A 288,358-nucleotide genomic window follows, 5' to 3' on the forward strand; every position below is an offset into this window, starting at 1 on the left:
GCAACACAACATGTTCTCGAAGGGCAGAGACTAGCAGTAATCCAAAGAAGGACATAGAGCTGTCTGGGAGCCACCATCTTTAGAGGTCATAGCTCAGGTGCAAAAGATAAAATCCTCTGGTGGGTATGGAAGCTAACTCTGCCTTAAAAGCTTCAAGTACCAGGGTAACATATCTTGAAACATTCCTGGAGATATACTTTCAAGGATCCCACAAGAATGTACCCATTCCTGATTCACTTCTCTTGAGAGACACAGCATGGACTCTTTGCCAAGTGTTTATAATTCTCTTAATTGATGTGCAGCTTTCATGATAACCAATATTTCCTCGTAAAATTAGCACAAAACATCTTTATCTGTTGCCAAAAGTCAAACGCTCCTATTGTACCATGAAAAACTGTTTGATACTGCTTTAACCTTAGTTATAAGAACAAATGATGGTCTTTTCTTGGACCTGAGAGCTCTCCCAATAAATGAATGCTTAATAATTATAGAAAAAAATACACACTAAAACAATTACGTATAAGAAAATTCAAATGAAGATGAACTCAAAACTCTGTTTTTAGCTACAAATTAATTATGTATTTGGACTAGTTAGGAGAGATTATAGTATCCATGTTATTTATTCAAAACAAGGAGTAGGGCCTCCCTGGAGGCGCAGCGGTTGGGCGCTGGGCTGCAAAGCTGCCCGCAGCCTCTGCAGCGCTGGTTCGATCCCTGGGCACTGGCCAGGGTCCCACATGGCGCACAGGCCTCTCCTGCCACCCGCTGCTCCCCTCAGCAGTGTATTTCATCAATCTGCCTGTTCTGTTCCCCGCTCTGGCTCTGGTGAATTCTCTCACCCTCCCGCGCTTCTGACTGTACCCAGTGCTTGTCTAAATAAATAAATAAATAAATAAATCTTAAAAAAAACAAACAAGGAGTAGATTTTTCACCATTAAACAGAATATTTATGAACAAATTTTTTAAACATTTTTATTTTTTACTTTTTCCTCATGTCTTGTTATAAAAGAATTATTTTGAAAAATGACAATATTGAATATCCACACAAATTATGGGTAATAAATTAAATCATCAGTCATTTTTCAATTATGTTACTTAGTGAACATACTTAAGAACAAATTTCCTTTCAATACAAAGCATGTTATTTGTTTGTAAAGCTAAAAATATAACTGACCTTTTATTCCTATATTTAAAATCCACATAATTGGAGATTGAAGAATGGAAATAAGATAAATTTTATAATATCTTAAGATGGATAATGGAAATATTTTTAAAGCCATCAGAACAATAAAATGGGAAAATTACTTATGCTTGCATCGTTCAAGATAAATTTTACTGAAAGATGGCACTTAAGCTTGGCAATGGGAAAACTAGAAGTCACGAAGTAGCAGTGAAGACTATTTTACTCAAGGACGAAAGTAGAGTAACTTCAAAGACATATAGAGACTTAAGTGTGTTTTAAAAAATAGAATAAAAGTTTTCCTACAAAAACATCCCAACACTTTATAACATATTTGTATCAATGTATGAACATTTCCCTTGTTGGATTATGGTAATTTCCAAGAAATTACCTATTCAAAATTACCCATTCAAATTTATGTTCAATCATTTACCCTTTTTTTATTGGGGTGGAAGTTCATTCATCTTTGGAAAATCAAGCTAACAAATTATGAAAGGATAAAGAGAGGAATCCAGCCCTCTGCAATGTTAAAACTGGGTTTTTAGTTTCAAGTTAATGTGGTTCTACCAGTTAAGCCATTGTTTCCTTTCATGTGTTTATGTGTGTGTATATGTGTGTGTGCATGAATACATGTATGTTTCACCATCTCACAAGCTATTTAAACATTGAGTTTTGGGATAAGAACACAATTTACTTAACCATTCTCTGGGCATGCCTGTTCATTTTGCAGAGTGTCTGGGCCAAGGTGCATAAGGAAAGTGTCCAAAATCAATCAGCAGGAACGAATCTTTCTCCACCAGTTGTTTTTAATCCTGTCAGGAAACAGTTTCAGTGTGTTGTGTATTTGAAGCCTGGGGTGAAAGTAAAATTCCTTGGCAGAAGTTTTTTTTCTCTCCTCACCGTGGTATCTGATCAGTTTGGATGAATTCTTATCATTGTTAAAATCGCGAACAGGAAACAGGATGAAAATATCCTATTTTAAGACTGCAAGAGTCAGACAGCATATCTGATATCAGAGGAACTTTATTCCTTTGAAAAAAGCAAGTATCGTGGTGCCTTCCACGAGGGCCTACATTTCCTGATTCTGATTGATAAGACCTTGACCAGACACTTGTATTTAAAAGTGAAGAAGACATTGGTGATTTTAATTCACTTTTAGACACTGACCCTGTTACTTTATAAGGACAAACAATTCCAAAAATATAAGAATGAATAGGAAACCATGCTTCCAGGATGGTATCTGAAATAATTGGTAAGCAAAGGAAATGACTCCACTCAACTAAATAGATCTTTTCCATGTACCATGACAGTGTTTCTGTCTATGTCAAGTATAGTAGATTTGAATTGGAAAAGCTACTGGGGGAAGGACCTGCCTTTAGGATAATCAAAGCCTTCTGAAATGAGTTTTGATCATTTGTAGGCTGTTTGCTCCTGCACCTGTGCAGGTACTGTTCCAACTGACTGTGGCTTAACCACTCCCTCAGCACTCTTGATTAAGAACATGGCTTCATCAAACAGTTTGGGAAGCTTTCGCACCTGTATTTGAGTTTAGATTTACTTCTTTCAGAGGATGATCTTAAATTTTGTACAGAAAATTTTGTACTCAGTTATCTCTTGCATCTGTCTCAGTAGCAATTCTATCCTTGGAGATGATATGTTTTGGCTCTGCCCCAAACACCGTGATAGCATAAATTGTTTTCAGCTGACATTTAAAGTCCTTTCTTTGCCCAAAACTGAAAGAGAGGGAGAGAACAAGAGAACAATGGATATGTGTATTTTTACTTTATTGTCAGAATCATATGGAGATGAAATTCCAATGTTGTCAGTTATTATTAGCTATGAAGCTTTAGCTAAACTACTGTAGCAGATTAAACCTCATTTTACTTGCCTGTAAAATGGGTATGATTATTCATTTTTCACATAACTTTAAGGATTTTGAGATTCTTAATCATTCTAAGAGAAATCCAAGGCATCTGGAAGCACTTTAGTAATTGAAGTAGAAAATACTCTTTAATTTTAAATCCAGAGGGATTTAATTGCTCTCATACCCTTAACTATCATAACCTAAGGAGCCTCCCTGGTGGCCTATGAGTTAAGTCTCAATGCTATCAGTGCTAAGGTCCGAGTTCGATCCCCGGCCAGGCTGCTAACCCACATGGCACAGCAGACCTCTCTTGTCTCACCTGCTGCTCCCCTCAGTAGTGTATTACAGTAGATCTGCCTGTTCTGCTCCCCACTCTGTCTCTGGTGAATCCTTTCACTCTCTCCACTTCTGACCTACACCCCAGTTCTTCTACACATAAATAAATAAATATTTTATATATACATACATATATAACTTCACATAGGGATCTAGGTATCTCTCTTGCCAAACTGAGACTTTGTTGTGAGCAATAATCACTCTCTCTTCCTATCTAGGTTCTGACAAGTAGTAAGCTTTTTATTTTTTTTTTTTCAATTAGTGGTAATTTTATAAACACGCTATATATTATTTTTTACATAAAATCATATAATATAAAGAACTTGGGATTTTCATGATCTTGATTATAACTCCAAAAACTTGAAGAATACTTATAGAATCACGTAACAATGTAGAAATAAGTGATGATTGGTTATTATTATGGCTGAAAGTAAGCAGGTATTTTTTCAGATATTTTACATCCACTGAATGTAAAACTCACTTCAAATTTTATACATAAACACAGCACCATTTTTATTTTTCAACTTATTTGCTTTTAATGAAGTAGCACTATTTTAGATCTTTATTAATTTTTTCAGTGTAGGATTCCTCCCCTCAGGTGTGTTCCCCATAGTTGTCCCACCACTAAAGGACCTATAGTTTTCCACCACAGTCCATTGTGCTCTCTGTCCTATCCACCCTATTTTTTCCCCTCCCATTTTCCCTCTTCTGACCCTTCCTTCTGGATGCTTCATATTTATGGTTAGCTTTCAAGTGTCGGTTTTAAAGTTTATTTTTTTCTGAACCTTCATATGCTTTTTCTGTATTCCACATGTAAGTGACACCATACAGTATTTATCTTTCTTCTTCTGGCTTATTTCATTTAAGATAATCCCTCCCATTTCCATCCATATTGCCACAAATGACATGCATTTATCTTTTTGATTACTGAGTAGTATTCCACTACGCATATATACCGCAACTTCTTGAACCACTGATATTTTCTGGGGTATTAAGTTGTTTCCATATCTTGGCTATTATAAATAGTGTACAACACCATTTTATAATCAATTAGCTAATAGAACTTTTGTATTCCTATTGAAAGTGTATCAGTAAATGTGAAATGTCTTACACAATAGCTTCCTATTGGACTACTTATATCTCTTCATGCACTTAGATAGTCCATTACAATGTGTCTTGTAAAAATAACTATGACATGAGATGTGCTGCCTAATACAGCCTTCAAGAAAGGATCCCATATGTAGGAAATACAGTCTGCAGACAGCTTCCACCTATTTACTCCTCAGCATTTGCCTAAGAACAGAGAGCCCCCTCATTGAGGTGGAACCCATCCCAGGCAACCCATAGTCCAGGAGAAGAAAGACACAGATAAATCCAGCTCATAAAAAATTACTTCAACATGCATATTTCTTCCGCAACTTCTGACTGTGGTAACTGTTTGCTGTTCATGAATCACAGTTCAACCTTTCTCTTTCTAGTACAGTCCTACATCCTGTTATTTTCAGAGGTATTTCTCCCTAACCAAGATCCTATATCCCAAACTCTGTCTTGTCATCTTCATGGGAGAATACAACCTGCAGTGAATTTGGATAATGTGCAGAAGAGAACAACTGGGTCTATTAGATTTTTTGTAACAATATTGGTTAGAAAAGATGGAGGCAAATAGGTACTAAGGATGTACTTTACTGAAATTTACAGTTCTTAATTCCAAATGTTAATTACCTGTCTGAAGAGAAAAATTGGCTCAAATTGTTAATCTGTGTTTAACTAAAGGATTTTTTTTTTATTTTGAGTTTTTTATTTTTTATTTTGGTTTGCATTTGCAAAATTCATGTGTTCTGTTTTAAGTAAAATTTATTTATATAAAGCTGACATCTTCTAGTTTGATCTCCTTAAAGATAAAGTTGACTGTCTTCAATATTTGATTTAATGCCAAAGTAGCTTCTGTCTTCTCTAGTTCTGTGTTTTTTGAAAAATGTCATGTTGACCATTCTGTTTTCATTGATATATAATCACTCTACCAGGAAAGTAATGGTTTTATGTAGTCATTGGTGTTTCACTATTTTCCTGTATAAATAAACAATAGATGACTTACAATCCCTACCTTTCTTAATTCAACAATGTTATATCATTTTATATGCTTGCTCTTAGAGCCTATTACATTCCATTAGAAATAATACTCATATTTCTGTAACATATGTTCTTTTGGAATCCTGGTACCCACATTATACTTGTCTAGAATAGATGGAAGTCTACGACTCCTTTGCTTGAAAAAAAAAAAAAAAAACTTTGTGAAAAAATAGAATCAATTCACTGATAAAAATTCTGTCAAGAATCAGTAAGTGGTCAGAGAAAAATTCTTGAGTATCACAAGCTAAGTGAAAGTAAACTATGATCTCATGGCCAAAGAAGGCAGTAAAACTTAGTTGATGCAATTTCTGTATTTTACAAGATAGTTGTGATCATTTTACCATGATATAGTGTCATGGTCATAGACTTCAAAGTCACTTCCCAGAATTTGTGTTATTAGGGTTATAAGAATTAGCAGTTATTAATAATATGCGACAGTCTTCAGCTTCTGTAAATATAAGAATATAGACAAATTACATCATAGAATGAATTCAATAAGTTTAACACGATATAAATAAATGTCCATCATCAACTTTTCCCATTGAAATATCTGGTTGAAATTAAAATTGTAATCACACTATATCTTTGAACAATTGTGAATAGGATATAGCTCCGAAAAAAAGTTTTGTAAAAAGGACATTGAAATCCTCTTTTCAAGAATATATTTTTATTGTAAACAGTCATGATACATGCTACCTTGTCATTCAAAAGACAACAAAAATCTTCTTACATTCTAATTTTTTTTTATATAGTGATAATTTAATGAAGATTTATTTAACATAAGATAGGATTCCTCTGATAACTTACACGAGTCTTGTAGGAATGAATGGTATTATTTCCCAGAGAAATGTGATCATTTCCCCTCTCAAAACTCCACATATACCAAAATCTCATTCAGACAGTGACACGCTACAGTGGGAAAAGTGCTATGTTGAGAATCATAAATAATGTCTCCTACTACTCCTGTCTTTCCTTTTACTGTGAATCTTGTGAAAATATGATAGCTCTCCAGGACCAAGTATCTCATTGATTAAATTACCAACATTTCTTAGTGTTCTTTAGGTCATAGGTAATGTGCCATAGTCACTGCCTTCAAAAAACTTGTCATCAAGACCATAATGAGGACTTGCCTTTATTTTAAAGATCTTAGAAGTATATTCTTAAAACAAAGAATTCTTATGAATTAGTTAAAAAAGTCATTGTTTTGAAAAGAAAGTCATCATGTAGCTGTTCACATAGGAACAGCTGAAACAAATGTGCCGCCTTATACCAAAGGAATAGTATTATTAAAAAATTTCAAAATTGAGTGAGCTGAAAAATGAACAAAATCTACCATAAAAAGCAATTTAAAAAGGATAAACTTACATTTATTGGAACAAGAAGCTACATTTTTATGACACAAGTATATATATATATATATATATGAAAATCCATCCTCAAAATTCTGTTAAGAAATTAAGCATTATTATTATTATTATAAAAAAGTTTTTTAGTTAAAATTACCTTTAAAAAACATTGTAAAGAAATATCTGAAGGGCCTCCCTGGCGGCGCACGGGGTTATCTCAGTACTATGAAACTATCTGCAGCCATTTTACCAGGAATTCTATCCCTGGCCAGGGAGCTGACCTACACAGAGCAGCAGACCTCTCTTGTCTCACCCTCTGCTCCCCTCAGCCACGTATTTCAGTAGATCCCCTGTTCTGCTCCCCACTCTGTCTCTGGTGGATCCTCTCACCCGTGCTCACCCCCATACCTCTGGCCTATACTCCAGCTCTTGTATGCATAAATAAATAAAATAAATCTTAAAAAAAAGGAAAAAGAAATATCTGAAAATCCAGTCATGGCATATGCGTATGTTTTATTCCATTGTCATGAGGACGAATACGTAGTGATTATCAGTTTTTTTTAGGGAAGGAGAAATGTATGAGATGTGCAAAATCATTTCACCTAAGATAGGTATTTTAGGTATTCCAGAATTTAATTGCATATTCTTGATTAGCTCAAAATTCTTATCTCTCATCCTTAGTACAGCACAGACCCTAAAGAACTAAAGTCCTAAAAATGAGTGGTTTATCTTGTTATAGTTTGCTTGTTTTTCATAAATAAGTTTCTATCCTGCCTGCTCTATTAGAAACATTGAATTACTTCAGGTAAATTGTGTAGGAAATAGTATTCTCTTATGTCTGTCACTGTAATGGGTTAATAGCATATATTGTATATTCTTAAACTGATATTCTGAATCTAAAAACACTGATTTAATCCAATTGTTTATGTTCTGGTATTAGTTCTAACTAAGGTATATAGAAATGGTATAATATGCCTATAATTGATAAAATCATCTGCAAATATATTTGCAAAGTCATGTTTTCCTTCCAAATTCTATATATAGTTATATATACAGTCATGGTTTATAAATTGGTAATCTTAATAGATTAAGGGAGGAAAAACATGCTGTTTTATAAGTTATTTCAAAAAATATAACAAGCAAGTGCCCATACCTATTTATGATAAAAATAGTTAGAGACTTCTTAAGTATATAAAAGTTTATTTTATTTGTCAAAACCTTTTAACAAATATTGTACTTAATAAGAACACTTCACACACATTTCCTTTCAATCAGGAAATAGAAAATTATATCTAAAAGTATTTGTCCTATTGTATTATTGGAGGCCCTTTTAATAGAGGCCCTAGACATTCTTATTCATAAAGAAACAAAATGGAAGTTTCATTGACTTAAACATGACAAAATAATTTACCTACAAAATTCAATAGAATCAATGAACTATTAGAACTAATTACAATTAAGCAAGATGGTAGAAATGAAATAAAAGGTTAACATGCCCAATTCAGTGTCATTTCTTTGCAATAGCAATAAAATACTGAAAACATAAATGAGAATAAATTAAGATATGTAAGAGCAAGTAAAAATATAAAATATCCAGGAATTATGTGATTGAATACAAAAAGGCACTGCATGGAGAAAACTTTAAAACTCAAATAAATTATCTAAATTAGGGTTCCTCAACCTCACTACTATTGGGATTTTGTACCGATAATTCCTTTTCATGAAAGGTAGCCCTGAGCTTTGTAAGAGGTTTTCCATTCCTGTCTGGTGTAAGTAACAACCACGCTGTAACAACCGGACTATCAAGTAACTAATATCTCCAGATATTGCCAAATGTTCCTCATTGAACAAAATTGTTACTGATCTAAACAAATGGTGAGATAATCTGTAGTCTTCTATTATAGGAGATAACCTAATCATATAAAGATGCCTTATCTCCACGATGTAACTTGAATGTTCTATGCAATTACAATAAGATTTAATTTTTAAGATGCTTTATAAAAATTCTTATATACACATAGAAATACAGACTAGTGGGAGGCTGAGGCAAGTTTTTAAAAATGTGAGAAAGGAAGACTTGCATATCGAGACAAAAAGCATTTTTGTATTTTAAATTCATACTCATAATACAATTGACAACACCAATGATAAATATATATAAAGAATAAACTTTGGAGAGAATAGAGTGAAGATAGACAGAAGAACAACTGGAAAATCATAATATTGTAAATTGAACATAATGCTATATATTAGGGAAATTTCAAAAGCTTAATAGATAATGTTAGAAAAATTGAATTACCACACAGAAAAATAATATTGGATTACTTTTTAAGAAGAAATATAAAAATAGAATCTAGTTGGATTAGAGACTTAACATATCATTAATAAACATAAAAAATATTCTGACTGTGGGAAAGGTAGGAGTCTTAGGCAAAATTTCAAAAAATGAAAATAAAGTAAATATGATTGATAGAATACATAAAAATCTTATTTTTCTGCTCATTGAGTGGGAGCATGGTCAGAGTTAAAGGCAGACAGAATGTGAAAATATACTTCAAATATCTAGAATGGCAAGGACTTTACAACTAGAACAGTTTGAGAACTCCTGCAATTCAACAGATTATAAACAAAGATAGAAAAAAAAATGCAAGGAAATAAAGTCAGTTTACAGAAGTAGCATTCAGAGCTAATGAATATATGAAAAATGTTCCTGATTATTGGTAAACAGAGGAAAGAAAATTAGGATAGCAATAAGATATGGCTTTGACTATTGGACTGGCAATAATAAGAAAGTTAGAAAATGCCAAATGTTAGCAGGGATGTGGGTTTCATTGCTGGTATGATTGTGGAGCTTGGCACTCAGTCTAGAAAGCTCCATATGGGGACATGTGCAAGGTTATTCATTGCAGCAGTGTTCTTAGCCAGAGAAAAGAGCTGGAAGCAAATTGACTGTCCATCATCTGAAGAATACATAGATAAAATGTGGCAGCTGACAGCATGGGATATTATAAAGAAGTTAGAAGTTATGATTTGGTTATACACACACAGCATCAAGGATAGATAGTTCGTGAAAATCAGAAGGAAAAAACAAAAGAGAGGTAATACAATAACATTTAATTGTTAAGATGAAAACTGGTATCCCATGATTTCAGTCCTTTAATGCCTCTCTGGTAAGAAGTTTTGTTCTTTGTCTGTTGTAAATATCATGTAGTTCATGTCCGGCTGCTCTGTCCCTGCTTCAGCGTTAACATAAGAGTTATACACTCTACTTTGTCCAATTTAGTAATTGGGTCTTCATAACTATGGTTATAGTAAGCCATAATTTATAGTGCTTAAACTCAAATTGTGCATTGCCATTTGATAATCTTTATATCCCTATTTTCTGTTTCTCTAGTGCAAGAAAAAAAGTTTGCTAAACACAAAATACAATGTTCAGTTTTCTGTGCTTTCAAAACTCCTCCTGTTGTATTAACTTCTTTCATATGTTCCAGAAATACCTACACAACTAAGAACACACAATCTCTCACAAAATATACATACTTTTTCCTATTTCTGCCCAACCTATAAGATAGAAATGGATCTGTGCTCATAGGTATGGAAGTGAAAAATACAACATTGAAATAATGGGTGAATTAAAAAAGATACCATCCCCCAAATCCACCTGATAAAAATGACATTTGATTTAGGGGACAGATGGAAGTGAAAAAAATAAGGCATCATCATGTATTTTCAAATTTCGTGTTTGATATAATGAATCAGAAACACAACGTTAACATACAGTAAAGCCAGAATTTGTTTTCCCACAATATAGTTTTAGCCTCCAAAAATTAAATGTTCTCTCTTTCCCTCCATTTCTCTCTCTCCCCTTGCATATGAAAGAACATTAGATTTCATATTTATTTAAGTTTAAATAGATACCTAATAAAATCAATAATATATATTATAAAATATATACATGAATATAATATGCATAATGAAATAAGTATGTTTAAATTATATATAATATGCAAACACATTCAAATTGCATATATCTGCAATATAATTAATTGGAAAATATATAATCAGCAAAATTATATGTATATAATTGCCCAACAAATTGGCAATTTCTGCATTATGACTTCAACATAAAGTCAGTTAAGTTTTCTCTCATGCTCCATGCCATCTTGTTATCAGTCCTTCATTGCACCTGTTCAGAGCAGTTTGGAATTCGTAATTCCAATAATTGGCATCACTATCAAATTTGTGTTAACCTATGATAAGAATAGTGTAAGGACAATGTCTTAATTCACATGACTAGAAAAACATCTGCAGCCAAAGTAAAGGACTTACGGTTTTTGAGTCTGTCTTTAATTCATTATAAAACACAAGCTTCTATGGTGGTAAACAAGGTTAAGATGACCCCAACCAACTGTAATGTCAGGTTAGCTTCTGTTTCTTTATCAATCCTTACCGACAGTTCTGCCATTCAACAAAATCATAATCAGGGCTAGACATTGTTCTCTGAACAGAAAACATAGCAGGAAAAATAACAGTTTCTGCTCTCATGGATATTTCATTTAAATAACTAGCCAACAAATAAAAGTGATAATTTCATAAACTGTGTAGGACCACGAAGAAAAATGAACCGGAGTGGTGTGATAGGAAGTAGTAGACTACAGTATGTGTGTATTCCTGGAAGAGGACACGTGGGCTGTGTTACTGAGGAAATCTAAACCACTGAAGAAAGCAGCCCCAAAACCACACAAGGGGAAAATTGATTCTCTAAGTTTCATTGTGTTTTCCCTTATGTTGCACTGTATCTAGGGCTATTTCTGTTTTATAAAGGGCTAATATATATTCTGTTTCCTCCTTTAACAATGTATCTAAGGTTTATTGATTTTACAGCTTTGTATTTCCCTCTAAATGGTAAGAGGAGAAAGAAAGAAAAGGAAGATGGCTGAAAAAAATTTAATATAACCATATTCCTTAGTTCAGTTACTGAATTTTAATAAAAAGCTACAAGGTACAAACCCTCCTAAGGAAATAAAGGAAAGACTGATTACTTCAACTGAAAAACATATCAGATACATACACGTTGAATATTACGTATACCTGAAAAACTGTTTTCTAGTCCAAATTTTTTTTAATGAATTTTTCAGTAAATTGTTTTGGGGGCAATAAGGTCAAAATTACCAGAAATATGCTTTTTGGGCAACATAATGGAGGGGAAATATGTCTTAAGATATTTGAACAGCAACATAGAAATGTAATTTTTTTTCCATATAGAATCATGCTAAGCCTATGTGATAGCACAGAATCAAAATACTTTTGTCACCTGTGAATTCTTTCTTCAAAGGACAAGAAGCAAAAATTTATTTCTACCATTAGAAATCATCAGCCTCCTACTTCCCTTTCCCCCACTCCTTATTAATAAGCAGTGTAGGCACCTACCAATATTTGAGTGGTAGATTTTCAAAAGAGAAATTTGCAATATTCTAGAAAATGCTTTTGAGATGAGTTGATAAGATCAGCAAAATCCAAATTATAAAAGTATGCTGGAAAAGCATCCTAGGAATACAAATGTAAAATATTTAAATGTTGACAGTGGCTTACAAATTTCATAAATGTACAATAATTAGGCTAGAAGCAAAATATGTGAAAGTGGAGAACAATCATATGTTAACCTCATCTGATGTTAAGAGAATATATTCAGGTTCAGTTGAAAATTTGCAACTGTTCTTCTTAAGTGTTTTAGATTGCTTTCATGCTTAGTTCATCAGTTTGAAAAAACTTATGCACATATTGTAAAATTCTTGTGCATATGTTACCAGCTCTTCTTTTGCTGTTTATATCACCACTAATTAACATTTTTAATTAAGACAAAAAACACTGTTAGCATAATACATGAAAAATTGGAGCAGGTGCATAGGGTAATAATTTGTATAAATAGCTATTGCCCTACACTAGCATCTAAATTATAATCATTAACTAGCTTTTTAGTGGATCAAAGTGAAATTCTGCCTTTTATTTAATTTAAGGAGAAAACAGGAAAGAAAAAAAAACCCTGTAGAATTAAATGCAGATGATACAAAATTCTATTATCCTAATTAGAATCATAGTAAGCACTACATTTAAAACTTGAGACCCATCTGGTCCTTTTTCCCTCCACCACCACTGACCTTCTTGCACTCTCAAATTCATTTTTAAAGGCATTGTTCTAAAAGGAAATTGTCTTCCTGACTTTTTTTGCCCTCCAACTTTCTTCTATCAGAAGCAGCGTAGGTTTTTCACAGCACTTTGTGCTATATTAAGATGGGTACTCAAATTAAAATTAGTTTTTTTTTTTCAAACATGTCCATTTTACTTGGTAAAAGAGAAAACTGCTACAGGTACAGGACTTATATCACTAGCACATCAGTAAATTAATTTAGCTCATCAACATAAATTAATTATTTGAAGAGGGTTACTTGCAGTAAATTGCATCGCATGTGTTATGCTGATAGATGTGGCTTTCAACTAACCTGGGACTTAATATGTCTCACTTCTTATTCCTCTTGCAAAGATCCTCAGCTTAGTTTCAAAATGCAAGTTTATGTCATCATTGTCTCCTAGAATTGTCTATGATCGTTGTCCTCCTACATCTCTGTGGATCAGTAATCACAATCCACTGTGGCAATTAAAACCTAGTGAACGTGTGTTACACTTCTCAGCGCTGAGAACACCAGGAATTATAACGCCCCATGTTCTAGTTCTTCTCTCCTGCAATGCCTGTGCTCTTGCCTTATATCACTCAGTCCTTGGTCTTATTCATATTCTCATCACTTGCCTGGATGATTCTAATAGCCTTGTTTTAATTTTCTAGCTCTCAGTCTTTTAACCTTCACATTGTGGGTAAATTATTTCCTTGCTTGAATTTTTTTTCACATAAAACCTTTAATTTCTTATCTTTCTGGTAGGTAAGTAATACATCAGTACCTATCATTGTCCTTTTATGTAGTAACTGAGCTGTGGAATATGGATCGGATATTCAATTTTTAAGTATTCACTTTATAAGTACTCTAAGCAGCTTTGATCTGACCCTGGTCTTTTTTCCCCCCAGACTTGTTTGCGATTGTTATTCTTTAATGCACAAAAAAATCTGCATTATCACCTTGACAAAGTATTATGTGTACTATTTGCATTATTGGAGAAAGTGAATCTATCTTTTGAGGGGTTTATTTATGATTTGTCATTTTTGGTGAACATAGAAAAAATGAATGCTTAATTGTTTTATTTTTAAAAAAGGTAAAGATATTTGCTCTAGAATAGGGGTCTCAGGAGCTCCTCAGGGGATGGGTCCCTCTACCACAGGCATCTACAGCACCAGCTGCTGAGCAGCAGCTAAAAGGAGGGACTGGTAACATTAGGTCCCTTGCAAGAGTGGCTCATGAGATTTTTAAGCTCCATTTTCAATAAATGAATGATTGTGTCCTATTGTTTTACTTGGCAATTATATCTATTCTTTTTTTTTTTTTATTTTTTTAATTATATCTATTCTTAATGTCTGATTTAAATTGCAATGTATAGTTTCTTGCTAATGTGAATGGCAAACTATATTTGTGCACCTTGATGTTTCTAAAGGTGCTTCCATTCATCACAAAAGATTACAAATTGTCAGCAATACGGTGTGAGTGTGTGTGGGGGGAGGGAGGTAGGAGGGGGAGAGAGGAGAAAGAAAATCTTTTATTAAAAAAAAAAGTGCAGAATCTTTAAGAGTTCTTGAGGCAGGTAGTCACTGTTCCCCAAACTATTTATAACTACTATAAAATAATAATCCCCTTTTCTTGTTCACTTTTATGGGCCTGTCTACAACCCTTAAAAATATTGTGTTTGGATGAAGAGGTAGAAATCTTGAAAACTGTAAAATCCAGAGTCAAGCTTTTTAGCTTTAGCAGAGGAACCTGTCAGGAAAAACTAGGCTTTGCATTAACCCCCAAAGAAAAGATTTCATTTTCAAATATTTTTGAGTTTGAACAAAATTAGATGAAATCTGGTCTGCCACACACATACAAACATAAGACTCCCAAAAGTGTATCATGACTTATTTTCTATTGTGCTTTTAACTTGTTTATCAATTAAATCAAACCGAACTCACCAGCTCCTTTTGAGACTTAATTGACTCCAATTTATGACCTAAGGCAACACTCATGTCTAATATGTTATCTCACTATTAGAAAATAATGTTTTATAAGAGCTTTGGTTGAAGGTAAGAAATAGAAAGTACAATCCCCTGAAAATATTATATAATATTTTGTTTTTAATTATGCTTTTCCCCCTCCTTAAATTCAGCCAACCCACATAAAAGCACAATGTTACCTCATTAAGAAAAAAAAGTAAAATAAAAATTCATTATCAGAAAAAATAAAATGTGTCCTTCATCGCTTATTGGTTTAATATGAATGCCAAATAACTTCACTTGAATTTGTTAGTAATTAGACATCTTTCATAAACTACTAAATTTCACTGTGTTGTATATCTACTTTTGACAATAATTAATTTAAGTAGGTGCTATGAAAATCACTTTAGATTTATATGTCTACATCTAATGTAACAGGGCCAGATTCTGGAAATTTGCATCTGAAAAATTGCGACCAAATCCATTAATATGATTTGTTATTGGAAATCAAATATAAATATTTTAAAGCTTGTGTTAGCTGTGAGAATTATGAATTAGTTCATGTGAAAAATTTTCAATAAATTTCTGATAAATATGTAAGAGTTGATAGAGTAGTTTCACTGTTACTAGCCATCAAGTGAGCTGTAGAGAAACCCATGATGGTAAAGGTTACAGACTCAGGTCTGGGAACAGCAGTGCATTTGTGCTCTAGAGGTTTCAGAAGTGTGGAGGTCTATGAAGTAACTTACAATTAAGAACTATAGCATTTTGGAGTCTATCTATTCATATGGTAGAAATGAAGACTGATAAAGTGTAAGATGGTTCTGAACATTCTCAGTTTTGGACTTTGGGACACATCTGGAGAGGATCTGTTTCTTCCTTTTAGAAGACAGTTGATTTTAATCCTGATGTGCATCTTCAGCATAGCATCTTCCCCATAGCAAAGAATATGCAATCAGGAGGTGGCCTTAAAGCAACAATGAACAATGCAAACAGAGTATATAGTAGTTGCTAAATAAATCATAGTGATAAATTGATACAGAACATGCATATTATTTATTGGGTGGAATGTTTCTAGTAATAGAGACTACATAATGTCTATATTAATTTTTATTTATTTACTATAATTCATATTACTTTTTTCACATCAGAACATGGGGGATATTTATAAATTATATTGTTTATTTTTAATATAAAAACATGATTTGAATGATCCTTACTATTTTCCTCAATCACTTTCAATTTGTATATAATACACATATACATGTATACACACATCTTTATATCTTTTTATATAACACACTGGCTGATATTTCACATTCTGTGGGATTCTCTGCCTCTCCTTTTCTATGCTGAAATTTTACCAAGACACTAAGCTCACTGAGTACTGTGTACTTACTTTTACATTCAATTTCAATACTATTTATTTTTATATATGCCCCCCAATAAAACCTCTCAAAAGGCAAACCATCTGTGTGATGTATGTCTGTGAATGTGTATCTGTATGTGTATATCTTTGTGTATGAGTCTGTGTGTTGTGTCTGTATGTGTGCATGTGTGTGTGGGGAGCTGTGTGTGTGTTATGCCTTCAGTTTAACTGTCTGATCCAGAGAAAGAATTTAATAGAAGCCACTGTCTGAACTAAAAGGTATTTATGATGAAAATAAATATTTTCTAGTCATTAAAAATAAAGGTGGATCAGAAACTTACATTTGCTTTATGATTAAAATATTTTAAATTATTATGTTGTGCCCTGATGAAATATCACTGATAATATCTCCTTAAACTGAACAAGATACAAATGAATAATGGTGCTGCCCAAAGGAAAATAAAATCATGTGTAAGACACATACACATTTTTTTCTTTAGCATTTAATATCTCCCTTTATAGTAAATGGTTAAAAAGTTACAGATTCAGAGGAAGTTAATAAAGCTTTTAAAAGCACTATAACATGTATACCTGAACACCTGCAATGACATATGTCAAGCATGTCTCAGTAAGGCTGGAAAGAAAAAGAAAACCCACAAATTATACATCCTCCAGGAAAATATTTTGGTTTGTTATATAAATAAATAGTAATCAGGGAATGTTTTACATGTTATAAAATACTCTCAGGACTTCTTCTCTAGGTATTTGAAAATTTTATTCCTTTAATTTCTATGTATCACAGGAAAGTAAAAGAAGATTTCCCCTATATCTCCATACAATAGGACAGAAATTTTTCAGACATTCTAAGAAAATGCCTGGCTTATTTGTTTTTATATTTAAAAGCTGTCGTCAGATGGATATCTACTAGACAGTTGGTTTTGCTTCAAATCATAAATCTGTCATGGCCAACTTTATCATTTGCTGTCTGACACTTTCCAGTACTAATAATCTCTGTGAAGGATAAGAAGTTGAAGTGGAAAACTCTTTGTAAACCCCCTCTGTAGTACATTTGCCAGTTTCGTGTTTTTAACTCCTGGTTGCTACTGTGGGGACATTTCTAATTCATTCTCATTTGAGAGTCTTCATTTTATCTACTTTTCAGAGTGCAGTGTTATCTGATGTTATTTCATGCTGAGATGAAACTCTGACTGTATCAGTAGGGATAACTGCTGAGAAGAAAGAACAAAAGAATTGCATATATCTAACAGTCCAGAATTTTCACTGGGGTTGTGCTGAGCTAGAGGATTTACTTATATCCCAAAAGGATGGTTTCATAATATATGGGTCCTATAAACTTTGAGACATGCAAAGGAAGTAAGAACTCAGATACAAGTTTCACATATGGATGAAATTTTCAAAGTGATCTTATTTTTGTCACTTTCTTTTTATTTCCCACAAGAAAACAGTTTTGCATATGCACCGAAACTGTCCTTGGGAACTTTGATCTAAAGGATAAAATTTAAGAGTTTAATCTCTGGAAATAGGCAACAACTTAACTTTTATTGATCTGATCCCTTTGCAAATGTGCTCTCAAAAGTGCAGTTGGGAGTAAACATTGCAAAACGCATGACAAAATAAAAATGATTAAGGGCGCTATGCAATCTACAGTTTTAAAAACATAAGTAAAATTTAGCTTTTACTCTTAGATGTTAATCATGATCCCATGCCTAGAATATATAATAAAACCAGTTTCAGTTAAAATGATCTGAATGTAAGAACATTAAAGAATCTGAACAATCTCAGCATATCTTGAAAGTCATTTTAAAAATCATGTGATAAACCTCTTTGCAGATTTTAGTTTTAGCCTTATTTGAGACTACATGCAGCCATTATGTACATATCAGTACTTCAGTTTGAAGGTACATTTGATTATACACACACACACATACACACACAACTGCATCCATCTTGTAATAATAGTAATAGTAATCAATAGTTTGGGTGATTTCACTTTTGAATAGCTAGTTTATTTATTTATTTATTTATAAAGATTTATTTATTTAGTTAGTTATACAAGCACTGGGTACAGTCAGAAGCACGGGAGGGTGAGAGAATTCACCAGAGCCAGAGCTGGGAACAGAATAGGCAGACTGACGAAATACACTGCTGAGGGGAGCAGCGGGCAGCAGGAGAGGTCTGCGCACTATGTGGGACCCTCGCCCAGCACCCGGGGATCGAACAGGTGCTGCAGAGGCTGCGGGCATCTTGGCATCCCAGTGCTCAACTGCTGCGCAACCGGGGAGGCCCTGAATAGCTAGTTTAAATGATATTAATGATATTTGACTTGATTATCATAATCACTCATTAATAGATTAAATGTGCAGCTAAAATTCTAAAACTCATGCTTATATGCAAATTTTTATCATAATTATAGTTCACTGCTTATTAAGACAAACTTATGTGTTAGGTTAATGTTTAATTGACATGTATAGAATTACCTCCAAATGCAAAATAATTACAATGTAACAGTGTGCTACATCTTAATTACATTTATATTTATAAAAACGCCCTTTTCTTCTAAAGAAAATAAGAAAGTATTTCATAAATAACTTCATAATAAGAGACATTTTATGGTTCATTATTCAACCCATTAGACAAAATGGAAAAGAACTGGCTGTTCTTTTATAAATGTGTCCCTTGTCTTACCTTCTTTACAGTGAAATTTTGACCTCAGAATTCAGGGTTGACTTCAGATCTTTGAACCTTTTTTTTTTTTTAATAGATGCATGTTTTTATTTATTTATTTATTTTATTTGTTTGTTTGTTTGTTTTTTGTTTATACATGCAGTGGGTACAGTCAGAAGCGCGGGAGGGTGAGAGAATTCACCAGAGCCAGAGCAGGGAGCAGAGCAGGCAGAAGGACCGAAGTACACTGCTGAGGGGAGCAGCGGGCGGCAGGAGGGGTCTGTGTGCCATGTGGAACCCTCCTCTGGTGGCCGGGGAGTAGCCGGGGATCAAACCGGCGCTGCAAAGTTTGTGGGCAGCTTTGCAACCCAGCGCTCAACCGCTGCGCCACCGGGGAGGCCCTCTTTGAACCTTTTTATCGATTTGCCATCTCTGACAAATGCATGTGTTGTGCTTCCAGCCATGATCTTTGTATATAAAAAGATAGTTCTATTATTAAAGTTTGATGCTAACTATATCCATATGAGAATTTGCAAATGTAAAGCTAGAAAAGATTGTATAGTTCAAGACGCCTTAAAAAACAACCATATTCATCTATCTTGGGACATCTAATATCAAGAATCATTTCTATGGATAATATAAAAACCCTTAATTATGATGCAAGAAGACAATCAGAGTGGGGGAGAATATAAAGAGATGAGAGGAAGAAGGTTTCCAGGTGGTAGAATATGATCTTCACATCCAGTTAAAATGCACCATCTGGGGAACCATCCTACTTTTGTGGCAGAAGCACCCATGGTAAATACACATGAAGGGAGGGATTCTATACTTTCAAACTACCAATGACAATATGAACCAACATTAACTCAAACAAATTAATTAATTAGTTAATGAATCAAAGTAGGGCACATGGCAATTGAAGAAAATTCTGCAAGATGGAAATACCAAATATACTTAAAGAAATTTACATAATAGGGTAGAGTTTGTAATCAAAATAATAATCACTATAAAGATACAAAGAAAAAACAAAAAGAAATTAAAATATTTTATAAAAATCATTGTATTCCAAAGGAAAAAGTAAACAGTTAATGCTGTACACTTGAACATCACAGCATTTAGATAAGTATGTACTAGTATGCAGTAGTGTAGACATGAATTATGAGCTAAATAGTATAAACTAAGGATCACTAACATAAGTGCAAGAGTCAATAGATACATCATCCAGTAAAAAGAAGGTAAGCCATGACACAAATTTGTTCCTCAGTTCTAAAGGTTGCAAATGTAATTGCCTACAGATACCATATTTCCTAAAAAGAAATAAGTGACCTAAATAGTAATTGACACTTGGGCAGGGCAGGGTCAATAGAGAATTTGGAATATGATAAATCGGAGAGCAAACGTTAGAGGCACTACCAATATTAGGATGTTTATTATAATCATATACAATTTTTCAAAGAGAATTCCAGATAACTCTGTGAAATCTATTTTAACTGTAAAAAAAAAATCTACTGTTACATTTTAGTTTCTTTTTTTAATAGATTTCTTTAGACAACATAGGTTCAACAAAATTGAGCAGCAGATTGTACATTAACTTCACTTATTTTCCCTGCTCACTCAGACAGTGTTTCCCTGACTATCAACATCCCAAACCAAAGTGATACATTTTTTATAATTGATGACCCTACAATGACACATTATTACTACCCAAGTCTAGTGTTTACATTAGGGTTCACTCTTAGTGTTGTGTAGTCTGAGTTTGGACAAATGCATAATGCCATGAATCAATTAGTATATAGCATATAAAATATTTACAATTCCTTAAAAAATCTTCAGTGCTTTGCATTTCCATCCATCCCTCTACTTATTATTGGCAACCACTGATTTTTTTCACTGCATAGTTTTGCCTTTTCAAGAATGTCAGCCATGTAGTGAGAATCATACAGTAGATAGTATTTTGGACTTAGAATTATGCATTGTTTCCTCCATGTCTTATTATGATTTGATAGTTCATTTATTTTTCAAACTGAATATTGTTCCATCATTTGACTATACCACTGTTTATTTACCCATTCCACACCCACTGAAAGACGTCTTGGTTATTTCAAATTTTTGGAAGTTATGGTTGAAGCTGCTGTAACATCTATGTGCAGATTTTTGTATAAACATGTTTTCAATTTCTTTGTGCAAATGTCAAGTAGGGCAATTGCTGGATTGCATGTTAAGTATATTTTTACTTTTGCAGGAAACTGCCAAACTCTTTTCCACAGTACCTGTATTGTTTTATATTCCCACCAGCAATGAGTGAGAGTTCCTGCTGCTTACCTCCTCCTCTTCATTTGGTATTGTCATGTTAGGATTTTGGTCATTTAAAAGGATGCATAGGGCCTCCCTGGTGGCACAAGGAGTTAAGACATAACCTATGAAACATATCAGATGCCACTGCAGCACGAGTTCGATCCCCGGGCAGGGAGATACCCACATGACGCGGCAGACCTTTCCTGTCTTGCCCGCTGCTCCCCTCAGCAGTGTATTTCAGTCCGTCTGCCTGTTCTGCTCCCTGCTCTGTCTCTGGTGAATCCTCTCACCCTCCAGCGACTCTGGCCTGTACCCCAGTTCTTGTATAAAAATAAGTAAATCTTAAAAAAAAAAAACAAAAGGATGCATAATATTTTATTGTTGTTTTAATTTACAATTTTTAATGGTATAAGATGTTGATGATCATTTTATTTGCTTATTTGCCATCTGTGTATCTTTGTTTATGAGATGGTATGTCAGATATTTGGCTCATTTTATGATTGGGTTGTTTGTTTTCTTAATTTTGAGTTCTAAGGATTTTAACTGTATATTTTGGATGAGTCCTTTGTTGGATATGACTTTGGTAAACATTTCTCCCAATCTGTGGCTTATCTTCTAATTCCCTTGACATTGTCTTTCAAAGAGTAGAATCATTTTTATGATTAATAATGTCTACTTACCAATTCTTTTCTTTATTCATGCCTTTAGTGTTATATCTTAAGGTCATGGCCATGCTCAAGGTAGTTTAGATTTTCTCCTATATTATCTCATAGTTTTGTGTTGTACATTTGATCTATAATTAATTTTGAGTTAATTATTGTCTAATGTATAAGATCTGAGACTAATATAATTTTTTTTTCCCCTTAGCATTGGATGGTCGTTGTTCTAGTTTTACTTGCTAAAGACCATCTTTCTTTCAATGTATTATTTTTACTCCTTTGTCAAAATCCAGCTGACTATTTATGTGATTCTATTTCTGGGCTAACTCTTTTGTTCTTTTGATCTATTCTTTTGCAAATACCTCAATGTCTTGATTACTAAATCTGCCAGTTCCCTAGGACCAAAGCTCTAACTTCTTTTTATTCCATATCACCTTGACTTTATTCCATATTACCTTTGCCAAATCTATTCATTTTTAAATATCAGAAATTCAGTTCTATTAAATATTATGTGTGCCCTTTCTATATAGAGCAATACCTTTACAAATTGTTATTAGTGCACAGGTTGCAAGCATGTGAAACCTGCCCCAATACATCAATGTAGTATTTTAAAAATATTTCTACAGAATTTCTGAAGGGCAGTGATGAGGAAATTTGGATTCTCCCTACAACTCTTTACAATTAATAGAACAGAACTGATCACTTAAGAGTTGTCCTTGCAGAAAAGACACCAATAAAAGGCCTCTATTTAGAGCTACAGTAAAGCAGTCACCATTAAAACTGCATCCAAGAGAAGCAGAAATCAAGAAGGACACTTGGTTGCTTAGGACAGGAATCACTGCTGGAATCAGTAATGAAGTGCCATTTAAAGATTCTAATTTGACAGAAATTCTCATTATCAGGTTAATATTATATTCTTTGTCCATTTTCTGTGTCAAAGCAATAACTTTTTGATGTGGCCATGTCTCCACCCACTCTGGCCCTTAAAATATTCTCTACCAACCATTCAGAATGCCCTCTTGATCTCACACCAAATATAACAAGCTTTATTTCCTTAAATAATCTTTGCTGATCCTTAAGATTATCCACAATTTCCTGTCACATATGCTCATGATGTTATACTTCTCAATACATTTATCATCATTTTAATCAAACAGTTAATTTTATAATTATGTGTTCAATTCTGTCCCGATCAGAATATGGGCTTCATAATTGCCAGTCACACAATATTTATTCTCTAGTATATTCTTCATATCTAATACAATCTTTGCATACAGTCAGAATAAATTAATATTTGTTGATGGAATGAATATAAATGAATGACTATATTTGTCAGCTGTTATGAATATATTATTTTCTGAAAAGATAATTAAAAACATTACTTCACTGAAATATTTGATGGAAATGGAAACTAAGAAAACCTAGGAGTGAACTTTAAACATTACTGATGAATGTAAAAAGAACAAAAGCAATCCTTCCACTTCTGATCTTACTAACATAGCTTGGAAATAATTTTCAAGTTCAAATAAGACAACAAAAATAAAAACTATAGAGTTCACCTTGGTATGGAGTTGAGAGTCACTTCCTTTTTTTATACATCTATACATTTGTAAACACTAATTCAAGAAATACTAATGGTTTCTTCTCTTTTTTTTTTTTTAATTTAGTTCTCATTTTAAGTGGCCATGTCCAGAATCATGACATGAATTTCCTCCCAATATTAAAAAAAAAAAAACTTAGATTATTATGTTGAGATTTTAGTCTCTTGAACTTCTAATAATAAAACAAAATTGCAGTGTCGCAGCTGTGATGGTTCCTTGGTTTCCATAGAAGAATTTTTTTTAAAGCAAGGACTGAGAATCCATCCATATTCAAATGTTCCCTTTGCATGATGGCTCAATTATTATTGTTGGTACTAATCATCTCAGTACTTGGCAAGTCTCATTCATACTGCAGGAAAGCAAACTTTCCCAGATATCAAAACACCAAATGTTCTGAACAAAATAATTGGAGGATAAGGGTCCCCTTAGAATCTGAAATTTTCACTTGACAGAACCTTGACAAATGTGAGTGGGTGTTTAATCAAAAGGATATTTGTCATAGAGCATAGCTCACAATTTTCAACACAGCAAAGGAAATATTTGGTTCCTATGGTGCAACTAGAGCTTAAATCCAGGCAGACCATTCCAAGTCTGTGTTCCAGATTGATTTTTAATTCAGAAGTCAGTGGCTTGAAGATTCAATTTTTGGGATTTACAGATATCAAAGCAATGGCTTACTTTCTCACCAAAGACGGTGGTGGGAGAATTGAGCCTGACAACACCCACAATTTCTAGGCGTTAAATCTAACTATCTGAATTAAAGAAAGATCCAGCATGTCTATAAAGAAAGATCTTTGCATGTTTAGAAAGTGGAAGTGATATTATTAGAGTGATAGTGTTTATGTATATACACATTCAACTTTTGGAAATGATTGAAAAAAAGGAGAGGTGTGTGACTTTATATATATATATATATATATATATTTAATTTTTGGCAAATTTAGCTTCTCAAACAGCAATTTTATCAACTGCTATATCTTAGAAAATGCCAGGTATTCATGTGAGAGAATTTCTTAAGGAATGTTTAAAAGCTACTTATATCTCCTAATAAAATTTATCTGGCTATTAGTGACTTTTTTTTGTCTAACTTGATTTCTTCCCATGAATGTTTGTGTATTCAAAAAATAGAAATTGTGCATTTTTTCCTTACATAACATTATCTTAATGTAACTCATACTCTCATGAGCATGCTATAGCTTCTCTCTGGTTAGGGCATTAAACTGAGTACATCAAATAAATTTTTCAAGATTTTTCTTTTTTCATCTTAAAATGTGTTGCATTTAAGCAAATTACTTCAAATCGGTCAGTATGCTTTTTGTCATATATTGAACCTGGTTCATTGCTTTAATCATGTGATCTCATTCCTGGAATGCTATCCTTCTCACCTTTGAATCCACTTCTTTTTTTTTTTTTTTTTAAGATTTATTTATTTATGCATACACGTGCTGGGTATGGTCCAGAAGTGTGGGAGGTGAGAAGGTTCACCAGAGACAGCTGGGAACAGCACAGGCAGATCAACCGAAGCACACTGCTGAGGGGAGTAGCGGGTGAGTCGGGAGAGGTCAGCTGCACCATGTGGGGTGCTCCCTAGCCTGCAGGAATCAAACTCGCACTGCAGAGGTTGTGGACAGCTTCATAGGCTGTGTCTCAATCCCTTACATCACCAAGGAGGCCCTCAATCCACTTCTTATGCAGCTCGATCCCCTTATAACACAAAGTGGCACTTCATTCCTTATGCTCTCCCCATAACCTAAACCTCAAACAACTTCATTCTCTTCTGAAAATGTAGTTGTCATCTGCCCTAGAGATGGAAATTTATCACATTATACTCCCTATATTCTGAATAATACTTTCTGTCTACAAATATTTGCATGCCTAAACATGCCATAGAAATTGAAATGTGAAGATGAACAAGATTCATTTTTCCCTGGATTTGCTTACAGATTGGTGTCTACATCATTTTTGCACCACACCTGGAAAACATGACTCTTATACTGAATTTTAAGATTTTAAATTATCTGAATACCACAAAATTTTAATGTATCACTAACCCTTCTATCAAACCCACTCTTGAGAAAGTGATAATATATATTCCTACAATTAGGCTAAATATAAATTCAGCAGCCTGATACTCTTGTTATACAGAACACTTTGCACAGATGCCAGTGTCAGGAGAGGACTTCATCTCCATGGAGGGCAGCCAAGCCCATCACAATGCCACCCACCAGGAATAGAAGCACAAACCTATCTGCCTGCTGCACCTTGGTTGTGGAGTCACCAAGGAATACAAAACACAGTCAGGCACTGGTGAGAATAATGCTTTTTTCTCACATAGAGAAGAGAGAGAGGTCAGCTCCAACAAGGCACATGGACAGCAGGCCTCACACTACCACACACATTGGGGAACTGATCTTGTGTACCCTCTAATCCCCGCAAGGGAGTCTGAAATACTGAAAGTTGGGGGCTGCCTGACAGCTATTCACACACGATGAAGTTGAACGTAGGTCAATCACTGAACATGAAACAGAGAAAGATACTCCCGCACAAGGTGATAAACCTGTCACAGTCTGTGTAGACACTATCTGTTGGCAAGGAATCACTCTAGACATGAAGTCCCTTCTTATGTGTCTAAGCAGGAGTCAAAAGATTGCCTTTCCCAACACTGTACTTTATGATAAAATATATTTTTAGAAAACAAAGTTAACCCAAATGAAATAGGTAAGTGATTCATCATCATGTGTGGCCAACATAGGATGATATATTGAAGCTGACCAGCTATTCTCTCCTATCTACTGCACACCATCAGCTGTCCTGCCATGGTTAACTTAGAGTCTGTTTTTGTTTTTTTTTGTTTTTTGGTTTTTGTTTTTTTTAATAAACACACACACAAACTGGATTTTGGCAGCAAGCTATAGACATTTTTATTGGAATTTGTGATATTAAGAGAATCACTTTTAGGAAATATTTTTTTGAAAATATCTTTGAAATTTTACAAGAAGTTGTGAACAACAGATCATATATCTGTGTGCAAATGACAGTTCAACTTCTATTATGTTTTGTCATTTAACCTAATTTTCCCTTTGGTATATCAGTACTTCATCTATAATTGGAAGCCTGTTCTCTAATCACATTGTAAGATCTTTGAGATAATGATTAGATAGAGAGATAGATAGAGAATAGATAGATAAATCTATATATATGGCTTAAGTGGACTATTTAATCAGGGTCTATTTAACTAGCAGAAACAAGGACTATTAATTAGTAAAAGCTTTTCAAAGCCAACTGTCTGTTTTACCACTGATATTGACCTTTAAAATGAAGGCTATAAAGTGACAAATTTTAACTAGATCAGTCAAATATTTATAGTTTATTGGTTTTGTTTTTCTTACTGTATTTTAACTCACTCTCACACATTCTATTTGTGCACATCTTAATTAGACAATGGATGAGAGGCTAGAAAAACACAGGGTTTTAAGACTTTAGAACACAACATGTTAGTGTATCTGACTGGGAAATCTGTTTTTCATGAGAGATTGTCTGCTCACCAAATAAATTCCTTACTATCTATCATGGACTTCAATTTTCCAACAGAATAGGCTGATTCATCACTGCTATGCCAATGACACTCTCTCTATCTGCTGTTGCCCACTGATTCCCTTGGGGAAACTAATATTTCAGGTTTACGTGAAAGATATTAAGTTTGATATCACAGAATTTCTTGCACCTAGAAAATAATAGAATAAAGGATGTAAGTAACATTGGATATTCATAAAGGAATCTTAGACACTTAAAACTGAAAAGGATCTCAGAAAATATATTGCCAGTACAATTTCATTTATGCATGATAAAAATGAGGACCAACGGGGAAATGTGATGTGGCTTTGACCACCAAAGCAATCACTTAAAAGATTCAATCGTGTTTCCTAAATTTGAGGCCATGTCTGTCAAGACATGGACAAATTTTTGCTTCAATATTATAATGGCAGAATGACTTGTGACATGAGGCTCGCAGCCGTTTTCCTTGTCCTTCACCTTGCAGTCACTTTATGACTTCAACTCCTGATCCCTCCATCCCTTTCATGCTGCTCTTCCTTCTCCTGGTATTTGTTCTTCCAATCACTTGTAAGATGTAAATATATTAAGTTATTTGATATTAAACACTGTTGTACTCAAAAAGGGAATAATGGTTCACTTTCTGTCACCTTATCTCACCTACTCGTGATCATATTTCTTTAACCACTCTTTAGTCACTCTGTGCTCTGTGACTTCTGATGCCTGGTTTTTATAACAACCCTCCCAAAGATCTGGGAATGGGCATTATGAACACCCACTATCCTGACATCTGACCCCTGGAAATTCCACCTGATAGAGTGGAGTTCTGGTAAAGAATGAGATGGGCACAATTGGGAATTATACAAATTATGTTTTTACTTATATATTTGGATATGGCCTCAATGATTTTAGAGAGGATAAGAAATGGTGTATGGGAAGGGGATAAAACAGGGCAGTTTGCTGGTCCTCCCAAAAGTTAGATTCAAGTGATGGAGGTAAATAATGAATAAGAGAAATTAATATATAATGCAACTTTGGATCTAGAAAATACTATGGAGAAAATTATAGTGGAAAAAGGAAGTACAAAGTAGTATAAGTTGATGGGACATAGTAGGTATTATCTTCAGAGATAGTTTGCTAACGAATGAGTTTCGGCAGAGACCCAAATAAGAGACTGCGTAAATGACTAAATGCTGAGTGAGAACAACAATGTAAATATCTTAATGAGGGAATGAGCTATTTTATTTAAAAAAAAATTACTAAGGTCTTACAGCAACCTGGTGTATCTCATAAAACATGTTTAGTATAAGAAATTTCCTTGTGATTAATTTACATGAAGTTCAAAAACAAAATGAATCTGTGGTGTTAGAATAATTATCCTGGGGAGAAAGAAGGAAGCAGGAGAGACCCTACTGAAGTTTAATAGTATTTAATTTTTTGAACATGGGATATTCGTTTTGTAAAAATTCATTGAGCTGTATACACAGATAAGTAATGCCCTCTTCTGTAGTAATTTTGTGACAGTTAATGTTTTAGAAATCATAATGCCAGTGAAAGGAGAAAAACCACATGCTGGGGAAAAGAATTGAAAATATCAGAGGTAGGGAAACCCATGTGTGGAGATCTTGGAATGGAAAGGACTATAGTACATTGTTGTACAATATTTCAACAAATATAAGCAGCATGTATTAGGTGACAAATACTCCCCTACAGCCAGTGCTTCCCAGGTTCTCACTGGGAGGAGGTAATAATATTTTATGAGGGCATCCCTGGTAGCACAAGGGGTTGAGATGCAACCTATGAAGGTGTCCACAGCCACTGCAGCACTAGTTCAATCCCCAGCCAGGGAGCTACCCACATGGTGCAGCGGACCTCTCCTGTCTCACCCGCTGCTCCCCTCAGCAGTGTATTTCAGGAGATCTGCCTGTTCTGTTCCCCACTCTGTCTCTGGTGAATCCTCTCACCCCCCCACACACGCCTCTGGCCTGTATCCCAGCTCTTGTATACATAAATAAATACATCTTTTAAAATAAAAAAAAAAAAAAACACAATAGTTTATGCGACAGACCAGACAATTGAAATGAATTTTTAAAAACAGTGGGATTTTTTAAAACAATAGTGATGTCATTGTTCTGTGGAATAAACTAGAAAGTTTTTTTTTCCCCCATAGAAAACACAGTGTAAATAGGAGGTTAGTGAACATTTGCTTCATTAGGGATTTTATGAGCCTATTTACTTAGGAGCTAGTATGTCATTCCACTGCTTAGGATCCTTGGTTTATTTCTCTCTGCCTTCTGGCTAAGGTCTGAATTCTTTATAATGATTTATTCCTCATTTTTCTCCCTTACATATGTCATCTTTTACTGAAACCAGGCACTCTGAAAATGCCTAACATTTTTAACATAACACCTTGTGCATACAGCCAATTTTCTTTTTTTATTTTTTTTACTGGAACTTGCTCAGTTCTTCACCAGGCTAACACTTGCTCATCATTTATACATCTCTTCCTTAGTTATATAGCCTCTAATCTCCAAATGCTGACCTGCATCCCTTGTTTGAACCCTTTCAATGGACACGGTATGGGTCAGTTTTATATCATTATTGACTATTTATTGGATCTCTCTTCCTGGCTGAACTGTAATCTGAATGAGGACAGATGCTGTGTTTTGACAGCTAGAGACAGAACCAAAGATAGAGCATGGCACAAAGGCAAGACTTGATCCACTTTTGCCAAATATTTAAATAAATGTGATAGATGAAAGGAAAGAGAGATGAAAGGGAGGATTGAATGATGGAAAGAAGAGTTGGACCAAAAATCAGGACTCTTTACTCATGAACCAGGGTTTTTCCCTTAAAAAATCACATACGCAAGTAACTCTAGCAATAGGAAGACACAAACATGACCAAAGTGATTCAAAAAAAGCAAAACCATAGAATGATGACTGTAGCATGAACTTCTTTAACAGCAAACTGCCTCCTCTTTTCCTGCTGACTTGACATCTGAGAATTTATCAGAATAGCCAGATACACAGATATTCCATTTTCCTTTTTTAAAAAAATTTATTTATTTTTATACAGGACCTGGGGTACAGGCCAGATGCACGGGAGGTGAGAGGATTCACCAGAGACAGAGCGGGGAACAGAACAGGCAGACTGACTAAATACACTGCTGAGGGGAGCAGCAGGCAAGACAGGAGAGGTCTGCTGCACTGGCCATCTGGGATCGAACCTGCACTGACGAGGCTGCGGACAGCTTCACAGTGTTGCGCTCAATCCACTGTGCCACCCGGGAGGCCCACATTTTCCTTTTTAAAGATAATTCCTAGATGTGTATTTTGAAATGGTGGCTGGGAGTTGTAGTATCAACATCATCTTTATTATTCACTTATAATTGCTGTGTTACCAATGGTGTGTACTATCCCTGCCTCCAGTTTCCAATCTCTTCTCTTTGCCAATCTACCACCTCCATTCCAGACATTTCATGTTTAGAAGGATCATTCTATCTTCAGTTTTTCTTAAAGCATTTCCTTCAACATCTGACGTTTAATTTGGAACATTCTAATGTGTTATTAAAATAAGGAATAGCAGCCAGTCTCTTAATGTGACAGAAATTGTTTTCTTGGTATGACTTGATATTTTAAGAAAAATGGTCTCATAAATTAGGAAGTATTTGGGGATTTACTCTGGATATTATTCTTGCCAATAACATTTGAACTTAATGATATATGCTCTCTTGTCTAATAATTCAATTTGTATTAATTATAATTTAAGTATGTCATTAGAGAAAACATTTTGAGCTAGTTTTGAGGTTATATTTTTCTTAGATTAGAATTCATATTCAGACTGGTTTGTGTCAACACATTTTTGGTACTCAATTTTGAATAAAAACAATGAAAAGATTATATATGCAATGACAAATATAATTTCTTTTGGTATAACCTCAAACAAGTCAATAAAGTACCCTAATTTTTGTTCAAATGGACCATAGATGACTATCTCCATTGTATGTTAGTTAGAATTACAGACAAATTTGTTGGTAAGAATATACTATATGAAAAACAACAAATTGCTATTTCTTTTTTTTTAAAGATTTATTTATTTATGCATACAAGAACTGGGGTACAGGCCAGAGGTGTGGGGGTAAGAGAATTCACCAGAGATAGAGTGGGGAACAGAATAGGCAGATTGACTGAAATACACTGCTGAGGGGAGCATCAGGTGAGTCAGGAAAGGTCTGCTGTGCCATATGGGTAGCTTCCTGGTTGGGGACTGTGGATAGTGTCATTGGTTGAGTCTTACTCCTTGCACCACCAGGAAGACCCCAAATTGCTAATTTTAACTCAGGTTTTTATTATTCTAAGCAGTTAGCAGAATAATAAATTATAATTAGCCAACATAAGTAATTTTCTTATAAAGAACTTTAAGTTCATAACTGAAATTTTACATTAGTCTGAAAGGTGGAGATAAAGGCCTATTTTCAGGATAGAGTAATAAAATAGATATATTTCCAGTGTAGAGTAGCAGACATTAGAAAGGAACTATTTCAGAGGCAGATAATATAAGAACTACATTGGGCCTTCCCGGTGGCGCAGCAGTTGAGCGCTGGGTTGCGAAGCTGCCCACAGCCTCTGCAGCACCGGTTCAATCCCCGGCCGCCGGGTGAGGGTCCCACATAGCACACAGACCTATCCTGCCGCCTGCTGCTCCCCTCAGCAGTGTACTTCGTCAGTCTGCCTACTCTGCTCTCCCCTCTGGCTCTGGTGAATTTTCTCACCCTCCCGCGTTTCTGACTGTACCCAGTGCTTGTATAAATAAATAAATACATATAAAAAAAATAGAAAGGAAATACATTTTAAAAGTATTGTTAGTTCCAAAATAACAGGTAATTTTTGATATTTTTCCAGTTTTCCATAATCACTATTTTACTTAGGTTAATTTATTCTAGGACTTGCTTCTAAACTGTATGATGTATAATATTTTAAATATAATATTCATCTTTATTATTTATACTATTTTTATTCTTGGTCTCATAGAGTTGTTTCTATGGAGGCTATGAGGCAAATCAAGAAACATTTAGGAGAAAGTCTTTGCTACGAAGATCTCTAGCACTTATCAAACTAAGTTTATAATAGTGTATAGTGTTCTCAATTATCTTGAGTTATCTAAAACAAAATGCACATATGAGGTAAAATCATTGATTTTCAATTCCTTTTCATTATAATAGGTAAATAATTAGCTGCTATCTCCTGATGGAAGCAAAAAACTACTATATTATATCATATTTTCATTCTTTCCTGAAATAATTTTGTTATGAATTCATCACATTTTTGTTGATCACCTTTACTTTTATCTTACTATCCTAAGCTGACATTGCAAGACAAATGAGAAATAAGGCTTTTTACTGGGGGCACAAGACATATATGCAAATGAGTGACTTGAATCTTTTGAAGTGACCTTCCCATTGTGCTAAAATGATGATTACTATGGTTACCTTTAGAGAAATATTCAAAATTAAAAAGAAAACCATTAAAAATAAGTTAACTCTTTGCCTTTTCTGTTAGAATTAGCAGTCAGTGTTGTTTCTTTGTTATGACTGAGAAAATAAATACCCAAGATTTGCTTCCTTAAAATAAGAGTAAAAGAGTATTAAGACTTTGCATGAGTGTTTAAACTGCATTATCTGTAGGAAGATGCGGTTTTATATCAGAAATGCAGCTCTGATCTACCTAGGTCAAAAACAGCCCCACCCACTACATCAATCTTATGGTTCCTATCTTGCATTAGTAGGTTTTGCTTTATAATAAAAAAAAAAATGAGCATTTTAAAGCAATAATTAATTTAGCCTGTAGCCACATAAAAAGCACCAGAAACATAGCAGCTTAAAAATAACAGCATTACTATGCCATACACCCTAGGTCAGGACCCAGCATTTCTGTCTCTCCTCAGTGTCTCTGAAGACTGAGTCACAGTGTTGACTGCCTGTGTCTTCAACTGTAGGCTTGATTTAGGAAAGATCTGCTTTCCAAACTACTTCAGCTTGTTGGCAGTATTCCTTTCCTGTTGCTTTTCCTTGTTGTCCTGTTTTTCTTGCAAGCTATTCACTGGTTTTTATTCTCAACTCCTACAAGTTGTTCTCAGATATTTGTCATTGCAGTCTATAATGAGACTCCCCTGTGCCAACAGCCTCATATTTTAAATCATTCTAGCAATTCTAAATCATTCTAGCATTTCTTCTGAAAGAGCCATGGAAAAATCTTAAAGAACTCATGCGATGTGGAGAGACTTACCCAGATCATGTACCTATCTTAAGATCAACTTAGTCAGAAACTGAATCATAGAAGGAAACAAACATCAAATTTACATCCCAAGGATGAGGGAATGTATGTATCAGATGTGTGAGCAATCCTTCCTACCATGGTCACCAGCCTTGATTCAAGAACCTACCAGGCTTGATTCATATTAGTGATTCTTCTGGGATGCGATGTTAGTTACTCTAACTGTGGTCACTTCTGCTGTTGTAATAAGCTGGGTGTTAGCCTTGGGATGCAGACTTTATGATGACTTTTAGAAGAAGAGGCCAGCTGGGACCTCTCTCCTCCTTGTCTTTCCTCACCAGGGTTGTCTTGTTCTATCTACCATACTTGACTTTTTTCAGATTAGACTAATTAATACAGATAAAATACATATTGAGAGGGAATGTACAAAAGTTAACATTTGTGTCTTTTATTTTAAGAATTTAGACTAACATTTTATAGACAGAATTTGGGGGCTAAGGGATCTAAAAAAAAAACTGGAAATTTAGAAACAAGATAAATAAAAATATGATTTAATGTTCACATCTATCATGATATAAGAAAGTAGAGAAGAAAAGTTATAGAAGTAAAAATTGAGTGTACAAATAGCTGAAATTAAATTTACTTTTTCTGTTTCAACGTTTCTTTTACCAGAACCATGATAAATTAGAGAGTCCAATAAAAATCTTTGACTTTCATATCTTTATTCTGTGAATGTTATTCATATTGGATAAAAATATAACCCACTAAGCATCCTTCCTCTATAACTACTTACCAACTGTTAGAAATTTATATCTTCATTTATCATAAAAGTTTGAAAGAAATTTGCAAAACCTAAATAACTTTTTCCCATTTATTCAGAACTTGTTATGTGTCAAATTTCTTGCTTTGCACAATATCAAAGGAAAATAATAGATGCATGAACTACATGAGATACATTTATTTATTCTTAGGACACTTACAATGTTTCTCAGACAATGATATTCAATTTTCAGCATGATCTCAAGAGGGGGAATGTATCTATTCTCTATAATCAATATTGGCATAATTGTGCTATACAAAATAAGTCAGTTGCTCTTAAGAATAGTGGTTGACTAGTCTTCTAAGGACAGCAGGAGATTTTCTTAGAATAGAAGCCAGAAAAGTGCCTTCAACTCCTAGCAGGATTCAGATTTTATTAACCTGAGGTTTACAGAGTCAGTTTCCCAAATTTCAAGGTAATGGCAGGTCTGATATTCAAATATACCTCACTCCCTGATGTCTCTTACGTCCTATGCTGCCACACCTGCTTCTGGCGGTAATTTAACTAAATATCCTGCAGGATACTTAGGAGATAAAGAGGGCATGTGTTTTGTTCAAGTATACAAACTTCTTAGATTTTTAAAACTAAATATCCATAGCTAATCATCAAGGTATGTGAGATTGTAAAACTAGTTAATCTCTTTCGAAAATAAGACTTAGCAAAAAGACAAACCAAGGGTTCAAAGCATACTGTTCCTGAATGGATAAATCCTCAGAGAATCCTTCTGTACCCCATTATATTATGTAATGCCTAGCATTACATAATATATTATATTATATATTGTATATTATATATTACATTATATTATGTAATGCCTAGCATTGTATGCCTAGCATACAATGTGTCCATGAAGAGGAGACCAGGTTTGAGTAGTTAGAAATAAGGATTCTAATTTTATCTTATCCATTCAATGAACAGATAATATGTGCTTTGGGGGGAATCTAACAAGTGCCTGACATTAGTCTAGAGATTAGGAATAACGTTGTAACCAAAATTGCTTTTCTCCTAAGGTGTTTATATTTTGAGGAAGGAGTATGATAAATAGTTAATATAATATACAGCATCACGGAGATATAATAGGGGAGGGTCTATTATGTATTGCCCTACCCCTACCTACCTCTCAGTACTTATAGTCCCTGACACATGAATTCAAGGCTCTCCCACGTGAGATATATGACAGAGGTCTTCCTCTCGCTGCCCAAGTCCACCAGATCTACAAATGAGAATGATAGACAGCTGAGAATATAAGGTCCCAGGAGCAAATCTTTTTCCATGATGGAAAGAAGGGTGGGTAAATACCCCAGCCTCATCTCATCTCAGCAGGGACAACTCTGATATTTGCACTTTGGAGTCTCCTGAGTTCCAGCCATGGCTGTTTCCCACAGCTTTAGCCTGCCAGCCCTTCATGGTGACTGCCATCTCCCTTATCCCAGTTCCCAGCTCCCAGCCATGTTCTAGCTAGGGTCACCTCTCAATAAATAGATTCTAGCAAAATCATGAAGCTGTATTGATTTAGTAATGTTTTAGCTTATATACTTAAACTTTGTTATAACTCAGTAAAAAGTATAAATTATCCTAAATATACTTTTTCATAACTGTAAGGGCCCTTCACCTGTTTTGCTATACTACACTCCAGTGGTGTCAATAAGACATATATATCAATTTAACAAATATTTATTAAAAACCTACCAGTTTCTGGAAACACACTAGTAATTAATAGGGGCAGATTTCATGTGAGGGAGCATACTACCGTGGTGAGACTAACATTTGACAAGGAGTAAGAAAAATTTTACATATATATATATATATTTTTTTTAAAGAGATTATGGTGTGTGAGGAAAGAATGAATCTGAAAAGATGAAATTTCAAGCTGGTGAGGTTGTTAGTTATATTTAAGGAAGTGACATTTAAGCTGAGACCTAAAGAGACCACAGGAAGGGTCAGTTAGGTAAATGGTATGAGTGGTGTTTTAGTCTTGTGTGCACATAACAGGGGTGGGGGCAGAGTTCAGAGAAAGATACTGTATAAAAAATGAAATTGCAAAAGCAAGTGTGGCATCTGTGACCATTAATCTTTACAATAATAATGTCTAAATGTCAGGAAAATGTACCTCTCACCGCAAGAATAAGTAGCAGAGTCACACCAAATGCAACTGCATCACTATAACTAGTTCAACATCATATCTCAGAAACTCTGGCTCACTAGAGGACGCCAGAGAAAACAGAACAAATGACAAGGTCTGAAATAAGCAAGTAACGTGCACAAGATGCAATGCTGATGTACGAGAGAAAGCTATTCCAGAAGATGCTAATGACGGTAACTGGATGTCATCCACACAGTTGAACATGGTTCCAGGGGCTCTAGAAATAGAAACCCATAATGTAGTCAGGTAGCAACAGAATTGTGTGTATGGCAGGGGTAGGGATTTACTACTGGCATATCTCTTCTGCTGCAGTCTTGATGTCACCTGCTCAGAACTTCTTGAAATTGACTCCCAAATCATTTTATGATTCTGCCCTTCACCTGATAGAATTGTCATTCCCTGATATATCTACTGATTGTTTCCTGATTATTTTCTACTTCTTTATATGGCATACAGTTCTTTCGGGATTGGTTCCTGCTAACATCTTCAATTTCATTTCCTTCTACTATCTTATCTATACTACAGCAATATTTTGCCATACTCAACTGTTTCCATTCTCCAATGTATTCTTTTTGTCTAATGCCTGGAACATTCCACTTCCTGTTCCTTCTGCTAACACACACTTCCTCCACCCTTCCTTTGCATTCCAGACTTCTGCTACTTGATGTTCATGTATAAATTTCCTTCAAGAAGTTCCTTTTGACCCCAATTTTAGCTTAGTAAGTATGTTCTGTGTGCCTACAGGAATCTATGTAGCCTTTCTAAACTGAAATTACATGGGATAGGAATTACAATTATGGACAAATAAATTCCACTTCATTCTGTTTACACAAGGAATGTAATAAAGCGTGAAGCAATTTTAAGTCATGTCTGTAAATTGTATGACACTCCCATGAAGAGGTGGGTCATTAGTCCCTTCCCTTGACCACAGTGACTCACCTTTAGTCCATGGAATGTGCTGGATGTGACCCTCTGGGACCACTGGTGCCAGGTCAGAAAAGGTGATGCAGGTCCCACCTTGAATACCAAGGCAGGCAGAGTTCTGAGGAGATACCATACCCTGTCCTAACCCTGAGCACATACACTGATCTTTGATTATGGCATGCATGTGAAAAGGGGGATATTTCAGATGTAATTAAAGGAGCACATCATTTGATTTTGTGTTAATATAAAGGGAGTTGAATTTAAGAGTAGAAGATTATCTCAGTGAAGCTCACCTAACCACATGAGACCTTTAAACATAAAGCAGTTTCTCTGACTAGCAACAGAATAAGAAATTAGAGAAGGCATAGGGGGGATTTGAAGTGAGGGGACCTGATGTTAGTTGAGGTGTTGGATTGTCTCATCACACTGCAAGCACGTAGGTGCCAGGTGATAGTTCAGCAAAGCGGCCAGGGAATGACCAGAGTTGGTAGCCAGAGACCTGTGTGAAAAAAAGACATTTCCTAATGATTCCAAACCCCTAACACAATGACATTGAGTCATTAAATCTCCATGGAGGACCGAGATACTATGAAGCAGAGTCAGTCATCCCTGGTGGTTTTTGCATGGATTCCAGAGCTACAGAATCCTTGAGCAAAATAAGATCGTCATTTTAAACACCTAAGTTTTGGGTAATTTGACATGTGGCATTACAATTAAAATCGGCCAGAAAATGGGTATCAAGTAAATTATAGGAGCTCTCCTAGAATGGACAAAGAAAAATGATTGATTTCCAATAGCCAGGAGTGCACAGATGGGAGAAATCATTATTTTCAACATAGGATTCTTCTGGAGGAAATCTTAGAGTTACAATTCTATAGATGTGCATCTTATAAGGCTAGAGAGAGAAAAGGAGACCTTTCACCACAACTACTCCAGAGACTCAAAAGTCCCTTCCCTATAGAGCACTCTGAAAGAACTCATATCCTATCTGGTCTCCCACGCATGTGACTCCCACATACCTCTAATCCCCAAGGGTGAATCTTGATCCCATATGGACCATTTGAGGCCGATATCTGGAAATTATATACTGGTTTGGCTTTCCTGTCTGTATTAGAGGAAGAGAAAGTAATAGTGAGGGTGGCTGTGGAGTCAGTCACAAAATCTATAATATCCACCATGATCTTATTTACTCCTTTATGGAACAAGTACCCAGAGGGAGACAGAGTAATAATGTTCATTTTTATATGTTTATCATGCAATAGAGTAGCTGACACAGAGTCATCACTTGCTTAGTTAGTATTAAATAAATAAAGGGGATTTTTTTCCCCCCTGCCTATCAAAAGTTTCCTGCCTGGCTTGGCAAGCTCACTCAAACCATTCTGAGTATGACATGTTAACTGAAGCTATTTCTAAACTGTTTGATCCACTTGTGTTTTATCTTTGTTTCTTCTGATGTTCACATGCCAGGAATTTTGTCTTTCACATCTCAACTTAAATACAATGTCTGCAGAAAGGTCTTACTACACTACTTAGTCTAAATTGCTACATATTTAATATCATATCAAGTTCTATTGAAATTTTCTATGTGGCATATATTCATATGGGGTATTTTCTTACTGACTGATTGATTGATTGCAATATATTTGCACTCTGATGTAAACAGCATGACAGTAATTATTTTACTTATGGCTAATGCAGTGTCTAACATATAGAATGAAGTTATAAAATATGTACAGAATGGACACATTTCAGGTCTCCATTCTCCACTTCAATTACTGTCCATCAACTCTTCCTTGTGAAATTTGAATAAACTTTTCATTAAACACTTTTGGATCGACCTTCCTTCCTTACTCGTCTATTTTTTTATATAATTTCCTTTTGGAATAAGACTATGTTTGATCTGCCTATAAAATAATTGAATTCTCTTGGAGATAGCTCTGAAAACCACCTTCCCACTGCCCACCCACATGACTTTTAACTCTCCTTGCCTCAGTTCATGTTTTGCAAAGAACTGGAAAAACAGTAACAACGAATGACTTAAGCACAGGAAAGCAAATAAGAGCAGGGATGTGAAAATCCAGACAGATTGAGGCAAATATGCAGAAGTTAAAGGAAAGGGAAGCTAAGAAAACTGAAAGACAAGTTCAGAAATAACATCAAAACCAAAGTGACCTGAAACTGAACCCCAGTGCACTGAAGGAAAACTTCTCTGGCAAAATTCAGTAAAGAAGAGGAGTGGGACGTAATGGATAAATGTGTCCTGAAGGAGCAGATGTTTGAATTGCATGTGTCCTGTATGCGTGAATGGTGAATACAGATGTTTATGTCCTAATGCAGGAAGTCCTTATTTAATGTCATCTATAGGTTCTTGGAAACTGATTTTAAGCTAAGTGGTTTATAGCTAAAGCAGATCCTGGAATAATATAATTTCAATATAATTTCATCCAGTATAACGGTCTCACTCATAGCAATAATTTAGAAAACTTAAATAAGAGACCAGGAAAAAGGCTAATCAATACAAAGTAAAAATCAAAATCAATAAGCAACTATAAATCAGAGACACACTATGGAGGGGGAGGGAGGGATGGGGAGAGGAAGGACTAGAGTCAAAATAAGGGGGTGCAGTTGTATGGGGAATATAACCATAATGAAAATGCATACATTGTGCAAGGATGAAAAATGATGTAAGAATTATATAAAATAAAATATTTAAAAAAAATTTCATCCAGTGTAGGCCAGGAATGCTTTCCATTTTTTTTTAATATATCGATGCTATGATATAAAACAAAACTTTATTTTTGGAGAACCAGCTGTATTCTGTTATTTACACTCAACTTCCTTGAGGACCAAGAAATTCTGTGGCCCCAGCTATGAGGAAAAAAAAAAAAGAAGAATGTAGAGGCCAGTGACAAATCCAGGGTCTTAAGCAAGGAAAAGAGAAAAAGGAAGAAGAGAAAATCTTCTAGCAGTTCTCTTAGATTGTATTTTTGATAGTTAAAAGACAGAGCACAGTGTTTAAAAATATTTAATTCCCCAAATCAAAATCATTTACAGACAATTTTGGAGAAAACTATTTAATAAACATTCCAAGTTTAAAACTGTTTTTGGATTTTTTTTTTCATAAAACAATCCTTTCATTAATTCATATGTGCACCAAAAAAACAAAAGAAAGAAAAAGCACCCTTTATTTGGTTGATAGAGCCAAAACTTAAAATGTAATTTTAAATGTAAGGTTTTAAAGTAAAATAGATTATTTTCTTTATAACTACTATAATGGAACTTTAAAATTAAAATTTGGGGTCCTCCCTGGTGGCTCAAGGGGTTAAGCACAGCACTATGAAGCAATCCGCAGCCTCTGGAGCATGAGTTTGATCCCCAGCCAGGGAGCTGACCCACATGGCATGTCAGACCTCTCCTGTCTCGCCCACTGCTCCCCTCAGCAGTGTGTTTCAATCCGTCTGCCTGCTCTGCACCCCACTCTGTCTCTAGTCTGCACCTAGAGTTGCACTCTGTCTCTAGTTTGCACCTCTGGCCTGTACCCCAGATAGAGCTTTACAGATTTGTGTGATGACTATAATAATCCCTAGATTAACTGATTACTTAAAATGAACATTATTAAAGCAGTGCAGATGTAATAGAAAAATCTAGCCTTCCTTTGTATATTCTGCATATGTACACTCCAACCAGTGGGTCCCAGCCTCATAAAGATGTTTGCTTTGACTACCTCCACCTGAGGTTTTATTCCCTGTGTTGCATTTGTATTAATAGACCTCCCTCATTTAGTGCATTATGGGTGTTTGTGTGTGATTTCTCTATAAAGATTTACAGAAACTTAGAACAGAAACACTTGGAATGACATAATAGGAGGAAAGGATGAAATATTGCTATATCACCTTTCTTGATTGACATTAGAGAAAAAAAATGAAAAGTCTGAATTATCATAAAAAGGTAGAAAAATGATATTGTACCTCATGAATAGAAAAATATGGCTTCTAAAGCACAGGAATGTAGGCATATTTTATTTTTTCATGAGATGAATATCATAGAAATTCTACTATGTCTAGATGAATTAATTTTTATGATCGTAAAATACCCTAACATATTTAAAGGGATTACTGCCCATTGGCATTAATAAATTATAAAGTAAAATGAAATGTCCATTTGGGAGACATTTAAAATTTGGATGCTAAACTTTAACTTATGATATGGAAAAAGTCAAATGATACATTAATTAAATTAATATCTAGTCTCACACTAGGAGGAAGGAGCAGGAGAGAAGTTAGAAATATTAACATAAGTGTTAGAGTTGAAAATATGTGATTTTGCCAATTAAAAATCCAATTAAGATAGAGATAATAGCATAAAAAATATATGATCAAAGTCTAACTTTAGGGTCTAGAGGTCTTCAATTAATTTTATTTCTGCAATATAATATATGCTTTAAATTAAACAATGAAGATAATATTTTTAAAAATCCTCAAATATGTCATTTTTAATTCTGTATAATTTCAAAATAATTAAATGGAAACATTTAATATTTTAGCAAAGTCATAGGTACACTTACATAAAATTTAGTTTTATTATTTCTATAATCCTAACTGAAATTTTTCTACTGTATAAAAAAGACTAGTTTAATATTATGCAATTGTTTAGAGATCCAAAATTGTATCCTCTGGTCATATATCAGTAAGCTAATTAAAACACAGTTTAAAATAGTTTTCATTTATAACTTTGTTAATTTGATCTTTAGATAAATCCAGATAAGATCATGTTTCAATCACACAAAAACACAGACATAAGAACTCATTCTTGACTTCACACTAGACTATTGCAAAATATCTCCATGAAAATCCTTATAGTACATTTTCAGTTATCTGCATTATTTTTAATATAAGTGAATTTCTGTTACTTTATACAATTGATTTAATTATGTCGTATTTTATAATATGGTGTTTAAATTAATGTAAACTCACTGAATAAAATAATGCACAACTTGTTTTCAAAGAGATTTTACTTTAATAAATATTTTAATGATACTGATTTTCTCCTAGAATAGCCAATGAAACATTTAAGAATTATTAAATGCCTATAAATCCAACCTAAGTTTAATAGTATTTGTATTTGAATCATCAATAATATTCTATATTACAGACTCTATCCCAGATGAGAATGCTGATAGATTTTGTTTGGAAAAATTTAAATAAACTAATTTTGCCTCTGTGTGCATTTATGTATGTATTTAAAATGCAATTATTTTATTATAATATTTAATAGAATTTTATGTTCTATATCAATTGTATTCACAGAGGCTTTTGAAAAAAATTATCTTAAAGTTTATTGTGTTGTTATGGGAACATGAGTAATTTAAAAGTGTTTAAAATTATTCAAAGATTTTTCTATTAAACAGCTTACAAATATGAAACAATTGATTCCTTAACTCCACATATAGTTTATAGGTAAACATATTGTAATAATTGGCTGCTTATTATTCATAGATTGAATTTTAAAAAGATGTAAATATAGCATTTCTGTTTAAATAGGCTTCAAACTATGTGTATTAGAAGAAAATAGAATCATTTAGTTAATGTACAGATATTTTATGCAAAAGTACACATTTGAAATTATGTAAAGTAGCTATACTTTGATAAGTAATAGTAGCATGTAATAGAAAAAATATAAAATAAATCATATTCTTATTTTATTCGTGTACAGAATAGCACCAGTGATGAGGAATGTATTAAACATCTAATGCTGTGTGACAAATAATCCCAAAACTTAGTGGCTTAAAGCAACAAGTATGACCTTATAGTTCTATAAGTCAGTAATCTGGTTATGAATTAACTGATTTTTCTGGTCCTGTGTCACTCACAAGGCACCCATCAAAATTTTGGTTAATGCTACAGTCCCACTATTCCCTTGAAGAGAATTCTCCAAACTCACTGATTGAGTATATATATATATATATAATGTGCTGATTATAATGATTTAGTTATGAATGGATCTTTGGACTATAGTTCTAAGTTCTTGGCAGGTGTTGGTTGGAGGCTCACTAATTTTTCCTTAAGACATTCTACAACATGACAGTTGACTTCATCAAGTTGATCAAGTAACAGAGAACAAAATAGAGTCAATTAGATTCCTTACCTCTGTCGTATTGTCCTTGCTAAAAGTTAATTACTAGGTTTAGTCCACACTTAAATGGGAGACCTTTATACAAAGATATGAATACCAGGAAGCAGGAAACCTTGAGGTCTGCTATGAATAGTACAAATTGTAAGGTGTGTGTAAACAGATACTTGTTGCAAAAAAAATTCTCCATGTCACATAGTGAATACTCTCATAATAGAAAACATAAGAAAACCACCTTATTAGGCCAATCAATGTCATATACTATTCCTCTTTAAAGAATATGCTGATATGTACATTACATGGGGAACTTAATGGTCACAGCCATAAAAAACAAAGGCACACTGCAATGATAGTTTTTTTCTACACTAAGTCTAATAAATATTAGAGTTCTGTATTATATTTGGAACTTCTTACTAGCTAACTAAATATAAATTATATTCCTCAACTGCATTTGTCTTGGTGCCAAGAGATTTTACCTGACACATAGAACAGTTGAGAAAATAGCATGTCAGGGCTAATTTGTTCATAGAAAACACTACCATGAGATTTCATATTTTTCAGTAGAGAAGCTAGCTAAAAAACTGAATGGATTTAATAGTTACACACTGATATATATATGTGTATATTGTGTATATACATATACACAATTTGTATATTGTGTGTGCATATATATATATATATATATATAGTGTGTGTGTGTGTGTGTGTGTGTGTGTGTAAGCCAGGTCAAATTTTAAAATGAATATTCAGGGAAGATATTTTATACTTACCCAATCACTTTTAGATGAATTCCTAGAAAATGAAGAAAGATTTGGAACATTATTCTTCTTATGCTGAGTGATTCATTAATGTTCAACTACCTTGGATGATAATGGAACTATCCATGCACATTATTGGAAAAATGTAGCCCTGGAGAGTTAAACAAATGTAATGCAGGGAATAATGTGTCCCAGGAGGGAATGTATGACCTATTCACTATATTAACTTTGTATTGTCTTTGCTTCTATGATTGGTTAAGAAAACCTATAAAAATGGTTATTAATATTTTAGAGAAATGTTGGAAAAGCTATTACTCTCCATTTATAAAGGAAACCAAGCAAATGACTGAGACTGTACATTCAAGGATCATTTTACACTATGATATTTACACAGAGTACATTCTTTGCATTTGTAATATGATCACACTTGAATATAAACTGCTATTAAGAGAAGTTTGTTCATTCTAGTGCTGATGGTAAATCAATATATAAAACTGACTATTCTCAAAGAGATTAGAATTATATTAACTCAAATTTATACATCATTTTAGCATATACAAATCAATTTCACATATGAAAGGGAGGTGTTATCCTCTTGATGCTTCTTTTAAATAATACCTTCAAGACTATGTAGCTTATGACATGGCATAATTGGAAAAATTCTGAAGTTACTGCTTTTTGCTGTGAAGCCAGTTTTAATCAATTTATGCCCCCTATCCCATTCAATTGTAGGTTAGTGTTTCCTGCATATTGTCTATGGATTACTTGATTGGAATCTCCCAGATAATATGTTAAACTTACATATTCTGGACAACAAACAAAACCATTCTATATCAAAGTTGCATGGGGCAGCCAAAAACTCTCCATCTTAATCAAGTCTCTATATGATCATTACCAATCATGGCATAAAAAGACTACATCCTTTAGCAAGTTCATTGCTAAACTTTTATTTGTTAAGCTAATAGTGAAGTCTGAAATAAATATGATATAAATAATAGAAAAAAGGAAAGTAGCAAATCTCCCTAAATGTACTAGATTTTTATTAATAATAATTATTGAAAGATTGCTAAGTGTTGGCATTGTACCAAGCACCATTTATTCAGTGTATAACTTAAATCTATAAAACATCTCTCCTAGAAGAGGAATTTAGAAATCCCACTTACAAATGAAAAAACAGAAATTCGGAAAATGTATTGATCTAAGATCACACTGTCACCAAAAGCTCCAGAGATTCAAAACCAGGTTTGTCTTCCTTAAATTTTTAACTTCTAGGTACTCTGGAGAGAATAGTATGGTCTACAGAGGTTAAAGAAAGTTTTACTTGGAAGTAAAAGTCAGTTTAGGCTTAGAGATTCAAAACCAGGTTTGTCGTCTTTAAATTTTCAACTTCTAGGCACTCCAGAGAGAATGAGGTAGTCTATAGTGGTTAAGGAAAGTTTTACTTGGAAATACAACTCAGTTTAGGCTTTGATATCCAGAGAAGTAGGAATCACAAAGCTACTGATGAGTGACTGGAGTTTAACTAAGTTGAGTAAAGGAGAAAGCATCCCTGCTTTTACCAGTGGTATAATCAATCCTAAAGTTGAACTTAACTAGGATATATTTGACAGAAAATATGGAAGTGTAGAGTGAGAGATGGAGTTAATTTCCCTGAAATAAATAAATAAATAAAAGATTATTTCTTTGGCAGGTGAAATTATTACCTGTGGACAAAATGAGGAAAATTTATTCACGTGACCATTTAGGGTAGAATCTTCCTTCTCAACATATTGTTTATTTAAAACATTTAAGGCACTTGACCACCTACCTCTTGAATTTCTCTTCACCTTAGGCTTGAGAAATTTGTTTCCATCAGATTTCCTTTCATCATTTTAATTTTTATCAGTCCCTTTGGTTCATTTCTCCTTCCATCTTTTTTTTAAAAAAAGCTTTATTTATACATACAAGAACTGGGGTACAGGCAGAGTTGTGGGGGGTGAGAGTAGTCACAGAGAGAGAGTGGGAAACAGAACAGGCACAATGACTGAAATACACTGCTGAGAGGAGCCAGAGGCGAGTCAGGAGAGGTCTGTTGCCTCATGTGGGTAGCTCCCTGGCCAGTGATCAAATTTGTGCTGCAATAGCTGCTCGAGCTTCCTAGGTTGCTTCTTAACCCCTTGCACCACCAGGGAGGCCCCTCTCCTTCCATCTTTACCTCTTAACTGCAAGTTTCTCTCTGTTTGCTGTCCAAACATGGATTCCAAATATGGTTTTAACTACATTTCTGCTGAGGTGGGGATTCTAAAACTATTCCTTCGCTTAGCATGCATCCTTCTTAGTGAGGGTAACACATAAGTGCTTGAAAAGCAGCCACAATGTGGGGATAGTCCCACTTTTTGGAGGTTTTCTCCCCATGTTGTTAAGAACATATGGCCACATATAATTCTTAAGTTCATGGTATAACTGCCTATTCTGAAAAACAGAAAAACAATCCCTCAATACTACTTGAAACTATTTTATAGTAAAATCAAAACAAGACAAATTTTTCAAGATGGAGTGCTGGTGCTCTCTATTGTGAAAACAGACCATGTGGTGTATATTTATTTTTCATTATTTTTATTGCTTTTTTTCTTAGAAAACTGTAATATAAAGTGAGGTAATACATAAAAATAAAATTTTATGTATCTTAAATTTTATTCTATGGACAAATACTGGAAACTTTGTCTATAATCAAACTTCATACCTACAGTTATTAATGTCACATATTTGTTTATTTGTGCAAGGGTTAAAATCTGAAATTTAACACATTAAAAGTACACATATTGCCTGTATTCAAACATGAATGGACAGAGGCCCAGGAAAAAACTTGAAGATGCACCATGTGGTTTAAAATGAAAAGTTAGAACCATGCAGGTGACCTGATAATGAGATAAAATTCATGGGAGGAAATGGATGATTTTTTTATCTGTCATTTCTATAAAAAAGATATCAATTATCTTCTCTCTCTGCAACTTCTGTGTCCCTAAGTCTTTTGTTTATACCTAGATGTATGAAACTCAATATCTTTTCAGAGTCTCTGGAAAATCCATTAGCCAAAACATAACTGAGAAATTCGTATTTTCTACAGTTTTTATTTGGGAAATAGTAAAAGGAGGTTTCTATTGTAAACCTTATAATAAGCAAAGAAAAACATTACCCTGTTATAACTCCCACCATCACCTTTCTTTCTTTCTCTCTCTCTCTCTCTCTCTCTCTCTCTTTCTTTATTTCTTTCTTTCCTTTCACGATTTATTTATTTATACAAGAACCAGGGTACAGGCCTGATGCAGATGCGTGGGAGGGTGAGAGGATTCACCAGAAACAGAGTGGGGAACACAACAGACAGACTGACGAAATCCATCACGTTATGTGGGACCCTCGCCCGGCGGCCGGGGATCTAACCGGTGCTGCAAAGGCTGCGGGCAGCTTCCCAACCCAGCGCTCAACCACTGAGCCAAAATTGTACTGACTTGGAATAAAATCATACATACAGAAGAATAGAATACAATTGAGAGCCTAGAAAAAAAGCCTGTAATTATATGGATAGCAAATCAATAATAAAGGAGCCAAGAGTATACATCTTCAACAAATGGTGTTGGGAAAATTAGACACCTATGTGCAAAAGTATGAAACCAGACCACTGTCTCACATCATACACAAAATGAATCAAAATGTATTGAAGATTTGGATGGAAGACCTGACACCATAAAATACATGAAAAAAGGCCAGAAAATCACAACATAATCTTCGGTGATGGCTTTGTGGATAGTGACCAACAGAGAGAAAGAAAAGAAAAGATAAACATTTGTGATGACATCAAACTAAAAAAAATTCTGCACAGCAACATAAACTATCATCTAATCAAAAAGACATCCTATTGAATGGGAGAATATATTTGCACATCACACATATGACAAAGGGCTAATAGCCAAGGTCTACACAGAACTCAACTCAACAAAAAGGAAAACAAATAACCCAATCAAAAAATGAGCACAAAAGCAAAACAGAGACTTCTCTAAAGAAGACATAGAGGTAACCAACAGATGCATGAAAAAATGTTCATTATCAGGGAAATGCAAATCGAAACCACAAAGAGATACTTCTTACACTGGTAATGTGGGAAAAAATGGAACTCTAGTACACTGTTGAGAATGCAGACTGGTCTACATTAGACTGTTTCTGTGTGGAGGTTTTCAAAATATTAAAAATAGATCTACTATATGATACAGCCATCCTACTTGAAGATATCTATCCAAAGAATTCAAAAACACTAATTCTGAGGAATAGATGAAGTCCTGCATTCATTCCAACACTGTTTTCGATAGTCAAGTTATGCATAGGTCTTAAATAAATTCCTCTTCCCTTATCATGATTTATGTTTTAATTATGAGAAGGGGAGGACAAAAGTTTGTGGGCACTATTGTTCAAAAGCTAAATGATAATAATGAATAAAACTATATCATGTCAACAGCCTAAATATTATGGTTCCCACCTGATCACATCTAACAAAAAATTCAGATAGAAACTCCCACAATTTGTCTTTAGGATATGCAAATGAATTCATCCATGGGCTGTACTGTTGGGCTTAACAGAAAGTTAAATTTAGTTATCAAATCTTTCCAGAAGAAACCTAAGTAGGAGAAGAATTAAACAAAATTACTTCATCTTGTTGTAGAATGACTTGTGCTTCAATGCATTGGAGACACATCCTAAAATGTCCACTGATAATCCAAGACCACACTGGAAGTGGTAGCAGATCCTCCAAAAAGGGGGTTTACTATCAAAAATATGATCTTGTATGAATCCCCGTGGGGAGAATTCTTGAGGAAACATGAACTACATAATCATATAGAGCACTAAGAACTTGGGACCTCAAAAACTCATCCACAAATCCATTTCCTCTAAGGCCATGTCTGCAGCTTCTGCCATCCTGTTATGCAGCCTTTTAAAGCTAGCATACACTCTCAAATTAACACAGATTTATCATTACATCTTCCCCATTCCGTCTAAATAATCATTTTATTTATGATATCTATGCTGCACAAATTGTCTAGTTAAATGGTATATTTATCTACTTTAGGTAAAAAAATTACATTCCCATTCTATAAAGATTACATTGTCCATTAATCTAAACATCTTCTTTCTTCCTGCTGTGATTTTTAATTTTTTTATGAATGATATAATTAATTTTTTGAATGGAAAATAATTCAGTAAATAATAAGTATGCAAGCCCCAAGAGCTATTTTTTATTATAACAAAACAACACTATGAAGACAATTAAAAATAGTAGGAATCTCTGAAACAAATTTATGGAGCTGAAAACTTGTTTTATCAGATAAAAATATAAAAATAATTTGATTCTTAGTTTATATTAAGTTATGAGTTAATAATACAAACACACTCTTATTAAGAGGATATTCTGTGTATCTGTTCTTCATTTTCATTTAACCTAATTACCTTGATCCCACACATAATGACAATTGCCAGTGAAATAAATAAGCCGCAGTAAATGTGACATTTAGGATGAAGCAGGCCAAATTAAACTCCTTCCTCTGGTACTGTTTTATTTATTTTTAATTTTTTAATTTTTTTAAAGATTTATTTATTTATGCTACAAGAGCTGGGGTACAGGCCAGAGATGTGGGGGTGAGGGGATTCACCAGAGACAGAGCCGGGAACAGAACAGGCAGACTGACCAAAGTACACTGCTGAGGGGAGCAGCGGGCAAGGCAGGAGAGGTCTGCTGCACCATGTGTGTTTCTCCTTGGCTGGTTGGGAGATCGAACTTCTGCAGAGACTGTGGAAGCTTCATAGGTTGCATCTTAACCCCTTGTGCCACCAGGGAGGCTCTGGTACTATTTTAAATTTGGACAAATTACTTAAAACTCTCCAAGTCACTATATTATCATAGGGATATACCAATTTATTATTTTTGTGAAGAGAATCAAATGAGAATTTATTTAGCATGATGCTTGGCACTGAGAAGTTGCTCAACACATATTAATTCCCATTCTTACTCTAGGAGGAAAAGACATGAACCCAAAATAATTATATTATTAGCTAACCAATAAACAAGCACCCTGTGCCAAACTCAATACTTTCATGTATTACCCCATTTATATCTCATAATAATACTGTAAGAAATATTTACTATTCATATTTAACAAATAATGAATTTGGGGCTTAGAGAAGTACCTAAGGAACACGCTGCTGCTATGAAAAATTAAGATTCTAGCCCAATGGGTCTGATGGTAGAGCACCTGCTCTTACTCATGATATGCTGATTTAATCCTGTGGGTTGCTTATGCTGAATATCCTTCTATTTCACAGAATTGTACTGGTGTTATAAATTTGGGGGCAAATATATCAGGTGAGGTGTCTTTCATTATATTCGGAGTATATGATATATATCAGGTGAGGTGTCTCTCATTATATTCGGAGTATATGATATCAGCGCTAATCTTGATTATTTAATGTGTCTTCTGGATTCTTTCATAGTATATTGTAATATGTTCTTCTTTTAAATCAAATCCTGAGTATAGTTCACATTCAAGGGAGAGGGAATCCATTGACATCTCCTGGAAAGGAAAAAAAAAAAAAGCTATAAGTATTATTTAGAAATATTTTTGTACAGAAAATTTGTCCTTTATCTCCATTTATATACTTATTAAATCATTTACTTATTTCAATATGAACTCAGCTGCAGTTGCTTTATGCTTTGAATTAGAATCCAATATCACAATACTAATTATTTATTAATAATCCAACATTAATCCGTTGCTCTGAATTTTCTAGCTCAGGCACCAGGAACTTTGTCAACTAGATGATTTCTTTTTTAATATCTTCTCTCTGACTTATAGGCATCTATGTTTTGTAAAATCTCTCCCTTATAACTTTTTCTGATGTATTTTTATCTTATCGTACCAAGTCTGGATTTTATTTTGTAATTAATAACTTATAGACCTTGTATTTACTAATTATTTGATCTGGGAAATTTCCTTTGTTAAATATCATCTTGCTCAGTGATCCACCAAACAACAACTTCTTTGGAATACATCCTATTGGTTTATCTTTTTTGATAAACTTTGATAAATCTTTTTTGATTACTGAGTAATATTCCATTGCGTATATGTACCACATCTTCTTAATCCAGTCATCTATTTTGGGACATTTGGGACCAGGAAAAAGACTAATTATATTAAAGTAAAAATCTAAATCAACAAGCAAAAATGCATACATTGTGCAAAAATGAAAAATGATGTAAAAATATATAAAATTAAAAGAATTGAAAAAAATATGACTTCTCCAATAAATAAAATATACTAAGGGTTAAGAATCAAGTGTTGAATAGATTATTAAAGAGCCATGTCAAAAAAAAAAAAAAACAAGTTAGTTTTCCAATGAGATGCACAGTGCAGTATGATAAATTATTAGAGGGTCTGAACCTAACATGGTTCTTCACAGATCTCCTGAAAGTGACTTTTCGATAATAGATGACTATTTAACAGGGAAAACTACCTTGGAACTTGCATGCAATGGATTTTCAGATGGGAAATTAGAAAGGTGACTTTTTTTCTATACAATGTAATATTTTCTTAAGTCCTCAAATTGACTGTAAAATATCTTTCAGTAGTAACGGCTATGTATATTATTTAGCATAAAATTATTTTTTCTGTAATTATTCCAATGGCATTATATATATATATATATATACATGAGTGTGTATATATATGTGCTATGTGTGTGTGTTGTATGTATACTTTCCTTATTTGATATCTTTGTATATAATCATATACCTATCCCTTCATTGTTCATCTATTTATTCTTCCAACCAAAAATACCTACTTTGTAGTAGACAGTTTTTTTAAATGATTCCCAAAGACTTTCTCTCTTATAGAATCTTATTTCTATGAATGTGGGTGGAGACTTTGAATATGAGTCATATGTCATTACATTACATTATATGACAAATCAGTTGAGTTTCAATTATTAAAAAAGATTATCTATGTGGGTCATGTCTATTCTCATAGGCCAATTAACTCTTCATCTGCAGGCCAAAGAACAAGAAATTCATAGATCTAAAATAGAAGAATTATGCAATGCACTATTGTTTTTTTGAAGATCGAGAGGACCACATGGATAATAATGGAACTGAGAATGATTCTAAGAGGTATCAAAGAAATAGGGAGTTTAGTATTACAACCAAAAGAAACATAATTCCAACAGAATGAACTTTCAAATGAAATGTTGCCCTTAGCTTTCAGATGAGAACTCAGCCTGGTTAACACTTTGATTCCAAACTTGTGATAATCTGAGCAGAGAAACCAGTCATTGCAATCAGAGCCTCTAACCTCTAACTTACAGACCATGAACTCATAAATGAATGTTGATTCAAGCCACCAAAACTGGGGAAATTTGTTAACCTCAATGGAAAAGAAACACATGCTTATATGTGTCAATCACTGTTCTGAACCCTTACAATGGTAATCAGAATATGCTATTATATCTTGAGAAAAAAAATATGAAAAATGACAATAACAACAAATCTCCAAATCTCTGTGGCTTAAAACTATGAAAGTTTTATTTGCATTCATGCAAGTATTATATTATTTTCCAGAAAATCAAAAGGGAAACATGGCATGAGAAGTTAATTTACATACTTGAGTTTGTGTATCATAATTCATTTTTGCTACTATACATAAAAGTACCATTTGGAAAGGTAAAATTCAAAATGGACTGGAATCTTGAAATTTGCAACAAATAGGAAACACGTAACTGTTACTATATGCAGAAGGATAAGTGCTTGAAGGATAAAGTAACAGGAATGTTGACTCCATATTGGAGACAACACAGTGGATTCATTGACAAGTAACTGTGGACTGTGTTAACAAGTGGGAAGACAAAGCTTTCCTGCTAAGAAGCATACTTTAATGAACTAAAATGAGTGGAAGAAGAGAGGAATAGACTCATTCTACTGGGGGAGTGGCATAGAAAGACATCCGTTTTCTAAGACATCTGTTTTAAAGACATCGCCCTAAAGAATCTCAGAGAATGAAAATGTCTCACCCCTTCATTTTACACAAGATTGCATTTCCTATGAAAATAAATTAGGCAATTTATATTTGCTGGTTTTGTGATATTATACCAGAAAGAGATCTGCCCTCTTACTCCTACTTATATATTATTTTGTAGCGGCATTTTGATTTCCAACTTCCTTTTGCTCTACTACTTTGTTGGAAGATCAGGCACATTAACCTTTAACATTGCCTAAATGTCACTGTCTTCTCAGTTTTGTTGAATTCAAAGCCTCCTACATGAAATATTTGGAGGCTTGTAGATGCAGATAAAGTGACTTGCTCTTTAAAAGTTAGGTATTGACCTATCTTCTTGACCTCATAATGGCTGAAAAGACTTTAGAGTTATTAGGTAAAACAAATCAGTATTGAAGGAAATCACTATTCATGAGAAAATCAACTTATTAATGGTTCTTTCTTCTACCATAAAAATCAACAGTGGCTCAAAAACCTGAATACTCATCTTTCATCAAAATGATCTCACTTGTCACGGGATATCAAAAATGTAAAAAGGAATGGTAGCCTATTTTATCTTTAGTCCAAACTAAGTAAGTCAAAGCATTATGTTCTTTATTTCAAGTTTATGCATACTGATTTCCATTTTGACTATATATGATGAGTTTAAGATAATAATAACTTGACACTTATCATAAGGTTTATAAATATCCATCCTTACAATTTTTGCTAGCTCTTTTTAAATTTAATTTTATTTTTAATGAAGCAATGTTAATTTATTAATATTACATAAGTGTCAGATATGCATAATTAAAAGTCAATATAGAAGTCCAATTTTGTCCTTCAATGTATAATTAATCTTTTTTTCTACATTTGCCAACTCTCCTTCTTCCTTCCATTCTGGTAACCCCTAACAGTCTCATAGTCTGTAAGTTGACTTTTGTTTGATTAAGTTCATCAGTTTGTTTGTGTTGTCTATATTCACAAGTGAGTGAAATCATATTGTTTATTTTTTTATGATGTATTCCATTGGACATATATATCCCAGGTCCATCTATGTTGCCTAAGGCTTCATAATAACCAACAAAACATTTTTATATTTTAATGAAACTGAAAAACATATTACAGTAAAATGTTTTTATTTTTCATTCTACCCTTTCATTTTTGTTTTAGAATGAAGCCTAGGGATTGCTTCTATCATTTTTCTCATTTGGTAAATTCCCCAGTCTTTGGAAATGTTACATATACTAGGGGACTGACTGGGATATCCACACATGTAGGAGTTGTTCTATGACTTACAGAAATCAACTGACCACACCTTTGTCAGCTATAATCTGATGGATAAGAAGCTAGACCTCACACACAGAGATTTCTAAGCAGCAGTTAGCAATGCCATTCCATCATCCATAGATTGTTTTAGAGGTTAGAATTTGTTAGTAAGTTACTCAGCTTTGATAGACAAAAAATCCAAACTATAACTCAAACCCAAAGTTATTCAAGTTTTTGAAAGACTATGCACATTATTTAATTGACTTGCAAATACATATTTCTCTTTTTGTTTTTGGTGATTGATAAATTTAGAGTAATTTTTACACATATTACTCATAGCAAGGTCTGAGGATCAGCTCTACTGCCTGCCTCAATTGGATTTGATAGAATTGTAAAATCTCAGGTGCCATCTAAGACCAGTTGAGTAAGAATCTTCATTTTTAACAAGACCTCCAGGTGCTTCATAAGCACATAAAAATTGGGGGAAAACATTTATTTATAAAATTTTATTTGTATATCAATAAACAATCATAAGCTATAGCTTCCAAGCCATAGCATTTAATTTGTGGCATGGTATCTTTCTCAGTCATCATTTTTTATTCCTTAGAAAAATATCGCTGTATGGCTTTCATGTGCAGGCATCCTTTTAGGTTCTGTGAATTCAGCGGTGATATAACAAAATCATCTGTTCTTATAATCTAAAGAGAAAAGAGTTGCTGACCCACCCTATGGATCTTAGGCAGTGATTGAAATATGGATAAAATAATTTATAGAAAAGGGGAAGGGAGATTGCAGGTCTCAGTTTTAGATGGATAACTAAGAAAGGTCTTACTACAAGGCTAATATTTTAATAAATTCTGTAGAAAGTGAGTGAGGCAACAATGTAAATGGATATTTAGCAGAGAAGAAATAAACAATTTATGTGATGAAATGTTTTTCTAGTAAGTCTGGAATGAATGACTACTTCTAAGGGTAGAAAAATCATAATATAAAATATTAGGGGAAATTAATATTTCTCAAGTAACCGTTGGTGCAGTTATTGTGTTAACTAATTTAGATTTATTATTTCCTTTAGTTGGCATGACAGCTATCTAGATAAACATTATTATCCCACAGAAAATTGAATCTTAGAGAAGCTGAATAATTTGCCAAATTTCATATAGATGAATTCATATAGATGAATAAAGATAGTCATGATTTCAATGCCACATCTATCTGTCTCAAAAGTCTATGCTATTTCCTCTACTTCTCTTTCTGTAGCCCCCACATAACCAGGATCAGATTTAATTTGGGTATAAACTAATAATTAGAAAGTATGATTATGAAACTGAGTCAAGGAAAAAAGTTCTTACTGACTTTGTTTCCAGAGCACATGAACGAAGATGAATAAATATAATACTGATATAATACGAAAGCCTACTGGGCCTCTAGCAGTAGGGTCAGCCGCAATGGAGGAACCACTGTCACTAGAGCAGTGCTTGTATGTGTGTTCCTGTAATTGGGGGATCACAGAAGCTGCTGGGAACTTCAAGTTTACTGTGAGGCACAAAGAGCCTCTGGATTCCTATTAAGGGAGCCGCCAGAATTTCCTGTTGAAACAGGGTGATCTCTGTCTTCTTCACCTTCAAGTGTTCTTGACTTCCCTTACCTGGGATGTGTACCTACTCCCTTGCGAACACAGAGCCTGTCCCCAGGGACCCCAGGTCTGGACCCTTCCTGCCCATCGCTGCCTATCACTGGTGTCTTGGGCATTACCGCTGTTATAGGGCAGCCCCGATGTTGAACGGGTTACCTGCCTGTGGGTCCTCACCCGCGCGCTTACAAAGGATTTATTAATACTTCACTACAGACACACAAAAGGTTAATAAAAGGTTTCTTTACAAGGGAAAAGGAAATAAGGAAAATGTACAACTCAGGGAGAAAATAGGGAAATAAAGTCTTTAATGCGTCCTACCCGATCCGCCGACCAGGAAACCCAAAGGCACTCTCCGAGCTGGCCAGACGCTGCGAGCTGGCGGAGAGTCAAAATGGGGGGCCCCCTCCAAAGCCCACGTGTCTGGCTTTATACCAACCTGGCTGCTTAACCCCACCCTCAGGTCCCAGCCACCTTCCCTTTGGTGGTGATGGGATTTGGAGTTCCCAGTGTCTTTGGCTTTGGCCTGGGGTGGGGGTGGAGTCCACAAAGCCTGTATGGAATTAGCTTTAGGACAGCCTTTTCCCCCCTAACACCAGGACTACCTTTCCCCTTGTCAGCTCAGACATTGCTACTGATTCCTCTGTCTTTTCTCTGGCTTCTCTATTATCGATTCTAATCAGCCATTTTAGCATTTCAATGAAAGAATCAGAGTGGGAATTCTTTTTTTTCAAAACCTTATGTCACTTCCCCATACTCAGTGTTTTAGATTTATTAACCTAATTTTGGGACACAAGGATCTATTCTATAACCAAATGTTCCATAAGCAATTCTGATGCATGATTGTATCTAACAATCACTGGGGTAAACTTTGAAAGGACCTGATCAAAATCACCCAAAAGCAATTTCACCTAGGGGAAATTAACTTACACAAGATTAGTTTGGATTCTGGCTCACATTCTGTTAAGGACAATACATCTGCCAATAAATAAGCTAAATTACCTTTGTAAACTCTTTATCAACTCTGACCTAGGTAGTGTGCAATTTCCTTTGCAGTGTTTCTAGATAGTTGGTGCTGATTGGACAGTATCAATCTTACAAACTGCATTCACCACATGCTATTTGAAAGGATATGTGATGTGATCAAGGAATAAGAAGAATGAGTCTGCATGATGGAAATGGAATATTTCAACTTCTATTTGGTAAAGTTTAAATGTATTAGGTAGCTATTTGTTCTATTCAATTTCCTCAAGTGTTTACCTATTTTAATTAAAAAAATTCTATATGACACAACTTAATTTTCTATAGAGCCCTCTATCACACTGGACTGTATTTGAACTTTTAACTCAAAGTTCTTGAAGAAAAAATCTACTTTAATGTAAATTAACTTTGTGACTGACAACTTGACAAGAAATATCAGAATTGTGAAAATTTGAGAATATTGTCACAAGACTATCTTTGAAACTAGACAAACAATAGTGATATTATAAAGAAGGTCACTTACTGTGATTTCTGGAATTAAAACTTATCCAAGAGTATACAGTTCTACCATGTATAGTGAAAGCAATTTATTGCTGCTTTTCAGTATTGGAAAAGAAAAAGTTCATGCTGTCATTGATTGACCTTTAAAAAGAAAAATGTAGCTGGCTTATAGGTGATAAAAAAGCAATTTTTTTTGTTACTTTTAGAAGTAGACTTTCTTCATTTGGGTTCATTGCATAGTTTTTCCACACATTTATGAAAATTGGATTGAATAAACTAATCACTACCAAGTTATATTACAATAATGGATATATTACAATAATGTATATCCAACTATATTACAGTAATGGACTTGTTGCAATATTTTCACACTGCAAATCTTACAAAAATAAAATTTAAAAGTAGAAAGATATTTTAAGCATTATATTTTTCTCACCTGATAAAAATTATGATGTAGAAAACATGTAATTGTTTTTAATATTTGTTTTGATGAAAATTAAAAGCCTCATTTTAAAGAGTAATACTATTGAGTAACTCTATAGCTATAAGTATATCTGTCAATTTCTCCATTTTAGGAGAAAATATAATAGTATAGCTTAAAGACAGTGATTGATATAAACGTTTATATGATAAATGATCATAGTCACGGTCAGTATTTGCAATTGAATAAGGAATGATTGCTTTGCAACTATGACATTTTTTTCTATTTAAAATTATCCTCATATGTTTTCCCTCTTTTATCTTCATTTTTTGATCTTCACATATTTTTGTAGCATCATATATTTTATAGAATATTAAATAATAAAAAATATCTAATAATGCCCTGCTACCTTACATTATTTACTAAAATCAAATTTTATCTTCAGTTTTATATGGTTTGATATAATTAACATAAATATTTTACCCATGTATTATATAAATTAGCTGGGATCACAAACAGAATGTCAAATATATTTATTTCTCTCTAGAACAAAATTTACTTACAAAATTTAATTATCTATCCCTTGACTTATCTGGCTACAAAACTGATACATTATTGTCAGCTACAGTTGCAGTTTCTACTGTAGCCAACATTCAATGATCTGAACCCTGAAAGCCCAAAGATCATATCAATAATATAAGAGTTCTATTGTAGGGAATACTTCCTTCTCAGTTTATCCAAATATCCCTATAGCAGCCAATGTCTGATTGTAAAGGGCATCTATATTGGTCGAACCTAAATTTTAAGAAAACAGCAAAAAGACAGTTCTTCAAGTTAATTCATAAGGAATCACCTTCAGTTAATATGTGCTGAACATTTTAAATTCTGATTCTCCTTTTTTTCTTTATTTTTTACTTGATCAAATCCCTTGCCTTTTTTCTTCCTTTTCTTCTTGTATTAAAAACAGCAACTGTGTGTGTGTAGTGTATGTAACAACAAGCTATATAAGGTATAGAATTAGATATTTAAGGAACATTGTCAATAGGAGCAAAAATTTCCTTTTTTTTTTTTTTTTTTTGTTTCTTGCTTTGAGATCAGAAAGAAAAACATCATTTCAGTTCTGACAACTTTTCTGGTTTTGCTTATGAGAGTCTCTGAAAAAAGTATTTTTAAATTCATATAGTGATTGGAAAGTTTTTAACTTACCGTATTTGCCTTTGATGCAAACTTAATGATAGATAATGCAGACATTTGCTTTTTGACAGGTTATCTGTAAAACTGGATATACTGTAATCAAGGTGCATGATATTTATTAATGGCTTTATCTCTTTAACATGGCATCTGGCATATGGCTGGGAAAAGAATTGTTGCTCAGTAAATACCTATAAAATACCTTTAGTAAAAGATCATGATATTAAAATGAAAGTGTTTAGTGCTTTTTTCTGTATATCTTTGGGGATTATAAACTTAAAATATAATCAACTTAATAAAGAACAAATTTATGGAGTTGGATAAATTTTATAAATTTTGGACATTTATAAAATTCCCTTTACATTTCAAGTAGATTTTCTAAAATCCCATGTAATGTATTATTTTTTTGTTTCTAAGAGTGATTATCTTTATAATTACTGCTTAGGATATATAATATTTTTGTGGAAAAGTGTGAATTCTTGTAGTATCAGGAGTTCACACCCATGTAATTATTCAAGATAAGACTAGAATATAACTTCTCAGAAATGATAAGGCTATTCCAGTGGGTAGAAGTATAGGCTAACTATTAAATATTCATAAAATAGTCAGCTAATGTTACTTCCTGCTTTAAATTATTTGGTGCTTTTCTTGTTTCAGGATAGAGTATAAACATCTTAAGTTCCTTTTAATTTATCTGCAACTGGAGTATTATTGATTTATCTAACGTGTTATCCTAGCCAAATTTTTGGCTTCAGCTATTTTTAATTATTAACTCAACGAATATGCTACATTCCTGCATAAAAACCTTGTAAAAGTTGTTCAGTTATCCTTCACTACTTTTAGTTTCTCTTTCAGTTCCTCTACATCTACAAATCTCTAAGTTTCACATCAGATAATTGTCCTGAAGATATTCTGAGATGAGGGTTACAGTTTCTCTTGTGGAAACCCATAGCATCCAGTTTTTAGATTAATGATAACATGTTATCCATTGAAATTTCCCATTACTGTGTTTACATTAGACTATAAAAGTCTTGAATAATTGTACCCTATTCACTTTTATATCCCTAGCAATGGACAGAATGTTAAGTATTGTCAGTGCATAGATATTGTAATGATTCTGATTGATGGAAATGTTATATACATTGATATTGTAATGATCTTGACTGATGGAAAAGTAGGGGCAATTAAGATAAAGCAACTTACAATTATCAATTAAAAAGCATCCAATTTTACATGAAGACACTGACAAAGGACAGATAAAACCTTCCTATCCAGAGAGGCTCCTAACAAATTACAATTAACATTTATTCCTGATAATACGCTTCTGGACAGTGTTATAAACATAGTCACCAAATTTAAGGCAACTTGAGATGCGTATGGACTCTATGTCCTTGGTCCCTCAGTCTTTTACAGCATGAAGAGACCCGGTACTCTCCCTTCTGAGAATTGGTTTTTCCCTCCCTGAAGATGGACTACCGCCAGAAATCTCTGGAATGAGTCCTGACTACTCTACTCTGCATGTTTTGTTTGTTAAGCTTTCCAAGAGGACTGTAATCCTCTCCCTTTTACTGACAATTGAATTGCATGCTTATATCATTGTAATGTGGATTTCCCTTCATAAATTTACATTGTGCTTGCATGCATTTGGCTAGATACATAATTGAAATCTTCTTTGTCCAAAGAAGCTAGCACTCTACAGATTCTGATCCTGATAAAACAGTCCTCAGTAATCCACAAGTACTATTGTGTGCGCTTGCGCGCGCGCACACACACACACACACACACACACACACACACACACACACTTACAATTTACTTCAGAGAGAGTCAACACCATCTATTTTTTTTTTTTTTTTGATGGAGCAAATAACTTTCTGCATGAGAATGCTATGTAAGCACTTAGAAATAGTTTTATCTGGCCAGCTAAACAAATAACCACAGCAGAATATGAAAATTACAGTTACTGGTTCAAACACAGGCTTATCCTAGTGACATTTGAAAAGCTTCCTTAGATTTACCCTCTCTATTTCCGCTTTTGTTGGTCCAGAGACGAGTATGAGTTTTAACAAATCAATTGTTTCATCTTTAAAACAACACACATTTCTTTCTATCCTTTTTTTTTTTTTTAAGATTTATTTAGTTATACAAGCACTGGGTATAGTCAGAAGCGCGGGAGGGTGAGAGAATTCACCAGAGCCAGAGCGTGGAGCAGAGCAGGCAGAAGGACCGAAGTACACTGCTGAGGGGAGCAGCGGGAGGCAGGAGAGGTCTGCGCGACATGTGGGACCCTCGCCCGCAGCCAGGGATTGAACCGGTGCTGCAGAGGCTGCCGGAAGCTTTGCAGGCCAGCATTCAACCACTGTGCCACCAGGGGAGGCCCTTTCTATTCTTAACGGTAAGATATTGCCTTCTGAAATTAATTCTGAACAGTAGAATACATTTGATTTGGAAATAGTCCAGTGATATTTATTATGGAAAAATTAGTCTACATGCTCAATGAAGAAAATATTCTCTTGAACTACAACTCTTCTGTTGAGGTATAAATTCACTCTCAATAAAGGCTCTTCTCAGTTTGATTTCACTGCCTACTCACCTTCTGTTAGTGGAAGCTTCAATTTTCAATCCATAATCTGTATCTAACTATATTGAACAGTTTTTCAGTGTATCTCCTCTGTATTGAGCTAAATTTGAATTATACACGTACTGTACTATTTCTTACAGCCTTGTAAGTGGTAGTCTACCAATTTATTTTTCAAAATAAACCATTTATGAAATAACTACACATTAGCTTTGTTTTCTTTAAATAAATATTCATAAGATAAGAATATGAATTTGTGACATTTTTATGTGAAGAAAAAATGCATACGTCTTAGGGCCTCCCCAGTGGCGCAGCGGTTGAGCACTGGGTTGCGAAGCTGCCCGCGGCCTCTGCGGCGCCGGTTCAATCCCCGGCTGCTCCCCGGCCACCAGAGGAGGGTCCCACATGGCGCGCAGACCTCTCCTGCCGCCCGCTGCTCCCCTCAGCAGTGTACTTCGGTCCTTCTGCCTGCTCTGCTCCCCGCTCTGGCTCTGGTGAATTCTCTCACCCTCCTGCGCTTCTGACTGTACCCAGTGCATGTATAAACCAAACAAACAAACAAATAATAAATAAATAAATAAGACATGCCTCTAGAAAATTAAAAAAAAAAAAATGCATACGTCTTAGTCTCACAGTCATTAATTTTTGAGGATTAGGTGTTATGTATGCATTTGAATGCTTGAAAAAAATTGAGCTTAATCAATATGTGCTTCTTAATGGGGAAATGGACACGTGCATTAAAAAGTGAAGGGGTAGGTAGCAATTATACTTTCATTTGACAAATAGGCACTAAATTATCCATTTATATTTAAGTGCTAGTTAGTGTTGGATACTAGCCTGTATGATATGATTTGCCAAATAACTGGAGAAGAGAAAACTGCATATTCTCTATTCTATTCTTCTTTCAGACATTTACTCTTATTGAAAGGGGAAAGAGAAGCAATTAGCCCAAGCTGTGTTTTACTGGTTATTCGATTTATTTTATACAACTCTATATAAATTTAAAGATCTTCATTTTGATGAAGGGAATACATTCCAAAAAGAAAGGTTTCATATGCCTTTTAAGTGATTGACTTTGCCAGAAAGTTGCTTTCAAAACAAGTCTTTAATAATATACATAGCTCTAGAGTATTGTTTAAGTATTGATTTCAGGGGCCTCCCTGGTGGTACAAGGGGTTAAGCATCAGCACTGTGAAGCAATCCGCAGCTACTGAAGCAAGAGTTGAATCCCCCGCCAGGGAGGTGAATCACATGGCACAGCAGACTTCTCCTATCTTGCCTGCTGCTCCCCTCAGCAGCCTTTTCTGTTCCCCACTCTGTCTCTGGTGAATCCTCTCACCCCCTGCACCTCTGGCCTGTACCCCAGTTCTTGTATGCATAAATAAACAATTTTTTTTTTAAAAAGTATTGATTTCAATCCCCTAATCTCTCATTACCCTTCCAAAAAAAATAAAAAAAGTGTAAAAGATAAAGACTTGGAACACATTGTTTTTGGAAGGTGATCTTATATGATTTACTAATATTGCATTTTACTAAGAATGACACTGATTGTATTCCAGAAACATCCAAAGAAAAAAAAAATGGAAGTTTGAATGGAGGCTTAACCAACAATTTTCATCTGTAGAGTTGTCTAATACTCCCTAGCTGAAATTTCACCAATGTCTAGAGCTCCGGAAGACTTGGGGGACGTTTTAAGGCACATGTGGACAAACAGGTATGCTTCGTTGATAGTGACAGTCAGGGTAAATCAGAACATTTTAGCACAGCTGAAATAAAATCAGAATTTGCCTTAGGGAAGTGACATTGGTACCTGAAACATCTGCCACAGCAATTTTCTGTAGAACAGAAATAACTATAGGTGCTTTGTATGCATCCATAAGTAATACAACAAAAATCCTAGTTCTCATAGAACTTCTACCCTGGTAACAGTAAAATATTGAAGTTGAGTTAGATGAAGACTTGGTTCAATGTATTCTTTCACCAATTTATTGAGATTTAAAAGTGAAAATAATTTGCAACATTCCACAATAAACTTTACACCCCCCCCAAAAAAAAGAATCTTTGGATAACATTTTCCTTTGAGAAAACACAGGAAATTGCACTGATATTCAGTGATAAGAAATAGCAGTGCTAAGATATTGCTATTAAATTATTTATAAATATTTTCATAATCAGAATATAAATTGCTTTATGGTGATGTTTGTATTTATTGAAAATAGCAAAAATAACCATATATAATATTTATAGTATATTTTCTAACTAAAAATTAGAGTAGTGTATTTTTTATTATTTCCTCTGAAGACACATTTCATTTTTACATTTTCACAGGAAATTCTCTAATTGGTAACATAAACAATGTAACACTACATTTATCTTCCTATTTTGTCCCCATTTTCCACAGATTTTAAACTCCATAAAAAGGACAACTGGACTCAAGCATTTTTTGCAATGGCAAAAACTTGCTAGGTCTATTACCCAAGGCAATTATATGATCCACCATGAAAATAGAGTATTTTTATAGTCAATTAAAATAAATAATTCTTAAGTTAAGGTTATTACTTTGATGAACAATATACAATCTACTTTGTATCTAATGGTTTTAATTCCAAGATGCTCCAAAATATTTTTTCTTGCTTGCTAATTTGCTAAAGCCGGTATGTAGGAGAGTCCATTAATGCTGAAATAAGATTGTTTTCTTTCTACCTGGAGTCTGCCAAACTAGCTATAAATTTGATTGAAAAAGAAATACTGCTTATTTGAACAGTGTGTATGGCATCTTGATATATAACATTCAATATAACTTGGGAGAAACAATGGCTTCTTTGGTAATATAGAAGGAATGAGACAGGTATGTATAATGTTTAGACTGATTGTACTGCTTCCCATGGCAGGTAGTGTGTTCCAGAAAACTCCACCAAAAAACTTTCATCCCACATGCTCTTCTACATTGTGAATGTGCCATTTCTAAAGTAGAGAGAGGTAAACTTCACCCCTTAAATCTAGGTGACTAACTCTCCTTTGAAACCAATAGAATGTGGTAGAAGTGATGCTTTGTGACCTCAGAGACTAGGTCATAAGAGGCACTGGGACTTCTGCTTCCTTTGATCAGACACAAGGTAGTGGTGCCCTGAGCTGCTGTGTAAGATGCTCAACTAACTTCTGAGCTTTCTGGTAAGAGAAAGTCCAAATTAGTTTATGAGGAAAGACAAATGGAAAAGCCTTTAGAGAAAAGATATCAGGGAAAAGGAAGAGGGAGAGGAAAAATAGCTGTCTAGCAGGTTTAATGACATTCTAGCCCAGCCCCTGCCTCCTGCTCTTTCAGTTCTGGTCACCACCTGAATGTGAGTACTCACAGGGGAGATTGAATGACCACCTGAGCCCATTCTGAATTCCTGACTTACATAAACTGAGAGACAACACATTTATTGTTTTGGGAGATAACTAAAACACTTTACAAGGAGAGTATCCATAATGTTTGCATTTTTAATGATTTATTTTTGGGCAAAAGAACTGGGGTGCCGTCCACAGGTGTGGGGGAGTGAAAGGATTAATCAGAGACAGAGTGGAGAGTAGAACAGGGAGATTTACTGAAATACACTGCTGAGGGTAGCAGCAGGCGAGACAGGAGAGGTCTGCTGTGTTATATGTGGGTTAGCTGCCTGCTTGGAGCTGGAACTCAGGAGGTCATGGCGGGGGCTTAATGGGGATAGAGCTGAGCCTTAACCCCTAGGCCACCAGGGAGGCCTCAACTTTTGCATTAAAAAAAAAAAAACATTTCCACAAAGACATTATCCCCCAAAATAGAGAGTCTTAACTAAGATTTGTACATAATATATATTTATTGGTAATTTAGTTTTGTTTATTTTACTTTGAGGGAGCTATATATGGATACCTAAAGTACATTCTGAACCTTTAATCTAAGGAAGACTATATAATAGTTAAAAACCCAAATTCACAAAATTAGAGATCTAACTTGCTTTATTAAATGATTGATGAATCACATAGGGCAGAAAAACAAATTACTAGTTGTGAATGAATTAATTCTCTAGCCTACTTCCTTATATATTCACCTTTGGCTGATATATAAATATTTTGGCCAAAATCAACTTGATGTATTAGGGATTATTTTAGGTAGACAGCATTATACAATATAAAACTTTTTAATTACAGTATAGATTCATTATATGACTGGATTGATACATTTGATTATTTTTCCCAGCTAGAGTTAGCACTTGAGAGATTTTTTTGATCTAAATATATTGATATTTTTCTCCCTCAAAACTGTTATCCAGTAAAATCCAAATAAAAATTGTATTTTCTTCCATTTCATTTTCAATTACTTCCATCTAAAATATGTAATATCGGTCACCCTCCCCTGACACACACACACACACACACACACACACGCACGCACACACCCATGAGCAATTTAATTAAGAAAGGACAAAAGTCTTGGGAATTCCCATAACCCTCCAGGGTTTCTTATTCCAACGTGCAACCATTCATGTGTTCATGGCAGATCACACTATTGTCTCTATTACTACTGCAAAATAACTCATCACCTCCCAAAAGCTTCTTTTCAAACCACAGCTCCTTATTTTGGTCACCAAACAATCCTATTCTTTAAGTGGCTTGTAGATGGACTCACAACTACTTCCCTTCTAGCCCCCGGGGATAAGAAATGAAGTTATTCACCCTAGGCTGACCCCATAACTCAATTAAAATAGGATGGGGCTGGCAACCTTCTGGAGACTAAAACAACTTCAGAGAGATTAAATTTACCTTTCCTAGAATAGTAAATTTATTTAGATAGTGTTTGAGAATTCATATATGCCACAATTGGGTAATAAGAATTAAATAGTAGAAATCTCACACTGTTGCTTATAGCTAACCTACTGACCTACCAGATTACAAACATTGCATCATTCTACTTGCCATTTTGCTAAATGGAGACCCCTACGGCTTACAAAGAGGGGCATATGTGTCATAAAAACACACCACGACTTTTCCTTTAAGATTTAGACTTTCTGGCTACAGTTTGATTATCTAGTTAGTTCAACACTTGTAAGGCTGCAAGACCATATAAAAGATTTTTACTTTTTTTTTTTAATTGAGAAAGGTCTCAAGGCAATGATAACCTTTATTTTGTCATCTGGATAGAAATTTTATTTTCCTTTGAATGTTTCAGAGTGGAGAGAGTCCAGGAGAGGGTACAGGATATAGAGACCAATTTTGTATAATCTCCCTCGTTTTCATCTTTACCTACAAGGAAGAGAGCAGCATTCCTGCTAGCAGAACTGAAAGTAGAAGTTAGATTTTCTTGAGGCTGTTAAGTATCTTTGGTTCAGGTATAGACTAGGAGTCCTGATCCATTTTCCCATCTTTCCTAACTGATTCCTTCCTGTTCCTTCTATCTCCTAGACCAGGCTGCAGTTTCTACTTTGTCCTTTTGGGACACTATTTTCACCATCTTTTCTGGTTTTTAATCAGATGTTTGAGCTTGAACTAATTCCTCTCCATCCTGCCCCCCACCACTGCCCCCCCGCCACTATTTGTAGTGAACTGCAGCTCTGTGTCTCTGTTCTGAGTGAAGTTAATACTTAGCTTCACTCAAGCACTCCCTTTGGAGGAGGGACTGTTACTACTTTTGTAGACTGTTTAGCATTGTTAGGCTTAGAAGCTGGGGAGTGATTGTCTTTCTCCTTATTGAGTGCTTTATTTTTAGAGATATCTATATCTCTCTCTTTCCAGCATTGTGGTAACCTGCTTCTGCCAGATGTGGCTGACATCGGTGGCTGGCTGTGATGATTCAACCTCCTGTCCTCCTCTAAGGTTCTTAAGTTTCCTCACTTGCCTTGAGTGTCTCCCCCAAGACCTGGTTCAAGTTCTAGCTAATCCAGCTGATGCTACCATTTCTCATGCACACTCTAAATCTGTTCTTCCACTCCCAGCTCTTTACAACTGTGTTAATAGACTTGCACCCTTCAAAGATAGAAGATTTTTGATGGGATGGGGAGGTGACAGCATTTGGTTCAAAAGTCTACCTTTTAAGTACTCCAAGGGTTTAGATTCAGCCTTAGTCTTGGAGTAGGGGGCATCTCTATCATCATGCCTCTAATGATCTTGAGGAAAATCATTTCTGGAGTGCATGAATGAATCTTATTTATCATAAATGTTTTCACAATGGGCCCCATTGTGTTGCAATAGCTGCTACCATCTGCCCTTCTCTCACTGTCTACCATGGTACCTAAGCCTGCGTCATGGGCTCTGCTGGGTTGGTCATCCTAGCAACCCCTGACTCCAGATGGATCCACATGCCAGGGAGGACCATCAAGGTACACTTGTCCAAACCCATCAGCTTATCTATTTGAATACTAACATTTCGTAAAACTTGGTTATGAAACTATCATCAACTCTTAGGTGGGGTCTTCAAAGCCCTCTATGGCAGGACAGGCTTCCTCCCTGTCTGAATTAATCAGGAAACAGCGTTCTAATGCGAATAAACGCTCCTCCTGCTCTTACTCCTGCGATTGGTCAGCGCCTTCCATCACAATTCTTCTGTTACGTAGAGACAGACGCCTCAAGAAGACTCAGGACACTGAGCAAGGGAGCTGAGTCCTCAACTGGCGTAACTGCAGCCTTTGAACCTCTCTGGATGGCTGGGATCATGTGGTAAGTACACCTCGCTGATACTTAACACGCTAAAGAATTCTTAACGGGGTCTTTAATCACATCACGGGGTGGCTTATCTAGAAAGATGTGGAGGTTGGCGATGTGGGAAGAAGACTGCTCTTCATATGGGGTTCCTGAGCAGCTGGTGGAGCAGTAGGCCAGACTGAATTGTCAATTGAAGGTGTCCTACACCTGCCATTGTCATCACTGTGCAAGTAATTTTAACATGTCCTTTCAGATTATCTGTTTCATCAGTCCAGTGATGGCTCGGGTGAGGGAGGCACTTCCTCCCCAGTCAGAAAGCCTGTTAGGGAGAAATACTTTTTTAAAATTTATTATTATTATTATTATTTAAATTATTATTATTATCATTGTTATTATTTATTATTATCATTATCATTGTTATTTTGCTGAGGCTGCCATGTTGGGAAAGGGAGAAAGATTCTGTAATAAGTTTTAATTTCTGTATCTCCTAGTAATTCTATATTAGTAGGGATATTGTGTTATATGCTAACAATTTCCAGACAAAGATATAGTGCTTCCCAAAGTTACCTTTTAAAAATTTGTTTCTCCATGCAGAAGTTTTTTCTTACCTTTGTCTTTCTACAGTGATTAACATTGTTCTTGGAAACTATTATTATTATTTTTTAAAGTTTTATTTTACTTTTACAAGAACTGGGGTACAGACCAGATGCCTGGGACGGTGAGAGGATTCACCAGAGACAGATCAGGGAACAGAACAGGTAGAATGACCGAAATATAACGATGAATGGAGCAGCGGGCGAGACAGGAGGGGTCTGCTCGACATGTGGGTTCCTCCGCCGCCTGCAGGGATCGAACCGTCAGTGCAGAGGCTGGGGACAACTTCACAGCGTGCGCTCAACTGGCTGCGCCACCAGGGAGGCCCTGTTCTTGGAAATTATAAATCATCCCACTGGTAATTGATTTTATATAGTATATAATAATGTTTGAAAATAATTTTGAAGTTACTAAGTACTATCTTATATGTAAAACATTATTATTAATTATTGAACTGATAACTGCTAAATATTAAAAAAATCAGTTTTCTCAAAAAGAGAACTTTTAAAATGCCCGGCGCTCCCTTTCTTTATCCAAGGTGTAAATATCACATCCCAGCCTTTGTGATTCTACTTTATTTCAGACAATATTAGAAAGTGTTGACATGTGGAGGTGGATAAAAGTTTTCATTTGAAAACCATCCAGCCTCAGAGAAGAAGTATTATTTCACATAATTACAGGAGTGAATTAAATTCAGAACTTATCATGTGAATCAAGATTAATTTTAGCTCCAGTATAAGATGTATTATAGTCACTCAGTTGTTCAATAAGCATTTTAAATGTCCATTTCTGCAGACTTCATTGTGAGACTCTGGATTAAAAACTAACACTGGTTCTTTTCATAGAGAAGGCCCTATACTTAGAGATATGGCAGACATAGAGAACCACCCAGAAATTCACTTGAGTTTTGCGCTCAAATATATGTTTTCAAAGTAGATGCAAGCTTGGTTCCATCTATATCGGTACATATTTTATAATTAACCTTGTTGATTTTTATTTGTATATTTTTGATATCCATATATATGGTTAACCTTATGTTTTTTCTAAGACTCCTGTAGCCTAATCAGTTCCTAAAATTTTGGATAATTTTTGACAATTTCTATTAAAAATTCCATAAACGTTTCTCCTTTTAAGGTAATTTCTGACACTGCACAAGCAGATTCAATTAATGAAACTATATTTTGTCCTCTTTTGAAAAATTTTGGCTTATGAGTTTCCTTAAAGAACCTACTATCTTCGATAATATTTGACATTGTCATTTTTCCTAAGTTTCTTGATTACTTTGCTTTACATAATTTCTTTGTTTTTGATACAATTGTGAAACATAGCCACTATTTATCACCTACATAGTTTTCTGTTTTCACTTATATAACTCTATTTCAGTTATATATACATTATTTTCTTAATATTTTAGACTACATAATAGCAAGGAACATATATTATTTATCTAATATTACTCATTATCTTTAAAACAGTACTAGACACTCAAACATTTTAATAAATGATATTTTAAAATTTTAGATAGAGATTCAATTCTTATATTTCAATCCCATGTTAAATTTTTAGTGACAAATTCTCTAGCACATCAAATTTAGTGATTTCTTCAGAATTATATAGCTTGATGGCAAAATATTTCATTCTTAATGTCATAATTGTGATCTGTTATAGTATTCACTAAAAGTTTTAAAATATAACACATGGTTGAATCTTGGGTGAATCTTTGCTTGCTCTGCCTGAAAAACACACACATTATTTATCTTCATTTTTGCTATCCATTTTTTTTCCCCTGAAATACTGTTCAATAGCATCAGAAAGAGCTCCCAGACTGCTCTTTATAAAATTCAAACTAGGTAACTTCTACAGATTTACCACCCCCCTCCACTTGATTTTCTCCAATATCCTTTATAAGCTCTGAAGAATCTATCTATCTATCTATCTATCTATCTATCTATCTATCTATCTATCTATCTATCTGATGTTGTTTTGTAGAGTGCGGGGTCCGTGGGTTCACTCTGGGAAAGGTTTCACCAGAGCTCCCGTTTCAGTGGCATGCGGTGAGTTTCTCCATGAGACAGAGACATTAGTCATATTTAAAGAACAGGTTTATTAGGGAAAGGGACAGGTTTTGCTAAGAAAGGCCTGCATGGTTGCAGGCGGGTGGCCTTGAGGAGAGCGGCCTCCACTGAGGGAGGTCAATGAAGAGAAGTCCCAGCATGGTACAGGTCACAGGAAGCCAGAAAGCTGCTGCCCTACAGAGGGAGAGAGTTGGTGAAAAGAAGCACCTGCATAGGCACAGGTGGGCAGTGGGAGGGCTGCCCCGAGCCTGTTCAGAGACTGCACTGATACAGTCCTCTTCTCCTTGGGAGGGGTCACTTCTCCATGGAGTGGCCTGTTTGTTGCTGATTTGGGACAACTAGGCAAAACCAGGAAGGGACCAGAGATTCCAGGGTGGGCCCAATGTCCATATCTTTACCCTCAGGTCTGTGCTCCATCCCTATAGCATCTGATCCTGCTTGGGTCGCATGCCTTTGTGACAAGGCGCTGGTGTCTGAGGGTCACGACCCCTGCAGCTGGGTTAATGGTCCTGTTACTCCCCTCATTCCCCCACCTCCTTGTGTGAGTCAGGTTTTAGTCTTGTGAGGCCTCCTTTCCAGCTTTTCTATTCTTGTCCTCCATCCTATCTATCTATCTATCTATCTATCTATCTATCTATCTATCTATCTATCTATCTATCTATAGTGTCAAGAAGTGCCGGAGCAGTTTCTCTATGACCTGAGCAGATGGGGTAAAGGAGGACTCCTGGAGCCCTCGGTGGCTTTTACAGACTTTTTTTTTTTTTTTTATTTTTTTTTTAAATGTTCTTTTTTTTTTTTTTTTTAAAGATTTTTAATTTATTTATTTATACAAGCACTGGTACAGTCAGAAGTGCGGGAGGGTGAGGGATTCACCAGAGCCAGAGCGGGGAGCAGAAGGCAGAAGGACCGAAGTACACTGCTGAGGGGAGCAGCGGGCGGCAGGAGAGGTCTGCGCGCCACGTGCCCTCCTCCTTGGCCGGGTGCAGCTGGGGATCGAACCGGCGCCGCAGAGGCCGCGGGCAGCTTCGCAACCCAGCGCTCAACCGCTGCGCCACCGGGAGGCCCTTTTACAGACTTTTATTGGGATTTACCAGGTACATGGCAGGCAGAGGTGCAGGGAGGCCGGCCCCCAGCAAGTCTTCACTCTTTCTGGGCTCTCCGGCCTTCTCTCACGTTCTCTCTGCTTTGCTCTCCTCGTGGGTCTTCTTCTGCTGGCGTCCCCCTTATAAGGGGCTTATAAGTGACCCTGCCTTATAAGCCCAGTCTCTCAGCACAGGTGTATCCACTTACACATGCCCACACCCTACTCCAGGTGCCCGCCATCAGGCACGTATTCAGGTCCGCAGGGATCCCTTATCAATCGTAGTGGTGGGAGGGCAGAAAAGCCTGATGCTTTTTCACTTCCCCTACACTATTTATCTATCAATCATCTATCTATCTCTCCTACCCAAGAATAATATTCTTGTAACAGGTGGCCGAAGCCAAAGACTGTTACGGGTGGTGTGCCCTGATGTGGATGCTGGTGAGGAGAAATAGCCCCAGGGAAAATGCAAACAAAGTATTTTGTTTAAAAAAAAAAAAAAGAAATGTAAGGGACTGCAAAAGCAGCCCCCAAGCATTCAGTGTTTAGGATTCAGTGTTCAGGATTTCAGTGTTCGGCATTCATTTTTCGGGATTCCAGTGTTTTGGATCTTCAGGGATTCCGGGGTCAACCATTTCTGCCCCCATCATACGTATCTTCCAGAGGCTGTTGCAGGCCTCCGAAGGAGAGACTTCCAGCAGCCAACCTCAGAGAGGGAAAGTTCAGAGGCTTTTCAATTAGCAGAGCAGCTAAAACTCTTCCCGGTTTTTCTGCTGTGTAGGGTAAGTACAAAGTATCAGGCTTTTCTGCCCTCCTGCCTTTAGATTAAATGCATGCCTGATGGCGGACACCTGGAGTAGGGTGTGGGCATGCATAGGTGGGTACACCTGGGCTGAGACTAGGCTTATAAGGGCGGCATCACGGGGACGCCAGCAGAACGAGAGCAGCACCAGCAGAGAAGCAGAGGCCACGAGAGAATGCCGAAGAGCCCAGAGAGAGTGAAGACTTGCTGGGGGCTGGGAGGCCTGTCAGCCTCCAGGCCCCCTGGCACCCCTGCCTGCCGTGTACCTGGTATAAACTCAAAAGCCTGCAAAAGCCACTAAGGGCTCCAGGACTCCTTCACCTGTCTTCTCCAGTCATAGAAAACCTGCTCTGTGGCCATCTTGCTGCTACATGTTACTTCCTGGCAGGGAAAGCAAAGCCCCCTTAGCTGGGAGCCTTGCTGAGCTGTGTGAGTGTGGCCATTTTGCAGTTGTTTGGATGCTATACCTGCTGCTTTGAATGTTGCTTGTCCGGTGCTGTGCTGGGACATCTCATCAGCTCCGGTGAGCATCTCCTGTTGTTTCTTCTGCTGTTTCTGTGAGTTGGAACTGGGCCTGTAGTCTTGCTGCCACATGCTCCAGGCCTCAGTGGCAGGAAGACACCACTTTGAGAGCCTTTGTGTTTAGGACAAGGTAAACAGACGCTTGTGGCCTCGGTAATTCTGTTCTCTCCTGGTTTGTTAAATCCCATTTATGATGTTCTCTGAACCTGAGTAGTCTTTCAATTGTGTACTCAGATGAAGAACTCAGAGTGACCAGTAAACTATTTAGGCAGTGTCCTTGGCTAGTTTTAGTGCCCCCTTGCTGCCCTGTATCACTCTCACACAAGGTAAAGATTTTTGTCTGTTTTCATCTCTACTCTTTCAATTAGAGCAGCTAAAAGTCTTCCCGGTTTTTCTGTGTAGGGTAAGTAAAAAGTATCAGGCTTTTTCTGCCCTCCTGCCATTAGATTAAATGCTTGCCTGATGGTAGACACCTGTAGTAGGGTGTGGGCATGCATAGGTGGGTACACCTGGGCTGAGACTAGGCTTATAAGGGCAGCATCAAGGGGATGCCAGCAGCACAAGAGTAGCACCAGCAGAGCAGCAGAGGTTTATTGTGTCAATAGTGCCTCACACTCAGTAGGTATTATATAAATACAAAGCTTTAGTCACACAATTGATTATACCTTTTAAGTAATGTTTAAAGTAACTTACAAAGGGTTACAAGTTAATATTTTTAGTATTTCTTAAATTTTATCTTGTTACTGTTGCATCAGTCCTAAGTGTAAAAATATCTAAATAAAATTTCTTGATTTTGCTATAAATTTAAAGTATAACATTTTTAGGTATTTCAAACCAAAAGTTTCAGTGTTTTAAATTTTTGCCTTGTTCTTTCATAGGTGACTTATAACCAAATAACTAATCCAACATTTATCAAGTATGTTAGGTTTTCATTTTCATAAATTTATGTGAAATACTTGAGATAATTTCATTTTTTTTAAAGGATTATCAAGACAATCTTATTTACCCCTAATCTGTCCAAGTAATTGCAGAATTTAATTACTGAAAGAAAAGATTTTGCTTAAAACATTTATTATAAAATTATTTCTTAGACTTTAATATGTTTTAGCATGAGACACAGAAACTTAGATTTAGAATGAATAAGTGCAGCTGAATACATGTTTGTCACCAATCATTTATATGGTCCTTCCTACTTCCCATCTTTTTATTTTGTAATGTTCTGGGACCAGATATGTGATTGACCCATGGACAATGGCCAGTGAGTTAGTAAAATTGGGCAAGAGGTATTTGGATACACCTCTCAAAGAGAAAAAATGAAGGTAGTTGTGTCCCATGTGTATGCTTACTAAAGAGTGACCTAATAGAGGAGTATTTTTTTTTTTAAAGATTTATTTATGCATACGAGAACAGAGGTATAGGCCAGAGGTATGGGCAGTGAAAGGATCCGCCAGAGACAGAGTGGGGAACAGAAAAGGCAGATCTACTGAAATACACTGCTGAGGGGAGCAGTGGGCAAGTCAGGAGAGGTCTGCTGTGCCATGTGGGTTGCTCCCTGGCCGGGGTTGGAACTTGTGCTGCGGTGGCTGCGGTTAGCTTCATATGTTGCGTCTTAACCCCTTGCACCACCAGGGAGGCCCTAGAGGAGTATTTTAATAATCAAATGTATAGGATGACCCTACTCTGAGTATACCAGACCAAATATTTCCCCAGTCACCTCTGTCACCACCCTGTAGTCCTTAGAACAAAGTAATCACAGTGGCAGAGATGGAGGTAACACATGAGTGTCAAGTAAAGAGGAATTGTCTTGCCTGGCCTGGAATACTGGTCTTTCCCAGCCTTTGAGTTAACAATTAGCCCTTGACTCTTACTGGGTTTCAATCAAATTGGCATTTGGACTGGAACTTACAATTAGCTCTCCTTATTCTCAGGTCTCCGAACTCAGACTGAAACTACACATTGAGTTCCCTGGGTCTCCAGCTTGCTGACTACAGATCTTGAGACTTCTAAGCCTCCATAATCATGTGAGTCAATTCTCAACTACATATAGCTATATATAATAAAATAGCTATAGATGATAATAGAGAGCGAGAGAGATAGAATAGCCACAGATACAGATATAGATTTATTGTGTCTCACTCAAAAACACTAATACAACAGATGTTTATGAGGTTGGGAGTGTTGAAAGGAAAGTGGAGTTCTGTGGCATGTGCTTCTTATTATGTTAATATGTTGATGTTGAACTAGCGAAGAAAAAGTTTATTCAGAGCATGCAGAGTTGCTGAGTACATTCTGGGATGATGCCAATACAGGTGGGGACACCTGGGGTGAAAGGAGACTTATCTAGAGCATATGTTGATTGGGGCTTTCTCAAGATCCCTTGATTGCCATGAGGGACAGTTGTTCTAGAAAGTGAAATAGAACATGTGAAACACATTTAAACAAATTTGAAATATTTTCAGCACTAGAGGCTAAAATCCAGGAACAATGTATCTTGCAAATTTTCTTGTCAGTAATATTCTGTCAGTGTGAAGAAAGTGAGTGATATTTGGAAATTAGCAGTGTACAGAAAATCATTTCTGCTCAAAAAAATTGAGAAAGAATGTGAGCTCTGGAAAGACCTAACATAATATTATATCAGTGGTTTCCAACATCCTCAATTAAACATTGTATTGCTGAAAAGAACTCAGGTAAACAGTCTGGTTTTCTGTGATTCCAGAAACTTCTTGATATTCTGGCGCATTGGGAATTTTTGGTGAACTTTGTTCTACTCCTTCCATAGGTTTTGCACACACCTAATGGTGTATTAAATCTTTTTTTTTTTTTTTTTTTGCTAAGCCTTGAGTAATATGTCAAGGATTCAAATTTAATGAGCACAGAAAGTCAAGATGATAATTCACAGTGAAACAGAGGGTTACCCTGTTGACCCTAGGAAAGAGAACATTAACACTTTTCTGTATCATCATCTTCCCACAAAGTCCAACTTCTTTTCCTGCACAAGGGTTTGTGTGTGTGTGAATCCTTCTGATAAATGCCTTTATTTTAGCTAAAGTGGTTTTCTTTTATTATTGTATTAATTTGTCATTGCTGTCATAACCAAAATATGAATTAGATGACTTAAGCAAAAGAAATGTATTTTCTCACAATTCTGGGGAGAAGTCCAAGGTCAAATATTCAACAGGGTTGTTTTCCTCTGAAGTTTCATCTTAGCTTGTCTGTGGCCATTTTCTTCCTATATTTCACAGGTTTTCCTTCGTGTCTGCCTGCCCTAAATCTCTTCCTGTAGCGACATATGTTATATTGTATTAGGGCCCACCCCAACCCAAATGGCACTTAAAATTAAGTACCTTTAAAGACCTCACCTCTAATCATATTCTGAAGTACTGAGTATTGGGTCTTCACCATATACATTTTTGGGACAGGAAGATAAGAAACCCACATTATCAGAGATAAGATAGAATAGAAATCACCTATTAAACACATACTTTCCAAAGATTTCAATGAATTTACCCTTGTAATCTGAAAATAGTCTGTTGTCATACTTGGTGGTGGTATTTTTTCTTCTGGTCTTTTTCTTTCTGCCTATAAAATGAACTCATTTAAGTATTTTCCAAGCCCCAATCCCTGTTCATGTTCATTTACATTTACAATAGAAAATTAAAATAGTGTGTTTAAAAAAAGACCAACATTTATCTCTGATTCCAATATTGAAATACATTGCCATAAGAAATATGCTAGTTTTTGAAAAGATGGATTTTTTATATTTTATCCAAGGTTCAACTCTGAAAAGATTTAGCAAATTGGAGACAGATAACTTAACTAAACACTGAACGTATAGAAAGAGAGAAAGGGGTGACCTCATAGTTCAGTATGCCAACAACAATAGCAAAGCTTGTCTCTAGAATAATTTATTTCATATAACACTAAGTGAAACTGCTGTGTTTCAGACTTACTACACAAAGGTCAATGTATCTCAAGAACTTTATGACTTTGAAATGACATGGATTTGACAAAGGTTATCTTTAGACAAGATTTTGCTTTATTGATCATGAAGTTTGTGAAATTAGCTACTCCATATACAAACTGTTTAAATCACCATAAAGGTTGATGTGCCATATTTATTTTTTTAATTATAAGGTTGACTAATAAATTGGTATTAAGTGAATTACTAGTTTGGTCAATCGAGCTAGTAAAAATATATGTCACCTATATTGTGGTAAGTTCTGAATTAGGTACTAGGAGAAACACAAAAAATCTGTTTCAGTTTTTAATTTTCCTACAACTGATTTACTATCTTCTTTTGAATAGAAGGTTTACATAAAGGAATCAGATGATATTACAGTAGTAGAGTACTATTAAATTGAGAGAACATGGGGGGTCACATGAGTCAAAAATAATGACAATGTTTTCTCTGTGAATTCTAGATTTTGAAATATTTTAATTAAAATTTAGATTTCTACCAAAAATACATAAAAGATCAACATGACAATTAGTACATAATCAGGTGAATTCTAAGGACTGAGATACCACCCTCATGCTGGAAACTAGTTTTTTAATGACAAATGAAAAGTATAGTATATGGTTACAAGTATCACAATTTATAGATCATGGAATATATATAAACCTCAAAAAATAAGTAGTCTTTCAGTGTCAGTTGGAAAGATAATTATAAGTGAATATAAATGACTGCTGTCTATTTTTTCAAGTTATTTTTATTCGACTCTATACATAAAAAGCCACAATATTTTATTTTCATAGCAAAGGGAATGTTAAAGTGTTGGATGGTGATTAGAGACAGGCTTTGCTTTATGTGTTACTCCTCTATGTTTCCAACCATTTTGCCAACTCAAAGAATGTCAGTCTCATAGTGGGTCATACAAAGGGGCAGCCTGATGAAATAGAAGAGAAATAAAAATCCTATTCCAAGATAATTATGGAATCATGTACAAACCTTAAAAGGTTAATGAGCTCTCTAGAGAAGATGAATGACAGTTCTAGAATCAGTAGACTGCCTATAATCCATTTCTCACATAATCCTAGTTGTGAAGATTTGACATATTGCAGGTAATTTGGGGTGAATGTTAACTTTGAAAATGGTAATTTAAGTAACATGAGCCCAATTGATATTAAAAGGGACATCATTTGGTTAAGAAATGAAATAGAATTTAAAACTTAGTGACCAGAAAAGCCGAAGCACAGTTAATAACCAAAAACAAAGTGAATGACCAAGGAATGATCTTTAAATTTGCTCATCTAGACATCAGGTCAAGTAAGACCCAATGTTTTTATGCCTATTTGAAATTTGAATGTGAATTTTCAAGTATACATTAAGCACAATTGTTTTTTGAGTTAAATTATGATAAGAATTATACAAAAAGAAAAATGTTTAGCAGATTACATCTGTAACACCTAGGGTGATTTTGTAGTACAGAAATACAGCAGGAAGTTGTTCTTTTTTTTTTTGGGGGGGGGACTACTTTCTGAGTTCATATTATAAGATCACACGTTAGGAAGACAAAGACATTAGCTTGAAAAATTTATGAGAGGCAGTTAACGTATTCATTAACTGAGGAATAAGTTAAAGTAAGCTTAGTTTATAAGCTTAAATTGATGAAATCAGTAAAATTAAAATTTCATTTTAAAAAGAAAATGTAAGTCTCTAAACATTTTTAAATTAGAAAAATATATATTGTAAAATAGCAATCATGACAATTATATACAAATTGTGCTCATGTCAACTTCTACATGGAGAATCTTATTAGGATTAATAATAAAGTAATAAGAGTACTTACTGATCACTTTACAGTTCATTTCATTGCTCTAAGAGCAAGTTTGTATTTATCATTTCATTTAAATATAGAAATTTTACAGTTTAATTGTTGATTATTATTAATAAGGATATTGTTATGGTCATATGATTTGTCTAAAACCATATAACTAGTAAATAAACTAGAATTTGAATTCAATAGATTTTCATTTAAATTTTTTTCACACATTTCATAGTCTCACCTTCATAAAATTAAAATGAGACATCATGTTTCTTTAATTTTAATGTTTAATTCAAATGTGATCAGAAACAATTGTATTGATCTTCATGAATGAATCATAGTGTGTTAGATGTTCTTCAGAGATGCAGACCTATTATCTTTCTGCCTGTTTATCGATCTCTATAATATATACATATATCAATATATACATTGTATATATTTCCAGTATGCTGGAAACACACATAGGGCTTCTATGCTGTTGTCTTGAATTTAAGGAGAATTCCTTCTATTTTGTAAATCCTTGTGTTTGCTGTTAAGGCCTTCAATTAATTGGATGTGACCCACCAATATTATGTAGTGTAATCTGCTTTACTCAAAGTCTATTTAGATCTTAATCACAATTGTAAAATATGTTTACAGCAACATCTTGTGTTTGATCAAACTGGACATGATTTGTCCAAAAATGACACATAAAATTAACCATGACAAATATCTGTAATCATGATTAAACTTTATCATCCTGAAAAATATAAAATAAGTGAACCAACAGTGATTCAGCTAGTATTATGTGAGGGGGCTTTAGAATAAATAAATGAGAGGGAAAAATGGGGCAATAACCTTTCCAATTCTACTAGTGAGATCTTCCTTTATTACAAGATAAAATGTATTTTTTATTAGGGTAACTATAGTTTTCTTGATGTGTTACTTTATTTCGTTACTTGCCACCAAACAAGAGTATCTCAGGAGTTTTATCAAAGTTGACAAAAAGCAAGCATATTGTTTACTAGAATCTAGAAAACTCCATTTAAAACCAATCCATTTATTAGGAAGGCTACCTCAAAGGAAAAGAGATATATATACTTAAGATACTAACTTAATTCCAGAAATCGAATATAGATTAAAATTTTTCATAAACATTGTAGTACAAAACCTCAGTGCTCGATCTCTAATGTTGGTTAGCATCTCATAGATTTTACTTAAAAATGTCAACATATGTCTAGAAATGCAATGTCAAGGCAAGAAAGAATGCCTTTCATTTCATAATTACAGTTATTTACACTTTGGTGCATTAATTCTACATCTATTCTTACATCAAAAATATGGCAAAATTAATTTGCACCTGAATTTATTTTAAATCATTAAAATGTACTAACTTGGGATTTAACCTAACTACTATATCTGTGTTGTTTTTTTTTTTTAATTTATGTTACTGTTGTACAAAAAGGATGATCACTTATTGATTTGGTTCAACAAACTGATGCAAGTTTTATATGTTCTCTGCTCTTTCATTAATATTTCTTTGAAAATATATTATTTTGAAATGATATTATTTGGTTATGGAATATTGGGGGAAGGACAGAATTTAGTGATAGAAATATAATTCTGACACAAAATTAATGGAAGAATTAAGGCAATACACTTTATTTGATCTCAGTTTTCATAGATAAAATATGTAATTATATAAATTTAGCCATAAAACGTAGTTCTTAAATATGTTTTGTCATGAAATTAGTGATCAAATATGAATATATGTGCATGTATAAATCATACTGAATGAGTGAGTAAAAATTTTAGTGAGCAAAAATTTAAAAGAGCAAAATCTTTACCACAAATTTTTTCCCATTTGATTAATTATTGAAACAATTAAATCTGTGGCTATTTCTACATAAGAAGGCATTCTAAGTTTAAACAGGACAGTAGGCACACTGAAGTATGTGGTGTGTTCTGTATCCATGATTGGGAAGAGCAAATATTGCATACTTTGATAAAAATGTTTGAAAGTAGAAAGGCTGAAAGTTATTGTGTTGAAAGACACTGAGTTTGCAACTATTTTCAACATCACCAGAGAAGTTCTGAATAAGGGGAAGTGCATACTAGAAACACAGTCGGAATTCCTGAAATCCTGGAGACAGATCTCTGTATTTTTATGTGCTTCCATAAAGGGGTATCACATTTGCATTTGGGTGCTGTACTTTCTTGCTGTTATCAGGCATTTAGTATCTACCCAGTTTTAGGTTAAAAGAATCAGTATTTCTACTCCAACTTTTGCAAATCGTACTGAAAGGGGAAAATTAAATAAAACAATGTAATACTAAAACAAGTAGATTTTCCAAATATTTTACGTTAAAATAGAATAACATAGCAGACAATGGAATGATGTTTCCTAAAGATTTTTTTTCTTCATATGTACTTTTTTGTGTATGCCAGATTTTATCAGATTGTTTTGGTTTGGCTTAAAATATTTAGAACAGGACGTAACATTTTTCTTTAGTATTTTCAATATGATATTTGAAAGCTAAATTGAAGTCCCATAAGCATGGAAGTAGCAAAGTTATTTAAAGGAAAGAACCAGAGAGTCTAAAAGAAACAATATATGTTTTTTCCCCTGTTAGAAAATGATAAAACAAGCTCTGACTTGTTGTGGGAGCTTAAAAATAATTTTCCACCCAAATAATTTCACAGCATACATTAGCCATTTCTTCCAGATAGAAGCATGGTGAATTTCACTAATACTATTAGTAGAGTGAAATTGACGAATGAGAACAAATTGGAATTGGCAGAAAGCAATCTAGGATATATTTGGGTATATATCCCTGCAGATAGAAAGGCATGAAACCATTAAATATGTATTTGTGATGGGGAAGACTTCCTCCTAAGTATAGTCTGATCATTCTTCAGTGCTTCTCAGTAACATATTTCACCCCTACTCCTTTCTCTTCCTAGAGAATGCCTAGGGCTACTAGTCGGCCATGAGCTGTTGCCAATCTGTTTGTTTCTGCTTGCCGCCAACAAACAATTTATCTGAATAAGGGAGAAAAATAAGTTCCTTTTGTCATTCTCTTTTACTTTAACATCACTTGAATTTTTATAAAATTGAAATTTTGTATTTTCTGAATATATTTAACCAATCGTTCATAAATAAGAGTTTGGCATGCAGGTAAGAATGCCTTCTCACTTAGTCAACAATATGGGAATCTGTAGATGCTCAACCAAGTCTTTATTTTACATGCATTGGCCAATGTTCATTGTTTTTTCTCATTTGACTATGATAAACGTGTTCTACTTGAGCTGATAATTTTATTTTTTGCTATAACTTAAAGGACCCTTTGTTTGCAGAAAGTCACTATCATTATAAATTAAGCAATTGGCTGAAGTGTACATTTTCCAAATACCTGAATGTAATGTTTTCTATCTTTCTGTCTCTCTCACACACATAACAACCGACCTAATAGCAAATAATTTCAGCCCTACCTTTATGATATATACATATTTTACCATTTCCCATCTTTGCTGTAACCATGTCCAAGATGACAGCAAACTACATAGTGTTTCTTGCAATGGTTTTTATCCGATTACCCTATAGTATATTTCTAATACAGTAGCCAGTAAGATGCTTTCAAAATATTTCAGAGAATAGGATTTCTCTGCTTTAAGGCTACAGTGACTCTTTTCTCATCATTCTAAACTAAATGGCATTGCTAAGCCCCTAACATTCTTATGCTATATAGATAAATTTCTCTTAAACCACTTGATATTCTTATTTCTGCATTGTTTTTTGACTCTTTGTCTTCCCCAAATATAACAGGATGAAAAGTTGTAAGAACATGGACTTTATTTTCTTTATTAATTTATCCCTGGTGCCTAGAATCCTGTGGGTTTGTTATAAGTCCTAAATAAATATCAGTTAAGTGAATGAAATTAGGAATTTGCCAAAATTCTTGACTATACCTAAAATATAATCAATCTAATAATTGTACATTGATTTAAATGTAATGCTCCTTAGTGTGGATCAGTTATATGGGCATACGACTTGTTTATTTCTGCCTTCATTAAAAAAAAAAAAATCAAGACAGAAACAAAACAAACTCATTGTAATAACTGGAAAAATGTTTTGAGCACCTTCATAGCCCTATTCAAATAATTTGGAAATTATTTTTCATTGGAAATGGATTTATGACAGAACGCAGTGTAACTCAGATCAATTGTTCACAGAGATTTTAGCTTAATAGATACAGCACACCTTCTGACTGAATTCAGAATAATAAAACAATAGTGACACACATTTAACTCATAGGTTCTAATCTAGGCTTCTTTGACACCTAGAAAGTGTACTGATAAGACATAGCGTTCTCAGAACAATTTAAATGATCTGCCAGAGAGAGAGAGTGTGCAGTTTTTGGGTGCAGGAGGCATCCATAAATTTCATCAGATTGTCAAAAAGTATCTTTCATAAAAAAATTGTAAGCGTATTCTTGCTGTTAAATAATCAATTAAATTGTCTTTACTAATTACCAGCAGAGCCTTCTAGAAACTAAGCATTTTTTTAATCATTTCAAAGTATATAGAGGCTATTTTTTCCCAACTGATTTCATTTCCATAAAGATTTGCTACATATTCGTCTGGCAAAGCTGAGCCTTTTGTATTGCTTTGTTTCTGGAGGCTCGTTGTTTTCTTGGAGGAAATAATACATCAAACATACGGAGTGTGCATCTTTGTCAGGGAGGGGTGAGGGGAATGTGAGAAGTGAATTCTGTTCTGCCCATAGCCTTTTGTCAGCCAGCAGCAAGGGGAAAAAAAAAGGATATAAAAATCTATTGCTCTAGTGGAAAGAGACTACGTAGCAGGTACCGTTCCTTTAAAAAAAAAAAAAAGTAATAGCAATTTTTGTTGCTGTTCGCAGCTGTGTTATTCCATCAAAATAAACATGGCTTTGCTGTGTCTCACCATTTCTCTTTTTGTCTCTCTTACTGAGGAGTGGGGAATATTCACACCTTACTGATGAATTAAATCAATTCTTGAGGCAAAGGTGAGGTGGAGGGGTTCTCAATTGTTTCATAGGGAATTCAAAATTCACAGGTGTTTGTCAACATTTTATTTTGCTTTTAGGAAATTGATGGGTAAGGTTATTGTTTTTCCTTGACTAGTCACGGTATGTCCAATTTGCTCGATTCCAAATTCTGAACAGCAATATATGCTTTCACTGACCATAATTTACCACATGTATAATGCTTTCCTTCCTATTATTTAAGTGCTGTAAAGTATCAAGAATTCCAATATTTGGCAGTTTAAGGGGGATGTGTGTGTCTGTTTATACTGGTCGTAAAGTGTAAACATAGCATTGCCACTTACCTATAATTAGGTATTCTATTATTTAAGATGTATTTGGCTTTGGTGGAGTATTTGGCACAGCATAAAGCAGAAAGTAGATTTTATCTTTTATAAACATTTTTCAGACAACATAAAAATGAGAAAAGAATCAATTATAATAAGAAAGTGAGGGTACAAATGGAATTACACTTCATCACTATTGCCTTAGCACTGTATCTGTTTCCAGTTCTGTAACTGAAGACCCCATATTAATGACTTAAAGCAATGTAAATGTGTTATATTCTGCCATCAAAAATATGACATTGGCCTCAATAGGATAAAATCAAAGGTCCTTCAAAATCATAGGTTTGTTTCATTTAATTCCATACCATATAGAATATAAATTATCAAATAAGAAGTAGGACTATATCCAAAATTCTCCCCACATGTAGAGATATTACAAAGCATACCTGTTGACTTTTTTTTTTAAGATTTTATTTTTTATTTATTTATACAAGCACTGGGTACAGTCAGAAGCGTGGGAGGGTGAGAGAATTCACCAGAGCCAGAGCAGGGTGCAGAACAGGCAGAAGGACCTAAGCACACTGCTGAGGGGAGCAGCGGGCAACAGGAGAGGTCTGCGCACAATGTGGGACCCTCCTCAGGTGGCCGGGGAGCAGCTGGGGATCGAACTGGTGCTTCAGAGGCTGAGGGCAGCTTCGCAACCCAGCGCTCAACCGCTGCGCCACCGGGGAGGCCCATATCTGTTGACTTTTAAAAATAAATCTGGTTACTGTATAAGCTCTTACTGTTTAGTTTGTTTGTCCCTTCCATACTTTTTATAGGAATATACATTATTTCTTTCCTCTTTGAAAGTTTTAATTTCAATGATTGAAAATTGTATATTACCAAATGTAGCCTTGTGCGTGTCCATTTATTGGATAATTTTGTTAATGCAGTCAACCTGAATTTTAACACAGTGGATTCAAAATTTGGAGGATTTATTGACAGTGTATTAATATTAGTCTATATGCTTAGGATAATTTTAGAAAATTGTTAATCAAAGGCTCAAAATGTCTAAAACCTAATGACTGACTGGAAATCAAGCCTCAAAGCACATACAATCATCACAAGCTCCATTACTGTGTATTTTTAATTCAGATACTCGTTGCACACTTATATTTATGACTGCTACCTCTAGTTAATAAAAGTACTTATTTTTCATCATGTATAATTTGGGCTTTAATGACTTCTGAGTCTGCGCCTGTGAGCCTATGTGTGATGGAGGAGGGCTTTGAATGATGTTAATTTCATCATACAAGAAGACTAGTAAAATAGTTTCATGTTCCTTGGTATTACCTCCAGGTAAATTAAAACAGGTATTTAAATTCAATATTCATTTTTCAAGTACTAACAAGATAATATTAGAGTAATTATAAAAAGAAAATTAGCAGTAAGTTTGGAGAGAAGGCAAGGATAGACACTGTGGTTCTAAATAAGAATTATCAAACATCTCAAATGCCAGTATGACTTCTTAATTTAGTTTACATATAAAACACATACACCTATACCCATATACATGCATGTGTATGTCTATTTTAAGGTAGATTTATATGTGTGTATCTATATACACACATATCTCCAAACTGGTGAATAAAGAAGTGATACCTGAGTAGCATTCAGTACCATCAGCACTACACACAGTTTACAAATAGCATTCTCCAATAAAAGAAGTCAGGTCTCCATGGAGTGATAATTGATTGTATGGCTATATCAGAGAAAATAAAGGATGAGGTGGTTGCCTTATGTAGGGCCAGTAAGAAAAGATGTTCTTATTAAAAAGATGAACTATGTCAAAAGGATGTTGGAGACAATCTTTAAGTATTCTAAATGACCCAAGTTAGAATTGAGCAACAAAACAAAAACAATGATAGCAGTAGGGCATTGCCAAAATAATAAAATAAATATTGATGAATTTATATTGATAGTAACAAGCAATTGAATAAATAAAGGGGATTAGAAGGTACACACCTCTTTTGCAATGGAAGAATTTCACATAGGAAATGTGGAAGGAATGAGAGAAATAGAACCATCATCATTAGACTATTTCTGTAATGTTTTACCTCTTTGCTTTCCTTGACTGTTTATACACCACAAATGAGAGTGAGCATGTTGTAGTTGTCTTTCAATTTCTGGCTTATTTCACTTGGCATAATTACCTTAAGATCCAACCATATTGTCTGAAAAAGGCACAATTCAATTTTTTCTAATAGCTATGCAATATTCCATTGAGCATATATACCACAATTTCTTTATCCAGGTGGATGTTGATGAGCATTTAGTTTAATTCCATGTCTTGGCTATTGTGAATCATGTTGCTGTGAACATAGGGGTGAATAAATATTTTCATATCAGTGTCTGCAGATTCCTTGGATAAATACCTATTGCTGGTACATATGGAATTTTCAATTTTAGTTTTCTAAGAGTATAATAACACTTATATTCTATAAAAACTATGGTGTCAACAGTAGGGTCAGGAGTAGTGAGAGCATAGAGGAGTTAAGATGAATAGTGTATTGTCAAGGAACTTTAGTGGAGGGAAATCGAAACTTGTGCACATATTGAAGTGTGACATTGTGCTCCCAAACTTTCATATTTTTGTAAACAAATGATAAATCAATAAAATATTATAAAAATATTTCTCTAATAATTGCCATAGACACCACTCTGCATACTAAAATTGCTGTGCAAAAACTCTAAGAAGCAATCTATTTTCAAAGCCTTTAAGGAACTCCCCAAATATATTGATTCATTGTTCTGACAGTTTTAATCTTACGTTTATAAATTATTTGATTTTTCTTTATAAGATGGAGTTTTACTCCTTTTTCTTTGAGTGGTCTGAGTATAGTGACTTGGCATATGCAAAAGAAACATGTAGCTTTATATTAAACACCCAAGAAATCAAGGTTAGTGTCTGCAATCAGAAATCATATTTATGTCATATACTAATAGTGGAGAAGGAAAAATCTCATTTCAATATTGCTGTATAATTTCCAAAAAAATTCATAACCCAATTTAATAATCATGAGAAACCATCGTAGCCCTCAATCAAGGCACATGCTACAAAATACTAGCCAGGGATCATCAAAAGTGTCAAGGTCAGGGCCTCCCTGGTGGTGCAAGGGGGTAAGCACAGCGCTTATGAAGCACTCAGCAGCCTCTACAGCATGAGTTCGATCCCTGGCCAGCCAGGAAGCAACTCGCGTGGTGAAGCAGACCTCTCCTGTCTCTCCCGCTGCTCCCCTCAGCAGTGTATTTCAGTCCGTCTGCCTGTTTTGTTCCCCACTCTATCTCTGGTGAATCCTCTCACCACCCCCCCTCCCACCGCATCTCCGGCCTGTACCCCAGCTCTTTTATGCGTAAATAAATCTTTAAAGAAAAGTGTCAAGGTTGATTAAAAACAAGGAAACACTGAGAATTTGTAACAAACTGTTGGAGACTAAGGAGACATGTGGACAACATTATTAATTCACCTTTGTTGTTTTCTTTAGTGTTGTGTAATTTCATCTGTACTGGTTAAGTAATGATGAGTTGTATCTTGTATTTTTGCTAAGTGTATTGTTAGAAGTAAACTGTGTTACTCTGCAAAATGATGTTCAGTGATCTACACCTCCTGGTGTTTATATTCAGATGCAATCCCTTTTGGTGAGTGAGCTCTGGATTTGGTGACTCACTACTATTCCATATAATGTGAAAGATGTAATAGAGTATTATTTCTCTTATTAGCTGACAAAACACTGCAATTTTCATCTTCAGCTTTCCCTCTCTCACTGTTCTGCTCTCGTTTTTCTCTCACTTGATCTGAGAGAATCTGATGTCACGCTGTGAGGTGGCTATTTAAAAAGTTTCAGGAGATGAGAAGTGAGGGACTGGCCATCTCTAATATTGATTTTCATTCCAGTGAGGGGTTATCTGTGTGTTTATCCTTCCTAATGATGAAGTGGTATAAAAAGATAATCAAATATCATACTATGGTAGAACACCTCTTTCTATGTTCACTTTTTAGGCACGGAGAATTAAAGTTGTCTTCTTGATTATAGTATTCATTGGAATAGGGTCAGGCCTGGTATTTCCATGGTAGTCATCAGTTTTATTTCCCTCAGTGACTCTCTTATATTTTTGTTTTTGTATTTAAAGATTTATTTATTTATGCATACAAGAAATGTGGTGCAGCCCAGAGGTGCGTGGGCGGGGAGGGGGTAAGAGGATTCACCAGAGACAGAGTAGGGAACAGAACAGGCAAGTCGACTGAAACACTTTGCTGAGGGGAGCAGTGGGCGAGAAAAGGAGGGGTCTGCTGCACCATGTGGGTAGATCCCTGGATGGGGATGAAACTCATGCTGCAGTGGCCGTGGATAGCTTCATAGGTTGCGTCTTAACCCCTTGCGCCACCAGGGAGGCCCTCACTTTTGTATTTTTTTCTTTACTTGGCAACTGGAAGATTTCTTAGGAGGTGGTGGGGCATATAGCTCCAATTATTCCTAAATAAGAAGTTTCATTTTTCATAATTTTACTTTCTTCCTACTTCAATTTTACACTATTTGAATCCTTCTTCCTATCCACAGGGGCTTTTCAGCACCATTTTTAGAGGTACACAGCTAAATTAAATGTGGACACAATCTAATGTGTTATTTCTTTTGCTAAGATCACATGCTTCTAGTTATATACTGAATCAGTGTAGCTTTCTCTTTAGTCACTCTGTTGCTGTATAAATACTGTTACAGTTGAACAAAAAATGTGTAAGCATATTTTATTTTGTAGGATGATAAAACATCAAATTGATTTACAATATTTCATGAGGTTGAAATGAGTTTATCTAATTCTTGTCAAAATTGTATTATATATATTCTCAGAAACAGTTAACATTTTTAGGTCAAATTTGGAATGTTAACTTCTATATTTTTTCTACTTCAAATATTAAGGTTGATAATTTGAAGATATTAATCTTCAACTTTCAAGAAAATTGGTAGTTGGGCTAAAATAAACTATCATGTCATTTTTGGAATTAGCTATTTAATTAAAATTTTCATTCCTCTTGAAAATAGAGATGACTGACAGGCAAATTTTAACTTTCAAGAAATCACTGCATATAATGAAATCACTAAACTTAAATTACAAAAAAAAAAAGTATGGTTTGTATATTTTCAGTATTTTATCTTCACAGATAATCAAGATTTAATTGTATGGGGAAAAAATCCTATAATATGCATTTGAGAGTGGGTTACATTAAAGTTTATTATTTTAACTAATAAACAGAACGAATCCTTGACTTCTTTCTGGACTTTATCCAAATAGGTTTCCGTTTTAAAAAGTCCCCGAATGTTCTTGATAAACATTAAACATGGTTTTATTTATGCCTGCATAATAAATTAGTATTTTAAAATGACATTCAATGTTAGTTATATAAATATATAATAAAATGTTATTTATTTTTTAAAAATCTGTAGACTTCTGTCTCCTAAATTAATTGGCATGTCTAAACCAAGTTTCACATTTAACTAGTTTCTATAAACATCAGCAACAAAATATTAATTAACTTGAAAAATGCAGTATCTTGTATTGGCCACTCTGTTCTTTGTTTTTTTTTTAAATATTTATTTTTTTATTTCTTCATAGAAGAACTAGGGTATAGGCCAGAGGTGTGGAGGTGGGTGAGAGGATTCACCAGAGACAGAGTGGGGAACAGAACAGGCAGATCCACTGAAATACACTGCTGAGGGACCAGCAAACAAATAGGAGAGGTCTGCTGCACCATATGTGGGACAGGTCCCTGGTGGTGGATGGAACTTAGGCCTTTAGCCTTGTTAGCACTGAGGCATAACCCCTAGTCGACCAGGGAGGACTCCCACTCTGTTCTTTTAATCATAGAGTGGATCAAATGACCTATTAAGAGCTGAAGGAGTGTCTAAAATTCACATTTTAATATTTTTATTTTTTATTTATTATTTTTTAAAGATTTATTTTATTTTAGTTTTATTTATTTATTTATAGAAGCACTGGGTACAGTCAGAAGCGCGGGAGGGTGAGAGAATTCACCAGAGCCAGAGTGGGGAGCAGAGCAGGCAGAAGGACTGAAGTACACTGCTGAGGGGAGCAGCGGGTGGCAGGAGAGGTCTGCGCTCCATGTGGGACCCTCCTCCGGTGGCCGGGAGCAGCCGGGGATCGAACTGGCGCTGCAGAGGCTGCAGGCAGCTTCGCAATCCAGCGCTTAACCGCTGCGCCACCAGGGAGGCCCTTAATATTTTTAATTCTAAATTGTACACTTTTAAAAAATAAATAAAATGTCCTTTAAATTGAGGGAAAAAAATAACTTGAGAAATAGGCCTGTATCTATAACTGCTCATTCTGCCTCCTCCTGCAGTTATACGACTATAACCATGGAGAATATTAATGAAATCTTGAAGTAATGGAAGGGATGATGGTGTTTAAAGGGCTGAAACACCACTCAACTGAGACTCAGATGTTATGACCCTTCCTCTGATCATTGCCACGGTGATGTGATAAGGGATTTGCAGAGTTGAGCAGAAAGGAAGACGATGCAATGATGATTCTAATTTTCATGTAGATTTTCTCTGTACTTGTAGATATCCAGCATCCTTTTGCTTCCAAAACCAGAAATTGCCCCAGTGTGTTCTGCCGCTAGCCAAGTTGAAAGAAATAAACCTGGAGAGTAGAAAGAAAGATTGACAATGGTCACCACTGGTGGGCAGTAAATCAGTTGGTTAAAAATGCAATTATCGCTGTTCTTTGACTCTCAGCTCTTTTTTAGCTGTGATATTAAAAAATTATATTTAATTCCTCTGTCTTAATTTGTCAACTGTAAAATGATGATAACAGTAAAATAATCATTACTTCATCAAAATATTTTGAGGCATAGAAGAGCAAAGTACTAAAAGCAATACCTGGGGCATTGTAGGTACCAAGTTCTTATTTTTGTGCCCGGACAGACATCCATCCCCATGTCAGTTTTCATGGATAAATTGCTATACAAATAAAGTTGTTTCCTGTTTGGAAAAAAAATGTGCAAGTCAGATGTAGAAAATTTGGAAAATAAAATAACAAAATCTCAATCGTTTATAATGCCAAATCTCACAAATAGTTATTTAATTATTTAATTTACATTAAAGATATTTCTCATATATTCAGTAGACATTTACAAGTTTCCAGTGACTGCATAGTATATTTTTCCATTAAGTTATATCTATATTTATCACCTCCTCTGTAAAATGCCCTTCAATAGTGCTTATGTACTTATGTAATAGGGAACATTGTTAGGCAATACATATGCATTTAATAATATTGAGCTCAAAGCAATGTTAGCTGCTAATGGCCCTTAATAATAATTTTTCAGTAATCACTTGGAAAAATTCCATTTTACTTTAATTCCCTTTCCGTCATTAGTTGTAGATTGGAGACTCAGGTAATTGTTGAAGGATTACCCCTACTATTAGAAATTTAAATCTAAAAATAACTTTTAAATTGAAAATCAGCATAAATATTTTAACTAAATTTTTCATGTTTTTCCTTCAAGCAAATTAAGTTCTCAGAATCTCTTCTCACTTTTGTCTTCTTTCTTACAGTCTCAGTTCAATGTACTCCAAGCAAAGATTTAGTACACCCTTTCAATTCCATGATTACAATATGCACACACATTCTCATTTATCACCCTTTATACAGCTTAATAGGTCCTTTTGCCTTGAACCATCTTTTAAGATATTTATAGATGATTTTATAATAAAATAATTTCAATTTTATATCTCTGTAGGGAAATTATTCTAACTTGCAACAATGTTAAATGCAAAGCAAGTGTAAAGAACTAGAGAGCAAGCCTGTACGACTATTCAGACTTAGATTTTTATTCTTTAAATATCTCCTCTGAATTCTTCATTGGAAGAAAATTACACAGGAAGTTAATATATGCCTGAAATTTAAAGCTTTTTTTTTTATATGAGCTCTTATTTTTAATAATGTGTTGAGTTTTTTTATGTAAAGACTGGTTTCAATGAATTTGGGGATTTTTGTCTTCTGCTGCCAGTCCAAGTTCCTGATTATGAAAGCAAAGTATTTGAATATATTTCTCAGAATATGGCCCTTTGACTCCTGAAGAACTAGGGACATATTCTCTCAAATGATGGAACCTCTACTAGAATTTACTTTTCTAGGATTACTCTCCCCCCAAAAAATCAAATAAGCTTTTAACAAAATGTCCAGAGAGGGCCTCTTCTATCTGTGCCCTGCTTTGGTGTGGGGAACTAAAGTTGAATGAGGTCCTGTGGCCTCAGGAGAAAAATGCTGCCATTACTTAAAGAATGCAGATTTCCTGGTTTAGGGACCTCTTCAGAAACAATACTTTAGGAGAGAAATTTATTTTAAGGCAGACATATATCCAAAGACAAGGCTTTGTCATATGAAGTCAGCCTCTCCTGGTCTGGAAGAGTCCCTTTCTCTTTCCTATATCCTTTTCCCCAGGATACAGTGAAGGACCTGTCTAATCTTTCCTCCCTACCCTACGTTAAGAAATTGATTTTTTTTCTTTATTAAATTTAATGCTATTTTTTTTTTTACAGCTGAGATTTGTTTTATTTTTTTTAATAATAAATTTTATTTTTATATTCCCCATACAATTGCAACCCCCCCTTTCTGATCCCAATCCCTCCCCTCCCGCCCCCCCACCCCCCCAAAAAGTGTCTGTTTCACAGTTTTTTGTTGATTCTGATTTTCACTTTCTTATAGTTATTCATTTTCCTGGTCCCTTATTTAAGTTTTCTAGATTCCTGCTATGAGTGAGACCATCCGGTATTTTTCTTTTTCTTTTTGGCTTATTTCGCTGAGCATGATCCCTTCCAGCGCCATCCATGTTGCTGCAAATTGCATGTGCTTATCTTTTTTGAATGCTGAGTAATATTCCATGGTGTATATGTACCACATCTTCTTGATCCAGTCATCTATTTTTGGGCATTTGGGTTGTTTCCAAAGCTTAGCTATTGTAAACAGTGCTGCTATAAACATAGGGGTGCAGGTGCTCTTTGGAATTGATGTTTCTGTGTCCTTTGGGTAAATACCTAGGAGTGGAATTGCTGGATCATATGGAAGCTCTATGTTTAGTAGGTCAAGAAATCTCCACACAGCTCTCCATAGTGGTTGGACCAGTTTGCACTCCCACCAACAGTGCAGAATAGTTCCTTTTTCTCCACACCCTTGCCAACATTTGTTGTTGCTAGTTTTTTTAATATGTGCCATTCTCACTGGTGTAAGATGGTATCTCATGGTAGTTTTGATTTGCATTTCCCTGATTACAAGTGATGTTGAACATTTTTTCATATGTCTGTTGGCCATTTGTATTTCCTCTTCAGAGAAGTTTCTTTTTAGCTCTTCTGCCCATTTTTTGACTGGGTTATTTTCTTTGTTGTTGTTGAGTCTCATCAGCTCTTTGCAAAATCTAATGCTATTTGTATTGCTTGAACATTCTGAGTATATCCCAAAAGGTGCCTGGAACTTTTCTCTTGTGCCCCAACACTTTGATCTTATGAATTGCATTGGTTTCATTCTGGCATTGGTAGACTTTTATATTTTCTATATTCAGTAGTATGCATATACTGTTGTCAGAACTATGATAAATTGTTTTAACATACGATAAAGTACTCCAATTACTGTGACACTTTTAGTAGCCAATTCCATTCTTAATATCCATCTGATATATATATCCTTTTATCCAAAAGCTGTACATTGATTTAAATAAAAAAAATAATAGAAACATAAGGAACATGCAAGCATATGCATTTTCTACTTTTATTCATGAATATTATTTATTCTATGTCAGGAATAGAATAGGTTCCAAATTTTATATTAAATCTGTATAATTGTAATGAGGACTTAAAATTTTGCCAAGAACCAAAGTAGAGAAATCAATTAGCAATGTTTGCTGAAAGAATATTAAGGAAACTAGTGACATGTATACCATGCATTAATCATGCCCAGTGAATTCACATTCTCAGACTGAATTTCTCTCACTTTCATTTCCTCATTTGGTTCATTTTTTTCCTGTATTAGGCAAACTTCTTGCACCTGCAAGAAATAAAACTAAACTCAAAAAGGAAAAATAACTAAAAACAAATTTTGTTTGGCTAATGGAACCAGTGACATTTATGTTAAACTAGAGGCAGATGCAGGGCCTCTCTCAGATCTACCTAATCTCTCTTTTGTCTCCATGTTGCCTTCTTTCAATGCATAACCTATCCTTGTAGTGACAAACATAATGACATCTTTAGGCGTTTATATTATCAGTTTCTAAATCCTAGTAGAAAGTAACATCTTTCCTCAGTGTTATGGAATGTATTGAAAGGTACTCTCATTTCCTCAACTCAGAATGCAGTTTTGCAGTGCTATTTACAATAGGTAAAACCTGGAAACAACCCAAATGGCCAAAAATAGATGACTGGATCAAGAAGATGTGGTATATATACACAATGGAGTATTACTCAGCAAGCAAAAAAGATAAAAACATGCCATTTGCAGCAACATGGATGGAGCTGGAAGGGATCATGCTCAGTGAAATAAGCCAGAAAGAAAGAAAACAAAAACAAACAAACAAACAAAAAAAAAAAAACAGATGGTTTCACTTATGAGAGGAATTGTAGAGGATACAAATTAGGGGATCAGGAAAAAATAGTGTAATAAAGTGAAAATCAAAATCAATAGGCAACTATAAACCAGAGACTTCTGCAGAAATGGGAGAAGGGAGAAGGATCAAAACAGGGGTGGGAAGAGCACAAGGGACCATGGCAATGGTTCACAGGTGAATGGGTGGTGGGAATTTCACGGGGACTATAGCCACGATGAAAATGCATGCATTGTACAAAAATTAAAAATGATGTTAAAAATAAATAAAATAATAATTTAAAGAACCATAAAAAAACAGGATGCAGTTTTGTAGAAGGAGAAATAGTCAACAGAATAGCATGGACTAATGGTGAGAAAAAAATGGAACATCAAAGGAAATTTAGGATCTAAATTTAGATTTAAGATCCGTTTTGAGGATCTAAAAAAGGGTAAACCACAAATGCTTATTAAGACATTTTGATTTAAGTGTTCCTTTAATTTCCACTGCATTGTCTTTTTATTACTGTGTTAAAATATTATCACAGTCTTTGTCACTGTAAAGAACACTCCTAGACATATCTTATTTGGAGATTCTGCTCAGTTTCTCACAAACCAGAAATAAGATGGCAGCTTGGGACGTAATCTCATGTCACAGTCTTCTCCATGTTCACTGATCAGCTATTGTTCAGTTCCCTGTCTGTGTAGAAATGAATCCTTTAGTTTTTTGTTTGTTTGTTTGTTTGTTTTAATAGAGGCATGTTTTATTTATTTATTTGTTTGTTTTCTTTATACAAGCACTGGGTACAGTCAGAACGCGGGAGGGTGAGAGAATTCACCAGAGCCAGAGCAGGGAGCAGAGCAGGCAGAAGGACCAAAGTACACTGCTGAGGGGAGCAGCGGGCGGCAGGAGAGGTCTGCGTGCCATGTGGGACCCTCCTCTGGTGGCCGGGGAGCAGCCAGGGATCGAACCGGCGCCGCAGAGGCTGTGGGCAGTTCGCAACCCAGTGCTCAACCGCTGCGCCACCGGAGAGGTCCACTCCTTTAGTTTTTTGAGGCCTCCCACATTATCTGCCATGTGACATTGTGCTTAGTATTTACAAGACCAAAGGAAACCTATTTCTGTTTCTCCGATGCCTCTAACCTCTAGATTTGCTTTGCAAGGGCTGATCTGATTTTGTCAGGCTCAGCCAGGGTAATTTATCTTTTGATTAACTTAAAGTCAACTTATTAGTCCACAAAACTCCTTCACCTTTGCCATTGTAACATCATAACCACCAAGCACGAAACTTGGTGACAAACTTAGAATTCTGCTCATTACTTCTACTATGGCTGTCATTTATATATATGTGTGTGTCATATATATAATCAGTTCACAACTCCATGACAGAAATAGTCATGTTTACCAAAATTAGAAAAAAATATATATATTTGTAACAAGCTCATTGACACATCTTACTACTATGCCTTAACACAATACAGATTGTTTCTCATTTTTTTCCTATTCTCTGCTTTTTCCTTTCCTATTTCTACTACCCCATAATCTTAAGTCACAGTCCATTGAAAACTTCAAATATGATATTGTTTCTCTCCATTATGTAAATCTCCAAAAGAATCACTTTTAGTTTCATAATTCTTGCCTATTTTTCATAGGTGTATTCATTGATACTTATAAAAACACCCCTAATTTTGGAATCATAGGTTATGAGTTTTGTTTTCTTTTATGCTGTTTCTCTGGCACACACTCAGCCTTCCATGTTGACTCTTTAATTTATGTCTACTCTGCTTCTCTAATCTTTACCACTTTGGCTTTATTGGGTTCATAACTCCTGCCTATTTTTGTCTTATTCGTTTGATGGTTATTTTCCTTTCCAAGTCATTAATAAAAATATAATACAAGACCTTTTCACTGCATCCAGAAGAGACTGGGGTGGCCTTACCTGGTGCTACTTCTGTGAAATGAAAGAGGTTGTTGCTCCTGATCTCTTAGCGCCCTCCTTTCTGATCTTCCTTTCCTCATTACTAACCTCTCTCTCAGCTATTTTTTTTTCTCCACTCTCAAAGGCACCTTTGCATCCTGTGAGGTTTGTGTTTCTATGGAACTTTTCTTTAGACAGCAGTTCAAAACGCTTACCTGTCATCATTGTGGCTAAGTTTCACTGTTCACTGTAATGTCTCCAAGTAGCAAGTTCTATATTGATAGTCACATTTTATAATGAATATAAAGAATAATGAGACCAAGTGTACTTTTAAGGGCATGCCACAAGAAAGAAATAGGACCAGAAATAAACTTTTATTTTTGAGTTCATTCTGCAATAGTTATTTTGAGTTGTCTTTTCTCAGAGTCCAAATATAACAGAAGTGATTCCTGTACTTTTTTCCCAAATCAAATATTTTTGTAAGACTAGAGACATAGTATATTATGCACGTTGTTATTATTCACGAGTAGATGCATTCAAAATATGTGTCTTATTTGTGTTTCTAGCAGTAAAGCATTAGTTTCTCATTTTGCCACATTTTGCCAAAATTTTCCTAGGGAAATCTGACAGAGGTATGATAAAAATAAAATTACCAAGATATAGACCATCACAATTATTGTTTAAATAAGGTTCCTAGGTGATTTTATACAAGGTAAATTTTTGAAAGTACTGTCTTTTTTTTTTAATAATAAATTTTATTTTTATATTCCCCCATACAATTGCAAATGCCCCATTCTGACCCCAATCCCTCCCCTCCCGGCCCCCTCCCCCCAAAAAGTGAACCAGAGACAGAAAGTACTGTCTTAATGAATCATTGTAGCAACAACCAAAAACAGAGACAGAAAACCCCACAGTATGTTAATAAAGTATTTTATAGCATATATTAAAGAGGTTATTTTATTCCTATATACATATATTTAATTTTTCTTTCTAAATAGCCTTGCTTAATTATTCACAATATAGGATTTCTTCCTTTAGATGTCGTCACCATAGTTTTTCCACCATTAAATTTTCCAGTCTTCCAGCACTCTCCTCCATACTCTCCTTCCCTGCCCCTTCCCTACTCTTTCCCTCCCATCCCAAGTGTCTCAAATCTACAGTTTTCTTTCAAAGTCAGTCTTACAGTTTGTCTTTGATCCTTTGTTTTAGTTTCTCTAGATTCCACATACAAGTGAAACCATCCAGTAATTATTCTTCTTCTGGATCACTTCATTTATGATAATCCTTCCCAGTGCCACTCATTCATGTTCTTGCAAATGACATGAGTTTATCTTTTTGATTGCTGTGTAGTGTGTCACGATATATAGACCATATCTTATCCTGATACTTTTTGTGATTGATATTTGTAAGTATGAAATGATTTTCCTCACAAAGTCACTGACATTTTTAGTGTGAGCTGGCTTTGTGTATAACAAAATTTGAGAAAACATCTTTTATATTCTACTGAGCCTACATTTGCTTATTAAATTCCCTTAAGATCTAATATGTTAATGGCAACATAGAGAAATTTGAAATCTAAATCAAATGCTTGTTTCCTTGGAAAGTGTTAGAAGGAGTCATGCAGAGAATGTGACTGCAGGTTGACCAGCTGGACCCAGGCACTCAGAGGCTCCTCATCACCACAGTCCTTGAAATTTCCATCCCTCCAAATACTTTTGCCTAATAAGCTAGTTTAAGGATGCAGCTTAGAGAAAATATGTTGTCAAGAACATCTGGCTGTTACATAGAGTCTACTTTTCTTCTAGTCACTCAAGACAAGTCTCTTATGTAAGTTCTCTTGAGTATTAAAACCAATATTTCCCAAGTGTTGGAGGGTGTACCTCTTTTTTTTTGTTCTCTCTTTGTCCTCTATATAAAAAGCCAAGTTTCAAATTTTACCAGGGGATCTCCTGAGGTGCACATCAGCATGAACATTTAACATACCATGTAAGAAAACAATTGAAAATAACGGTGTCAATAGGATGAGATTGTCTTATATTTGAACACTAGAGTACAATAATATGCTATTTTGTATGTGTCATGAAGTTAAACAATTTTAGAGTATCCTTACCCTCAATCTGTTCTAAGCAAACATGATTTTCAACTAGTTAGAAAACTACAAACTATCATTTATGCTCCATAATTCCTTATAAAGCTCGTACACCTAAAAAAAATTAGAAAACCAGAAAGAATTTTAGCCTCAGTTCATTATTTCTTTTACAACGCTTTCTAATGCTAATGCTGTAAATGCAGTGTCTTTAAATGTAAAGTGATTTGCTTTTATTCATTATATCTTGTAATTTCTTTGTTTTGTATCATCGTGGAGGATTACAGTATACAAGGGAGTATATTACCTGCAAAAGTAAGACTAGTTTTCAACATATATTTTTACCCTAAGGCAGCAAGTTGACAAATGGATATGAATTTTGCCTCTGAGTGTTCCATAAGCTGGTATTGTCCTGACATTGCAAAGTGTTTACCACAAAAATCCTCTACATCCATCACCTAGGGCCAGCCTGTTCCTGATTCTAATTCCACTGACATTGAAATCTGAAGTTCTCTGTGAGTCATTTATCACACTTATTAAAATGTTCCATTGTGGATTAGAATAGCAATTCACTATTATTCCAGAGTGCTGCCCAAGGGGCATTCTATGCAGCAAATCTTAATGCTTTATTGAAACAGTAGTTTGGTTTTAATAAATGATTCTTCGCAAAGGTACCTTGCTTTCAATTACATAAGGTGATGTTGGCTTTTTAAATCTGGCATCTGTGCCCAAGATTATGTAAATCCCTCAATTTAATATTGCATTTGTTCTGCTCTAAAATATCCCTGATATTTTAATATGGATATGTCAATTGGATTAATTAGTCTATTGTGTAAGGAATGTATTTCTAAATTCTCCATTTTGAAATGGGATCAAGTGATCAACATATGATGAAGACTTGAAAATAACAAAAATTATTTCATTTGAAAAGAACTTTTTTTCATAACTTGAAGTACTTGCACAATAGATAGCTCATTTTTGAATAGAACTTGTTGTTTTGTGCAACATACTTTCTCCCAAACCAAAATTTGTAACTTTGACTATATGCTAGTTCAAAGCATATTTCTCTCTCTGTGTCTTCTCTCTCCCTTCCTGCCTACCTATACCCACTCAACTTTATCTCTGACAACTGATAGAAAAGGATATAAATGATTTGGTACAAATTCTAAATTCCATTTTCCTATTAGAAGATTCAGTCATTGTGACTCTGAAGAAAGAGACAGTCTTTCATTTTTGAAAGAAAAAAGATTGACTCTGTTGGGCCTGAAGGAAATCACCTAGAGCCCTCTGGGGTCTTCTCAGACTGGATTAGTAATCACAACAGTGTCAAATGGGTAAGCAGAGGGAAAACAATCCTTTTTAATCACATATGTATGAATAATTTACTCAAGAATAATGAAGTACACAAATGATATATATATATATCCTATGTTTTAGGACCCAGGGCATCAAGAAAAGTGAAAGAGATTGCATAAAATCTTTAAATAAAGGTGGTGGGGCGTGGGCTTACTTTATCTTTATTTTGAAAGTAAAGATGATATTCTTAGGTACAGCATGTGTTCCCTGATCAACTTTCAACTGGGTAGGACTCCCTCTCCCCCAAGCTACATTCTTCCAGTTCATGAAAGGGGAAAAAGTGATTACTTTTCAATTAGATAAAAGGCCAGAAGCTTAGGATGTGACATTCTCATCTTCATTAAGGGTTATTTCATTTTATATTATCTCCATACTTCTGTGTCTCTGAATTGTAGGTTTTATAGCATATGTCTGATTTCACAAAATTTCCAATTAAAAAGTAAATATAAATTCTTTTTGAATTTACCTCTTTGGAACTTAACAAGCAATAGGTCTAGTGATACTTTTGTGCTAATGTCTACAAATCTTCACAACAAATTGATGAATCTAAAGGTACTAAATGAAATTTTCATCATTTTTAATGTGTGGTAAAGACCAAAATTCTAGTAGCACTTTTACAATCCCATCTTTTTATTGCAATATAATAATAATATCTGTATTTCTGGCATTTTATCATAAACTTTGTATGAATTAGATGAATTGAAATCCAAGCCACTTATTTTGTTCTATCATAAAGAAGCAATTAGGTACCTGGTAAATGAATCTGTTTATGCAAATGTTTATTATGAAACAAAAACATGAAGAATATCCCTAATAAAAATCATTCTATTTGATATTGTTACAGGGAAGGGTGAGGGGTACCCCAGAAACTCCCAAACTTGTTTGCTAAATGGGTCCTGCTGTCTGCCGCACCAAGAAAACATACTCTAGTGCATAAGACCCTCTATGAAAAGGAATTTTAAAACAATTAATGAACAATAGAGAAAGAATGTAGTTAAAATAGTTTTCAATTAAACACCCAAAGTTAACCAAGTAGGGCTGACCTAAAACAGGGCCACTGAAGCCCAAAAGCTTGTCACAAGTCTAAGGCACTTCTGGTGGGGACCCGTAGGAAAAGGGCAGAAAGAACCAGGTAAGTCTGGAAGGAAACAGCAAAATCTACACCCACATCAAGATAAAGTCTGTCATTGCCAGGTTCCCCTTGGGTCTCTCACCATGTCTGTCTCTTTCAAGTGCCTCTTTCCATGTCCCCTGTAGTGGCAGGAAGGCATCAGAGCAGGTTCTCTATGGATCCAAGCAGATGGGTAAAGGAGAAGTCATGGAGCTCTCAGTGGATTTTTCAGGCTTTTAATGTTCTTTCTCTACCACTTGTAGTGAGGTAACCAGGGGCAGGGTAGGCAGGAGGGTCAGACAAATCTTTACTCTTTCTTTGGGCTCTCTCTGGCATTCTCTCGCAGACTCTTCCTCTCTCAGCTATTGCGCCTCCCCTCTCATAGCCATTCCCCAACGCACTCCACTATTCAGTCTTCTGCTGCACCCCTCCTCTCTGACACTGCCCTTATATGCTCAGCGTACTCAGATGTACTCAGTTAAGCATGCCCACACCATACTCCAGAGGTCCATCAGGCATGCATAGAAGACCACGGGTCTCCATCATAGATGTTAATGGTGGATGGCAATAAAAACATCATCACTTCCATTTACCTTCCATCACCCTAGTCCATGGTACAACCCCAAAGCTGAGAATTAAGTGCAGCTTCTTCGTAGATTTTCCTGTTCTTTTCCAGCACAGTCCCTTATTCTGGGATGTTTATGATGTAATTGGCAGTTGTTCTAGTATTTGTCTTAGTCATAGTCTTGGATGGAGGGTGACAGGTGTCTTCAGTATCAGCCTAGGCTTTGAGTAGAAGCCTCTTCTATGAGGAGACCCAAGTGCTCTGACTTATTCCATCTGGTTGATTCTGGTGCCAGCTGTTCTATTTTGAATCTCAGGCTTAAGACAGTTACCTCTACTCTGCACTCTCTGCCCTGTAGCTCTGTCAATTCTCACACCCACTTGTCCAGTTCAGTGGCATCTCAGGAGTCCCTGATGTTGCATGTACCCAAGTCAACAGCTGTATTGGACTCTGCACACATCTGCCCCCTCTCCTGTTGTGGGTGGCACTGCCCCTTTATCACCATAAACAAAGTTACTCAAAGATCTTCCTACCCCTATCTGCTGGATCATTGTTCCTAATGTGTGCTTTGTAGTATAGTTTGAAATCTGGAAGTGTGATTCCTCCATTCCCTTCTTTTTCTTTTTTTCCTTTTTTTCAGGAGAGCTTTGGCTATTCGGTGGTTTTGGTGGCTCCATATGAATTTCATCAATATTTGTTCTATTTCTTTGAAGAATGTCATTGAAATTTTTATTGGAATAGTATAGAATCTGTAGATTCCTTTTGATAGGATGGACATTTTGATAATGTTAATTCTTCCAATCCATGAGCAGGGGATGTCTTTCCATTTCTTTGTGTCTTCTATTTTTTTTTTTTTTAAATAATGGCCAGAGATGGCTTTTTTCCCCCTAAGATTTATTTATTTATTTATACAAGCACTGGGTACAGTCAGAAGCACGGGAGCATGAGAGAATTCACCAGAGCCAGAGCGGGGAGCAGAGCAGGCAGAAGGACCGAAGTACACTGCTGAGGGGAGCAGCGGGCGGCAGGAGAGGTCTGCGCGTCATGTGGGACCCTCCTCTGGTGGCAGGGGAGCAGCCAGGGATCGAACCGGTGCTGCAGAGGCTGTGGATAGCTTTGCAACCCAGTGCTCAACCGCTGTGCCACCGGGGAGGCCCTCTTCTATTTCTTTTAACAGTGTTTTATAGTTTTCTTTGTATAGGTCCTTTACCTCTTCTGTTAGGTTTATCCCCAAGTATTTGATTTTTTTTGTTTGTTTCAATAATAAAAGGGATGGTTTTCTTGATTTCTTCTTCAGATTTATTGTTTGTGTATAGGAAGGTTACTGATTTTTGTGTGTTGATTTTGTATCCTGCCACTTTACTAAACTGATTGGTTTAGTTTTTCTGTGGAGTTTTTGGGGTTCTCTATGTATATTATTGTATCATCTGTAAATTGTGATAGTTTGACTTCTTCCTTGCCTATTTGGATTCCTTGTACGTCTTCCTTGCATTATTGCTCTGGCAAGGACTTCCAATATTATGTTGAAAAGCAGTGGTGAAAGTGGACATCCTTGTCTTGTTCCAGATCTTAATGGAAATGCTTTCTGCTTTCCACCATTGAGAATGATATTGGCTGTGGGCTTGTTGTATATGGCCTTTATGATGTTGAGGTATGTTCCTTGTATCCCAAGAATTTCAAGGGCCTTTATCATCAATGGGTGTTGTACTTTGTCGAAAGCTTTCTCAGCATCTATTGATATTATCAGTTTTTATATTTCTTTTTGTTGATATGTTGGATTACATTGATTGATTTTCAGATGTTGAACCATCCTTGTGTTCCTGGAATAAATCCTACTTGGTTGTGGTGAATTATGGATATATTGTTGGATTCTGGTATCCAAAAATTTATTGAGGATTTTTGCATTAGTGTTCATTAGAGAGATTGGCATGTAACTTTCTATTTTTGTGTTGTCCTTGTTCGGTTTTCATATTAGTGTAATGTTGGCTTCATAGAACATGTTTGGTATTATCTCTTCCTTCTTAATTTTTTGAAAGAGTTTATGAAGGATAGGCGCTAATTCATTTCTGAATGTTTGGTGGAATTCATTTGTAAATCCATCTGGGCCTGGGCTTTTGTTTTTGGGAAGGTTTTTGATTACCATTTCAATTTCACTTGTAATTGGTCTGTTTAGGTGTTCTATTTCTTCTTTATCTAGCGTTGGGTGATTGTAGAGTTGTAGGAATTTGTCCATCTCTTCTAGATTGTTGACCTTGTTTGCATATAACTTTTCATAGTAGTTTCTGATTATTCTTTTGATTTCTGCTGTGTCTGTTATGATTTGTGATCCTATTTGTGCTTTCTTTCATTTGTGATCCTATTTATTTGTGCTTTCTCCCATTTTTCCTTTGTGAGTCTGGCTAGGGGTTTGCCTGTTTTATTTATTTTTTAGAAGCACCAACTTTTGGTTTCACTGATCTTTTGGATTGTTTTTTTCAGTTTTGATTTCATTTGTTTCTGCTTTGATTTTTATTCTACTAGTTTTGGGTTTTTTTTGTTCTCTTTCTAGTTCTTTTAGCTGTGAGATTAGGTTGTTTCTTTGAGTTCTTGTTTCTTGATGTGAGCCTGCATTGCTATATATTTTCCTCTTATTACTGCTTTTGCTGCGCCCCATACATTTAGGAAATTCATGTCCTCCTTGTCATTCAACTCAAAGTATTTGTTTTAATTTCTTCTTTGATCTCCTCATTAGTCCAGTGGTTTCCAGTAGTGTGGGTTTCAATCACCATGAGGTAGGATAGTTTCTTGCCTTCTTTTTATGGTTTCTTTCTAGTTTGATGCCTTCATGGTCAGAGGCAATGGTTGGTATGATTTCAATCTTGGTGTATCTGTTGATGTTTGTCTTGTGTCTCAGTATGTGATTGATCCTGGAGAATGATCCATGTGCGTTTGAGAAAAATGTGTACTCAGATTTTTTTGGGTTTAATGTTCTATAAATGTCTGTTAAGCCCAAGCACTCTAGATCCTTATTTAGAGCTTTAGTGTCCTTATTTTTTGTCTTGTTTATCTATCCATTATTGACAGTGGTGTGTTGAAGTCTCCTACTACATATGTGTTTTCTCTGATGTCTGTTTTCAGAGATGATAATAGATGTCTGATATATTTTGGTGCTCCTTCATTTGGTGAGTTTATGTTAATGTGTGTTATTTATTCCTGAAGTATTGTCCCCTTGATCATAATGTAGTGACTGACTGGGATTCTTTTTACATTTTTGAGTTTGAAATCTGTTTTATCTGATATAATTATAGCTGTTTTTGCCTTCTTTTTCTTTGTCCATTTGCTTGTAGGATTCTTTTCCATCCTTTTACTTTCAGTCTATTTTTATCTTTTGTAGTTAATGAGTTTCCTGGAGACAGCAAAAGGTTTGGTTTTGTTTCTTAATCCAACCTGTGACTTTGTGTCTCTTTATTAAAGAGTTTAGTCCGTTTACATTTAGAGTTAATATTGATATGTTAGCATCTATATTTGCCATTTTGTTCGTATTTTCTCTGGTTTTATTAATATATATATATATATATTTTAGTCTTATTTTGTTCTTATTCATCCCTCTGTTGGTTCTGGCTTTAGGACTCGTATTTTTTGGAGTGGGGGTTTAGTTGTAATGAAATTTTGGAGTTCCTGTTTGTCTGCAAAGGTCTTTATTCTTCATAGAGGAAGGAAAGTTTTGCATGATAGAGGATTCTTGGTTGGCATTTGTTGTCTTGAAGTCTGTTGACTATGTCCCTCCACTCTCTCCTTGCCTGTAATGTTTCTTTGGAGAAGTCTGATGTCAGCCTGACTGGCTTTCCTTTGTATGCTATCTGTTTCTTCCCTCTTGTCAGCTTCATTAATTTTTCCTTGTCTTGGATTCTTGGAAGGTTTATTGTTATGAAAGTATATTTTATCAGGTAGGAAAATAGATTAGATCTTATTTACCAAGTTGTTACCCTGATTTATGATTTGGTGATACTCATATTACTTGAGCCTTCATGTGCACCCTTGTCCACCATTCTAGTTTATATCAGTAAAGCCAACATGTGATGTTAATTTAGTCTTGAACCACCACATGTTCTTGTCCCCCAAAGCTGGAAAAAGGAATTCGCAGACTTTTTAGACAAGCAAAGAGAAGCAAACTTTATTCAAGAAAGTAAAGAACAGTTTATTCACAGGAAGAAAGCAAGTACTACCAGGTGTGCTGTACCTGGGAGAAGCAAAGAAGCCATTGTGGGCCCTGATCTAGGGGTATTTAGGCTTTCCCCCTCTCTATTCCCAAATCTCATTACCCTCCTTTGTGACTGGCTCTCTTCCAGTGGCCATGCTCCTGCAGGCAGATGTGTCCATTTTCTCAGCCTTTTATCTTAGAATTTCTCCTTTTACCTCCCCTATCCAAGGTCTTATGTCTCAAGTTTTACTCTTATTTATTCAGTCCTCTTGGACTTTTTGACCTCATCTCTGGTGTTTTGGTTAGCACCTCTTAGAATTTACTGTACTTACATCAGAAGCATCTTTAGCACTCCGAAGTCCCTGCCTGCACTGTCCCTGAAGCTGCCTACTTAACCCTAACTTCCCCTAAGACTCATTAGGGGCATTCGTACAAATGGTATCTCTCTATTTATCTAGAAGTGCTTGTGATTTTCTTTTCTTTTTTTTTTTTTTTCCTGAATCTCTGGATTATAATGATTGACTGTTCAGTGCCCTTGGTGAGACAAGCATTTAAAATCTGAAGCATTGGGGCCTCCCCGGTGGTGCAGCAGTTGAGCGCTGGGTTGCGAAGCTGCCTGCAGCCTCTGCAGCGCCGGTTCGATCCCCAGGCCGCTGGCGAGGGTCCCACATGGTGCGTAGACCTCTCCTGCCGCCCGCTGCTCCCCTCAGCAGTATACTTCGGTCCTTCTGCCTGCTCTGTTCCCCGCTCTGGTTCTGGTGAATTCTCTCACCCTCCCGCACTTCTGACTGTACCCAGTGCTTATATAAATCAATAAATAAAATCTTTAAAAAAAAATAAAATCTGAAGCATTATTCAGAAGTATCTTTGAATTCTTACAAAGCTTCCCCAGTGCCCAATTCCTTTGTCAAGGTCTATTTTCCCACCTTCCAAACAGCACTGCTGCCTCAGCTACAAGTGCCACTTCTCTTTATGTCTTTGTCGCTTCCTCCTAGAATCTCTTTGGCAAGGAGACAGTGTTTCTGAGCCAAATACTGGCAAAATGGCTCCCACTGAGTAAGAGTATGTAAGAGTAACCCTTGATTCATAGACTATACACACATCCTTGTGTCTCACATGGAGGGAGGGTAGTCTGCTCTACCCAGGTAGCTTTAGTCAACTTGATGTTTGTCTTGAGTTCACTTGTGCACATGAGTAGGCGAACTAGACTGCTTTGCAGTATTTAAAGCAGAGTAGACCATCAACTAGACTGCCTTGCAGTCTTTAAAGCAGCATATTAAATGGTGGCTACTCACTTCCAAACAGAAGCAGGGTCAGCAAAGGGTAGACAGTTAACACGGAACTGCTCTTCCCCTGCTTACTTCTCTCCTATAAGAGGAAGGGTGGGCATTGAATAGTGACGAGTGATAGTGGTGTCCTTTCTAAATGAATTGTAGTAATTCTTAGAGAAAGGCATCTGGTCCTGGTGTTGGATAATTTTACAGGCTCAATGTAGAAGATTTCACACATATTTTTTTTCAAGTATTAGTCACAAGTAGTGTAAAACTTGCATTCTGTACATCACTAATGGTAAGCTAAAGTCTGAGATGACTTGTAATGCAAATTTTCTTAAAGGAATAAGTGATGCAACCCATCTCATTACTTTACAAACAATGCCACAAATTTAATTAATAATTAAAGCTGGGGGAAGCTTGTGAAAGGAAAGTTTTTATTCAAGAGAAGAGCACTGGGCCTCCCCGCTGGCGCAGCGGTTGAGCGCTGGGTTGCGAAGCTGCCCGCAGCCTCTACAGCACTGGTTCGATCCCCAGCTGCTCCCCGGCCACTGAAGGAGGGTCCCACATGGCGCGCAGACCTCTCCTGCTGCCCACTGCTCCCCTCAGCAGTGTACTTCTGTCCTTCTGCCTGCTCTGCTCCCTGCTCTGGCTCTGGTGAATTCTCTCACCCTCCCGTGCTTCTGACTGTACCCAGTGCTTGTATAAATAAATAAATAAATCTTTAAAAAAAAAGAGAGAGAGAAGAGTACTGTTCTTAACAATGAACCTCATAAATGGCAAACATGAAACATTAAAAGCAATGCAATAGCTCAAAAGATGTGGGATGACCTAAGACAATCACCAGGGGATGACTTGGGTTCTGAAAAGATCTTCCACTTTAAGAAAAAATCATTTTATTTTCCACTCAGAAAGCAATTTCCTATTTTTAAAAGTGCATGTCTAGCTTTGACATTAAACTAATATGTATTGATTCCTATCTCTCTGGTTATACTAGAGAATATTGATTCACATGTTAAAAAAAATTATCGACACCCTTATCACAGTGTTTCTGAAATTAATATTTTAACATTTTCAGGAAAGCCCTAATCTATTCAATCAGTAGATTAATATTCTGACCTCAAAATTCACATTTGCAGAGAAAGGGTAGGGAGAAAATACCTCCAGTATATTATAGAATTTTGTCTACTCAAGTTTTCCTGTGCAATTGTTTGTCCTTTGGGCTCTTATTGCTGTGAATCTTCAATATTATGCGGAACAATTGATAGATATTTGACATGCATGCTCAGAAAAGTAGTTTTTTTCTAACTGCATGATATAGAAAGAACAAAGCATTCCTTCAAAGTACAGTATGCCAGACTCCAATTTTCTACTCTCTATTAATTTAATTCTCACAATAATCTTGTGGGATAGATTATATTTTAGAGCTGGAAAATTGAGATGCAGTGATTTCCCTAAAATAACAGCTAACAAGAGATAGAGGGAGTTTTTGAATTCATGGATTTGCTTTCAGAATCTCCTTGAACTTACCACAAAATAATGTCTGTTCCTTAGAATAGGTTTTAAGTGAAATTATTAAGATGGAGGAAGAGTTAATAAGACACCTTGTTCTCATGAATTAAAAACGGCAGCGGCATTTGGAACAGGTATGAGGTAGTTTTTGTTAGTTTTTCTAGTGAGGATATACTTATTCCAGTCCTGGTGAGTTAGTTTGTATTGAGAAGAGAATTCCCTTCCCTGAATGCATACTTAGCCTGAAATAGTCATATCATATGAACTATAACAGTCTTGTGGTTGGCACATATATAATCATATACAGTACCTCCAAAAAAGCACATATTTTTTGACATTACTTTTCCTGTTCAGCTCCACTTTAAAGCACCTGGAACCTAACTTGGTCTTTACATGTCTTTTTCTAAAAGAAATATGATTAGAAGCCCATGCTTTTTATTTGGTTGATTCAATCAAATGCATAAATGATTCTTGAGTTGAATTTCCTTCTTCAGTACCGCCTCCTCATCTGGCACAGCATCTTTCAATTTTCCTTATCACCATGTACTTTATATATGTCTAAAAGTCTTACCCCACTAGGCAGAGAGCTTCTTGGCAGCAGTAACAATGCCTGCTTATTTCTATATTCTTAATGTACTTTAATATCCAGAATGGTTTCTCATTAAATATATGTTTAATCTATTTCAGCTATTTGAATACTGTTTTCTATAAAAATATCATAAAGAGAAGTTTAGTAAATAAATATCCTAATAAATATCCTTTACTAGAACAGCATCCAATTATTTCTTCATTCATTTGACACATTTATAAAGAACTTGCTGTCAGATATTATGCTTAGCTTAAGAGATGCATTGGTTAATAAGATGTCTCCAGTTGATGACTTCAAGTAGAAAGTCATTTAGAAAAGGTAATACAAAGATTTACATGACACAAGTAACAGCCATAAAGTATGATGTTGCAATGACAGAAAAAAAATTATGGCGCTATAGGATAATTGGAGAGATGAACACCTATGGTATTGTGGCTTCTGTCCAATGGTTCCTTTCCCATTCATCTTTGCACAGGTCTTCAATGGGAGACAACCCCTTAAAGTTTGGGAGAAATACAGTAAAAAGAGTTGTTTTCATACAATGTAACTCAGCAGGTAGCCATAGCAGACACTGTCAGCTATAGAAACTTGATCCAACCTGATAAAAGCAGAATTTTCCCCTAAGTATGGGAATAGTGAAGAATGATGATTATATAGCTAATGTTTCTGAAATGAGTTTGGTAATAATAGGCACCAAATACATAAAGATAAAAATAAAACTAAATTTATTGCCAGTCATGTAACTCAGACCCAAGGAAAAACACAGATTCCAAACAATTTTGAGAGAATTTTACATATGATTGCTTTGCTACAGAGTTTTATGTACACACACATACACACAAAATCACATATATGTGTGTGTATATATATATATATTCATCATATAAGTATGCATCATATGTACTTTTTCTCAGGAAACTAAACTATAAATGAATTAGACCCTCCCTCATTGACACAGTTTAAATTATATGAATGCTAATAAAATTTCCCTGAAGATTTTAAGTTGAAATTTCCATACAATACTCAAAGCTATTATTGGCCAACACAATAGAGATGGTGTAGAGATGACTAGACACATAATCAGTTCTTAAAATACAGTTGTTGATTTGAGCTGAATCTAATTCCCAATATCACCAACATTTCCATCAAATTGTTGACAATTTTCTTAAATGGCAAAATACATATTTAAGATCCAATATTAAGACATTTATAGGCATGAAAAATTGCTCCATTTCAATATAATTAATGACATTAACATTAAGAATTGTTTTACAACCAACTTTTTAAAAATGGTAAAAAAAAAAAAAAGTTCATAAATACATTTACAGCGGTAATTTGGCCAAATCCTTATTATTTTATAAAATTCATGGCAGAAATTTTATTTCATAAATATTTACATTTACAGTTTTTGAGCCATCCTTATTATTTTATAAAATTCATGGCAGAAATTTTATTTCTAAGTATTTATTTTACAGACATATTTGTGGGTATATTAAAGACATAACTATAATATTGTTCACTGCAATTCAATTTAAAATGGATGAAAAAAATTCTAAACAACTTATATGTCTAAAAATAGGACATTGATTAAATAAATTTTCATAGACAGTTACCATATTATACTACGCAGTCATTAAATATTATGTTGTGGTATAATATTTAATGACTTGGAAAATGGTTATGAGACAGTGTTAACTGAAGAAACTGATTACAGAATAGTATATAAAGAATAATGCCATTTAATTCAGAGATATTACTTGCCTGGGGTGATTTTTCTTTCCTTATTCTGTTTAACACTCTTAATTTTTTTTTTTCTTCAATGTCTATGCTTTGCTAGTTGTGATGGGCTAGGCTCTAACATCAAAACACAGGTCCCTGTGATGAAAAAACAGCTATTTTGAGTTAAGGATTTTCCAGTACAGTAACACTGCTCACATCCAGAGTTTGGACATTTAGATAAGAACCTGAGTCTGGACTCCCACCACAGGTACCTGCTTTGCTTTCCCCTGCATACTTTTGAAAGTAACCCTGAGAGCTGAGCCCATGAAAAATTAGTGACCTGTGTAAACACCTTACAAGCATCAGGGGCTGGTTCTCTGTTCTCTCCTCTGTTTGCTTGTGACTTGTGATGGAGGAATGCCTTTCCCCAGTGTCAGCATGCCCTCCCCTCTGCCCATTTCTGAAATCTGTAGGTAACAGGTCTTTCCTTCCTTTATGTGAAAGTTTTAAAACTGCATCTTCCATCAAAATAACCCAGAGGCCACGGGTGCATGGGTGAAGGAAACTCTATGGGGACTACGCCTGAGGGGGTAGGGAGAAGCAAACATTTAAAAATTAACAATGATGTAAAAAATTAAAAAAAATAATATATATATATTAACTAGTGCCTCCTCTTTCAGCTCATAATCTGTGTATTCCTAGTTTAATATGCTAGATTTTGAGCCCAACATAATGACTTAATAAAGTGAAGATGTATTTCTGACATATGCAAATTAACTGTTTGCCCAAAGAAATTGTTGTGTCAATATTCCTCCAGTTTTCCAGGCTTCTTTAGTTTTGTGGTTCCTCTTTTCTCTGACTGCAGTATTTAGTGCAGAGAATCTGGAACATCCATCACACAAAGGCTTATCACTATCTAACTAGGCATGTGTATCACTTCTATTCATGATCCATAGGCACATGGTCCTACCAACTGCAAGAGATGTGAGAAGTAGTATCACCTGGGGCCTCTCCGGTGGCCCCTTCACAGCCACGCTGGCTGTGAAGCTGTCCCTAGCCTATGCAGTGAGGGTTCCATCCCGGCCTGCCTGAGAGATTCCCAGATGGGGCGGCAGACCTCTCCTGTCTCTCCCGCTGCTCCCCTCAGCAGTGTTTTCGGTCCGTCTGCCTGTTCTGCTCCCTGCTCTGTCTCTGGTGAATTCTCTCGCCCTCCTACACCTCTGGCCTGTACCCCAGGTTTTGCATAAAAATAAAACTTAAAAGTAGTAGTATCACCTGGACCCAGAAGTGAGGGGTAGACATTGGTGATCTCTTATAACTGAGAAGAAACAGACTTCAGTTATTATATACACACTAAACCAAAAAAACTTCAGAAGTTATATTTGTTCCCCAGCATTTCATGAATTTTTAAAGTATTTTTTACATTATGATAACATGGGTTTGTAACACTTTATGACTCAGAAATATAGGAGTCATATGTGAATCAAGAAGAATGTAAACTCACTTGGAGAGATGATAAAAATATTAACAGACCTTAAGGTGTAAAGCATGTTTGTAGTCTCAAAAGGCATATTCAATTCATTCAATTCAAAGTAACTTCTGGTCTCTGGTTTAGAGAAAGAATATGGTCTTTGTAATCAGACCATCTTGTTCAGAAAACAAATTGAAGATGAATTGCCTGGTTCTATTATACTTAACCATTTTACTGACTTTTCAGAACTTTCTTAGTCTTTACATACAGTAAAAATATTTATCAAAGAGAATTGTTATAAGGAATAAGTAGGGGGGGCCTCCCCGGTGGCGCAGTGGTTGAGCGCTGGGTTGCGAAGCTGCCCGCAGCCTCTGCGGCGCCAGTTCGATCCCCGGCTGCTCCCCAGCCACAGGAGGAGGGTCCCACATGGCAAGCAGACCTCTCCTGCCGCCCGCTGCTCCCCTCAGCAGTGTACTTCAGTCCCTCTGCCTGCTCTGCTCCCAGCCCTGGCTCTGGTGAATTCTCTCACCCTCCCGCGTTTCTGACTGTACCCAGTGCATGTATAAACAAAACAAGCAAACAAACAAATAAATAAATAAATAAAACATGCCTCTATTAAAATAAATAAATAAATAAATAAAAATAAGTAGGGGAATGCATGACAAAAACTGACATCACCATCGAAAGCATAATGAGCATTCAGAAAATATAAACTTAATGTCCTCAATATTTCCTTTGTATTACTATTTGCTAAGAACTATGTTCAAAGCACTATACCTTAAGTCTGGAATATTGAGATAATTGAATAGATAGCTACTTATTCTTGTCTTTCCTCTTCAGTGTATCTTTTACATGACTATTTTTAATAACAATACGTGTTTCTTCAAATTGTAGCATAATGGGAACAATCTCTTTTCATATGAAATTCCTTTTTTGCTTTATTTAGAAGTGAACCTGCCCATTTTATCACAAAGTGACTTTATCTGGGTAGAATATGTCCATATTGAATAGGAAAATGTGTCATATGAAGAGTTCATGTAGTAAAGAATGAAGGGGAAATACATTTTTACTGCTGTTGGTTTTGTTCATAATGACTCGATGCATTAAAATGCTCAGATTTTAATGGGTCAACAAGTGCTTTTTGACTGACCATAAAGGGCTTTTTTGATAACTATATGTCATAAGATATTCAGGGAATAATGAACCAAATCAAGAGCTTTGAGCCTTAGGTGTAATCCAGTTATGCTGGCAACAAAATTAACCACTACTTGAACCGTGCTTGCTCAGAGTCTACACCAGGTGACCATCTTGTTCTTAAATGCAGGGAACATCAACCTTGCCTGGATGGCAACACAGTGGAGCTAATGTCTATTCTTACCTTGAGGGAAAATTCATTCTTTCTGTCAAAGTGTTCTTGCCAGCCATCTGCTCAGTGAAAGTAATGCCCAACTTGTGCCATAAATATTTACACTGTTTCCTTTGGGGTCTTCCTGAAAATTCCTCCCCAAAGATATTACCACCAGGAAGAGTTAAAAACCAAATCCCTGGTTATTGAGGAGAAGCTCATTGATTTAAATATGCTAAAATGCCATGAGTGTTATGGTGGACACTACTGTTAAGGTTTAAAATGAGAGGTTGCACACTGCTTTATATGAGATAGCATATTTTGCATCAGTCTTTTTAATATTTGGGGGGAGATTAGTGTGCTTCAAAGTACTGTATAATAAGGTGATTCTCAATTGTAGTGTGTATCAAATATTTTGGAAACTTATAAAAACCCAGATAATTGGATCTAATCCACAGAGTTTCTTATTCAGTAGTATTAGAAAAAAAAATCAGAAATCAGAAATATTGTAAAAAAAAATCAGAAATATTCTGATTTTTCTATGTGTAACAACTTCCCAGGTGATATGTTGGTGGGAACACAATTGGGAAAGCTGTGATATAAAATGGAAAACAGAAAATATTAGGTATATTAGGACATTATTCAGGAAGATAAGAATATCCTGGGTCATACTATGTTTGCTGCAATTGCATCAAATACTGTATTCAGTTCAACTATATCTGCAATGACTTTTGTGGATCTTTTCAAAATTAAAAATGGATTCATCAAGCTTTATTAAAAGTTCAAATGTATTCATCCTTTTATTAAATCAAGTGAGTATACAATTTATCTACTTAAGAATGTATATGTGTAAATGTGAATATATATATATATATACAATGTGTATATATACTATATTGTGTATATGTTTGCTTATCAAAAGTAATCAACCTAATAGGACTACATTGTAAGTTTCATTTCAATTGTAAGTTTCAGACAGATGCGACTTACGGATGTTCTCTGTCAACTGATTAGTCTTCACTTTCTCATTCTGACTCTGAATAATTCACTGACTCTGTGCTCTTTTGTGAGCCCCAGAATTTAATATACAATAGCTACTTTAAAAAACATCAGTGCTATTTTTCCTTACCTCTGATCCTTTCCTTGTTTTTATGAAAAATTTTTCTTTTTAAAGATTTGATTGCAGAGAAATGCAATCATTTTGCATTTTCTTTTAGTTTTATTTTTAATGCAATTTAATTTTAATTTTAATTTTTCCTTTTCATTTTAATTTTCCTCCTTTTAGTTAACATGATTATTACATGCTAAAATTTTTGATTTTCACTCTTCACCTGGCATGTGTAGGGTGTTGCATGAATTCAACTTTTTCTGGTCTGAATTAAGACATGAGATGTTGATCTTTATAGTGCTGAACAAATGGGAAAGGTTTATAGTCCCAGAAATTTTAGTGGAATGAGAATTCTTACAAGTTTTACTCCAACTGAATAAACCTTTAGTCACAAATAATTGACTGTGATTAAGTAGAACTGGAACAGATCCTGATATTTGTACTTGTAATAATTTCCCAGGTGATGCTTATTCTTATGGGAATGGAGTTGGAAAAGCATCAATAGAAAATAGAAAATCAGAAACAAGTAATTTTATGGCAATATTTGAGGAGATAGTATGCTTTAAGACAAATGCTACCATTCTAATTCTGTTTTCTCTGGTATTTTGGAATTTTTACAAGTAAATGTACAGGTTATCTTTTCAATATTTATATTCAATTTTCTGCTAATATCACATATGAAATAAGCAATTTCATTTTTCTGATTCTTTGTATTATTAAACCACTAAAACCATCATTTGCTAGTTCATGGATAATTAAAGACTTTTTTTCATAAATATTGTGCCTTTTATAAAATTAAGACAATATTTATGATAATGCAACAAAAATAAACAAAATCCTTTATCCAATACTGTACATATAATTCAGAAATCTGCATTGTTCTTTTTTTTTTATTAGATAATAAATTTTATTGTTATATTCCCCATACAATTGCAGCGCCCCCATTCTGACCCCAATCCCTCCCCTCCCGCCCCTGCCCCCCTAAAAGTGTCTCTGGTTCATAGTTTTTTGTTGATTTTGATTTTCACTTTCTTATAGTTATTCATTTTCCTGGTCCCTTATTTAAGTTTTCTAGATTCCTGCTATGAGTGAAACCATCCGGTATTTTTCTTTTTCTTTTTGGCTCATTTCGCTGAGCATGATCCCTTCCAGCGCCATCCATGTTGCTGCAAATTGCATGTGTTTATCTTTTTTGAATGCTGAGTAATATTCCATGGTATATATGTACCACATCTTCTTGATCCAGTCATCTATTTTTGGGCATTTGGGTTGTTTCCAAAGCTTAGCTATTGTAAACAGTGCTGCTATAAACATAGGGGTGCAGGTGTTCTTTGGAATTGATGTTTCTGTGTCCTTTGGGTAAATACCTAGGAGTGGAATTGCTGGATCCTATGGAAGCTCTATGTTTAGTAGGTCCAGAAATCTCCACACAGCTTTCCACAGTGGTTGGACCAGTTTGCACTCCCACCAACAGTGCAGAAGAGTTCCTTTTTCTCCACACCCTCGCCAACATTTGTTGTTGCTAGATTTTTAATATGTGCCATTCTCACTGGTGTAAGATGGTATCTCATGGTAGTTTTGATTTGCATTTCCCTGATGACAAGTGATGTTGAACATTTTTTCATATGCCTGTTGGCCATTTGCATTTCCTCTTCAGAGAAGTTTCTTTTTAGCTCTTCTGCCCATTTTTGGACTGGATTATTTTCTTTGTTGTTGTTGAGTCTCATCAGCTCTTTGCAGATTTTTGTGATCAGTCCTTTATCATTAGTGTTGGGTGCAAAAATGTTCTCCCAGTTGGTGGGGTTTCTCTTTGTTTTTGTTATTGTCTCTTTTGCTGTGCAGAAGCTCTTTAATTTGATGTAGTCCCAGCTGTTTATCTTCGCCTTCACTATCACTGCTTTGGGTGATGTGTCTGTAAAGATGTCTTTGATGTGCAAATCACGTAGTGTTTCGCCTATATTTCCTTCTATATATTTTATGGTTTCAGGTCTTATGTCTAATTCTTTAATCCATTTTGAGTTGATTTTTGTGTATGGTGTGAGGTAGTGGTCAAGCTTCATTCTTTTGCATGTAGCGACCCAGTTTTCCCAGCACCATTTATTGAACAAACTTTCTTTGCTCCAATGCATAGTCTTTGCTCCTTTGTCAAAGATTAGTTGACCATAAATCTGTGGGTTTATTTCTGGATTTTCTATTCAATTCCATTGGTCTGTATGTCTGTTCTTGTTCCAATACCATGCAGTTTTGATGATTATGGCTTTGTAGTAGAGTTTGAAGTCTGGGAGTGTGATGCCTCCATTCCCTTCTTTTTTTTTCAGGAGAGCTTTGGCTATTCGGGGTTTTTTGTGATTCCATATGAATTTCATCAATAATTGTTCTATTTCTTTGAAGAATGACATTGAAATTTTGATTGGAATAGCATTGAATCTGTATATTGCTTTTGGAAGGATGGCCATTTTAATAATGTTTATTCTTCCAATCCATGAACAGGGGATATCTCTCCATTTCTTTGTGTCTTCTTCTATTTCTTTTAACAGTGTTTTATAGTTTTCTTTGTATAGGTCCTTTACCTCTTTTGTTAGATTTATTCCCAAATATTTGATTTTTTTTGTTTCAATAACGAAAGGGATGGTTTTTTTGAGAAATCTGCATTGTTCTAACACGTGCTTCAGTCTTCTTTTAGCTGATATTGAAATGCAAGCTTTAAATTGCTCAAATATCTAATTCAGTTCAAATATCTAATTCAGCAGTTTAATTGAGAACAGTTGAGAACATGGGGATGATGTGTCTCTGTTAGTAAACACTTTCCTTCTGTGTTCATCTATACAAGAAACACACATGGAAGCAGGGAAAATGGACCACAAAATGCATGCCTAATTGAATTAAGGAACACATTTTTTTAGGAAAAAAAATTCTCATTTTGCAAAAATCTGAAGTTAGTAAAGCTCACATCTCTGTCGGACAGAGTTTGTTATTGTGTTTGTTAGGAATTGAAAACCCTCTAAAATGTGTTAAAGTGCAGCATCTTCTTCACCAGGGGACATCAGAATTGGACTTCTCCAGAATAAAAACAGCAAAACAAACCATATGTTTAAAATTAATAGCAAGTCAAGTTGTTCACAAACATGAAAATCTGTGGACATAAAGTTTTTTTTTTTTTTTTTTTTAAGATTTAGTTATTTATTTATACAAGCACTGGGTACAGTCAGAAGCGCGGGAGGGTGAGAGAATTCACCAGAGCCAGAGCGGGGAGCAGAGCAGGCAGAAGGACCGAAGTACACTGTTGAGGGGAGCAGCGGGCGCCAGGAGAGGTCTGCGTGCTATGTAGGACCCTCCTCCGGTGGCCGGGGATCGAACTGGCGCCGTGCAGGCTGCTGGCAGCTTTGCAACCCAGCGCTCAGCCACTGTGCCACTGGGGAGGACTTGGACATAAAGTTCTTAATAATTAATAATTATCAACAAGTTCTACTTCATGGTTTTCATGTCATTAGAATAATTATTGTTTCAACAGTGCCCTCTTTATAAAAAAAAAAGTAGAAAATAAATAGTTTCAATCAAAACATCATTATTTGATTTGTGGTTAAGTGATATAATTAGAGTATATTTTGTCATTTTATCTTTCTAAGATAATGTGGAAGATAAATGTAACTACTATTCATTCTCTTTCCTGAAGTATTTGTCAATCGAATTTATAAACTGGAAAAGTAATTTTCCCTAAAATTTAAAGTTTTAGCTTTCATATATACTAGGGGAGTTTTTGTATAAATTTTGATTTTTTTTTTAAATTGTGGTCTTCCTAAGTTTTAGATCTGTTTTTACTTGTCTCAATCATCTCCTGACTGTTTCCTGCACATACGAAATCATTATCAGCATAATTTGATGATTATTCCATAATGACTACATGTTTCAATTATGCAGTGATTTTATTTATTTTATATATTTTTACATCATTTTTCATTTTTGTACAATGTATACATTTTCATCTTGGTTATATTCCCCATAAAATTCCCACCACCCTTGTTTTGATCCTACTCCCTTCTCCCCCCTGTAGCATGTCTCTGGTTTATAGTTGCCTGTTGATTTTTACTTTATTATAATCAGTTTTTTTCCTGATCCCTTATTTGGGTCTTCTAAATTCCTGGTATAAGTAAGACCATCCATTATTATTCTTTTTCTTTCTGGTTTATTTCACTAAGCATGATCCTTTCAAGCTCCTTCCATGTTGCTGCAAATGGCATGAGTTTATCTTTTTGATTGCTAAGTAATATTCCATTATGAATATATACCACATCTTCTTGATCCAGTCATCTATTTTTGGACATTTTGGTTGTTTCCATAGCTTACCTATTGCAAATAGTTCTGCAATAAACATAGTGGTGCAGGTGTCCTTTGAATTAATATTTTTGTTTTGCTCATAGACATTGGTGGTTGTTAGAAGAGGGTTGGTGGCTCCATGACAACTAGTGGGTAGAGTACAGGGATGATGTTCACCTGGTAATGAATAGCAGAGTACATCCCCCCCATCATAAGAAATTATCTATCTCAATATCAATAGTGCTAAAGTTGATAAATATTATAGAAGTATCTCATTTAATGCAATTTATAGTCACAATAAATTTTGAAATCATAATGGAAACCATTCTTCCTATATATTCTTGCAGTAGTGTCAACTTTTGGTCACCTAGTCAGTCATTTCTGTTTAATTTATTCCATTTTAATTTCCTGACTTTTATGATACATCAAATACCTCACTTCATAGCAGAGAAGGAAAATTGAGGAATAAAAACAACTCAATTTTTTGAAGGAGTGTTTACTTTTTGTTGGTGGCTAGTGTGTAATTGGTACTACATATGAACACTGTTCTCATTTTTATTTGTTTAGCTTTTCTCTGATTTCATTGTAAGTCATATTTTAAATTTCTATACAATAAATGGACTTTTAAGATGACAAGATATGTCAAATTGCTGCCCATGTCTTTTCTTAAAATTTGATTTAGAAATGAGGATGTAATTACTTGGAATACATCCAGGTTAGTCATAATTCAGATGCAAAAATGTAATCACATCCTTTCTATTATTTTTGCATGAATAGAAAAAAAGAACAAAAAGGAACTGAAAATGAAAAATAATGCAAGTATGCATTTAATGGGAAGAATCGAGATACAAAACATTCAAGCATTCTATTCTAGGGTAAATTTTGATGACCAAAGTCACATCTGTAATCTAAAATCAGACCTTGGGAAATAGCCAGTGGACTATAGAAATGTATAACTAAATGTTTTATTTTCTTACATGAAGCTTAATATCATTGATATAAAATTGGTATTATATTGTTATATTACTCTGAAATTTTTCCATACCTGTCGTCTTTATTAACTATAAAAGTATATGAATTATCACTCTTCTCCTATGATAGTGAACAATCTTTGACTCTGGGGGTGATGAAAATTTCGAAGCATAGACTCTTTGTAGCCCAGTAGTTTCAAGTTTTTATAGGATAGATGAAACAATAATATATACTTCTGGGGATTTTATCTGTGTCTCCCTATCTTTACAGCTTAGATGATCTCCACAGAGAGCCTGTGCAGGAAACTTCTGTAGTTATTCACCAAGGACTAAGCTTTTAGTGCAGGAGGGGTCAATCAGAGTTCCTATTTGAGGATTTGAAATTGAGACATATATCATCAAATAATATAAACTTAAAATTTGTGAATATGTCATAGATTCTGAAATGGGTATAGGGAGCTGGAAAGGGAGTGACCAAAGAGAAAACATGAAAGCAGGCAAAGGAGCCATGGATATAAGAAATGGAGAAAGAAGCCCAGGGGTCTTGTGTTTCTCAGAAGCAAGATAAGCATGTTTATTGTATCTGTCATAAAATCCCTTAAATTTCTCCTTACAAAAATGTTACTTTCAGACTTTAAGTTAAACCATGTTATTACATGTTATTTTCCAATAAAATAATTCTAATATAGTCTATGATGATAATGTTTAATGATAATGTTTAATTACCATCATGTTCAATTATTATAATAATACATGAACGATAATGTTTAATGTTAATGTGCGAGGCACAACTAATATATTACATGATTATTTTCACTTACTGCTCCTCAAACCTACCTTATAGAAAAATGTTTCTATTTTTATCAGTAACTTAAGTACTTATATTAAACTGACCATTAAGAGAGGAAATAAAATATACCTCCAGAGTTGATATCTTACACTGATTTATTTTTTTAGATAGAACTAGATAAATATTAATGTGTATGGTTGAAAGAGTCAAAAGTTATTCAAGAGGCTTTTATGAAATGTTAAAGTTATGAGAATATAATCAATCTGCCTTCAATACCTGGAAATAGTTGCTTTGTATTATGTATTTAAATTTGTCAGATTCTAAGTAAGTGAATTCAAACACACACAGATAATAGTTCCTCAACTACTCCTCTACATTCACTAATTCATAGTCTATCCCTAAGAGCAAATACATATTGATAAAATGTATATTTTGTAAGTAGTATGTACATGTATATATATTACATATAATACAAATGTGACAGAAGATATTTCAAAATTAAGAGAAGAGACTTGCTTTCAAAAATAACAATGTCTTTTTTAAAACCCTCCTGACATATTTTTGCAAATACACATGTTTCAAATCATTATTTAGAAGAAATTGTTCATAATGAAAGCACACAGCTTAACTGAAAGCTTAATTGAAAGTAATAATATGCAAATAATAAATATGCAAAAGTGTGCTTCATTTATGTTTGTTTACATTTGAAGGATGAAAAAAATTTGAAAAGGGATTCAAAGTGATGCTATCGCATATCTTTAATACAACTACTAAAATAAACACAAATCAATGCTATAATAACCTAAAACCTCAGGTTACACATCAAGTACAGGATTCAGGCAGGCCACAAGATCTCCATCAAATATAAACTGAGATACATTCTGAAATAGGGTCGTGCTTTGGTAGAAAGACAACCGTCTTTTCTAAGACTAGGTCTATCCTCTGGCCAAGGGTAGTTGAAGCTGTAGAGATTAGAAATTGCTGGATTGGAAATTCCTGGATTTGAACCAGGAATCAAATTTTAGAAATCAACCTGATTTATTCTAGATTGTGGTAGATGCTTTCTTTGAATCACTAGCTATTGTCAGGCTCACGGAGTGAGTTGAATTGGCATACCTGACTCATATCCTGGACTACCATCCAAACTGATAAACTGAATAAATCAGGAATGATTGGGGACTTAGGTCTTCAATGTTAATTGCTCTGATGGTTAATGAGTCAAGTTGGTTAGGTTATGGTGCCCAGTTGTTTGGTCAATCATAAGTGTGCATTTTTCTTTGAAATTATTTTTTTTGATGGATCACTAGGCCCGTAGGTAGACTCTGAGGGTAATGCGGGTTATCCGGCATATTGTGGGGCCTCCTGGTATCAAAGGCCTCAGAACAAAGACTGATGTTTCCTAAAATAGAAAAAATATGCTTCAAGTCTGCAACATAGGAAACTTGCCTGAGAATTCAGACTGCTGTCCTGGGGAATTCACATTTAGGACTGACTGGAACATTAGTTCTTACCAGAATTTCCAGTGGATCAGCCTGCCACCTGAGTTTCAGACGTGCCCACCCCACACCTGATGATCCAACACCTAAAACACCTCTCTTCTCTAGCCCACCCCAGTCTGTCTAGATGAATGTTTGTTTTCTCTCCGATAGGTTCTGTTCTGATATAAAGTCTAATTCTCTGGAATATGACTAATGTGATTGCTACATTGCTGTATCTCTGCATGTCTGTGATGAAATTGATTAGCATTGGTGTCCAGTGTCCACTTTTTTTTGCCCTATTCCTTCCAGCAAGGTGAGAAGTCATGATGCTATTCTCCTTTGTGCCTTTGGCAATGGACCCCTTACTATTTTCCCCTCCTCCTGGGTCTTGATTAAGCTGATTCTCTTGCACAGAATTTTGTGCTGATAAAACAGTTGCTTTTAAAAATTTTTTTTGATAATTCACAGAATCATTTTTTGAGTTGGATCAACTAGCATTGTGTAGATTTCTATTCCGATCCCAGTGGCTACCCTCCAGCAATTGCTGCTATCCCTTTTATACCAAAAACTTTTGTGAGTCACAGAGCTCAACAAAAGATCCTTCAGCTCAACAATTCTTAAAAGATGAAATCATTTGATCAAAAAAAAGAGCATTTAAGCTTATGAACAAAGTTGAGGAACAGTTACTACCCTTGCAACTTTTGAATGTCCTTGGGTTATCAATATAACAGTAGCACTACATTGGCAACCTGTGTGTGAGTGCTGTGTATGAGTGCTGTGTGTGTGCATGCTCTAAAAACAGTCTTTAATCTGTAATGTCTATTTACTTTTCATACGATGGAAATGATGTTTCGGGTCACTAAATCCTTTTCTTAGTCACCCTTTCCTCTGCTAAGGTTCTATAATGAGAAGGAAAATTGAAAAGCATTCCCATGTTGATGTACATTGATATTTATGTGGCATGTCTCTTGATGTTTGATCAATACGCTAAATAATTTGCATAAGTAAGTACAAACTGATTCCATGATGGTTTATTTTCTCAATTCAAGGTAGTTATTTCCAGATTTAAGTCTGTAAGTCTAAACTAGTATGATTTTTACATGAAATACCATTGTTCAAATGTGTCTTCATTCTTTGTTTACAGTTAAGAAAACAAAGACAAAATATGTTGCTGAGTTGATAGTTGTCAGCAATTATGCTTTTTTTCAGAGAAATAATTATTTACTGAGAAAGGAAAGGGAGTTATAATTAATAGGTAATCCAAATTTTACCTTCAACAGTATGTCTAAAACTATGAGAAAAATATAAAATCTTGTCATGTTTTATAGTAGATTCTTTCCACAATTGTGTCGACCTGGACAAAATTCCCTTTCTCACCTCACTATCCCAAAACGTATCCAAGTGACGCATCACATTACTAAGCCACAGTGAACTTCTCATGACTTACTGATTATTATATCCCTGCTTTTCTCTTTTCCTAAAATGTCTCTAGTCTTCTCCTATAAAAATATATTTTAATGTTTTTTTTAAGATTCAGTTGTAATGACATTTTTAGGATCAAGGCTCATTTCACATCCCAACATAAAACATACTGTCAACATATTTTTACTGTAGTGGTAGAATATATAAGATCTCCATTTCTTAAAGAGGCTTCTGTTTAAAATATTTCCCTCCATTGAATGAAGAACAGATCCCACTCATATTATCCATATGAAATAAGATATGTTTTGTCTTCCTCATACCACCTTAATAGATTGAGTTACTTTATGGAATATACATAAAGTTAAAAGTAATGATGAATATTAAGAAAATCAAATATATTAGTATTTTATGACTTAAAGTTTTCCACATTTACTTTAATAATAATTTTACTGATGTTCTTGTCCAAACATATATGTTTTGTTCCCTCACAAAAAATTCAAAGTAGTTTTGATACCAGGATAAGTATAGTAATGTAAAGAATAATTTTTATGGACTCTATAGGGATTCAAAGATTTATTATTTAACTTAAATCTATGGTTTTAAGCTTAGTTAAGGATTGAGAATTGTATTTTAGCTGACACATTAAATCTTTATGATTTGAAGCATTTTTGATATTTCTCTGATGAAAAATTCCAATCACTTTTGGTTCAATTTACTTTTTTCTATTAATAAATAGATAGAACCTATTTTCATATGGTTATTGATCATTAGAATTTCCAGTTATGACACATGCTTTTCAAATGTTTTTCCATTTGTATTTTTCTTTGTACTTACAAGAACTGATGTGTTTTGTCTGCTATATTCCACAAATATTTTCTTCAAAATTTGGTTCTCTAGAAGAGAGAAGTTTTGTCTATGTATATTCTTTGTCTTTTCCTTTCTGGTTTTTGAATTTATTATTTTATTTAGTTTTAGATGATCTATCCCCAAAACATGAACTATTTTTGGTTTTATGGTTTCAAGATTTTTAAACATTTTTATCTTAGAAAATATGAGACAATTTCTTTAATATATATAATTTTATTTTCTGAAAGATAGTATAAGTAAATTCAATTGGTTAAGATTTTTCTAAAATAAACTTAAGAATTCCCCAAGCAGGAAAAAGACAAGCACAACAAGACTGAATCACCCGTCTCTTTATCCCTGATTTTCTTTCTCTCTACTTCCCTTCGACATGATCTTCATCTGCTTATACCACTAACTAGCTCTTTCTTCAAAATAGGGGAAGGAAGAGGAGTTAGGCACTGGTTCTGGACTCTTTTCATTCATTTTCTAGAAATTGCTGCATCAGAATAACCACTTCATATAAATTTTTAAAGTTTCTCTATGCAATAATGCTAAAGGATTTGAAATGCATCATTTTCCTAACTTTGGGCCAAATAAACCTGGTTTCTATAATATATTAATCTTACTTTAGGAACAACAAATGTGCTGAAATAAGTTAAGAAACTTTGCATTTTAAATCTCTCTCTTGGAGATTTAAAGTGTATTAAATACAAAGAGAAATCCCACAGTGAAAAAACAACCTGTTTTTTAAGATTGTTCAATTTCTAAACAGAAAGTCATTTTTGCAAGAGATGGCTTATTTCTCTGCACAACATGTAACAATTTTCCTTTAATTCTGGTATGGATCTTCTCTAGCAAAAGAGAGAATTCTTTTCTCAATTATACTGTACTTAGAAAAAAGGGGGGAACTGATATCAGTTGTCTTGTTGTGCTTCTACGGGCCCCACTATTTTGTGTCTAGTAGAGAAAAGTAACATCTGAGTATGTAATAGTCACTATAAACCCATGACTTTGTAAACAAAAAGAAAAAAACACTTTGGAGAGAATGACAACTTAGATAATTAAATAGAAGAATATAAGAGCAGTGAGATTTGTTACCATGTTCCAGGTTTCCTAGCTTATGACTATGAAATAACTTTTCTATTTAACCACAAATTCTATTGAAACAACTCTTGGCTGGATTAATGGTTTGTGTTCTCTACCCATCTCATTGCTAGAAATACCCAAACAGTGCTTCACCACAAGCCTATAAACTGGTCAGTTAGCTGGAGATCCCCCAACATCCAGAATGCTTCGCTCCTGACCTCTATTTATCAGAGGCCACTATCAGTGAAATTCCCAACATCATGGTCCCCACAATCCACAGCATTTATACTGAGCAACCCATTCCAAATATCCTATGCAGAGTGATTCAAGTTTAGAAAGGCTTCCTCCTGACTCTGGGTCCTGATCATTCTTTTCTTAGAGCATATACTTTAGAAACTTGCCACCAGGGCCTCCCTAGTAGCCTAAGGGTTAAGTTTCAGTGCTGTCACTGCTAGAGCCTGAGCTGAATCCCCAGCCAGGGAGCTATCCACATAGCACAGCAGACCTTTCCTATCTCACCTGCTGCTCTCCTTAGCAGTGTATTTCAGTAAATCTGTCTGTTCTGCTCCCCATTCTCTCTGGTGAATCCTCTCACCATCCCACCATCACCCCCAACCCCACACCTCTGGTCCTCTGGCTTACACCCCAGTTCTTCAACATAAACACACACACACAAAGTACTAAAGAGAAACTTGCCAGTATAACTCCCCTCTCTCTGTGTGATGTTTATCTTTTGAAAGGCCTTTTAAAGATTTATTTATTTATTTGTACAAGCACTGGGTACAGTCAGAAGCGCGGGAGGGTGAGAGAATTCACCAGAGCCAGAGCAGAGCAGGCAGACTGACGAAGTACACTGCTGAGGGGAGCAGCGGGCAGCAGGAGAGGTCTGGCGCCATGTGGGACCCTTGCCCGGTGGCCGGGGATCAAACCGGCACTGCAGAGGCTGTGGGCAGCACAACCCAGTGCTCAACTGCTGCACCACCGGGGAAGCCCCTCTTTCCAGTTTTATAACAAAGGAAAAATCTAGCTCAAGGATCTGAGATCCATCTCTCTAAAATGGCAACATAAACAAGGAGAACAGTCCTTAATTGAAATTTTCTTTGAATTTCTTAATGATTGAAAATTATTTAACTGCACATAAACACTTTTTTTTTAATTCAAAGATGGTCATTTTATTTTCAGTCTGAATTGTTTGGACAGCTTTTAGTTATCTTTGGGAAATGATCCTCTTTGGGTTAAGGGCAGAATAAATGATCCTCTAATGCCATATGCATAGAATAGATTTTTACATGAACGCAGATACATCTCAGGTCATATTCCTCTATTTCATGCAACAAAAGATCTCAGGGAATTGCCTGTGGGAACTTAGTAGCTGCTTCACCAAACGCTCAGCATTAGAAGATGAGCTACAAGTGTTTTACTTGGGACAATTTTACAGACAAAAATACAAAAATATTCTCATGTGACTCTATTTTACTTTTTTATTTATTTTTTATTTTATATTCCCCATATAATTGCAACCCCCTGATTTTGACCCCAATTCCTCCTTTCCCTCCCCCCCCAAAAGTGTGTCTCTGGTTCATAGTTGTTTGTTGATTTTGATTTTTTCTTTCTTATAGTTATTCTTTATCCTGGTCCGTATTTAGGTTTTCTAGATTCCTGCTATGAGTGAAACTATCTGGTATTTTTCTTTTTCTTTCTGGCTTATTTCGCTGAGCATGATCCCTTCCAGCGCCATCCATGTTGCTGCAAATGGCATGTGTTTATCTTATTTGAATGCTGAGTATTTTACTTTTTTTAAATTTTTATTGAAGTGTCCTGTTATATCCTTGGCTCTTTACCTCCACACACACACTCCCACCCACACACAGGATGTGGCCACTGGCCTCTGAAAGTGTTTTGCATTGTCAAATTGCTACTATATGAATGCCCAGTATTTGTTTTTATAGTTTGGATTTTTCAAAGTCCCTCTTTTTTATTGAAAATGGCATTTCATCCATTTTTATGGCTACATAATAGGTGTGAATAGACTAATTTCTTAATCCAATATCTATTAAGGGGTACATAGTTTAGTCTCCAAGTATTCATAGTTTTCCATTTTTTTAATAGTTGATTTCTAACTTTATGGTAACTTTAAATATTTCCTTTCAGTCCTTTTGTTCTTACAATTTTTCTGCTGACATGTTATTAGTGCTCCCCTATAGGTTACCCTTTTTCCTCTTGATGATCATAATATTCTTTTTCATCGGTTTTCAACAGCTTTAATATAATATCTATTTGTGTGTGTCTGTCTTGTATTATTTAGTTTGGAACTCTTTGGCCTCCTGGATCATTCTATCTGGTTCATTTCCCAGATTCAGATGGTTTTCAGTTATTTCTTTAATATGTCTTCTATGTCTTTTTCCCTCCCTTTTTCTGGGACTCTCATAATACAGACATTATTTCTCTTCAGCTTGTGCCAAGGGGAACTACACTATATTCATTTTTAACTCATTTCTTTACATTGTTCTAGTTTTATGTTCTCTAATACTGCATTTTTGAGCTCATTAATTCTGTCCATTGCTTTTTTTTTGTCTCCTGTTTCCTGCCTTCAATTGTATTTTTAAAATCCAACATTGTGTTTCTGAACTCCATCATTTCTAATTGTGACTGGCTCATCTGATCTTTATTCCTTTATTGTTCTATATCCTACTTTTTTTTTTTTATTCTAAATGATATGTTGGTACTCTCCTGCAGTTGTGCTGCAGTGGAACTTGGTGTTATTATTCCAGCATTTCTGGTGTATGCACTGTCTTCTCATTGTTTTAAAAATTTTAATGGGTTATAATAGAGGTAGATGTTCAGACTGTTGCCTTTGAACCTGTTGAAGTAATTGAGGGTGGCTACTGGTGAGGGGTAGTAGGTATAACAGAGGGCTGGAGCAGTAGAACCCTAACAGACCACCTCCAGGAAACTCAGAAATTGAACATCCTGCTGTGCTGTGGGAGCCAGGGTGGTGTGATGGGGGTTCACATTGATCCCTTTCCAGGCCAGCTCTTAGATGTTAGTGTCTCATGCCCATTTCCAATGCCCATTTCCAATGTTTTCAGTATTACATGCAGCTCTGGGCATGGATTATAATTGATATGTGGTGGTGGGCCATGAGGTCTTCTCTTGTCTTTTCCAGCAAAGGGACTTCCATATGGCTACTATTGACAGGTGCTTAAGTTCCAGGTTATTCAAGCATTGCTTTGTTCCCATTTAGTCCTGTGCTAGAGTGTAGAAGGTGTTTTGAATATCTCAGTCTGGATTTCAAGTAGTTTCTTCTATGAGGAACCCAGGTGCCTTGGTCTGCTTTTCCTTGTTGATTTATTTATTTATTTATTTAAAGATTTATTTATTTATTTATACAAGCACTCAGGTACAGTCAGAAGCATGGGAGAGTGAGAGAATTCACCAGAGCCAGAGAGGGGAACAGAACAGGCAGACCGACGAAATACACTACTGAGGGGAGCCGCGGGCGCAGCAGGAGAGGTCTGCTCGCCATGTGGGACTCTCGCTGGTGGCCGGGGATCGAACCAGCGCTGCAGAGGCTGCGGGCAGCTTCGCAACCCAGAGCTCAACTGCTGCGCCACCAGGGAGGTCCAATTCATTGTTGATTAGACTTCTACTGCTTCGTTGAGCCTGAGGCTTTGTATTGACAGCCTCAGGCTCAACACAGAAATCCCTGCTCTGCACCCCCACACCCTGTAGCTCTTAAACAGTAAATCCTCTGTCCTGTGTACCAACCGATGCACCCCCTTGTCTAGTGCAGTGCCTGGTCTTTGGAGTCCCCAGTGATGGCGTGGGCCCCAGTCAATGGGGGGGGGGGCGGTTCTGCATAGCAGTTACTCCTCAGTCTTTGAGTTGCACTGCCCAATTGACACTATCAACAAATCTACGGAACGTTTTTCCTACTCTCTCCAGTGCTCTGGTGTATGCTGAGGGTGCCCTTTTTTTCCCTCAGGGTCATTTGATTTGTTTTACTGCAGTGTAGCTGTGAGGATCTGAGGAGGTGAGCAGGTATCTTCACTCAGCTGCTATCTTGCCAGACTTGATGATTATTTTTGTGAACAATCTTACTCTATTGGTGGTGCTTAATATTTGTAAAGGATTTTAAAAGTATGTTCCATATTAGCAAAATTATAATAACAACAGCAATAACAAAAAGTGGTTAAAAAAGTGATAAAAGTATTGTCATCTATTATTACATAAGCATATTCATAGTCACTTGATAAGATGTCCTTTTTGGACTTGCACTTGAGTCTGTATATTCTGATGTTTAATTTAGTGCTCCTTTCCCTCTTGTTTCATGACCATTTTTTTTTTTATTTTTATTTTTTTAAGATTTATTTATTTATTTATTTATACAAGCACTGGGTACAGTCAGAAGCGCGGGAGGGTGAGAGAATTCACCAAGCCAGAGCGGGGAGCAGAGCAGGCAGAAGGACCGAAGCACACTGCTGAGGGGAGCAGCGGGCGGCAGGAGAGGTCTGTGCGCCATGTGGGACCCTCCTCCGGTGGCCGGGGAGCAGCCGGGAATCGAACCGGCGTCGCAGAGGCTGCGGGCAGCTTCGCAACCCAGCGCTCAACCACTGTGCCACCGGGGAGGCCCTTCATGAAAATTTATTAAAAAGTTAAAAACGGGTCTCCACGGTGGCACAGCGGTTGAGCGCTGGGTTGCGAAGCTGCCAGAATCCTCTGCAGCACAGGTTCCATCCCCAGCCGCCAGGCGAGGGTCCCACTTGGCGCGCAGACCTCTCCTGCCGCCCGCTGCTCCCCTCAGCAGTGTACTTCATCAGTCTGCCTGTTCTACTCTCCGCTCTGGCTCTGGTGAATTCTCTCACCCTCCCGTGCCTCTGACTGTCCCCAGTGCTTGTATAAATAAATAAATAAATCTTTAAAAAAAATAAAAATAAATAAAAAGTTAATAACACCTTACACCATTGTATATTACGCTTGCAAAGAAATCTACTTAGTGGGAAATCAGGTTTATCACTGTAACGGAATGCTTTAAGTCATTTATTATATACTATAATGTACATGCACATATATGACCTATAAAAGGAATATATAGGTTCCTTTGTTATTATATTAGCTATTCTAGCATGTTTAAACATATCCATTAACACAGGGCTTATTTATTTCAACCAACTCTTATTATTTTATATCAATTCTACATCTGTGAATTATGTTGTAAATTTTCTTTTTCACAAATGAATCTCATTCATAATTTACTTAACTGCTCTGGATCTTAAAGGAATCCACATCCTATTGCTTTGCAGGGTATGACAATACTAGGTACTTAGGAAGTTACTGAAAAAGTGATTTTGAAATTTTAGTTTAAAAAGAAAAACATTTTATTGTAAAGTTACACTAAAAAAAAAAAAAAACCTGGATGTTCAGTTACAAGAATATTTATCCAGTCTGAATTATTTGCCTCTCCAATTTCACCTTTTAGAAGTACTGATATCAATGTTATAAGCACCATAGAAATGACACTCTCATATAATTTTGACAAAGAAAAGAGTTCCAGTCAATGCTTGAACCCCATTAACTTTTTCACTTATTATTATTTTATCTTTGTCCCAGCCATGTCTTTGTAAATCACAGTGTTCCAAGCCTCAAGTTCTTATAGATAGTAAGAACAATTTGAGCTATTACCTATTCTACTCCATAGTTTCAGTAAAGCCAATAAACTTTTTAGCTGACAATCTCCAAGTTTGGATAGATAAATGTGATGTGAGGGAATAAGACAATTGGAAAGTATCCTAAGAAACCAGTAGATAAAACTTTTGATTCTTACAGGGGAAGAAAATTAATTTTCCTCCTAATCTTTCAGGTTCTTTACCCTACAGTAAAGACATATTAAAAGGAGAAATACAAACAAAAGTGTAATATAATAATTTGTCTGCATCATACATGTGTACATGGGAGCAACTCAGGAAAACTAGCTCCCTGAAGTGCCTTAAGCCACCACCCTAAATACTATCTTCAGAGTGTGAGCTGTTGAGTTTGTTTTGTCTATTTCATTTTGGTGCTTTTTTTCTACCTCTCTGTGTTGCTTTCTCATACACATGCATAGATCAGTAGTCAGCTCAAGAACTGAATGTCACCCCCTCTGTGTTTCAGCATTTCACTCTCTTTGATGTCTGTCCCCCAAGCAGCTGTCTCATCTCTGTACAGCAATCTCTTGTATGCGCAGCATTTTCTTCTCTTACTGAAATAATAATAAAAAAAAACACTACCTTGAAAATTATATTTCCTTTGAACTAGTCAAAATTCTCACTCTTCTCGATTGCAGGAAACTGCTCTGCTCATATAGGTTTTACCTCACTCCATTGCAGAATGAAAACTCTAGCCAGTAAGCTGGATTAGTCACCTAATTTGCTTCTCACTCTCAGGGATCACTTTCCTCTCTTCCCTATTTGCAAATTAAAAAAAAAATGTGTTGTATGGTTTATGTTTTAGTTTTCTAGACATAGACAACTAAATCTGGTCCCTGTTATTCCATCATGATTAGAAGCAGAAGGCTCAAGTTTGCTTTGACTGTAGGTATCTGAAGATGCTCTGCACAAAAGTGAATTGGTCAATGAACATTAAGATTTAAGTACATAGATGGTTAGTGGGAAAGAATGAGAGGTGATTTGATAGAAGACTGTAACACTCTTCGTCTAAGGTTCAGTTTGATTCTATCAGTGTTAACACAATCACATATTATGTTTAAATTTTAATATCTAAGCAGATTGGAGGAAGGAGATGGTATCTTTTAAATAGCTGAGAGTTTTCTAGAATTTAAATTCTTATATACTCTTTGACTTAAATTTCTTCATAGCCTGTACTATATGCATTTTTATTGAAAATATATAAATGTATCCTACCTTTAAGCAAAGTAAATATAAAATAATGTAAATGTTTATACATAAACTAAGTACCCTCTTCTATTAGAAAAGAAGACATGAAATAAACACATTTGCAGAAAATAATTTTTCCTCTATCAGTATATCCTTATAACACAAAATGTGAAAAACGCTTGAGGTAGAGTGCACATAATTTTATTCTGCTATTTACTTTGTGAGAAATTGATTCAATGAAAATAAATGGCCCAAAGTGCCACAATAAAAGAGTCAGTAGTATGCTTTTAAAATACAGCTAAATATTCAATACTATCACCTTCAGACTTTCTCTTCTACTACATCTCAAAGGTGACTACTATTCCTATCCCTGCTATTGCTGCTACTCTGTTTTAAATAAGACATAACTCTAGTCTAGTACTAGTTAAATTAGAATCAAACTTGATTTAACCATATTCACAAAATATATTTTACATCTAAGTATACAACTTGTTATATTTTACTAAATATGTCTACAAAGCAATGGTGTTAAACTTTAAAATGGTCATTACCTTACAAAAATTAAAATCATATCTACTCCATATCTTTAACAAAGTTTGAATAGCAGCCTAAGAAAACACATCTTATACTTCTTACAGTTGAAGACATATTTCTTTTATTCACTTTTCGCTATAAATATATAAACCATTCTTGTTTCTAGAAATTCAGAAAGACTGCTTATATATGATATCTTTGAGGATAATTGGGTTTAAATGGTCATAGTCACTAAATGAATTTGATTATCAGACTAATTATCATAGACTCTTCTTGCTTGTTTGGAAAATTCCAAAATGGATATTCCACAGTCTATAAATAAGGTATTAAGAAGACACTGAAATGTGAGTGAAAATCAAATGTCAAGCTTATTAAAGGTATAAAATATTTATAAAAGTGGATAATTAAAATTTTAATAGTAAATAAAAAATACTGAAAACCATAAAAATGACAAATATAATTCATAATCTAAGAAGTAAAAGATTCTCATAAAAAGCTCTATTAAATCACAAAAAGACTAGAAAACAAATAAAGGAACAAAGGAAAAAAGCAACAAACAGAAGATAGTAATTAATAAGGTAGTCATTAATCTAATTATATAAGGAATAATCACATAGAAAGTTAATGGTCTAAATGCACCAATGAAAAAATATTGTTGGTGGTTAAAAAAAAAAATGAATCAGCTGGAGGATTCTGGCAAGATGGTAGCAGAGTAAAAAGTGTCGGTTAACCTCCTCCACATTCACTACAAAATTACAGCAAATCATAGACAACAGCCCATTAAACACAAAGGATGACTATCACATATGTCAGAAGCAATAAAAAGGTGGAAAGGGGTAGAAAAACTGTAATTAAACTGTTTAGAGCAGCACAACCCACGATAGAGAGAGGTAGCTGCTCTAAGAAGCTCTTCTGCTGCTGTTAACTTAAGGGTGCAGGGTTCCATTGAGGACTTCAGAGGCAATGCATTGAAGGAGCTGCACAGTGTTAACTTTCAGGATAGAGGCTGTCCCACGGCAGAAATGTATTGGAGTATGAATGGAGAGTGGTGATTGCTGGCTTGAGGCTGAGTCTCCCAAACTAGAACATTTGGCACCCAAACTGGTCCAGAAGAGCCAGCTTTGATCACCTGTGTCTCCTTATGGACGAGGCTATTATTTGCAGCCTGTGGCTGTGCTATGGAAAACACCTGTCTTACCTGGAGCCAAAACAGAGGCAAAAACTGAAATGTTTTCATGAACCAGAATTTGTAGCACCTGGATCTTAACAACAGGAACAGGTACCCCAGGGTGAATCTTTGTACTTGAAAAGCAAAGAGAACAACTACCAGTTTGTGGAACTCTCTCAAATGCAGTCCCCAGCCAGTGCTACATGTATTGCTCAACCAACAGCCTAATGTCTGAGACTGGCATGAGACTGTTCAAGATGTTTTGGTTGAGGAGTTGGCCTAGGCGAGGGGTTTATGGGAATTTTCCACTTATAGTCCATTGGTTAGGAGCATAGGTGACCACCTAGACAACCAATTGATGTAAGAATAGGGGTCAGTCTTGTGATACTGAGTCTTTAGCCTGTGATTATGCAGTTAATTGCTTGAAGTTTATGTGAGAAAAAAAAACAGGAAAAAATAAGAACAAATCTTTTTAAGCTAAAAAACTATTAGAGATCAAATGGAGATTAGTTTGAAATAATATGATAGAAGTCATAAAAATGAAATAATAATTGAAATAATATAATAGACACCATTAAAGAAACAAAAATTTCTATATAGACATTTGACAAACACATGCTACTCATAATCTGCTTAGACAACTGCACTTCTTTAAATTTTTGTTGAATATGCTACCTGTTATACCCACCTAATATTCAGACTACTACAGTCAGAAAGAAAACTGACAGACTGCAAAATGCTAATGTACTTTGGAAGTAATTGAATTTGTTAAAGCTATATATTTTTTCCATTTAAATGAGTAATGAGGGCCTCCCCTGGTGGCGCAGCTGTTGAGTGCTGGGCTGTGAAGCTACCTGCAGCCTTTGCAGCGCCGGTTCGATCCCCGGCCCCGGCGAGGATCCACATGGCGCGCAGACCTCTCCTGCCACCCGCTGCTCCCCTCAGCAGTGTACTTTGTCAGTCTGCCTGTTCTGCTCTCCACTCTGGCTCTGGTGAATTCTTTCACCCTCCAGTGCTTCTGAATATACCCAGTGCTTGTATAAATAAATAAATCTTTAAAAAATAAATAAATAAATGAGTAATGAAAATTTGAGAAAACTAAATTTGAGAAAAAATTCAGCGAACCTCTTCATGCCTTTTAGTCAGAACCTGTACAAAAAATATTTTACTCTGTAGTTTTATGACATCACTATGTCATTGCTATGATTTTTATGCTTATAATGATGTAAAACCCACTAAATCATTCTAAAACTTCACAACAATAACTTTTTAAAAAGCTACAGTGATGGCAGAGGTTGCTTTTAACCAAACAAGTATCATAGTGCTCAATTTCCCATTGCCATTTAGTTTTTTGTTTTATGTACTACACTAATATTGTACATTATTATTGTTATTTTTAGTCGTAGTAGTAATTTTGGTTTTGCTATTATTGCCTTTTGCAATTGGTATAAAATACTGTCAGAAAGCATTTATTTTGTTTGTCTTATTGTATTTGACAAAACAAAATAAATATTTTAGTATGCAAAAATGTATTTTTAATTTCCTATTTTATTCTAGAGCAATTGTACTTCCTTTAGGATTAAATTTTCTTACCAACATATATTTTGTTTGCTGCCAGCATTTTTTAGACTCAAAGTGTTCTATCATCTCTCCTTTCACTTACTCAACAGTTAATCACTTTAGGCTTAGCATCATTTATTTATAAACTAGAATATCATATCCTGAGGCACTGTATCACAAGAACTGTTAAAGTTTAAATGACAGAAATTGAAAGAACAAGAGAGGATACAAAAATAAAGCACTGAATGAGGATTTCCATTATATGAATATATTAAACAGTCATGTTTTCAAGTGTCTTTGATGTCTGTTACCATTTATCAAACACATTATCCAGATGAAATATTCAGTGACTGACTCTACTAACTTACTCATTTTTAACATGAGTCTTGTATGAAATTTTCAAGAAAAAGTCACTATACTTTTTATAATCAAACATTAATTATATAAGAACAGAATCTTTAATATCCCGTGTGTGTGTTCATAACACTGGCACTCAATGTGGAAAACACTCTTCCCACATCCATGGCAAACTCTCTTGAGTGAAATATAAAATGAGTTTGTTTTAATCTAAAAAAATCTGAAAACAAACTTTCAGGAAGTCAGTGAAACAACAAATGAGGGTGAATTTGGAATCAGAATTTAACAACTATCAACTTTGTTATTAACTATGATTAAATGAGTTTCACTGTAATACTTTTTTTTCTTCATTTGTACACATCCCCTCCATTTACCATATATAAGGGAAATAAATAAATATTTCTCCTCATGAGTTATGTATTATAGTTGTTGGGAAAGTGGGTAGTTATTTAGATTGGCAGGTAGTTAAAAAGATGGATAGATATGTGATAGATAGGTAGATGAATAGATACATTAAGTTGTTTCTCTTGGCAAATAATACAATAAAAAGAAAAAATGATGGTCAAATAATTCAGATGAAGCCCCTTTAAAGAGAAATTGACTGCTAATTTAGCAATTTTAATACCAGCAGACAAAATTCTGGAGAATGAGTCTTAAGATAAAGGGAACATACTGGGTAAAATCTTTGCAGTGGGAATGCATTTGCTAAAGTAGAGGGGGTAAGGGGACTCCCTGGTGGCTCAAGGAGTTAAGCACTGCACTGTGAAGCAATCTGTAGCCTCTGCCGCATGGGTTCGATCCCTGGCTGACCAGGGGGCAACCCCCTGGTGAAGCAGACCTCTCCTGTCTTGCCCAGACCTCTCCTGTATTTGGTCGGTCTGCCTGTTCTTTATTTATGCATATAAGAGCTGGGGTACAGGCCAGAGATGCGGGGGGTGAGAGGATTCACCAGAGACAGTCAGTAGCAGAACAAGCAGAATGACTGAAACACACCACTGAGGGGAGTAGAGGGAGAGACAGGGGAGGTCAGCTGTGCCATGTGGGTAGCTCCATGGCCAGGGATTGAACTCGTGCTGCAGTGCCTGCTGATATGTTTCATAGGTTGCATCTTAACCCTTTGTGCCACGAGGGAGGCCCAAATTTGATTGAGTGATTCTAATTGAGATTTTGAGAATATTAAGTAAAAACATCTGGAAATAGAGGTGGTCAATAAATATTAAATTTCCTTTCATACAAGTATACATTTTTTAAAATTTTACACAGACAGTTTGGATTAATAAAAGGACAATTCTACACACTGAAGACTCTTTTCTCTATGACCTCTTGAGTATGTGATCTGTGCCAAAGGGATTAAAAGTCTCTGCAAGCACCTTCTCTCTTCAAAAACACTTTCACTATCTTATTTCTTCTACAACTAACATGTCTCCCCATTTACTTTACAAAATGAGAGGGTTAAGTTTAAATATAAGATGAATATTTAATAGTTAAAAAGCCACAAGTACTAAGTGCTATCTAAATAGGAATATATCATAAGATATATATCTATATCATCCAAATATGAATGTTCTAAACTTCATTTAGTTTTTTACAGCAAGACATGTTGTTAAAATACTTGATGTTCCATGTTCCATTTGTTCAAAGGAGAATTATAACAGGTCAGAGTCAAGCTGTACTTTTAAAATTATTACTAATCTTATGAATTTCATAAAGCTATTTAGCAAAATTTGCATAGATCTCACCTATTTAGGCTAATTTCATTATTAGATTTGATGTACTATCCATAATATTAGCACATTTTGCATATGGGTATTTGTATGATATGAATATAAATCTTATACTATCATCATGTAATATCAAAAAATATATAATGTCTAGAAATAGAAAACACCTCTGATTTTTCTCTACACCTGTAGAGAGGAATTTTAAGACCTTAGAGTCATTCGCTACATTTGTGATATTAACACCATTTTGTAGGTTATTATTTTTTATATTTCATGTTCAAACAACTTCCTCAAAAAACTATCAGATTTTATATAATCAAGTGGACATAACTATCTTCTTTCTTTCCATTCAAATATGAGTGTTCTTTTCCACTATTTGGGAAGGAGGTGGGGTAGATACACATTGTTATTGCTTTTGGATCATTGAATAAGATGGCGAGGACTGAATTGAGTTGCTTATCCCAAATGTAGAGATTTTTGGTTTGCCCAGTTGAAAGTCAGTTGGCACATACTATGTGTGAGAGAGGAGAATCCAACCCACAAAAGAAGACTTATACCAGGGAGTGAGACACTCCTGAATCCCATTTTTTTTTCCCTCTATCAACAGTATGACTCTTCCCTAGCCTTCCTTGAAGTTAGTTGTGACCACAGTAAATAAGAGGATATCAATGCGACAGGCCCAGAATTAAGTCATGACTCCCAAACCTGGTCCTTAAAATTGGTCATGAGTTCCTCTAAATTTTATTCCTTTTCCATCCTCTGGAACTGAAGCTCAAAGAAGATGGAATCATGAATGAAGGGACCTCGTGGATAACCGAGTGGCAATTTAAAGGGGGTGAATGGATTGGGGAGGTAGTCAATCTACACTTGATTTTTTTTAATTAAAAAATAATTTGATTATGATAATATTAGTTAACAGCATTGTATAGGTTATAGGTGAACAATTTCTCACTTCATTAACTCTATATATCACACCATCCCTGCCACCAAATATCTACTTACCACCCAGGACCAATCAATTGGCCCCACTATCTATCCTTCTGATTTATTCCACTAAACATATCCTCTGAAGGTCCATACACATTGTCACAAATGCAAAGATTTAATTATTTTAAAGGCTGAGTAGTATTCTATTGTGTATGTGTACCACATCTTCAGTATCCAATAATTCATTGTTGAGCATTTAGGTAGTTTTCATATCTTGGCTATTGTGAATAGTACTACAATAAACACAGGGTGCATGTATCTTTTTGAATAAGTGTCTTTATATTCTTCAGGTAAATATTCAGAAGTGAAGTTTCTAGATTATGTGGTGGTTCTATGATTAATTTTTGGAGGAGTCTCTCTATTGTTTTCCATAGTGACTGCATCAATGTAAATTGGTACATTCCCACCAAAAGTAGGTGAAGTTTCATTTTTCTATACAACCTCACCAACTTTTATTGTTTTTTTTTGACTTTCTGATAATAGCCATTTTAACACTGTGATGTTAAAATCTCATTGTGGTTTACATTTGCATTTCCCTAATGATAAATGATATGGAGTATCTTTTCATGTGTCTTTTGTCCATCTGTATGTCTTCTTGGTGAAATGACCATATAGATCCTGTGTCTATATTTAATTGTTTTGTATGATTTATTTGTTGCTGAGTTGGATGAGTTTATTTTGTGCATTAGCCCTTTGTTTGATGTTTGTTTTCAAATGGCTTCTCCCATTCAGTTGGCTGCCATTTTCATTTTAACAATGGTTGTGCCAAAACTTTTTAGTTTGCTGTAATTCCATTTGTCTGTATTCTCTTTTGTTTCTCTTGATGCAGGTGATAACTCCAAAAAGACATTACTAAGGCCAATGTTAAGGAGCTTATCACCTGCTTTCTTCTATGTATTTTATGGTTTCGGATCTTCAAGTCTGTAATCCATTTTGAATTAATCTTAGTATATGGTGTAAGATGGTGGTCTAGTTTCATTCTTTTGATGTGGTTGTCCAGTGTTCCAACCACCATTGATTAAAGAATGTTTTCTTTCTCCTTTGAATGCTTTTGGCCCCTTTGTCATAGATTAGTTGTTCATATGTTTTATTTCTGGATATCAATTCTAATCCATTAATCTGTATTCCTATTATTTTTTTTTACATATTGTTCATTTTTATTTTTTTTATTTTTTGAAAGATTTGTTTATGCATACAAGAGCTGGGGTACAGGCCAGAGATGTAGGGAGTAAGAGGACTCACCAGAGACAGAGTGGGGAACAGAACAGGCAGACTGACTGAGATGCACTGCTGATGGGAGCAGGGGTTGAGACAGGAGAGGTCTGCTTTGCTCTGTGGGTTTCCTTCTGGCTGGGGATCGAACTCCTGCTGCAGAGGCTGCGGATTTCTTCATAGTGCGGTGCTTAACCCCTTGCACCATCAGGGAGGCCCTATTGTTCATTTTAAAACAATATTTGCTTCCCCCTACCCCTTCAGGTGTAGTCCTCATAGAGTTTCCTTCACCAATGTACCCCTGTACCATCACAGTCCCATGTGCTCCTCCCTCCCTCTTTCTGCTGCCTCTCCCTCCTATACTTGATTCAAAAGCTTAGTGTTTAAGTCTTTAATAGTTGGGAGCATAATTGTGAAAGTAGTTTTTTCAATAGTTGAAAGAGAAACAAAACTCTTAACTTCTAAGAAGGTAGGTAAAATGCATATATTTTTAATTTCTCTGTCTAAAATATCTTTATGATTATTGGCACGTAGAGAGTACTTGATGGATTTATAATTGTCAGACTAACTGAATGGAGGAAGAATAGATGAATGTCTACCAAGAGTACATTTGATTAAGTAAATGTCACTCCAGCATACTCTGGAGTCATGTCTGATTAAGTTCATGTATTACTGAGTTTATCCATTACAAGCAAGCATGTGACAATAAAATCAAACACAAATAGTGTCCTTATGTGGTATTAATTTCCTATTGCTCTAACAATTGGCTAGAACAAATCGCCGTAAACTAGGTGACTTAAAATAACACAAATTTATTGCTTTATAGTGTTGTAGTTCACTGGGCTGAAAACAAGGCATTTTTAGGACTGAGTTCCTTCTGGAGGGTCATGAGAATCTGTTCCATCTTCTAGATGTCACCCACATTCTTTGGCTCATATTCTCTTTTCTCTCTCTTCAAACCAACAACTGAGGTTGAGTCCTTACATCGTGTTATTCTAACCGCCCCTCCTGTGCATGATTCCACTTTCAAGGATCCTTGGACTATATGGTCCCACGTACATAATACAGGATAATATCTCTACTGAAAGGTTAGCTGATTAGCTATTTAATTCTACCTAGAAATTTAATTTTCCTTTGCCATGTAAAGTAACATATTCACAGGGTTTCAGAAATAGGATGTGGACATTTATAGGAGGATGTTATTCTGATTCCTACTATTCTCTTATGTATAAGAGTTTAGTATATTTAATGAAATTCATAAAGCACCATAATCAAGAATCTTCATAAAAAGTCACAGACTTTCACAGGGCATAACAGTCTAGCTTTGTTGATTTCTATTTTTGCAAGCCCCTAAAGGAAGGTATAGAAAAAGTTAAAGAAGTAAAAAGCTGAAGCTGTGCTTCACATTCATTTTGAACATATTTGGAGTCTCCCTGTATTATGCAGGATCAGCGTAGTTAATGAATTTTCCATCTGTTCTTGCTTGTTATCTTACCAATCTATTATATATTCATGCACTTAAAACAGCTGAAATATTCTCTTGCTGGAGGCTGCAATGTACCTTTGTAATGCAGGGGATGATTTTGAGATATTTTCAGTTCCTATTGTAATGGCCTAGGAAGTGTCTGGAGTGGCATCAGATTTCACATTCATTCATCCTTGTTCACTCAGAAACCCATTTAGCTTGGGGCAAATGGGACCTATTCTCTTTCACATTGCTGACACTATCGAAGAGCCAAATGATGAAGGATCCTGCAGCTTTTGTTCTTCAATTCCCCAAATCCCATGTTTATACCATGGCTTTTTTCATTGGAGGAAAGTTGGTCTATGGAAAAACTACCTCAGATTTCACAGTCACGTGCACTTCCTGATCCTCCGCATTTGTGTTACAAGCTTGACTCTATCCCATATTTGGTTTATTTTCAGCATATTTCTCAATTTCTCTTCTAAATAAAGGGATGTTTATAAATATTGAGATATATACCCATCAGTTAATTGAAACTTTGAATGACAGAGAAAATTGTTGCGTATTCTTGGGCACAATTTGGAGAGAGCTTCAAGGCAGAAATTCTCCAAAAAACAACCTCCAAGTGAGTGAGCACCAAAATTAACAGGAGTGGGAAAGCATTCTTTGTTTTGTTTGTTTGTTGCTTATTTTTTTAATTGAGATAATATTGGTATACCTGCATCAGCTAGTACCACCATAGTGACCCCCTCCCCACCACCAACTCATCTCTATTCCACCACTCTAGACTATTGTGCTACCTTCCCTCTTTTTTTTACCACCCCCCCCCCACCACCACACTTCATAAGGTGGAAAAATATCACTTGACCTCTAGGTGAAGTCTCCTACTTCAAATAAAGCAGGTTCCTAAGGTCAAATCTAAAGTAAAACAACATTTGAGCTCACTGGTTAGATTTTTTTCAATCGAAATTAGTGGGTCAAGCCTATTGCTGGCATGTAGATGAATCAGTGCAAAGGGCCAGTAATAATTGAGTATGCAAAAGGTTTAGAATTTACCTGTAGTCAGAAAACCAGGGCTGAGGAAAAGCTACCTTAGAATTCCTGGGAAAGAGTTAGCTCTACTGGTGAAATTTTGAGTTCTGTCATGTTTTAAGATAGCAGGCTGAACATTTTTTTTGTTTTCTTAAATTGACAGTTTCAGACCATTTGTGTATCCATTTGGTTTCTTTATATTATACTATGCAGAAAACTAAACTGAGTCTTAATCCCATGATTTACAAAGGAAATTTCTTTCTCAGAATATAGTATTTAGGCTCACAAAGACTTAGTTGGTTAGTCTTTTGGGAGCTATTTGCATTTTTTTGAACATCTGACACTGTCAGTTCAGGCTGCTTTAGTCTATCTTTAGAAATATACTTATTTGAGAAGTTACTCTGGGAGATGATGTCAGGGAGAAAAAAGTTTTTTTTTTTTTTTTTTTTTTTTCCCCAAATATTTTCTTGCAGTATTATGTAGAAAAATGCTGAGCTTGGTTATTTATTCACACAAAATTGAACTTCCTACTGGCAAATTGTTCATAATGTACCAAAACCTTACAAGGAAAATGATACAAATACAAAAATTTATTTTCAAATCCCTAAAAAATAATCTTTTTATTTTTTCCCTCAAAGACCAATGGTCTCAGGACCATCTTATTTTTGAAGTTTTCATGAAAATTGTCTTGAGACTGTTTTTATGAAATATACTTTCAAACTGAGGTAGAAACATACCAATTTATGCATTTGTAATTATTGTCAGTTTATGGAGAAAGGAGGTTGAAATAACTTTTGAACTTCCATTATATATGAGGCATACTGGTAGTTATTATAATTAATCTTCACAATGACTATGGTATTGTGTATTATTATACCTAATTTAAAGATAAACATACTGAGAAATTGCAGTGATTTGTATGAGTGTGCACCAGGATGGAATTCCTGATCAGCTTGATTTTAAATGCAAGCTCTAATACTCTGCCCTGTCTCCTTCCCTATAATGTACCGGTTTGCTCAATGCCCCACCCTGAACATGGGACAGCTATCCAAGAAAAAAGCATTTTGTCCACCCAACTATTTTTATTTTTTTTTAAGATTTTTATTTATTTATGCGTACAGGCCAGAGGTGCAGGGGGTGAGAGGATTCACCAGAAAAGAGTGGGGAACAGAACAGGCAGACTGACTGAAATACAATGTTGAGGGCAAGACAGGAGAGGTCTGCTGTGCCTTCTGGGTTGCTCCCTGGCCCTCTGGGGATCGGAGTCCTGCTACAGAGGTTGCGGATTGCTTCATAGTGCTGTGCTTAACCCTTGCACCACCAGGGAGGCCCCCCTGACTAATTTTAAAAGGTAGATAATATATATGTGTGTGTACGTGTGTGTATTTAAGATATGTATGGTTTAAAGGAACAATAAAAGCAAGAACTTTGTGCTGATCTCCCATTTAAGGAATAGAAAGTTACCAATGTTTTTAAAGAAGCCCTTGAACCCATCTCAAATGCATAACTCTGACAGAGAGAGCAACAATCCTGAGTGTAGTTTTAATCACTGTTTTATTTATAATTTTATAGTATATGTAAGTATACCTCAAAATATATAAGGCACAATAATGATTTTATTGATATATATATATACACACACACATATATATGTCCATCCATAGCTGAGTCATGTGTGTTTCCCTTAAACTCCCTTCTCAAAATGTTACTGGTGAGGTATTTATAATTGTGAGTATGCATATCTGTGTGTAATACTCTGAATTATTGTTTAAAAAGTTTTTCTTCATGGTTCCTGGTACAGAGTCACTAAAACTTATGAAATTCCCTAGTGATGAGAGATATAAAGGTGTTTTTCATTATGTTATTGAGGTGACTTTTAGAAATTCCCTTAAGTGGGGAGGTTGGTTGCTACAGGAACCAATCATGATTAGAGTGTTAAAATTTTCAGTCAATGCTTCCCAACCTCTGGAGAGAGAACAGGGACTGGGACTTGACTCAGTCATCAATGGCTAATGATTTAATAAATTATACCTAATTAATGGTGCCTCCATAAAAAGCCTAAAGGAGGGGTTAAGAGACCTTCCAGGTTGGTGAATCAAAATGCCTTAGAAGCCAGTTCAAACTCCTCAAGAACAGAAATTTTGGTATTTATTTTGTATCATCAAGACTGGGTTCCTTCTGCAGGCTCTTCAGAATTTATTATGTACTTCCTTTGTATTTCTTTATCTGACTCTTTCCAACTGCTTTACAGTTGTATATACTAAGTCCCCACCAACTAAATTCATACTTGCAAGATTATTGAGGAAAGAAATAGCAAGGAGATGTCTGGTCTTGGTGAGGGGAGGTAAGAGAAATTAAAAGTTCTTTAAAAAACATACTAAATAATTTACTGAGAAACCAACTAAAAAGTTAGGTGTATATTACCACCATTGTTACCAACTACATTTTTTATCAACTCTTGAGGGATGAAGAAATGAATAATTTAAAAGCAGTAACTTAACATGTAGGCAAGATTGAAAAAAATATTGAAATACAGCTTGGTTCTAGTTGTAATTAATGCCACAGCATTTATAGCTTCTTGCATAATGAATTGTATGGACACATTTTTGCTGATGTTCTTACAAGGTTCTTACAAGGTGGTGATTCATTTCAGAAGGTGATGGCCTTGGAGATCTATTATTGGTTTAACCTCAAAGATATATAAAATCTATTTATATCAAGATTTAATAAGAGTGTACATTAGATAACTTCATGAACCTTAACACTGATATATAAAATGTAATTTAATAATTTGATCTATTTGGGTGAGCTCTTTATGGTGGAAATTAAGTGAAGGACATTTGCCTGTTGGTTTTGTTCTTGTCCGAGGGCAAATATGGTTATGAAGTTCTGGAGGCAGTAATCAGTCTCATCGATGTATATTGGAAACTGGACTCAACTGAATTTGAGGGGTCATTTCTGGAAGCACAACTTGCAGTCTATTTCCTCAGACTCTCAAAATGTGTTTGTTTTCCAAGCATATTTATATGTATTAAATAACTTCTCTATTTAAATCAGTTTGTATCTTCTTCATCAAACATTGGATATTTTAGGATGTTAAAAGTCTCACTAGGAAGAAGACTTGTGATTAAAGTCTTGAAAGAGCTGAAGTAGCTAACTATGTGGCAAGGGGTTTCCCAGAAGAGAACAGCATGCACCAAAAATTATGCATAATGAGGCAGGAAGATATCCCTCATGTTTATAACTTTTCCTAGGAAATTAGGTTGTCATATTGTACTTAACATCCAACACCCTGAATGTACAATCCAGCATGGTAGAGATGAGCTCCTGACACATCTGTATCGAAGGCCAGATGAAAGGAAGTACAGGAAAGATGAGGGAATATTAGAGACTAACAACCAGACCTTTTAAGCCCACAAGTAGATTCACTTGTCCTTGGGATCCAAAGCAGTAATGTCTGTCTGAACAGAGCCACAGTCATTGATGAAGGACCCCAAATACCATCATCACAGCACTGGCTTTGGAGACTGAGGATATAAAGTAAAACATGGGAGACAGTGTCAGAAATGTGAGCACTTTACCTAAGATGTCACTTAGGTTAGGTCTGTGGTATTATCTTGGAAATGAGTTACTGAAGTAGGGTAGAGGACAAAATCCTTAGACAAGAGATTCTGGATCAGAGTTAATGATACTGATTAACAGATGCTGAATTCATCCAATTTTATTAATGCAATAATGTTAGAGAGAAATGATTGAGCCGGGAGGTAAAAATCTAAAAGGAGTAGGATTGGTTTAGTACTCCAGGAGTTAGAAGATGACAGATATGGGAAAGTGAAGGTGAGAGTTTAGTTTGTGGCATGAGATTAAAAGTTGTAGGCATATCAGGAAAATAGAAATACAGTTTAAAAGTGATAAAGAAAATTAAACATCCACCAACTCCAGGCTTAGTGTTGTAGCTGACCCCATGTGACACCATGTCCCAAAGGGGACCTGGATTCCATTTAGTACCAGAAGATAGAGATGCTCAGAGAAGGAATTAAATCTATCATGGGTTTTGATGATGTCTGAGATCCAAAGAAAAGAAGTGTCACTGATACTAAAATATCCTGACTTTTGCTCCAGTGCCATCAGTTTGGCTTATTCCTTTACTATTATCAGTTAATCTAGGTTACTTATTTTTTTGCTCTATAAGTAATTCTTAAAACAAACAACTGCTTTTTGTCAGTAGGGATTGTTATATAATTTTGGTCATTTAATTGTATTCTACAGCGTTCATTAATCTGCACCTACAGTCACAAAATAAATAGAAATGACATAGATTTTGCAAGTCTATTTAAGGAATTAAAACTCTGCAATAATTTATGACAAGAAGGGAGAATAAACTATGAAACCTTCATGTCAAATGATGTGAAAGCGTCCTCATCTGTGCTTAGCCCAAGCTCTGCCAGCGTAAAAATACTCCATCTCCTTTATGCAGGGAGTCTGGAATCAACCCAGTCATTTTTGCAGCAACTGACACAGTCTGCCTCATGTGCAGTAATTGAGAGATCCAGATGAATCTCCCTATAAGCACAGTAGAACTGCCTGGAAACAATCACATCATGGAAATCTTGAAGACAGTCAATTAATATTTCTATCTCAGGAAGCATCAGACACAAGGTTTCCCAAGATAGAAACTTCAGAGCCAACTTTGACTCCTGATGGCTCCCTCATATCTTACATCCCATCATTCACTTATTAATCCTTTCCCTTGAATATCTCTTGAATCTGGCTTTTCCTCTCCATTTCCACTGCCAGTGCCTTAGTTCAGGGCTTCATTATCTGTTCCCTGTAACTTTTCAATGGTCTCCATTATAGATTGGTAAATCTTCAGCAAATCTTTTCCTCACTGTAGTCCATACTCTATACTGCAATAGACTCATTGTCTCAGAAAAGTATTTGGTGTAGGCTGTTGTCTGTTTTCTTGGAACTCCTGTTGAACTAGTCAGGATTGTACACAGGAATTTAATTATTGAATATATGCCTTATTTTCTGAATTCAGTAATAAGCATCTCAATGGAAAGCTTACTCTACTCTCATAGTGCCCAGTGCAATGGTGAATACAAGTAAGTAGGTGCTTAATGCACAGTTGGATAATTAATTGTTTTGCTGTGGGCAAGATTTCAGCATTTGAGAGAATGCCAGTTATCTTTTTGTTGGCATCCATCTAAATCTTTCCTGGCAAAAGTCTTGTGCCTCCATTGTAGTGGAAGATGCCAAGGACATTTTCTTCTTCAGACAATTATTAAGGCTTTGAATATATGTACTGATTTAGGAATCTCCCTGGTGGGGGTGGGGGTGTAACAGTACACTTTTCTTTGCATCCATGTGAAATAACATTTAATTTTGCATTTTACATGAAATTATGATTAAATATATTTTAAACAATTTAATGGTATTTTCAAATTGTTAACCTAGCCCTTTCCATGAACTTGAAATACAGACCTTGTTCTCAGATATTGACTATGTTTTTCAGAAATCAGTCACTTATTAATGACACCTGGTGTAGTTTCATTGTGAACTTACTCATATGTATTTTACTCAGAAAATGCAGGGTAATCTATAACTCTATAGATGTTAACTAATGAGCTATGTTTACAGTCACCTGTCTTTCCTATACAGTATTTTCCATTTCTGAGCTCCATCACTCAAACTTCAACCATAATCCCATCAACCACATTATCCTCAGGAAAGATTGAAACATGACAGAGAGAAAGGTGGTGCCTAAAAACTATGCATAACCTTGGATGCAGGTCTGAACATTTGGACTCTGTTAGCAAGTACTATTCATTTCCCCCATCTCTTCTCTGGCTGTTTTACATTGAATTAACCATATAATTTCAACATTTTACTTCTGTGCTTGAACATTTTCTGTTCTCTGGGGTAGCTTATATGAAGACTACCGTGGTGTTAAGGACAATTTCCACTTGATAACTATTGAACAAAAAAATGCCAAACAAAGGGATGGTCTATAGTTGATGATTAATAAATGACTGAACATTAAGATAATGTTCAGGGCCTCCCCTGGTGGTGCAGCGGTTGAGCGATGGACTGAGAAGCTGCCTGCAGCCACTGCAGCGCCAGTTCAATCCCCAGCCACTGGGTGAGGGTCCCACATGACGCACAGACCTCTCCAGCCGCCCGCTGCTCCCCTCAGCAGTGTGCTTTGGTCCTTCTGCCTGCTCTGCTCCCCGCTCTGGCTCTGGTGAATTCTCTCACCCTCCCGCGCTTCTGACTGTACCCAGTGCTTGTATACATAAATAAAAATAATTAATTAATTAAAAAAATGTTCAGACCTGGTATCTTAGCTTAGTCAGATTCTTTAAAAGGGACAAATTTTCCCTCCAAGCAATATGTGACTGTGTCTGGAGACATTTCTGATTGTTAGTATAAAAGAGATCCTGTTGGTATCTAGTGGGTAGAGATCAGGGATGCTGCTGTTAAACATCTTATAATACACACTCTCCTAACACAAAGAATTGTCAAGTCCATATTGCAATCTCCGTGCATAAACCACTATATGATAAACCACTATATAAAATTTTCATGCTCCTTTATCTTCATTCACAAGTATAAGATCAATCTGGATGAATCTTATGAAGTTTGGATGAGCTAAATTTTACTTGAGGTTTTATTTTTTAAAAAGATTTATTTATTATTTATACAAGCATTGGGTACAGTCAGAAGTGCGGGAGGGTGAGAGAATTCACCAGAGCCAGAGCGGGGAGCAGAGCAGGCAGAAGGACCGAAGTACACTGCTGAGGGGAGCAGCGGGCGGCAGGAGAAGTTTGCGTGCCATGCGGGACCCTCCTCCTGTGGCCAGGGAGCAGCCGGGGATCAAACTGGTGCTGCAGAGGCTGCGGGCAGCTTCGCAACCCAGCGCTCAACCTCTGCGCCACCAGGGAGGCCCAACTTGAAGTTTTATTTACTATAAAATGCATTTCCTAATGATTTTGAAATCATCTATTCATCCAATTGGCCCAGTGACTGTTAAATATGCTACGGTTGTAAGAGATGTCTATAGCATAACTACATCCCAGTGATTGAAATTCAATGCTGAATATTTATTATAAAAAGTAGGAGAAAACAGATTATTACTCTGCTTTCACTCTTTTCATTAGTTATCAGAAAAATCTTCCTTATTACTCATACTTGAAAAATATTATATATGCATTAAAATTTCTAAGAATTTGAGACATTCATAGTTTAGTTGTGATGCACTAATTGGTTGAAAGTCATCTGAAAGACCAGATTTAGTAGGGACTAATGGATAATTGCCAAACTTATTCAGCTATAGAGAAAATTTTTGTCTTCAGAACAAATTTCATCTTGCCAATGTAGCATGAGAAAGAAAGATTTTTGTATTAGGATTAGACAGTTTTGTAGGAGGAAGAGAGAATGCTGTCTCAGAATTTTTCCATTTGGCATTTCACACTTTATTTTCCTTTTTCTTTCATTAGTTTATATTACGTGCTGAGAAAAAAATACAACAACCTTAGGAGATAGCGTGATGTGCATGTGTGTGAGAGGGGAGCAAACCAAGTTGAGGGAGGGGTGGAATCTCAGAACAAAAGAGAATGACATAATAACTAAGAATACAGGTAAAGGTATGCTTCTTTTTGGTTTCTTTTTTTCTGGAAAACTGTCCTTGTCAATATGCCTAAAGCCTGGTCTGCCCATCTGCCTATCTTCAGGACAGAGGCTGAGTATGAAATGAGAAAAGCCAAACAGAAGATGAGTCTTTGGGTGAACAAGTAGGTACAGTAATTGTCAAACTGTTTCCTTAGGGTAAATACTTCAAATGACAGGCCTAGTCATTCTCCCTCCTCATCTATGTAGATCACAAAGCAAAACAAAAATTTAAAAGAAACAATTTCTATTGTTCTGAAATAATGAATAGAGCCTGTGATAGCAGAGCAGTCCAAGAGGTATTAGAGCATTTATATTTATAAAATTGTCTGTTTCAAAGAGAAGGCACATAAGGATACCATTAATAAAAATCTGCCTAAATACCTGCTCTTTTAAATAGCATAATCAGCATTTAATCCTTGCTCTCTCTCATTAAGACTGGATTCGAATCCCACTTCATTCCACTACACTTACTTTTTGTGAAGGCTTTATTTCCAACCCAATTCACGCTCATCTCACTTCATTTCAGTGCCCTCAGATCATACCTGTTCTTCAAGATTTAGCTCAAGCTATATTAATGGCTGCAGTTAAACTCAGTCCAAACTCATTTCTCCTGGTCTGAACTACCAAAGGGCATTGGTTTGAAACATTCACATCATTAAAATTTTAAACAAACTATTTTTCTTTCCTACTAAATTGCATACTTACTAGCATGAGCCAGGCTTCATGCCATATAATGTTCAAATGCTTTATTTCTGATGTTAAAGGCTCTCTGCAGTAGAGTCCTACACATGGTCCACCAAGCTTGTTGTGTGGATTAATTGAGACTAATATAAGTGACTGTACCTTGCATGATGATGGACATAAAAGAGCATGAGAGCAGAATGAAGATTCCTGTGTTTAATATGTGAGAGAAGCAGGGAAGAGAGAGTAAGAGCAAAGTGGAGTGGGATATACAGGGGGGAGAGAGCGGGGGGAGACAGGGAAGAGAGAGAGCTTTGTTCACCATTACAAAAGGAAATACTTTTTCTTCTTTTTGCCTGAAAAATGGGGGAAAAGTCAAATAACTATCCCCAGGCGGGAATATTTTCTAAATTATTTTCTTTTCATAAGGAAAGGGAGAATTCATGAGGTCTACTGCTTCTTCAGGGGACAGAGATTTGCCACTGGCTTAGGACGCAGAGATACTTCATCAAGTAAATAAGAGGCCACGATGGCATCGTAGTGGCAGGGAGTTTCAGAGAAGATCAGGAGAGAACTTGTGGTATGGGGAGTTAGTGGCATTGCTGACTGAAGGTGACTCAAATGTTGACTTCAGTTGTTAACGGTGCTACAGAAAGTTGGGGAGTCTGCCAGGTTTCTCATGGGGAAAAATAATGGCATTCATAGGTTAGGTTCCAGCAATTACACCTTATATGTTTGGCCAAATACATCATTTGGGGATGACTCACATCCAATTGACTGTCCGCAGGCCGACTGCCAAGCAAGCATCTGTTCTATATGTCAGTTTAGACTTATACAAGTGTAATTGTGTCTAATTTTTCATCATCCTCTGCGAATGCTTGAAAGTTTCTAATGTGTTTTTGTTTATCCATATTTCCTACCCATCTATTTTTTGGATCTCTACATCAATATTTAAAGTGGTTTTGTGTAAAAGAAAAGATACTTCCATAGACTCTGCATCTTTTTCCTTCAGCCTTAACTATCAGCATCAATGAGTGTTCCTATCACATTATTTTCTGTGCTAGCACTTGGTAACTTAGTAACATTTATTGACTTGAAGTCATTTTAAGGAGATGTAAAAACATCATCAAATGTATTTTCTGACTCACATTCAAGATTAGAATGACATTTTAGAAAATTGAACGCTGAAGATTCATGAAATAGTCACTTGCTGATGGCTTACTAGTTAAGGAAATATTATGCTATACTTAACATTTTTTAAAATATACATGGTGTCCTCTCTTTTGCATCCAAAGATGGGGCCCACATTTATAAATTCTCATTAAACAGTTGTTAAATTGGATAGAATTTGAGCATTAATCCTTATGTAACTAGAAAAATTAACCTAGGAGCTATGTTCCCAGTAGATGAATGGATCCAAATCAGAACTGTTGAGTCTAATTTAATGTGGACTTATCTCTGGACATAAACCAAGTAGTGATTTTTAATCTATATGATTGTAAGGGGAGGCTGGAGAAAATGAAAGATGGGTATGCCAAAAATCTCAAAACTATGCCCACTCCTCCTCCTATCCTTCAGAGAGTGTCTAAATAGACATATTTCATGTTTGTGCCCAAAACTGTTAAAATGGGCAGAATTCAGAGAAAAGGAACCTGAGATTATAGCTAAGTATCCCACTTAAACGTTAGCTAGAATGGCATTTGTGTATTAATGCATATGTTTGTAATTTTTTGATTTCTGAAAAAAAGTAAGTAAAATCAAATGGTAAGGTTATATTTATTGCATCGTAATTGGGGGAGTGTTAATTTCATAAGAAGCCCAATGAGATTGTTTGACTTGCATCAGTTATCTACATAACTGACAACTTCAAAATTTAGTGGTTGACTGGGCTGAAAGGGATTGCTTGAGTCTCTGATTCAGCGCTAGTCAGAGAGCAGCTGAGATCAGAGCCGTCTGGTGGCTCCCTGGGAATATTTGGACACTGAGCAGGCAGGCCTCCCTTTCTTTGTTGTGTCGTATACTTTCCCTGTCATCTTTCTATTTTGGCTGAACTATTTACATGGTAACTCAGGGATTCCAAAAGCATCCTTAAGGTTTAAAAGAAAAAGTGACACAGTGTCCCATCACCATCTTCTGTTGATTGAAACAGGTCAAGGATCACTGTACAGTCATCAGGAGAGACAGCAATTGTGGCTCACTGAGGTCACTGTTTAGAAACTAGCTACTAATAGGAATTGTTCAAATCTCCTTCAATTGAAGTGCTCCAGGAGAATGTAGGGGAATATGTTGACATGAGGGAAAGAAACAGCATATGGCTTAAGCAGTGAGACAATTAGTCACACATATGTGGTTACTTCCCCTGCAAGAATTCATTCCTTTTGCAGTTCAATGTATTATAATTTTCATGAAATATCTTATGTTACATGTCAAAGCAACTTTTCCATTGACTTCTGCCTGGTAATTGTTTTCATAGAAATATTGCTGCTCAACATATTCCCTTTTGCTGAGTCTCAAAACAAATGTGATGGGATAACAATGAAACTGGCCATTCTATCTAGTAATATTGTGGGCCCTAAAATCCCTGAACGTTATGCTGAAGGCATTTATCCCAAACATATATTAAAACAAAGAGAAATCACATTTTAAGTAAAGGTCTAAAATGTCACACCCCAGAGAGAAATGATTTTCATTGATATGCAAAAAACAAGCTTAGGTTTTTCTTCTATGACTGAGTAGAAGAAATTGAGAAGCAACATGAAGTCATGAATGAAGTATGGTATTGAGGGAATGTGCAGACTAATAGGTTAAGGAAAGCCCCCTCAAAAATACAGAAAATCAATACTTCACTTCCTGTTTTCTATATTATTTTTTTAGAGTAATTTTCCTCAGAGGTGTGCTATGGTGGGAGAGCACAAGGGAGGAGAACATTAGAGCTAATGATTTGGTGAATGTTGACATTGATGATAGAAACTTTCAGGTTCTTCAAAGAATAGTTCTCTTATCCCTTTCTGTGTACCTAATGGAGAGAGAGAGAGAGAGAGAGAGAATGTGTGTGTGTGTGTGTGTGTGTATGTGCTGAAAGTTTGGTATATGTTTACCTACATCCAGAAAGTACTGAGGAAGAGGAGGAGGTTGTGGGTCCTTCAGTTACCTGGAAATCCTCTCTGAATCCCCCAATCCTCAGCCCCATGTCTCCTAAACATGTGCTGAAACTGCTATGGTGGACTCTTTGTATTCTCTAAAGAACTGTCCTCTGTCATTTGGCAGGGGAGTGAGTTGGGTAGGGAGCAGCTCATCATAGTTGCTTGGCTGTGTCAGGCAATAAAGTGACACATCAGCATTTCCCACAGTGGACTTCACTTTCCCGCTGTTCCTCATAAAAAAGCTTCAACCAATCTTTTTACTTTCAAACCCCTGTCCTACCTTTACTCTCTGTGGGCCAGGTGTGTGTAAAAGCTTAAGTTCTGAAGAGGTTTTGTGGAGCAAATTGACTTAGTTCACTCTCCTCCTCTGAAGTCAAATTATACCTTCTTCACATTTTTAGGTCAGTTTTTACTCTTCTATCTGCATTACTGTAGCCAAAATATTTTGTCTGATATAATTATGGCCATTGATATCTAATTCCTTTGTTTTATTTACAAGTAGCCCTTCAGCAGGTTTTTGGAAGGATCAATGATCAACGTTTTCAAATCGAGTTGTTTTCAACCATTATTCTTTTTGCTGTGTGCTCTTAGATTGTTTCTTAAATTTGAAAAGTTAATTCTAAACTAAAAAAAAAAAAAGTCAATCTCTCTTCTGATTGAACATTAATTCAAATTTCCTTGGTAACTTTTTCTGAAAGTTTTGTTTTTTTTTTATTTTACAGTTAGTTTTTTTCTTTTATATTTTAGAAGTAACAAGTACATTATTAGAAAAATAATCCAATATTGATCACAAACTCAGTATTTTTTTATTTGTAACAAATAAAAAGCTAACAAGAGCAGTGTAAGACTTTTCTAGTAATATTTTTTATCACTCTTTTAATTAAATGAAGAGATGCTGACCTAGAAACTGCTTTAGTAGTATATTGAAGACAAATATTCTAAAAACACTACCAAATAGTTCATTCTGGGAGATTATTTGATACTTCCTGACTTCTATTTTCTTATATTCATTTCAGGTCTCAGATTAGATTGATATTATTTGTGATAGCTATGGTTTGAAATTATAGTTTTATGACAGTGGAAAATTGTGCTTCAGGATTCATTATTGAGCAGCTAAAATAATTGGTTCAGTATTGTAAAAATATAGCTTAATATCAATGAAAACTGAAAAGAAGTTTCATAATTTATGTTATACTTATATTAAAGTGATTATTGGTAAAGAATAGTTCAGTGCTTTTATTTTTAAAGATTTATTTATACTAGAACTGGGGTACAGACCAGATACATGGAAGGATGAGAGGATTCACCAGAGACAGAGTGGGGAACAGAACAGGCAGACTGACGAAATACACTGCTGAGGGGAGCAGCAGGCGAGACAGGAGCGGTGTGCTGCACCATGTGGGATTCTCGCTGGCTGGCCGGGATCGAACTCATGTTGCAGAGGCTGCGGACAGCTTCACAGCACGGCGCTCAACCCGCTGCGCCACCAGGGAGACCCAGTTCAGTGCTTTTATATAGTCATTATGTAGTTACAAGAAGTAACCAGTAGATTATTAGAAAAATAATCAACAAACAACCAACATGGGCAGCAAAACTATTGTAAGATGCAGTTGGGTTCTTTTATGGATAAGGGAGTGAAATGCTGAGAGTCCAGGTAATTAAGATATTTCAAAATATCTTAACCATACCAACATATTATGAATCTGATTTACATGTAACTAAAATTGCTCATACATGATTGAAAAAGTATAATTGCCTAACAAGAGCCACAGTCTTAATTTTTATAATAAAGTATTACTTTTACTGCATAGGTTTGTTGTAGTTGACTTTATTTTGGTGATCCTTTCTTGGCACAGAATGTACATTAATGTTATATATTCCTCATATATTAGTCCCTTAATTGTATAATGTGCATTTCCATCTCTTGTTACCTTTTTTAGCTGTAATTTTATTTTTATTGGCTTTAAGTATAGCTGTTTCTGCTTTTAGGGTCCCATTTGCTTCTAAGATTGTTTTCCAACAATTTACTTTGAGACTGTATTTTATCTTTGGTGCTCAGAAAAATATTAACTGTCCATGTATAACATAAGAATTGTATGAAATGTGAAGACCAATGATACAATAAGTATGCAAGTTTTTCATAGACACCTCAAAAACCAATTCAACCATAAACTCTAATTTTTCTAGATAGGAGTTTTATCCTTGTCCAATGTATTTTCCACTTACGATCATCTTGACACTCATTTAGATTTCTTTTCCATCTTAAAATCTTATAAAATGAAAACACAGTTGAACAGTTATAAGAGACAAGTAGTATCAGAGAGGAACTGAAAGCAAAGGAAAAATTGCAATGTTAATTTTAATTATTGCACAGAATATATGTGGACCCTCAGAGCTGATGATAAATATATTTTTTAAAGAGATTATTATTTATTTATACAAGAACTGGATTACAGGCCAGATGTGTGGGAAGGTGAGAGGATTCACCAGAGACAGAGCGGGGAACAGAACAGGCAGACTGATGAAATACACTGCTGAGGGGAGCAGCAGGTGAGACAGGAGAGGTCTACCGCGCCATGTGGGAATCCTCACAGCCGGTGGGGATCAAAGCGGCACTGCAGAGGCTGTGGACAGCTTCACAGCACTGCCCTGCACCACCAGGGACGCCCAATAAATATATTTTTATTAAAAGAATCACAGTTACCAATCACTTTAGGAGGCCTCCCTGGTGGCCTAGAAGCTAAGTGTCAGCTCTGTCACTACTGCAGCCTAAACTCAATCCCCGGCCAGGAAGCTAACCCATATATGGTGAAGCAGACCTTCCCTGTCTCTTCCACTTCTCTTAGAAGTGTATTTCAGTAAAAATCCACCTGTTTTGCTCCACACTCTCTCTGGTGAATCCTCTCACCACCATCCCGCCACCCACACCTCTGGTCTATAACCCAGTTCTTCTATACACACAAGCAACAACAACAACACACAATTACTTTCTTGTTGTCACTGTTTTTTTCACATGAAAAATTGTTGCTTTTAGAAGAAAGCCAGAAATCCAATTCAAATTACAAGGGAAATTATTTTACACAAATATTTCATATGTTAATGATTATCTCCCAACGTAAGATGGGCTTCCTGAATATAACAGATACAGAATAGCGGTATCTGTTAAAACCACAGATTTTAGCATTGTGGCCTAATGTTGTGCATAATCTAGGTAGTTCTGGGCTAAAGTAAAAAATCTGACTCTCGGGGAATCATAAAAATAACCCTGGTTCACATCATGATTTAATAATTTACAATGGTGCCATGTTAATTTTTTAATCACTTTCTATACTGTTTGGGGTTTATTTTTTGCTTATTTATTAAGGACAGCCATTACATAATTTGACAAACTGATTAAGCATATGATATTTAAAATTCAGGGCATGAAATCTTAGCTCTACAACATCGGTGTCCTTTTAACAACTATTTTCATTTCTAGGGTTTCTTTTAATAGTAGACATACTTTTTTGAGGTAACAACTGAAAGACACATTATCATTGAACAGTGGTTCTACCTTCTCTTTGTCATCCATTAGCTATGGAATACTATTCTGAGAAGGAGCTCTATTATTTTTTGCACATTTTATTGTCTGAACCAAAATTAAAGTTACTTCATAGAAGACAGAAGTTCTTAAACTTCTAATCCTTAGTTGTTTTTGTTTTTTTCCTGAAGCTTGTGGTTTTCATATATTTGTCTTTAGTTATGTTTTCTTATCTACATCCTTTATGCATTTCATTTAAGTTTTCAAAAGTTGAACTTGTTAGCGAGCTTCCTGGCCTTTACTTTGCTTTATGTGTGTTCTCTATTTTTGCCATAAAAACAAATTTTAATTGCAGAACCAGAAATATGTTTATGAGAGCTTCACAACACTCTTGAGGTATTTTTCCTTTGCTAGTTTCAAATAACCCCATTGCATTCCTGAGTCATATTTCTTCCCATTGTGTTCATGTTTGTCTCTTCTTATTACTCTTTCCCAACAGCCATAATAAGCTTGCAAGGTTTCCACAGACACTTCAAAAACCAGTTCAATTTAAACTTGTTCTACACAATTGTTTTTCTCTTTTCCCAGTTTGTTATATTTATACTTATTATCATTTCAGCATTCATTTGATTTATTTTCCATCTTCAAAATCCTATAAAAACAGCAGCTATATCAAACTAAGAATGTCTGCATAGTGAAAGACACTATCATTAAAATGAAAAGAAACCTTGTTTAATGGTAGAAAACACTTGCACATCATGCATTTGATAAGGGGTATCATCTAAAATCTGCAAATAACTCTCACAATGCAAACAAATTTGTTGGAGCACTGATGGGGAGCAGACTTTGAAAGTGTTTATCTGTAGAGGTTTGAACCTATAACTCCCAGAGCAGATATGTAACCCTACTTTACATCAATAAATGTAATTAGGGAAAACCAAAATCTGAATGGAAGAACTTCTCCAAATAATACTAATGTGAGTAGTCACTTATTCACTAATATTTGTAGTTCTTCCAACACCTCACACAGTCTTGATGGTCAAACATCTTCATACTGCAGATCTCAAATTAAGCTCCCTCCAATGAGGCCTTTCTTCATTTATTACATTCTTCATTATAGTGCCTTGCTTTTCTACGCTTGTATTAAATCCAGTGCAGGGTGCCAAAATAGCAATTATTACATATCTTGTAATTACTAAATTCTATGTACAAAAACTTGGTAAATTCAGAGTATGTGATTCTATCTTTACATTTACATAGACTGGCACATCAGAAGTCAAATATACCACTATAAAAATGAAAATTTAAATTTATGGTTCAATTGAGTAGCATTATAATACTATTTACTTTATTGCAAACTTAACTAAGAGCTCTTAAAAAGCAAATTAATTATCACCATTTCTTTAGAAACTTGGACAAGATGCATCAAAAGTTATAAGAAAAATTCCAGGGAGAGAATACTTATCTACTATATTCACAGCATCTAAAAAACAAAGCCATCTGGTATAAAGAATTACAGCCAAAAACTGGCAAAACAATTGGTTTGACAACCTTGACATAAAAGCTACTTATTTTATTCCCAATGCCAATTTTGCTTCTCTTACCAGTTCAAAATCACATCTCTTTGGGAATGGTATTTAGTCTTATTGAAATCTGATATACAGGATAAACCTCATCACAACAGGAATTAATGTGAATATATTTATTCAAGGTGCCAAACTTTAATGGCAGAACTGTCCATAATATAACTTGCCAAGTAGATATGAACGATACAAACTAATAAGTGTAGGGAAGAGTATTAACCAATAGAATCTGTGACACAGGCACAGTGTAGATAGCAAGAGCTAACACCAAGAATTTGTAAGCACCCAGGTTCTTAATCATTTTTTTTGCTGTTATTTCCTGTGAAAATTATTTTTTCTCTTGCTATGACTTATGGAAGTTAGTAAAGGAGCTTAACAAATTTGCACGTGTAATCTATATTATTTAATCTTTATCCCTACTTCAGAACATCAACCTTATATAGCAGGAAAATGAAAATGGCTAAACCATTTCTGTATTACTTCAAAGACATCATTTGATATCTTTCTAATAATAATACCATGATATAAATCATTGGCACAGATAGTTCTTCAATGCAAAAATCAGTGACCTTAATTTTTGCCTTTTTCCTTTATGTTCATGATGAATGAAGTCTAATATAAAAGAAAGCAATGACTTCTTGTTTTAAAAGGAAAAGACTTATTCTGTGATTTACAATTCCTTGAAACAGATAACAATAGCAATCTAGGAATAGTAAAGAAAATTTAGACAATAATGCTCAGGGCTAAGCAGAGGCGGATTCCAAGAGAAAGACAATATTAACCTTTCAGATATATAAATTGTCCCACTCATCTGCAAAAGGAGTCACTATTCTCTGTTCTTCATTAAACAGCTAGGAATAATGATTCTGAGAACAGATAAAAAATAAATCAGAGTATAGCTCTTTTGGGGGGACATTGGTTTTCATTGACCTCTGCCTACTCAAAAAGCTTCAGGTTTTGGTTCACATATACTTAAATTTTTATCCATAATTATGAAATGTTCTCACATTTTATGGTCATTTGTAAGCCCTAAAATACTTTTATATAATTTATGTGAAGCTATCAGGATGGAAATGAATAAGAATTTCTTTTGCCATTGAACTGAGATGTAATTTATTTCATTGAGTTAGAATATGGAATAATTCTGTTGTATGAGTTAATTCAGTATCAAGTGTTTAAAGAGACCATTTATTATTTTCTTCATTTCAGTCCAGTAAAATTTCCTAATTTAAAATACAAATCCATTTATCTAAATGTAAATATGAAAACATGCACATTGAATGCTTTCTAGTCCCAGGCTCTGTGTTAAATATGGGCTTACGACATCCTTCCACCACCAGATCTTTAAGGTCAATATTACTACCACAGGAGGAGACTGAGGGTTTAGAAAAATTAAACCACTTGTCCAAGTGTGTGCAGCTACTAAGTGTAAAATCTAGGATTAGTACATTATTTTTTTCTTACACTTAATAAACACCCATGCTGTCAGTCCACATGAATTCACTGAAAATTTGTTTGAAATTAAGTTCTAGTGGCAAGAAAATTTATGCCATCCAGAAGGAAAGTAACATAAATATGACCCCCATGAGGAACTTGTACATATACAGTATGGAATTACACAATTCTTAAATCTCCTCACACAATATTGTGAAATTGAAGTAGGTAACATAAACTGTAATTACATATAAAATATCAAGGTTTTTATGTATTGAATATTAATAAAAATATTCAATGCATTGTTTCAATTGAGAAATTAGATATTTCTTTGACTGTTTTTCTTCTTTCTAGAGAACATATGAAATTCATGAAATTTAAGAAAATAGGGTCTGGAGCCTCCCTGATGGTGCAGAGGTTAGTCTCAGGCTATCAATATATCACCAGCCACTACAGCATGAGTTCTATCCCTGGCCAGGTAGCTATCCCACCTATGGTGCAATAGACTTCTGCTCCCTTCAGCAGTGTATTTCAGTAGATCTGCCTGTTTTGCTTTCCACTGTCTTTGGCGAATCCTCTCACCTCCCCCCACCACACACACACACTTCTGGCCTACATCCCAGTTCTTGTATGCAAAAATAAATAAAATCTTAAAAAAAGAAAATAGGATCTGACACAAAAAAATCATTGATATTAAAAGTTATTTCTATAATACTTGCAATAATATATAAGACCTGAACAAGTTGTTTTTGCTTTTCTTAAGTTAGAACAAATTCCTAAGGAATACCAGAAACAGATGATAATCTGTAGTTTTTGTTCTGAACCTCCTGTTAGAGTGATGATGTTAAAAAAAAAAAAAATAGAGCGATGATTAATTGAATTGCAAATGCAAAATAAGTCATTTTCATTTCCTGGGTATTGCTGAGTCTTTAACATTAATACATAGTATAATGATATCCACTTTTATCAAGTATCCAAAAACAAAAAAGCAAACATATTAAAACTTCATAAAATCTTCTATTTTTTTTCTAATTTCCCAATAGTTATATCAGCTATTGGAATTATATATATATATATGACTCTAATAGGATATTTTTAACAGCGTAACTGCCATTGGTACATATTAGTAAACACATCAGATTAAAATGCTAATAAAGTCTAACTATAATACTCAGTATTTTTAGTTTTCACTAAAACAATATAACTGTAGTTACCACAAATAAATGTATTTGTAACTACTTTGCAAAAATGAAGTAATATCATGGATAATGATATTCCTTAGAATTATTTCCTTAACCTGCCTTTTCAATTATTAATTAAAAATAAAGTGAGTCATTCTAGATAGTTGTGTGTATTTAATTCTCCTGGTAGGTCTCTTCTTTGAATAGTATACTTAAAACATGTGCTTTGATTCTGGCAGTCTTGATCAGTCTTCTGTGGCCTGGGGATATACATGCTAGGAAATCTCATGGTTTTATGGCTTTCTTGAAGCTCTTTCAAGGAAGTTAAAATATGTTTAGATTTGGAGTCATTTGGATCAATATTCAAATTTCAGCCCTATTCATTTCTCTAAGGCATGTTAATTAGCCACTTGAACACTGATATAGTTGCAGAGGGAATGGGAGATTGATAACTATTTTGTACCTAGCTATATATCCTCAAGATATCTGATTCAAGCAAGGCTCAAGGACTCATTGAAAACATCTGTACACAAAGAAAACATGTACCTGCCCTAGAGATATAGTGAGGATTAGCATAAATCAAGTGTGAGAAAAATATCAGATAATTAATAGTAATTGAGAGAAATTACTAGGTCTGTTTCTGTCTTCTGTACTTTACCCTTCCTTCATGAATACTTTTGAGATCCTTAGATTGCTTTCCATTATATTTCTCAAGTTATGTAATTTATACAAGCTATCTATATTTTGGCCCTTTGCAAACAGTGAATAGCCCGGCGCATACTGTATTTCCTAATGACCATGTCAAATATGAATGTACAAACAATGGAGGAGATAGAATCAGCCAGAGGATGGAGCAGGTGGTCAGATAGCATGGACAAGCAAGTTTCAATAGAAAGAAGACCCAGGTTATAATAAAAGAATCTCTCCCATGATGGGTTGCACAATGTTTTCCCAGCAGAATTATATCCCATCTGTGGATAAATGACTGTGTGTGATCATTTTGATTCCTTTTCTGAATAGTAAATTTTATTATGTGTCATCATGCTTTGTTCTACCATTATGTATTGGAAGTGGAGAATTTTTTTTTTATTAGGGAGAGATAATTTGTATTTTTATTTTATGAGTTGGCTCACTATGAAGGAAACCATACACAGGCTAAATTAAAAATAAAAAAAAAAAATTTAAATACCAGGAAATTCTGGAGGTTTTTTTTTTTTTTTTAATTTTATTTTTATATTCCCCATACAATTGAAACCCCCTTATTTTGACCCCAATCCCTCCCCTCCCCACCCCCCACCTCCCATAGAGTGTCTCTGGTTCATAGTTGTTTGTTGATTTTGATATTTTCCTTTCTTATAGTTATTCATTTTCCTGGTCCCTTATGTAAGTTTTCTAGATTCCTGCTATGAGTGAGACCATCCAGGATTTTTCTTTTTCTTTCTGGCTTATTTCGCTGAGCATGATCCCTTCCAGTGCCATCCATGTTGCTGCAAATTGCATGTGTTTATCTTTTTTGAATGCTGAGTAATATTCCACGGTGTATATGTACCACATCTTCTTGATCCAGTCGTCTATTTTTGGGCATTTGGGTTGTTTCCAAAGCTTAGCTATTGTAAACAGTGCTGCTATAAACATAGGGGTGCAGGTGCTCTTTGGAATTGATGTTTCTGTGTCCTTTGGGTAAATACCTAGGAGTGGAATTGCTGGATCATATGGAAGCTCTATGTTTAGTAGGTCAAGAAATCTCCACACAGCTCTCCATAGTGGTTGGACCAGTTTGCACTCCCACCAACAGTGCAGAAGAGTTCCTTTTTCTCCACAACCTCGCCAACATTTGTTGTTGCTATTTTTTTTTTTTTAATATGTGCCATCCTCACTGGTGTAAGATGGTATCTCATTGTAGTTTTGATTAGCACTTCCCTGATTACAAGTGATGTTGAACATTTTTTCATATGCCTGTTGGCCATTTGCATTTCCTCTTCAGAGAAGTTTCTTTTTAGCTCTTCTGCCCATTTTTTGACTGGATTATTTTCTTTGTTGTTGTTGAGTCTCATCAGCTCTTTGCAGATTTTTGTGATCAGTCCTTTATCATTAGTGTTGTGTGCAGAAATATTCTCCCAGTCAGTGGGGTTTCTCTTTGTTTTTGTTGTTGTCTCTTTTGCTGTGCAGAAGCTCTTTAATTTGATGTAGTCCCAGCTGTTTATGTTTGCCTTCACTATCACTGCTTTGGGTGATGTGTCTGTAAAGATGTCTTTGATGTGCATATCACGTAGTGTTTCACCTATATTTCCTTCTATGTATTTTATGGTTTCAGGTCTTATGTCTAGTTCTTTAATCCATTTTGAGTTGATTTTTATGTATGGTGTGAGGTAGTGGTCAAGCTTCATTCTTTTGCATGTAGCGACCCAATTTTCCCAGCACCATTTATTGAGCAAACTTCCTTTGCCCCAATGCATATTCTTTGCTCCTTTGTCAAAGATTAGTTGACCATAAATCTGTGGGTTTATTTCTGGATTTTCTATTCGATTCCATTGGTCTGTGTGTCTGTTCTTCTTCCAATACCATGCAGTTTTGATGATTATGGCTTTGTAGTATAGTTTGAATTCTGGGAGTGTGATGCCTCCATTCCCTTTTTTTTTCAGGAGGCCTTTGGCTATTCGGTGTTTTTGGTGATTCCATATGAATTTCATCAATAATTGTTCTATTTCTTTGAAGAATGACATTGAAATTTTGATTGGAATAGCATTGAATCTGTATATTGCTTTTGGTAGGATGGCCATTTTAATAATGTTTATTCTTCCAATCCATGAGCAGGGGATGTCTTTTCATTTCTTTTTGTCTTCATCTATTTCTTTTAACAGTGTTTTATAGTTTTCTTTGTATAGGTCCTTTACCTCTTTTGTTAGATTTATTCCCAAGTATTTGATTTTTTTTATTTCAATATTAAAAGGGATGGTTTTTGATTTCTTCTTCTTCAGATTTATTGTTTGAGTATAGGAAGGCTACTGACTTTTGCGTGTTGATTTTGTATCCTGCCACTTTACTGAACTGATTGATATGTTGAATTAGTTTTTCTGTGGAGTTTTTGGGGTTCTCTATGTATATTATCATATCATCTGCAAATAGTGATAGTTTGACTTCTTCTTTTCCTATTTGGATTCCTTCGATGTCTTTCTCTTGTCTTATTGCTCTGGCTAGACTTCCAGTACTTCCAGTATTAAGCTATTGAAAAAGTTAGAGTTCTTGTAGTATCAGTGGCATCCTTGTCTTGTCCAGATCTTAGTGGAATTGCTTTCAGCTTTTCATTGAGAATGATACTGGCTGTTGGCTTGTCATATATGGCCTTTATGATGTTGAGGTATGTTCCTTGTATCCCAAGAATTTCAAGGGCTTTTATCATGAATGGGTGTTGCACTTTGTCGAAAGCTTTCTCAGCATCTATTGATATTATCATATGGTTTTTATATTTCTTTTTGTTGATGTGTTGGATAACGTTGATTGATTTTCGGATGTTGAACCATCCTTGTGTCCCTGGAATGAATCCTACTTGGTCGTGGTGAATTAACTTATGGATACATTGTTGGATTCTGATAGCTAAAATTTTATTGAGGATTTTTGCATCAGTGTTCATTAGGGAGATTGGCCTGTAGTTTTCCTTTTTTGTGTTGTTCTTGTTCAGTTTTGGTATTAGTGTAATGCTGGCTTCATAGAACATGTTTGGTATTGTCCCTTCTGTCTCAATTTTTTGGAAGAGTTTGTGAAGGATAGGCACTAATTCGTCTCTGAATGTTTGGTAGAATTCATTTGTAAATCCATCAGGTCCTGGGCTTTTGATTTTGGGGAGTTTTATGATTACCATTTCAATTTTGCTGCTTGTAATTGGTCTGTTTAGGTGTTCTATTTCTTCTTTATCTAGCTTTGGGTGATTGTAGAGTTGTAGGAATTTGTCCATCTCCTCTAGATTGTTGACCTTGTTTGCATATAACTGTTCGTAGTAGTTACTGATTATTCTTTTGATTTCTGCTGTGTCCATTGTGATTTCTCCTCTTTCATTTATGATCCTGTTTTTTGTGCTTTCTCCCTTTTTTCCTTTGTGAGCCTGGCTAGGGGTTTGTCTATTTTATTGATTTTTTTCAAAGAAACAGCTCTTGGTTTCATTGATCTTTTGGATTTTTTTTTAGTTTCAATTTCATTTTTTCTGCTTTGGTTTTCATTATTTCTTCTACTGGTTTTGGGATTTTTGTTGTTGTTCTTTTTCTAGATCTTTGAGCTTCGAGATTAGGTTGTTTCTTTGAGTTCTTTCCTGTTTCTTGATGTGAGCCTCTATTGCTACATATTTTCTTCTTTTTACTGCTTTTGGTGCACCCCATACATTTAGGAAATTGGTGTCCTCCTTGTCATTCAATTCAAAGAATTTTTTAATTTCTTCTGTGATCTCCTCATTAGTCCAGTGGTCTTCTAGTAGTGTGGTTTTCAATCTCCATAAGGTAGGAGAGTCCCTTGCCTTCTTTTTATGGTTTATTTCTAGTTTGATGCCTTCATGGTCAGAAAAGATGGTTGGTATGATTTCAATCTTGGTGTATCTGTTGATGTTTGTCTTGTGTCCCAGTATGTGATTGATCCTGGAGAATAATCCATGTGCGCTTGAGAAAAATGTGTACTCCATTTTTTTTTTTTTTTTTGGTTTTAGTGTTCTATAGATGTCTGTTAAGCCCAAGCGCTCTAGATCCTTATTTAGAGCTTTAGTGTCTTTACTTATTTTTTGTCTCGTTGATCTATCCATTGTTGATAGTGGTGTGTTGAAGTCTCCCACTACGTATGTGTTTACTCTAATGTCTGTTTTCAGAGATGACAAGAGTTGTCTGATATATTTTGGTGCTCCTTTGTTTGGTGAATATATGTTAATGAGTGTTATTTCTTCTTGAAGTATTGTCCCCTTAATCATAATGTAGTGACCGTTGGGGTCTCTTTATCTTTTTGAGTTTGAAATCTGTTTTATCTGATATAAGTATAGCTGTTTCTGCTTTCTTTTTTGGTCCATTTGCTTGTAGGATTGTTTTCCATCCTTTAACTTTGAGTCTATCTTTTGTAGCTAAATGTGTTTCCTGGAGACAGCAAGAGGTTGGGTTTTGTTTCTTAATCCAGCCTGCGACTCTGTGTCTTTTTATTGAAGAGTTTAGTCCATTTACATTTAGAGTTAATATTGATATGTTAGCATCTGTATTTGCCATTGTGTTTGTCTTTCCTTTGATTTTATTTATTGTTTTAATAACTTTTTTTTTTGGCCTTCTTTGTTATTCGTCCCTCTGAGGTTCTGGCTTTAGGACTCCTTGTAGTATTTTTTGGAGTGGGGGTTTAGTCGTAATGAAATTCCAGAGTTTCTGTTTGTCTGGGAAGGTCCTTATTCTTTCTTCATAGAGGAGGGAGAGCTTTGCGGGATAGAGTATTCTTGGTTGGCATCTGTTTTTTTTGGAGTCTGTTGACCAAGTGCCTCCACTCTCTTCTTGCCCTTAGTGTTTCTTCGGAGAAGTCTGATGTCAGCCTGATTGGTTTTCCTTTGAATGTTATCTGTTTCTTCCATCTTGTCAGCTTCATTATTTTTTCCTTGTCCTGGATTCTTGGGAGCTTTACTATTATGTGTTTTGCTATATTTTTCCTTTCGTCGTGGAAGTTTGGTGTTCTTCTTGCTTCTTGTATATCAATTTTCAGCTCCTTCACGTTTGGGACGTTCTCTTCAATTATCTCTTGAATATTTTCTCTGTTCCTACATCTCTCTCCTCTCCTTCTGGTATTCCTATAACTCTTATATTTCCTTTCCTCATGGAGTCAGATAGTTCCTGAAGTCCTTCTTCGCTTTTTTTCCTTCGTACTTCTCTTTTCTGTTTTTGGTTCTTTTTATTTCTGTGTCTTCAAGAGTACTTATCCGTTCTTCCATTTCATCTCTTCTGCTTTCATTGCTTTTCCCAGAGTTCTTTAGTGCCTCCATTAATTCTTTTTCCTGAGGAGTTGCTAGGTTGTGTGTGGTTCTTCTACTCCCTACTGTCTATTTTCTAATTTGCCGTATGCATTGGGACACTGTGTTGCTGGGACTGGCCCGCATCTTGGGTGAAATTCTCTGCTCCCCTCTGGCTCCTCCGGGAGTCTTCTGCTGGTTTCAGGCAGTCTTTACTGAGGAAAGGTCCCCGTTCTATGGGGTGTTGGTAATTTTTTTTTTTGCTGGTCGCTAGGTGGCACCTGAGATTTCTTCTAGTGTCCTTGGGGAGCTGTTTTTTTCACCCTGTGGGACGGGGAACAGAGTGGGAGTGGTGGGGAAAGCCTCAATGGCTTTGGGGTGCTGTGTCTGCCTTGTGCCCCACCGTCGTGGGAACCCACACCCTGAATTTCGTGCCCCGGGTCTCAGTTCCAAAGCCCTCAGGTCCAGGACGCAGGCTATAGCCCAGTTCAGTGTCCGCCTTTTGCACCCCGCTCCCATGTCCGGGCACCTGGTTTCTGATTACTCAGGGAGGGACATTCACCTCAGTGAGGGCCCCTGCGCATCTCCCTGCAAGCCTAGGTCGCAGACGCTGGGACCTGGGCAGCTGTGATCCACGTTTGCTTTTCAAGCGTGCCGCTTTTCCACCCAAGCTTCCCGGCTGGCCTGGGGCTGTGTGCAGCTCTCTGGGAGTCTTTGTTTTTCTCTAATGGCACCTAGAGCCGTTTGCTCACCTCCGAGGGGAATCCTGCAGGGTTCTACACAGCTCCAGTTCACAAGATGTGGTGGCTGAAATAGTTTCTTTCCACTCACAGTCCCTCTTGATGCGTAGTTTGTTCTTGTCGGTTGTTTTAGTTATTTTTAGTTTTTTCCTCCTTTCTGATGGTCAGAGAGTGCCGACTTTGTGGGTAGGGGAGGGAAGCCGGGTTCTCAGCTTTCCTCCCTTCTAGTCCTCTTTTATAGCAACTTTCTTCTTCGGGTAGTTTGCTGGAGCTGTCCGTTTATCTTCCGTGTCCCGTTCTCACTGGGACCTGCCGCTTTTCCTCCTTATTAACTTTTTTTAATGGGAGATCTTACTCGCAGCATTTCCTTGCCACCATGTTGATTAGATCTTGCAGCGAGAAGAGGGACAGGAAGAAGCCCAGCACCCAGATGCTGTGCAGCCAATAAGTCCTCCTGTCTCCCCCACGCTGGATGCTCCCTCCAGCGCTCCAGCTCTCACCTCTTCTGCTCGCGCTCTCTCTAGTAAAATGTGCCGCTCCTTTCCCTCGGTTTCCCTCTGGGCAATCGGGCTCCAGCAACCAGGATAGTGCAGGTTCCTGCCCCACAACAGCCAGTCCCAGAGCAGCCTCGCTCTCCTGCGCAAGAGCGCGCGCTAGCCCAGGTGGGGATGCTCGCAGCCTGTGCCTCCTGTAAACACGAGCCCCCTTCTCCCTCAAGCTCTCCCGCTGGGCTCCTTCCAATCCTCCTCTCCCTCACTCCCCTGCAGCTCCAACTAAATGCCAATTCTGGAGTTTTGAGATGAATTCAGTGAACTGGTAGAGAAAGCTTGATGTATTTTATGTGAGTGCTTGAAAGAGGGCTCAAACGGCTATTTGCCGAACAGAGGTTTGCATTGTGATAGGCTACTAACTCCATCAAAATTTAATTCCTTTTTGTCCTTGTCGCATGGCTCAAATACACATTTCGATTTTCACTTGTATTTAAGTGGGACTGAGTTCTAAATAGAATATTTATAGGTTAGCATTTGCTATATAATGCACCACTCCCGGGTTCAATGGGTTATTTAGTTTATTATTTTAGGAACTGACAATGTGGACTGTGATCAACTGGGAAGATTTCTTGATTTTGTTTGGTTTATTCACATATATGTGTATCTACTTTTGGAAGTTGTTTAGCTGGCAGATATGACAACAGGTAATTCTGAGCAATTTGTCTCTTATTATCTAACAAAATGTCTGAAACTTCACATTGCAGTGGAAGCAGAAGTTTCTAAGAACAAGATAATGTAAACCCCATAGCTAAACATTTTTCAGGTTCCTGCTTGTGTCCCTTGATTCAAAAAAGAAACAAACAAACAAAAAAAGAGAAACAGGGGCCTCCCCTGGGGGCTCAAGTGGTTGAACATAGCGCTGTGAAGCTGTCTGCAGCCTCTGCAGCACGAGTTCAATCCTGGCCGGCCAGGGAGATACCCATATGGCATGGCGGACCTCTCCTGTCTCACCCACTGCTCCTCTCAGTAGTGTATTTTGTCAGTCTGCCTATTCTGTTCCCCACTCTGTCTCTGGTGAATCCTCTCATCCTCCCGTACATCTGTCCTATACCCCAGTTCTTATATGCATGAATAAATCTTAAAAATAAAGAAACATTTCCAATATCAAAGTCCAAATTTGATATTGTAATGCTGTATGTGCTGCTGAAGGGAACACATTGACATTGTAATGGAGGAAACTGATAGGTCTACTGCAAAGGGGCAAACAGATAAAGATGGGAAGAATCTGTGGCCATTTTTGCAATATACACAGAAAATGAATAGAACTAGTGTATGCCACTGCCAAGCCCACTTATGAAAGCTTCCAATGCTCTTTCCATGGTTTTTCTTCCTTAAATTAACTGGATAGAGATGGTTGCATTCAGGTATCAAATTTGGTCACAAATTCCTTGCCGCTCTTTCCACTAGGATGAAAATCTCTGCAGATAATGTGAGTTGTTTTTGCAAATAAAAATCAGTTGTAGTAGTATGTGCTCCACTTCAAGGTTCAGCCTCTAAGAATCCTTATAGCTTCAGTTTTTATCCTCTTGGGACCCTGAACCACCAGAGTTTTATCTGTGTTAGAAAGACAATGTGGGGAAAAAAAATATTCCTGGTAAGCCTCTAACTGTTCCAACAATTCAATCTGAGCTGTGAGACATGTAATATAATATAGTCATTCATATGTCTGATGCATTTTTGGAGAGCCCTGAATTATTCCAGCTGTACCATCTTAGCTGATGGACAGGTGAAAATTACATTGATACTTCAGATGTTGACAGTCACATGCATGAATTAGATGAGAGCCAAAGAGTGCCAAAGAATCTTACAGGTGAATCCAGATAAATGGTAAATTGTGAACACATTTTTCAGTTTCTTTTTTAAGCCACTAATTGTTGGCATATTATTTTATGTAGCAATAGGAAACCAACGTAACTATGCTGGTGTTGGAAAATAATAGAAGATGGCAGCGCTTGCATGCCTAAATGAGTTGAATAGTAAAAACCCCAGTTCTGGGCCTCCTCGGTGGCACAGCGGGTTGAGCACCGCGCTGTGAAGCTTTCTGCAGCCTCTGCAGCGTGGGTTCTATTCCTGGCTAGCCAGGGAGATTCCCACATGGCTTGGAAGACCTCTTCTGTCACGCCCTCTGCCCCCCTCAGCAGTGTATTTTGGTCATCTGCCTATTCTGCTCCGTCTCTGATGAATCCTCTCACCCTCCTGCATCCCTGGCCTGTACCCCAGCTCTTGTATAAAAGTTAATAAATCTTAAAAAAAAAAAAAAACCAAAAAACCTCCAGTCCCATTCCAACTCTTGTAGAACTAGATATCTCAGAGTAATAAGAACAAGAGATACAATGTTATCCTATTAAGTAATTTTGGTTGTAGTATTATTTTCCTGAAACCTAGTCTACTTTAACGAAAGCTCCTATTTTCAGTGGTTAGTCTGTATTATCAGATTCTTCTTGGCCATTACCAATTCCTTTCCAATAAGTAGCTCACTTATGGTGATTTAGGACATCTAAAAATCTTCCTCATCTCCAAAAATATAGGGAATGAGGTTTTGAACACCTTAAGTGCTATTGGAAATAAAAAGGAAAGTCCTGACTGTCATCAAATTGGAAAAAAAAAAATAGAATCATTGTGAAATTGCCCACTTAACTGGTATAGTATAAAATACTTTTCCCTGTCGCATCAAAATGGAGTAAAAAAATAATTTTGAGTGGACACAAGAGAGATTGAAAAAAATTCTATGGAAAAATATCAAATGAAAATTCCAAAGCCTGCCTTCCTTTCCATAAAAATAAAGCATTTTGGCAACATTCAGACCATCCCAAGCACAATATCAAAAGATAAGCTTTAATTCTCATGCTGTGTAGCTAAATGAAATTACATAAACAAGATGAAATACCATGCTACTAGTTAGGAAATCAATGTAAACTCTTGGTGCTATCAAGTAAGCCAGCATGAAAGCAGTCAAAGACATATTCAACACTTAATCACTGTCAAATTCCCAGTGTAAATTTTCCACAAGAGCTAAGACAATATGTCCTTTCCCAGAATAAAGGGAAATCCTAGGAAAATTGGGACAATTTGGCCAAACTTTCGATGGATGTATAAATAAGTTAATAAAGAAATGCCTAAGGACATAATAGGATATGTCTACATTTATATGAACAGCTATTAGATTCAGTCTTCTCCAATAGAATTTTCTCTAATGGTAGAAATATCATATAATCTAAAGAACCTATGCAGTAGACACACTGAAAATGTGATTAATACAGCCAAGGAATTGATATTTAAATTCAATTAATTAAAATGTAGAATTGCTTACTATTTTGGGGTATTTGAGTAGAACAGGTGATGATGATAGAACTATTCAAATAAGATACCATCTTATCAAGATACAAATAGCTTTCATTTGAAGGATAATTTTCCCCTTCAATTAGTCTGTTCATTACTTTATCAAAACTATCCTGAATCTATACTTTTTTGATTAATAGGATACTAGCTGGAGTCTTGAGAGACACAAAGACCTCTCTGAAGTCTAATAGAAGAGGATATAAGTGGGTATTATATTGCTTCATGTTCACAGGAAGCAGAGTTCAGGACATAATTTTTGCCTATATATTTACCTATCAAGGTGTTTTACAATTTAGCTGCAGCCTGTCATCCCCACCTGGTTTTCAATTGTTTTGCCTAATACTCCTGATATTGTAGATGAATCTCCATATTCTGCCTGAAATTCTCACTATATCACCCCTTCTTCCTTTTCTTCTCCTCGTTATTTTTAAGAAACTCTTATTTCCTACTTTAAACTTAAACTCATGTTTTCAACATTGATCATCCTCAAAATTAACATAGAATTCATAAAAATCAGCCATTTGTCCAACTTGCTTATTGTGTAACTTTTATATATAACTCTATGGTTGACACCAGGCAAAATGAATTGATCTATGAGTGTCCACATCATTGCTGATAGATTTCCACATTCATGAATTCAAGCAACTACATGTGTTAAAGCCCTCTTTATCAAGTTTTATTGGGCTGGTGATTGGGGAGAGCACAATAGATTATGGTGGTGCTGAACAGTTCGAATGGCTTAAAAAAAAAATGGTCTGAGCAGTGCAAACCATTTCAAAACCGGTTCTGAGTGGTTCACCTAGTTCAAACCAGTTCTGACCAGTTAAAACTGGGAGGAAAAAAAAAAAAAACAATTTTGCCCTTCAAACAGGTTCTGAGAAGGGCCTCCCCGGTGGGGCAGCGGTTGAGCGCTGGGTTGGGAAGCTGCCCGCAGCCTCTGCGGCACCGGTTCGATCCCCGGCTCCCCCCCTGCCACCAGAGGAGGGTCCCACATGGCGCGCAGACCTCTCCTGCTGCCTGCTGCTCCCCTCAGCAGTGTACTTCGGTCCTTCTGCCTGCTCTGCTCCTCGCTCTGGCTCTGGTGAATTCTCTCACCCTCCTGCGCTTCTGACTGTACTCAGCGCATGTATAAACAAAACAAATAAATAAATAAAACATGCCTCTATTTAAAAAAAAAAAAAACAGGTTCTGAGAAGTTGAAAGCAGTTCTAACCGGTTCAGATTGATTCTGATCCGTTCTAACAGGCAAAAAACTAGGTTTGTCTGGTTCAAAACAATTCAGAGCAGATCAAACTGGTTCAAACTGGTTCTGACTGCTTCAAACCAGTTTTAACTAGGTCAAAGGAGTTTGACCAGTTAAAACCAGTTATGAGACATTCACCAGTCAAACCTGCTCTAACCACTTCCAACAAACAGTTCTGAGTGGTCAAACCAGTTCTGAACATTTCAAAAGGGCCTAAGCTGTTCTGACAGGTTCAAAGTGGTTCTAACTGGTTCAGATAAGTCAAAACCGGTTCTGTCTGGTTCAAAGTGGTAAAAAAATAATCAGTTTTATGCAGTTCAAACCAGTTCAGACCAGCCCATGTTGTTTTCATGAGTTCAAATTGGTAAAAATCTGGTTCTCAGCAGTTCAAACCATTTCTGAGTAATTCAAATGATTTCTGACTAGTTCAGACAGGTTTAAACTAGTTCTGACCTGTTCAAACTTCTAAACCATGTTTTGTTTGGCTTGGTTTCGTTTGGTTTTAACTGGTTCTAAGCAGTTCAAACCCTTTCTGACTGGTCCAAATAAATTTTGACTGTTTCAGACAGGTTAAAACTGGTTCTGTCAGGTTCAGATGGATAAAAAAAAAATTTTGTCAGGTTCCAACTGGTTCAGAATTATTCAAACATGTGGATCAAACCGGTTCCAACAGGTTCTGACTTGTTCAAACATGTTTTAAAAAAACAGCACTGAGTGGTTCACACTTGCTCTCACTGGTTCTGACCATTGCAAATGGGTTCTGAGTGAATCAAAGTGCTTCAAACTGGTTCTGACCAATTCAAACCAGTTTTAACTGGATCAAGCTGGTTCTGACTGTTTCAAAACTAGTTTGAGCATTTCATACCAGATCAAACTGGTTCTGACCAGTTAAAAAAGCTAAAAAAATAAAAAGGTTCTGACCATTTCAAATAAGTGCTTAATTTCTCAGACTGGTAAAAACCTGTTCTGATCAGTGCCAAGCAGTTCAAACTGACAAAAAACTGGGTCTCTCCAGTTCAGAGGAGATTGAACTGGTTCTCACCAGTTCAAATGAGTTTTAACTGGAGCCAGCTGGTTCTGATTGGTTTAAACCAATTCTTAGCAGTTCAGCCCAGTTTAAACCTGTTTTGACCAGCTAAAAATATGGTTGTGAGTGGTTAAAACTTTCTCTGACTTGTTCCCATAGGTTAAAGCTGGTTCTGACCAGTTCAAATTGGCAAAATATGATTTGTCCATTGTAAACTGGCTTTGTGTGGCCCAAACCAGTTCTGACCCATTCTGACCAGTTCAAACTTGTTTTAAGAGGAACATATCATTTCTTACCAGTTCAAACCAGTTTTGAGCAGTTCAGATTCTATCAAGCCAGTTCTGATCACTTCAAAAGAAAATACCTGCACAAAAAAATAGTATTAAAATCAATTCATGCCCCTTCAAATATGTGTGATGTAAGGCTTCTGTATAACTGAACACATTAATTGAGTAAGGAGTAATGGAGATTCACGAAGTTTTCTTTCATACATCTCTAATTCCTCTGTGATCAATTAGAATAAAAATTCTACCCTGAATGTTTGTATTAAGTTCATAAAGTCTGAAAACAACTTAATTCTCTCTAGCTTGTTTTCATTGCACAGATTTCAGAATGCCAAGCAGTTTTAGGTTAGAAAATAGTGTAACTCATGTTTGCTTCTAATTCATTAAATAAATTCTTAGCAAGTGGTTCAGCTGGTCAGTTTTGTGACAATAAATTCACTAATCTCTACTACTCCCTCACTATGTTCTGTTACCATCAAGCCTGAGTAGTATTAGATCCTTGGAGATAATAATGCCAAATAAAATTTCTGATCTGATCCAGTAATGAGAATATTGCCCTCTTTACTTTTTATTCACTTGCTAAGACATTTTAATGAGATAGTGCTTGATTCAAGAATTGAGTTATTCTGCAGAAAGAGAGGGATTTCTTCTCAGTCGGATGATTCTCAGCCTTCTCAGATAAAAACAAAAATGATGCATTAGGTAACAAATCTGAGGGACATTAATACTGAGTTAGAATTGCTGGTTTTAAATATTTTGTTAACTACTTTGTAATTCCACAAGTCCCAGCTAGTCACTACTTTCTATACACAGAATGAACAACTGGACCCATACTCAAAAATCTTTCTTTACTTGGTTCACAGTGACACTTTGTATCTGCCAAATCATTAGTTTTTCTCAACATTATATTGCCCCATATTGGGTACTAGCAGGGTACTAACTAGTTTTAGTATTGTGTACTAATTCATATCTGAATTATTATTTTTTGCCTTGCTCTCTGTTGACTATTATAAACTCAGACTTACATAGGGAAATTTAATTGGAAAAATTACAATTTGTGCTAAGGATGTTTGTGGCTCTAATGTCAACAGATCCTCTCATTCATGGACTACATGCAACGGGATAAACTAAATATACATATGTACATACCCACACACATGTATGTTTTAGTTAAGTTTTCTGTCCTCTATAAAAGAATTTTCTATATTCTATAAAAACATAATGTCTGTTGGACCATAGAAGACAGTATAAACAACTCTGATTGGGGTTTATCTTTGTATTGATGTTGCTTGTACATATTTGCTATGTATGAATATATTTCTTAGAAATATTATAAATGTTAATTGTGGACTTTCTCCTTATTTATAAACTTGATATTCCTGGAGGTGGAATTTAACAATGTAAACCTTGTCAGAAGAGTACAAAATGGAAAACAGAGACTTTGGATTCAGAATCAGTATAAAAGCTCATTCATGGTTTTAAAATTAGCTGTGTGCTATGGGAAACTACATTGTATCACATCTTTCTTATTTTCAATATTATATAAATGAGAATAACAATACATATCCTACCTTTGCTGTGGGATTTGTGAGATGATACTTACAAAGGACCTTGCTGAACACTTGCTGTATTTTTTCTTCTCCGTCATAAAGGCACAAATAATATGTCATATAAACCTTAAAATCCTTTAGTATTTTTTTCCATGAAATAATGTTCAGTTTTTAATTTAACTACATAATCTGCATTGCATCAGAGGCTGTTGTCATGAGTCACCTAGTTAGGGAAACATATTCTGTTTAAAATGTCTTGATCTTCTGTGCTACCCCCACTTGTCATTAAGGTAACAGATTTGACAATGACATTAGATTGACAGTATTCAAATAGAGTGAATTCTTTGATTATGGAAAAGATATTGATGTCATTCATTTTGAAAAGTGAAAATGTAATGACTAAATTGTGCATTCTGCATTACTGAAAATACTCATTTGAGCAACATTAACTTTTTTCAGTTATTCTTGAGAAATGATGAGAGAAAACTCTGACTCATCATTGTTATTTGAATATTTAAAGCACAATAAACATGAAGAAAAGAAGAGAATGATATTTTTAAGGGAATGAGAATAAGGAGCAAAAGATCGGCTTAGGAAATGAGGTGTAGGTACCTAAATTATGAAATTATCTGGCTATATACAGATAATAAAATGTCCACTATATTAAATATACACTTGATTGTCTATTACTAAGTGTGAAAAAGTACATATTTTGCAGAAACAGATGGTTCTAATATAATAAATAGATGAGACATTTATGAGAGCTCTCACATATGATGGAAGAAACAGACTTTGAATTATTTGTTTTTATTTTATCTAAATATAATATTTGACAATTTTAGCAGACTATAGTTAGGAGATATAAGTAAAACTGCAATAAATTTTGACTTACTCTAGTTGATAACCAAATTTCTATATGACTGGATGAAAGAAGGTATTTTTTTTTAAATAATAAGTTTTATTTTTATATTCCCCCATACAATTGCAAACCCCCCATTCTGACCCCAATCCTTCCCCTCCCGCCCCCCACCCCCCAAAAAGTGTCTCTGGTTCATAGTTTTTTGTTGATTTTGATTTTTACTTTCTTATAGTTATTCATTTTCCTGGTCCCTTATTTAAGTTTTCTAGATTCCTGCTATGAGTGAGACCATCCGGTATTTTTCTTTTTCTTTTTGGCTTATTTCGCTGAGCATGATCCCTTCCAGCGCCATCCATGTTGCTGCAAATTGCATGTGTTTATCTTTTTTGAATGCTGAGTAATATTCCATGGTATATATGTACCACATCTGAAAGAAGGTATTTTTAGAATAAAAACCATGTAAGTGTAAGGCAGTTCTTGTTTAGACATTATTAAGCAAGGAATATAATAGTTTTCATTAGTTAATTGCCTATGATTTATAATGCAGTTATCCTTATCCTTTTGCCATATTGAAATTATTTTGTTTAGACTCCTATTTGTACAGTATTTAACTCTTTGGGGATAATACAAAGGTGGGGAAAATTCATTAAATTTGCATTGCTGCTGGTGATTATAAAACATTTTTTCCCATTTGTCTTGATTCTATAAAAAATTATAAATTAAAACAGTTATCATTTGTGTTGATATTAAACTTCAACTACATGCAAGTAGGACCATGTTTAAATAAACTCCTAAAGATAAATTTTATGAGGCTGTGTGAGAATATTGTTATGATTGCAGCTGTGTTTGGGATCTGAATTGGCTGATTCAGTTAGTTAAAGCAGTCAAATAATTTGGACCAAAGTATTGACAAAGTTCAAACCATCCTATACTGGAGTGCTGGAGTAGTCACTTAGGGTACTTTTATATTTTTCTCAGGTTGCTTTAAGCAGTAACACTGGCCAAAAAGGGAAAATGATGGAAATAAAGATCACCCCCAGCATTAGGAATGGGATTTTAGATTTTATACATAAGGATTGTGATAGAAATTACTGAAAGCAATAGGAAAAACTGGGGAAAATGATTAGGAAAAAAAGTCATACAAAATTCAGAATTTCTGTATGTTCTCAAGATATTTAAATGCACTTATATTTTAACATGTGCTTCCAGTTTTTCAATCTTTGTCAAACAATGTTAGTTTTTATAAATTCAACATTTGTGATAGAATGATGATTCCAAAAATAAAATGTGCACATTTTAAACTCTAGAATCTGTGAGTATGTTAGGTTACATGGAAAGGAAGAATTAAGATTGCAGACAAAATTAAGGTTGCTGTTTAGCTCACGTTGAGATGGGAAATTTATTGTAGATAACCCCAAAGTACCCAATAGCATTACAATCATCCTTGAATGTGGAAAAAGGAAGCAAAAGAGTCAATCTCAAAATCACAGGTGGGAAATATTTTTGGAATGCCCAGCTCTCCTTATTCTCAGGGATATTGTCTTGGTGCCCAGAGTTCCTGCTTGTCAGCTAAGCGTAGGGTCATGCAGGGGCTTCTCATCAAGGGCAGAAGTCCTGGTTTGAGGAACATACTGGGAAACCAGTATCTGCTGATAACAGCAGGTAGATATTAGAATAGAGATAACGTGCTTAGACTGGCAGGAATAATGGAGAACCCCCCACACCCCCCCAAAACACTAGCCTCTGTTCACTCCACACTAGTTTACATCCCACATCACATCATTCAAGGATGGACATTCCCTATTTTCTTGTCCCACCTTTATACTCAATGCTAATAAATATGCGACTGCTTTTTCATTGGGGCTGCACATTGCTTCCAGCGTAACCCCCTTAGATTTCTCATTGTTCCACTTAGACTTTGAGTATTCTTTCCCACATCCCACGCCGCTTCCAAAACTCCCACCTACAAGGCACAATACTCATCCAGTCATTGTTAACTTTGTAAATGGAAGGGGTTGATAAGTCAAGAAATGAATGTTTCTAGAAGCTGGGAAAAAAGAAAATAGAGAATTCCCACAAGAACCTTCAGAAAGTAATCATCAGTTCTGACGCCCAGATTTTAGCCTAGTGAAACTCATTTTGAACATTGACACGAGCTGTAAAGAAAATATTTGTGTTGTTTTAAAACAAAATTTATCACGATTTGTTACAATAGTGAAAGAAAACTTATATATAACACTGATATTATCTATATCCTTGATAATTTGCTCCCTGTCATTATCCTCTAGCTAATTACTTATCAATGGTGAATGATTCATTTTCAACTCCTACGTGGGGTTCATGCATTCTTTCTATTGAATTTAACAAACCACTGTATTTTACATTTTTGTATGAAGATAGATTGGTTTACAGCATTGTTTATGACTTAGAGGTATAGGATTACACCTTTCACATGTATGTTATTGCACTGCACCCACCAAAAGACACTCGTACTGCTCCACCATTGTGCAGTGCCTACTCCCCACTTTGTTTTCCCTCTCACCTTCCATACCAGTAGCCTCAATTTTAAAGTAGGATTTCTAGGATTTGCTTTTGACTTTGTTGTTTGTGACCCTTTGCTTTGTTTATCTATATTCTACATGTAAGTGAAACCATGAAATATTGGTATTTCTCCTTCTGAGTTATATTGCTTAGCTTTATCCATTCCATTTCCATCCATGTTGTCACAGATATTAAGTTTATCATTTTTTATAGCTGAGTAGTATTCCGTTGTGTATATATACCACATATATGCACATATATTCTAGTCTATATACCACATATATCTTGTCTATTCATTTGTCCTTGGGCATTAAGGCTGCTTCCATATCTTGACCAGTGTAAAGTGTCCTGCAGTGAATATAGAGTGCATATATCACTTCAAATAATTATCTCTGAATTCTTTGGGTGGATTCCTAGGAGTGGAATTTCTGGATCATATGGCAGATCTATTTTTAATAATTTGAGAAGACTCTATTTTGTTTTCCATAGCAACTGGAACAGTCTACATTACCACCAATAGAGTTCCAGTGTTCCTTTTTCTCCACAATGTCATCAACACATTTTTTCTAGTCTTTCTGATATGGGCCATTCTCATAGGTGGGGAAGGTATCTCTTTGTGGTTTTGATGCACATATCCTTGATATGTGATAATGAGCATTTTTTCATGCACTGTTGTCCATCTATACGTCTTTTTTGGGAGTGATATCTATTCAGCTCTTCTGTTAACTTTTTTTGAATGTGTTATCATTGAGATTTTTTTGTTGAGTTTTATGAGTTCTTTGTCAATCCTAGATATCAGCCTCTTATATGGTGGGCAAAAATACTCTCTCATTCAGATGGATGTCTTTTTGTTCTAGTTTCTTTCACTGGACAGAAACATTTTAATTAATGTATATTCAGTTTTTTATATTCATTTTTGTTTATCTTACTGTTGGAGAGGAATTCCCAAAGGTATCACTGGAGCCTATGTCTGGAGTGTTTTCTGTTCTTAAATCCATATCTTTACTTTTTAGTTAAAATTTGTCTAATGTGTAAGATTGTGGCCTATTGTAATGACTTTGGTAGTATTTCCTCTTTCTTAATTTGTGGGAGGAGTTTTTCATGGATAGATTGTTTTCTTTGAAGATTTGGTGGAACTCATTACTAAAATTATCAGAAGCTGGTCTTTCATTTTTTCGGAGGTGGGGGGGAGATTTGATTACTGTTTCAGTTTCATTGCTTAAATTTTGTCTGTTCAGATTCTCTATTCCTGATTCAATGTCTAAAGTATATATATATTTTAAGAGTTCATTTCTTCTAGGCTATTCAACTTACTGGCATATAAATATTCATTCCTGTGATCCTCTGTATTTCTGATATGTCTATTAAAACTTCTCCCTTGTGATTCTATTTACTGGAATTTTCTCTCTTTTTAGTTTGTGATTCTAGCTTAAAGGTCTGTCTATATTTTTTCAATTTTTTTAGTTATTTTTGTTTTCATTAATTTTTCTGACTAGCTTTTTGATTTTTATTTCAATTTGTCTTTCTGCTTCCTAAGTTTGAGGTGAAGCAAGGCAGTTACTTATCCACTAGGATGACAATAATTTCTAAAATTTAGGAATATTTTTTAATAAAATGAATGTTAGATTTAAAGATAAAATTCACTTCTATGGCAGGATAAGAGAACTTATACCTCCAACATGAAGTGAAATAAAGTCAGTAAAATTCATAAGATAAACTGAGATATTTACTTATTTTATGTGAATTTTTGATCATTTACAAGCTTATCTGATTTTTTTTTCTTTTTATGAACACAGTAAAAGACCAAATCTAGCATTTGATATTTCTAGAATTATGGACATTAAAAAGAACACATACATATACATTTTTCCTTAAAAATTTCTGAAATTCAAGCACAATTGCATTGTTTCAAATCTGTAAAGTGGATAATAGATTTCCATTAGTTGCTTGGCAACATTGTTTTATGTTCTGCAAATGAATTTCATATTGGTGATTTATTTTTAAAGCCACCTGCATAAGTTTTTGGAAACTTTAACAGGTATATTAAGTTAACTAAAGTTCCTATACACTTGAAGTGTATTGTTTCAAAGAAAATAATTAATATAATAAGCATAAGGTACATGCACAATAAATTGCCAATTTGTTAATTTACATCTTACCAATAATATTACACTCAGAAAAATGAGGTTGCACTTTATTTCTTTATACATTACAATGAAAGTAATCTTCCAGTACTGAATATAAATTCTGTATTGAAAAGGTCTCCTCTGCTTACTTTTATAGCTATATATGAAAATATGTGTATGTTTGTATATGTGTGTATAATATCAATGTGAATGTATAATATAAGCATATAGGTAACATACATACATACATATACATAGTTTATATGTGCATATGTTTGTATAAAGATATGTACGTAAGCAAGTATGTCTCTATCAATATACAGTCATATATGACTATGCATCTATATATCAATATATATAAACATGATGAAAGTGATCTTTTGATATTTTCCATTAATGATATTGTATCAAAAATTCAAAATATGATTACTTACTCTGCAAAATCATATGTAAAAATGCTTGGTTTTCTGTTATCTAAGTTGTACTTACTTTTGTTTTTAAAATTTTTGTGTCTGTTTTTACTAAGGTAACAGTGTTTTATTTTTAAGATTTTATTTATTTATTCATATAAGAACAGGTGTGTAGGCCAGAGATGCAGGGGAGTGGTGAAAGGATTCACCAGAGACAGAGAGGGGAGCAGAACAGGCAGATCTACTGAAATACACTGCTGAGGGGAGCAGCGGGTGAGACAGGAGAGGTCTGCTGTGCCATGTGATTCAGCTCCCTGGCCTGGGATAGAACTTGTGCCACAGTGGCTAGTGAAAGCTAGATAATGCTAAGACTTCAACCCCTGTGCCACCAGGGAGGCCTCAGTAATGATAGTTTAAAATGTATCTGATTCGGAAATACAGAATATCACCTTTTCAGGTGCATCTTATTGCACAAATTTGTATTTTGAACATTAGTGCTCTAAAGCAATAATCCCAGCCCAAGGAGGTGGCACAGGTTTAATATATTAGACTTCGTGTATGTGAAATCATACAGTATACATCTTTTTGCGATTAACTTATTTCATAAGCATGATCAATTGTCTTCTCCTCTTGTGACCAGTCGATCATTCCCTACTAGCTGTTCTGTAGTAGCCAGCTCTGAGTAGTGGTGTCCTTATATCCCCTCCCTCCCAGGAACAAGTCTACACATTTGCACCTGTGCACACACACGTGCTCCAGTGTCCATACTCAGGCACTCGTGCCCCATACTCATGTACCCTCTACATTAAAAAGATCAAGGCCATAGGTGATAGCCACTGAGGCCAATGGCATAAAAGCCTGACTAAATTCATATACCCTACACCATCTATAAAACTAGACCAAGAACCAGATTTCCCTACCCATAAAGTTCCCTTTTTAGAGAACTCTAAATAACTGACATTTTGACTGACATTTCGTTTTCAATGAGTTCTGAATTATTACTCATGGCTGCCAAAATTTGCCAACAGGTCAGTATCTGTAAAGATTCTAAAATTTTAACTTGTTCAAAGATCTATCTGGGTTTCCACCAAGAGGCCACAGGTCCTGATCCCCTGAATGAAACAACCAAGAAACACCCCGTACAAGGTGATCTTGTACCCAGAAGAAAGCTGGCAGGGTTATTAAAGACTCTAGCAAGAAAGAAGAGGGAAAGGGAAGGCTAGATCCCTAGAATCACCACTATCCATACCATACTTCTACTTCTCACTTGCATATTTATTACCTGGAACAAAACCTACTGTTCCATCGTTGTGATAACTGCAAAGCTTCACAGTGAATGGAAAATGCTAGATGAGGCCTGTCACCTGTGCAGAATTGGTATGGTCCATTGGGTTTACCATCTCCATAACAATAGTGACCCAAATGACCTCTCTTCATTTACTACCATGTAGAGGCTCCGTTTGGCCCTGAGTCCAGAGAATTATTTCAACAAGGCAACCTCATAATATAGGGTGTTATTACTGCATTCCTATGACTATTGAAACTATCCAAAAGTCACCTTGTGACTTCGGCAAAGTTGCTAAAACTGGAGGAGATTCCCATTCAGATATCTGGATATTTTAGACTCATACCCTCTGCTTCTAATCCCTCTCAAGAGTCTTGCTCAAGCAAAGGGTTTCCCATAACCACCTCGATAAATACCTGCCCTGATTATTTCCTTTATGGAAATAGACACAACTTTACAGGGAGTTGAAAACTCAGGGTTCCTGGCTGCTTAATATCTGGACTGTCAGTTTCTAAACTCCAGGCCCTGAAATTGTATTCTCCCAGCAATATCCTGTTTCTGTTGCTTCATCCTCTTTCCACATAACCACAGTCTAATTTCTCTGGCCCCAACCTAGTGCCAGATAATCACTGACCCTTTCCTAATCTTCAAGACTGGCAGTCACTAAGCCCTTCCCTAGAAAATTGTGGCTTCTCATGTCTTGTCCCACTTCCAGGGACAATTTTCCACTACTCTGGTGATCCACTGGGGCAATAAAATTGCATAGTCCTTTTCTGACTATTAGAAATCGGGACCCAAGTCATAATCATTTCAGGCGATCCCTCCAAAATCTAAAAGGGAAGGCCTTCTACCTATAAGGCATGGCCAGTTAAATGCTCAAAAGATGTATAAAGCTATCAGATGCAACTGTTGAGATCATTCACCTCAAATGGCTTCTCAGGTGATGTCTCCCCCCCCCCCCCCGCCCCTGTTGTAGGCATAGGTGCACTGACACCATGCCATACCACATGCAGCAAGCCCAAGTTCTTCATTGTCCTGATGGCAACTGCCAAATGGATGCCTGGTGATTGTCTTCCTATCAAGACAGTAAAAGTCCCTAATATAAACCCAAAACAGGGCACTGAAGGCCTTTGTCCTGCCATTAATGATATGTGTGAGATGGGCGTTATTAAATCCAGTCTTCTTTTTCAATAGCTCCATTTGACTGGGACTTAAGCCATTCACTAATGAATGGCCTCTCAATATTGATTATCAAAACCTAATATTAAGTTTCCCTTGACTTGGGTTCCAATTCCTAAAATTGTAAAATTGATGGAGGACATAAGGGGTCCAAGGAGAGTCCTTCATGCTCATTGACCTAAGTAATGTGTTCTTTTCCTTTCATGGAAGAATCCCAGGTTCATGCTGCTTTTATTTTTGAAGAGACTCAATATATATTTAAGGAACTCCAAATGGGTATTTGAACAAGCTTGCAATTGCACATAATGTCAATTACCTGGGTTTAAATACCTTACAAATACTATTTAGGGGATATATTGTTGATATTAAGCTGAGGGATCCCTTTGAGGAAGGAAGCAATAATGGAGGACTTGCAAACTTCTACACAGACCAACATGTCTTGGCAATCAATCCACAAAAGATCACCAGCATCATCTGTCAAGTTTGTGGGCATCATCTAGTTAACTAAGGGTTAACAAATCCCCCAAATAGTCGAATATTAACTATCACTTAACATCCACTGTAGTCAGACAGGCACAGCACTCATCTTTTCTGATTCTGGAGGCAATCCCTCACCTCTCAATAATTCTTCACCTATACAGACAATCACATGTGAATCTGCCACCTCCCATTGGTACTAAGTCCAGTGTCACATTCTGGAAGCTGCCCAGCAAGCTTGTTGTGTCTAGCAAGCCTTGCCTTTAATCCCCATGGCTACATTCCATGGGGATGTAGTCCTTGGCCACACCTCACTATGCCTCTTGGAGCATCTGGACCATAAAAGTCTGTTTATTACTTATGGGGTTTTGGTCTGACAACTCCAGCAGCATCTCCATGTCCTCCCTTTGAGTGCCAGCATTGGCATCATATTGGGCTCTTTTAATGATCAAGGCCATATATGGCCCACCTGGTACTACTATGTACCCAAGTTCCTACAGTGTTCTGGGTTAGAGATGCTTCCCAGCAGAAGCTCGGCACGGTCACTTATGCCTCCTTGGTAAAATGGAAATGGTACCTCCAGGAGAGGGCTAACCCTGGCATCATAGGTCTTTCCAAATTCCAGGAGGATGTGGCTTCCCCCATGCTCAGCCCCTTGCCCGAGAGCCATCAGTAAGTGATAGCGGCGCCCCCGCTATCTTCTTCTCTGGCTACTTGGGGAGCCCCTTGGGTCCAACTGTCTGAGATGGAAAGGGAGTCGGTGTTCGTCATCACCGATGGCAAAGCCGCCATTGTACGCAATGCAGCTCGCTGGAGGGCCTTGGGTGTCCACCCGGCCTCAAACATCTCACTGCTCAACCCAACTCAGAGGAACTTGTAGATGTTCACCAGGCCTCAGAGAGGCTAGAGAAAAGAGCCTTTTGCGGGTCGACATGTTCACAGATTGCTGGACTGTTGCCAGTTGCATTGCAGTTTGGTGTGGTCAATGATTAAGAGAGAATTTTCTCAGGCAATACAAGCCCCTCTTGGGCAGCCAGATATGGAAGGATTTTACAGATTTACTAATACCTAGCATTGTTATTCACAGTTCCATTCACACTAACTGCACTACACCAGAAGCCATTTCAAAAATATTGCAGACTCCCTGACTAAGCTTTCCCCACCACTCCCAGCACAGACAACTCAGGGCCATGGTTCTTCCTATCAGATTGTGGAATGAACCCGAACAACCTTGAGTCATCAAGGGCTTCACACAAGGGGATAACCTCCTTCTTCTCAGTGGCAGTCTAGTTAACCCCTAGTTAACTAGATGTTGTGAAGACAGTGCATCCTCTGCTCCTAAACTAAACAATGGGGTCTGTCCCGATGGGAACACTGTTAGAAACTCATCATCAGTCCACTGTGTTGTTCTACTGAGGTCTCCAGATTTGCTGTCACAATCATTGTTATTGGACTCCTCTTGGTGACCTTCATTGGAAATTCCTCTTCAAAATATGCAATCTTTCCTTACAAAAATGACCGTCATTCCCTTTGGATCACCAGACATTATTGACTGACCAGGATAAGTACCTTACTTCTCAACAGTGAAGATGCCAACATAATATTCTTTGGAACTTGCATCTAGATCCCCAGAAGGCTGACCTCTTTCAGCCTTATAATAACTTTTAAAAACAAATCAAAAATCCTCTCCTTAAATTAGTTTAAGAGGTACCTGAATGTATGGAACTCTTTCTCCAGTCCCTTATTTGCTGATTTCTTGCCCCAGGCCTTACTACCCCACATACCAATTACCATAAAATCTGTTACATAACTTTCAGGTATTTTTTTGAATTATAATATTTTGATATTGATAATGAAGAAAGTAAAACCTAACCAAAGTGGATAAAAAAATACTCACAAAATGGCGACTATCTTTGATGCTTTAAGGGGCCTCAATAGTCATTGAATCATTTCCTTTTTTTAATTTCCTCAATACGGAAAGAATCACTTTAGACACAGAGTAAAGGCAATTACTGTTCAAAAGTAACACTTTCTATATCTGATACCAAAAAATGACATTTATGGAATGTTAGTTGAATTTTCAGCTTTCAAAAATAATGAAATTCAAAGTAATATCACTCAAAGCACTGTTAAGAGTTCTTACTGATATACAAGATAAGCTGGTATAAAATCTATTAAGACATGTCTTACAGAGAGAAATTTTATTGATTAATATTAAATGTGTTTAACATTACCTCCACAAGTCAGAAAATATTTCCCTTATGCTTATTTTGTAGAAGAGATTAGTCACTGCCAGTTGTTGGTCTTTTGTGTCTTTGAGATAAAAGTCAATTGATAACTAAAAAAGCCTCAAAGACATGTTGTGAAACACATTTTAGGCTGGTATAGCCAAAATTTAGTATCTTTTACAAAAATAACTACTTAAAATGCATTCTATTTACCATAATACTTATGTTGATATTAAAATAGTTCATTTTGTCAATAAATTACAAAACAAAGACATACAGGATAGATATTAGTATAACAATTCAAAGTAATATATTTATTCATTGAAAAGCTCTTCATATATTGTACTTTTTGGTGATACATCCTGGGGTAGAGAGAGGAACAAGGCATTGATCTTAATCTTGATATCTCACTACCACCAACAGTGTGGAAGTCAGCCTCCCAGTTGACCGCCAATGATTCACAACTGTCAATATCCATGCATTTGCTTAATTTCTTCCCACATTGAACAGCTCTGTCAGTAAGCTATTGTAAAATATGACAAAGTTAGATCATAAAAGACATTACAACTTTTACCTTGTATTTTGCTATCACTTGCTCCAGGAGAAAGCAGCTGCAATATTGTGAGGCTACTAAACCAACCCTGGTGGGTCTGAGGCCTCTTCACAACACCCACTAAGAAACTGGGGCCTCCTACTAACAGTCTTATGATTAAGTCATCTTGGAATAAGGCCCTCCAGCCATAGTTAAGCCTTCAGCTACTTCAGTCCCAGCTGGCACATTAGCTTCAACCACATGAGAGATCTGACTGCCAGCACAAACCAGTTATACTGCTCTTAAATTACTGACTTAGAGAAAAATGACATAGTATAGTTGGAATTAATTCTCTAAATTTTGAGGCTAATTTGTTTTGTGGCAGTAATTAACAGAGTACATTTTTATACATATAAATACATGCACACTACTATTGAGGTGCTAGCATAAATATGCTATGTATATGAAGATGCATGGAGAAAAGAGACATACATAGTCCAAAAAAAAAAAATTGCACTTATTAGGAAAATGTGTGAAGTAAACACATTTTATTTCTCAAGGAGAAATTACCGTGGGTGATACAGATTTTCTAGAAAATGATGCACACAATAAATTCTTCTCACGCACTCCATCATGCCAAAGAGTGTTAGACATGGATTCATGCCCACTGATGCACAGCAGGATAAAAATTAGAGGATGTTTAACCAGGTGTCTCAAGGGCTGTCCACCATTCCTGTTAAGCAAAATGTTCCAGAAAGTTCCTTTCAGACTGTTTGCATTAATGAATAGATGATGTCTAAAACCATATGGGATTCTGTATTTCACTTAATTAAAATTAACTGCCCCATGAATGATTAATGCTTAGTCTGAATTTTTCAGTTTCTGTATTACTGAGATACCAAACAATGGAACACATCTACTTTCCATGTTACTTTTCAACCCCCAATTTAAATAATTAAATAATACAGTAATTAATTACTGTATCTGTTTTCTTTTACTGAATACAAGTGTTCATTTTTAAACATTCAATATTTACTGAAGAAATTTCCGGCATCTCTAATAATGTTAATTTCACTTGGAAACATGACCATATGATAATAGGGATTAAACTAAAATTTGATTTGTTTTTGTTTTCTGCCATTAAAAAGGTATAGGTAGCATTCACTACATTTTGAATAGTTAAAGCTAAAATAGGTAACTTTGCAAAATGATTAGTTGTTTTCTTCATAAAGTAATTATTTTCTAAAAATATTTACTGCTATGTACAAGAGATTATAGCTTCCAAAATTGTAAATTCTTTAAAAAGTTCCTATTCTGGGGCCTCCCTGGTGGCACAGGGGTTGAGACACAACCTATGAAGCTATCCGCAGCCACTGCAGCAAGAGTTCAATCCCCAGCCAGGGAGATACCCACAGGACACAGCAGACCTCTCCCAACTCACCCACTGATCCTCTCAGCAGTGTATTTTGTCACTCAGCCTGTTCTGTTCCCCACTCTGTCTCTGGTGAATCCTCTTACCCTCCTACATATCTGGCCTACTGTACCCCAGTTCTTGTATGCATAAATAAATCTTTTAAAAAAATTCCTACTCTGGGAAAGGGAATGTAGCAATAATCTAGAACTATAAAGTGATGTTCAGGACTATAAAATAGTTTCATTCATGACAGGCTGGATCAGGGTTTATTTCCCTTGAGAGACATGGCCTCTTTAACATGTAAATTAACATTCACAAAATACTAATTGGTTCTATGTGTGAAATTTTTGGCCAATTAGTTGTAAATGTATTTTCAAATATATTTTTAGCAAATTGTATTATTTAAGTAAACTACTCAAATACACCATTTTGGCTCATTAGTTCAATGCCCTCAAACTCAGTCAACCAATTTAGATTAAACCTCATTTATAATAAAGTTAATGAGACCAAGACTTGAGTCTACTTGAGCATCTCAATTTTGTACCCAGACAAGCTTGGCCCCATTTTTGTTTTATTTGTGTATAGCAATGCTTATGAATAAATTGGCAAAATGTGATATATAATCTTTCCAGACAAATTCACTTATGCTTTAAAAAGATGGGCCAGTAACTTAATGAATTGGCATTACATGCTTATGTATCTTCTGCTTTCAATTTGCATTTTAAATAAGCAATATAAGTACTTATTTGTAAGAATGGGATAGTACTATATGGTTTGATTATGAAAAGTAGTCTCCTATCCCCAAACCCTGATCACAATTGTCCTGTTCCTGAGAGGCTCAGACTTATGTTTCTTAGTATTTACCTCCATATTTTTAAATGATTACTACTATTACAAGTTTTCTCAAATTTAGGTATTTTATATAAGAAAGCCCTTGAAGCCTCTGACACATCCCCCAAAGAATTATCACTCTTTCTTCCCATCTTTTCAAGAATTTTATATAGAAAAAGTTGTCAATTTTTTTTTTCTCTATTTACCGCAGTGTAGTGATTCAACTACTAATCACTGGAGTAGGCAGAACTGATTATAAAGAAGATCTCTCAAGATTCTTGCCCTTGGTTATTCACTCAAACACTAATTTAGATACTGCTATGGAGTGATTTTACAGACAAAATTAAGGTTACTTCCCATTAAAATAAAATTATACTGTATTATTTGGAGAACCACATGTAATGATATGAGTCTTTCAAATTAAAAGAGGAAGGCAGAAGTTTCACTCAAAGAGATGTAGCAGGAAAACAAGACAAAAATGGAGGACAGATATTTATTTTTTTATTATTTTTTATTTTTTTAATCATGGTTCATTTTTAAACAATATTTTCTTCTCCCCACCCCTTCAAGTATAGTCCCCATAGTTTCCTTCACCAATGCACCTGTGCACCATCACCTCAGTCCCCTGTGCTCCTCTCGCCTTCTCCCTGATCCCTCTCCATCCTCCTCCCCTGCAGCATGTTTCTGATTTCAGTTTTTGCTTTGTTGTGTTTTTTTCACTGTTACCATTTTTTAACACTGATGTCTTATTTGATTCCCTTATATTCCTGCTACAAGTGAAGCCATTTGATATTTTTCTTTTTCCTTCTGGCTTATTTTCTGAGCATAAATCCTTCTGGCTCCATCCACATTGCTGTGAATGGCATGAGTTTATCTTTTTTGATTGCTGAAAATATTCCATTGTGTATATATACCACAACTTCCGATCCAGTCATCTATTTTTGGCCATTTGGGTTGTTTCCAGGTTTTACCTATTGTAAACAGTGCTGCAATAAACATAGGGGTACAGGTGTTCTTTTCAATCAATATTTTTGTGTCCTTTGGGTAGATCCCTAGGAGTGGAATTACCGGGTCATATGGTAGCTCCATTTTTAGTAGACTGAGGAACCTCCAGACAGCTTTCCATAGTGGTTGGACCAGTTTGCACTCCCACAAGCAAAAAGGAGAGTTCCTTTTTCATCACATCCTCATCAACATATGTTGTTGCTAGATTTTTTGATCTGTGCCATTTTTGATCTGAAAGGTGGTAAATCACTGTGGTTTTGAGTTGTATTTCCCTCATGATAAGGGATGTTGAACCTTTTTTTCATATGCCTGTCAGCCATTTGCATTTCCTCCTTGGAGATATGTCCTTTAAGATTTCTTGATTGGATTGTTTATTTTGTTTTTGTTGTGTGAGTTCTTTGTATATCTTTGTGATAAGACCCTTATCAGTTGTATGGAGCAAAAATTTTTTCCCAGTCAGTGGGGTGTCTCTCTGTTTTGGTAAATGTCTCTTTTGCATACAGAAGCTTTTCAGTTTGATGTAATCCCAGGTGTTTATCTTTTCCTTGACTTTCTTTGCTTTGGATGATGAGTCTTTAAAGATGTTACTGAGATATATCTTGTAGTGTTTTACCTATATTTTCTCCTATGTATTTTATGGTTTCAGGTCTTATGTCTTTTACCCATTTTGAGTTGATTTTTGTGCATGGTGAGAGGCAGTGCTCTAGTTTCATTTTTTTGTATGTGGTCGTACAATTTTCCCAGCACCATTTATTGAACAAACTGGGAGGACATATATTTAGACCTCAATTGTTGGATTTAGATATCCAGGGAAGCAGAAACCTAAGAAATTAGGTGGTATCTAGAAGCTAAGAATGGACCTTGCCAAAAACCATCAAGGGAACAATGATTTCTGTCCTACAAATTGGACTCTACAAATACCTGAGTGAACCTATCGTGAATCTGTAGATTTCCCTCTATATCATTTGGATTAAGTTCAGCAAACCAATTCATTGATTTTAATCCCACAGAGGTCTTGCACAAATTCTTAGGACCCAACCAATTCCATGCACTTCTAGCCACAGAAATATGAGATAACAAATGGATGCATGAGTTTGTGATGATTTTGTTACAGCAGCAACAGAAACCTGATATCTTCATTATTGAGACACATCACACAATTTAATAATTTATATATATATTTATATATACACACAGAATACAGACTATAATACCTATTATATACCACATAATATAATATGTAATATAATATGATTGCTTTCAGAAAACAATCCTATGTTCCAGTTTAATGCATATGATGTCTCTTTTGGTGATGCCAGGTGTCCCCAAGTCTGAAGTGTCTCTAGTGGAAAGTAACGAAAGAGTAAATTGTCCCCTACCTTATTGTAAAAGGAGAGGGGTTTGATATCAGAAAGAAAGAAAAATGTTTGAAGGTTTAATTGTATATTTTCAATTAATCCTACTCTTTTAAGCCTCCCTACATACAATACTTCCACTTTCAGAGATATCAGTGCCTCCAATGCTGAAGATTTTTGAAGGTTTGATAGCAATTTTTTTTTTCTTCATGTTGCTTCCTGCCTTGAAAGTAATTGGACTTGATTTTAACATGCTATATTAATCTGTCTCTATTCACTTTTTTTTTTTTAATTTTGTTGACATTGCTTTTCCAGTGTCATAGCTCCATGTATGCTGTTCTTTTTGGACTTTTATTTTTTGTATTTATTACATTTTATTTTTGAAATTTTTTTAATGGAAACAAGCTAAACACTTGCATTCAAACTATTATTGTTCTTGGCTTTGCAACTTGTAGGAATGTGAGCAAATAAATTTCTGTTGTTCACTTGATCTTTGATATTTTGTTATAACAACCCTGATATATGATGCTAATACAAAGAGGTCATTTTATATCACTTCATATTTCTTAAATATCTTTCTCATAATTGTAACAAACAGATCTTTCTCAGTCATAATTGTTCCATTTCATTCAGGATACCATAACTGACTTGCTACTCTAGAAAATGTATAAACTGTCTCCTGGATATTTGTCAACACTCATCAGTTCTTTTTATTATTATTTTGAAGTAACATTGTATTATAACATTATGTGTGTTTCAGGTGTACAGAACTATAAATCATCATCTGTATATTCTATACTAAGTTCAACACTAAAACATACTTATCCATTACCATACAATTCTATATACTTATGTATTTTAACATAATATACATTCTAGATATGCATCATTAAAAGTCAACATTTGTATCTACTACATTAAGTTCACCACCAAAGGTCCATTTCTATGCTTCCACATGCATTTCTCTGTGTTTGTCAAGTTTTTATCCTCCTATGAAGACAAATTGTTAAATAGATTTTAGGACTTATTTATAGATCTTTGACAAGGCAGCCTTAAAATTTATGACTCAGCCTTTCATGTTCATCATGCAGGAATCATTTTCACATGCCCTGCTTTATAACAGAGACATAATGAAGTAATGGGCTAGGGTTTCCCTTCTGGGTCTAGTAGAATCCTAATCACATCCTCAGTAAAGTGTCTTTAACTTTTCTTTCTAAAATATTTTCCATCATCTGCTTCTCTCCTTCAACTTGGTTCACCAGCTTTTTATGTCACCTGGTGTCAGAAAAATACCAGGAAAGTACTTAGGTAAGAGATTTCAATCTCAAAGTGCATGTTTAGATTTCTTCTTCAGATTTAATTTTATGTGTATATTATTTTGACCAATGTTATATTTTATTAAATGAACCAAGTTATGTAACTTTAGGTTTTTTTTACAGTCCCTTGAAAAATCTGTGAGTCTGGATATAAGTACTAACTTAAATTCTTATGGAGATAAATAACACTCCCAACTTTCTTTCAGCATTTTCTTTATACAATGAATGTGTGTATACTTAAAAGTTAGTCTGGCTTGTTTCTCATAGTTTTCTGTTTCATCTGAGTTTACAATATTAATTTATTATCAAAATATTTGCATTATCATGATTGCCACAAAGAGTTATATAAATTAGATACCAAAAAACTCTGGATGATTGAGAAGGTGACAATTACCCAGCTTTGTTCATTGCACAACTAATACAACTATATGTAACAATCCTTGTATCTAACTTTCTCCTGTCAAAAAATGCCTTTCCCTTTAAAAATAAATATTCTTAGTGCAAAGGAACACAACACCTTGCCTACCTTCTTAGAAATGAAGAAGGTAAAAATATTAGAACAACAGAAAGTACAATAATATTTCTATAATTATCCTGCCACAGTTTTATATATATGAATGTATTCTTGTGAGTATAAATTTTTAGCAAAATGATTGCAAAAGACTGAAAATATATGTAAAATTTCATGAGGTAGTTATGGAATTTTCTAGACAGAGAAGTGATCTGAAAGAAACATCAAAAAAAAAAAAAAGATAGACTGACCAATGCAATGAAGAGCATAGGCGTGACAGATAGAAGGTCAAAGTTCTTATTCTTAATCTTCCTAGGATGCATCAACCTTATCTGTTAAGCAGGATTAAGCTAAGTGATTATTAAGCACTCATTTTATGTTTAGATTCTTTGGTTATAATAAGTAGGACATACTCTTTCAATTTCTAACTCCCAAAGAATGCAATTGACTAGTGAATGTTTTTTTATGGTTGTTTTTAAAAGGCGCTTTCAGCAGGATGATGTTTGTGCTCAGAGCAATCTTATACAGACTTACTCTACTTGTATTATTCTCGTTTATGATAAAAGAGTCTATGGCTTGATTTTTTTTTTCTCTGTAAACCACCGCAGATTTAATTTCCCTTTAAGCAGCAGAGTAATAACACACTCTCCTTCACCTCTCAGCTTGAACAGATTGAGAATTTTAATGGGGAAAACATTCTGTGCAGGTAGGGAAAGCCCAGGAGGCTCCAGTAAAGGAGCCCTAAGTGTAGTAAGAGAGATGTAACATTGGTGAAGTTCTACTATTTGGCTTCTAGGGAAAATCCATTCTTTCTAAATTCTCAGTTATTCCTCCTGCCTTTCAACCTACTTTCATTTCCCTGTATCCTTATCTACTCAGTACTCAATAGCAGCCAGCCATTTCATGACTTCCCTTGATCTAAACCTTTTTCCTGCAGACTTTATGTTTTTCATTTTTACAGACTCTGAAGGCATTGAAATTATAATTGAGTCTTCAGAAGAGAATTAAAATAATAATTGCCTAACATTTTAAGGTGGCAATGGAAACACGTTTTGATGGTTTATAATTGACAATCACCATTAAATTCTATAATTTATTAAATACCTTTTACAAAATTTATACCAACAAGTAAAAGGAAATAAAAAAGTATAAAATTCAAAGTTAAACATGATAAAATATTGACAAGACATATCATTTTGATGAGATTCTAATTATGTCTGCTTTTAGATGAATGTTCTAGTGTAACGAAGAAAAATAAAGCAAACTGTGGCAGAGATTCTATGCATGAACATGAGTTTAGTATGGACAGTGAATCTATAACAAAGGAGTCTAGAGTATACAATGCAGAAGGGAAAAAGTCTCTTCAAACAAATGGTATTGGGTAAACTGCACAGCCATATACAGAAAAATGAAGCTAGATCACTGTCTTACAACATACAAAACAATTAGCTCAAAATGAATCAGAGTGGGTGACTTTTGGTGGGTGTGGTATGGTAATGTACATCTGAAATAGTGTGAAGCTATATGTATACAGTGTTATAAACCATTGTTACATAAATTAAAAAAAAATCACAAAACTTGGATTCAAGACCTAAAATCATGCAAAACATTACAATATATTGATGTTTTGGGGAACTCTAATCCATTTGTAAGGGGGGAAAAAGCAGTAATAAGTGGGACTACAAACTAACATGAATATCTTCATGCCTGTTGTCTGGGAGTGGGGAAAGGGTAACCGCTATTTTGTTAAGAGTTGGAATCTACAAAAAACAAACAGAACTATTACCCAAGTCTTCCCTGGAAGTTGCAAACATACAGTAGACTCCAAAGTCTCAAAATGGTTACATTGGACATGACCTGTCAATGTGATTGTTTTCTAGAGACCCTTTCCTGGTACTCAGGAAAACCCAAAATCCCAACATTCTCAAGTCCTCTAATAGAATTTCTTATAATAAATAGTCTTCTATTTTGCTATTTTTTTGATGGATGACTATTTCTAGAAATCTCAGATCAAATATGACACTTTCACCTTTTAATTTCTATAAAGCTACTTGTTTTGCATAATTTGATAGGTATTTGCCACAAAAACTTTCATTATTTTCTTAATTATTTTTATGAGCTCCATATAGGCAAAGAAAGTGTCATTTTTTTCTTAGTGGGTGTTGTGGACTAAGGGTATCATTATGTTAATTATCTTAGCATAGGAACATAATTTTGAATGATCTAAGCAAGCCCTAAATTCAATTACAATATTTTTCGTAAGAAGGAACAGGATATTTGACCACATAGAAACAAAGAGAACAATGTGACCTTGATGAGAGAGATTGGAGAGATGTATTCACAAATCAGGAAATACTGATGCCATCAGAACTGAAGGGAGTCAGGAATGGTACCTCTCCCAGAGAAGTGAAGGGAACATAGTTTTGCCAAAACATTTATTTCAGTGCAGATATTTGTTTCAGACTTTTTGGCCTTCTGCACTGTAACATAATAAACTTCTGTTGTTTTATGCCACTAAAATTGTGTTAAATTTTTATAACAATAAGAAACCAATATTGTAAACAAAGATCTTTATTTTATTTTCGTAGGGGAATACTCAATGTTCTTTGGGATTTATATATTCCCCGGAGATTCTGAGAACTTCAATATTACATAGAAATTTGCTTGAGTTAATAAAAATGTGTTGAAATCTGACCTCAATATATTTTTTGTTAATTTTGAAAATATATTTTAGCAATATAATTGCAAATGTAATCATGCTATAAGTATCAGTATGCTATTTGTTTTTATATCTTTATTTAATGTAAGACACACTTTAGCACTTTTCCATAAATAATGAAATTCCAATTTAATGTATGAGCCATACAAAATTTCATGCTACTGTGAGATGTTCCTTTCTACCCATCAGAGTTTCATTTTGACAGGGTTAACTTCTTGGTCCACTTTGATGTATGCAATTACTTGAATTTTTAGAATAATTTACTTCTATTATCTCATAAAATGCCAATTGAAAAATAAACATGATAATGGCAGATATCGTAGACCTATGTATTATTATAGACTTGCTTAGTCATATCAACATAGAATGATGGTCTCTCGGGTCATGGGGACATGTAACTTAAGAGTAGACCTTTTATTTAGTTATTTATTAATAATTTAATGTGAATGTTGTTTAAAAGAAGTCTCATGGTCTCTGTTGAATAACAGCTAATATATAATCATGTGACTGATAAATACCCAAGCTATAATGAAAAATCTTTATGAATGACTTATGAGAAAGAGTATGTTCTTCTTAAAAAATGAATGTGATATACAAGCTTTCCTTTATCTCTGGCTTGGATCTTCCCTCCCCCCCCACCCCCCCACCCCCCCCCACCCCCCCACCACTGAAAGGATATAGGTCAGAAAGTGCTCCAGCCACCTTGTGGCTTTGAGGGAAGTGCCAGGAATATCACACATGCCTATAGGCAGCCTTGGCTTTGCTAAGGGGCTGAATAAAATCATCATAGATTTGCCCTACTTCTAGATTTTAAATATAAGTTGATAAACTTTTTCTTCCTTCTCTATAGTCTTCTATTACAGTTTCTCTTGTTTCAGGAATTCATAAACTTACAGTAATGTAGACAAAGATTGCAATTACTATGCATGATAAAACCTGTGAAAATTTAAACCCTAAAATGAAGAATCTAACTGAGCCTAGTTTATTAATTCTATGTTCAAATATGATAGAAAAGAAGCAGATTAAAGATCTTATTTTAACAGCAACGTTAAAATAGCATTGCTGTTTGATTTTAAAATTTAAGGCATAATTATGAATTTGATATTATTTTCACTTGTAAATAGAAAATATTTTTTATAATAGACTATATATATATACACCTGAATATATAAACATGTGATAATAAAAGTTCATGTTCAATTCTCTTGATAGACATATATGGTTTATATTTTGTATAATTATGTGAATATATATTGAAAGCAAACGCAATTGTTATCGCTTCTGTTTTATCTTCTATCATTTCTCTAAAGTTTCTAAAATTTTCAGACACTCTGCTTGTTCTGATAGTGATATATTATTAAACAGAAAAAAGCTTATGTTCTGCACCGAGTCATAGTGCATAAACAGTGATTCTAGGTAATTTTGATGTATCTTAGTAAAACAAAATGAAGCAATTTCTTTCTCTATAATGTGTCTAGATGTATAGCATCCCAAGATCAACCAAAAGAAAAGTTAAAATTAGCAACTATTTTCCCACAAAGGCAATATTTTCAGAATGCAAAATGAGTACAAAAGTTCCTTAAGTCATTCATTAAATCTGAAATTGTCCATTTCCTATTTATTTTTTTTTTGAAAAGTACTTCTAACTACTGAACTTTATTACTGTTTTTTGAGTTTGTTTTCTCCCCTTTTCCAGGATTATAATCATAGTTTCTTTTATTCCTTAACCTGTGGAGAGAAAAGTTTTTGTGTCTCTCCTTCTAACTGGGTTCTATGTCTGTTGTTTAATAAGAGCAAAAATGAAGATGCTTCATTCATCTCACAGCCCTTGGGTACTCCAGCTCACAGTGTTGTAAGTCAGCCTGCCTGACTTTCCTTTAGGGACCTCACTGCACTAATGAGCACTCAGGTGTAATTCATTGGAAGAAATTTTGCAGGTGGAAATTGTTTGCTACTATGGTGAGAATGAGCATACTATTCCAGAGCAAAATGATTTATTACAACTTTTTGCAATACCAGCAAAATGGTTCATACTTGCCAATTTTTGCTTCATGTGCAAAACTGTTTTTAACAGAAGTAGCCATATTCTTGATATTAATTATTTTAGTATTTCCAAACAATATAAGTTCTCAAAAAAGTTTGGGCGCTCCTTAGAACTAGTTGTTCTTGAAACAATATCACAGTGGTAGGAATCTTTTGATAGAAGGCTTTAAAAAAAAAAATTAACCCTGCTTTAAAATATCCCAAAAATAGCACAATCTTAGCTACACAAGAAGATGAAATCTACTTCAAGCATATGAATATATATGCAAGGACTTTCTATTAATTAATCCAAACTACCTCAAATTGCTTATATTCTGCTGCTTGCTGGTGTGATATCTCCTTAACACATTTATAACAATTTTTTTTTGCTTTTGATATTGCTACCTTGAAATTTGGATTGTTCCTTGCAGATTTTATGTTTAAAATATTTATTTTGGCAGTTGTAGATATAATATATTTGTTTCATTATTATCATTTCTTTAATATTTATAATCAAAATATCAGTGGTACAAAGAATCCAGTCTGCCATTTTTAAAAAAATGCTAGCTATCTTTTTTTTTTTGAACAGTTCAATAGAGCAATGTCATAAATATCCTGCTTTTCATAAATTTCCTGCTTTTATCCCAATAAGTTTCTAAAGAAATATTAATAACATTCTGTATTTTGGATCAGTCAGACTTCTATCAAATAAATGGTGATCAGTTTGCATTTTCTTTCAATTTTCAAAAACATAAAGTTTGTAGTTCAGGCAGGAGGAAGAATCTCTTCACAATAAGATCCCTCATTTGCATGAGTTTTTAATAATTTATACTCATGATAACTTTGAAACTTCCTCTGGAAAGGTTTACAAACATTGATCCACACACATACTGAATTGGGTTCAGTGTTAATGTTAACCTTTCTAAGTTGATGACTGCACTTATGCCCACTATCAATCCAGGGACCTATACTCGACAGCTTTGGTCTAGTCTAACACACTAGCCACTGGAGTGGCTGGTTCACCCCAATCACTAAGGACAGATTGCCCACTGGTTACCAGATTTTTATAAATGGGGCATAAATAAATTCTGGTGCTAGCTCCAGTTTTGACACTGACTGAATCTGAAACTAGGAACTTTGTTTCATTTCTTCGGGTTTCTGGTTCTGAACTATATAATTAAGGAATTATGCATTAGAACATACTATTGAAATAGTGTATCTATATTTGGGTTGTTAGGAACCACATATTTGGAGTTTTATTTTTTTTTTTTAAGAATACTTAGAATGAGTTACAATACACCTGATGAAGGTGATGAAGGCAGAAATACTTACTATTTTATTCACAGATTTATTTCAAATGTCTCTATGTTCAATAAATGTTGAACAAATGATGAAGGAGTTGTCAAAACACATTAATGATAAAGTCAAGATTGTCTTTTTTTCTTTTTAAAGATTTATTTATTTATACAAGCACTGGGTACAGTCAGAATCACGGGAGGGTGAGAGAATTCACCAGAGCCAGAGCAGAAGGACTGAAGTACACTGCTGAGGGGAGCAGTGGGTGGCAGGAGAGGTCTGCACACCATATGGGACCCTCGCCCAGCAGCTGGTCGGGGATTGAACTGGCGCTGCAGAGGCTGCAGGCAGCTTTGCAACCCAGAGCTCAACCACTGCACCACCGGAGAGGCCCAAGATTGTCTTTTTTTAAAGAGTCATTCTTTACACACCCACTGATTGAAAAGTAATACTGATTTCCTTCCAACAGAACTGTCAAGAATAGGCAGGTCACCAATGTGATCTCAGTGAATTTGGAACATAGGATGGAAAAGTTTTTGCATCACACAATCATTATATGGTGGTGGTGATGATCATGATGGTAGATAATACCTAAAGATATGTTTCAAGATGTTTTTATTCTTTATTTTATTTTTAAATATATTTTTAATTGAGGTAATATTTGGATACCCCAATCAGGTGTTGCTACCATAGCACACTCACCACCAAATCCCCCATAGTCCATTATCATAGTTCACTGTGCTCCTTCCCTCTTCGTTCTTATCTCTCTTTCCTCCCCACTATGAGTGCTTCTGTTTTTTAGTCAAAAGTTTTTATTATTATGATAACCAGATGAAATGTATTTTTAGTATCATTTTTAACAGAAGAAAATTGAAACACAGACAGGTTTACTTGCTCCAGATAATAAAACATCCCAGATCAAACACACACATACACTTCTTAAATAACATTGTAGGTGACTCTGTTTAAGGAAAAATTACTGTATACCCATGTGCCCTATCCAGCACTGTTTCCATTGTGAGAAAGAGTCAAGACTCATCTTTGCTCTAATTCAAGGAAGAAATACTTTCACTTGGGAGCAGTGTAAATACAGTAATTAAACATAGCCAACATATTCTGCAACTAACTGTTTTATATGTTTGCTCATCTCTCTAACATCTGGCTTCATTGACTATACAATTTAGGTCTCATACTTGAATCTGCAATGTGTGGTTTTGTTGAGGTATATAAATAAAACCTGGCTTTACTCAGAGGCATAGTTAGAAAATAGGGGGGGATATTTTAATAGTCTGTTTTGATAATTTTGGGATATTATAGTAAAACTGGACAAATGACAGTTTTTGAGAGCTTCATTGCAATTTGGAAGATAGAATATGTCAATAAAATGTTCCTACTTATAATCTTTTGGTCCAGCTTGATCTTTCACTCATGCATGATTTTGTAACATCATAAATTTCATTGGTCACTTGGGAAATGTTTATTTCATTGAGTTCTCTTCAGCACACTTACTGTGATTTTCTTAAGACATGTCAGAAGGCTTGACAATGCAAGGTCACATCCTACCTCTCAATCACATTGCAGTTTTCTAATGATTTCACAGTTCTTGGAAGTCAGAGATCAGTATCATATACTCTCATCATTGATAAATCCACACAATTCACATCAGAACTAAACCCCAATGAAAACAAATAGAAAAGAATATTGTATGTTCAGTGTTACAGCATATTTTTAAAAAATGTTCATATTTCCCTTAAACAGGAAGCTAAATAATTACACACTTTTCTAACTGAATAATATTCTTTGGTACATACATTTCAAAATGTTCACAACTGACTTACCCATCTTGAATTTCTAAAACAAAATATCAGCGACTTGGTGACAGAAGAAACAAGGTAATTTTTCACAATTCTGGAGTATGAGAAGTTTAAGATCCAGGTGCCTGCAGTTTGGTTCCTAGAAGAGTGCTTCTCCTGACTTACAAATAGTTGCCTGCTTACCAAGTCCTCACATGGACTTTTCTCTGCCCATGGGGAGAAAGAGAGGGAGAGAAAACTAGATCTCTTGTTACTGCTACAAAGCCTCCAATACCAAGGGATTAGTACTCTACCTTGAAGACCTCTAAACCTCCTGTAAGCTCTATCTCTGAAAACAGATTCAGAGGGATTCATCATAGGAATCTTTAGGGATGAAAATTTAATCCACAGACTGAGTCTTACCTATTTTACTTAAAAATCTTCACATTTAGATAACATGAATCCTTGAATACTGAAAAATTTTGTGAAGAAGAATTTAAAACGTATCATGATGAATAATTTTCAATTTTATAGGACATAGTAAGTCTTTACTTTTTTAAATGATTAGAACATCAAACTTTCTTAGCTTGCTTTTGGATAGCTATATTTAGATTTGAAAATTCCATGACATTAGGTAGAGATTGTTTCTGTAATCGTCACAAAACTACAAAAGTTGTTGGCATAAACTTATAGTAATTAAATTCCCATTTATAGAAATTCTTGTGTTTGAACTGAAAATGTTCTATTTCCATAAAACCTCAATATGCAGAATCTTAGTTTTTTTGCAGAATCTTATTATCCATGTTACTACCCAAATGTTTAAAAGCTCAGACTGTGAAAGCATAGTTATATAGTCAATTTCCATTTAAGCCAAGAGCTTTAATAGAAGCATCAAATGTGCTATTTACTGCATTAGTACTTTTGCAAGTCTTCTTGAAAGAAAGCTTTTAGCTTCCTGTTTTACAACTATATTAAAGCCAATTATAGAAAAGCTCACTCAATTTTTGGATCAAAACTCATTGCCAGTAAGTCAATTATCCTGGTTAAATTATGCTTTGAAAGGAAGGCGCTGTGCTTAGCGGTGTTGGGCCTCAACCTAAGAAGCTTCCCAGGTATAATTTGAAATTGGCTCCCTTGCTGATAAAGGGCAGGGGAAGACTTAAGACAGAGGCAGACCACTCCAATGCCATGGGATTAGGACTCTACCTTTATGACCTCTATTCTAGAACTAAACTGAATTTTATAATTTATCAACTCTGGCAGCCTTGTTAGAAAAAAAAATACCAGGAAGAAAATAGGAGATAGATACCCCTATCATAAGTATGCTTCAACTGGGAGTGCATAGAAATTCAGGAACTAAACACTAAACCCGAATCTGCATTTTAACAAGAATATTTGTTCAGGACAGGTCTCTCAGAAGCTCTAACATCTGAACTAAATCTGAGACAGTCTTACGGATACATATATAAGATCTGGAGAATATTTCAGACAAATATGTCAGCTGCAAAGGCTTTGAAATAGGAATGGTTTGACATGTTCAGAAAATAGAAAGGCTTTTGTCACTTGAATGTGGCAAGTAAAGATAAAATGAAAAGGTCACAAGAAACTGACATGCAGGTCAATCTCTGACATGAAAAAGAACATTGATTTATACTAGCTGCAACTGGATAAACTATTAGTGGCTCCTAATCAAACAAGTAACATATAATTTCATTTTTTAAAGGACACACTGTGAAGAATAGATTGTAAAACTGAATAAGTGAAAACAAGGAATTTATTTTAGGATACAAATGAGATAAGAGTAGTTTGCTCAATAGTTGTGGTAATACATAGAAAGAAATAGAAACCCTGAATATTTTATACGTTTCATAGGAATTAATACTGGTAGAGTCGATGTGAGAGGTAAGGGAAGGAGATGAATCAAGCATACCTCTGGCATTTGGAATTTAGTCAAATGGTATTATTTGGGGTTCAGTGAAATGATGTTCCTGAAATGAAGATAGCAAGAGAAAGAAAGTTTTACAGGTGAGTATATTAAAAACTCTATAAACATGCAAAGTTTAAGATATATTTTACACTTAAAAAATGGTACAAGGAAATGTGGTATAAGGCTCAATTCAGGAAAAGTCAGATAAATGTAGATCATCTGACTGGGATTTTATGCAATGTCAGAGGCTTTGATGAAACTCCTTCTAAAAGAGTTTGTACATATTTCAGTAAAATCCACTTGTTCTGCTTCCCACTCTGTCTCTGGTGAATCCTCTTACCCTCTGCACCTCTGGCCTATATCCCAGTTCTTCTATGCAAAAATAAATAAATCATAAAGAGAAAAAAAATAAAAGAGTTTGTACAGAGATAATAGAAATTATTGCTATTATTATTTTGTTAATTTTTTATTTGCTTTTGCATGGAACAGGGATATAGGACAGATGTTGGCGGAGGTGGGGGGTGAGAGGATTCACCAGAGGAAAAATGGGGAGCAAAATAGGCAGATCTACTGAAATACACTGCTGAGGAGAAAAGCAGGCAAGACAGGAAAGGCCTGCTGCTCCAACTATATTAATATTAATATAATTAATTCTATATTAATATTCGATCCTGGCTGGGGATCAAACTCAGGCCATGGAGGTGACAGTACTGAGACTTAACTCCTAGGCCACCACGGAGGCCCAAGTTTTTCTACCCTTGATCTAGAACCATGGAGAGAAAATAAAGGAGTCTGTCCCAGATAAATACGAAACCTCTAGATAAGTCCTGGACTAAACTTATCGCCAAGCTTCTTTCAGATGAATAAGAAATAAACTGGGGATTAGTTCCAGTTACATTAATTTTATTTTTAATATTATTTAATTTGATAACTGTCTTCAAATCTTTAATGATAAATGTGGAATTTATCACTGATAACAAATATTGTAAAAGTTCTTTATTAAAAACTAATATACTTAAATGTTTACCATGTCAACATTTTGCCATATGTCATTTATTTTACTTCAAAGGAGAATTTAAGAACTTTTTTGGTAATTTATTTTGAAGTCTCATTTTGTTAACACTCATTAGAAAACTGCTAATTAGGAGGGAAAGAAGTGAGAATTTTAAGACAACTATTAATAACCTTCCTCTTCCTCTAACATGATTTTCTTGATTTTCAATGAGCCAATATTTGCAGTGATCCAAAAACATTCTGAGAATGTAGTCATTACTGTAAATATCCCACAGCAAGATATAAATTCTACTAATTACCGTATGTCAAGTTTTCGATCTCCCTACTCAGAAACAAGTTATCCATTTATTTTTCTGTTCTTAATGCCAGAGATAATATTTCCCATATAAATACTTACTATGCTTTCATTTAATAGAATATTCAGAATGGTGACTGAGTTTTCTAGCATTTTATCTAAAATGTTATTAACATCTGGAGGGATCTTCATTGATATTGAACAAATGCTACATTAAGTTTTAGTGTTATTGAATCTTACAGTAGATCAAATAACATCCCAATCTACATCAGACAAATGCTGTGGTTACAAAATTTACAGTGGTATCGCAGCATAGTTCCATAATTACACATTTATTTAACCAATTAAGCATGAAAGTGGCATTATTGTCAGAGATATGATATATGACCTGAACATAATTTGGTTAATGAGAAACAAGTAATGCCTGCTAAGTAGGGCAGGTATTCTTTTAGCAGAAGCCTGCTAATTGCCCCTGACATATGTCAAATTGAATGGTCTTATGTAAAAAAAAAAAAAATGCTGAGTAGATAAATCATGTGAAAATAGGCCTTTTCTTTTTATTTATAAAATGTTTGTAAGCATTTAGCTCTGGGAAGTTGAAAATAAAGCAGTTTGGTATAGATACTAGTTGCAGACATTGTGCAAATTCTCCGGTGTACTCTGTCAATGATAAATAACTGCTGCCATTTCAGGTTTTTGTCTGTTATGAACTTCTAGAGGAAAAAAATCTTTACTCCCAATTTCTAATTATCTGTACTCCCAAATGTATCCACCCACAGAATCCCCTGGCTTAAGTTGGAGCCAAGTCTTAACACATAAAATCACTTTAACTCCCTCAACCCTTTCTCCTTATAAATAAGACAATCAACATTTTACCTGAAAATGAGAAAAATCATGAAAGTGACCGATTTTTTAAGACTATTGTAGGATTTTGATGAAGTTCTATTTACTGGTTGACAAAGAATTAATGCATACATAAACAGTCCAGGAATTTGGGGTGGGGCATTTCAATGGGATTTCTGCTAGGAATGAAAACATCAGATTAAAAATGCAAATCAACTTTATTGATCAAAACCAAAAAACATTCTGATGATTCAGCTTGTAGTCTGGAGACTGAAAATAATTCATTGTGATTTCTAGAGCCTCGATTTGTGTTCTAACCAGCTTGCATTTAAACTTGGAAATGGTCTGCGAAATACTAATTTTGAACTCATTTTTTCCTTTAAATATTCTTTGATGTGTGATTTAAGATAGTTGTTTCTAAAATTCCATGTTAAGGCAGCAATTGAGTAGGGAATAGAGATTATGGTATTACAGTTTTATGCATTCTAGATTTAGCATATTGGTGAATTTAAACAGTTTCTCTGAAACTTCATGGTGATGAAATGTTCTATATTATCACACACATATATTACTCTCCTTATCTATTCTTTATATACCTTTCCTGGCATCACTCAAAATATGATCATGTTTTCTCTAAAATATGATATGTTCAATTCGTAGGAAAAGTGCAATGGGTGGATTAGAAACTAAAACAATTTGTCAGTCTTACAGTAGTTTAGAATTTACTTAAAAGCAATAAAATTATTTTGACAAAGTAATAGATCCCATAATTTTATATGTCTAGCTTTAGTTGGCTTGGTTGGAATATAAAATAATTTTTGATACTTGAAAATTGTAAAAGATGGTTAAACATTAAATTTATTAAATATCTTGCTTTATGTTCCTGGATAATTAGTTTTCTCCCCACAGGTAAATATTATAAGGCATAATGTAATCATTTATTTTCATATTCTTTCAGAGTGGGGTAAACATGGCCAAAGAAATTAAAAATATTTCTGTTGCTCATTTTCTCATTTTATATGTTAGAAATAGCAAAGAATTAATACTTTTTCTATGGCACCTAATGCAATTCCCTTTCATTTGTTCTATTACTATTGTGTACTAAAACTTCAAATCATTTATAACTAAGTTACATTTTATGAGAAATATAGTGTGCTCATCTGGGAAGAAATAAAGGCATACCACTATGATTTTTTAAATCAAGAATTCGTCCCTGTCTTCCATTTCTTGTGATAAATTAAGAAATTGCGTTCTGAACTCTTCATTTGTTATTTCCCAACAATATTTTATTGAAAATCTATGACTCAAGTATTGGTGCTATTTCTAATTGAGGGTTTTTTTGGTTTTTTTTTTTTTTTAACTCTAGCTAGTCTGAAGAGAAGTTTTTAAGTCCTAAGGCTTCTCTGACTTCAATAAATAGAAAATTCTATGTGCATTTTTAATTATATTTGTAGTCTAGCCTTACTCAAACTATTCATATCTATTTATAATCATTTTTCAACCATATTCCTCAGTTTAAGGAACTCTGAATCTTCATACAAAGATGGTAGATCCTGATCATTCCATTTTCCAATCTCATGCTTGAGTTTCACATTTGTCTTGAATTTCCTCTATATTTACTATCTTAATTTACATCAACTTTTCAATGCCTTTTATATCTCTCTTGGCATTTGTTACTGGCTATTTTTTAATTTAAATATTTTATTTTATATAATTCTTACATCTTTTTTCATCTTTGCACAATGTATGCACCTCCTCCCTTATTTTGACTCTAGTCCTTCCTTTCCCTGCCCCTCCCTCCCACCACCCCCATAGTGTGTCTCTGGTTTATAGTTGGTTGTTGATTTTGATTTTTACTTTGTATTGATTAGTCTTTTTCCTGGTCCCTTATTTAGGTTTTCCAAATTCCTGCTATGAGTGAGACCATCCAGTATTTTTCTTTTTCTTTCTGACTTATTTCACTGAGCATGATCCCCTCTCGCTCCATCCATATTGCTGCAAACTCTGCATGTGTTTATCTTTTTTGATTGCTGAGTAACATTCCATTGTGTATATGTACCACATCTTCTGGCTATTCTACTGCATAATTCATTCCCAAAGATCCTATGGAAATTGAAATCTCATCTCTTACAAAATTTCTAAATCTTTCTTTTCCCAACATTTTTTAAATGTTCATATGCCCTGTGATTAGTAATCTCAGTTGTCTTATTCCTTCCTTGACTTATTTTCAGGATATTCTTGATGAAAAGTATGATGAGTCAGTGGATGTGAAAAAAGGTGAACAGAATGTATGTTTTATATTTTAGGAAGATAGATCTGTAGAGGTTTATGGAAGAGAAAAGATGTGAGATCTCTGTCCCCTAATCATTCAAAACTGAGTTTAGAGATTAAGGACATAAAAATGCTAGCAGTAGCAAACTCTGACAATGCTAGGCTACAACAGAATTTATGCAAGGAACTCTAAAGCACTGAACATGTCCTTCTTACTAAAGTTGGCAGATTAGTGAGGTAGAAGTTCTATCTAACAGATATCTTGGGGAATCATAAAGTCTAAGAACCAAGAACAACTGGAAGTAGTCAACGCCCTTTGATTATTAGAGATTTTGAAAATGTTTTTCATGCATTCAGTTATGCATTCCTGTTTATACACTATACAGAGATATGAAAATAAACTTCACAAATTGTATTTATTTGAAAGGTTCAAATTTTGCAAGAAAAGATATATGTGTGCAAACAACACAATACAAATTAAAAGGGATATGTCCTACAAGATATGTGGACATTCAAACATGGGAATAGAACTTACCCCTAAACGTATTCAAAAACTGAATCTGTGCTGCCAAAAGATTAGTTTATATAATTTCTTGGATATTCTATTTCATATTGCTTCTCCATTCAACCATTTTTCTTTAAATATCAAGAAATAGTAGACAAAAGAGGATTTGGCTTATATCACAATTCCTTTAATATTTGGAAGACTGACATGGTTTTAAACACACATGAATTTCAATTATTTTAAAAGTGTTGAAAATTTGTCAAAGTCCTGTGACCCTGGAAAACATCAATGAGTGCAAAATCCCTTACCATTACTTATTCCAGGATGTACCTAATTGAAAAACACCACACTCCCCCAATATAAGTAAGATGGCTCTCAAGAAACATACAAGTAGTAATGAAGAGAATAAATGCTAAATATATTTGGTTCATGATAATTTGAAAATTATATTTCTGTAGTGGATGGTTCATGCAGGGAAGTGTCAGAAAATGAGTGTCTATGGTCCAGAATAAAAGGGAGTTTAAATTCCAGTACAAGTGTTTTTTTTTTTCCTGTTTTTTTTTTTTTTAAACACCTGATAAGTAGAAGATACAATCATTTAAGATCTGTTTTTGTGCTGGTGTGCTGAAGGAAAGAGCTTTGCACAACATAAAATATAATATATTTGAGGTCACCTTTGTGACTTACAATTTAATATAGATATATTGAAGGATTTAGAAATACTTTGGCACCTTGTCAAAACAGTGAAACCATTCTGAAATGTTCAACTAGATGAAAGATACATGCTTCCCAGAGAATCCTTCAAAACTTGCTCTTCAACGTGCCATTCATATGCTAGATGGACAGCATCAACTTAGTGTTAAATCAAAACCAGTATTGTATCAGTTTATGATTTGATCCAAAGTGTTATTTTACAGATAAAGAAAAATGAGGTACCGATAGACAAGCTGCATCGCCAGGGTTTCCATTAATGTTTAACATTCTCCACTATATCACACATTCTAATGGAATGCAATGCACTCTTTTCCACTCAATTCCCAAATATCTCCTACAAAGTAATAGATTTCACTTATAGTGGGAAAGTCCCATATTCTTTTCTCTAGAAGTAAAGCCAACAGTATGAAAAATAACCCAAAAATAACATGAAAAATAACTGAACACATGATTTCATATGATGTAAGTGGAGATATAGGGAAATACAAAAATAGACTAGAGTAAGAAAATTTTGATGTAAGACTTGCATCAAGAAAGTTTCATAATATCAATATATTCTTTAATGATTAAATACCTAACTTTCTAATCTGCTTAAAATGCATTGGATTTTGTAATGATTCTATAAAATGATATGGAATTTATTTTTGTTTCTTAATGTATTAGTGATTTTTTAAGTCATTAATAAGAATTAGTTATGATTGTAACAGTGGAGAAATAACAATTATATTACAATAATGTAGACTTGAAAAATCTTTAATCACATCATAACTTTTCATTTTAATGTTTAAATATGAAATTAATATTAACATTGATAAAGAATATTTGATAATGAACATTCATTTAAACCTTCTTTGTCTTGTGAAATTTATCTCCATTATCTTCAATTTTCATCTCAGTCTTAGAAGTTAGCCAGAATATTTCCATTTTTTCTGGGAAAAAGTGAGTTAATAGAGGATCAGTAATGTGTCTGCTATGTAAGTCCAGGTGGTTAGAAGAGCTGAGATTTGGATTCATGGTTCTTTGATTTTAAGGCTATGGCCGTTCTTACTATCGTATTTTTTGTCCCTTCAAATTATTTTCTATTCCTTTTCTTAAGGTCATTAAACAATGTTTCTTCTTTCTCTATTGATTTCTGTATCACTTCAGCATCAAGGCATAGGTGATAGGATAATGAAGATCAAGGTATTACCTTTGAAAATATGATTATTTTTATATGGTGACATAGTCATCTTCATCTTCAACTCTTAGAGAGATTTGCAAACCGTATCAAAGACAGAAGTCGCCAACTATTGTCTTCTTCAAAGGGAGAGTGTCTTCCCATTATGCCCCACAGTGCATGTAGGGCTGAACAAACTGCCTTCTATGCAAGCAGATTGGGCTCAGCAGTTAGGTAGGAAGAGGTGCAAGTCTCGCATTTGTCTCCCAATAGTCACCGACCAGAAAACTCATCTTTCCTCTCTAGTACCAGAGTTAATGAAGGATGAATGAAAAACCATGATGGGCAACCCTCTCAACATAGAAACTGTTACTATGTTTAAGTGCCTCCATAGAGCTGGACAGTATTTAAAGAATAGTTAAATAAGAACTTTACTTTCTAGTTTAGCCTGTTTAAGACAAGATCTTAACAACTAATAATACAATAATATAGGTAATGTAATATAATAAAATAATACAATATATTAAATAGCACAATGCTTACCATTAATTTTGTAGTTAACATATTACACTGGGGAATATATTCAGATAAATTATTTTTAAAATTTTGAATATAGTCCTTTAATTCTTATCTAAAATAGAAGTGAAATATTTCATTATTTGAACTCTTCCAAAATTTTCATAGAAAAACTTTCAATGACTTGAAAGTGAATGCTAATTTTTGAAACATATATGTCACTAGGGATGGATGACCTAATTTAGATGAATCGTGATTCAAGTATTCATCTAAAATTCAAGGTTGACCTACATCAAACATGATAGTCTTAAAGTTTGGTTAACAATATTCATTACTTCTCTTCTTTGTATGTCTTTTTATTTCCTGTTTTGGATTTCCTTAGAAGTAATCCTGCCAAGAGTACAAGAAAAACTTTTTGTGATGAGTCTATCCAACTACAAACCTAAAATGGGAAATCTCTGTAAGAACTTGAGTCTGGTTTTCAGCCTCAGAGGTTTTGGATCTGGGGAAGATTTTCATTAATATCTCCCCTTTTCTGTATCATGCGAATTTTTCATCATAATGACATAATCTAATATGTTTTTATATTTATATTTGCCAAAATATTTAAAACCAATTTGTACTTAGATATATATTGACTCTATACTCATTCATTTCAGAATAAGCAATATGCTTTCACAAAATAACTAATTCTCATGTAGGAAATTTATTTTTTATGAGAAGTTTTCACAGGCTGGCTTCAAATTATCTTTCATATCCATAACATGACTTTAAAGAGTTTATATATAATTATATATATTATATATATAATGTAAGGTCAGGATTTTTTTTTAAATCATCTCAGTGTTCCTTGACATGAAAAAGTATATATGGCTCATATGTACATAAATTTGTGTAGATATGTTTACATATGTATTTGTGTATATATATGCATATATATTAGAATATACTTTTCATACATATATATCAGCAGATTCTCACTTTTTTGCAGTAGTTATGTTCTGCAAAGCAACCATGAACATTGAATTAGCGTATACTGAACTACTGCTCCCAAGGGAAATACGGGGAATATACCTGCAAGCTCTGGTTACACCTTTGTAACTAAATTGCCATTTGCATATGTGGGTTTATTGCCAATATTCTTGTCAAGTAATCTGGTGTCATCAACCTTGAAATCTGCTCTTCCATGTAATCTTTTTCCTGTATAACACTTAGCAGATTTTTAAAAAATTCTTCCACAGCCTCCTGAGGTGCAAAACCTGCTCACCTACAAACTTAACATTTTTCACACTGCAGTAAGAGCCTTTGAGGCAAGCAAGCCGGTGTGCACTAGCCAAGAAAAGTTTAACATTTTCCTGACTCTTGGTAATATGATCATAAATTACTTAGTCTTTTGGTCTCCTAACAGTACAATCCACTAGGATTTTAAAAAATCAGTTGTCATGAGGTCACTTTATTATCGTACCAAAGCTTCATCATTCACTGGATTTACTACTGTAGCCCTTTCTTTTTAGTAAGCAGTAAATTTCTGCTTCCTTTTTCTTGATGTGCCATGATCCCTGTCTTCTGAGTAGCTGACATCACCATTCCCTCTATAGCATTCCATGTATTTCTTTTCTCAATCCATCCCAAGAACATAGTGTAGTGCTATCCACTTCCATCAAGCCATACTTTCTTTAACTGCATTGGAAACTATTACACACAATTCTTAATTTTTTATCTTAAGCTTTTTTTTTCTGTTTCTCAGTATAGACATAAGCTAGCAACAATAACAGAAAGAAGTGACAAAAGTGATAAAAGTTTAGAGACATTTAACAATTGAGATTGGCACTCTATGGTCTATATTTCCTAATTCTATTTTAAACTAGAAAAAATTTCCCCATCCCATTACCAGACTATTCCACCCCAGAGTAGGTTCACATGTGTCTTTATCAGTTATAGTCCCATCTTTATTGGAAAACTTCAGGTAATTTCCTCTTTAAAGGTGCATGTTCTTAGTTGTAAGCCTAAAGTTTCATACCTTATAGTGATGAGTGTGATTTTCTCTCAGGTGGGTGATATTGACCATATCCTGATATGGTGGTAACTCTGTTCTGCACAATTAGCCTTCTGAATTCTACTTAAATGAGTTATTCTTCACTTAATCTCTTCCTTTTCTGAAATTCTACAATTTAACAGAAATTTAATATTGCTGCACATTTTTTCAAATTCTTTAAAAACTCTTGCCTCTCTCTGTTATCTTTGTGAATTCCTGTTCTTAAGTTAGTACTCCACCTTCACCCAATAGAAAAGCTTCCTGGATTGCTATTCTATTCCTTATTTCCTCTCATTTCCTAGGTTTACTTTTTTTCTGAAGTGATTTTGATATTTGGGATCTCCCTGATGATAAAGAATGAAAATACTGCATTGTCAACTCCATGTCAGGTTTCAGTAAGAATTTTCCCTGAGTGCAATTTTGACTTTAGAACTCAGTATTTTTTAATGGCCCAGAAATCACTAATTACTTGAATATAATGTGTGTTGGAATTGTCTTAGATATGACTGAATGCAAACTTACCACATGGGGTCTTTAATAGCGTATGTTGTCATTTTACTTCATCCTTCTAATATATAATTAATGCTATGCTTCCAAAAATATTTTGTTTCTTAGAGAGGATTAAAATTAACTCAAATATTCTCCAAATATATGTGAGTGGGAGTATGAATGGCTTTTTTTCAATGCTGAAGTTCAAAGATGTTATTTAAGGGCCAGTGAAGTTGTCAGTACTTTGGAGTACCAAAAGATATATCAGAAAATAGTCACTGGATCTAGCTAGTGTTGTGAACAATAATTGCATGTTGACACATGTAGGTATGCAATATATGCCTTATATATGCCAAGGAACAGGAGAGGTCTACTGCACCTTTGGGTCACCTCCCTGGCCAACGGCAGCATGAGTTTGATCCCCAGAGGCTGCAGATAACTTCATAGTGCTGTGCTTAACTCCTTGTGCCACCAGGGGGCCCCTCAGGGTGGCTTTAATTTGGTTTGTCTCTCTGAAAACTCCTCTGTCTCTTGCACCTTGCCAACTGGACATATTCCAGTAGGTTGATGGACATGCAGAAACCCTCATTGTTGAGAGCACTTTAAAAAATGGGATGAATAGTATATATCTATAGGTTAGCCACAGCTCCATACAGTAATGGGAAAGCACATTCCACATGCTATTCCTTGGTACGCTGTTTTCCTGGCAGAGCTCTTTAGAGCTCTCTTCTGTGATTCACTTATCTGTTATGTGACACTCACGATGAGCAATGAATCACCTGTGAGTCAGCAATACAGTGTTATTTAAAATGTTATAAAACACTCAGCTGTCTGAGCAGACATAATGATGTACCAAAGGCAGAGTACTAACCAAAGTCAAGAAGGCTCCTTGACCTTGTAGTTCCATTATCTTGTTACCTGAACATGCTTGACTCAAAGGTCAAAATACTGTTAGAGAAAAGCAGACTATAGAAGCAGAGTGCAGAACCAGGATGCATTGTCATTCTTGGAATTAAGGGAAGCTAGAACATCCTTAGAAGCTCATCAAGACAATAAGCTACATCACAAGCTCATTATAATAAAAAAAAGTGGACACATGTCACTAATTGCACCCTTAAAATTATATCTTACTTTAAATCTTTGCATTCAACACCTTCTATCAAAGCAATTTTCCATAAAGTGACAACACAATGCAGTTAAAAAATAAAAGGTAATGTCATGAAGTGTAGTGTGGGTATAATGTTTCACAGACAAGAAATAATAAAGAATTATAACTTGTTTAAGAGGGAAACTTGCAGACTGGGTACATAGGTATATACATATATAAAACTCACCAAATTGAACTTATTTAAATAGGTGAAGTTATTTCGAAATGTGACTCCAAAAATGTATAAAAAATCTGTAGGGAAGTGGTTATGATTCTCTTGAACAACATGCTGGAATAGACAGTTGTTTCCTTTTATGTCAAATGGACATAAAATAAATCACAATGAGAAAGATATATAGTTGCTTTTTATTTGCAAGCACTCTTGGGAAAAAATTGCTATACACAGGAAACTTGTGAAATGAGATTATCTATTTAATTCCCAAATTTGTGCATATCTAGTTGTTTATTGTTTAATAAGTTAAAGAAAAAAATATAATGATCACAACGGTTCCTTAGAATAAATTATTGAAAAGAGAATTAACTTAGTGTAAGAACTTTAAAAATAATTTCACACATATAGACCTAGTTCTATTGTTTGACTATATTTTGTAAAGGTGCCCAGTTATACAACTTTATTTTGTAATCTTAATAGAGTGTCCTTTAATCATTGTAACACACTAATTTCAGATTTCATTTTAGTATGTCTCTATATTCCCTCAGTAGTGTTGGAAATGTTATTTTCACTACTATTTCCTTCACAGTGAAGTCAGTGGAGTTAGGAAAATATAGTTAACAAATTTGGTAAAATTTAAAGAAATATATTTGTTTTGATGCTAATTTTACTTCTGTAACATAATAGCTAATTAAATACATAGTCTTATGTCATGATTAAAATTATGGATTTTATAGACTTCTTTGAAGGGAGATGATTAAGGAAAACAGAATCAAATATCCCCCAAAACTTTTATTTCCTACCTATAATTGACTTTGTTCCACAGCTAAATAGCATTGCACCAAAAAAAAAAAAAAAAAAAGGAAAGAAAGAAAGATATCATTCCAGTGTAAATTTTAAAGAAAGATATTTTTCTTCTCTTACATGTTAAAATGGCAGTCTATTCTTCAGGGCACGTAAAAATAAGCTTAATTCATTCAAGAAAATGAGTTCACATATCATGTCAATAATAAGCAGTCTTGGAACTAAAATAGTAGTTGTGCAGACCCATGGAGACTTGTTCAAAAGAGATGCCAAGTATAACTTCCTCTCCTGCCTCCAAATCATGCTGCAGACACCTTCCTTTATGAAAAAGAGAATTGAGCTGTCTAAAACTGCTTGACATTAAACTTTGAGCTATCAGCATCTTACTGATAAATGTGAATGTTCCACAAGTGTCTTCTCCTATCATTTCCCACTCTATTTCAGTGTATTTTCTATGCACACATATCAAATCAAAGTTATAAGTTCTCTATCAAGCCATTGCGCCGATATTTCCTCCATAACTTTTTGTGTTCAATCTTCTATTATCCAGTAGATACATGTTATTCCTAAGGAAGAAAGTATGTTCTTATATTGCAGACCTAGAGTTATTATTGTAAGCTAATATGTTTCTAGAGTTTTGAAAGCAACACTTAAATACTTTGTATTGTACCTTACAACAAAAACATATTGATTCCAACTAGAGGGCAAACTAGTCCTGATGTATGATGACTGCCAAGATACTTGATGAATGTATCCGCCCTTTATCAATACACACTCTGATAGGACTTTTCTTTCTCTATAAAGCTCCCCATATTTCTCTGCATTCAAGTTAATCATAAATGCAAAGCACTTTTGTAAAATTCTGTTCATAGTACAATATTCTTATAATTCATTTATTTTATGACTATTATTTCACAGCCCTTAAGTCAGAATTGTTGCATAGCTAAATAAAAACAAGTGGCTAAATACTAAATAATTTCATAATCAATTCCAGAATTCCACAACTAAATGTAATTGCAAAATACTGCCAATTTATCAAAAAATACTAATTGTTTAAGCTGTCATTCAACTTAGTATTATTTTGGATTTTTATTTTTGGTAAGTGATTTTCCTGATGAGTTTTGTGTATAGTAACAGTTTTATAGATTTTATTAAAATGGTTCAGTTGAAAACATGTTTCAGTGCTTATTATTTTTTACCACCATTTTCACTACTGGGGATATGAAAATAAAATAATCTTGGCTTCTTCACGCAATAATTTATAGATTTTTGAGCGAAGACATTTTTGAAAGAAAATAAATTCCAATAAACATTGATAAGGCAAATTAATAATACACAAAATGAAAAGGCAGTAAGTAATGCATCATTCATTTTTTTGCTGGTTTTCAACTGAGTTCATGCGAAATAAAAAATCAACATGACTTCCAATTGGAAAAGAGTCAGAAAAATGGTGAGTTATTTTCCAGTTGATGTCCATAAATCACAGCTGGCATTACTAAGGATCATGAATTCATATTAGCTGAGAACAATAAAGAAAAAGATATAATAATTACTCTTCACTGAGCAGAAAACTAAATATTTTGGTTTCATGAGCCCCAGTATTTCTTTTTTTCTCTTCTCTCAGCACCATAAGGATAAGAATGGTCTTGCTCTATCCAGCATCCCTGTGCAGTGAGGGGTCTTCTGCAAACATTGCTTTCAGCCTATTGTTAAGGCCATGTCTCTGCTTCTTATCTTTATTCAAATAACAGAATGGCATTTCCATGGATGTTTCCAGGATCTTTATTATTATTTAGTTCATGGAGATGGACCATTGGTTATTTGGTGTTGGGTACGCTATGGTGGCAATACCTGATGAGAATATCCAAATATCTCAATTAAAAATGAATAAACAAATTAATTAAAAAATTAAAGATAGTCATTGAAGCAAAATACAACAGCAAAAAGCTAACTAGTTTTTTTTTTCTTTTTAAGATTGATTTATTTATCCATATAAGAACTGGGGTACAGGGCAGAGGTTCGGGGGGGGGTGAAAGGGTTCCCCAGAGTGGGGAACAGAACAGGCAGACTGAGGTCTGCTGCACCGTGTAGGTAGTTCACTGACCGGGGATCGAACTCATGCTGCTGTGGCTGCAGATAGCTTCATAGGTTGTGCCTTAACCCCTTGTGCCACCAGGGAGACTCCAAAGCTATCTAGTTTTATACCTAAACTTTGCACATTAAAGCTGCCTTTTAGGTGTGGGGACACTCAATGCAGTGCACTCAACTATTAAAGGTGCTTCATTGCTAGATAATAAAGATTTTCCCATAAAATAATATCATATAAATTAAAAAAAGACTTTATTTTTTCTACTTAAATAGGTAAAATGTCATTGCATAAAGAAAAAATATAAAGGAGTTTTCATGAACTCAATGATATACAGATTTTCCTTATGAAATGACATTTTCTTAAATGCCAATAATAGGTGATTACAAAAATGAAGATGTATTTTTTATTTATTTATGCATACAAGAACTGGGGTGTAGACCAGAGGTGAGGGATGGTGGTGAGGAGATTCACCAGAGACAGAGTGGGGAGCAGAACAGGCAGATCTATTGAAATACACTGCTGAGGGGTAGAAAAGCTGCTCATACAAATTATCTGCTTGATACTTGAACAGTAATATCTCAGTCCCACAGACTAAAATGAAATAAATTTATAATGAGCTACATACAATACAGTAATTTTTGGATTTTTTCCTTGATAAGTATCATATAAAATAAACTTATAGGGGTAATCCAAATAAAATGTTACTAAGTCATTCTTTAATGCTATTTTTAAAAATTCCTTTTAAGCACTTGCTGCAAATTAATAACAAAGACCTCAAATCTTAATATTATTTCAATAAAATAAAATTTAAAAAGCACACAATGTAGTTCTTTTTTTCAAGAATTCACAATTTTATTCAAAGAATGATAAATACCCATGGTGATTCCTAAGCCTTACTTAATCATTTACACAAGAATGTTTTGCTACCCCTGTAGGTTGATATTACTATAACAGTAAAATAATAGACTCTATCAGTCCAGATGTATAAATAGCTACTTCTTTGAACCTCCCAATGTCTGCCCCATGGTTTTAGTCCCTGTGTGAAGCTTCCATGATTTTCCTACTGCAGGATTAACCACTTCCAGAGAAGAGATTCTCTAGTGTTCATTTTAATTGCCCAATTTATACTAGGTATTGTTAAACATTTTAAAATTTACTTCAGGATTTAAAATACACCACTATGATGCAGGGAGAAGCATATCAATAATTAGAAGGCAGGGTCTCCCTGGTGGTGCAAGGGGTGAAGTCTCAGCACTATCAAGCTTTTGCCAACCACTGAAGCATGAGTTTGATACCCAGCTAGGGAGCTAACCCACATGGTGCAGCAGACTTCTCTTGTCTCACCCACTGTTCCCCTCAGTGGTACATTTCATTAGATCTGCCTGTTCTGCTACCCACTCTGTCTCTGGTGAATCCTCTCCCTCCACCCCTCACCTCTGGCCTACACCCCAGTTCTTGTATGATTAAACAAATTAAAAATAATCTTAAAAAAATTAGAAGGCAAGTTTTTGTACCTTTATTCTTTTTTTTAAACAGGAAGAATTTGAGCCTTGTATTCTTCATCAGTGACAATAATCATAATTTCATATATCATTCAAATTGTGATGATTGTATAAAATTATATGTATAAAATCATCAAGAAAATACATTTAAAAAACTGATTGACAGCTTCAGAAAATTCTCATATCCTTTTGCATTCTTCAATTTATATGAAATACCTTCCATACTCAAAAGGATCAAGTAAAGTCATTACCAGTAATCTACTTCATTTTTTACAAATTGTTTATAGGTTCTTCCTTCCAAGCACTGAACTAGCAATTTGGGGGGCGGGGGGTCACTGTTATGAGAAACCTATAATTTCATTGTGGATACAAATGCAAAAATTTAAAATTTTAAGAAAAAATTGTCAGTGAAAATAACTATCGTGATAATAAAACAAACACTTCTGCATTTTCACAATATACTCGTCATGCTAGTACAACTTTTTCCTGCACCTGAATTGAAATTGTTTCAAGCTAATGAAATATATAATAAATTGTAATTTCAATAAAAGGACAAGGAAAAAAACTCAGTGAAGTTGGACTGGTTAAGAGATGAGTCTAGGAGGACATAACACTTTAGAAACATTTCGGAAACTGCCTTTTATCACAGGTAGAAAAGTCTAGAAGAACAGCATAATAAATTCTCATATAAACCCTAATCAGACAATAACCATATCACATTTAGTACATAAAACCCAGAAATAATTTGGTTGATGGGTTTATTTCTTCTGCTAATTACAAAACATTTTAAAAATTTGCTTTATCTACTGTGGATCCCAAAGAATAGGGCTTAAATTTGTTGACTAAACTTTTTTACACGTCTGTCTGCCAGTGAATGTCACCATTGTTACAGTCAATGCCCTTTAAATCAGTCATCTGCCCTGATAGCTTTTGACCATATCAGAGTATATCTTTACCTTCTCTCTCCTCTACTATGCCTCATTATGATAGTCTTCATTCCCTATCAACATTTTAACAGCCCAGAGTAAAGATGGGGCAGTCTTGAGAATAAATGCCCCACTGGAGGAATGTTTTTTAGATTTGCAAATGGTACTGTCTCACAGAGGAAAAGGAAACCTAATTGCTGCACTTCTTACCTGTCCTCTACAAATTTTGTTAAGGTTCATATCACTTTCCAGTCACTGCTTTAAAGAGTATCCATGGAGACGGTACAGACAAATTGGTAACAAAATTGTAGTTATGCTGTTTTTGTTCAGGAGCTAGAGGATAGCATCATGATTTATGTTTTTTAAATTCAGTTTTGTCATCATAGTTTTAGAAAAAATTCTGTTTTATGTGATTGTGAGTATGTAAATGCGTATATTTAAGTGTTGTAATATTAATACTAGTGTGGGATATTTGGGGTGTGTACATGTGCATTTGTTTATTTGTATATATGCACATATATTTGATTAATGTGTTACATGTATTTGGTAGATCTGTATGTGTGTACAGTAGATCTCTGTATGTCTGTATGTGACAATAGGTCTGTATGCGTTTCCTTTTATAATTTTTATTTTGTATATAATAAGTCTTAAACATTCTATCAACTATAAAAGTATAAACTACAAAAGGTATGCTGTCTTATGTAGAAGGAAATAAATATACAAAAATTACTATAATCTTGATATTTTTGAATTGTATTAACACTATTTTTTAGTGTACTAAGGAATTTGGAAGACAATATAATCTTTTTTATGTACTATCTGTGGAATATTGAAGAAAGATATAAACAGATTTACCAAACAGACTTACCAACATTGATTATTTGTGGAACAATAACACATCTAAAAAACGGTCAGAAAAATGAGTTTCAAAATAAATGTTCTTTAAATCAATAAAAGCTCAAATTGTCATATCCATCTTTCTCAAAATAACATTAATGGCTTGTTTTCAAAAATCAACATTTATTTTGATGAAAGGAAAGTGGTCCTAGAGAATCCACACATTTACAAAATTCTTCAGTCAGTCAAGATTGCACCAGACACACTCAACATGTAGACTAGCAAAATGTGTGGAAAGAATAGAAACCATTTTAAAATAAACATTCACATTTAATGAATATTCCTTCTAATTAAAATATGTTAGCAAACTTTGGGTTAAAAATGACAATTATTTAGAAGCAGCTTTTCATTTTTTTAATCATAGTATAAAATCTACTTAATTATTCAATTATAGTTTTTTTTCCATGAGCAATGAATAACTCTGTCATTGATAACCATTTGAATTTTTTATAAAGTGCCAAATTTTCTTAAAATTGACATTTGAGGTTAAATGATTAGAATATTGTCAATCTATATATGTATTTTCTATATATAATTGTTCACAAAATGAAAAAAAAAATCTGGTTGTCATATTCTGTGACTCCCCCTATATTAAATTCCGCTAAGTTAAAGTAAGAGAATTTGGGGGTGGGGTAAAATCCGGAGTTTGCTTTCTTACAATTTATATTTGGCTCTGTGATACTAAAATAGCTGTTAAATACTGATACAGGTTTATGTCCAAACTTCCTATTACCAAATCAGGTCCAGTAAAATACTAAATATTCCGTGGTTGTGTTCCCATTCTGGTTCTCTGGGAGAGACAAAAAAAGACCCTTGTGAAATAAACTTGAAATACTATCCCTTGTATTTTCATCTCAGTGGTTTACTCTGTAGTAATATCTAAGTTGGTTTTTTGGAAAGCCTCTTTTTTCTTCAGTATTTCTGAAAACTGTTTCAAAATACAAATTTAATTCCAGATATCAGTGGGAAAGATAAGAAAGTGATTCTGAAAATGTGCCCTGGGGTCAGATCTAGAAAGTCTGAATCACAAGACAAGGAATTTCTATTTAATCATACAGAAAATAGGATGCCATTTTAAAGGAGGGAAGTGTTACAAGTGATAATTTTAGATGAACCCAGGCTCCGTTTTCAGGCAGAACTGGAGAGGAAGATACTTTTTCTAGGTCATACACAGAGGTTTCTATAACAATTGAAGTTCTTTGCTTTATTAATTTTATCAATCCAGAATTTGATGAAGTTTGAGTAAGGTATTAAATAGATCAGTTCACTTTAAGTTTTTTGCATTCTGCTCTTCCAAAGCTCCATTGCTACTGCATTCTGCTTCCTGTTACACACACTCTCACACACACACAAACCCCACACACCCCCTCACTTCTGACAGCCTTATTCACAATTTATCCCACGCTGTGAATGAAATACCTATACCTCAATCTCATTTCTAGCCCCCAGTTTCCCAATTGCAAGATCATCATCTCCTCTTATTGACTTTTAGAGTGGACAGGAGAATTTATTAGGATCAATTTTATCTATTGCTTTCGGAATTCTGTAACTGCAATAAGGTCATGAAAGGTTAATGTTCCTTTATTAAAATGAATACGCCCAATTTCTTCAAACTTTCTCTCCAATAACATCGCTGATTCTGAATCACTGCGTGTGCTGCTCCCTCAAGGGTAATTATGCCTTTAAGTGCCTTTGTGCAGACCAGTATTTTACAACATGTTCCAGTCATGTCCAGAATCACACAGCAATTGCTCCGGTTTAAATGCAATCAATCTAATAGAGTATCTATCTGCTATCTTTTGAGTCGTACATTAGACTTTAAGTCCATAGGTACCATAGTAACTATAAAATAATCTGTCAAGGTCATTAGCGTAATGACCTGTTAGTTAAAATGAGCCAATTTATTTTTCTCTAGTCCGTCTGGATCATAATTGTCTTTCCCCTCAAGTGTGTACCAGTTTACTTCTTCTCTGACACAAAATTTTCACATGCTTTATAGCTGTACTCTTATTATTCATGGTAAATTGCAAATGTGCCCATTTTTTGAAATCCTGCAATTTTAGTAAGTTCATAATATAATACTTTAAATAGTTATATACAATTAAAGGTAAAACATGAAATAGGATTAGAAATCATGGTTAATTCTATACAAATATTTCTAATTTAAAGTAACAATGTATAATTTATTGCACTAGTCTTAGGTAAATGCCTTTAGACCTTATCTGAACTATTTTACAAATTAAGGCAATAGGAACGGTAGTAATATAACATTGGGTGGGTAAGCACTACAGATCCACAATCTTTGCCAAATCTGAATTTTTTCACAATTTCTCCTCATTCTCCTCCGCACATATATAACTCTGATTTAAGTAACCACAAATCATACACAACTCATGGCAAGAAAATGCAATGATGAGAAACAGTATTAAAAACATCTAAAATTTTACTTATTGAAGACTATCCACATTCTACTAACACTTCAATTTAAATATTTTTGGGGAATTGTTTTTTAACATAGTTTCAGCTATTTGCAGAAATCATATTAGATTATGAAACTCTCCAATTTAATGGCTATAAAGTAGCAACAAGTTAAATATTTTCTCAGAATGAATAATGCTTTTTAACAAATATATATATTAGAAATGTTGCTTGAGTTCAGATATCAGATACCTTTTGACCTTTCTTAGTGAAACTGAGCTGTTTCTCAAGACAAGCTTTATCATAACAAGTTTTTCTGAAGTCAAAGGCCAGTTGTAGGAATAAGTACTTCAGGTATGTTTTCAATGGGCTGTTTTGCATGTGTGAAAACTTTTGACCTTCAAATTGTCTTATGCTATTAGAGTGGCAATAGATAAAATAACAGCTCCAGAAATATACACTGAACTTGCTATTTTATTTAAACTGAGTTTTTCCCCATTTTGTATACATTAATGTTCAAAGAGAGCAAGCAAAAAAGCAAACATATAGCTATATGTTTATTATTTTAGGGTCAAGTCAACCTTGCATTTTACTTTAATTCACTGAGTTAAATAATTTATTCAACAGAGGCATGAATAAGTATTTTTCTGCATTTCAACAGAAACCTTCAAAAGAATTTCAAGGAAGATAGGAATGAGATGAAAATAGGGAGGGTTGCAGAACACTGGGAATTTAAACTGGAAATATATGAATTATGGCTAATACCATGAGAGAAATAGATTTGACACCGGAAGTCATTTTAGGGCCATCATGAACAAATCTCCATCTGCTTGCTATAATTTTAAAATACATTTTCTGGAGGCAAATGCACTCTTTTCCCCAATTTATTATGCACCTTTTTTAAAAAAAGATGATTTAATGATTTATGCATGCAAGAACTGGGGAATAGACCAGAGTTACAGGAGGTGAGAGGATTCACCAGATACAGAGTGGAGAGCAGAACAGGCAGATCTCCTGAAATACCTGCTACTGCTGAGGGGAGCAGCTGGCGAAGGCAGGCAAATTCTTATCAAAGCTTTTCTTCAATCTGTGTCTGATGCATCTTGGGTGCTCCAATGTCTCCTCTTTTTTGTCTTCCTCATCTTCTCTTCTTGCACCTCTTTTTGCATTGTGTTGGTTAATTTTATGTATTAGGTATTTTTTTTATTGTCATCATTTTTGGGAAAAAATTTTACCTCCCTCTCTTCAAATAGTAATTTTTTTTTTTTTTTTTTTTTTTTTGGTAGCTCCTTACCCTTACTCTTACTTTGGAGTTCCAGTGGCATTTGTTGCTTTCCCAAAAGTCATTGACATTCTGTTATTTTTTTCTTTAATCCTTTCTTTTCAGGGACTCACTTTGCCTACCTAGGTTTTATTGCTATTTCTTCAAATACCCTGATGATTTTTTTGACAATGTCTAATCTGCTAATTTCAATATCTTTAGTTTTATATAATCATTATACAATTATCTTTACCAATAAGGCACGATTGTGACTTCTATTTTACTCCTCACAATTTTAGTATTTTCTTGCATATTCTTGCTTGAGTGTGTGGCGCATGTTTATATAAGTTGTTTCAATACCCTTATCTGTTAATCTCATCATAAGTCATTCTTTGGTTTGTTCCTATTATCTCATATTTCTACTTGTTATAGATTACATTTTTCTGTTTTGTCATTGCAAATTTTTAATTGCTGTCATAAATTTTGTTGTATATCTTGAAAGAGTTTGTATTTCACTTGTGGAATTTAAGTTACTTTCAAATTAGTTTTATTCTTTTAAAGTTTGAATTTAGACTATTTCATATTTACCTTAAAACAACTTTGAAACAAATTCATTTTCAAATACTAGATCCTTTATAATATATTTTCTAAATTTAATTTCACTTTACAAGGTATAGTCTTTTATCTTGAGCTTTTAATGCATAACACATTCAGACAGTTTAAAAACTGAAATGATATAGCTAATTGTATCAGAAAACAAAACAAGTTGAAAAAAGTTGAGTTGAATAGTGAAGATGGAATCCAAATCTATTCTAGTTTCCAGTCTAATTTTCTTAATTTATGATTTCTTTGGATATTTTATTGTCTTACATCTGTCTTAGTTATTATTTTATTGTTTTGAATACTTCCTCTCCTCTATATATCTTCCCTCAATACACACTTACATACACAGGCAATGATTTAGAGGTTGGAGATAATGACAAAGTTTTCATAGCTTCACGTATATCACTGGACCAGACAATACCCGGTGCCATTTTTCCAGGGAAATCAATACTCAGTAGTTGACCTGAACAACTATATTAAAAAAAAATAGAGCAATTTTAGAAATTCTGAATTAGATGAAAAGTGATTGTCAAAACTACGTTAATTTTGTCTCCATTTTCCCGTTAAGTTGAAAAATACATAATGATAACATTCATACATATACCTTTTTATTAAAAACAAAAACTAGCTTCTAATTTTCTTCCATAATATATTTAAATCCAGATGTTTTCTAACCACAATAAATTATATCTGTTTTACGACTATAGCACTTCAATATCCTTGACTTGTTTCTTGCATATGATTGATCTGATTTTCATAAATTATTTGCCATTTAGTTTTATTTTTCTGATTTTTTTTTAATCTCTTGTTATTTTCAATTAAGTTCCTGAAGTGATGGATGGAAGATGAAAATTAGAGCAATCAGCTAGTCTCTCAAGATTACGAGAGTCCTTAGCAGTAAAGTGCATACTGCTTCTTTCAGGATTATATGCAAAGAGTCAAGGATATGCTCTCTTTAGGGAAATAGCTTTGTCTTTGATTTAAGTAGTTATTAACATCACTGCACACCTATAATTCCGTTTTCATTTTATGTCACAGATAGCTTGGTTCAATATGATACACAGAGAGTCCATAACTGACCCCCAAACCTACACCTTGTCATCAGGGCTTAAGCTTATACATATCCAGTTACCAGGGAGATGTTGCAATTCTGTGTTTCATCACAACAGGACATTTAAGAGGATTAATACCATATTTCATATGTATCTCATTAGGGGCTCCTTTACTACAGATATCCACCACCTTATCTATACTGCTCTCTGAAAATAATACCTTTCCTCGGAGTGGAGCCTTCTCTGCAAGACACACCACTCTTCATTGCACAGTGTATTTCTTGAACTGAATCGTTTGAGAATGGGGGAAAAAAAACAAGAAAATGGGTGAATGACTCTGTGAACTGAGAGAGATGATTAGTACCAAAGTCCTTCTACATGTATCTGTTTCCCCTGGAAAAAAAAAGTAAGTCACTCCTGAAAGGTTTCTATTTTCTGCATTGGATTGTCAGGTATCCAGGCAGAATGTTCGAAAAGCATTTTTGCACTGACAAGCAAATTGATATAACAATGCTTCAATTTTATGTGAGCTCCAAACTGTAGATATGGGTAGAATGGAACATAGAGGAAGTTGAAATGGATTGAAGGAAGTAGATGAATACCACAGGACCCCTGCACATTGCCTCCTTTCCTTTCAACCTGTTCCTCTTTGTTCTCCCTCTCCCTTTAAAGCTATTGAGAAGCAGGTGATTCTTGTGATCCATAGCTCTGCATAAACGGGTAAAACTTATTTTCAACTACTTAAACGAGGATTAATAACATCTTCTCCAAAACTAAGGCTTCAGACTATTAATATAAGAAAGGAACAATGTCAGCAGATTCAAGGGTAGGAAATACGGGAAGAAAAAAATAGGTGTACATTTCCTGGTATTAGATATATCAATCTATAACACACATGGCCCTCACCAACCTACTTCATTGTTAAAATTATACTACCATTTCTGTATATGATGAGATTTTGTGAACTTGCCTGAGATTACAACAAATGGATAAAGTTATGTTCTATAAGGAAGTGTCTATATAAGATGGAAAAGAATCAGCATCTGGAAAAACAAATTATCTTGATGCTTTTCATACTCTTACTGACAATGTTGACTGATAGCAACCATTGTCTTAGACGTATTTCTTCCTGTTATAGGTGGCAAATGGAATTTTTATTTTTTTTGTTTGCAGAAAATCAACTCCAAATTGTTTATATATTTTGTAGCTCAGTTCTCTGGTCACAGTTGGTTGGACAGGATTAGATTCAACTGGAACAGCACTTTTGTTCTTAGGAATAACAATTGGGCATAGGTTATTCTATTTGGGGTGCTCTGGGTGGGTCACCTTCTGAATATTATGTAGTATGAGAAGTCAAGAAAATAAGTGTGAAGAAAGAAATTTCTCATCAGAGGAAAGTAACTTGGTTTAAGCTGGCTTATTCTTAATGTCTTTCTACTGTCTACAATGTGTATGCATTATATTTCTGTGGTTAAAACAGATATTCTTAAATCTTACTAAGTCAACTGGATATGCACAGCTCAAAATTACCTTCTTTTGTTTAAGTCAGTGTTTTATTCATGACATACTGTAAAGCATCTCATGAAAGTATGCACCTGGCCACCCCATTACCACATGCTCATTAGTGATAGAAATGTTTAAAAAATGAATCAGTTTACATAGTAAAATTTTAGTTTTGCAAGCAATTTTACATCTGGTCCAAGATAAAGTCTTGAGTAATGTATTGCATATATTTGGTGCTGCTGGAATCAGAATTCCCGGGTTTGTAAGTACTTTCTGCCAGTCAAAACCTGTGTACAGATTTTGAAAGTTACTTAATCTATGTGTACTTGAGTGTGAAAGGGGGGAAATTACCATATTAACTTCCTATCTTTTTGAAAATTAAATGAGTATAAAGTTTTTACATGTCAAGTATTTAGAAATGTCAGCTGTATTTTTTTTTTCTGATCAAATACAAGAAAAAGACAAAAGATGATTAAGAAAGACCATATTTGGCCCTTATTTCCAAGGACATAGAATTACAGTTAAATTAAGGATCTCATTGCTAATGTCATTAGAAGTTCTAGTTTCCATACTCTTAAATTTCATGTTTGTTATTAATTTACTATAATGGATATATCTTTAATATTATGACTCTACATAATAGTCATAATAAAACATTTTGTTGATGTTAAAGCCTTCAGGTATTTTTGATATTGGTAATTGTGTACTCTAAAAGTATAGGTGATAATAGTAATTAACCTCAAAACATTGACTTGTTTCTGTTGAACGTGGTCCCACTCAGTGGTGAATAAAGAAGATAAACCTTCTGGGAAAGACACCAAGGAAATCATTTATAGACTGTGCAACCTTCCATGTATAGAACTGAGATTAAAAGCTGGATATGTTATCTCTTGTCACTGTTGGCAGCTCCAATTCTTCACCTCTTCACCTTCAACATGACATTGTTGATAAACAGTTTCTTCATTTCTGAAGGCTTTATATTGGGATGGCATGTCAGGTTCAGTTCTTTCAGAAAGTTAATACTTTGTGTGAAGTTGTGCTTCTCTATGCCATCTGAGCATCATTTTTTTTTCCAGTAGCACATTCAAGCTCACCATCAGCTGACTGTATGTTTAGGTTTCTTATGCCATTTTCGAATATTGCCTGGTTAAGAAAAACTGAGTTTTCCTTTTCTTTTTATGATATCTACAATGTGAATGACCATATTGCTGAGGTGTTTGTAAAAATTTTCAACAGTATTCCTTCTATCAGGATGTAATATTAAATGAAAAAAAAAAAAACAAAAACAAATATCCACTCAGATATCAGAAAAGGATGAACAGTGGTTCCCAATTCCTTTTAAAGTTTTAGACTTCACTTGTCATCAGTCTTGTATTTCATATCTGGAAGTTACTGATTGCACATAATTTGCGCTCTATAATTTAGGGTGATTCAGTGACTAGTTTGTTAGAAAAATAAATGGAAAGAAGGAAGGTAGGAAGGAAAGGGAAGGATAAAAAGAAAACCTATATAAGATTATATATAAAACTGTGTCAAACTATGTGTCATTCTCAGCTATGTCTTTTCACTAATTTTATTAAATACTACTGATGATCTTGATTGTGGAACCATCAGTATTTAAATGCATTAATTAATACTTTGGAAGCAACATTTTTAAAAAAAAAATTCTATTGGGGAATAAATAGGTCAATATTTGCATGGCCAAACCACTGGAATTCCCATTAGAATATCATTTGCTGGATCTGATCTTTCTGCACTTTTCAAAACCAATGAAAGGAATTTATAAAACACAATGATCAGTATCAAACTACTAATATAATAACGATGTTTTTTTTTGCTCTGATATATGAACTATTGCTCCATTCTTTTTATTTTGCCTGACCTTTCCCATAGGTGGTCTTTGATTTAAATGCCTAGATTATATACCCATTCATAATATCTAAACCCTGGGCCTTCCCTGGTGGCACAGCATTTGAGCTCTGGGCTATGAAGCTGCCTGCAGCCTCTGCAGCACTGGTTCAATCCCTGGCTGCTGGTAAGAGTCCCACATGGCACAACAGACCTCTCATGCCGCGCCCGCTGCTCCCCTCAGCAGTGTACTTCATCAGTCTGCCCATTCTGTTCCCCACTCTGGCTCTGGTGAATTCTCTCAGCTTCCCGTGCTTCTGACTGTACCCAGTGGTTGTATACATAAATAAATAAATCTAAAAAATTAAAAAAAAAAAATCTAAACCCCAATTGAGCACCCCATAAATGAAGCATGGTTGGTGTTAATTATCAATCACTGTTTCAAGGTCTAACATCAAAAAAACTTTGAATGTCTTCAGAATATTTGTTAAGGACATGGCAGATAGTTAGAAATATTACTCACCTGGCCATACTGAAATGTCAGCATTCTCTTCACACTTTCCTTTTTCTTCACATATTACGTTCTATTGGAGTCAGTGAGACAAAAATCAAAGTAGAGCTTTGTCGATAACATAACAATAATTTTTCTTCTTGCAAAGATGTGCCAGTAAAATGAAAGAGATAAATCAATAGAAATAAAATTATATAATGTAGATAAGAATTCAGTAAAACCACATAAATATTATTGGAAAAATTAGAAGGGAAAGGAGGGCAAAATGATGCCAAACTATTAGGCTTCTAGAAGAATTCGAAAGTAGCAGTGCCATTTGCATGTTAATTTTTCTCTTTGATATATGAGTTCAAATGAAGAAAATTCTAGGTCAAAGAAACTATGAAAACATTGATGAAAGAAAGACAAGTACATTTTGTAATAATAAATGCATTGTTTTTATATTTATAAATGCAAACTTATAAAGAGATTTCAGTTAAATTTTTCAGTTAAATTAAGATCTGAAATATCAGTTTGGGATCTGTTTTTGATATGACTCAAGTTCAGTTTTAATTTGAAAACATAGGTCAGTTGCTTTCTTTTACTCTTCATTCATAATTGAAATCTTACATAGGAAGTCTCTCAAAATGTTGGTAAAATGATTAGTTCTCGTTTAGGCAGGACTGTGAGTCGTCTGCATCCCTTTATGTCCTGTGAGACCCATGACTGTGGCTTTGCTGAAAGGTGTATGAGAACCTTCTGAGTAAGAGTGGTCAGTGAGCAACAATTTGTTTTTGTTTTGTGAGGGATGACAACTTTGACTCTGAAATGTAGACTAATAGCTCTTTTGCATATCTGTCTTGATAGCTAAGGAAAAGAACCTACATACAGTTTTCAGAAATGTTAACAAATCACTGCTTTTCACAAAAGGCACTGAAGATCTTAAAATACTTTTGAACACTTGAGTCTCAGTCCTTCATAGCCCCGAAGTACATCAGTTATTTTGTGCTACCTCATTCAGTTGTAAATAGATAACACTGATTGTCAGCAAATCTGATATGATTGACTAATGCATTAGGTAATAGCTTTAAAAATACCAGAAATGTCTTTGAAATGTCATTATTCCCTTTGCGCTACCAAACCAAAATTAGTGAATTTATCCATATTCCTGAGTAAACAATAATATACCTCTATAAAAATAGCTTAAAACACAAGTTTGATTCAAATATATACCTATTTGACTTTAAAATTGTGAGGGTAGTTTGAAAAGAGAGGATGGGAGGAAAAACATAAAAATAAAAGTTGAGGTTGCCTACTAAACATAGAGCTTCCATATGATCCAGCAATTCCACTCCTGGGTATTTACCCAAAGGACACAGAAACATCAATTCCAAAGAGCTCCTGCACCCCTATGTTTATAGCAGCACTGTTTACAATAGCTAAGCTTTGGAAACAACCCAAATGCCCAAAAACAGATGACTGGATCAAGAAGATGTGGTACATATACACCATGGAATATTACTCAGCATTCAAAAAAGATAAACACATGCCATTTGCAGCAACGTGGATGGCACTGGAAGGGATCATGCTCAGCGAAATAAGCCAGAAAGAAAAAGAAAAATACTGGATGGTCTCACTCATAGCAGGAATTTAGAAAACCTAAATAAGGGACCAGGAAAAAGACTAATTAATACAAAGTAAAAATCAAAATCAACAAGCAACTACAAACCAGAGACACACTATGGGGGCGGGGGGGTGGAGAGGTGGGCAGGGAGAGGAAGGATTAGGGTCAAAATAAGGGGGGGTGCAATTGTATGTGGAATATAACCAAAGTGAAAATGCATGCATTGTGCAAAAATGAAAAATGATGTAAGAATTATATAAAATAAAATATTTAAAAAAAAGTTGAGTTTGCTTAGTTATAGCAACAAATTTGGAGGGATATCTTCAACAGAAATTTCAGTTGGGGGTGCAAATTCAGACTTCATAGAGGGTACAGTACATTCAGAAATGGACAGCTATTTGTCTTACTCACCAAAGAAAAGGCATAACAAACATTTCACAATTATCACAGGACCACACTTTAAAAAGAAGATAGAGACCTTTATACCAGCTGTGTGTATATTTAGCATATATGAAATATCATGCTGTAGATAACAGATGAGAGAACTCTACAGTGAGACTGGGGCAGAGGTAGGAAGGGAGAGAAGGAGGGAGGGAAACTGATTATGCTAAACTATGTATTTTACTTTATATTAATTTGTTGTTTCTTAATTCCATAAAATAAATTCTGGGGAACATCATTCAGTATGTATTGGCTCATAGAACATACTTCCAATATTTTAATCATAATATAAAAACAAGGTAATGTTAACCAATGTTTTCAGATCTGAGACCTTAGGTAAATATTTTTTTTCCCACTTTAGATCCCTTTTACATAGAAAAATCTAGTTAATGTGGAAATTATGTTGCAAATAAATATTTATTTAAAAAAAATCTAAAGCCCTTTTAACCATACAATGGTCACAAAATAGAAAAGGAATTTTTTTGTGCTGTAGTTTTCTAAAGCTTTGTACTTAACATCCCTCTTCCTTTACTCCTTCATGATCTTTCACTAAAGACAGACAGATAGAAACATTCTTTCTTATCATTGAGACTCTGGAACGGAACCATCATAAAATTAATTGGCGGTCATCTCCTTTCTCTCTCTCTCTCATTTTTTATGTATATGTGTGTATTCTCACTCGTTATAGCTATGTGTGATATATATATTCTCTTATTTTATATATATATATATATATAAATTTTCTCACACATTGTATTCCCCCTTACTCCACATTTCACATTTAATGGACTCTGATGATGACATTAGGTCCATCTAGATATAATGCAAAGTAATCTATTTAAGATTCATTTATTAGAAGTTTTAATTTCATATGGGAAATTAATTTCCTCTTGAAACAATATATTCACAGATCCTAGAGAGTGGGGTGTGGGCATTTTGGGGCAGGAACATGCTTCCATCTGCCATAATGGGCATGGATCAATTTGTTACTAGAAAAGGTACACAGCAGTACTTCTTTATATTAATGGGAATGTATTAAGGAACCTCCTGTTTTGTCCTGTGTCATATATTCTTTGTGCTTGGTTAAAGAACAAAGGATAGGTAAACAGTGAAAACAGGAAAAAGAATTGATTGAAACTTTAGTGTGTATGTCTCTAATCCAGATATAATCTGCTATAGAAAAACAAAAAAAAAAAATGAGCCTCTCTTGTTCAAGTATGCAGTAAAACAATTCAAGTCTGCTAATAAAATATATGTGACCCTCAGCTGCTCTTTCAACCATTCTTTGATTCACAGGTTCAAGGACATTCCCCAATATTATGTAGAATAGCTAGTTTCAAGGAATTAAGGATTTTTTTTAATGACTCTAAAGTTTTAAAAATAGAGGTGTATTGGGATATTATATCAAACCAAACTTCCATGAAGCTGTAAAGCAGAGGAAAACTCACTGGATATCTTCTTTGCACACAAAAGAAATTAAGATGAAGAAGGATTAAATATTTCTCTGAGCTCAGTGAGTAAACTGCAGAAATGCCATTCAAAATTGTTTTGAGCAAAACCCATGTATATATATTCATTATACTGATATTTTCCCAAATTGCCTTATTATAAATAACATAGAAATCCTTTAAAAATAGGTTTTGTCCCTTACAGTGAGGACCCCCACCCCCCCCGCCAAAATGGGACACAGGAATCAATACTTTTCAGAAACACCTTTGATTTGTGTTATGCACAGTCTGCTTGAGATACTTTGCATCATTCAGTACAGTAGTCCCATACCTGGAAAATGCAATTCTGCAGAAGTATATTTCTGTGTAATTACATTTGGAAGGGAAGATTTTATATAATTAAGAGATCTGAAACTCCCAGCTATATCTTCCATTCTCAGTGTTTCAAAATATCCAAATTCCAAGTAGAAGCCCTTAGAAATTAGAAACAGTGGCCCACTCCACAGTCAGGGTGTGACACTCATAAAGGCAGCTATCCCTACTATGAAAATAGGATGCTATTTCTAAAGTACATTTAGCTTTTGATTCATGGGATTGCCAACTAGCCACATCAGTTTCAGGAAGCCCATTTTTCTGTCTCTCTGGTAGTACTCTTCTGTAGAGTCTGCCAGTAGCTGTCAGTGTCACTATTTTCCCACTGTCATAGGCAATGTTGCATTGCCCACTAAGGAAAACAATCCCCAAACTACTAAAATTAATGTTCTCTTTACACTGCTGTCACAAATGAATGGATTTTCAAATAGAAATTATACAAGGAAAATTGCTTTCAGAACAAGACCACATTCTGCAAGAAAAATGTCATGCCACTGTTTATTTGTCTGACCAATGCATAGCCTTCTAGAAAATAGAGTTTATTATAGAGAAGTATGATGGGCCTTTGACAGACACTACAGCAAGAACACTGTTCAAAAAATGTTGCTTGGCCAACACAAAGCAATTACTTGTCAGGAAAACTACCATAGATGGAATGACATTCCTCTGTTAGCCTTGATTTTATGACTAAATTTTACAATATTTTAGTCTTTACTACCAACCGTAAAATGAAAGTGAGACTGTTATATTAATTATGCATATCAGAATTCACAGGTTTACACTAATATGCTATTGACATTTCTGAGGAATGTATATTTGTCTCCTCATGTAAATTTTTTTTTTTGCATATCGATGTTAAATAACTTTCATAGTATGACATTTATGGCAGTGTTGTTGCATTAGGGAGAAATTTTTATTACACATATTCATTTCTGGTGACCAGATAAAGCTGATTTGAAGTGATTGCTCTTTGGTTTTATAAAAAAGTAATCATAAATGGAAAGCAGAAGTCAAAGGTGGGGTTAAAAAACACCAAGTTTAAGTTTTTGAGGGAGTCCATTTCCACCTCTGCTTATTAATTATTAGTTCATTTGGTTAATTGCCACCATCATATAGTCCATACATCTAATCCTAGTATAACATTTATTCAATATTAAGTATATGCAGTCACTATGCTATATTACTTCAATGGTATATTTCATAAGAAACTGACAAGGAAATATCAAAGACTAAAAGTTTGTGTCCCAGTTACAAGTTCTTACGTTGGAACCCGTTCCCCAGTATGTTTGTGTACAGAGGAGGGAATTTTAGGTGGTGATTAAGTCATCAAAGTTATGAGTGACATTAGTTTCCTTAAATAAGCAAATGCAGGAAGTTTCCTTATCTTTTCTACCATATGAAGAAACAGTAGAAGTTTCATGTCTGTTCTCTCCCAGATACCAAATTTGCCTGTGCATTTATCTTTATCCCAGCCTCCAAAATTGTGTGGAATAAATTTGTGTTTTATATAAATCACTTAGTTATGGAATTTTGTTATAGTAGCTGAATTGACTAAGACAGTTCTAACTAGAAAGTAAGATTTTGAATAATCCAATGACTGGTTTAAGGTCTCTCAGTTTATAAATTGCAAGGCAGTTCTCATTTAAATGTGATTTTCATGTGCCTACTTCCTCCAATGAAAAGTTTCTCTTATAAAATGTGCTGGTAAAAGAGAAAAAGAAATGAAAACTTTTTCCATTTGGACTACATAATTTAAGTTTTAATTCCACAGATCACAGTGTTTTTCCATGTCAACTTTGTGACATTCATTCACTCCTTTTCCCGAAGGTGTCTGAGTGTGATTTTAATAATTATGATTAAATGACCAACTTGTTTTATTTACTGAATATAAATTTAGCTACAGAAAGTAACTTTAAAGATACAGAACATTTTGTAGTACCCTTATGATATTAAAATGTAGCCTTCTATGTAAACACTTGGTATTTACTTTCATAAACACTTGAGAAAACATGGTTACAATTTGCTTGCTGAAATTTATAAGCAAGGATGATTGATTCTAGTACCATGAGAAAAAGAATACCAGCTACTAATGTTTTCCAGTAAGAAAAAAGCTAGAGACAAATTTGAGCAACTGAAATAGGAAGGCACAATTTCCTGAGCAATAAAAAGATCTCTCAAATCAATAACAAGATTCAAGCACTTGAATCTTGACAAATATTGGACACGATCTACAGATAGAAGCAGTGCATAATTATTAAAATAGGGTAATAGAAATTGAAGTACATCTGGAAAAATACAAGGTTTCTCTTGAAAGAAACAGTGGTTTTGGGAATAAAAGTTTGTTGATTTTTTTTTTCACCTGTTCTTGTACATACGCATTTTCTTAATTTTGCCTACTTTAGATGTAAAGATTTCTAAACCAGTGGTTCTTAAGCAGCATCAACTATGTCATTAGAGGATATTTAGTAAGACATTTTTGGTCATCATACTGGAAATAGGGTTGCTAGTGGCATCCATGGGCAAAAGGACAAAGGAACAAAGCTAAAAATCTAACTTACAGTTAGAGGACAGTACCCAACAACAAAATATTATTGTCAATAATAATAAGCTTGAAAAACTATGCCCAAAATATTTTACCTAATAACATGGCTAAAATGATAAATAATTGTCCAAGTAAGAACTTGTTTAGTGCACAGATGAAAATAAATAATTGCTCTGATGTCTACTTTTTTCAAGTTTCCAGCCACACTACTCATTTTCAACCAAATATGTACATGTATTTAAATAAGTATGAATAGTTATAAGAATCCAAATCACCATTTTAAAAGTAGATGATTTTGTGTGTAAGGAAAAATGGTGATTGAACTAAATGGAGAGAATGAGAAATTAGAGCTGTTTTGTTAATGAAATCATACACGTTTGTAATCTTATTCACACAACATTTTATTTTGCTGCATTTATGTTTTTGTGCAGGTCAATGGGACCTTTCATTTTATTCTGAATTATTATTTCATTGTATGAAAATGCCACCATTTGTCTACCATTTCTGCTATGGATGTACATCAGGCTGTTTCTGATTTTTAACTAAAGAAAAAACCGCTATAAATATGCATCTATAAATCTTTACAGGAACACAGCTTTAAAATTCTCTTGAGGAAATAACTAAAATAGGAATGACTAGGTCTATAGCAAGTTTATGCTTAATTTAATAAGACACTATCAAATTGTTTTCCAAAGGGCTGCACTGTTTCACATTCCACCAGCAATGTTTGAGACTTCTGGCTACTTTATAATATTCCCATCTTTAGTAGTAGATACAAGAATGGGTGTGTGCTAGTATTGCTTTGTAGTTTTAATTTGTTTTTCTCTAATAATTAATGATTAGGGCAAGTTTTCATTTGCCTATAAACTATTGATATCATTTTTTTTCACTTTTTTTGAGGTTTATTTATGCATACAAGAACTGGGGTATAGACCAGAGATGCAGGGGGTGAGAGGACTCACCAGAGACAGAGTAAGGAACAGAACAGGCAGACTGACTGAAATACACTGCTGAGGGGAGCAGCAGGAGAGACGGGAGAGGTCTGCTGCACCATGTGGGTTAGATCTCTGGCCTGGGATCGAACTCATGCTGCAGTGGCTGCAGATATTGTCATAGGTTGTGTCTTAACCCCTTGCGTCACCAGGGAGGCCCCTGATACCTTATTTTATAAAATGCCTGTTGAACTTGTGATCCATTTTTAATTATAGATTACTGAACATTTAGCATATTTTATATGGCTTTTTAAAAAGTTATATTCTCCTCATATGTCTGAGAACAATTTTCCAGTCTAGAAATTGTCTTTTCCTTAATGGTGTCTCTTTTAGAGCACTTTCAATATTGATGACACCAATTTTACATACTTTTAATTCTTTTATATTTAATGTTTTGGATGTTCTAGGAAATTTTTGCCTATTCCCATGTCATAAAGAGGTTCTGTATTCATTTCTAAAAGTGTAATCATTTCAATTATAAATTTAAATCTATTACATATTTTGGAGTTAGTTTATGAGCATCATTTGTGATCATACTCAAGATCATTTTTTAATTAGAATTCAAGTTGTGTCAGAAAAAAGTATTTAAAATTTTTATATATAGCAAACATTCTAAATTGAATTATTTTAGTCAATTAAAAAAAGACTTCTTGAGATTTTCTGCATATTAAATTCTAGCACCTATAAATAAATAAAATTTTGCTCCATCTTTGTAAACTACATGTATCTTTTATCTCCATACACCTACACACAGACACCATTTTTTCACACTAAGGTTTTCAGTGCAATAATAAGATCACCTGATCAGCCACTCTGTCCTTACCACTGTGAAGGTAAAGGGTTATGTTTTCTACTTAGATATGAAACTAGCTATAGTCTCCCACCCCCTCCCCCCACAGGTGGAATTGTCAATTAGGAAAAGAAAGAAATTACTTCAAGTTTGTTGAGATTTAAAAATCATAAATGAATAATCAATTTTTATTAAGAATTGTCCTTGAATACTAAGCCAATCCTAAATTCCTTATAAAAGTATACCCTATTTGGGCCTCCCCGGTGGCGCAGCGGTTGAGCGCTGGGTTGCAAAGCTGCCTGCAGCCTCTGCAGCGCCGGCTCGATCCCCGGCTGCTCCCCGGCCACTGGAGGAGGGTCCCACATGGCGCGCAGAACTCTCCTGCCGCCCGCTGCTCCCCTCAGCAGTGTACCTAGGTCCTTCTGCCTGCTCTGCTCCCCGCTCTGGCTCTGGTGAATTCTCTCACCCTCCCATGCTTCTGACTGTACCCACTGCTTGTATAAATAAATAAAAATAAATCTAATAAATCTTTAAAAAAAAAAGTATACCTACTATTTTATCATTATAGCTTATCCTTTTGAGATACTGTTAACTCAATTTGCTAATATGTTTTGGATTTTTCTTCTATGCTTACAATTTATATACATAAATAATTTTATTTTGGGGGGAGGTGGGGCTAATGTTTCTGTGTTGTTTACATATTAGTGTCATTTCATCCATAAAATTAATTGGATAGTATTTTCTATTTCTGTTTCCTAAAAGATTATATAAGACTGTAATTGCCATCTTTAGTTTGTGATAGGATCTACCTATAATGAAATCTGTTTGTTTTTTGTCAGAAGGTTTTTATTACAAAATATAATTTATTTAATAGATATGGTATGTTTAAGATATTTTTATTTTGTATGTCCATTGTGGCAATTTTTATCTTTCAAAAATTTTTACATTTTGTCTTGGATTAACCTTACTGGCATATCTTTGTAAATAGTCTTTTCTAATTATCATCTTATTTATATAGGATTTCAAGCAATGTACTTCCTTTATCTCAGAGACTACTAAATAGCTTTCCTTATTTTTATGCAGATATGAATTTAGAGACTTAAGTACTTTTGTAGAACTAAATTTTAGTTTCATTGATTTTTTTTCCATTTTCATATTAAAATAATTTTCTTCTTAGTTCCAGTTTGCTGGTCATAAATTGATGTCTATTTGCCTTTATTTCTGAAGTTATACTTTCATCTATTATAGGACTTTACATGTACATTTTTTCTCTCAAGTCTTTCAAACTTCATCCTATTGTCTTCTTGTGACACTGTTTTATCACTCCAATGTCATAGTCTATCTTTGCTGCTTATTCCTACTTTTAGGATTTTGCTCATTATCACTGGTTTTAAATAATCATTATTAGCATCAATATGGTTATATTTGCAGTTATGCATGCATGCTTTAAACTTCTTGAATCTTTTAGTATTTTTTTTTCAGTAAAATTAGACTAAATTTAGGTCTAATTTGTTTAGATATTCTCATTTCATCTTTTCAATATTTGTATAGTAGACAAATTTGTGTGACTTTTATGTTCTTAAAGGTCATGCATTATCTTCAACTTTTACATTATCTTCAACTTTACCCATCTTTCGTATCTAATGTTCTGTTAAATAAAGAATGGGTTTTACATGTCAGATATTTCATTTTCCAATTCTGAAAATTCAAATAATTTCTTATTTTCCTGTCTTGTTTGCACTCATGTTATTATACTTAAATGTATTCATGGAAGCTATTTTAAAGATCTTGCAGGCTTATTTGATCATATTTGCCACTTTCAAGTCTATTTTTTTGGTAATTTTCTCACTTTAGGTTTAATTTCCCTAACTGACTAACCTAATAATTTTTAAAATAGGTAATGGATATTTTAAATACTATGGTGTTGACCAGGTAAATTTATATTCATTTTTTAAAGCATGATGTTTTGTTCATTTAAGCACATCTATCATGTCTGTTGAATGTGTTTACTTTTCAGGAAGGTCTTCCTATCCCAGGTAGTCAGAACCTGAACATCTTTCAGTCATGTGTGCATACAGGAAGATCTTCAGCTAATTGGTCCTTGGGAATTACTCATTTCCCAGTGTTTACCCTGTGGTCCTACTTTTGGATTCTCAGTGGTTATTCAGCTTCATATTCAGTCTTAGACTAAAGGGTATGTCTATTCTTTTTCTGCTAAAATTTATGCAAAGTTATTTTCATAGGAGTCTTAAGGATCTACTAGAACCATCTCTCCTTTGCTTGCTCTTAAATATTCCTCCAGGAAGAAGGTCAAATCAATTACAGGTCGATTAAAGCATTCATCTTGTCTATATTTCTTCACTCTATGGTATAGTCCTGGTCTGTCTCTTACTATTTTTTTTTTTTTATTTTCTAGGTTTTTTTTTTTTTTGTGTGTGTGTGTGTGTGTGTTTTCTATTTCTTTTTTTACACTTTTTTAATTTAAATTTTATTTGTATATTCCCCATACAATTACAACCCCCTTATTTTGACCCCAATCCCTCCTTTCCCACCCCCCACACCCCATATAGTGTCTCTGGTTCATAGTTGTTTGTTGATTTTGATATTTTCTTTCTTATAGTTATTCTTTTTCCTGGTCCCTTATTTAAATTTTCTAGATTCCTGCTATGAGTGAGACCATCCGGTATTTTTCTTTTTCTTTCTGGCTTATTTCGCTGAGCATGATCCCTTCCAGCGCCATCCATGTTGCTGCAAATTGCATGTGTTCATCTTTTTTGAATGCTGAGTAATATTCCATGGTGTATATGTACCACATCTTCTTGATCCAGTCATCTTTTGAGGCATTTGGGTTGTTTCCAAAGCTTAGCTAATGTAAACAGTGCTGCTATAAACAGAGGGGTGCAGGTGCTCTTTGGAATTGATGTTTCTGTGTCCTTTGGGTAAATACCTAGGAGTGGAATTGCTGGATCATATGGAAGCTCTATGTTTAGTAGGTCCAGAAATCTCCACACAGCTCTCCATAGTGGTTGGACCAGTTTCCACTCCCACCAACAGTGCAGAAGATTTCCTTTTTCTCCACAACCTCACCAACATTTGTTGTTGCTAGTTTTTTTTAATATGTGCCATTCTCACTGGTGTAAGATGGTATCTCATGGTTGATTTGATTTGCATTTCCCTCTTTACAAGTGATGTTGAACATTTTTTCATATGCATGTTGGCCATTTGCATTTCCTCTTCAGAGAAGTTTCTTTTTAGCTTTTCTGCCCATTTTTTGACAGGATTACTTTCTTTGTTTTTGTTGAGTCTCATCAGCTCTTTGTAGATTTTTGTGATCAGTCCTTTATCATCAGTGTTGTGTGCAAAAATGTTCTCCCAGTTGGTGGGGTTTCTCTTTGTTTTTGTTATTGTCTCTTTTGCTGTGCAGAAGCTCTTTAATTTGATGTAGTCCCAGCTGTTTATCTTTGCCTTCACTGTTACTGCTTTGGGTGATGTGTCTGTAAAGATGTTTTTGATGTGTATATCATGTAGTGTTTCACCTATATTTCCTTCTATGTATTTTATGGTTTCAGGTCTTATGTCTAGTTCTTTAATCCATTTTGTGGTTTTTGTGCATGGTGTTAGGTAGTAGTCAAGCTTCATTCTTTTGCATGTAGTGACCCAGTTTTCCCAGCACCATTTATTGAGCAAACTTTCTTCGCTCCAATGCATATTCTTTGCTCCTTTGTCAAAGATTAGTTGACCATAAATCTGTGGGTTTATTTCTGGATTTTCTATTCGATTCCATTGGTCTATGTGTCTGTTCTTCTTCCAATACCATGCAGTTTTGATGGTTATGGCTTTGTTTGAAATCTGGGAGTGTGATGCCTCCATTTCTTTCTCTTTTTTTTCAGGAGAGCGTTGGCTATTTGGGGTTTTTGGTGATTCCATATAAATTTCATCGATAATTGTTTTAGTTCTTTGAAGAATGACATTGAAATTTTTATTGGAATAGCATTGAATCTGTATAATGCTTTTGGTAGGATGGCCATTTTAATAATGTTTTTTCTTCCAATCCATGAGAAGGGGATATCTTTCCATTTCTTTGTCTTCTTCTATTTCTTTTAACAGTGTTTTATAGTTTTATTTTATAAGTCCTTTACCTCTTTTGTTAGATTTATTACCAAGTATTTGATTTTTTTTGTTTCGATAATAAAAGGGATTTTTTTTTAATTCTTCTTCTTCAGATTTATTGTTTGTGTATAGGAAGGCTACTGATTTTTGTGTGTTGATTTTGTATCCTGCCACTTTACTGATTGATTAGTTGAATTAGTTTTTCTGTGGAGTTTTTGGGGTTCTCTACGTATATTATCATATAATCTGCAAATCCATCAGTGTTCATTAGTGAGATTGGCCTGTAATTTTCTTTTTTTGAGTTGTCCTTGTTCGGTTTTCATATTAGTGTAATGTTGGCTTCATAGAACGTCTTTGGTATTATCCCTTCCTTCTCAATTTGGAAGAGTTTGTGAAGGATAGACACTAATTTGTTTTTGAACTTTTGGTAGAATTCATTTGTAAATCCATCAGGTCCTGGGCTTTTGTTTTTGGGAAGGTTTTTGATTACCACATTAATACCGCTGCTTGTAATTGGTCTGTTTAGGTGTTCTATTTCTTCTTTGTCTAGCTTTGGGTGATTGTAGAGTTGTAGGAATTTGTCCATCTCTTCTAGATTGTTGAACTTGTTTCCTATATAGCTGTTCATAGTAGTTTCTGATTATTCTTTTGATTTCTGCTGTGTCTGTTGTGATTTCTCCTCTTTCATTTGTGATCCTGTTTATTTGTGCTTTCTCCCTTTTTTCCTTTGTGAGCCTGGCTAGGGGTTTGTCTATTTTATTGATTTTTTCAAAGAGCCAGCTCTTGGTTTCATTGATCTTTTGGATTGTTTTTTGTAGTTTCGATTTCATATATTTCTGCTTTGGTTTTTATTATTTCTTTTCTTCTACTGGTTTTGGGGTTTTTTGTTGTTCTTTTTCTAGTTCTTTGAGCTTCAAGATTAGGTTGTTTCTTTGAACTCTTTCTTGTTTCTTGAGCCTCTATTGCTATATATTTTCATTTTATTACTGCTTTTGCTGCATCCCATACATTTAGGAAATTGGTGTCCTCATCATTCAATTCAAAGAATTTTTTAATTTCTTCTGTGATCTCCTCATTAGTCCAGTGGTCTTCCAGTAGTGTGGTTTTCAATCTCCATGAGGTAGGAAATGTCCTTGCCTTCTTTTTATGGTTTATTTCTAGTTTGATGCCTTCATGGACAGAAAAGATGGTTGGTATGATTTCATTCTTGGTGTATCTGTTGATGTTTGTCTTGTGTCCCAGTATGTGATCGATCCTGGAGAATGATCCATGTGTGCTTGAGAAAAATGTGTACTCAGATTTTTTGGGGTTTAGTGTTCTATAGATGTTTGTTAAGCCCAAGCGCTCTAGATCCTTATTTAGAGCTTTAGTGTCTTTAGTTATTTTTTGTCTCGTTGATCTATCCATTGTTGATAGTGGTGTGTTGAAGTCTCCTACTATGTATGTGTTTTCTCTGTCTGTTTTCAAAGATGACAATAGTTGTCTGATATATTTTGGTGCTCCTTCATTTGGTGAGTATATGTTAATGAGTGTTATTTCTTCTTGAAGTATTGTCCCTTGATCATAATGTAGTGACCGTGGGGGTCTCTTTTTATTTTTTTGAGTTTGAAATCTGTTTTATCTGATATAAGTATAGCTGCTCCTGCTTTCTTTTTTGGTCCATTTGCCTTTAGGATTGTTTTCCATCCTTTAACTTTGAGTCTATTTTTATCTTTTGTAGCTAAATATGTTTCTTGGAGACAGCAAAAGGTTGGGTTTTGATTCTTAATCCAGCCTATGACTCTGTGTCATTTTATTGAAGAGTTTAGTCCATTTACATTTAGAGTTAATATTGATATGTTAGCATCTGTATTTGCCATTGTGTTTGTCTTTCCTTTGATTTTATTTATTTATTTTTAATAACTTTTTGGGGGGGCCTTCTTTTGTTGTTATTCGTCCCTCTGAGGTTCTGGCTTTAGGACTCCTTGTAGTATTTTTTGGAGTGGGGGTTTAGTTGTAATGAAATTCCAGAGTTTCAGTTTGTCTGCGAAGGTCCTTATTCTTTCTTCATAGAGGAAGGAGAGCTTTGTAGGATAGAGTATTCTTGGTTGGCATGTGTTTTCTTGGAGTCTGTTGACTATGTCCCTCCACTCTCTCCTTGTCCATAGTGTTTCTTCGGAGAAGTCCGATGTCAGCCTGATTGGTTTTCCTTTGAATGTTATCTGTTTCTTCCCTCTTATCAGCTTCATTATTTTTTCCTTGTCTTGGATTCTTGGGAGCTTTACTATTATGTGTATTGCTGTATTTTTCCTTTCGTCATGGAAGTTTGGTGTTCTTCTTGCTTCTTGTGTATCAATTTTCAGCTCCTTCTTCATGTTTGGGAAGTTCTCTTCAATTATTTCCTTGAATATTTTCTCTGTTCCTAGGTATCTCTCCTTTCCTTCTGGGATTCCTATAACTCTAATATTTCCTTTCCTCATGGAGTCAGATAGTTCCCGAAGTCTTTCTTCAGTCTTTTTCATTCGTACTTCTCTTTCTTTTCTATTTTGGTTCTTTTTATTTCTGTGTCTTTGAGAATGCTTATTCGTTCTTCCATTTCCTCTATTCTGTTATCACTGCTTTTCCCAGCATTCTTTAGCTCTTCTGTTAATCCTTTGATCTCCTGCATTTCCTTCATTTCCCTCTTTCAGGACTCAATTTCATTCTTCTGAGCATTGTTTTCCTTAATGACTTCCATCAGTTTTTTCATCATGGCAATTTTAAATTCTTTTTCTGGAAGGCTCAGAAGTTCTTCCAAGTCACTATAGCTGCAAGCTGGTGGGTGTTTTTTTTTTTTTTTTTTTTTTTGTGTGTGTGTGTGTGTGGTGTTTTTTTTTCCTGAGGTGTTGCTACTTGCTTGTATTTTTTCTTTTCCTGCTGCCTGTCTTCTGATTTGCCTTATGCATTGGGACACTGTGCCACTGGTACTGGCTGGCATCGTTTGGGTGTGTTCTTTTGGGAGTTTCAGAAACTGGCAATCCAAACGAGTAAAAAACTGTTATGCCAGAAGTCTAGTGAGGCAGTGGTACTTTAAGTATGTTAATGGTCACTGTCACAGACTCTCTCCTCCTTCTGTGTTTAGTTACAAAGGTGCATCTTGAAGTCCCACAATTCCCTGCAGGTGGGGCAGCTGGATTGCACTCTGGGTTCCAAATCTCTGGATCTTCCTCTGGGCTCCTACTTCCTACCAGGTGGGACCGGGCTTGTGGGGGCCTTCAGCTCACCTCTGACTGCACAGGGAACCTTCTCCCTCTGGCTCCATGGGGAGCCTTCTGCCAGATTCAAGCAATCTTTTTCTTTTTTTAAAGATTTATTTATTTATTTATTTATTTATTTATTTATTTATTTATTTATTTATACAAGCACTGGGTACAGTCAGAAGCACGGGAGGGTTAGAGATTCACCAGAGCCTGGGGGGAGAGCATAGCCGGCAGACTGATGAGGTACACTGCTGAGGGGAGCAGCGGGGGCCAGGAGAGGTCTGTGCACCATGTGGGACCCTCCTCCGGTTGCCGGGGAGCTGCTGGGGATCGAACCGGCGCTACAGAGGCTGCGGGCAGCTTCACAACCCAGACCTCAACTGCTATGCCACCGGGGAGGCCCTCAAGCAGTCTTTATTGAAGAAAGGTCCCTGTTCTAAAATGGCGCTTTGGAGACAGGCACACTCTTCTGTGCACCCAGTCTGCCCCGGCTGTGGGTGCCTGCTCCCCCTCCGGGTTCAGACTGCTGGCCAAAAGGGGCCTGGCTTGGGCAAACTTCCCAGCTCACCCCTGGCTCCTCTGGGAGCCTTCTGCAGGTTTTGAGCAGTCTTTATTTAAGAAAGGTCCCTATTCTCTGGGGTATTGGTGATTTTTTTTTTTCTGGTCGCTAGATGGCGCCAGATATCCTCTCCTAGTGTCCTTGAGGAGCTGTTTTTTTCCCCTGTGGGACAGGGAACAGAGTAGGAATGGTGGGGAAAACCTCAACGGCTTTGGGGTGCTGTGTCTGCCTTGTGCCCCACCGTCGTGGAGAACCCACACCCAGAATTTCGTGCCCCAGGTCTCAGTTACAAAGCCCTTAGGTCCAGGACGCGGGCTGTAGCCCAGTTCAGTGTCCGCAGAAATGGCGCCTTTTGCACCCCACTCCCGTGCCCGGGCACCTGGTTTCTGATTACTCAGGGAGGGACATTCACCTCAGTGAGGGCCCCTGCAAGTCTCCCCGCAAGCCTAGGTCGCAGGCATGGGGACCTGGGCACTTTTCAAGCGCACCACTTTTCTGCACCAGCTTCCCGGCTGGCCCGGGGCTGTGTGCAGGTCTCCAGGAGTCTTTGTTTTTCTCTAATGGCGCCCGGAGCCGTTCACTCACCTCCACGGCAAATCCTGCAGGGTTCTCCACAGCTCCAGTTCACGGGGTGTGGTGGCTGAAATAGTTCCTTTCCACTCACAGTCCTGCTTAATGCATAGTTTGTTCTTGTTGGTCGTTTTATTTTTTTTGTTTTGTTTTGTTTTTTCCTCCTTCCTGTTGGTCGGAGAGTGCCGCCTTTGTGGGTGGGGAGGGGAGCAGGGTTCTCTGCTTTCCTCCCTTCTAGTCCTCTTTTATGGCAACTTTCTTCTTCGGGTAGTTTGCTGGAGTCATCCGTTTATCTTCTGTGTCCCAGTTCTCACTGGGACCTGCCGCTTTTCCTCCCTATTAACTTTTTTTTAATGGGAGATCTTACTCGCAGCGTTTCCTCGCCGCCATGTTGATCCACCCTCTAGTTTTTTTTTTTTTTTTTAATTTAAATGGCAACCTGGTTTCAGTTATTCCACCATGAATAAAACTAGAATATATCATTTAAAATATGAAGAAGAACCTAATATTACATAGGAGCTATGGTAAATTATTTAAAATTATCATCACATTTTATCCTGAAAAAACAGTCTAGAAGAGTCTGTCATTCCCTTATTTTCAATGAGGAGTAAGAGAATACTAGAGAGATGTGGGTCTGCTACTCCTAGGCAGCCTATTCAGCCACCATTTTGTTACCTAAACAAGGTCAAAGTGGTCTGGCCAGTTAAGAAGAGAAGCCCAACCCTACAGCCCTTCAAATCAAACAGGAGCACAAAGCTGGATCACACTGGGAATGTTATGCATCACAAAGTATGTCCAGAATGCCTGGAGGGCTGAGGACAATGCATAACACTTGCATCAGGAGGTATGTCTGGAATGCCCAAGGGGCTGAGGAAGGATGCATAACACATACTCCTGACTTATACATCAGGAGGTATGACCAGGAATGCCCTGGGGGCTGAGGACCAATGTATGACAAAGGACCCCAGAAGCTGATCAGTGGAGCACCTTGTTGATAAGATTAGAACCATGGCTGGGGATAGCCAGCCTATCTATTAGCTAGCAATCTATCATCAAGTAGATTAGAAGTGCCTGGAGGGCAGACTCACAATTCCTAATCTTCTACACCTTCCCCTTTCTTTAATCTCCTTAATCTCCTTACAACCAATTACATGTGTAAATAAAAGGGCCAGGATCTTGCTCTTCAGCAGCATCATGCATTGTACAGCCTGCTCTGTGACTTCGGTTTGCCAGTGTGGTGCTTTCCAATGCAACAGAGAGATATAATGATAACTGGATGATGGGGAGTTTTAGAAAGCATTTATTTAGAGTAGATTATTGGAGGGGATAAAAAGAGAAGAACAGGATCAAATGTGCAGAAGAATATCATTTCATTGCATTCTTAGGATTCATTCATTTTTCCATCAAGGTGCCATGGAAGGTGACTCTTAGGAGGTCTATTATATCTAGATTATGAAAAGTACTGAGTATCACTTTAAGAAGCATATATTTTATTCTGTAAACAATGAAAAATCATTAAAGGATCTTTCTGGTACTCCTCTGAATGGTTTTATTCACCAGTTCCAATTGGAAATAGCTTTTGTGCACATTCCTTCAAGGTTGTATGACATCATGTCCAGTTCTAGTTATTATCAGTACTGGGACATACTATTTATTGGCTGATTCACAAAGAATTCTAACAATGATAATTTGAGAGAAAGGCAACTTGTTCCAAATTAGAAGGTTTTTTTTTTTAAGATTTTTTTTTAATTTATGCATACAAGAACTGGGGTACAGGCCAGTGGTGCAGGTGTAGGGGTGAGAGGATTCACCAGAGACAGAGTGGGGAACAGAACAGGCAGATTGACTGAGATACACTGTTGAGGGGAGCAGCAGGTGAGTCAGGAGAGGTTTTCTGCACCAAGTGGGTAGCTCCATGGCTAGGGATCAACCTCGTGTTGCAGTGGCTGTGGTGAGCTTCATAGGTTGTGTCTTAACCCCTTGCACCACTAGGGAGGCCCCAAATTAGAAGTTTTATACCTCTGGCGTACAAAACCTCTGGCATTACTCTTTAGTATCAGAGAAAATTGCTAATATGGTAAGTAGGTAATACTTTAGAAATAAAATATGTCACAAATTGTAAAATATGCTGACTACAGTTTGAACCATTAGAAAGTATATAAGCCTTGTGGTCGAAGTCTCTGTTTACTGTTTTGCAAAACTATACAATGATGCTTACATATTACTATATAGAAAAATACCAGATATTTCTGCTATTAAAGGATGAGAAGAAATTAAATGCTTTCATGGCATTTTGTCAGGAGACACAAATATATTCCCTTTGATTCATGGTACAAATGTAGATGGCAACTGAGCACAGCAGCCACTGGAGGACCTGTTTTATTGTGGTATGAAATATTGTCCAGAACTCTGGGTAAAAATCTCAACTCTGTTAACCTCTAGGGTTTGTTATGTGGAATAAGAGTTTCATTACCAGGTCTGATAAGCATAAAATGGAGAAAATTTATTAATGCTTTGGAAGTGTTGTATTCCAAAAAGTTTCTGTAAAAGTTATAATGTTGGCTGAGAAGTGAAAAAACCTTTAGGATATTTTTCTACTCTAAATATATGTGCATTTCAGCATTCTATTTTGGCGAAACGACTTAGCCTATAAAAGCACTCAAGGTGTGCAGTTGTTACCATTTTTATTTGTTCTCATTAAATCTTTCATTTGTTATTGTTTTTGTATTAAAATATCCTCCTTATAAATTCTTTTAGCATTTGACATATTTTACACCTTTAAAATCATCTACTGCAATTCATTTTGGGGAGAAGGAAATTTGTGTTTTCATAGAATAAAAATAAGCAAACAAAGCATTTACCTCCTAAAAATAATCAATTGCTGAAGTAGTTGATGTGTTATTCTTTCATTTTTCCTAAATGGTCAATGTGATTCCAGTGGGAAATTATTTATTTGAGTCTATATAAGTGGCACACAAAATTGATTAGCTGTTTTGCAATGGCCTTTGTGCTTTGATCACTGTCAATAAGTGACCATTTTAGACACTGGCATGAGAAACCACAAGGCATTTTCATTTGTTTTTCTGTCTAGTTGCTGCTTGAACAGCTGGAGTGTCTTTTAGTGATTCTCTTTCTCCTATGGCAGCAAGCAGCACCATCTCATTCTCTGGTCCCAATTCAAATGATCATGCTTTGATTTCACAAACTAATAATTTGGCTACATGTAATAGACAACTACTAATGCCCTAGCATCACATTTATGGTTTAAGCATCATAGCCCCAAATTTCCCAGATGTCAGCAAGGTTATGCTGCCATGTGGAAACATTATCTTCATTGTCATTTGGGTCTACCTTGATTTCATTCCTTCTTAAAAATAAAAAACTTTAGAATAAGGCATTTTAAGCAGATGTGTGGCAAAATTAAGGTTTTCTGCCTTAGAATTACATTTATTTCTACTTATTTTTTGAGGCTCTATCTATCTTCAATGAAATCAGTGCATTTAATCGGGTCTTATTTTAGCTTCAGGAGCTCTGAACAAGGTTCCCTGTTCAAATGACATCATTTCAAGATGATGAGATGTGACTTTCATTTTTAGACCCACTAGAACTTGATTGGTGACCTTGAACAAGCTACTTAACCTCTCATTGACTTATTTTTATTACCTGCAAATTGGATATAACAGGTTCAGCCACCCTCATGATGGCCCTGAAGGATAGTTAACATAATGTTTTAAAAATGCCCTTAGGCCCCCAAGGAACTGTGCCTTAAAACAGCAGTTGCATAGGAAATCAAACCCTAGGCCATCTTTGCAACCTCTAAATTGCAGCATTTGTGAACATCTTCAAGCCCAGTCTTTGCTCCTTACATTGACCTTAGTCCATTTTAACCTTAAAAGCATCTCTTAAATATCCTCGGTCCATTTAAAATTACCTTTCATGAAACACGTAGTTTTATCAGTAGTGATTTGCAAACCCTGGAGAAATTAAAGTTGAAAAAAAAAATCAAGTTTAGAGACATTGAAAAAAGGATTTTAAAGCATTGAATTAAAAATAGATGAAGCAAATTGATAAAACTATTTGAATTTCATAGAAAATATCATAATTATATACCCTTTCTTCCAAGGTTACTATTGAAAACTTTCACCTTCAAATGTTTCAGTTAGTAGTTGAAAGTATTCTTTTTCATCCTTGAAAATAATCTCTCTCCATTTTACTCCTAGCACACCTTTAACTGTAGCCTAATTTTCTTGTACTTAACCTGCATTTTGTATAATTTCTTCTCCTATTTCCACCATTGTCACCTTTCTTACTAATCAAAGGTGTTAAGAAAGATCTGCTGCCATTACTTCTCTACAGGTCATAATTATATCTCTTCCTCTCTGTTGTCTAAAGATATATTTCTCTATCAGTCTAGCATCAAGTTCACTGAAAACAGTGACAGGATCAGCCAGAGATCTTTATTCTACTTTCTTTGTTCTCACTTTCTACATTTAGAATCCAAAAAAAGAAAAAAAAAAAGGAGCTTTGTCATTTATTTGGTCACAGAAAAGCTGTGGAGACCAGAAGCATATTACAGCTAAGTGGATTGTAAGAATTGAGATATTCAGTCACAGCAAAAATAATTAGTTCAAATGGTTTAAAATTATTGTTTTTAATAGTAATACATTCTATTTGTATAAAGCTGCCTTGTCTATATTTCATACTTTTTATCAGATAAAATAATCAAAACCCTTGATGTACTGTTGGTCACTTCCCCAAATCAAATGTACCCCACAAAGGATTGTGTTTTAGCATATTCCAGATAGTGCAAGGGAGAGAGAAAAAATTTAAAGAAGCATTATAGATCATTACTAAGGCAATTAGGAGGATGCCTCCAATTTGAACATCTAAATTAAAAATTAAGACCTCAAGGGACTTTGTATAGGAGATATTTGACTGTGTCATAAGAAATCAGGATTGAAGGCATTACTATATTCCTTCTTATGCCATTTAATCTGCAAATTTTCTTTTTACCAATATTTGGCATGTTTGTCCAAGTATTATCCATCTCTACACACCATGGAGAAGTCTGTCACAAGTGTTAGGTACATTTAAAAGGTATTTTACCTGTCAGACAGTGGGGGAAAAAATGGTCCTCAACTCCCAGAGTTGCAGAGTTCTCTGAAATAGCATGTTAGGAAGGGATTATTTAGTGTTATAGAAATAGTTGATGAATCTGGCATATATAAAGCAGAGAAAGAATTTTCTGCAGATGATGTAAATAGTTCTGATTTATGGAAGTGATGAGATAACAGATATATCATGTAGGATATATGGAACAGACAGGACAATGAAGAATTAATAAATCATATAATTAATAAATCAAAGAGATTATAATGTGTGCTAGTTATAACCTTAAGTATAATTTAACATATAGCAGATAACCACTCCCACCTACATGTCTCCATGCCATACTTTTTCAACTTTTACTATAGTCAAGGTAAAATGAATGAGGGGGGATTTATGAAATTAACTACCAAGAGAATTCCTGTAGCTCCCTCCTGGGGTTGTTGTCATACTCATTGTCAGCGTAGTTTCCTTAGAGTCCAGCCTGCTCATGGGGAGAAACCCAGAACCTGTGGACAACCATTCCAGTTAATACTCCAGGAAACTTCCAGCAACTTGAGTTCTTAACTGACTTCAATCCCAGCTGTCATTTGAATTTAACCATATAATACCTCGAGAGAAAATACCTCGAGAAAAATACCTCGAGAGAAAATACCTCGAGAGAAAATCAACAGATAATAATAAAACATTGCTTCACTCACTAAGTTTGGGGAATGTATGTTATGTTGTCATAACCACATACTATACAAAGGTGAACAATACAGATTAAAAAAAAAAACCTGCAATCATGGAGTAATCATTGCAGAGACAGAAAACACAGAAGCTCTGCAAGTAGATTAGATATATATATAAAAAAAAAAAAAACCTAAAAATAATGGTAAAGAAGAGAACATGGAAGGCATGGAAAAAGAGAGGGAAAAAACTGTGTCCTGATTTTATTCAGAGTAACAGTGTTCCCTTAATTATTACAAAAGAAAGTAAAACACCCAGTGCTAATTGAAAATAAATATATAAATAAATTGAGGAACAAAGATAATGCATTTTTCTTGTGTACAAGAAAAATATTTTTTTCCCCAGAAAACCCTTAGCTTATTATTTATAGGACACAATTGAATCCAATGTCCAAATAAACTCAACACTAATTATGACTGATTTTACAAATAGAGAAACACAAATACTAGAATTAGGACATAATGTTAGTATTACTTGTTATCATGCAAAAGCCACATCTACTCAGAGTGAGAAAATGTCTGAGAGGAATGAGGAGTTTATACTTTATCTTTAGGAATTTGAACTAGAATTCCTTGAACCTCTATACCCAACAAAACAGAAAGTACCGTTAGTAAGTTTCAAATATACAGGGTAGAAGAAACCATTGTCAAGTATGGGATGGATAAAATAGTTGACTAATATTTACTTGCTTGCATTCATATTACATGGATATATGTGTGCATAGACAAGTATGTACATAAACTCATTTACAACCAATTAATGCTTAAGAAATTAAAAAAAATCTATTAAAAAATTAAATATAGTGGCCTCCCTGGTGGCACAGGGTTTAAAGTCTCAGCACTACCAAACCTATCACCAGCCACTGCAGAAGGAGTTCCATCCAGGCAAGGGAGGTGACTCACATGGCGCAACAGACCTCTCCTGTCTTGCCTGCTGCTCCCCTCAGCAGTGTATATCAGTAGATCTGCCTGTTCTGTTCCCGACTCTGTCTCTGGTGAATCCTCCAAACCCCCTCGCACCTCTGGCCTACAACCCAGTTCTTGTATTCATAAATAAACAAAAATAAATCTTTTAAAAAAGAAAGGGGCAAAAATAAGGAGAAACAGAACTTATTTTCAAAAAACAAAGAAGACATGTTTATACTCAAGGCACCAAAAGAAAAATTATTACAATTTCTGCAATAAAAATTAATACTGTCTCTAATTTAGAATGGCCTAGCACTTCATATGAATTGCAAAGTAGACATATAAGAACATTGTAATGGGAAATTTAGTTTCTGTATTAAAAGTACAATGAAAATTTTAAGATATTCTGACTAAATCTTTTGTTTTAGGTATGCAAAGTAGTTTTCATAAGAATTAGAACAAATATGGTGAACAAACTTTTGTTGATTATATTCCCAAGGTAGGGAGGGATTTAATGAGAAAAATAAATTCCATAAATGTGGAAATTTTAAAATGAATAAAAAAAAATTCAAGTTGCTGATTAAAATACTAGAACATCACAAAACTAAGTTTTGGTTTCAGATTGGAGTAGATTGTATCAAAAAAAATTATCATTTAAATTGTATTGTAATTTTAAAACATACATATTATGAAAATTTAAATTTGTATCTCTACACATTTAAAATGCTTTGAACCATTACTACTCTATATATACCAATAATCATTACAGATCATTTCTCAACAAACTCATTTTATATAATTTATGTTTAATAGCCAATTTATTGCATAATATAAAATATTTGTCATTCTCTGTGCTGCTAATTATTTTGTGTAGGAAAGGCTCAGTTAAAATAGAATTAGGCAATCTGTTTAGGTTTGATTTTCTTGTAAATAAGCTCTATTTGAGAGCTTCCTTTTTTCTCAAATATAGACTTGATGTTGTCATGTTTATCATTATGACTTAGAAAGGAATTTGCTAACTTTCCAATCATTGTTCTCAGAAGATTTTAATTGAAATTCTGAAAACAATGGAATAAATCTCAGAATATTCAATTATTCTAAATCATAAATTAAAAAATATAAAATGTATAATTTTAGGGGTTTTAAATTAGATTTACAATCTGCAGACTAAATAGGAACTAAATTAAATAATTGCTTTTGAAAAATATAATTATTGGTTAATTTTATATGATCTCTTGATATCAATATACAAAATATGCATATACTTTCAAAGCACAGATTTCAATGGATATTAACAAAAACCTACTATTTTCTTGACAAGTAATTAATCTCATATTATTGATCACAGAAATCAAGTAACACCATGTCTAAAATTTTAAATTCTGTTTAATTTTCTATCCATGCCAACAGAATTAAAATGGGTCATTTGGCAATGTGGCTTTGAGAATTCTTTTACTGAAATGTTATATATCTTGTCTGAAACCTAATTTTAATGATCCAATTTTTTGCCATTAATAAACATTTTAACTTCCAAACATTTAAGATGTATATATCACTTTTTTGGATATTAAACATCTTTATAATTTTCTATATCTTTAATTTATACAACCAAAAGATGGCAGTGCTTCATCAAGTATTTTTACTGTAGACCTTAGTATGTATTTCCATGAAAGTCAAAATCAATTTTTACATTATAAGAGTAAAACTATATTCAATATTAACAGCTGCTCAGTAAATATTTTAATTTTTGATCTCTAAATCATGATCTGTTTCCTTAAAAAAAGAATTTAAGAAAATAAGAGGTACATAATGACACCAAATGGAACATATTCTGAGCGTGTATTTTAAACACGTTTTTCTAGCAACTGTCCTGGCTTTATTTGATTAGTTTCATACAAAGCTTACTGAAGACAGATCTTTGAAGACTGCAGTGGGAACTTTCTATGAATACAATAATTTTTATTTCATTTCAGAATATTTGAAAACCTACATTTGTGTTTTCATATGTGCCAAAGTGAAGCTAAATCTTAAAATTGTCATTAAATCAAGAGTTTGACTATTACAGAGGCAGTACCCAAGGATTTCTAATCTATAAATATATGGAAAGATATTTTCATATAATAGCAGTTCTGAAACTCCATGGAATATTTGAATGTAAAATGATTATTAAACTTGATTTTCTTTACTGGCTACTGTATTACAGCTAGTTTTCTTTGACAGTCTTTATCCTTTTCCTATATTCCTTGCTTCTAAACAATCAAAATCTCACAATAACTCATTTTAGTTTTCTTATATAATATTTATAAGTAATGTATTATATATCACAAATTATTTAAACTGTACATAACTATTCAAGCTTATTTTCTAATCTCTAAGTCTGCTTTGCAAGGATACTTGTCAATGCCTATTATTACTGTGTTATTTAGTTTGGAAAGTAAAACTCTAAATACTATGTGTATTTTCCAAGCTGCTTGCTGACTACAAAGGTCTCAACATTTCTCTCAGCTTGACTAAACTTGAGATGTTTCTTCCAGACTGTAGGCCCCTGATCTCCCATTTATTACAGCAGATGAGACACTTGCAATTCTTAAATCTGTTACTTCTTTGGTGTAAATATTCCCCTTCCCTTTTGCCAGTTTTACCACCTAGGATTGTTTTTCTCAAGGACTAGGTAATCTTCCTTGTGAAATGCATTCACATAGAAAGAGAGAGCCCCCATCTCTGTGGGAGGTTCAGATTCTGAGTTAGGTAAGTGCCAATTAGTAAACACAGAAGGTCTAATTACATTGACCAATCCTCTCTTATAGTCCTCTAGTACATTTCCACTAAGTCATTCCAGTGCTTAAAAACTCGCCTGAGTTTTGCTTTGAGTTGTGTTAATCTCTCTTCCCTATTGCAACAGTTTTTGCAGTCATATGTGTGTCTGTCTCTTAATAACAGGGATATGTTCTGAGAAATGTGTCCTTAAGTGATTGTCATAGAGTATAACTACACAAGTGTGTAGAATAGCTTTCTACATGCTTAGACTATATCATATTGCCTATTGGAAACATTGCATTGCAGTATTCTTGTTGACCTAAAAGTCTAAAGCACTGCAAGACTGTACTTCTATTGCAATAGTCCTGAATAAATTCTGCCTTGTCTGTTTAAAATTCCCTCAAACAGTTTTTTCTTTAACAGTTTCTACTTTATTTCCTATTGTTGAAATTGCTAAAATAAAGCATCTCACTAAAGGATCCCAGAGATTTTTTTATCCAAGATTCTTTTGAGCTAGAAGGTACTAGAACTCATTTTCCTTTTTTGTTGATTCACACACACACACACACACACACACACACACACACACACACACACATTTCTACTTAGGGGATACAGTAAATGACTAAATACCAGAACTTCAGTAGCCTCTGATTTGCTCTCTCCTCAGACTGACACACATTCTCAAGTTTTGAGTCTAATTTCTCTCTAACTTTGACTATCTACTTCCTGTATCTAAATCATACAAATAGCTCTTTATTACTTTTAGGTTAAATTCCAAACTCCAATATGATCTGGTCTCATTACATTCCCAGTACTCTTTTTTTTATACACTATGACCTTCAATCATACTGAATTAATTGAAAATCCTGAACTCGCCCTGCTTGTGTTGTATCTACATAACTTTCACATTTTTCCTTTAATACAGTGACTTGATTCCTCTTTTTCTTGCTGGCTAAATTCTGTTTATTGCTTCCTATCTAGCCATTTTGTAGGTTATTTTCTGCCTTCTTCCTTTCGCCTCCAAAATGGTTGATGCTGTGCTCGTATAACTTCCAAGCATCCGTTATACCCAGATCAGTAGTTTGCTAATTGCTAATGACTCTTTCCTCAGCTAGTTAATTTCCTAACATGAAGTCAAATACATTTGTAGAGTGGATGGAGTGAATGAAATAAGGAAGGTGTTCATAATTTTGTATTCACCTAAAAGACTAGGTGAACATTTCCTGCCGTGACTTTAGTAGATGCTCTTTTTTCACTAACAAATGCTCTGTTAATATTTTCTGGTCCCTTTACAATTCCAGTGACTTTTTAATTTTGGTAAAATTAAACTTGGAATAATGTAGTCAGAAGAAATACTGAAATGTGCTACCACTTTCACTTAGCAGGTATTTTTGCCCTAAATAGTCTTTTGTTACTGTTAATATCAACATGTAGTGTTCCTTGTTGTTTATCCTCATGCACAAGTATTAATCTTAGAAACTAGCTATGATAATCTAGAGTTTAATTTCATTGAATTTGACATGCTTTTTCTTTAATATGATTATATTATGTATGATTATATATGTCACAATTTGGAGATGACAAATGCTAAATAACTGATTAAACAATCTGATTAGCAGACTGTTGTTAAGGTATTGTAAGTAAAAATCATTTTATAAAATGCTTGTTTTTATTTTATATTGAAAATATAAATAAAATATAAATGTGACAAAGACACATCTGAATAAAATGCCTTTTGGAGATAATATTATTTGGCAAATGGGATTAATATTAGATGTCAAATTCCATCTACATGCATTTCTCTATAGTAACTCAAATTCCAGTCAGGTAGCAGTACTATGTTATTGTATAACTTGTCTAATTTAATTTGGAAGATGGATAGATTAATTTAAAAACAACTTGGTTGAGTATATTATTGGCTACTTGCCATTTTTAAATGGTCCCCAATAATGGTTTTGTGGAAATTCTAACTATTGTGCATTAAATTGAGTGCACTTAGGTCCTGAACACTTCCAACTAGCTTAATAATATAGATTAAAATACTACAATACTACATATGTAACATTAATAAATCTTTAATAATTATGTTTTGTGCTTTTAACAAAATTGGATGAAACATGTTCTAGAGAAAGAAAATAGACAACAAACTTTCAGTTAGAAAATCTATGAATTGGGCCTCCCCGGTGTCACAGCGGTTGAGCGCTGGGTTGCGAAGCTGCCCGCAGCCTCTGAGGCGCCGGTTCGATCCCCGGCTGCTCCCCGGCCACGGGAGGAGGGTCCCACATGGCGCGCAGACCTCTCCTGCCGCCCGCTGCTCCCCTCAGCAGTGTGCTTCGGTCCTTCTGCCTGCTCTGCTCCCTGCTCTGGCTCTGGTGAATTCTCTCACCCTCCCGCGCTTCTGACTGTACCCAGTGCTTGTATAAATAAATAAATAAACCAAAAAAAAAAAAAAAAAGAAAAAAAAAAACTTTAAAAAAAAAAAAAGAAAAAATAAAAGAAAATCTATGAATTCATGGGCAAGAAGGATGATTTTATACATATAAATATACAAAAAACAATAAAACTTGATATACTTGCATGCGACAAATATGTACATATGCATGTATATGTACTGAAATGCTTGTGTGTTCATATATTTGACATATGTAGTAAATTCACAGTGAAGCCTATAGCCCCAATTCAGAGGTAGGGCTTTGGAGAGTGGTTAGATCATGAGGGTAGAGGACTCATATATTAGATTAAGTGATCTTATAAAAGAGATGTAAAGAGCTCATTTCCCCTTCTGCTTTATGAAAACACAGTTTTTAAAAAAATTACCATCTACAAGCCAGAAAGGGAACTTGCGCCATATTCTGATTCTTTCAGAACCTTGGTCTTGTACTTCTCCAACCTCCAAAACTATGAGAAATGAATTCACATTGTTTAAAAGGTGCTCAGTATGCAGTGTTTTGTTATAGTAGCCTAAGTGGGCTATGACAGAAATGCATAACGCAAACACATATACGCGTGCACATGGGAACTTAAAATATTTTCATAAAGTATATTTTTTAAAGATTTATTTTATTTATTTATTTATTATTTATTTATTCATACAAGCACTGGGTACAGTCAGAAGTGCGGGAGAGTGAGAGAATTCACCAGAGCCAGAGCGGGGACCAGAGCAGGCAGAAGGACCGAAGTACACTGCTGAGGAGAGCAGCGGGCTGCAGGTCAGGTCTGCGTGCCATGTGGGACCCTCCTCTGGTGGCCTGGGAGCAGCTGGGGATCGAACCGGCGCTTCAGAGGTGCGGGCAGCTTTGCAACCCAGCGCTCAACCGCTGCGCCACCGGGAAGGCCCTTCATAAAATATTTTTTAATATGCCTCTTACCTTTTGTTCAAAATCATTCTCAAATTTTGAAATAGGTTTTCCTAATTGTGCTTATCTTAGAGATATCATTTATAGAGCGTTTTATTAGCAGTTTTGTGCACTTTTATATATTAAATTAAAAGATAATGTTATGAATAAACAAGTTAATTCATCAAATATCACACTGGATCCTTAAAAAAGATATGAGACAAATATTTTAATTTTATAGAAGAACACAAATTAAAAGAGTTTGGCAAGTTCTTATATGATTGAAAAAGACACAATCTGAATTCAAGTCACTGGTGACTTCAGATTGAGTGTGGTTACTTCAGCACTATAAACACATAGAAAATGAGCTTAAGAAACTGTAAACTATATTTTATATATGTATATAACCTCCTCTCCCCCACAAAAAAATACCTGGTAAGGCATTACTTGAAAATACTAGTGATGTCCATGATGTCCAATACTTATTTCTCATTTATAAATAATATTTCTATTTCTATTTATGTTAAAGTTTTAAGTGAGCATTCAATACATTAGCATTTGTAAAGATTATTAAGCAAATGCTTTGTATGCTTTAAAAATTTTATTTTCATTGGTATTAATATTTTAATTAAGATTTTTCAGATGTAGATTGAATCTATTTATGGCTGAGATTATGCAAATATGCCATACTAACATGTTTCCAGTGGTTTCAGCAACTGTTTATTATTATTTCTTTGAAGACCTAAATTCTCCCTCCTTTAATTTCTCTCCCTTTTCCGAATACTTTCTTCTCCTTCTCTTTCCTTTCTTCTTGTTTGAGAACGTATTATTCTTAACAATAATTATAATGTGAAGAGTAAATATTCAAAATCTAGCACCCACAATTGTCTGGCAGTATTCTCCAAACAATTCATCTTTAAATATAACCCCAGATCTTCATTTTCTATCCCCATATCTTTGTCACCTTGTAGACTTTCTGAATCTCAGAATATTGCATTTGGCACAAACAACTTGGAATGTGCAAAAAGCTAAGAGTTAAGTTCTCAAAATTGTGTGTGATTCAATATATATATTGCATAATAACATTAAACAAAAAGCCTAAGACTTTTACAAAATCTTTATTCTTAAAAACATGAACATTTGGTTTGGAACTAAAAAGTCTGTTAATTAATTTTGAAACATTCCATCTAATTTTTTCAGTATCACTGACAAGAAAGTAGAAAGCGACAAGAAAGTAAAAAGCACACCGGCTATTAATAATTACAAGCATATCAATAGTCGTTTTTAAACTTCATCCAAATGTTGCCTCTGTTTTAAATAAAAATTACTTTTCTACATTTTCCTAAACCATTCTACAAGACTGCACTCTCAATGTAAGTTGTTTTCTGAAAATCATTTCTTTTTATATTTAAATTATGAATTTTTTCTTCCTACTCTTTAAGTGAACACAGAGAGATTTCCTTTAATATCTAAAACAGCAGTTTGTTTATCTTTCTTGTCCCTCCTCCTTCTCTTTTTCCAACTTCTTCTTTGTAATGCTATGGTCTTTCTCATGATGCAGTTCTAAATCTTAACCTAGAGCGCACATATTTTATATCCATTTTTATCTTCTATTTCATTCTGATTTATTTTTGCCATAACTTTCTAATTGACCTACTTACACACACTGTTGCCTTTACCCTGCCAAATAATTGTTTTATTTTAAAGATTTATTTACTTATGCATACAAGAACTGGGGTGTAAGCCAGAGGTGAGATGATTCACCAGAGACAGAGTGAGGAACAGAACAGGCAGATGTATGGAAATACACTGCTGAGGGGAGCAGCAGACTAGCAGGAGAGGTCTGCAGCGCCATGTAGGTTGCTCCCTGGTCAGGGATAGAACTTGTGCTGTAGTAGCTGGCAGTAGCTTGATAGTGCTGATTTTAACGCCTGTGCCACCAGGGATGCCCCAAATAATTATTTTTTATTCAGTACAAACACTAAAATGCACTTAATTGTCATATTCTACCATATTCCTGTTTCCTTATTTTATTCCTTAATAAGGCCCCACCTCATCAAAGGCAACAAGGTACACAAACCCCACACAATCTATGCAGTGGTTTTAAAAAGAGGTAGTCTACGTTCAAACTATACTACAAAGCCATAATCATCAAAACTGCATGGTATTGGAACAAGAACAGACATACAGACCAATGGAATCGAATAGAAAATCCAGAAATAAACCCACAGATTTATGGTCAACTAATCTTTGACAAAGGAGCAAAGACTATGCATTGGAGCAAAGAAAGTTTGTTCAATAAATGGTGCTGGGAAAACTGGGTCGCTACATGCAAAAGAATGAAACTTGACCACCACCTCACACCATACACAAAAATCAACTCAAAATGGATTAAAGAACTAGACATAAGACCTGAAACCATAAAATATATAGAAGGAAATATAGGCGAAACACTACGTGATTTGCACATCAAAGACATCTTTACAGACACATCACCCAAAGCAGTGATAGTGAAGGCAAAGATAAACAGCTGGGACTATATCAAATTAAAGAGCTTTTGCACAGCAAAAGAGACAATAACAAAAACAAAGAGAAACCCCACCAACTGGGAGAACATTTTTGCACCCAACACTAATGATAAAGGACTGATCACAAAAATCTGCAAAGAGCTGATGAGACTCAACAACAACAAAGAAAATAATCCAGTCAAAAAATGGGCAGAAGAGCTTAAAAGAAACTTCTCTGAAGAGGAAATGCAAATGGCCAACAGGCATATGAAAAAATGTTCAACATCACTTGTCATCAGGGAAATGCAAATCAAAACTACCATGAGATACCATCTTACACCAGTGAGAATGGCACATATTAAAAAAACTAGCAACAACAAATGTTGGCGAGGGTGTGGAGAAAAAGGAACTCTTCTGCACTGTTGGTGGGAGTGCAAACTGGTCCAACCTCTGTGGAAAGCTGTGTGGAGATTTCTGGACCTACTAAACATAGAGCTTCCATATGACCCAGCAATTCCACTCCTAGGTATTTACCCAAAGGACACAGAAACATCAATTCCAAAGAGCACCTGCACCCCTATGTTTATAGCAGCACTGTTTACAATAGCTAAGCTTTGGAAACAACCCAAATGCCCAAAAATAGATGACTGGATCAAGAAGATGTGGTACATATATACCATGGAATATTACTCAGCATTCAAAAAAGATAAACACATGCAATTTGCTGCAACATGGATGGCGCTGGAAGGGATCATGCTCAGCGAAATAAGCCAAAAAGAAAAAGAAAAATACCGGATGGTCTCACTCATAGCAGGAATCTAGAAAACTTAAATAATGGACCAGGAAAATGAAAAACTATAAGAAAGTGAAAATCAAAATCAACAAAAAACTATGAACCAGAGAGACTTTTAGGGGGGCGGGGGCGGGAGGGGAGGGATTGGGGTCAGAATGGGGGGCGGCAATTGTATGGGGAATATAACAATAAAATTTATAAAAAAATAAATAAATAAATAAATAAATAAAGAAAGAAAGAAAGAAAGAAAGAAAAAAAAAAAAAAAAAAAAGAGGTAGTCTACGGCTGCTTTCAGAAATTATATTATGGGAATGTTTTGGTTATTCCTGATAAAAAGAAGATGCTATGGTACTCATTAAGTGCAGGCAATGTTACAAGATAATTTTGGTGGATTCAAAACTGATATGAATCTTCTAATTTCTCATTATTCCTGCCAGTTCTTCCACTGAAGTGGAAGGAACACTTTCAAAAATTCAAAAGTCGAATACTGCGAACCAATGTGAAAATCACTGATATGTCAGACATGAAATTTGAAATGCTGGTAGGTGAAGGGACCCCACTGTGGCTCATACTTTTAGGAATCAGCTTTCCTGTCTTGACAAGATATCTAGCTTGAATATGTAGTTTATCATGTTTAATTATCATATATGTAAAATGAAGTCCAGTAGCTTTTGACTAACATGAAGATATTTTAGTAATGAATGCAGTTATCAATATATCACTATGAGGTAAGCTTTTTCCACATTTTCACTTTTCTTTATCCAGTACAGAAATTCAGATGTTTTACTTTCAGATTCACAGTATATTTGTTGGAAAAGCTCTTAAAAACATATATTACAATCATCCTAAACTGATGAGACTGGGCATCTTCAGGGTGGGGATGTCCTTACAAGATGCTGAACTTAGGATTTAGTGAAACTTTTTCTTTTTGTAACTTTAATTTGGGTAAACAAAACTGAAACAAGTTGTATGAAGTGACATCTGTTCTTTTTATACTGAGACACTTGAGGCTTGACATTTTTTATTATCATTAAAAGCAGTTGGTCCATATGAAACTGAGTTCAATATTCAATCTGAATTTAAAAAGCAAATAATTTCAGAGATTGTTTAGGGGAGTTCTAATTTAATTAAGATGTGTGTACTTCTCTAGGAATTATTTTTAACATCCTGGGCTTATCTACTGAACTACTTTCAAACGTGTACTGTCTTTCTATAACTGTAGTGAGTTGCACAAATTTATTTATGCTCTTTCATTCTCTCCAGTTTGTTTGTTTTTTAAAGTGAATGCTTTTAAGAGATATGTATACCTAGGTTTATATATATATAAGTACATAAATGCTCAAGTCCTTTACCATGAACTTTAACTTCTCTAAATACTATAAGTCTGCCTAATTGAACTAATATCCAGGTTAACCTAATTCAGATTAAGGTTTAGTTTAATGCACAATTTCAAGTCTACTTAAAGCAGAAGCACTCACAGCTGAAAAATAAGTATTACTGGTTCTTTTCATTCAAAGTGAGAGACAGGTGATATATGTAGTGATTAAATAGAGTGTAAAAGAAGTTTTATAAACTTCAGAAGAACTTGTAGATTGATATAAACTAAAGCATCAGTGCAATATAAATGGAAAAGTTAGACTTAATGGCCACATCCAAAGAAAAGCAACATTATGCAAACAGGATAAGAGAAGAAAAAAAATCACAGGAATATTTATATTAAACAACAATAGTGAAACTTTTTTGACTTAACATTCATAAAATGTACAATAGAAATAGCACAGTGTTATTAGAATAGCTCCAGTTTGACTCAAGCAGTTTATGTAGTGCAAAGTTAGGCCAAATATTGCCAAAATAATTGACAAAAATAATGCCAGGTTTGTAACCTTATTTGTTGTCCATAGGATATAGTTGTGGTTTATATTTGATAAATTAGTGTGTGTGGGAGAGGGGGGTTTGCTAACTGATCATTATAGTTTTTAATTTTTTACTTATTAATCCTGAATTTGAGTCATTTTATTTTTACTTTTTGTTAATGAATCCTACCTACTTTAATTCCAGTTTTTCTTTTTTCTTCAAGTACTTAACTATTTGTCATTACTAATTTGCTATACAAGTCATGCAGATTATTTTTCAGTTCTTTGGGAATTTTCTTTTTTTCAGCCCAAAACCTTCCACCCTTATTTGTTGACACTCCTGTCAATTTACATACAAGGTGTACTGTGACTATATTCAATATTTTCAGTCTTGTCTTTTTTTGGAACACATATAGAGGAAAAATTGAATAATATAACCCCTTTCAATTCTAAATTGGTATGATTCAATAACTTCAGAGTCTAATATCTTTAAATTTTGAAGATTTAACATAAGTTTTCAACTATTCTTTGAACACAATATCACTCTAGAATCTAAAGAATTCATTTCAAGTGTGATTCTTCTCTGAACCTGCCCACTCCTGTGTGTGTATCATCTACAATAAAGCTTCATTTCTAACTTACCAAAAGAAATATACTTCAGACCATGCAGATGGTAAATATGTCTTATATTTTTTTCTGACAAAAAATTATTTTAAAAAACTCAGAATAATTTATATATTTATCATTCATCAGCAGAAACAAATTATACATCATATAACAGGTCAGAAAAATAAAGAATTCTAATAAAACATACACAGATGCTGATCTTTTGATGACTTAAGTCTTCCACAATATTGGCATGGTTTTCTTTGACATAAACAGATGAACATAAAGAAATAAACATGTATTTGTAAATGAACATTTTTTGATATATTTAATATAACATTGTGACAGCAAACTTGACTTTAGCATTCACAAAATCATTAACTTCACAAAATCATTAACTGAGCTATCTAGGAAAAACATAGACAATTAAATAGATATAAAAAAATCTCTGGGAACTTCAGTTTCCACAAAAATGAAATAAAATTCTTAAATCACAAATCTCCTAGCTCTGCATCTCCCAATAAAAATGATTTTTCTATTTCTTACCATTAATCTTTCAACCTACTGTTCAAAACAAAAATTATTCTTCCATCTTGTCATGAATCTGTCAAAGGCACTGCTTCCAAAAAATTGACTTCTCTAATTTATGTTTCTTTCCCTGAATCTCTCAAGCTGGTGTTCCCTATTTAAAAAGAAAAAAAAGTCTTATTCTATGCTTTTGAGGTCTTCGGGTCATAGGAAAATAACATTTCCATTTTAGTTAAAGCTTCCTTCTGGTGAAAATATTTGTAACTAAATAAAACATTTACACTGGAGTATTCTTTTCATGCCTACTTTTCTTGTGTTTTCTTGAATGTACTGTTTGAACCCATAATAATTTGATAACACATAAATAACTTATTCTTGAAATACATAAACATTTAAAATAGGCAGTTCTTTATGACTTTTTTTTTTTAAAGCTGTCGCAATCTCCCTTTCTCTTTCTGTGCATACTTTATAGAGAAGGAACACCCAGTGTCTACCCACTTCTTCCACAGTTGCTGCTCACTAGTCTTTCTCCCCATTTTGTTTTGTGGTGATTTTTTTTTGTGTGTGCACACAAGAGTCAAATGAATCTCTCTAAAGCACAGTCTGTTAAAAAAAAATTATTAGTTATATCCAGAGACATTTTGCAAATTTAACACAGCAAAAATATTTAAGGTATTAAAAAAAATATATATTCAAGGTCAGAACTTATATGATACAAAAAAAGAGTGGGTCAAGGAAAAATTTGCTGTTCTGTGTAGACCAATTATTAATCAGTAGAGATAATTAGAATACAATAATTAAGCAAAATATCATCAAGTTTTTGAAGAATTATATAGAAAAAACTTAATTCACATATTGTTTCTACCAAAATATAGAAATTGAATGTATTTATTTGTTTTTGCAATATTCTGTATTTATTGCAATACATGATTGCAATAAATAAATATTGAATATTTTCCATGTATTTATTGCAATATTTATTGCAATACAATGTATGTATTGCAATATTTATTATATTGCATGATTTTTAAATCAAACATGACTATCAGTAGCATTAAACCAATGTACATTGCAAATTATAGTCTTTACATAAGAATAATAACATGCTACAAAATAAAAACTATTCCTATGAGAAACCCTTTTATAACATCAAATTAAAACATAAAAATACAGTGTTTGTATCAGAAATTTAAAAGTGAGCATCTATATATTCCTATACAATCACTATTTCATTGATATCTTCAATTTTGTATGCCTACCGATACAACTGTATTTAGTAGTTTTGTTCATTCAAGATATCTAATGTGGTTGAACTGGGGTAATCAATATGAGACCACTTTTCTTTTTCAGATATAATTGTAATAAATATTTTACCTACAATAATTGGAAGGAGTTCTTTACAATAAATAAAAAGTAGAAGCAAATGAGTATTATATTTAGGCCCTTTCCAAACATAACTATTCTTTAACCTATACTTGTTAGAACTGCTTTAAGTTTCTCTGAAATGCTTTTGGATATTCTCTCTAAAAACATAATTTTTTAGAAAATGATATAATCTCAGTTTTATTCATTAAATTTAAAATATTTGTCTAGCATTTTGCACAGTACCAGGAAAATGGTAGAAATTAATTTTTTTATGACATGATGAATAAGCACTTGACTATGTATTCCTTCTGATTCACAATTGTTTTGCAATCAAGTCATTGATATTTGTTAGAGAGAAATGGGGATTCATATTTATATAGCCTGGTGTATAAGGAGCGGAAAAAGAGGACATGTTTTATTAACGTATACTTTTGTGTACACATTAACATATATTACATATATAGAGAAATAATTTGGACTAAAAGATTCTCTAAAGATAATTTAAAACTACCATTAATATGAGTTTAATATGCCTTCTCTATATACAGTTTGAGTTTTACTCCAGCGAGGTTAGGAATAAGGGCTACTGTCTGGTAGAAAGGTTAAGAGAATCCATTGCTTAAGCTTTGCAAGAGATGTAGTCTCTGTTTTCTTTCATTGGCATTTATATTTTTTACTATAATAATTATTGGATTTAATACCTCCTTTCACAAACATTAATTTCATTAATTATTTTGATTGCATAGTTAGCTGATTTTATTAGACAATATCTCAACAACACAAGTGTCAGTAAACATTATGCAGAGACAAAGCCTGATAAATTTTTCCAAATGAATATGATGCACTTTAAAAAGAAGATATAATTTACTGATTCTGTCAGGAGACATTTTTCTCATGGGTCTTTCTCATTTTTTCATGTACTGTATTAGCTTTTGTTCTAAGCTGTCTTTTCCAGGACTCTTGAATAGTATGTAGCCTTGGAAGAGAGAGATAATATCTCTTACTAGGGGGGAGACGGGGAAAATTTGTTTGTTTTCCACAATGAAAGATAATGTCTCTCTTCCGTCCAAAGATTTGGCAGGTTGATTGAAGTCTCTTTACTGGTGGTGGAAATTCTATGGCGGGGACTATGCCTGAAAAAAGAAAGCAAACATTATAAAAAATGAAAATGATGTAAAATATACATAAATAATTTTAAAAAAATTGGGGTTTCCTAAGCTCCAGATTCCTTGACTGTAATGCAAATTCACCCTGTGTGCTAAACACCTGTGTCTCAATTTACATGTCACCTGGGGAAGCCAAGGGAAATGTCATTAACATGAATCTCAAATTGCCCATTGAACAAAGCTGAATACAGCTCTTTATCCCTCAACTAATTATTTCATTTTTTTTCTGTCAGAATCCATGAAACTAAGTCAACTTGTTGACTTTCAATAAGGATAAACTCATAGGTTTTTCACTCTTTAAGAATATACTAACTTCATTGAATGTAAAAAATATTGCTGTGCTATTGTAACCATGTTTTAATCTCATTTACCATAACATTTGACACTTTATTAAAAATGACTTAAAAATAAAATTTACATGATGTAGCATTCATAGTTAAATTCCATAAGTATGTACTTTTGTGCATTTGGAACCTGCTTGTATTTTAATTCATTTTCTCTTATCTCTTCCTGACAGTTATATAAGGGGGTGACCCAAAGTAATGATGTATTTTAATGGAAATTTTCCTTTTTTTTTAATGATTTATTTATTTATGTATACCAGAGCTGGGGTAGAGGCCAGAGGTGTGGGGGGTAAGAGGATTCACCAGATTTAGAGTGGGGAACAAAAGAGGCGGATTGACCAAAATACACTGCTGACAGGAGCAGTGGGCGAGTCAGGAGAGGTCTGCTGCACCATGTAGGTTGCTCCCTGACTGGCCAGGGATAGAACTTGTGCTGCAGAGGCTGTGGATAGCTTCGTAGGTTGTGTCTTAACCCCTTACACCACCAGGGAGAACCCCCTTAGTGGAAATTTTCTAACAGTAAATGTTAAAACTAATGCCAAAGAATGAGCTGATAATTTCTGATTCATAGTATCACTCTGACACTGGCACTTATACATATTGAAATTAATGTAATAATCAAATATGTAAACAAAATTATTTGCTTTCTAATGTAGCATTATTAAATAATAATCTATGTACTTTTCAGGAAGATTTAAAGAAAAATTGACACACACAAAAAACCTGTAGTTACGGTTCTCTTAAAGAATGGTATGTGAAAGTAGTGTGAAGGGAATTTCTATAGGTTCCTCTATCTGGTCAGAAAACAAGTATCAACAAATGTACAAAAATATTGAGCATAGAGAAAAATTAATCTTGAACGTTTATATCTCCCAGAGGATATCATATTATTTCTATGAAAGACTGGATAGTCGAACGAGCCACTGGAGTAATAATGTGGCATTTTCAGGCATCCTCTGAATGAGAAGCCAATGCAATTTCATAGTCTAGCTGACATCTTAGTAGATCTTTAAACCATTCCCCAAGTACAAATGCTCCCAGATAGTGAAACTCTAAAGTTTGCCAAATATAAATGGTTTCTCTGTTGGGTTAGACATTTTTCTGATTCCTGAGGTTAAAACAGTAACTATATATTGTTTTTCTTATTGATTAGCTTCATGGAGATTTCTATAAATATATGTTGATTTTGAAAGAACCTGTGGTATCCCTTTTTTCAGTGTTTTTATTACTTTGACTTTGTTATATATGGTTAAGGAAGAATATTCTGTATCCCACTTAAGAAATTGGGCCTGCCCTGGTGGCGCAGGTGGTTAAATGCAGCACTGTGAAGCTGCCTGCAGCCTCTGCAGCGCTGGTTCTATCCCGACCAGCGAGGGTCCCACATGGCGTGGCAGACCTCTCCTGTTGCGCCCACTGCTCCCCTCAGCAATGTATTTCATCAGTCTTCCTGTTCTGTTCCTCACTCTGTCTCTGGTGAATCCTCTCATCCTCCTGCACATCTGGCCTGTACCCTGGTTCTTGTATGTATAAATAAATAAATAAATAAATAAATAAATAAATAAATAAATAAATAAATCTTTTTTAAAAAAGAAATTGCTAAAAGCAAATGCGTGAGATTATACATTCTGCATTATGTTTGTCTGAAAATAGAGAATCATTTGTTTAAATAAAGTCCAACTAGGATCATGAATTGATGGGTCTACAGCCCTTAAAGTTGCATGAATTGCTGCTGTGCATATATAAGACAATTAAAATGTGTTGACAATAATTTAGCTAGTATCCACTGAAATTGTCAGGCTGTGCTCAAAATAAAAATCAAAATGAAATCTGTCAGGCATAGCATTATTTGTCATCATAATTTTCAGTCTCTGTATAAAAAGCAATTGCTAATTTATGTTTATTTTCCATCCTCAGAATCAACAGGGATATGAGTGATGACTTTTGGTGTTTTCTTCTCGCAGATTTTCTCTCTTAATAGATGAATGATGTGCAGAAATAGTTGTTTTGCTTTTTTATGCCACCCTAATAATATCATGACTATTCAGTTTGATTGCATCATAGCTCCTCTCAATTCTAATTATGCCAGTTACCTGAGTCATATTCTAAGTATGCTAGACAATAATAATAAAGGGGCTTTCCTACCGAAATATAGACACAAAATAGCTTGAAAATTGATACTTGTAAAAATTATCACAGCCACAATGCTATGCATACACTTAGTAAATATTTAGTAGTAACCTAATTGAATACATTAATTTTCAAGCCCTTTCACCTTAATATTAGAAAACCTGAGAGAGTGTCATACTATTTTAGTGCTATAATTTGGCATATATTAAATAACAAAATTATATGCAGTGAATGAGACAAAATAAAGTACATGCCCATCACATAGTTCAGATTTTTCATTTTCGCAAACATGAATTAGAGACGAGTGTGTTTGTGTGGTGTGTGTGTATACGTGTGTTGCAGTATGTGCTCAAGACACAAAGTTGAACAATATATTGCTTTGGGAAAACTGATTCTTTAGAGGAGAAATCAGACCAGTAAACCAGTGTTTTCAATGACATAAATCGCAAGAAGGTGTTATATATTGCAACCCAAGAAAGTGGAAAGGAAAGAAATAATGGAACAGGAGGCTTCTAGGAAAACTGAATCAAAACCTGAAAAGTAGAAGATGGCACAAAAATTTGGTATGAAGTCTTTAAAATTAGAAAATATTAGAAGCAAGGATCTCTGTGGTAATATAATCATGTCATTAATGATAATAATTAATTAATGATAGGTAAATATACTTGAGGCTTACTTGATGATCCTATCCCTTATTGCACTATGAATTTTCAGTGTGGTTATGTAGAATCACCCCCTTTTTAGCATCTAAAAAGACTGAGTCATAGGGGAGATTCCTAAATTCCACAAGAATATAAATGAAAAAGCTTTTGAAATACTCATATAGGTAGATAGATTTTAAGCAATTATAAATGACCACAATTCTGGAAATATATCCTTGTTAATTCAGTTTTTTTTTTTTTTTATTTTATTTTTTTTTTTTTTTTTTTTTTCTTCTATAGAGGCATGTTTTATTTATTTATTTATTTGTTTGTTCGTTTGTTTTTTTTTTTGTTTGTACATGCACTGGGTACAGTCAGAAGCGCGGGAGGGCGAGAGAATTCACCAGAGCCAGAGCGGGGAGCAGAGCAGGCAGAAGGACCGAAGTACACTGCTGAGGGGAGCAGCGGGCGGCAGGAGAGGTCTGCGCGCCATGTGGGACCCTCCTCCGGTGGCCGGGGAGCAGCCGGGGATCGAACCGGCGCCGCAGAGGCAGCGGGCAGCCTCGCAACCCAGCGCTCAACCGCTGCGCCACCGGGGAGGCCCCTAATTCAGTTTTTGTCGTGGTAAAACATACATAATATAAAACTATTTTATCATATACTTCAGTGGAATTTAGTCCATTAACAATCACAATAACTATCATCAATATCTAGACATTTTCATCATCCCAACAAGGAAGTTCGTAATCATTAAACAATCACTCCTGATTCCCCTCTTCTCTCAATTTTTCCTATACTTAGGGTCATATGTGTTTACCCTTTTCATATGCCATTTTCCCAGTAGAGTGCTCTTCTCATTCCTATTAATTACAGACTTATGAGTAATAAACTATTCCAACTTTTATCTACAGCATCTTGGTTTAATTCTTGACCTTCACTATATTTATTTTTATTCAAGTTTTAATTAAAAAAATCTGTTGTCAATACTTTGAAACTATTATATTCATGTGTTCCTTTAAAGATCATATATATTCATTTGCTAATTCATTTAAAATCTTCTATTTGTACCTGGTGTTTTTAGTTACAAGATGGAGTCTAGGCTTGCTATTGTGCTCATTTAATCTGCATAAAATTGATAAAGATTTTAGAATCTAAATAATTTTAACTAAATCAGTTCTGAAATTTTCTTAACCAGTATATCCTTATGTCTACCTCCTCACCAGCTTTTGATGGATTTCCTTATAGATAAATTATAAAATATCTTAGTTTACCTCAAAACTCTCAACTTTCATTTTACCTTTATATCTCTGTACTGAATTCTCAAAATTCTTCTCAGATGTGTATCCCACTCTGCTTTTTATCTCATCCTGGGAGCTCTTTTTTACATTTTAGAATTTTCATTATTTACCAAATCAAATTCAGTATTTCACCTACATGAATACCCCCCTGCTGTTTTTAAAAGACATTATGCATATTTTAATATCCTATATCTGACTCTGATTATTTTTGTTTGTGTTTATATTCTGTTAACTCTTGCTTACAGAGGCCCTCATCCTTGGTGATGTAATTTTCATATGATTAGCCCATGATCATTGATTATATTGTTCAGTAAACTTTCAAGGTTTATGATAACATCTTCTGCTATAATGAGGACTATGTTTACTTCTACAAGGATCTGGACTGTTGACAATTCTTAGAAATTCTAATAAATTTTGTGCTTTAGGTATTTAGATTCTGTGGATTATGTACTTTCTGGTTTCAGACTGCTTCAGGTCAAACCAGAGATTATGAATCATCAAGGAAGAATTTCTACCTGCTCCCTCTTCTGTCAACTTTGATTATTATCCCCTTGCATTGGGAGTTTATTTTTCTCCCAGATAGATATTTCATGAAGTGTTTGTATTTTGGAGTTATTGTTTTATACTGGGATTTTCCACCTGACTTTTTACCTTGTCAATGAGAGGATTTCTCTTTTTTTTTTTTTTTTTTAATTTTCTCTTGTATTAATACTGTGAAGTCTAAACCTGCAAGAATAAGAATGTGCATATTTCTTTAAGGGAACTTCCCTTTTTTTTTGGGGGGGGTAAGATTTTTCTCTTTAGATTCTGGCTTCCACATATTTTTTTAAATTTATTTTTAGATTTCAACTTTGTTGCAAACTAACTATGTACTTAAAGATCAAAAAGTATTCAGAAGGTTGAAGGGTTGAAGGAGATTTCAGACTAGTGTGTCAAGTTTCCAGAAATAGTTCTACAATATTTGTTAATGTTAACCCATATATGATAGATAATATATAAAAAGTGGGAGGGAAGTTAATAATATTACTGATATAAATTCCCAATAGACACTCGGCATCTCAGTTTCCAACTTTTTTCCTGGTTAAAATTAATGACACTGATATATTTTTAATCAGAAAGTGATATAAATTTGAAATTATAAATATATCCCTAGTAATAAAAACTATATGAATTGCCCTTTTAATTATTCAAAAGGGCTAATTTCCAGATAATCTCCAGATGCTTTTGCTGAGTGCAAATCCTCCTGGGAATTTGTCTATTCCTGTATTTGCCTAATAATGCAGACTTTTTCTATTATCTGCTATTCTCTGTTTCTTTGGCTGCTACCCAGATTCTCCCTCTTTGCCTACTACTTTAAATTTATGACTCATTCAGGTTTATCCTTTTTAATTTGGCTGTTCCCCAAGTAATTGTCTTCTGGAGCACATACTTGCACACCAGTTCCTTATAAAATTATCCTTTACTTCCTCATCTAGTTCTGACCTTAGAAAAACCCAATTTTCCTAATATCCCAAAACATGAGTCACTCTGATTCCTTGAGGGGTAAAATATTTAAATTATATATTTATTTAGCATGGTTAATTGGAATGAAAGGCAGTTGTGGTTAGCGCACTAGTTTATTATTTGACTCATTTTGACACATCTGGGTATGATTTCCTTCTGTTACATGAACTAATTAACTGTGGCTTTAGACAAATTAAAGTTTCTATATCTGAGAAGTGACAATAATAATACTTGAGTGATACAATTGTCTGATGTTTGCATGAGAAAAAAATTTTAGACCTTAGTTCAGGGCTTTATACCTTTTGAGATATATATATACACATATACACACACACACACACACACACACATATATTTGTTTACATATGAATATACATTATATGTTCAAATTTTATTGGAAATATGGTGTAGGGGCAGGACTGGCCACAGTGCAGGTTTTCTGATCCCATGCAGACCGGATAAAGGAGGAGTCAGAGTCCTCAGTGGATTTGCAGGTCTTTTATTGGGGTTCACCAGGCATATGGCAGGCAGCAAGTCTTTACTCTATCTGGGCTCTCTGGCGTTCTCTGCTTCTGCTTCGGCTTCTCCTTCAGGTTCTGCTGCTGCTGGCTGGGGCTGCTGGCATCACCCCGTGACGCCGCCCTTAAAAGCACAGTCTTAGCTCAGCTGAATCCCATCTACCTATGCCCACACCCTATTCCAGGTGCCCGCCATCAGGCATGCATTCAGGACAAGGATCCATCATCTATCCTGATGGCGGAAGGGCAGAAAAGCCTGATATTTTCTTTACCCTACATATGGCTATTAAAATATGGTGTGTATGTAAATATATTTAAATGCATAGTAATATACAAATAGGCATACATATATATTATGGATTATATTAGAAAAATGACATTTTGGATACATAGAAATGGCATAAAGTAGTTACATGAATTTTTAAATTACTAAAGATTAAAATTACCTCATGATAATTTAACTTGCTTAGAATTTGTTATTTTCTTTTCTCCCACTCAAATTTTCATTCCAGTTCAATAAAATCATTTTAGTAACTCCTATTCCCATTGATATTACTTATTCCAAAATAGCATGTTTTGCTAAATTGCTTTCTTATTTGATCTCCTATGGGTATATACAGGTTTTCATGAACTTGATTGTAAGTCTCCTAAGGGAGATGGCAACAAAAAGTTATCCTGCATCTAGTTCAATAACTGGAACATAATAGACATTCGATAATTATTTGTGTAGGAACTATTGAATCCTAGTTTCTCAACCTAAGTTTCACAAAAGAAATAATTTTACCATAAAATCAATTAGTCGACATGTGGACATAGTCAAATTATTTTAGCAAAGAAACAGCTGGACAATTAAAAACCATTTAAACTTAACATTTTATGTACTAAAATTTAGAGGGCCACATTTTGATAACTACAGTAACATTAAGTATGTATAAAACCCTAGAGTCCTAGACCTGTTTTTGGCTAAAGTTAAAAAAATTTGTGACCTCCTTACTCTTGAACCTCATCATTCTTGAACTGAAATCTTTTGTTTTTGTTTTTCTCTTGCTTGGGCCTTACATCCTCAATGCCTTCATCGAGGTCATTTCTCACCTGGAGACCATGGAACTATGAAGCCTCCACTGTCCTTTCGAGGTCCCTTAGATCATCGCCCTGCGGTGGAGCCCTGACTGTTTCCCCTCATCACCCACTTTCAGCAGGAAGCAGTTACTGATCAGAACGACGCCCCTTTTCCTAAATGCAGTTAGGGTTCTCCATTCGCAGAAGGGGAGGAATGAGACATAGGGCAAGTTAGGGTAATTAGGCAGTTTTAGGGACAGTGCAGGAGGGGACCTCTGAAGAGTTTAGGAAGGCTTTAGAGATAACAACAACTAAAAGAATGAGTTAACGTTGGCCTTGGTTTCCTTCAAGTGATAACAGAGAGTGTTTTAATTAGAGCAGCAGACTCATCTATGCAAGGAGGAAATGAGAAGGGGTATTAAGACTGGTGGGCGGCAGCTGTTTTATTCAATAGCTGATGTTTAGTGACCAGATGAATAACTCTGTGACTGGCTAACTAAAGAGAAATCCCTTGTTTGAGCAGAGTAATTCTCATTTGTAACTGAAGATAATACCTCTTGCTAACTAAATGGATGGTTTAGCATCTGATTTTCAGAGGTCGTGGTCTGAGATGACCCAGAAAAAGTCAATGTTTTGTATAAAGATGACAATTTTTCAACTTTGCTGGACCTATAAACCTGTAAATGAACAACAGATAGCACATTATGTGTGGCTGAACTTAACCATAATTTTGAGACTGACTAACTGATAAAAGGCTTGGTAGCTGTGTTATAGAGTAAATTTGTGTTTGACCCGATACTACAGAACTCTGGTTATGTAAAGGTTTGGAATGGCTTAGTGTTTGTACAGGAGGAATAATATTTTAAGGTCTGGGAATCTTAGTTGATGTTAGAGCAGCTTTTTACTTCTATAGTAAAAAGATACCCTGATGATAAAATTGCAGATGAGTAAGACTAAGTTCCACTGAGACCTGGGAGGTTTTCTGTCACAACCCTCCATTGCTCACCTGAGTAAAATCTCCAATTGGACTACAGGATAAAAATGACTGTCTAGTTGTTTCCTGAAAATTAACTATACCCGTATTTGATAGACAATTATGCAAGGAATGCTGTGAACCAGTCAGTTGTGCCTGAATAGACTAGGTACCTGAAGGCAGCTGATGGTGTTTTGAGGCAGCAGTATCTGGCCTTAGACCAATAAAAATCTCCTTAAAAAAGACATGATTGCAAACCATTCAACTCATGAACCTCCACTCCCGATATGCTCCCCTCCCTCTTAATGATTCAAATAGCTTTGCTTTGTAACAGCTCTTGCAAAAAAAAAAAAAAAAAGTGGGAATGTGGAACCAAGCATAAGTATTCTTAGCCATTGCTTTGTCATTATGTGTGTAACTGCCATTTTAGAATTTCAGGTCTTGATGTCCGGGGAAAAGACTGCATTCCAGAGTTCGACCCCCACCGCACTCTGGTCTTATCTCAGTCAGCTAACCACAGCAGAGCCGAGCAATTCAGGCCACTAATAGGGTCAAACTAGCCATAAAATAGAGCTGCATCTTGATGGGACCAATCAGTTCAAAAACTGAAACTGCACCCACCATTGTTAGGAAATGCACCTGTGTAACCAATGAATGTTTGCCAACATGATTTAATTTTTAGAGATCTGCTTGTAACCCTATATAATATCCCTGTTCCCTTTATTCAGGGCTCTCAACCTCCGCCGTTACATCGGTGCGTGTCATGGGCCCGGACTTGAGCCCATAATAAACTCCTTTATGTTCTTGCAGCGGCTGTCTGTGTGTCCTTGGGAGCTGCACTGGTCGACGCTGGGCACAACAAAAACAACTTCTCCAAGAGATGATCTTTAATATCCTAACATTATAAAAACACACATCAGTGGGGAAATCAATTACTGTGTGTGTTAGTATGTTGTTCAGGCAGGGGGAGGAAAGAGCAAGAGATTATCTCATATATAAATGTTTCCAAGCACTTTGCCACATTTGTTGCCCCAGTAAAAAGAAATTAAAGCACAGGGAAAATATATGAAAATTGGTTAACTAATCAGTTGTTCCCCTACCTCTCCTAGGCTCCCTTCAAAATCTTTAAGGGTAAGGATGAATCCTAGGGCAAATTAGGGTTAATTAGGCAGCCTCAAGGACAGTGCAGGGACTTCAAGAGAGTTAAGGAAGGCTCCAGAGATAAGGGCCACAAATTCCAAAGGGGACTAATCAAACACCCCAGGACTTATGACATTAGGGACTTATTTTATGACCTCAGGGTCAACAAGACATTCCAAATAGACAATGAAGAAATAAAGGTAAGGGCTGGGAAACAGACACTTAGTTCTGGGCCAGAGACATTGAGGCAGTGAGTGAGACCACCGAAAACTAACCAATCACAAAGAGACTGGTAGAGCTTTAGCATAATTAGGGAAAGAAGGTGTATATTCCCTGAGAACACTAATCCACTTTGGCTTCCTTGCCCCTCCCTGGCTTGGTTCCATGGCCTGGGAGTGCCCCTTTATTTCTGTTCCTTTTCTCCTCGATAAACTCTAAACAAACCTGCCTCTTCTTGCTTGCTTGCCTGAGCATCTGCAAAGTTCCTGCTTCGTAAGACACCAAGCCGTGGTGGTCTAGTGGCTGGGGCTCAGCACTGCCCCTGCAGCCTGAGATCTGTTCCTGGCTGGGAGACTAGGCCTGAAAATCTATAATTCCGGTATCAAAGAGAGAGATTTCTGGAGAAATGATGAGTAAGAGGCTCTAGAGTCTAGGAAACCAGGTTAAGCAAATAGATCCATGCTAGAAATAGAGTTTTTACTGGAAATGTGTTTGAATACTAAGAGATGACCCAGTCCTCTGCCACATCATAGGAGAATGCAGTTTCTTGATGTTTATCAATGAAACAGAGAGAATGTGATCAAAGATCACAGAGAAAAAGATTACCACAGATTATTATTTGGGATATTTCCAGTAGGGTGTGTGTATTTCTGGTGGGGTGTGTGTGGGCCTGGGGGGATGGGTGACAAGGGAGTGATCGCTTGGGCCATCATATCATAGAAAGCTGCTCTTATGAGATTTATTGCTAGTTTGCAATTTTAAACTACATAGGTGATCAATATTCTGCTAGTTAATTTTCTCTGTCAAAATTAAAAGGCCATGAGATTCCTACAGATATTTAGTCAAACTTTATGGGTGTGTCTGTGAGGGTGTTTTGGGTGAGATTAACATTTAAATTGTTAGAGATAATAAAGCAATTGTCCATCTTAATGATTATTGTCTGCATCCAATTACTTTAAGGCCTGAATAGAACAATGGGGTTGACCTTCTCTTGAGTTTGAGTCATCCCTCTTGTCTGAATGTCCTGAATGAACTAAGATATCAACTTGCATTCAGCCTCAAACATCACTTCTCCCCAATTATTGAGCCTGCTGGCTTTTGATAGGGACTCTATAATGATTGCTCTGGATGTTTGGCTTGTTAAATCGCCTTGCGTATGTTGGCTTACACACTCCTAATCATGAAAGACAATTCCTTATAGTTAATCACTATATAAATAAAAATATATAGATTCTATACATACACACATCCTTACGATTTCATTTTTCTGTAGAATCTTGACTAATACAATTACCAAAAATAAAAACATCGTATAAGTTTCTTAAAAATAGATTTATTTTCAAACAAGACAGTTTTGTTGAACAATGAAAACCTTCATTTGATATTTTTGTTGTTTCTGTCATGGATAAATTTTTCACAGCATTCATTTTAGATCAAATATGAAACTTGGGAAACTACTTTTCTTCCTTGAAGACATTTTTACAAGGAATAGGAATCTAGACAAACTGTATTATTTCTCAGCATTGAAATCTGTCTAGGGCATTCCCGGTGGCGCAGCGGTTGAGCGCTGGGTTGCGAAGCTGCCCGCAGCCTCTGCAGCGCCGGTTCAATCCCCAGCTGCTCCCCGGCCACTGGAGGAGGGTCCCACATGACGCGCAGACCTCTCCTGCCGCCCGCTGCTCCCCTCAGCAGTGTACTTCGGTCCTTCTGCCTGCTCTGCTCCCTGCTCTGGCTCTGGTGAATTCTCTCACCCTCCCGTGCTTCTGACAGTACCCAGTGCTTGTATAAATAAATAAATAAATAAATAATAAATAAATAAATCTTAAAAAAAAGAAATCTGTCTAATGCTTACATGTTTATATGAGTAAGATAACACCAATGCAATACTTTTAGATAAGCTATAAATTGCTTTTGAACTTTCATTGTTCCCTGTTGCTAGTTAGTCCATTGCCTACTACTGAACACATTAACAATAGGTAATAAATACTCATTAAACACAATGAATAGGTATACACACTTCTATAGGATATGTATATGTATACATATATAGAGAGAATATAAAAATTATACATAAAAATTCATTGAGTAAAAGTAATATCCAGGACAAACTCAAGGGACATAAAAAAATTCTTCCTAAGCACTCCTATCTAGTTAGATTATTAATATTCCATTTAGCAAATATTTATTAAGTGCTAACTCTCAAACGGAGCTTTACCATCCTGGCCAAGCGTGGGGCAATTCATTGCCATCAAGTCACTGCAAAGCCAGAAAAGCTGCCAAATTGCCTAATCCCATTGATATTATAGAATAGCTCCCAAAGGAAGAAGAGCAGTAAGGAAATCAGGCTTGTATTCATCTACACAGAAATAGCATCTGCTTTTGAACTTGTAGTAGAGAGGTGATCATTTACATTGTCCTCTACTTCATTCTCCTTTTTTGTCCCCTTGTAAGAGAAAAACTGCCTGTATGATACTTCTTCTTTCTTTGGCTTTCTAAAATGTGCCATATAACATTTCAAATTTAGTTTTATTCTTTCAGAAAACTGCCAAATATAAAAAAGGACACCTCTCACAATGGGATATTAGGAGCTCTGTGTTGGGTAGCATTATGTCTCTCACAACGCCTTCAAGAAAAGATGCTTTGAATAAGAAGTAGTTTGTCAAGGACTTCTTTATTTTTAAGTTGCCACCATTGTGTTCCTTGACTAAGTATGCTTCTTATCCTTCCAAATAACTGAACTTAGCATAGTTTGGTGAAATTGTGATGTTTTCATTATTTGAAAGTACTCATTCTGTCTGTCACACATAATATAGGAATGTGCCTTAGGCTACTAAAGGCCTGATGGAATAATGTCAAATGTGCGCTACAAATAATTATTTCAATAAACATGATTTTCTTTTCCCATCACTTTCAGGCTCTCTAGTTATCACATTTATGTTTTAACATTAACTCTTTGCATTTTCCTAATAGTCAGAATGGAGTGTTCAAACATATATTATGGCTCTTCACTATCCTGCCTGTGCATGTCAAATATTTTATTATGACGTTCAATTTTTGCAACTTTTTCTGTTATTCAAGGCTTGCTACTTCACAGTAATCTGCCTGCTGATAATTTAGGTTAGCAAAACTAAATAGGGCATTCTGTATATAATCTATATGATTCAGCAAAGGCTGTGCCTATAGAAATAATTGCTACTGCAAATACCCTCTGACCCCAGGTGTAAATGTTTTTACAATGAGGCCTGTGATACCATAATCCTTTATAACTTGATTGAGAGCAAGCCAGTGTCTAATTTATTTACATTTATATTTAATAAGAATCAGAAATTTGGCCTACACCCCAGCTCTTGTATGCATAAATAAATAAAATAAATCTAAAAAAAAAGAACCAAGGATTCTCTGGTGAGGCAGTTTCCAACAATTGTACCTGGCTGCTGACAATAATGCAATGGGGTACTACACAGTCTTGAACCTCCCCAACAACATCCTCAACCGTTTGAAAATAATGACTAAATATATATTCTTGAATATACCCATTTGGAACAGACTATCTAGTTTCTACCCAGACTCCACTTAAAATGTTTCTCAACTGCATATCTGAATAGAGAGGGACAAGGAGTAATTTGGTTGGAAGGCAAAACTTCTATATAATTGAAATGATGTTCTTATGTTTATTTGGATACAAAGCCTAGACAAGTAAAACGGAGTGCCAACTTTTAGTAGTATCCTAAATTTACCTGAGATATATTCACTCAACAAAAATATAGTAATGTAATTAAGTACTAGTGATTCTACATTGCATTGGAGACATAAATAAGAGATTCTTTTTTTTTTTTAACTTTTAAGCAATTTATGGTAAAATAGGCAAACAGTTATGTAACCCATTAGAAATATGATCACAACATAAAATACCAAGAGGCCAGAATACAAAAAATAAAAAATATTTACTTGCATTGCTTACTTAAAAATTATTTAAAATGGAATTGCTGGATCATATGGAAGCTCTATGTTTAGTAGGTCAAGAAACTAGGTATTTACCCAAAGGACACAGAAACATCAATTCCAAAGAGCTCCTGCACCCCTATGTTTATAGCAGCACTGTTTACAATAGCTAAGCTTTGGCAACAATCCAAATGCCCAAAACTAGATGACTGGATCAAGAAGATGTGGTCCATATACACTATGGAATATTACTCAGCATTCAAAAAAGATAAACACATGCAATTTGCAGCAACATGGATGGCGCTGGAAGGGATCATGCTCAGCAAAATAAGCCAGAAAGAAAAAGAAAAATACCGGATGGTCTCACTCATAGCAGGAATCTAGAAAACTTAAATAAGGGATCAGGAAAATGAATAACTATAAGAAAGTGAAAATCAAAATCAACAAACAACTATGAACCAGAGACACTCTGTGGGGGATGAGGGGCGGGGGGAGGAGGGATTAGGGTCAAAATAAGGGGGTTGCAATTGTACAGGGAATATAAAAATAAAATTTATTTTAAAAAAATTATTTAAAATAGGGCCTCCCCGGTGGCGCAGCTGGTTGAGCACCGTGTTGTGAAACTGTCTGCAGTCTCTGCGGTGCGGGTTAGATCCTGGCCAGGGAAATACTTTCCAAGTGTTGCAGCAGACATCTACTGTCTCACCTGCTGCTCCCCTCAGCAGTGTATTTCAGTCCTTCTGCCTGTTCTGCTCCCTGCTTTGTCTCTGGTGAATCCTCTCTGCAGTTCTGATCTCTACCCCAGTTCTTGTATGCATAAATTTTAAAAAACCTAGTCTTTACAAAAATATTTAAATGTTTTTTAGAATATGAGTATGAATGTAGTTGATTGTATTCCATGGTGATTAAAAGGGGTTTTTTTTTGCTGTGGAGTTTCTGTAGGCTTAGTAAAATTGTGGTGATAGTTCTAAAAACAATCAGATTTTATTATGGCAGAGAGACTGATGAAAAAGGAAAATACCAAAGGAACAAGAGAAATGCTAAATTCAAAAATTTTTCCACTGGTTGTGTGTGATTGATTTTTGTGAAATTGTACCTAGTGCATCTCTTTTTTCTTCCTCAGCTCTTTTCAAATTTTCAGTTATAAAATATCCTCTTCCACTGTTCAATCTGCGCTTTTGTCTTCCTGTTAGAGAAGAGGTTTGGAAACATTTGCCATGGCTAAGAATATGCTGTAGGCACAGTTTCTACTTACACAAGTTTGAAGCTACTTCAATATTCTCTTATGATTCCATGAAATGTAAGTCTGCCAGCCAGACTTAGAATCATTGATCTGTAAGGCCTCGTTCAGTCCAGTTACGGATGATCCAGGCAATTGTCAGTTAGCAGAGGCTTTTTTGAGTGGTTTTCATACCGCAGCATCAAGGAAAAAGAGAAATGGAAAGTCAGATTTAGCTGATCAATGCCCACTTGTGAGATTATGATTTGGTCTTTAAAAATCATGTCAGCTTCACTCTTTGGTGAACTGATTTTCTGCTGACAATACTTAAAGAAAATAAATTGATGCAAGTATAATTTTTTTTCAAATATATATCTATGTAGCTTCTTTATATTTTCATTTTTTGATAGGGTAATATTGGTTTACAACCATGTATATGGTTTAAAAATATAGGATTCTACTACACTATACCTTTTATCCTAACAAATGTGTGTGTGAGTCCAAGAATCAGAATTGTTGTAATCAGAATTGTTGTAACATAAATGCTTGATACCAAATGATATGTGTTTCCAAGGAATGCATTTATTTATTCAAATAGTATTTATTTATTTATTTTCCATGAGTGTAGGAGGCAAACATTTTGTTTCTCTCTTTAAATATGCTTATAAGCTTCTTTTGGCACTAAATAGTTAGATGCCAAGGCAAATGGAACCTACTAATTCTGTAAAGATGGATAATCCCCTTAACAAAAGGTGCAAGAAAAACATACTTTACATTAATTCCATCATGATAGAAGACAAACCAAGGTTTTTACTGTAAAACTTGCACATTTTTTTTCAGGTTACAATCAATCTTATGCATGTATAAATTATGCTTAATATTTTAAGTATGCATGAAAAATTAAAGCATGTGATAGTAAATCAAGATGATATCTTTTTAAATTATATTCATTTATATTGTAGAATACGATATGAATTTGGATTTTAGATTGTATTTTAGCATGCATAGGATAAATATGAATCTACATTACTCTTTAATAAGCTAGCTAAATTTAAAATAATTTAAATACAATATTCATCAATCAATTCCTTTGTTTAACTGGGATTTTACATGTTAAAAACTACCTGGAAGTCTAATAGCCTAAGAAAATATTGTAAGCACTATGAAGGAAAAGAAATATAATAATCACTTGTAAGACTGTTACTTTACTTTCCATATGAAGTGATGTAAAAATCTTCAAAGGTATTAGATATTTTTCAAAAGTTTATTCATGAATAGTCAATATTTGGATCAATGAACATTGAATGTCAATTTTTTATGATTGACATTTTTAACTCATAAAGATCAGTAGTCCCAATAGTCTATAGTGCATCTGCAAAAATATAAAATGAAGAAGAACCCTGTAAGGCTATAGGTGAAAGAAGTTAAACCTGTGGGATTGTTTTCCTTCTATAAGACTCGGAGCAACTATAATCCAAAACAGGCAACTATGATAACTTGTTCTGGAATGAAGCTTGTGTTGTTAAATTAAATTTAAATTCTCCTAGAATACACACTCTCATTTCTGAATCAGCTGCACTTTAAGTCAAGATAGACAGGTAAGTAGATGATAGATAGGTAGATAGGTAGATGATAGAAAAATAGATAGATAAGATAGATGATAGGTAGACGACAGATGTATAGATTGATAGATGATAAGTAGATAAATAGACTTAAATAAATTCTGGGATGCAGTCAAGGAAGGATCATGATTCCATTCACATCCCAATTTTTCATTTGTCATTGCCACCCTATTAGCAAGGGCTACCATGTAGGGCACAAAAATAAATCCCTACATAGCTGAATGTGGCAACAGAATAAAAAAGGAAAGACGATCAGGGGATGAATAGAGGCAAAATTACCTTAAAACTACCAAATAGAATTATAATCCACTTATGAATGCTTTTTACCTATAAAACTAATTGTTGAGCATTGCAAGGAACATTCTGAGATATACTGACTTAGAAGAGCATTTTTTTTAAGATTTATTTATTTATGCATACAAGAGCTGGGTATAGGTCAGAGATGCGGGGAGTGAGAGGATTCACCAGAGACAGAGTAGGGAACAGAACAGACAGATTGACCAAAGTACACTGCTAAGGGGAGCAGCAGGTGAGTCAGGAGAGGTCTGCTGTACCATGTGGGTTGCTCCCTAGTCGGTCGGGGATATAACTCAGGGCTGGGGATTGCTTCATGGAGCAGTGCTTAACCCCTTGTTCCACCAGGGAGGCCCCTAAGAGCATTTATTTTTTTAAAGAAATGTCTTAAAAAGACGTTAGAAGGGGCCTCCCTGGTGGCGCAAGGGGTTAAGCACAGCACTGTGAAGCTAGCCATAGCCTCTGCAGCACGAGTTCGAATCCCGCCTGGCCAGGGAGCCACCCACATGGCGCAGCAGACCTCTCCTATCTTGCCTGCTGCTCCCCTCAGCAGTATTTCAGTAGATCTGCCTGTTCTGATCCCCACTCTGTCTCTGGTGAATCCTCTCACCCTGCCATACCTCTGGCCTGTACCCCAGTTTTATATGCATAAGTAGATCTTTAAAAAAAGAGGTTAGAAGATGTGAAAGTTAAAACCAATTTGAATAGTTCAATCAGTATCCCATGCAACATATGCTTTTAAAAAAAAAAAAAAAGATTTATTTTTATTTATGCAGTAGCTGGGCTACAGGCCAGAGGCGCGAGAGAGTGAAAGGCTACAAGCCAGAGACAGAGTAGGGAGCAGAACAGGCAGACGGACCAAAAGCACTGCTGAGGGGAGCAGCAGACATGACAGGAGAGATCTGCCACGCCATGTGGGAATCTCCCTGGCCGGCCGGGAATCGAACCTGCGCTGCAGGGGCTGCGGACAGCTTCACAGCGCTGTGCTCAACCCACTGCGCTACCAGAGAGGCCCCAACATATGCTTAAATATCATGAAGAACAAGTAATTTCACTGAATAGAAGACGGAGTGCATGACCTATCATTTTTAGGAAAAAAAGATTTGAAACACTAGATGGTATATCTCTGTCCTGTGAGGGACAGAGAGGGAGTGAGAGGCTGGGAGGTATTTCCTGTTTGGAGGGTGGAGAACAGGCAAGGCTGAATTTTGAAGGATAGGACAGCAAAGTTGATATTGCAACCAGTGTGCAAAAGCAGCACGTCTAGAATTCCTTCTTCCAGGAAAAACCAGGTTTTTATTTTTTTCCCTAGTATTTCCAAATCATTGGATAAAACCCATCTATATTATGGAAGCTACTCCTCTTTTCTGATGTAAATTTAATATTACCTGAAAACACCTTAACCATGACCTTTAAACTGATTTTTGACCAAATACCGAGGCACTAAGACCCAGACAAGACACACAAATTTAACCATCACAGATGGAACATTTTAAAGATTATTTGGCTTATGAGGGTTACCAAAATCTAGTTC

The 288,358-nt window shown here is 35.0% G+C and overlaps 1 long non-coding RNA gene across 2 annotated transcripts; it reads left to right on the forward strand.

Annotated features, from left to right (window-relative positions):
• Window positions 1-64,926: 64,926 nt before the first annotated feature.
• LOC119261167 (uncharacterized) lies at window positions 64,927-228,125 on the forward strand. 2 transcript variants are annotated; one of them, XR_008549318.1, is made up of 7 exons: window positions 64,927-64,992; window positions 67,573-67,653; window positions 68,391-68,493; window positions 69,167-69,236; window positions 69,325-69,430; window positions 75,481-75,573; window positions 227,925-228,125. It is a non-coding gene; the product is annotated as an uncharacterized LOC119261167 (long non-coding RNA). The 2 variants fall into 2 exon arrangements; XR_008549317.1 differs by having other exon boundaries at window positions 69,167-69,430.
• The last annotated feature ends 60,233 nt before the right edge of the window (window positions 228,126-288,358 follow it).

Source organism: Talpa occidentalis, unplaced genomic scaffold, assembly GCF_014898055.3.
Source record: "Talpa occidentalis isolate TD23 unplaced genomic scaffold, MPIMG_talOcc4v2.1 talOcc4.6, whole genome shotgun sequence".
NCBI lineage: Eukaryota > Metazoa > Chordata > Mammalia > Eulipotyphla > Talpidae > Talpa > Talpa occidentalis.